The 272,473-nt window shown below is 33.6% G+C and overlaps 4 protein-coding genes across 10 annotated transcripts; 3 read left to right on the forward strand and 1 right to left on the reverse strand.

Moving 5' to 3' along the window:
* The first annotated feature begins 18,296 nt into the window (after positions 1–18,296).
* On the forward strand, positions 18,297–175,092 carry LOC125048588 (calmodulin-A-like). 6 transcript variants are annotated; one of them, XM_047647329.1, is made up of 10 exons: positions 86,680–86,820; positions 129,072–129,265; positions 136,767–136,808; positions 160,369–160,453; positions 162,313–162,482; positions 168,306–168,339; positions 169,090–169,191; positions 172,271–172,406; positions 173,468–173,616; positions 174,035–175,092. In XM_047647329.1, exons 2-10 carry the CDS (start codon positions 129,176–129,178, stop codon positions 174,064–174,066), a joined length of 840 nt encoding a protein of 279 aa, XP_047503285.1. In that variant the 5' UTR covers positions 86,680–86,820; positions 129,072–129,175; the 3' UTR covers positions 174,067–175,092. The 6 variants fall into 6 exon arrangements, with proteins under 6 accessions (XP_047503289.1, XP_047503285.1, XP_047503286.1 ...); XM_047647330.1 differs by having other exon boundaries at positions 162,325–162,482; XM_047647331.1 differs by lacking the exon at positions 136,767–136,808.
* Positions 140,207–151,189, reverse strand: LOC125048589 (troponin C-like). The gene is made up of 6 exons (XM_047647335.1): positions 151,082–151,189; positions 150,985–151,015; positions 149,776–149,919; positions 143,364–143,480; positions 140,935–141,066; positions 140,207–140,322 (listed from the first exon to the last, which is right to left on the reverse strand). The coding sequence occupies exons 1-6, from the start codon at positions 151,082–151,084 to the stop codon at positions 140,294–140,296; spliced, it is 456 nt and encodes a 151-aa protein (XP_047503291.1). The 5' UTR covers positions 151,085–151,189; the 3' UTR covers positions 140,207–140,293.
* A 15,753-nt stretch (positions 175,093–190,845) lies between the features above and the next one.
* On the forward strand, positions 190,846–231,489 carry LOC125048749 (membrane-bound alkaline phosphatase-like). Of its 2 annotated transcripts, none has more exons than XM_047647609.1 (8): positions 190,846–190,909; positions 197,460–197,761; positions 205,655–205,847; positions 214,778–214,947; positions 220,093–220,263; positions 221,694–221,859; positions 228,592–228,912; positions 230,004–231,489. In XM_047647609.1, exons 1-8 carry the CDS (start codon positions 190,861–190,863, stop codon positions 230,303–230,305), a joined length of 1,674 nt encoding a protein of 557 aa, XP_047503565.1. In that variant the 5' UTR covers positions 190,846–190,860; the 3' UTR covers positions 230,306–231,489. The 2 variants fall into 2 exon arrangements, with proteins under 2 accessions (XP_047503565.1, XP_047503564.1); XM_047647608.1 differs by lacking the exon at positions 190,846–190,909 and adding an exon at positions 193,920–194,053.
* A 5,718-nt stretch (positions 231,490–237,207) lies between these two features.
* On the forward strand, positions 237,208–250,151 carry LOC125049207 (membrane-bound alkaline phosphatase-like). The gene is made up of 9 exons (XM_047648356.1): positions 237,208–237,364; positions 241,163–241,242; positions 242,363–242,536; positions 243,230–243,422; positions 245,686–245,849; positions 246,247–246,580; positions 247,285–247,490; positions 248,851–248,959; positions 249,740–250,151. Exons 1-9 carry the CDS (start codon positions 237,295–237,297, stop codon positions 249,925–249,927), a joined length of 1,518 nt encoding a protein of 505 aa, XP_047504312.1. The 5' UTR covers positions 237,208–237,294; the 3' UTR covers positions 249,928–250,151.
* Positions 250,152–272,473: the final 22,322 nt, after the last annotated feature.

The following is a 272,473-nucleotide window of genomic DNA, read 5'->3' on the forward strand; positions in this document are numbered from 1 at the left end:
ATATTTCTTAGGTATATGCTCCGGGAATCTTAGCCATCGGACGAAACGCGAGTAGAATAAGGTGAACTTAGTATCACTTCATGCCAGTTTTGAAATAAACTCTGTCTGTTTAGCAGTGGTCGTCACGACGCCGCAAAATTACCTATTAGATTTAAATTTAATAGTCATAAAAAAGCTATTTTATTTTACTGTACCCAAAAAACCGTTACCATAATCCCAATAGAGATTAACTATTTAATTACTCGTTAAATATTAAAGACGTCTTCAATTTCAGGCTTTCGGCAATAAATTAGATTGTTTGCGTAAGCGAATCCAAACATTCTGTGCTCGAGTCTCCTACTCGGGATTATACTCTCGTAAGATAAATAAAGGAATTTAAGCTCGGATCAAGAAAATCCGATAAACTAAATTAAATTGTACAGACTACGAGTAGATGAAATCTAAAATTGTCTAAGCATATTAGTTTGATTAATTGCTAAGATAACGTAAAGTTTTTCTTTATTTCAGAGTTTGTACTTTTATTTATAGGTATTTATTTATATTTGACGTGTATTTATTTTTCTAAATTCTATTGTTTAATGGCTTACGAGCTTTCTATTCTCGATCTATAATCTAAAATTATTTTGCAATCCAGATTTTTTTGCAATCGAGAATCTGCATTTCAATATGACAATCAAATCAATCAGTGGCGCTGCAACCTCCTTTAGGTCTGGGCCTCAGATTTCTGAATCTATTTCATCATCATTTTTCAATCTAATAAGGAAGTAGGTGATCAGCCTCCTGTGTCCGACATACGCTGTCGACTTTTTGGGTTTAAGACATGTCGGTTTCCTCACGATGTTTTCCTTCACCGTTCGAGCGAATGTTAAATGTGCACATAGAAAGAAAGTCCAATGGTGCACAACCGGGGATCGAACCTACGACCTCAGGGATGAGAGTCTCACTTGATAACGTAAACAGTGCCATCTCCAGTGTAGTGCACTGGTTTAATACAAATAATCTTAAGTTAAACGAAAAGAAGACAAAATGTGTTAAATTTGTAACTACAAATGTAAAAAGTAGTCATTCTCAAATAATAATTAAAGACGAGGAAATAGACTTTGTTGATAATGCGGTGTTATTGGGAATTACTTTAGATAGTAAACTCCAGTGGGGCCGACACATAGAAGGTCTTTCGAATAGGCTAAGTTCCGCAGCGTTCGCAGTAAAAAAGATACGCGATCTTACGGATGAGAACACAGCAAAGCTTGTTTATTTCAGCTATTTTCATAGTATTATGTCATATGGTGTTATTTTGTGGGGTAATGCAGCTGACATTAAATCGATATTTGTAGTGCAAAAGCGGATAAGAGCGATCTGTGGGTTGTCCCCACGGGAGTCGGTCCGAAGCAAATTTAAGGAATTACATATTTTGACTCTGGCAAGTCAATACATTTATGAGAATATTTTGTATGTGCGGAAAAATATAGATATCTTTAAAAAGAATAGTAGCTTCCATAATTATAGTACTCGTAATAAAGACAAAATTAGCGCACCAACCAGAAGGCTGCATAAAACGAGTAATTCTTTCCAAGGCAATTGTATACGTTTTTTCAACAAAATCCCTAGTGAGATACAAGCGTTGTCAATAAATAAATTTAAATCGTACATTAAAGTAAAACTGCTTGCTAAGGCTTATTATAATATAAATGAATATTTAAACGATCCTAGTGCTTGGATATGAGTTGCTCCAGTATATATTATAGGTAACACGACTGAATCTCTCGGCTGCATTTCCAGACTCTGGGGCGATCGTCAACATCCACGACTGTTTTAATGTAAAGTGGGAACAAACCGTGATCCATCTGGTATCCAATTATTTCAGTATTATTATTATTTTCTTATGTAGCCAAGTCCACATTTCAAGGATCGTCATCCTCGCTTAAATGTCATTGCTTGTGGCGGCGTCCATGCGTCGGGTTGTCTCTCTCCCTAAAATATGGCGAGGGGGCCGATGGCTGGCCATGCGTCATACTCGTGAACGGGTGCTACTTGTGGTGACTGGTCGTACTTGAATTCGTGTATGCGGTGATGTTAATTATTTCGACTATGTGTTTGCGTGTTGTTCCCACGAGAATGTAAGTGCGTGCTCCTATTTCACCATGCCTCCTGCTATAGAGGACAAGTCTTTGTTTTTATTTATGTTATTAGCGCACTTTATCAGCCACAGCCGATCTCATTAGCGACATAAAACAAAATATTGACTGTAAGAAAATGGCGCTGGGTGTCTTTATCGATCTGAAAAAAGCGTTTGACACCGTAAGCCACAACTTATTGCTTAAAAAATTAGAATGCATAGGAATAAAACATTGTGCACTAAAATTATTCAAATCTTATCTATCAAACAGAACCCAGATAGTAAAAATAGGTAATGCTCAAAGTTCAGAAATACCAGTAACATGCGGCGTCCCACAAGGATCTATATTAGGTCCATTGTTATTTTTAATATATATTAACAACATTCACGAACTCGGTTTACACGGCCGAATCACTCTTTACGCTGATGACACCTGTTTATTTTACTTTGGTTCAAATATCCAGACTATGGTTGCTCAAGCTCAATCAGACCTAAATGTTCTATCTTCCTGGTTTCAACAAAATCTTCTAACAATTTATATTTCAAAAACATCTTATGTAATATTCAAGGCAACAAATAAACTCATTCCTATCTTTCAACCGCTTAAAGTTCAAGACGTTGAAATCAATAACAAAAAATGGGAGAAATATCTGGGTCTTAGAATGGATACAAATTTAAAATGGAACTTTCATATATCACACATAATTACCAAACTAAAATCACTTATAGGCAGATTTTGGCAAATATCTAAATGCATTCCGCAATCTGTACGTCATTTGATCTATAATTGTTTAGTCAAGCCACATTTCATATACCTAATTGAAATATGGGGTACAGCATGCAAAAGCAAAATGTCTAAAATACAAACACTACAAAATAAATTAATAAAAGCACTATTCAGATACAATTTTTTAACACCTACTAATAAAATCTACCAAGAAACTAAAATTATGACGATTAAACAACTTTATGTTTATAGCACCTGTATCCTTATTAAAATAAATTTAAATAACTCTCTACATAGTAACTTATCATTTAATAAAATCAAATACACCACTACACGCAATACTCGTCGAGCGAGTTTGCTTATCTTGCCAAAGCCGCGCACAAATTATTTAAAGAGATCTATTAGGTATGAGGGTGTGCAATTGTTTAATCGGTTGCCGTCTAAGGTTCGTAACATTAGCGTGTTTGATCAGTTCAAAAGGGCATTAAAGACACACATCAGAATGGGCCCATTAGACTAAAATTGGGCTAGCTGATGGCGACGTGTATCTCGTTCGTATATACTTAATATTAAATTTCTCATGTAAATAAAAAATAATTTTTGTAATGAGAAATAAAGTTCTTTAAACATTATTATTATTAATTACTTAAATTGTCATGTGGAACATGGTGTAATGGTTGCAGCTCCTTACAAACGTTGTGTAAAAAAAAAACATGGCGATTAAAAAGAGTGGCGGAGAGTTTATTGCCAGTTCTTCTCTTCCGTTCTACGGCCTTGATTTGAGAACTGGCAGTAAATGTAAAATTAGAAGCATTAATATTTATTTCTTTAATGACGAATCACAAGTGTACGTTGTGTTACCTACGTGAATAAATGATTTTTGAATTGAATTGAATTGCACGCTGAAGCCAATAGGCCAGCACTGCTCAATCAAAATCCTTGCTTTGAAATCCTTGTAAAAAAAGGATTTGTCGTCCGCGTAAAACGAACGTAAGTGGTTTCATTTTACGCGTTGCCCTTGTTTGTGAGACTAACGTATAGATTTATTGTAAAATCATTTATATAACAGCATATTAATGATGAGATTTTGTCTAATGTATTTATTTGGTAAATATGTCGTTACATGCTCTAAGACTAAATCGCATAAAATCCGCTAACAATTATCACTGTAGGTAATCTTAACTTCAGTAATAATAATTTTTAATTTAAATATATATACTTCTCTAGGCGTGTTATGAAAAATTTATGAGAGTGAAATTTTTAAACACAAAATTTAACTAAACTTATTATAACTAAATTTAACACAAAATTAACAGAATGAAGTTGCCCACGGAAGATGCTACGGCATTGGACATAATTTAAAAACAACATTCGAATAATAATATAATTTATATTTATAGTTACACTTAATGTAAGAGAAAAATAATAAATATTTATTTATTTAAATTTTCAAATGTAAACTGAACTTTATTGACTATAATGACTCCTTTTCCAGTCTTTGATTATTTAATTGTAATTAATTATTTGCATGCAATCAAAAACTATTTTTAATAATGCCAAAGAAGTATAACTTCTTACGCGCGTACATAAGTACACGCACCCATTTTTTTGTCCCCTGTTGCACCCTGTTGTGTTCGCCGTAACTGTTTCACATTCTTGGGACATTTCTCCTATTTCAATTATATACAACTGGCTGTTCTCTTCCACGCTTCGCTGTGGCACATTGTGAATGGTTAAGAAATGAGATACAAAACAAAATATCATATAAATTTAAATTTGCAATACTTATGGAAAAAAATGAAAATATATTGAAATAAAATGGTAAAAAAATTGATAAAACAATCCTTGATGCTATTTATATTTTTGAAGTACCAAACAAAACAAGTAACAAACAAACAAAATTGTTACATTTATTTGTCCCTTTTTACGAACGTAATACTCATTACTTACAGTACATGCTTAAGAGAGATAAACTTATCTTCCATACAATATACGTCGCTTTATTGACTGAAGCTGAAATTTTATCGCTGAAATACGTGACTCGTGGAAATTGAGGGGATATTAGGTTTGTAGGCGCGAAATACGTAAATACAAGGATTAGACGGAATACTGATGAGTTTAAATATTTTAGCAGTGATGGTTAAGAGAGTGATTTTCTTCCTTAAGAAACCTTACGCTGGCCAAAGACGGACTGCATGTTGCAGCCGAGACCGACTGCTCTAGAGCGGTCGCCGCAAGGCGATCTGCAGTTTCCATACTAAATTCAAATCCGCAATACACGGACCGCACGACCAGTTTCTGAGCGGTCGGAGCAGTCGCTCTGCGGTCGAGTTTCGCCGGACCCACGTCATACGAACCGCTACAAGCGGTTGCTGCCGACCGCGCGCCAATCTCCTCCCCGCTCCCCGCTGAGTACCAATCCCTTTCTCATTATGGAATCCGTCCGTTGTATTTTATGGCTTAAAATACTAACTAATTCATCAAATGAAACCACGGATATTCTAAAGTAGTTAAAGTCTTTTTAGTGTCTCCTCTCACCTGGGGATACAAAGTACGAAATATTCCATGCTGTTCTCTTGATTGTAGTATTGGACGCACCCATATACTACGGTGTCTTATACGCCTACGCTTGCGTAATAGCAGTACATGAAGCAGTGTATCTTTATCGAAATCCATCTTGTAAATGAACTCGCATCAGTATTATTATGCGGTCGAACACAAATGCTCCAAGCAGTCGTAGTCGACTGCATTATGCGGTCGTGTTGCAGTCGTGTACGACTTCAACATGCGGTCCGTCTATGGCGACCTTTAGGTATGCACGTGTGCAGCCACCTAGTTAAGGAGTGTCAAATTAAACATAATCAGTAGCTAATATTAATATTGCGCGCGGGACGAACGCATCGAACGATCATTCTTTATGCGCATTTAAAAATTTCTAAATCTAAAAGAATATCCGATACTTAACGTAATTCAATAAGTTATGATAAAATGTGCACCAGATCTTGAAGGCGGTCCTGACTGCCGGAAGGTAATACCTGTATTACCTTCATCCAGGCGCTGGGGCTTGTCGAAGACAGGGAGGAAATTGTGCGGCGTCACTAAACAACCTTTAGCAATGATTTTTTAATGTAATAGGAGGCAAACGGGCAGGAGGCTCACCTGATGTTAAGTGATACCGCCGCCCATGGACACTCACATTGCCAGAAGGCTTACAAAAGATGGGCGACTGAGAGAAGATAACCTAATGTATGATTGTTTTGGTTTTACCAAACAATCAACGTAAGTTAGACACCTAATTATCTTAAAAAAAATTATCAAGGAAATACCCTACTTATATATATAAGTAGGTACTTATTTGTTTTATTTTTCGTATATAATATTGTTTATCTATGTAATCTGTTTTGGCTTTCTGTACTGTCTAAGTGTTTGTTTTATAATACTATGTATGTTAGGTGTAAGATTAGATTATAAGTATATAATTAAATAAATAAATAAACAGTCCCAATTCAAAGTGACAGCAAAGTGAAAAGGACAACACATTGCCTAATTTCTTGAGGCTTATAGAACGAAGACATTTTATGGTTGGAATGATTGGCTCATTTAGGTAAAATCTTCACGATAACCTAATTGAATAAATAATGTGTATTTATACAGAAAACAAGTCTAAAGTAAAAATAATACTCAGTACCAGCGGTATTTCATTTAAAATATTATCAAGTTTAAAGTTCATACTCACGTTGCGGCATAAATTTTAAGAAAATGCACGATTTATTGTAGAGACGTTGACAGAATCGATCGTAAGCAGTTGATTGCCTATTAAATTTTATAATTAGGGAAAGACATCAAGTGGTCGTGGCCAGATTTTAAATCAAAATGGCGCATAATTAGATCCATAGCGTAACGCAAACGTATCTATATGAGTCTGTTGTTTGTGGTTTGTTTATTCTGTGCACATAGCCCGGAGGTCCTAAGCTAAAATAAATATTAAATTTCGACTGTTAAAGCTGAATGTATAGTTCTTGCTATAGAATAACCATTGATTAAACTTATATGCTCCTATAAAAATATTTTATTGTTGTGGTAGGTTTATTAATATAGTTGATTACTTGAGATAATTGGGCTGTGAATTTTGGAATTATGATAAGCATAAAATTGTTAAGCTACATGATATTTATTCTTTAACGTTCATATTTTATAAATACGTTGAGATTTCGTACAGTAGTAGTAGTATAGTGTACTTAGAAACAAACAAAGTAACTTAAACTAATATTCCTATGGGACGGGCTTTGGTAGGTATGGGATGCTACTTTTGTGGACACGTTAGCTAAATCTCCCTCGTACAAGCAAAAAAGCTGCGGGCGGCCACAGAGCAGGCGGGAAATAATAGACGGCTCAAATATAAGAGTCGTTCATCCAAGTTCGTTTTTAAATTATTTTTATTTATTCTTTGTATATTCCTATGTTACTTGTGCAGCGAGAACAGCATTTGCCTTTATTTTGAAAGCTGCGGGCTTTGGAGAAGCTTCTGTTTCGTGCTTATGATCGCTGACTTAATAAATATTACATACAACATACAACTAAAAGGGTCAAATGAGCTCTTGAAGACGACACAATTGAAATCTTGAATTAGCATACATTTTTTATGTTTTAAAAGTAATACTTTTTGAAGTGAAACTTCTTTAGGGTAAAATTTTTACGGAACGTCACGAAGATGTGAATCGTTTTTGTCGAGGAAAAGGGAGAGAGCGATTGAGACCGATTGAGAGAGAGTGAGAAGGGCGAGTTACAGAACCTTAAGTTACCTTATAGAAATTCGTATTTTAAATTTTATGCATAATAATTTATAGAAATCTCAAATGACGAATTGTAAAATAAAATGCCACGTGCTTTTATTATCGAAGAAATAAATTAAAGAAAATAATAATTTGTATTAATTTTCGACACTTTTAATATTTCAATTACAATTAAATTCATTAAATTCCTAACATATCTTCCTTTTCCTCTCCCTCTAAGTCTCGGAAATCTAAAGTTTTAGATTTGTATAACTATGAACAAGACTTAAAAATTAGTTTGCCAAAGAAGTTTCACTTCTGACATGTGTACTTTGTACGCACGCACTTTTTTTAAATATATATATGTATTTTCCTTAGCTGATTCCCCGACTATATCAGAGGTCAGAGGTATTAAGTAGCTGTATATGTATAACTTAAGTAAATAACATTGGTAACTAGGTTGATTAAGCTCTACATATTTCTTTTAACAACTTTTTGTATAAATACAGCAAAAAAACCGGCAACGCACTTGCGAGCCTTCTGGCGATGTCAGTGTCCATGGGCGGCGGTATCACTTATCATCAGGTGAAGTTCGCCTCTGTTATGTTCATTCCCATAATTCGATCATACTTGTGCTTAACTTGTTATCCTTTAGTTTTGTTGCAAGATTTCTGTATACAATGACCCACATATTAAATTTTCTAAGCAGCCTTATAAACAAAAGCCGACTTCAACTTAACTTTTATTAAATTCTGGCGTTAATTATCACCTGTTTACATCATGCTATGCTTCACAACACAGTAATTACTAACACGAATTTTAGCGTGTTAATAAATTTGCCTGCCTTCTGGGAGTGTCAGCTTCGACTGTTATTTTAACTATTACATTTAATTTGGACTATGTATATAAAAAATAAAAATAATTCAGTGGCGCTACAGCCTTTTAAGTTCTGGGCCTCAGATTTCTGTATCTGTTTTAGGATCATTTGTCAATCTAGTAGGTGATGAGTTTATTGTGCCTGACGCACGCCGTCGACTTTTTAGGCCTAATACAAGCCAGTTTCCTCCTAGAGCGAATGTTATATGCGCAGAAAGAAATTCCAATGAGAGCTGCACGCTGAAGCCACTAGGCTAACACTGTACTGCAAAAATTTTGAAGCCGTTTTTATAGGTAAGCTATAGTGATAAATAGTGCAACTCAAATCATGATTATCGTATTCGCCTCAATAGTTACTGTAGCGGTCATTGAACCTTTAGGCAATAACTTTTAGACAAGTATGTCAACATGTTATTATAACATTGTTATACTCACATTATACCAGCCCTGCGATTCTGTAACTCACTTTTCGAACTCACACAGCGGTTTTCGCATGGGCGGTCGCATCATAAAATGATTGCTTCACGACTGATTTCAGAGGGACCGCCGATGCGAAAACCGCTGTGTGAGTTCGAAAAGTGAGTTACAGAATCGCAGGGCTGTCCTGTCAGTAAGTGAAATTTGGACTGTTATCGAACGAAGTTTCCGAGAAAATGTATGTAAATATTATTATTATTAATATTATTTTCTCATTTATTAAACTATCACACATGAGACAGATTATACTCACATATTATCTGATAACATACAAACAGGTCAAACTGATAACCTACTTTTTGAGGTCAGTTAAAAAACGAACATTTTAATAAGTTACACATTTCAACACGTAACCTCTCTTTAGAAACTTAACGTTATTATAACGAAGTGATTTTCATCGTCGTAAGGCACTTATACATATGATAGTTCAGATCCAGTTCAAACAATTTGTATGACAATACTTGGCGATTAAAGAGTGGCGGAAAGTTTCTTGCCAGTTCTTCTTACCCGCTCTACGCCCTTGACTTGCGAACTGGTAGTAAATGTAAATTTACGATTAATTTAACTTGACGATTCAAAAGTGTACTTGGTTACCCACTTGAATAAAGATATTTTGAGTTTGAGTTTGAGTTTGATATGAGTTACTAACTTAATGTCCCATAACCCCTAGATGGGGCACAGAGCGTCCACAGTGAGTCACCATCACGTTCAGTCTTAAGCATAGTGTTTGACTTCGCTCCTTTTTTCTCTTTGTCTGCAACTGGCCGACGGCAGTTTGTTACGCTTCCGCTTTCCTTGAGGGATCCAATCAAGCACCTGCTTGGGGATTTGGAAACTTTTAGGAATGTATGGCCTATCCATTTCCACTTGTGTCGCTTGATCTGCTGGCTGATGGATTAAGATCTGATCTAGTCCACCAGTTAACGTAAATGCAGTATTGTGTTTTCTTGCATATTATTTTTTTTTTATTTTTTATTTATTTTAAAAGACAATTCACGCCAATTGACCTAGTCCCATGCTAAGCTGGTGAAGCTTGTGTTATGGGTACTTGGCAACGGATATACATACATATTATAGATAGACATATAAATACATATTTAAACACCCAAGACCTAAGCACAACACCAAATGCTCATCACATCGATGTTCGTCTCAGCCGGGGATCGAACCCGGGACCCATGGATTCGCAGTCAGGGGTACTGACCACTAGACCAATGAGTCGTCAAATGTTTCTCGTCAGCGCTGGTAAACTTCCTCGTTAGAGATTTTTTCGGACCAGTCCGGCCAGATACTAATAATACGGTGAAGACACCGCTTGACGAAGACTTGTAGACTTGCCGGTGCGGGATGTCGTTAGTGACCTTCTACGTCTCACACCCATAGAGCTGCATATGTGTATTACATATTTTATGATAAATCTATTCATTTCCCTTTGCAGTTGGTATACAACCAACCATAGTTGAAATAGCAAATAGACCAGCTATGTAAAGTGACATCGTTAATATTCATTTCACCATAGGGCTTTTGGCCTCAAAAATAAGTCAACACGAATTTGGTGGCTGAGTTCTGTTTACCCGATTTTTGTTGCCTCATAATTAAGTTACTCATGTAGTTATTAGCTTAAAATCTAAAATTAACAAATATATTATTTATTTCAATTATTGTAAGTAAAATAGTATATTATAATATGTCAACGCGTAAAAAACCAAAGCAAAGCTTTTTTATAAATTGTGTTTTTCATGACAGTCAATAAATAATAGACATAGAAAAGATTTTTTTATTTTATGTAATTTTCCAAATGAGCGCCTCTAATATTACCAAAAGCTCGCAACTACCTGAATTCGAAATAAATTGGAAACTTTATTGTTTTCTTAATCCTAAACCGTATAAAATTGAATTATAATAATCATAATATAATTTCAAACCGCCGGGAATTATATAAATTGCAAATTACTAAGAAATGGACGGCCATGTTTATTTCAATAGGGTCGCGTGATGGTATTCCCAGTGGATGAAAATAGATGACCTAATAGCTAAGGCGTTCCGCGAATAATTGCAAATATATTTCATTGTAAAATACGCTTCAAGGTAACTTTGCCACTTCATTATAATATAATATTTTACTATGAATACGTTATGATCTGAATATCTATTATAGAATCTAATATATGTCGGAGCAATAATGCTAAAATTTTATTCCCTATAAGTGAACGACTAAATCGTATATTTTCACACTCCTATTCCAGTGAAATAAATTCTTTGCTATTGTTATCGAAACCTTTTTCCATCCAATTATATTTGTCAAGCTAAATTAAATCTTTGTAAAAATATTAAAAATAAAATTTGTGTGTGTGAGGCTCATATTATGTTAAGTGATTCCGCCGCTCATACACACTCACACTGCCAAAAGGCTTGCAAGCGCGCTGCTGGCCTTTTAAGAATGGGTACGTTCTTTTCTTGAAGGACCCTAAGTCGAATTGGTTCGGAAATACTTCAGTGGGCAGCTGGTTCAACATAGTGGTGGTGCGCGGCAAAATTTGCCTTAAATAACGCTCAGATGTGGAACGACGGACGTCGAGGTGATACGGATGGTATTTTGTATTCTGCCTTAACGTCCGATGATAAAACTCAGCTGATATAAGTCCAAACAACTCCTCTGAACAATCTTCATGGTAAATGCAGTAAAACATGCAGATAGATCACATCTCTACGCGGCGCCTCATCAAGCTGTTAGGAAAGTGACTGGTTGTCGACAGTGGGTGAAGCGGAAGGAGCTGGTACTGGGGAGCTTTCGCCCAAAGGTGAGAACAGTACTCGATTTGGGGCCAAATTTGCGCTTTATAGAGTTGCAAGCGGTGGCTCAGGGTGAAGTATTAGTCCGAACAACTCCTCTGAATACTCTCCATGGTAAATGGGGTAGAAGATATTTAAAAACTTGTTAAAACGTGTTTAGTAATCGCATATATTAAACTGATTTAAAAGAGGAGGAGACACAGTTTAGTAATATTATTTATTCAAATAAAATGTCTTTTATCGACTAAGCCATAAGTAAGAAATAATATCTTATACGCTACCTGACAATAATGATATCTTGCGCGCGAACAACTGGAATAATAAGCATATTGTGAGCCTAAATTTACTACCATTTATCGAGCTCGCTTGTACCGAAATAATGACACACGATAATTTATTCCTTCGTACTCGTTATACAAGGATCTTATTTCATACGCAATTACTCAACGTAATGATATTGTAATATTATAAGGTTTTATGTGTTCTAGTGTTAGACAATATCGATTAGTAGTAAACAATTATGTTGTAACAAGATAACTTTGTGTATAGAAATTGTTTAAACAAGGCAAAAAATTATTTCTGGCATAGCGCATTCATGGAGTTAAACTAAAAGAATTTGTTACGAAAACACGGCTGTTCTTTATTGTTGGATATCGTGATATGCACTACTTAGGAGTAGCGCAATATCAAACATATGTGTACGCAAACTTGTCAATACTTGGCTCGAAATAAATGATATGAAAACCTCTAACATTTCTTATGAGAATGGTAAATAATGCAAATTATCTTTTGTATATTGGTAAAGCGCTACGACGCTACGACGTAGCAATTTTTAAATGTAAATCGTCGTAAGCAGTGCAGACTCGTTGAAATGAGATTTAAGTTTTTCCATGCATTACAGTGAAAAAATTTGTGTTATTTAGATAAGAAATTTCGGTTTAGAGTCCTTAACGTATAGCAAATGTTTGATAGTAACAAAAAACGCTAACGTATATCAAATTTTTGTATGTAACGCACAAATCTAAGATTTACATTATAGCGCAGATGTATTTTACAATTGTGTTTATTTTTTTCATATTTCTTCTAGGGATACCTACTGGTATAGGACAATCGCGTACAGTAATTTAGATTAGAGAGATGAAATATATAAAATAAGGAGAGAGAGAAAAGAGCAAAGTAAACTTGCTTTATTTATAACAAATTTTTTTTTAGTATTTTAAAAAGATTTATGTATATTAAGACTTGTGAAACCTTTTTTGATAAACCAGGAGGCAAGTAAGGTGCAGGCAGCAACACCTGCAACGCCAGTAACTTACAGGTGTGTTGCCAGCCTTTGAGAGTATGGTACGCTTCTTTCTTGAAGGCTCTTAAGTCAAATCCGGAAATACCTTTTGCAACCTATTCTATAATGAGGTGGTGCGCTGTAGAATGTGCCTGAAAAGCGCTCTCTAGTGGAACGTCAGACGTCACGGTGAAAAGGATAACCTGGATTAAAGAAATTTGTATGATATTGCATATTTATGACATGGTATCCATTACTTTTAGATAAAACAGGGTTTGTTGATGTTGCATATAAAAACAAAAGAACTAAAATGGAAATGGGCTGGACATACCATAAGAGGAGCAGATAAATGGAGCAAAATTGTAACACTATGGCAACCAAGAGGCAATAAAAGAAACAGAGGTAGGCAATTTAAAAGGTAAGCCGATGAAATCATGGAAATGGCTGGAAAGACAGACCTGGAGGAGATTGGTATACAATAAGGAAAAATGGAGGACAATGGGGGCGGCCTTTGCCCGTAGGCACACAGAATCGGTTATCGTAGATTAAGAAAAACCATAGTTATAATGTATATGTTTTGAATTTCTGATATAAAGCTATAAATAAATAAATAATCCATTATTTTTACAAGTTTTATAATGAAATTATTAAAATAGTAATGCATTATTTATTCTAATATTCCAAAAAATGAATAGATGTGTTACGCCTGTATAATTTTCCATGTAAAAATAACTTTCCGTTTCACAAAGTTTCTCTTCAATTCCGAATACCCTTAATTTCGGGCGAAATAAACCGAGGAAAGTCAAAACTAACTTTCAGCTTTACCTAGTTTCTACAAATATCAATTTTGGAATTTGCCGGTTCTGCAAATGATAATGTAATTTTATATTTCCACAAAAAAGACACTATTTTGTAAGTTCTATAGTTCTATTTCTTACAGAACATGGGCCAAACGTTCAGGAGGCGGATCATTCAGTGATACCGCTACCCCTCACACTGTCAGATGGTACACAAGTGGGTGCCTTTTAAGAATTGGTACACTCTTTTCTTGAAGAACCCTACGTGGCGTTGTTTCGGAAATAATTCAGCGAGCACCTAGTTGTAAATGCCAGCTGTTCTGGAATCTGAGACTAATCTCCTCTTTATACTGATTAATGGTTCAGAACGACACAAGTACTGAGGATTTACAAAACAGCGCATTTGGTGAAAGTTGTGCAACCTTCGATAAGAAGTAAGCACTAACTAAGAATAAGTTTAATTAAACCTAATTCTACGTAGTCGGTCCCAAAGTTCTGTCATAAATAGAAATAATGATAAAAACAAAAGTACTTATCAGTTTTTAATGAATGATATATCAATTCATAGTACATTAATTAAGGAATAGAAATAGCATAAAATTATTCGAATTGACCTCCCTTATTTTTAATACTGGTCCTTAAGCCCCGCGGCCAGTCGTCTATCGCAGCACGCACCATATTCATGTCGATTTCAGTGACTGATTTATTTAAATATGACGTCAGCCTCTCCAAATTTTTAAGTCGTATAGCACAGACCTTCCTCTCTAAGACCTGCCAAATTTTATAGTCCAAAAGATTAAGGTCCGGACTGGAGGAAGGCCAATCCACATGTCTAATTAAGCCGATGTTTTGACGCTCAAACCAGGCTTGAGTGGTCTTAACTGTTTGTGAAGGCGCAGAGTCCTGCTGGAACACGAAGTGATGTCCCGAAAATAGCGTGCTGGGCAGGTCTTTGACAAGCCGATCCAAAACCTTCTCTTGGTACACTTTTGCACTGGTTTTGACCCCCTTTTCGCAAAAATGAACGTCATTTGGCCCGTAATAGGACACTCCCAATCAGACCATTACTGATGATGGATAATGTCCATGTTGCACCCTTGGAACTCTATTTACAGCTTCTTCAGAACTCCTGGCGTACACTCTATCATTCTGTTTATTGTACTTTTCTTCAAAATCGAAAAAAATTTCGTCCGTAAAGAAGATATCACGGTGTCGGTTTTTCGCGTACCGCTTCAACAACACCCGCGATCTCTTAAGCCTTATTGCTTTTAGACGAGCATTAAGTGAGTGCCCACTTTTTTTTGTATGACTTGGTCATCTTCATTTAAAACTTTTTTTACTATTTTCCTATTAACACCAATCTGGAAAGCCATCAACTTCTGTTTTCGGACAGGATTTCTTACTATCCGCGCCTTGATAGCTTTGATTACTGCTGGTGTTCTTGCGGAGCGTGGCCGGCCAGTTTTTTTCTTGTACTCAACACGGGAGACTTCATTGTACCTATCAATAGAACGACACACAAACCTAAGCGTTATATTCAAACTTTTGAGCAACTTGAAAATGGTACTCGGCGAGTGCCAACAGCGGTGCAACGCATTAACAGCTATTCCGTTCTCTTTCTATGTCCACTCCATCGTGAAAAATTACGGAAAGTGATTGTTTTTTTCTTATAAAATAATAGTCAAACATTCAAAAATATAATGCAATATTTTTTTTATAAAATCATGTTCGAAATTTAAAAATAATGTGACATTGACAGAACTTTGGGACCAACTACGTATAAAGGTGCCCCAAGCCCTGGCGTAATACAGTCCTGAGCAAACCTGGCGTCGTACAATTAGAGGTGAGCTGGAAGGACTTGGAACGAGGCTGAAATTAGAGGTTCAAGACCGAAAGCGATGGAGACTCTCTGTGGACGCCCTCCATATAGGGGTTAAAGGACATTAAGTGAAGTCAAGTATAGACATAGACATAGACATAGACATAGACATAGACATAGACATAGACATAGACATAGACATAGACATAGACATAGACATAGACATAGACATAGACATAGACATAGACATAGACATAGACATAGACATAGACATAGACATAGACATAGACATAGACATAGACATAGACATAGACATAGACATAGACATAGACATAGACATAGACATAGACATAGACATAGACATAGACATAGACATAGACATAGACATAGACATAGACATAGACATAGACATAGACATAGACATAGACATAGACATAGACATAGACATAGACATAGACATAGACATAGACATAGACATAGACATAGACATAGACATAGACATAGACATAGACATAGACATAGACATAGACATAGACATAGACATAGACATAGACATAGACATAGACATAGACATAGACATAGACATAGACATAGACATAGACATAGACATAGACATAGACATAGACATAGACATAGACATAGACATAGACATAGACATAGACATAGACATAGACATAGACATAGACATAGACATAGACATAGACATAGACATAGACATAGACATAGACATAGACATAGACATAGACATAGACATAGACATAGACATAGACATAGACATAGACATAGACATAGACATAGACATAGACATAGACATAGACATAGACATAGACATAGACATAGACATAGACATAGACATGTGCTGTGGCTGTAATTGGCCCTGGCTCAGCATTATGCTGAAGAGTAGAATGTTGCACTGCGCTGGTCATTCTGCCACAGACCACATCAGCTAGTTTGCGCCTCAGTCACAAAAAAAAGAATGTAAGTATATGTTTGTACTTAGTAGAAAATAATAATAATAATATTAGTAAAAGTTAGCAGTGTAAGTAATGAAGTCTTGTGTAATGTGGTGTGAAGTAAATAAAATAAAATTAAAAGTTAAAAATAAGAATAATTATTAAGAATTAGATAAATTTTTTGGGCGGATTAAAAACTAGATTTCAACAATTATAGTATAAACTCAACGATGCATCTCTTTGCTTCATTCAATTTGGCAAACAAGAACGAGAAACAAATTACCCATCAAACATTTGCATCTCATTCCCGTCGTATTCGCTTCAGAAGATTTTAATTACTAGTAATCATTCTTGTTGTATTAACATTAACGGTGAATCATGTGATTGATTAAAAAACGCTATTGAATGCTAGACTTCAATCGGGCTTCAATCTTCTATTGGACAAAGTGATACCTAAGAAACAGTCTATTTAAATTCTAATTAATATCTAAGCCGACAGATAGGACAACGTACATAAATAAAAAAATTATCTAATTTCAAATGTATGGTATGAGGATAGGTCGTAAACTATTTAGTGATAAGGGTGGCTCATGCGAAATTCTTTTTTATTTTTTGGACAAGATGTTTTTAAGTATGATTTGGCATTAAAAATACACATAACCCTTATTAGTACTGTAATATGACAAAACAACGTTTGCCGAGTAAGCATTGTAAAATTGGTTTCAATTAAAGTTTTTGTCATGAAAGATATTTTGATAATGAAACTATACAATGCTACGACTAACTGAAGGTTAAACTGCGGGTCTCAGCTTGTTATATAAAGAGAGTAATTGTTTATATAAGAAATAAGATATTACTGAACAAATATTGTATCAGCCACGTTTTGTTATATATATTTATAAGTTTATTTAGTTACCTTATTGGCTACCTAAATTGTGATATTTGGTACGTATAAGTTAAACTGCGACTTAGACAAATATATGGTAATGATTGCATTTTTTATTTGTTTTATTAGATAAGTATATCTAATTTTATAATCAGGTAACAATTATAATGTGATTATTTTTTTAGCAATAAATATAACATGATTACACTTAGATATTATACCAAACAAATGTAAATCTTTAATCAGAAATGTAATGTTTAACATTTAATACTCTTAAATAATATAAAATTTATAAATACAATAAACATTAAAGTTATTTATATTGCACATAATTAAGAAAGTTAGTTTTAAAATCTTCCTCTAACGACGAAAACCTTGTGCCACAGATCTTTGTAGTCAATGGCAACATACTGACCTTTGCACTATATACTGGCATAGCATTCATTATCCAATGCCATTTTCTTTGTACAAGCCTCAATAAATCCCGTTTCAAACGAGTAATGGATGCAATAGCGAGGAAAATTCCGCTCTATACAAGGCTAGACGTTCTTCAGCATAGGAATAAATCCAATTCATCCTGTATCTATGTTTTGTCCAACCCCGTTCATGCGGGAACGAGATGGAAGAAATATCCTTTAAAGGCTCTGGTTTACACTCAATCGAAAGTGACCTTTAAATGGTAGTCATAGGGTAGATTTTACATTGGCCGCGTTGTACATACGACAGTTTGGACGGTCTGACGTTTATCCTTTTCACCCCGCCGGCATAGGGCGAAATATTAGTTGCGTTTATGCCGTCCTGAGAATCGCCCGCTTCGTTTCCAAACCCAAAACTAATAAATAATAAAAAATACATATATTTTCTAACGATATTTGCAATATATTCTTCACTAAAAAGGCAGTGCGAGCCGCCGCGTCTTATTTTTAAAGTGTGTGATAATTTAAAAAAATAAATATGAAAACATCGTCGTTTTCTCTACGTGTTATGCGAAGGGTGAGTACGTAGATATAAGTAAAACTTTTAATGAGTTAAAGGATGAAATAGCCAACAGGTGCGCTCGCCTACGCAGGGGCTCAAGGCTCTACAGGTTGGAGGCTTTTATCATCGACTTTCACGGCCACACCCCTAGGCCATTATTTCCTTAAATATTTTCATTTGTAAATGTACATTAATTTAAAACAAATCAAATAAATCAAAAAGGTACGTACCGGAATTTAACCCTAATTAAAATTGTGGAGTATTGAATAGACTGAACCAAATTAGTTTCTAAAGAAAATTTATGATTTCAATTTAAATTTCATTTTTTAAATGCTCCAGTCTTCAATAGTTAATGAATATAAACGTTATTTTATACTATAAGTAGCTGACCCGGCAAACGTCGTTTTGCCATGTATATTATTTCTAGGAAACATTTTTTTAGTTCAATAAAAATAACTATCTACTATAATAAAAAAATAGGGGTTGATCGTAGAGGGATGACAACTAAGGGTTGTATGTATTTTGTATGCTGTATCATACAAAAATAAAAACGAAATGTTTTGTCTAAAAAATAAAAATTTAGGGGTGTTACCACCCTTAACATTTCGGGTATGAAAAATGCTGAATATGCATAAAAAAATTTCATAAGAATCGGTCGAGCCGTTTCGTAGGAGTATGGGAACAAACAACGAGAATTTTATATATGTATTACAAATTGAAACAACATTACGAGTCAATACAAATACTTTTTTAGATAATTCACCTAAATCATTAATAGTACAACAAAAAGAAATTCAGAATTAAAACCAGGACAATAAAATATAATGTAAGATGCAGAAAATTTCTCAATTCAAATTAAGTCATAGAAATCTTATAATATCTGGCGGTTTCATGCAAATACCTTAATTTTGTTTTTATATTAATTCCACCTTCCGGAACTATAAGAAAAACCCTTTCTCTATTCGTACTGTCGCATTTTAATTGTTTGTAGGCTGACGTTTATATAATAGGAATTGTTTTTTATTGATATACTTTATCAAATGAAATCACAATAAACTCCTGCTTACAATTCGCGTAAAACCGAAACATTCTTATTTAAAAATAATTAATTCTTATGCTTTTTAATATTTTCTTATACATCATTTATATGAAAATATGTAAATAACTTATTTTATTAAATTAGTTTTTTTCTATACCTAAAAAATATCATGAATATTTTCGTAATTACCTGTATTAATATTGAACAGTGTTAAAAAGAACAGTGGTTTAGCAAGCAGATACGTTCTCAACCCTGAAATCGTTGGTTCAATACTTGTAATCACCTTGTAATCACAATTGGATAATAATCGGCAAGCCGGTTAGTTTCTGTTTTACAGCTTGGACATAGACCTCCTTTAAGAGATTTCACTCTTCTCGGTGTCTAGCTTTAGTATTTACGTAGCCACATAGGGTCAGCTGCTTTACTTATATCATCTTCCCATATTTTTATTTGTCTTTCTCGTTTTCTTTTGTCATAGCGAGGAAGTCGCTTTTTCGTTCATTTCTCTTTGTCTTCTCTCATAATGTCTCCTGTTCATTTCCATTTCAATCTTTTACTAGTAGTCACAACATTTCTTAACTTTGTCATGTCTTTTATCTTCTAGTTTTACTCAATTTCGGACCTTGAACACTCCTTTTGATACTTTTTTGACATAGTTTGTTTTCTTGTTTATCAGGCACCGTAATAAACAGGAATCTAAGACTTTTCTAATAGAACATTTTGATCGGATTCTTGCACAAATTGGATTCTATCTATGCACGTAATTAATAGTTGGTCGTCGTGGGATACAGCATGTCTATTGTCTGTGTCAGAACCAAAAACAATCGACGGTGTGTGTCAGACGCTGATCAGTGATCACCTATAAAGTATATAAATGTTAGATAAAACTCTCAAGAATACAGATCCGACATCATATTCCGCGCTATTAACAAAAATGTAAAATCAATTCTGTTATGTAATCAAGAAAGGAAACCTAGCGAACAAAGAGAAAATTCAGCTCGGAAAAGTATTTGTTATCTATTTGAAATCAAATAGGGAAAACAAACAAAAGCTCGAAGAAGCCACAAGTCGACAGTTATGAGAAAAATTTACTCAAAATCAAAGCACGTATCGTAATATTAACTAAGATGAATTTATTTAATGCAAATCTAGTTCTTACTTACTTAATCGGTTGGGATACACAAAGTTAGAAATGTTTAAGAATGCCATAGGTTTATGAAGAATAAACCAATAATTAGAATATTACATTAGTTCATGGTCATTAATGGGATTGAGGCAGATACTGTGAACAAAACATTATACGACAATATAGTAAAGAAAAATCATATAATTTTCTACCTAAGTATACATAGGAATATTATTCTACTCTCAGAACTCCGGAAAACCCGATTTCCTCCCAAGAGCAATCAATCTAGGCACTTTTATAAGTCCAGCATTCATTTGAACTTTCTAGAACTTCGCTTATATAAAGAAAACGTTAGTATAAAATCCGTTTTATACATTAAATAAAATGTCTGTAAAATCTACATATTCTGAACGGAGGTTTCATATATTTAAGATAAAACGCGGAGTACAAATGCGTTGGAAACCCGAATATCTGGAGGTTTGCCTCCATATACGTGACTAGATTGTTAATACTTTAAATTTGGTTATAATAATATACAAACATCGTCCTAATAAGAAGACGATGTTTGTGTGTAATCAGCCTTCTGAATATTTAACCTCGAGTAGCTTCGTCAAGCCACAAAGAATAGATTGTGATAAACATCATATAACAATGTAATTAATTAAAAAAGTATGTAGAATATGGAATGCTCTCTGAGGCCGTAGTTTCGATCCCCGGCTGTACACCAATAGACTTTCTTTATATGTGCTCATTTAACATTCGCTCGAACGGTGAAGAAAAAAATGGTGAGGAAACCGGCTTGCCTTAAGCTTAGGTTTCCTAGAAAAGCGGTGCCGTTAACTTAATAACGGCCATCTTTACTTTTTAACATAATGCAAAAAAACAATCATTTTCGCTCGTCCAAGTCATGTTTCTACTTATTGTATTAATTAAATATGGGCACCGCTACACGCGAAAAACGTTTAACTAATGTTTATCATCGCTATGACGGCCGTCATGCAAATGACAGCACCGCTATTTGACGTTACGGTGACACTCAACGTTCTCTAGAAAACCTACTCCGATGTTATTTATAGACAACGTATGACGAGTGAAGTCACCCAACGTTACATTACGGCCGTTAGATAACGGCACCGCTTTTCTAGGAAACCTAAGCTTTAGACCCATAAAGTCGACGGCGTGTGTCAGGCACAGAAGGCTGATCGCCTATTAGATTGACAAATGATCTTGAAAAAGATACAGAAATCTGACGCCCAGACTTATAACGGTTGTAGCGCGACGATTTTTTAAAAATAATTTTATAAGTAAAACCGCGTTTAAGAGCAGGTATATGGATAAAAACATCCAATTCCATTAGTCTTATCGGCCATTGATTGACTCTGACGGGGCTGCACTGTCCAACAATAACCTTTCATTTCATTGCATTCATTTCACTAGTTTTAAAACCTGGATATGTCTGCAATTAAATGTTTAGCTAATAAAATTATTACCTTAGTTGCAGATGTTATTACACATAATTGTAATGGTATGCAATATTTGCGAGAACATCAATATATATTTTCAATGCATTTATGTAAAAATGTGATTTGAAATTTACACAACAGTAATCCCTCCTATAACACGCTAGATCGGTTCCGCGTTATAGAAAACGCGTTGTATTCTCACTTAACGCGTTTGTTTGACCGTACATAATGCGTTACACGTAAGTGATTCACGTTTAACTTTTCTTGTTAAATGAAATAGTATGAATGAAATATGTGCGTACAAATCATTATAAATATCACTATCCCCGCGTTATATAGGGAAATACCCGTGTCATACGGACTGAAATCGCGTAATATTAAAGTGTTATTAGTGCGTTATAAGAGTACCGTGTTATAAGGGTTTTTTTTAATGTAATAGGAGGCAAACGAGAAGGCTCATCTGATTTTAAGTGATACCCGCCGCCCATGGACATTTTGCCAGAAGGCTCGCAAGTGCGTTGCCGGCTTTTAAAGAATTGGTACGGAAATATATCAGTGGGCAGCTAGTTCCACATAGTGGTGCTGCGGGGCCAAAACTGCCTTAAGAAACGCTCTGTTGTGGAACGACTCAGCTGCTGGTATTAGTCCGAACAACTCCTCTGAACACTCTCCATGGTAAATGCGGTAGAATGATGCGGTTAACTGTACTTTCTTCTACGAGTGTAGAACGAACTAGAAGCCAAGACACACTTTTTTAAACATTTGAAAGGTCGAACGTAATTGCCAATCAAAGATTATTGATGCATAGGAGATTGAAGAGACATCTTGAACACGAAAAAGATACAACTTTATATAGATCGAATATAGAGAGTACAACCTAAAAAGAGATACATATACAGGGTGGCCAAAAAGTCGTGGATCAAACGCAAATAGGGGATAGATGAGGTCATCAGCGGCAAAAAATTGTTCGACGGGAGGTCTCTAAGGTCAACCCCTGCAGAGTTATGATTTATTTTGGTTTTTATATGAAAATTGACTTTTTTTACTAATTCTTCTTGAAAATATCTACATCCTGTATCTTTCTCATAATATCCACTAGATTAGTACTGATGAGTTCTTGCGTTAGACATACTATTTATAGTTGTTTATTGAGTGTATTCAAGATAATATTAAGTGATACCACCCTGTATAATAATAAAACCGAATACCGTACAAAGCGCCGTCGTTCGGCCATTACTCAAAATATTTGTTGCAATAGATTTTTCTACTAGGCTGGCTCTAGCTTTTAACCATTTAATTTCAAACATTCCAAATTCCCAAATTGTACAGTTTTAATAAAAATGTGTTTACTGAACAATGCATTACAATTTGTGAACCCTTTTAAGTAAAAAATACCTGTCGGGGTTCCCAGCTCTTACATACCAAACTTAATAGTTACAATAACATTTTTTTTTTCAGAAATTTTATATCTGTTAAACATCTTCTTCCAACAACCTATTAAAATCATCTTTTAAATGTTACACGGCGCATTATTCTTGGAGGCATGAGGCTTATTATAAGGCAACATCTGTTGACATTTGACAAATGATACTTAGTTGGAATTTCTAATGATTTAGAATCGATGTATTTAAATTATTATTTTTATTTTTTATGATTGGACAATTCACACCAATTGACCTAGTCCCATGCTAAGCTGGTGAAGCTTGTGTTATGGGTACTAGGCTACGGATATACATACATATAGATATACATTTAAATACATATTTAAACACCCAAGACCTAGGCACAACACCAAATGCTCATCACATCGATGTTTGTCTCAGCCGGGGATCGAACCCGGGACCCATGGATTCGCAGTCAGGGGTACTAACCACTAGACCAATGAGCCGTCAATATTATTCGTCGTTGTTCATTGTATAATAAAGAAATACTCAATAGCAATCAACTATATGCCTATATAAATATTGATTATATAATTTCATGATTTTCCTGCTATCTCATTTTGTTCATATCCAAAATACGAAGTAGGAAATAACTTTTTTATCCCGATGAAAATGGACAGAAACTTGACTATTTTCTATAATTATCAATTTGAATAATATTTTAGGCGTTGAATTGAACTGATGGTCAGTTCAATCATTTTGCTATCGTGTCCACAAAAATTTGGACAATGATATGACAGAAAAAGTAGAATAATCGCGCACACTGAAATGATATGACTACTATTTTTTTGAATTCTGAATGAATTAAAGGTATCTTGTAAAAAATTAGCTTATGGAAATACAATGTGGGATGATACATTATTTAATCTGAAATTTAAGTTAAAACTTATCTACTTTGTTTTTTTAATTGTTAAAATTATTTGGACTTCGTGAAACCTAAAAAGTAGTACCTGTATCTTTCTCATAATATCCACTAGATTAGTACTGATGAGTTCTTGCGTTAGACATACTATTTATAGTTGTTTATTGAGTGTATTCAAGATAATATTAAGTGATACCACCCTGTATAATAATAAAACCGAATACCGTACAAAGCGCCGTCGTTCGGCCATTACTCAAAATATTTGTTGCAATAGATTTTTCTACTAGGCTGGCTCTAGCTTTTAACCATTTAATTTCAAACATTCCAAATTCCCAAATTGTACAGTTTTAATAAAAATGTGTTTACTGAACAATGCATTACAATTTGTGAACCCTTTTAAGTAAAAAATACCTGTCGGGGTTCCCAGCTCTTACATACCAAACTTAATAGTTACAATAACATTTTTTTTTTCAGAAATTTTATATCTGTTAAACATCTTCTTCCAACAACCTATTAAAATCATCTTTTAAATGTTACACGGCGCATTATTCTTGGAGGCATGAGGCTTATTATAAGGCAACATCTGTTGACATTTGACAAATGATACTTAGTTGGAATTTCTAATGATTTAGAATCGATGTATTTAAATTATTATTTTTATTTTTTATGATTGGACAATTCACACCAATTGACCTAGTCCCATGCTAAGCTGGTGAAGCTTGTGTTATGGGTACTAGGCTACGGATATACATACATATAGATATACATTTAAATACATATTTAAACACCCAAGACCTAGGCACAACACCAAATGCTCATCACATCGATGTTTGTCTCAGCCGGGGATCGAACCCGGGACCCATGGATTCGCAGTCAGGGGTACTAACCACTAGACCAATGAGCCGTCAATATTATTCGTCGTTGTTCATTGTATAATAAAGAAATACTCAATAGCAATCAACTATATGCCTATATAAATATTGATTATATAATTTCATGATTTTCCTGCTATCTCATTTTGTTCATATCCAAAATACGAAGTAGGAAATAACTTTTTTATCCCGATGAAAATGGACAGAAACTTGACTATTTTCTATAATTATCAATTTGAATAATATTTTAGGCGTTGAATTGAACTGATGGTCAGTTCAATCATTTTGCTATCGTGTCCACAAAAATTTGGACAATGATATGACAGAAAAAGTAGAATAATCGCGCACACTGAAATGATATGACTACTATTTTTTTGAATTCTGAATGAATTAAAGGTATCTTGTAAAAAATTAGCTTATGGAAATACAATGTGGGATGATACATTATTTAATCTGAAATTTAAGTTAAAACTTATCTACTTTGTTTTTTTAATTGTTAAAATTATTTGGACTTCGTGAAACCTAAAAAGTAGTACCACAAAATTAAAATATAAAATCTAGTAGAATCTGTAGCATAGAAATGTCGCGTAGAATTTAACATGCACCAACGCTTCATAAAATATTACTCGAGACAAAATCGAGCTTTTCAAGGAACGTTTAGATGCTTTGACAAAGAAAAGCACCATTTTAAAATTATCACTTCAAAGCCCTCTTGCTCATTAATTAGGCACAAATTTCACAAAAGGTTCAAAACGAAACTTGTTTGATATAACGAAACAAAGTTAGATTAAATTCACTACAGATTCACGCATTAATTAATATATTTTCAGTTGGAAAACACATTTCAATTTTAGAATTGTTTTTATTAAAATTTATACGTGCGTAATTTTAACTTTATGATTAGTTTTATCTTTATATGTATTGTTTGTATGTATATATGTGTGTTTTAGTTAGGTTTGAGTCTGATACAGCTTTGTAACATTTATTCTCATAATAATTTTATTATTATTTATTACTTAAGATGTCATGTGGAACATGGTGTAATGGTTGCAGCTATTTACATACGTCGTATAAAAAAACATAGCGATTAAAAAGAGTCGCGGAGAGTTTATTGCCAGTTCTTCTCTTCCGTTCTATGCCCTTGATTTGAGAACTGGCAGTAAATGTAAAATTAGAAGCATTTCATGTATATTTTGTTTGACGTTCATAAGTGTACATTGTGCTACCTATATGACTAAATGATTTTGAATTTAATAGCTGGAGCATATTACTTTTTATTCCAAGCTTCCTTTCTTCTTTTAGGTAATCCGATATTTTGTAATAAGCTTTCTTAGAGAGCTTCTGTTTTATAAGTTTCTTAAATTTATTATGTGACAAGTTTACCACATCATTCGGTAGTTAATGAAAAAGCAGGCTTTGAAGTATTCTTAATTATCAGTTATTATCTTAAGAAACTATTGTTACTAACTCACTAATCAATCAATGGACTGTATTTGTCTAATTAATAAAATTATTATTATTATTATTAACAAAATAACACACCATACAACCTGTTTCGATGAAACTGCTCTTAGCAAGAGGATCCCCGTTTCATATCCTTTGTCTTCAATTTGCTTTGAGGGATGCAGATTTCTGAACTTGTAAGCTAATTTATATTTAGCGCACGTTTTGTATGGAAAATGCTGATCTGAAGAGGCCTTAAGTCAACAAAAGCTTCTTAGACCATCTATTATGTAGCCTTGACCGTGCATTCCGGCCTTAGTAAGCTTTCAAGGCATTTTAATTTTATTACTTAAGAACAAGTTAACAGCCCAGCCCTTGAGTGATCTAAAGTGGCTTTTGTATCATTGTTGCAAGTTAAATAACTTCACAACGCGTCATTGTATCAAATTTAACACAAAATAAACATTATTTATTTTATTTTGACAGTAAAAAAAATACAATTGATAATGATTTGATTTGATCCATTAACATACTTATTTGTTGTTATATAAGAATATATACCCTAATGATTGGGCCATAAGATTTTAAAACCATAGCAGATTATTTATTAGGAAACTATACAAATTATATTTTTTTATTCTGTGAATTTAACATTCATAATTTTGTTAAAAACTTACAATGACATACAATGAAAGCCTTGACTTGTTTAAGCTATCGCGAAATATGCTTAAAAGGAGAATTAATAATATCCACAGCGTTGAATTACCTGTATCATGAGCACACCCCACGTACATACCCTCACTTTCACATCATCACACAACTTACGTACTTAAATGTATTTAATATCTTTTAGTGCTTTTTTCCATAAATGTTTGAACATGTATAATATTTTTTTGTTATATAATTTCTGTTAGATGCAGGATTACGAAACAAATAAAAATAAGAAACCCGTCAAAAGGCTTCACAAGATGGCGTCGCCCCTAAGACGTACCATGATTATTTTTTTTAATTACAGCCTTGCGATTCTGTAACTCACTTTCGAACTCTGATAAACCATAAACTACAAGCTCCCTCCTTATCAGAATGCCAAATCGTAAAATGACTGCTTCACGACTGATTTGAGCGCGACCGCCGCTACGAAAACCGCTGAGAGAGTTCGAAAAGTGAGTTACAGAATCGCAAGGCAGAAATACATTTATTATTTTTCGATTAAAAACAGTCTCCGACAAAATTAATCTCCGAGAAAGTCAGACTGACTGGCAAAGACCATTTTGTGTGTAGCTGACGTCTAGAAATCAATATCTTTTAATTTCCGATGTTTTCAATAAATTGATGTTTGGCCATGTTTGCTCAATAATACTTTATTTTTTATATTATCAAAGGGCCTATTATTTATTTATAACAGTTTCCCACATCAAGTATAATATCTGCGATATATGTTACAAGCTATCTTATCTAAAACATATGACAATATCGGTAAACAGAAATGTTACAAAAAAAATATATAAAAAAAAACCAGCAAATCAGCGGATTACGTAAACTGAAACTCAAAACAACTTTATTCATAAAGGTAAACAAGTACAAGTATGAACGTCAGAAAAGAAGTTAATGTATGTTTAAGTATGAGATAGGCACTTAACAATGCTTTCTTTAAAATTGATCAGCCCACTACCGAATATATCCAGCTCCTGATAAGTACTGTTTAATCCTTGACGATCGCGAAGGTGCCTGAGCTCCTAGATTGGTTTTTGTAGACGGAATTTGGAAAATTCTGCTGATGTTAAACCTTAGTAATGAATAAGGGACGAAAATGTTAAAATCCGGTAGGAGTTTATTGTATTATATCATAGAAATGGGAGTTAAGATATAATTAATGCAACATCTAGTAAAAAATCAAATTCGAACATCTGTGTTTTGCGTTGACTGATCAAGTTTATTATGTCTACCCACATTTTCGTTGGTGTTTTGTTTTGTTATTTTATATATGTACCTACATCTGTGCGCTCTAATTTCTAATTTTTAATCTTAGTTTTAACTATTGTTTCTCATATTGTTGCAATTCTTATGAGAAATAAAGTTATTCCTAAACCTAAACCTAATTACAAAACTCAATTACTAGGTAATCACACTTTCACGCGATAAGTATATAAATTATGAAATGTTACCGGTTACCGATCCATTAGCAGAACATCGCTTCAATTACCGACATATAGGTCAATGTTAATGCAGTCTTTGACGGACGTACGTTATTGCCATATATAAGTACTTTAAACCGAAAATTTTTAATCCTTCCCTAGGTTTGCAAATCTATGGATTCTGAGATCGTCAAACTATCCAGATATAAACTCGCAAGTCACATAGAAATTACACTAGCCAAATTGGATTTCGAATCTACAGAGGAACTACTACTACATATTATCTTGGTATGACTTTGAGGTTTCAAAAACTAACACAGACAGTGCACGATAATAACAACTTTCATCTACACTCTCAAATACATGCGCATGCCACACACACTCACTCATTCATTCACTCATTCTTAATTTGTAACACTAAATTTTTTTTTTTTAACTGTTTTTAACATGTACCACGTAATAATCGTTTTCTAGTTACCCACAACACAGGGCCTTCCTAGTGTGGGGACTAGCGATATATGAATTCTGTCACAACCCTTTTGTTATAAATAAAGTTTTTATTTAGTATTTATTTATTATTATTATTTATGGAACCCAAATTCAGTTTTGAATCTACAGAATGACTACGTATTGTGGCATGACTCTCAGGTCCCAAAAAACGAACACAGACAGCACACGCATAAAACCACTCTCATCTACACTCTCAAACACACGTTCACACACCCATTCACGCACATACATTCGCACCTTTGACCACCCAATGACGTATACGACTTGTGTTTGATTAGTTATAACACTAAAAATACTTTTTTCTTAAAAAAGTTGTTTGAAATATGCTCCATGTCGTTTTTATTATTATTTTGAAATATTTCTAACTGTCCAATGAATAAAAACAAAACGATGCATTTATTCTAAAGAAGGAGATCGGCCTTTTTTGTGTTGTCATACAGTATGTGTCGAAGCACGTAATATGTAAAGGCATTCACACTTAGCGCTGTCTAGACTCGGAATATCACCCATTTCAGGGTATATAGCGACCCCTCCCGCATTTGCACAGATAGTAGAGCTTTAGTTTTTAGTCTTAATAATAATAATAAAAAATATCCTTATTTTTTTAAGGAAATAGCAAAAAGGTTAGTCGACATCACAGTAGATGCTGCCATATCTTGGGAACCTTGGCTAGAGGGACTCCTTTTAATAATATATTTTAGTTTAGTATTGTTAGTTATTGTTTTTTTGTTATTACATAAAAGACGTTACATGTTGAATTTATTATAGAAAATTTATAGTAATCTTCTTAAATATTTTGGAACTAAATATAGCCTATGTATCTGGAGGATAATGTAGCATTCAAATTATGAAACAATTTCAGAAATCCGTGTTTTACATTTTGAATTCTCTTTATTATTAAATATCTTATACTTTTATAGATTTTTTTTTAAAGACAATTCATACCAATTGACCTAGATCCATGCTAAGCTGGTGAAGCTTGTGTTATGGGTACTAGGCAACGGATATACATACATATTATAGGTAGATAGACATATAAATACATATGTAAACACCCAAGATCTAAGCACAACACCAAATGCTCATCACATCGATGTTCGTCTCAGCCGGGGATCGAACCCGGGACCCATGGATTCGCAGTCAGGGGTGCTAACCACTAGACCAATGAGTCGTTAGCACTATAGTTCTGATTGAGACTCAGATCGATACTTAATCCAATTAAAGGTTACGAAAAGAAAAACAAAAAAAAACTGTATTCAACATAATAAATTTTGTATTCAACTGTAATCATTCATCACAACCTTTCATAAACCTACATCAAAGAAACAAAATCGCCCTCGCGACCTTTTTCACCCTTTTTTGAAATGTTAGAAAAGCTTATTTTTGAAGTATTTATATATTGATAGTATCTTCATCTAGTTGCTCAACTTGTAATTTGTCCTTTACGACACAAAAACGTAAAAGTTTTATTAACAATTAAATATGTTGTTGTTTAGTTTGCATTTATTGCGCTCATCTTATTTAATATTTTTTTTTATTTTTAAAGACAATTCACACCAATTGACCTAGTCCCATGCTAAGCTGTTGAAGCTTGTGTTATGGGTACTAGGCAACGGATATACATACATATTATAGATATAGATATAAATACATATTTAAACACCCAAGACCTAAGCACAACACCAAATGCTCATCACATCGATGTTCGTCTCAGCCGGGGATCGAACCCGGGACCCATGGATTCGCAATATGTTTTATTTAGAGTAGTTACGTGCAACTCTCGAAAGATTATTATTAACCTAATAATTGTACTGATTTCTTAACGAAGTCTCAAATTTATGTCGTAGTATATGTTTATTCCATCGATATGCACATCGTCATTAGCGGGCTTAGTGGTAGTGATGTGGGTAAAGTGCGAGCACAAAAGACACGAATAATTGTCGTACAGTATTTAATTTAGATGGATTCCTATAAACGTTACAAATAACACTTTTAGCTTAAATTATAACGATCAGCGTGTTCAAGGCACCGATTTCACTTTAAATCACAATCTACTCAACCACAAACCACAGAACCAACTCGGTCCAACGTCTCATCACCACAATGCTCCACTGAATACTCAATCAAACCATGCGTTCTCTGAACGCACTGTCCAAAGGCATTTTCTTGGCTTTGATTGGTCGTAACAATATTTACGTTTGTTCGTTAAGTAATGATTCTAAATTATGAAACAATTAAATAATAATAAAAAACTATCAAATACTATCACAACCATTTGGCTCATGTTCGCGTCGTCAAGGATGTTATAAAGTAAACATCGTCCAATCGCACGAAATGGCGGACGACAGAACCCCAAGCACCTTACTGACCTCACAACCTGGTGGTAAGAGAAAACCCGGTAGACCGAGGAACTGTATTGGTGGGATGGAGTTGTCAAGGAACTCTCAACTAAATTTCGAAGTTTTCGTATAGATTGCGATGGCGAAAGATACTTACGGAGACATTGTACAGCCATTGGTGATGACGTGGATGATCAGTACCACTTGGTTCCATTTTTGTTTCTTGACACATACAGCCACATTCTGCAATTGTATTTGTTATTTAGCTTATTAGGAAAATGTATGGACACTACGTAACTCATTATCATGTTGCCATCAAAGTAATTAATTAATATTGACTGTATCGGGGAAAATTTGATAGTAATTATTATATTCAGCTGTAGCTGTTAACAGTATTTCGTTTATTGAAAAAATGTGTTTCATCGAGATAACAACTATATATTGTCATGATCGTAGAATAATGTCAGATTTGAAAAAAATCCAAAATCCACTTTTTATCATATTTGGATACTACATTGACTAAATATTTCGGCTACATTAAAAAGCTCCATGTTTTTTAAATTCCAAATCAGTCGGTAAAGTGACGGATTTGATAGAAGCATATGATTTTTTCTAAAAAACTGTGTGATTTAATGTTATTATTTTTATTTTGTTTCAAAACAAACCCTTTTGTTAGCTTGTACGCCAATTTTCATAATAAGAGAATATGAATTAAAATAGTTATGACAAAAACTAACATGATTATATTATTTTGAAATGGCTGCCCTGTAAAGTTTACTATTTGTCAGATCCGTCACTATTCTTCAACTATGACGATATGTTCAAACAGCTAAATTCCTTACCTAAAAAATTGTATTAAGTTAAATCATAATGACGATTTTCGGCCCTAATATGACATATATTACGTTGTAATGTATTCTTTAAAGTAACATCTTTTACATATTTTTAGGTAAATATGGCAGAAATATTTGTATGTGAGAGATGTTTGATACAAAAGGTCAAACTGTCGAGTTTCTAGTTCAGTCGGGTCTGTCAACTCTTTCGTTTGCAAAATTCATACTTTCAGTTACAACTGTTGCATTTTTCTTTGACCTACATTGTTAAAACAGCATTTTCATTGAAACCATTTGTTGTATACATATTATTTTTTTATATGCAGTAATAGGCATTCTTTCCGCTTATTGGTTTACCTGGGGCGACTTGTAATTATATATAACTAGCGGACCCGACAGACGTTGTCCTGTCTTAACTATGAATATTGATTTCAAATTGGTATAATTAATTAAACAATATTTAATAATTTTCCGCGCAATTTTTTTCTTTTTTTCTTTTATAAGAACCTTCTCCTGACAATTACAAATACAACAAAAAAAAATCAGACAAATCGGTCAAGCCGTTTTCATGTTATGTCGTGACAACGTAAAACGGGTTTCATTTTTATATATACAGGGTGGCCAAAAAGTCGTGGATCAAACGCAAATAGGGGATAGATGAGGTCATCAGCGGCAAAAAATTGTTCTACGGGAGGTCTCTAAGGTCAACTCCTGCAGAGTTATGATTTATTTTGGTTTTTTTATGAAAATTGATTTTTTTTACTAATTCTTCTTAAATTTCGAAAATATCTACATCCTGTATCTTTCTCATAATATCCACTAGATTGGTACTGATGAGTTCTTGCGTTAGACATACTATTTATAGTTGTTTATTGAGTGTATTCAAGATAATATTAAGTGATACGATATAACATTTTTTCAAATCATAAATTTTTCTTTACTTTGGACCCCACTGTGAAAAAAATTACTCCACCGAAAAGTGACCCTGTAATACAAGTTTTGGCGCATTTAATAGGGATTCTGAAAAGGTATTACACGTGGCCATGAGTCGCTCTTATATCTTTCTAAGAATAATTACAAACAACGATTCGGACTTATGATAGATTATTTACCTACCTGTGACCAGTACTGTGTGAATCGGACTAGACTCAAAAAATTGGACAGATGGCTGGAGGGTTACTTAGAGACCTCCCGTAGAACAATTTTTTGCCGCTGATGACCTCATCTATCCCCTATTTGCGTTTGATCCACGACTTTTTGGCCACCCTGTATAGATACATATAAAAAACAAATTATACATTTAATATTTTGAAATAATTTTTCAGTACTATGGTAAGCACTTCCATAGTACTGAAAATGTATGCCAACATTTATACTGCGTCCCAGGTTATGCGATAATTTGTCATATATTTGAGGCAGATTCAGCTTAGCTTAGGGTAATTTTTCGTCGTGTCGTGATAGATTACATAAAATACTAAAATGAAATCACTACTTTTTTTTAAGGCTTTTTTGGAGTCGCATCTGATGTTAAGTAATACCTCCTTCCTTGGACACTCTCAATTCCAGAAGGCTCGCGAGTGCGTTGTCGTCCTTTTAATAATTGGTACGCTCTTTTCTTGAAGAACCCTTTAACTTTGACGTAAACGTGCTGTTAAGCGTGCTACATTTCAGAACGGTATTTTTTATTAAATATGCACAGATATTAAATTATTATGTAATTTAACTAATGACTTGGAAAGATTTATACTCGCAAAATGTAATACAATTTAATTATAAATTTATGATGATTTTAACTCGTCTCTCTAAAACTTTTATAATTATTGAATATAATTGAGCTTCATAGTCTACGCAGCTACATTAAGGTTTGCGAATGACAGGTTTATAATGGACAGATTATACATAGGCTTTATACAAATAATTTTTGTAGTGCAATTTATTAAACTTACGTTGACACTTTTTTAACCTGGACTACAAAGGAATATACTCACGTGCATAATAAAGAGAATTAAATATAAATTAATATATTTTATTAAAATATAATTATGACAAATAGAATATTACTTTGCTTGTATTTTTTTAAACAAATACCGAAATGATAATTAATAGTTTTGCCAGAGTTGACATCAGATACGGAGGCGCGAACTTTGACACTTCAAAATTGACAGTTGACGAAAAAACTAACTGTCATACTTCGATGGATATTTGTTGTCGGCTTTCCATCTATGTTGTTTTTCTGTATTGACGGGGAAATTTGAAAATGTCGTCTAATTTAATTAAAAACGAAATTTTTACGTCACCTGTTTTCGTAACAACTGTTGTTGAATAAAAAGGTTCTATCATTAAAGGTCTAAAGGAAAATATGAGATTTAAATTGAGGCCATTGTACAAGTTGGACGTGACTTAACTATTGAGGCTAAAATAAAACACTTTTGTATTCTGTAATACTAGGGATAAGTTCGCACTAAACATATATAAAATCAACAATAAAATATCCTAAATAATTACTCTAATTCTTCCATTTGACGTAGCAAAGTACCAATGTGAAATGTACGTAAATATATTCAGAATCAATAATTTTTTATTGACGTTCATAATTGTACACTATGTTTAATTTATTTTTATTAAGTTTAATAAAAGTTTACATTGGTGTGTTAGGATCTTATGTATATGAAAAAATCATATTTTTTTACGCACCCCAAAGGTACATAAGTCATTTTAATTTTATATTTGTTTAATATTAATTCTAACACTTTGAACTTGAATACACATCTCTTCTGTCTTTGATAAAGATACAGAAATATACCCGATTGCTTATGGAACACACAAAGATTCTAAGAATAATATAATCATCACAAAATCGTTCTTAATTTAGCGTAAACGAATGTAAAATATCAGCAGTTGGCCTAGTGGCTTCAGCGTGCAATCTCATCTCTGAGATTCGATCACCAGCTGTGCATAAATTTACTTTTCTGTATGAGCGTTTCACGCTCGCTAGCGCATGTCTTGGATCTAAAAAATCAACAGCGTATATCAGGCACAGAAGGCTGTCTAAGTACTAGTCGGAAAAAAACAAATGATCACGGAACATATGAAAACTGAGGCAATACGCAACACATTTACAATAATAAACACAGTACCACTTATGATAGTCAGTTGAAGGTAACACAAAATGGTTTCATAATTCGTGATAAGGCATTATTTAATGTGAATATAAAATACAGTTGCGGCCTGCATGCGCTTGTTTATATATCTTTGTGACTGAGGATTGAGCCGCACTACGGAAACCTCCGCATTTATCGCGTTAAGAGAGAAAGCGGCGAATAAAAGCTAAATTATTATTGTAATAGTATTTTTTATCTGAACATTGGGATACAATCAAGAAAGTAGTTATTAATCGCGTTTGAAATTGGATAACGTTATATAGTAACTTAAAAGACCGGCAACGCACTTATGAGCCTTCTGAAATCATTGTTCATGTCTGATATGATATGTCAAAGTAACCTTTTTTGGAGATTTATTACACAACTTTGATTACACGCCCATTATTATTAATTTAAATGAACGAATGAATGAATGAATGAAAGAATGACTGAAGCCTTTATTTAAAACAACCAAGTTGTAATACCTAGTAACTGATCTTATGAATTTTCATATTTTGATATTAAATATTATAATTAATCTACTCAATCTTCCTTGGTGTTAGCTTGTCTTCCGATAAAGGCCTCCTTCAGATTTTTCTACTGTAGGCTGTCCTTCTCCATAGTGAGCTTTCTTTTGTAAGATCGTCTTCCCATCGGATCAATGGTCTTCCTCGGTTTATTTTGCCTTGTCTTGGATACCATTCTAAAATATCTTTAGTCCATTTACCCGTATTATCTATTATCATATAGCCTGCAGTTTCTCTTGTATCCTGGTAGTTCTACAACAAATATCGAACAAATACCGAAAATGCCTGTAAATTGCTCTATTTTTAGTCCTAGTTTTACCAAAAACCCCACTCTATTTCTTCCTTTGGAGAAAGGCTTTGTTAAAGTCTACCTATATATCTATAATTAGTTTTCATGTATTCTAGTTCGCAAATTCCAATTATATCCCAGTATATTTTCTACTAATTGTTCTAGCTCTATATGTTGATATGATGATTTAAGGCTTTTGACACTAAGTGTAATAAGGAGTTTTGAGTTTTGTTTTTCAATTTTATTCTTTTTTTGTTTTTCAGTATTTTTTTATTTTTCCTTGATATCTTGTTTTTTCTTTGTCTTTTGTTCTGGAGGGTTGTTGTCATTATCCCCACGGGGACTTACCGTATAAGGGTTTTTTGTTATTTTTCTTATTAATTTTATTTTTAATGTTTTTTTTCCGATGTTATCGATAAGCTTATTAAAATAGCTGATAGCGTATGATAATTTCAATTTCACTGGTTTTAAAAGATAATAATAATCCCGCAAATTGAACTTAATGGTTCACACTTTTGAGGTTCATTTCAAACGATATTGCGGTTAACCGCTCGCAGGAATAAGCGTAGTGCGGTCATTTGAATGTACAATATACAGGAAATATATAACAGTTGTTTACATAAGGCTGAGGTCGCTTGATAAACGAATTAAGTGTCGCAATAATATTTTCTTTGTAACTATATGTTCATCGTTCCACAACTGAGAGTATCTTAAGGCATCAATTGTGCCGCGGACGACCACTATGTTGAACCAGCTGCCCACAGTATTTCCGAATTAATTCGACATATGGTCCTTCAAGACAAAGCTTTCATCACCTTTGACAAGGTCAAACACAGCATTTGATTCACCGCCGTTGAACTTATCTAACATTTGGCGACACCAGTCCATGCGGTACTCTGGTACAAAGCTTCCTGACGCCTAAATGTTCGTGAAATATTTTTTGAACTTGACTCTCTTATCTTCTTCTATCATGCATCGCACAGCACTGATGTTATCTTCAGTAGTCGCTGTTAATGGACGTCCCTCACGCGGATCATCATTGAGTTAAACCAATAGTAAATAGTGGCACGAGATGGGGCTTCATTAAGAAATGCTAATCGCATCATATCAGCTTTGTTGTTGAGTAAGCCCACAACGAAAGTCATAATAAATTATTGAGCGAAAATTTTCTCGCGTTAGATTAATTATCACGTGTAACACATAGTTTTAGATTTGCCGCCAATTTACAAAAACAAATGAATGCAATACATTAGGTTACCAAAGAGTTCTAAAATTGAAATTCAAAAAAGTTTTCATTAGCAATATTTCTAACTGGCCAGTTCTAAACCTCTTCAGTGTTACCCACGTATTTATAATTGAGAAGTATCAACATCGATTAAAAATAAATAAAATAAAATAAAATAAAATAGCCTTTATTGCTGAACTTATTTTTACAGTAATTTTCTTACAAATACGTTTATAACTTTTAACAGTTTCTTTTCTTTTCATAAATCCGGTATCGGTAAACGGTCGTTTCTACATTTCAGCTTGTCTTTCGACATAGGCCTCCTCTAAAGATTTCCACTCTGTTCTATTTTTCGCTATGCGCGTCCATATTGGGCCCGCCACTTTTTTGATGTCGTCCTCCCATCTTCTAGTCTGTCTGCCTCTGTTTCTTTTACTATCTCGTGGTTGCCATTCTGTTATTATTCTCGTCCATTTCTCCTTCTTCTCTCTTATCATATGTCCAGCCCACCTCCACTTTAAGCACCTGTATGTTGTGTATGCATTCTTAAATTTTGTTTTGTTTTTGATACATTTTAGTTTAACTCGGTCTTTTCTTTTAATTCCTATTGTGCTTCTCTCCATTCCATTCTGACAAACTTTTATTTTCCTTGCTTGTTCTTCTGTCAATGCCCATGTTTGGCACCCATATAGTAAGCATGGTAAGATACACATATTGTATATTCTCCTCTTGTTCCTCATAGACATATCCTGGTTCTTCATGACTTCACTGAGTGACCAATATCTCTTCCAAGTATTAGTTATTCTTCTTTCTATTTCTTTTTGCATACATTCCTCAGTAGATATTAACTGTCCCAAATACACATACTCCTTTACATACTCTATTTCTTCATCATTTACTGTTATGGACTCTGTTTGTGAGGAGTTAGACATTACTTTTGTTTTCGTTAAGTTCATTGACAGGCCTGCCTTCTTACTTTCTTCCGCTAACTGTTGCAACATTTCCTTTAGGGTTTTCGGGTTTTCCGAAAATAAGATTAGGTCGTCTGCAAAGCGTAGGTGACTCAGATTTTCGCCATTTATATTTAGTCCTTTATTCGTCCAATCCAGATTTCTGAATATCATTTCCAGAACTGCTGCAAATATTTTTGGTGAAATTGGGTCTCCCTGGCGTACACCTCTCTCAACCGGAAATTCTTCGCCTATAGATTCTAGTTTTACTTGTGCGGTGCTTTTTGTGTATACGTTTTTCAGTATCCGTATGTATTTTGCATGTACGCCTTGATCTTTTAATGCGTCCCAGATAAATCTATGTTCAAGTGTGTCGAATGCTTTGTTGAAATCCACGAACCCTATGTAGTAAATTTTGTTATATTCTTTAAATTTCTGGAGTATTTGTCTAAGGGCGTGTATGTGGTCTATTGTTGAAAAATGTCTACGGAATCCAGCTTGTTCTTTGGGTTGATTTTCTTCAAGTGTGTTTGTGATTCTAGATAATATTATTTTTGAAAACACTTTGTAAATATTGGACATTAAACTGATTGGTCTGTAATTTGCTATATCTCCTTTGTCACCTTTTTTATGTAGTAGTATAATTGTAGATTTTGTCCAATCCTCTGGAATGTTTTCCGTTTTGATAATTTCATTAAATATATCTGTAAGTCTTGGAGCGATTACTGGTAACGTTGCTTTTAGAAGTTCGTTTGTAACAAGATCAGATCCAGGGGCTTTATCGAGTTTTTGTGTATTTATTGCTTTTATGGTTTCTTCCTTCATTATTTCCGGTATATATTCTTCATTAGTTATTTCGTCGTTTTCTTTTATAGTGTCTTTCTCTTTTTGACTTCGGTATAAGTTTCGGTAGAATTCTGTAGCGATTTTTAATATTTCGAGTCTTTTACCTGTATTATTGCCATCTTTCTTTCTCATACTTGGTATCCAGTCCTTTTTGTAGTTTAACTCCTTCAATGCCTTTTTTATTCCTCCTGTCTTTTCTATGTAACTTTTCATTGTATTAGATCTTTTAGTTTTTCTTTCTTTCCTAAGTTGTTCACTGATCTTTTTGCTTACTTCTGTTACTCTTTGGCGGTTTCCTTTAATTTCCTTTTGTCGTAAAAGTTCTTTTCGTTCTTGTAATAATTGTTTGATTGTAAGTGAGACTTCTTTCTTGATACTTTTGTTTGTTTTTCTGGTTACTGTTTTTAGTTGATTTAGTAATAGGTTGTATTTTTCTTGTATCGATGGATATTCTTTCTTCTCTAATTCCGCGGCATCTAGAGATGTTTGAAGATTATTAAGTAATAGTTTAGGGTCACCTGAGTATTGTACCGCTAATTGTTTATTTTGAAATCGTCTTGTTTTCTTGAACATTCCTGACATCGCAACTCGAACCATCCTATGGTCTGTGTGGAAGTTTAAATTGTTTATGATCGAAATGTTCTTGAAGGCTTTTCTATTATTAGACATAATAAAATCGATTTCATTCCTATATTGTCCATTGGGTGAGATCCATGTCCATTTTTTTGATGGTTTCCTTTTATAAAAACTGTTTAGAATACTTAATCTGTTTTCCAGTGCAAAGTTTACTAGTCTTGTTCCGTTTTTGCTTCTATTTCCATACCCATAGTTTCCTATGGTATTTTCTTCCCCACTATTTTGAATCCCAATTTGTCCATTAAAGTCTCCCATCACGATGACGTTTTTGTGTGCGTTATCAATAGCGTTTTGGAGATTTTCATAGAATTCCTCAATTGTTTTTACGTCCTCTTTTTTATCAGATTCAGTTGGTGAATATGCCTGTATAATAGACCATCTCTCTTCTTTATCTCCGTTCACGGGCAGTTTTATATTAAGGATTGCAATACGTTCCGAGAATCCACTAAGTTCTTCTATGTTGTTGACTAGATTTGCTTTCACCATGAATCCAACTCCATACAGCCCGGGCGTCTCCCCTTTATAATGTAGTACGTATTTGCCATGGTTTTCTATACCTTCTCCAAATCTGCGCATTTCGCTAATACCTATAATATCCCACTTTAACTCTTCTATTGCCAGCTCTAGTTCTTGGAGTTTTTCAGGTGTTCTAAGAGATCGACAGTTAATAGTTGCTATGTGGATGTCATTTACTTTGTTTTTCATGTTAGTGTTATTTTCCATGTTAGTGTTATTTTTTTCCTTTAGAGGGTCGTGGTCATTTTTCCCCACGATGACCAGTCGGCTTGGGGAAGTATTTTGTTTTGTTATTTTATGTTGGTTCATGTTGAGCTGTTTATTTTTCCGTTTACCGACAGTTAATTGTTATTCTTTGTTAGTTGTTGTCTTAGCGGGAAAAGACGAAAGAGAATTAGCTCTAATCCTCATTACGTCGAAAGCATTTGGTCTATTGTTAATCGGCGGCATTAGAGTTTGTTGTTTCCTTGGTTGAGCATTGTTTTGTGGGGATGATGACGTTTCTCTTTTGCGCTTTTCCTTATTTATGTTAGTATTTTTTTCTTTTACTACTAGTTTGTCAAATTTCAGGTACGCGATATTTCCCTTTTCTCTCTCCTCTTTTAGCTGCGCCTGCAACGTTTTCCTTTTCTCTATTACTTCCTTTGTGTAGTCTTCTGTAACATATACATTTTTGAAGTTTTTCTTCTTTCCCATAACTTCATTCTTCTTCCATTCGCTCGTAAAGGAAATCAGAATTGGTCTTGGTTTTCCAGAAGACTTTCCCTTTCCTAGACGATATATTTTGTTTATCTCATGTTCTTGTAATTGTATGTCAAGGTCAGTTTTGAAAATATGTATTGTATTTTGTATTAATTCTTGTGTAGACCTTTCGCCTTCATTTACTCCAAACATTATCAAATTGTTTTGCTTCTTTCCTCTTTTTAAACTTTCTACTTCCTTTTCGAGATTTTCTACTTTTATTTTTAAGTTTCTATTTTCTGTTATAATAGGTTGAAGTTTTTCGTCTAATCTCTCCATTATATTATTTGTTATCGAATCTTTCAATTCTATTGTTTGGTTCAAGATTTCATTCTTCATTTTATCAAACAATAGTTGAAACTGATCTTCCATTCTTGTAAACTAAATCTGCGTGTTATGGAACGTAATTAGTGGTAGTTTTTATTTACTTGCTCTGGCAACACTAGTTAGCTGTTGCTGTGACAAGTGTCAATGTCATTGATCTTTTGTCTATGCTCAATATGATTGGTGAATTTCTAACCTCTAATTATCACTTTTTGGAGATACTTTTGTAGAAATTCAAGAACTTACGTGATATTGTGTGAAATCGGTAGTTCCACTACACGGACGACACTTCGATTTGTGTTTTGTGACGTCGCAGTCTCAAGAACAGTGTACGAAATTATTTTTTAGCACTCAATATTACGGAGCTACACAATTACGATGCTTACAGTATGACAGCCGGAAACGGAATTCCAACATCGATTAAACATTGATAAATAGAAAATTAAAACAAATATTAAAAAGCTTGGTCCCCGTGTACCTTTAATGCAGCATTTACTCGCAATTTCCATACAATTTTTAATAAACTTAACAAAATTGTTGTCATAACAAATATTGGGGGATAAAACAAAATGTAACAGCCTTCGCACCTGCGGTTTTAACCTTTGTGTTTGCGGCTTAACACCTTAGCACCCCTTGTATTAATATTTATGCTACTTTGCGTAATTGGGTGGTATAATTCCGTCAAAACGCTTATTAAAATTTTACCGCCGTTTTGAAACATTTTAAAGATATTTTACAGTCTTCACAAATTCTATGTATGTCTATATCGAATAATAGAAATATATTTCTTAGCTATAAATAATTTACGAGCTGTTCATTAAATGGACTTTAAATTAAGTAGAACATTAAAGTAGTGTTTTATGATAGATTGTAACTGTTTATTAGCTTGAATTATTCTTGACATTGTAAATGTTTCATTATGACTTCTCATAAAGAATACCAAGCTTGTTCACAACTCTGCTGCGACCAGTGCTCACTTGGTCTGAAAGAAATTCCGAGCTCTTACACTAGACAATGAAAAACAAAATATTTTTGGTATCTTTTTATTAACTGCTTGTTAAAATATTTGTTTAAAAAGAGCAACATTAATTTAGAATTATATAAAACAAATATTTAATAATTTCATCTGGCGCTTTATAACCGTACACTGTTTATAAAAATATCTTGTACATTTGAAAATTTGATAAAAGTGATAATTTTATTTGTAGCTCATTGTAGACGAGGGGTGAAGCCAGACATGTATGCAATCGTTCTCCGTCTTGTGATGGCTTGGCTAGCATGTACGAGAATCATAAGAATAATTTATAAACAACAAATATAGGACTATTGGAAAGCCACTATCACGCTACTTACGCTACCGAATCATTTATTTTGGCTTATTTAAGAAAATAACTATAAAAATGTTCCTCAAAATGGCACTTAGATTTTTGTATCTTTTTCGTGATCATTTGTTTTTTTTCTATCTGCCTCCTGTGACACCTCCGTCGACTTGGTGGCTGGGTCTAAGGGTTGATTTTACGAAGTTATAGAAACTCCATTAGTGCATATCGGGGATTGAACTAACGACCTTAGGGATGTGAGACGAACGCTGAAGCCACCACTGCTCTCGGGTTTTTGTAGTCGCTTTATAATTAGCAAAACAGTCTATAAAATACATACACTATAACATTGATATAAATATAGTATATATTCAAATTCAAAATCATATTCATTTAGGTAACACGATGTACACTTGAACATCAATAAAGAAATATTAAATGCTAAATGCTTCTAATTTTACTTTCACTGCCAGTGCTCAGATCAAGGGCGTAGATGAGAAGAACTGGCAATAAACTCTCCGCCACACTTTTTAATTGCCAAAACGTTTCTTGTTTTACAAAATGTTTGTAAGGAGCTGCAACCATTACACCACGTTCCACATGACATCTTAAGTAATATTCTACAAGTTAATAACTTAATTAACCTGTTAGTGTACTGAAGTTTCATTAAATAGTAATGTTCAAATTCAAGTTTATAATATACAAAAGATAACAAATTTTAAATAAATGAAGTTGTGTTATCTTTTGTCATTATATCATTTTTATTCGAGCTTCAGTGGGTCGTGCAAACACCGATGTTAATCTTTGTTTATCGTAAACACCCGACGTCGATGCTACCAAAATGGGACACGCAAGCGGCCTATCTCATTATGTTTTGTCAATATTTACGTAATGATGATAAATTCCATAATCCATAATAGGACATTTTGCTACCCGACCTTTGACCTAAGAACAATCCTCTTTACATATAAATACGCACAACGGACCAATTAGGAGTCTAATTGCGGAGAAAGGAGTCCTACTACTACTACTACATATAAATATTACAGTATTTTAAACTGTAATGTGTATGTATAGAATTATATTAATGCTTTTCCAACTATATGTTTCTGCTTCAAAAGGGGCGTTTACTGACTCTCAACTATCTATTCAACTAAAATAATAAATTTATCTAAATCGCAATTTTTTGTATCAAGAAATCACTGACTCCTCACTTATACTTATACTATATTTGCCGGCCTTTTAAGAATCGCTACGCTCTTTTTTGAATTTCAGTGATGTTGGTTCGGAAATATCTCGTCAAGGGCCTAAGGAAACGCTTAGTTGTGGACCACGGATATCGAGGTGATACGGGTGGAATTTTGTGTTCTTCCTACATCCAGGTCCTACAATAATAGTACAAAAAAAATATATAAAAAGAAAAGAAAGGAGTAAGATACATTTTAAGAGTGTAATGTGTGTGTGTTGAGGATGTAACTGGCCTTGGCTCAGCATTATGCTGTGGAGCTGACGTGATCCACAGCGCTGATCATATTGCCAGAGACCACAGGTACTAAAAATTAGTGTAGGAAAGGTTTGTTGTCTAACGTCTTGCTGGTTAAAATCAGATCATGTCAGTCAGAGAATCAGCCTTTGTCAGTCTTCATAAAATCAGCAATACAATTATATTATTGATTCTCATTCGACGTAATCTTATTATTTTTTTAATCAATCTTCCTCCAACTTCTTGGAAGTTTGGAAAACTGAGATTGCTTCTGTTAAGATAGGATCTTTCAGAATTCATTTTGTAACAATTTCCTTCTTAATTTGTATTGATTAATATTTCTATAGTTTAAGGGTCTGTTTCACAATGTACGGATAAGTTCCAAATTAGCTATTTATTACTTATTGGTAGGATAAACACAATTGTTGCGTTTCACGACTGTCAGATAGCGCTATTCGTCACAAAAAGTCCATCATAAGTTATGAGTCCGATGAAATAGCACAATTTTGGCATTCTGATAAACAATAAACTACAAGCTCCCACCTTTTTAGAATGCCAAATCATAAAATGACTGCTTCACAACTGATTTGAGAGCGACCGCCGATGCGAAAACCGCTGTGTGAGTTCGTGAAGTGAGTTACAGAATCGCAGGGCAGGTACGCACAGATTTAAGCTGAAATCAGATCTGAAATGTACGTACAACCTTCAAACAAGACAGACAGTAAATTACTGTCAGTAATGTATGTAATGACGTCCCAGAGCAACAAATCGGTTAAAGGTAATTGCTGAGCAATCCAAGCACTCGAAATATTAAGGAGGTTCAGATCGCAACTGGAAGATTTTGCAGTAGAATTGTAAAACACGTTACTAACTGTGACAAAAGCGTAAGGGCAGAACTTGCGAGAAAGCGTAATTGGAGAAGTAGCTATACCAGGCCTCTTAGAAGTTTCCATAACAAGAGAAAAGTCCATACAAACACTACCAGCATTCGGGGGTGAATGCACAGGCTGCCCTTCGTATTGTGGGGTGGGCAACTCTGCGCTCCGAACCAACTTTCCGAACGACTTAGGGTTCAAGAAAAGAGCGTACCAATGCACTAGCGAGCCCTTTGGAATTGAGAGAGTCCAAGGGTGGCGGTGTGATTTAACAGCAGGTGAGTCTCCTGTCTGTTTGCCCATTCTATAAAAAAAAAGTCTCGTTGATGAAATAATTAAATAATAGAGAGCGTGTGCTTCATATTTATTACGATAAATATGAAAGCAGTCAACGTGATACAGTGAAATCGATTTCTATTCTCATTGAAAGGTAGCAGGCGTGAAATTGACATATTGAAGGTTATTTTGGACTCAGTTGATAGATGGCGAAATAGTCGTACATTCCTGTGGTTTATGGAAGATTGGTTTGTTGACTTGTTGTGCGACTAGTCTATTTAAATTGTTACTATGGTAATACGTTCCCCGTTTTATAATAAAGCGACCTGTAATTAAATTAGATTATCATAACGATATATTAAAAGAAAAAAGTAATTTTGACATTCTAACAATCTAATTTAATAATTTAATTAATTCGTAATTGATATCTGAAGCTGTATTGAGACTAATTATGCAAGCTACCCTGCAATTTTTGGAGACTTAAAAGTTAAAAATCAACTCTAATTAATAGTCTTATCAAAAACCAGTAGTTAGGATGTGTATAAATTCAAATAGATTGTATCTCCTTTTACATAGAATGTTAATTTTTTTTCATCTAATAAATAATCCATCAAAACATTATTAATCAAACAAAGTGTTGCGGCTCAGTTGTATAATAGTTGGTGCAGTTTTTAACACCACTTAAGGTTTTTTTTTAGAACAGAGGGCAAACGGGCACGAGCACATTGGAGAGTTATCAGAAACTCGCCGTTTTTTTACTCACTCACATTTTCACTTTGTATATTTTTTATATAATTTGGCTGTAGCCGTTTTATACCAATTAACATATTTTTTCCTAAATTCAAGCCCACGCAGGGTCTTAACTTAAAAAACGTCTTATAAACTGTTTGCTAAGCAATTACACTTGCTAAACTTCACTAACTCAAAAGGCGCCGTGTTACCCACCTTGTACACGCAATTTATATTTATGGGATTATATTAATCTAAACTTATAGGTATATCTGGAATAGAAAATGTAATTACGACGAAGTGCCGACTACTTCATACCTACGTACAAACTTTGTTTTTGTTCAAACAGTAACTATACACAATCAATTTCTTATTCGCAACTTCTTGCGTCTTTTACCGTTAATAACACGTAAGAATGTAGCAATAGCCAACTAAATGAATGTAACCTCTAACAACTAAAATAAAAGCTAGATAGATGTCAAGTAATCCCCCATATAACGCGGTAAACCCGGGCTGCGTTATAGGAAATCGTGTTGTAGGATGTATTCCAGTAAAACCGTTTTTTGAACAATTCAAAAACTAGGAACGCGAATTTAATAAAGTTATTAAGTTTAGTTTTATAAAACAATTGAAACAGGTGTAAGTACGCAAATTATTATAAATTTCACACTATAGTAATGTAACTCTGATTAGTTTTGTCTAAATGACATATAGTATTTTTGGACCTCTTGCTTACCTTATCTAATTTAATACATCTTTTTTCAAAGTGATTAAAAATCAAAAATCATTTAATCATCTAGGTAACACATGTTATATTACTCGTCAGTAAAGAAATACATAATGCTTGTAATTTTACATTTAGTGCCAGTTTTCTAATCAAGGGCATAGAACGGAAGAGAAGACCTGGCAATAAACTCTCCACCACTCTTTTTAATCTGTTGCCTGGAAGAGATCGCTCGGAAGCAACAAGGCTGCCAGTTGCCCTCCTTTATATTTTATTATGTTAAATTTTTTTTATGTTAATGCAACGGAGTGTTAAAAAATAAATTACTTGAGAAAACTCCGCGTTACAGGGCCGAAATATCGCGTCATATGGCGGACGGAAATCGCGTTATACGAAAACACGTTATACGATTACTGTACTGTATGATATAAAATTGTTTCGCTCATAACTTATATGTCATATTAATCCTCCCATCACGCGATGCGGTACTGCATTGAGTGATTACTGTATCGCTTTTGGATAGATTGCCAATTCTGAACATTCACACTAATGTTGTTAATGGATTATTAATAAGGCTGTTATTCTTTTAATACAATTTATGTGAGACATTGGAAACAATTAAACAACTTGTTTTGATTCACGACCTTACTTGGTTTTTGTTTGTACACAATTATCCCCTATCTTGGTTGGTTTTCAACTCAGATAAAGGAATTTGAATATTGTTTTAGTGGTTTTTTATTGAATTAGTGGTTAATTATATCAGCAACTGTGAATTAAATTGAGATTAAAAAATAAAGGGAATAATTTCCAAAGGTGTCAATATTGCGTAGTTAAAGTTAAACTAAAACTATGAATAGTAAAAATTTATTTATGACAAAAGGGTTGTGACGAAATTCATAAATCACTAGTCCTCACACTAAGGAGTCCACGAGGTAACAATTATTCCGTGGTACATGGTACATGTTTAAAACAGTTTAAAAAAAGTAATTTTAGTGTTACAACTATGTCTTATAGACATTAAGTATGAGTGAATGCGTGTGTGTGCGAATGGGTGCACATGTATTTGAGAGTGTAGCTGGGGGTTTGTTTGATCGTGCGCTGTGCTTGTGTTAGTTTTTGGAACCTCAAAGTCATGCCAAGATGCGTATTAAGGCCTGTGTAGAATCTAAATCCAATTTGGCTAGCGTAATTTTTATCTGATTTGCGAGTTTGTATCTGAATAGTTTGACAATCTGAGAATCCATAGATTGGGAAATTTTACATATAAATGTAAAGAAGCGTTGGCCAAACACAGTCCTTCGTTTTGGCTTTGGAACAAAAGTTTAATGTTATCAATATATTATTATTAGTAAATCTCATATAGTATGTTTTTGTTTGGATACAAACTATACGAAGCTATGTTTTATCCCCTTCCCGAAATACTGCTAGAATTGGGAAAAGAAAAGCCTCTAAAATCCTTTAATCACGTCTAAAAATATTTGTTAGAAAAATCGTGTTACTCCGTGTAATTTTATAACATTGGCATTTAATACTTTATATAATTAATGGCCCGTAGAGTTACAAATAATTGGAAAAAAATACTGAATGAATCAGAAACTTGAAAATGTTTTTCAAGGGAAAAAGTCTTTGGTGCCTGTATATTACCATGCCTGATATACGCATATCAAACCTGGTCACTCACTGTTAACAAGAAAACAAACTAAGACTTTGTCAAAATAGTATCAAAAGGAGTGTTCAAGGTCTGAAATTGAAAGATAGAGTTAAACTAGAAGAAATAAGACATGACAAAGTTGAGAGATGCTGTTACTGTTAAGACTTAAATCGAAATGAACAGGAGACATTATGAGAGAAGATAAAGAAAAATGAACGAAAAAGCGACTTCCTCGCTATGACGAAAGAAAACAAGAAAGACAAATAAAGAGATGGGCAGATTATATAAGTAGAGCAGCTGGCCCTATGTGGCTACGTAAAGCTATATAAGGCACCGAGAAGAGTGGAAGCTAAGAGGAGGCCTATGTCCAAGGACAAGCTGCAAAACAGAAATTAACCAGCTTGCGGATTAATTATTAGTGTTCATAGTACTTCACTACGATAATTATTTTACAGCAATAAAGGCTATTATTATTATTATGAATAGATAAGACTGGAATTGGATTAATATATTGTTCCGTGTCGCCAAGCACGGCTGATCGTGGTAAGCATCTATCTATAAACACAATGAAACATGTCTATAATGTGTTTGATCTATGCTCCAATAGTACTTGTAGACAAATTGAAAATATTTGAAGTGAAATAAATTGAGTCGTAGCACTTGTGTATATCGAGTAGCGTCAAGCGTGTGTGTCATTAATTTTTCATACATTTCTGCTCAATTAACTCTAATAATTAGTAAGCATGTGATACCCAATTATCGACATGTTTGCAGGTGTTGAAGACTTTTCAGAATATATTTCAGATCTGCCTTGCGATTCTGTTAATCCGTGAGTTCACCTCGCACCAACGACGCTCCCTTCCATTTTTGGAATCTCATGGTATTCTGTTAAGCAATTTCACATTACGTCTTGACAAGCGGAGGGAGCTTGTAGTTTATTGTTTATCAGAATGCCAAATCGTAAAATGACTGCTTCACGACTGATTTGAGCGCGACCGCCGCTGCAAAAATTGCTCTGAGAGTTCGAAAAGTGAGTTACAGAATCGCAAGGCTGTATGTCCAAGACTGGGGAAACGTAGCACCACTGTACTATATATACACGTGCTGAGCCGGCGAACTACATACCGCCATAATTTATAAACCGCATATTGTGGATATGTCGCAGCTTAATAAGCCGTTCAATTAGCAGCCTAGCCTTTTAACTAAACAGCGCAGTTTAACTAGCGGCCTGAAAGATATTCAGCCGTAGCGTTTGTAACAACATGAACTAAACGAGAGAGATGAACACATTATTATTGTCACTACACTCTTCCATTGTACTTGTTGGTTTTCATTGAACTTTGGAAAACACCATCTAAGTTGTGGTTTGCCGACGCCATATGGACTGTTCGAAGAGTTTCAAACAACGGACAAATACAACCAATCAAAGACCATGAAAATGGACTGATTTTTCATTGGTGGAGCCATTCTTAATAACAAGTTCTGAATTCGAACAACCCCGACTATGTTTAGTATATTAAAAAGAATATTAGATTTAATAGCCTATTTTTGGGTCTATTTTTCGATAAACAAAAGTTTTCCAACAAAACTTTGAAATTGTATTGTCAGTTGTCAAATGATAACGTGAAAATAATTTATTAGGTTGCGTGATAAAAATTCATAAACTTGTCTTTCCATTCCGTATTTTAAAAATACATATGAATTGAATAATTAAGGTTAATTTAAGTAAACTAACTAAGCTTTAGTTTGAAAATTGGAGCAGTGTTGGCCTAGAGGCTTCAGCATGCGACTCTCAAACCTGAGGTCGTAGGTTCGATCCCCGGCTGTGCACCAATGGACTTTCTTTCTATGTGCGCATTTAACATTTGCTCGAACGGTGAAGGAAAACATCGTGAGGAAACCGACATGTCTTAGACCCAAAAAGTCGACGGCGTGTGTCTGACACTGGAGGCTGTTTACCTACTTGCCTATTAGATTTGAAAATGATCTTGAAACAGATTCAGAAACCTGAGGCCAAGACCTAAAAAGGTTGTAGCGCCACAGGTTTTTTATTTTTTTTAGTTTGAAAATTACCTGAACAAGTATGAAAGTATGTATGCTTGGCCTGCGACTCACAACCATGAGATCATGTGTTCAAACCAGGCTGTGTACCAATTGATTTGCCTAACATAAGCAACTAATATTTGCGCGTAGGGTGACAGAGAAAACGAAGGAAACCGACATGTATGTCTTTAGGTATGTAAAATTATCGCTAAGTTTCACCTCTCAATGTACATCCGTTCCACAACTAAGTATTTCCGAACCAATTCGACTTAGGGTCCTTCAAGAAAAGAGCATCTTAAAAGGCCTCAACGCACTTGCGAGCGTTCGGTTTGCCCCCTGTTATATTAAAAAAAATACACCAACCAATAGCGTGTTGCTTCATGCTACATTCGCCCTTTCTCACTCTCTCTCAATCGCTCTCTTCCTTTTCGACGACAAAAACGCTGCACATCTTCGTGACGTTCCGTAAAAATTTCACCCTCATGCGCCTCAAGCTTCACTTCAAATATATAACATTTGGTCCAGTTCCATAGATCATTTGATTGTGACAAACTTTAGTTGCAATCATCGGAGCATGGTAGCATGCATTCCTAAACTGTGATGAAATAATCGACACACTTGCTACCCCAACTTTATGATGTAAAAAAAGCACCTAGTAAACTATTTAGCCACCATCCTAGAAGTTTTAGATCGCTGCCGTGTATTGCTTTCAATGGGAAGGTGATAAAATTTTTAAAGACAAGGTGCCTTATAGCGTGGGAGAGTATTTAGACCACAAGTTTTGACTACAATTATAAATAACTATATATATTAATATTTTAATTTTTAATTTTTTTATAATTACATTATGATAATTCTTTTGACATTTGCATGCATAAAAATAGGCTGATTGTGCGGATTTTTATAATTAATCGATCTAAATCTACCACTTTCTTTGCAAATAAACGATTTATTTATTTATATTGACGGATAATTTGTACTAAGAGCGCTATGTAAGGAAAAGTCGACTTTTCCATCTCACCAACTCGATTTACTTGGAAAACCTTCAACTTTCACACATCTACGTAAAGTATTAAACTAGTTAGAAATGTTTTCCAACACTCCAGTGAAGCTTTTGTAAGCTAAGCACGTCCTTTCCTGAATATGCGATTTTTTACGATCTTGACTAGTACTTATTCTAAACGCTAACGTATTGTTGTTTCTTAATATTTCAGCAACACATTTGAAACACGAGTTTCACACATCATATAAATAATTAAAAATAAATCTCAAAACCTGTTCCTAAGCGCAAAACTCGAAGACGGCTGGACCAATACAAGTATTTATTCCTTAGAAGTAGGTTCTAATAGTGAGAAAAATTGGACACAGGGATACTTGCAAACCAATTTTCTTTTTCGTAGGCCAAGTATTATTATTAGGCAAGCTGGTTATAAACTAACAATTATAATTTATAAATGAGGATCCTATATAGCTTTATTGTTTGAAGCCTTTAAGCTCAAGTGGTTCTAGAATTGCTCTAACGTCTAGAATGTCTACGTCATGTGTCAATGTGTCGTATGTAGCAATGACGGTATTGTATTCCTTTGTTCTGGAACAAGTGAATATTGTTTTAGAGATTGACAATAGGAATAACTATACGTATACATATTGACAAAATAGTAATTATAAACTATATTCGTTATTACTTCATATGATTTCTTCTTTGCGTAAGATTGACGTCATTTTACGGTGGTGGAAAACATCGTGACAAAACTGTCTTTTAGTTTAAAACACCTCGTTTGTCAGGCACAAGCTTAAAAATTTAAAAAACTATTTTTTTTAAGAACCTTTATTTATTACTTAGCCAGTATTTATTTCATACCCTGGGTTCGAAAGTAAAGTTCTAATATATTAAATTATTGCTGCACTGTATCAACGAATAATCAAAGATAAATTTTTATCCATTTCCATACATCCATTTATTTTAACAAAGCGTTGCATTGTTTGTTCTGAGTCCTAATTTGATTGAATCTACCATAGTGCTCTGTTTGTGCTTGCAACTTAAGCAACTTCAATGTAATAATTATTATCTATAACTTTGTCTTTTTGTTTACTAACGATAGTAACATTTGTTACTATGGGTTAGGTTAGTTTTAATAAAATATGGATCAATAATCTAAAATAATTAACGATTATTAATAATAGAGTGATTCAAGAAAAGAGTGAATTAATTCTTAAAAGGCCGGCAACGCACTCGCGAGCGCATTGTGGGTGTACATGTGGGGCGGCGGTATCACTTAACATAGAGGCAAACAACCTCTCACCATAGGAAGATTCTTCTAGTGGTGGTTGTGAGCAGTTATTCTTATTAAACTGTTGCACAAAATTAAATAAGTGCTTCAGCTAGTTTTGTTCTTTTTTAAATTGAATTTGAATCGATAATAAATGTCAAAGACGTAAATAAAAGAATGGCGCCAACACATTTTATATGCCATATATTATAGAAGCTCGTCGCCTTGACATAGTAATGATATACTTGGATGATAAGCTTTCTGGAATTCATTATTTGATCAATTTTGTTATGTGTATTTATTTACATTAATAATAATTAATTGATTAAAAAATTATAGTAGTACCTTTAACGCTGGCAGCATTTCCTCGCTGTATTACGATACTTATTCGTTGAGCCAGGAAAGTGCCAGCTCTGGGGTCACCCGTACTACCAGGCGCCAACTTAAATCTTTAATTAGCGCCTATGCACTTGAACACCACGGCCCAAGAGTCTCTACTCCGAAGGGAAAAAAATTGGAGGAAATACTCTTTTTTTAGTACCGTTTACCATAGATTAGTTTTCTGTAATGAAAATATATTTTAGAGTTAAGTTCGGTGGCGGTTGTTGGAGAGATGTTCAAATGTATATTAGATGAAACTCTTTGTTTGAAGCTGGTTGTCACCTGGCTGTTTCGTTTAAAACATGAGTTTAAACATAAAATTAGGGGTAGTGGGTTGCGATGCTGGATTTATAAAAAACTAACTTGACTTATTGAGGGGTTCTTAAATCTAATCGGTTGCGTATAAAAGTAAAAGTAAAAAAATCATTTAATCATATAGGTAACATAATGTACACTTATGACTCGTCAGTAAAGAAATACATATTAATGCTTCTAATTTTACATTTACTGCCAGTTCTCAAATCAAGGGCGTAGAACGGAAGAGAAGAACTGGCAATAAACTCTCCGCAACTCTTTTTAATTGCCATTTTTTTTACACAACGTTTGTAAGGAGCTGCAACCATTACACCATGTTTCACATGGATATATAGAATATATGTGTAGTCCACCTATTGGTCATTATCGGCAACGTGATTAACAATTTCAGTGTGGGAAAAACTAAGGGTTAATTTTGGCTTCAAGTGTGTGATGATTGCTAGCATTTGGTTTGACTAACTATGTATATGTAACTTAACGAATGTTATATAACTCGAGAGTAGATAAAATCATTTTAATTCTCCAGTACTACTTGTTCTGGCATACGAACGAAACTGTATTATTTACGAAGTTCCTCGAAGTTTGGAATGCAGTACACATAGTTGGGAAACTGGACTTGCTTATAAGCTTCGTTGGGGTGATTGTTATGCAATTTTGTCCTTGATCGAGAATGTTTAATGTAACTATAGTTGACACTGTTCCTTTCTATGACGAAACTTTTTCTTTTAATATAAAAACCGTTTGAGGTATCTTAAATATTTTAAAACTAATTTGTTGTAGAAGCAAATCTAGATCTAGGCTTTTTTGACTTAAATTTGACACAACCTTAAATATACGATGGAACTATTTATTAGATCAAAGTTGTAGTAGTTATTGGCGTTGAATCGTTTAAAACTCGTAAAAAGTATTTAATTGTTGTCTTCAGAATATTTGACCTTTTTATTACATTGTTGCTGGTCCCGAAACTTAGATATTGCTGTGTTTTGGGTGATGGTGCTTCATTACCGAGGTACAAGGAAAAATAATAAAAATTTATTACGTATAAAATACAGTAAAAAAAAGCATAGTACTTATGCACATGTGAGCGTGAAATATTAAAATGACTCTTCCCAAAAAAGTCTTGCACCCATGCACCCACACTCTCTCACATGCACCACCCACACACTCACCCATGCAAGCAATACATGTCGCGAAATACTTTATGTTAAAAAAAATTCCTTCAAGAAAAGAGCATCTTAAAAGGCCTCAACGCACTTGCGAGCGTTCGGTTTGCCCCCTGTTATATTAAAAAAAATACACCAACCAATAGCGTGTTGCTTCATGCTACATTCGCCCTTTCTCACTCTCTCTCAATCGCTCTCTTCCTTTTCGACGACAAAAACGCTGCACATCTTCGTGACGTTCCGTAAAAATTTCACCCTCATGCGCCTCAAGCTTCACTTCAAATATATAACATTTGGTCCAGTTCCATAGATCATTTGATTGTGACAAACTTTAGTTGCAATCATCGGAGCATGGTAGCATGCATTCCTAAACTGTGATGAAATAATCGACACACTTGCTACCCCAACTTTATGATGTAAAAAAAGCACCTAGTAAACTATTTAGCCACCATCCTAGAAGTTTTAGATCGCTGCCGTGTATTGCTTTCAATGGGAAGGTGATAAAATTTTTAAAGACAAGGTGCCTTATAGCGTGGGAGAGTATTTAGACCACAAGTTTTGACTACAATTATAAATAACTATATATATTAATATTTTAATTTTTAATTTTTTTATAATTACATTATGATAATTCTTTTGACATTTGCATGCATAAAAATAGGCTGATTGTGCGGATTTTTATAATTAATCGATCTAAATCTACCACTTTCTTTGCAAATAAACGATTTATTTATTTATATTGACGGATAATTTGTACTAAGAGCGCTATGTAAGGAAAAGTCGACTTTTCCATCTCACCAACTCGATTTACTTGGAAAACCTTCAACTTTCACACATCTACGTAAAGTATTAAACTAGTTAGAAATGTTTTCCAACACTCCAGTGAAGCTTTTGTAAGCTAAGCACGTCCTTTCCTGAATATGCGATTTTTTACGATCTTGACTAGTACTTATTCTAAACGCTAACGTATTGTTGTTTCTTAATATTTCAGCAACACATTTGAAACACGAGTTTCACACATCATATAAATAATTAAAAATAAATCTCAAAACCTGTTCCTAAGCGCAAAACTCGAAGACGGCTGGACCAATACAAGTATTTATTCCTTAGAAGTAGGTTCTAATAGTGAGAAAAATTGGACACAGGGATACTTGCAAACCAATTTTCTTTTTCGTAGGCCAAGTATTATTATTAGGCAAGCTGGTTATAAACTAACAATTATAATTTATAAATGAGGATCCTATATAGCTTTATTGTTTGAAGCCTTTAAGCTCAAGTGGTTCTAGAATTGCTCTAACGTCTAGAATGTCTACGTCATGTGTCAATGTGTCGTATGTAGCAATGACGGTATTGTATTCCTTTGTTCTGGAACAAGTGAATATTGTTTTAGAGATTGACAATAGGAATAACTATACGTATACATATTGACAAAATAGTAATTATAAACTATATTCGTTATTACTTCATATGATTTCTTCTTTGCGTAAGATTGACGTCATTTTACGGTGGTGGAAAACATCGTGACAAAACTGTCTTTTAGTTTAAAACACCTCGTTTGTCAGGCACAAGCTTAAAAATTTAAAAAACTATTTTTTTTAAGAACCTTTATTTATTACTTAGCCAGTATTTATTTCATACCCTGGGTTCGAAAGTAAAGTTCTAATATATTAAATTATTGCTGCACTGTATCAACGAATAATCAAAGATAAATTTTTATCCATTTCCATACATCCATTTATTTTAACAAAGCGTTGCATTGTTTGTTCTGAGTCCTAATTTGATTGAATCTACCATAGTGCTCTGTTTGTGCTTGCAACTTAAGCAACTTCAATGTAATAATTATTATCTATAACTTTGTCTTTTTGTTTACTAACGATAGTAACATTTGTTACTATGGGTTAGGTTAGTTTTAATAAAATATGGATCAATAATCTAAAATAATTAACGATTATTAATAATAGAGTGATTCAAGAAAAGAGTGAATTAATTCTTAAAAGGCCGGCAACGCACTCGCGAGCGCATTGTGGGTGTACATGTGGGGCGGCGGTATCACTTAACATAGAGGCAAACAACCTCTCACCATAGGAAGATTCTTCTAGTGGTGGTTGTGAGCAGTTATTCTTATTAAACTGTTGCACAAAATTAAATAAGTGCTTCAGCTAGTTTTGTTCTTTTTTAAATTGAATTTGAATCGATAATAAATGTCAAAGACGTAAATAAAAGAATGGCGCCAACACATTTTATATGCCATATATTATAGAAGCTCGTCGCCTTGACATAGTAATGATATACTTGGATGATAAGCTTTCTGGAATTCATTATTTGATCAATTTTGTTATGTGTATTTATTTACATTAATAATAATTAATTGATTAAAAAATTATAGTAGTACCTTTAACGCTGGCAGCATTTCCTCGCTGTATTACGATACTTATTCGTTGAGCCAGGAAAGTGCCAGCTCTGGGGTCACCCGTACTACCAGGCGCCAACTTAAATCTTTAATTAGCGCCTATGCACTTGAACACCACGGCCCAAGAGTCTCTACTCCGAAGGGAAAAAAATTGGAGGAAATACTCTTTTTTTAGTACCGTTTACCATAGATTAGTTTTCTGTAATGAAAATATATTTTAGAGTTAAGTTCGGTGGCGGTTGTTGGAGAGATGTTCAAATGTATATTAGATGAAACTCTTTGTTTGAAGCTGGTTGTCACCTGGCTGTTTCGTTTAAAACATGAGTTTAAACATAAAATTAGGGGTAGTGGGTTGCGATGCTGGATTTATAAAAAACTAACTTGACTTATTGAGGGGTTCTTAAATCTAATCGGTTGCGTATAAAAGTAAAAGTAAAAAAATCATTTAATCATATAGGTAACATAATGTACACTTATGACTCGTCAGTAAAGAAATACATATTAATGCTTCTAATTTTACATTTACTGCCAGTTCTCAAATCAAGGGCGTAGAACGGAAGAGAAGAACTGGCAATAAACTCTCCGCAACTCTTTTTAATTGCCATTTTTTTTACACAACGTTTGTAAGGAGCTGCAACCATTACACCATGTTTCACATGGATATATAGAATATATGTGTAGTCCACCTATTGGTCATTATCGGCAACGTGATTAACAATTTCAGTGTGGGAAAAACTAAGGGTTAATTTTGGCTTCAAGTGTGTGATGATTGCTAGCATTTGGTTTGACTAACTATGTATATGTAACTTAACGAATGTTATATAACTCGAGAGTAGATAAAATCATTTTAATTCTCCAGTACTACTTGTTCTGGCATACGAACGAAACTGTATTATTTACGAAGTTCCTCGAAGTTTGGAATGCAGTACACATAGTTGGGAAACTGGACTTGCTTATAAGCTTCGTTGGGGTGATTGTTATGCAATTTTGTCCTTGATCGAGAATGTTTAATGTAACTATAGTTGACACTGTTCCTTTCTATGACGAAACTTTTTCTTTTAATATAAAAACCGTTTGAGGTATCTTAAATATTTTAAAACTAATTTGTTGTAGAAGCAAATCTAGATCTAGGCTTTTTTGACTTAAATTTGACACAACCTTAAATATACGATGGAACTATTTATTAGATCAAAGTTGTAGTAGTTATTGGCGTTGAATCGTTTAAAACTCGTAAAAAGTATTTAATTGTTGTCTTCAGAATATTTGACCTTTTTATTACATTGTTGCTGGTCCCGAAACTTAGATATTGCTGTGTTTTGGGTGATGGTGCTTCATTACCGAGGTACAAGGAAAAATAATAAAAATTTATTACGTATAAAATACAGTAAAAAAAAGCATAGTACTTATGCACATGTGAGCGTGAAATATTAAAATGACTCTTCCCAAAAAAGTCTTGCACCCATGCACCCACACTCTCTCACATGCACCACCCACACACTCACCCATGCAAGCAATACATGTCGCGAAATACTTTATGTTAAAAAAAATTCCTTCAAGAAAAGAGCATCTTAAAAGGCCTCAACGCACTTGCGAGCGTTCTGTTTGCCCCCTGTTATATTAAAAAAAATACACCAACCAATAGCGTGTTGCTTCATGCTACATTCGCCCTTTCTCACTCTCTCTCAATCGCTCTCTTCCTTTTCGACGACAAAAACGCTGCACATCTTCGTGACGTTCCGTAAAAATTTCACCCTCATGCGCCTCAAGCTTCACTTCAAATATATAACATTTGGTCCAGTTCCATAGATCATTTGATTGTGACAAACTTTAGTTGCAATCATCGGAGCATGGTAGCATGCATTCCTAAACTGTGATGAAATAATCGACACACTTGCTACCCCAACTTTATGATGTAAAAAAAGCACCTAGTAAACTATTTAGCCACCATCCTAGAAGTTTTAGATCGCTGCCGTGTATTGCTTTCAATGGGAAGGTGATAAAATTTTTAAAGACAAGGTGCCTTATAGCGTGGGAGAGTATTTAGACCACAAGTTTTGACTACAATTATAAATAACTATATATATTAATATTTTAATTTTTAATTTTTTTATAATTACATTATGATAATTCTTTTGACATTTGCATGCATAAAAATAGGCTGATTGTGCGGATTTTTATAATTAATCGATCTAAATCTACCACTTTCTTTGCAAATAAACGATTTATTTATTTATATTGACGGATAATTTGTACTAAGAGCGCTATGTAAGGAAAAGTCGACTTTTCCATCTCACCAACTCGATTTACTTGGAAAACCTTCAACTTTCACACATCTACGTAAAGTATTAAACTAGTTAGAAATGTTTTCCAACACTCCAGTGAAGCTTTTGTAAGCTAAGCACGTCCTTTCCTGAATATGCGATTTTTTACGATCTTGACTAGTACTTATTCTAAACGCTAACGTATTGTTGTTTCTTAATATTTCAGCAACACATTTGAAACACGAGTTTCACACATCATATAAATAATTAAAAATAAATCTCAAAACCTGTTCCTAAGCGCAAAACTCGAAGACGGCTGGACCAATACAAGTATTTATTCCTTAGAAGTAGGTTCTAATAGTGAGAAAAATTGGACACAGGGATACTTGCAAACCAATTTTCTTTTTCGTAGGCCAAGTATTATTATTAGGCAAGCTGGTTATAAACTAACAATTATAATTTATAAATGAGGATCCTATATAGCTTTATTGTTTGAAGCCTTTAAGCTCAAGTGGTTCTAGAATTGCTCTAACGTCTAGAATGTCTACGTCATGTGTCAATGTGTCGTATGTAGCAATGACGGTATTGTATTCCTTTGTTCTGGAACAAGTGAATATTGTTTTAGAGATTGACAATAGGAATAACTATACGTATACATATTGACAAAATAGTAATTATAAACTATATTCGTTATTACTTCATATGATTTCTTCTTTGCGTAAGATTGACGTCATTTTACGGTGGTGGAAAACATCGTGACAAAACTGTCTTTTAGTTTAAAACACCTCGTTTGTCAGGCACAAGCTTAAAAATTTAAAAAACTATTTTTTTTAAGAACCTTTATTTATTACTTAGCCAGTATTTATTTCATACCCTGGGTTCGAAAGTAAAGTTCTAATATATTAAATTATTGCTGCACTGTATCAACGAATAATCAAAGATAAATTTTTATCCATTTCCATACATCCATTTATTTTAACAAAGCGTTGCATTGTTTGTTCTGAGTCCTAATTTGATTGAATCTACCATAGTGCTCTGTTTGTGCTTGCAACTTAAGCAACTTCAATGTAATAATTATTATCTATAACTTTGTCTTTTTGTTTACTAACGATAGTAACATTTGTTACTATGGGTTAGGTTAGTTTTAATAAAATATGGATCAATAATCTAAAATAATTAACGATTATTAATAATAGAGTGATTCAAGAAAAGAGTGAATTAATTCTTAAAAGGCCGGCAACGCACTCGCGAGCGCATTGTGGGTGTACATGTGGGGCGGCGGTATCACTTAACATAGAGGCAAACAACCTCTCACCATAGGAAGATTCTTCTAGTGGTGGTTGTGAGCAGTTATTCTTATTAAACTGTTGCACAAAATTAAATAAGTGCTTCAGCTAGTTTTGTTCTTTTTTAAATTGAATTTGAATCGATAATAAATGTCAAAGACGTAAATAAAAGAATGGCGCCAACACATTTTATATGCCATATATTATAGAAGCTCGTCGCCTTGACATAGTAATGATATACTTGGATGATAAGCTTTCTGGAATTCATTATTTGATCAATTTTGTTATGTGTATTTATTTACATTAATAATAATTAATTGATTAAAAAATTATAGTAGTACCTTTAACGCTGGCAGCATTTCCTCGCTGTATTACGATACTTATTCGTTGAGCCAGGAAAGTGCCAGCTCTGGGGTCACCCGTACTACCAGGCGCCAACTTAAATCTTTAATTAGCGCCTATGCACTTGAACACCACGGCCCAAGAGTCTCTACTCCGAAGGGAAAAAAATTGGAGGAAATACTCTTTTTTTAGTACCGTTTACCATAGATTAGTTTTCTGTAATGAAAATATATTTTAGAGTTAAGTTCGGTGGCGGTTGTTGGAGAGATGTTCAAATGTATATTAGATGAAACTCTTTGTTTGAAGCTGGTTGTCACCTGGCTGTTTCGTTTAAAACATGAGTTTAAACATAAAATTAGGGGTAGTGGGTTGCGATGCTGGATTTATAAAAAACTAACTTGACTTATTGAGGGGTTCTTAAATCTAATCGGTTGCGTATAAAAGTAAAAGTAAAAAAATCATTTAATCATATAGGTAACATAATGTACACTTATGACTCGTCAGTAAAGAAATACATATTAATGCTTCTAATTTTACATTTACTGCCAGTTCTCAAATCAAGGGCGTAGAACGGAAGAGAAGAACTGGCAATAAACTCTCCGCAACTCTTTTTAATTGCCATTTTTTTTACACAACGTTTGTAAGGAGCTGCAACCATTACACCATGTTTCACATGGATATATAGAATATATGTGTAGTCCACCTATTGGTCATTATCGGCAACGTGATTAACAATTTCAGTGTGGGAAAAACTAAGGGTTAATTTTGGCTTCAAGTGTGTGATGATTGCTAGCATTTGGTTTGACTAACTATGTATATGTAACTTAACGAATGTTATATAACTCGAGAGTAGATAAAATCATTTTAATTCTCCAGTACTACTTGTTCTGGCATACGAACGAAACTGTATTATTTACGAAGTTCCTCGAAGTTTGGAATGCAGTACACATAGTTGGGAAACTGGACTTGCTTATAAGCTTCGTTGGGGTGATTGTTATGCAATTTTGTCCTTGATCGAGAATGTTTAATGTAACTATAGTTGACACTGTTCCTTTCTATGACGAAACTTTTTCTTTTAATATAAAAACCGTTTGAGGTATCTTAAATATTTTAAAACTAATTTGTTGTAGAAGCAAATCTAGATCTAGGCTTTTTTGACTTAAATTTGACACAACCTTAAATATACGATGGAACTATTTATTAGATCAAAGTTGTAGTAGTTATTGGCGTTGAATCGTTTAAAACTCGTAAAAAGTATTTAATTGTTGTCTTCAGAATATTTGACCTTTTTATTACATTGTTGCTGGTCCCGAAACTTAGATATTGCTGTGTTTTGGGTGATGGTGCTTCATTACCGAGGTACAAGGAAAAATAATAAAAATTTATTACGTATAAAATACAGTAAAAAAAAGCATAGTACTTATGCACATGTGAGCGTGAAATATTAAAATGACTCTTCCCAAAAAAGTCTTGCACCCATGCACCCACACTCTCTCACATGCACCACCCACACACTCACCCATGCAAGCAATACATGTCGCGAAATACTTTATGTTAAAAAAAATTGGGAAGAGTTGTAAACTGTTTAAAAAAATCTCCAATTTGCAGAAAAAAACAAAATATTTTATTTTTTCACTTTGGAGCTGGGAACTCTAACATAGGTATTTTTTCTCAAAAGGGATCCAAAATCTTACACATTGTAATGCATATTTTTTATTATTTTAATATCCCAAACATAAATAATGGCTGAATATTCAACGTATGATTGAAACTAATAAAAACGCTTATAAATATACCGTAATACCATATCTAAGCGCAGTCGTATAAATGGACCCACTTTACGAGGCAACTGTAATATACCATATGTTTATGAAAATATGTTGGTCGAGGGAAATGTCGTAAATTTGCGGCGGGTTGTAAAAGGCTTATTTAGCTCTATGATTAGGTTTTTCCGGTGGAATTTTACTTGCATGGCCTTGTGGAATATATCGCTTAAAAAGAATAAGTTTTTATTTCGAAGACAAAACTAAGATATATATATTTGAAATATTGTCAAAGTCGATTTTGGTATTAAGTTACGTATTTATGTATATAAGTTATTTAATGGATGAAGATCATATTTATTCACATCAAAAACTGGATGACAATTTAGGTAAATATAAATATTACAAAAAAATTAAAATATATACAAGATAAAATAAAAATATAAAATATTAGCCTAGTAAAAATAAAAATACCAGCACAAGTACTGTTTAATTCGTTATAATGGTGAAGAATTCCAATATTTATAAAAAAAAATTATAAATACCTTTTCAAGATATCGATTTTATTGTTTATAATAGTTTCCATCGCTGATCACGATTTACTAAGTTAAATATAATCTTTCATGAGGAGTTAACAGTTGGTATAGACAGGCAATAATTAAAATAAGTTAAGACTCACTCATAGTATCATTGAAATGGAGAGAAGCCAAATTCAAAATATATGTATATAGCATTCTAGAAGTAGCATTTAATTATCCTACTAATATTATAAGTATGTAAGTATGGATGGATATTTGTTACTGTTTCAAGTAAATACTGAATGGATTTTAATGAAACTTCACAATAATATAGTTTATAAATCAGAATAACACATATACTACAATTTATAAAGATAATGTGTGATTTGTCCAAAATATCAAGTAAGTATTAAAAAATCTACCATCTACGTACAATTCTGGCGTGTGCTGCCAAAACCGCTAGAGTTACACACATGTAATGTTTGATGGAAATGTTTATCTTTAATAGTCAATATCTTCAGTTGTTTTTTTCTACGCCGCGCTAATATAAGCTACTCGAAATACTAATCCTACTCAGACGAAGTCGCGGTCACCAGCTAGTATCCCTATATATATTTTACGGCACATGAAATCTTGTTGCACCGGAAACGATTCGTTTTCGGAAACTATGCGTTGAAAAACCTAATTGAGGTACAAAGGAATTGCTTTAAAGTTTTTATATCTACTTACAATGCATCACTTACGTAAACTTAAATCTCTTCAGCGGGAAACATTTTAGAAGTAATCTCGAAAAATATCTTTACATACAAAATCGTATAAATTCGGACGCAATTTAAGCATTTCCTTTGATAGAAAACGCTTGCGAATGTATATTATTGTGTACGCAAAGAAAATGATTTCTGTATAAAGTGAGGTTTGTGAATATTGTAAATTGTTAGAAATTTATTATCTGGCACCTCATTTCGTTAAAAGTTGGTTTGTTCTTTGTTTTAGCTTATCAATACAAAACTGTAGGTTCGAGTGATTACTGAGATAAGCACGTGCTAAACGAACTTTGTAGCTGTATATTATATGTATATGTACTCTGGCTATATCGTCAGTAAATAAAAGCGTAGATTTAATACTTCTTACTAGTTGTTCGTTTTCTTACAAAGTAAAGGTAAGGGCTTACTGGTAAAGTTTCGGAAAGGGTTCTAAGTAAACAATACAACGACCGTCGTTTCTTTAAGTACAACAATGGTAATATAAAGTACTAGCAAACTCGGCGAACTCCGTTTCGCCACCAGATGGCTTCGTTTTATTTAACATTTCGTTTGGTGATCCCGCTTTTCTGTTGAAATTTTTCCTGAATTTTCTTATCTTGAATTTTCTCTCTTCTGCTATAAACCTCACGGAGCCCGAGACCTTTCCAACGAATGCAAAACCGTGGGAATCGGTTCGTGCGTTCTGGAGTTATAGCGTCAGGAAGGAAAACCCGACTTATTTTTATATAGTAGATGTGCACTAAAGTTTATTTGTGCTTTGGAGAGCAATATGAGCTTAGCTTTGCATAGCTATTTTTTGGGAATGGAATCTCTCTGTTGGCCTGAAGGGGCCTCAGCTCGGGCTGTTTTGGCGTGGCTCGACCGGAATGGGTTTTCCCGCGAGAAGCTCGGTTTTGGCCTCCGCGGGGTGGTCAATCGCCTGAAGGCCATTTGATGACGGAGTGCCGGTTTAGAGCTCGAATCCCCAGCACCATAGGCACAACGTTACGTTAGAGAATGTTGAACAAAAGACGAGCGGATAGCGCCTTCATTTGTTTGTCATTGATCATGGAAAGAGGTGATGCATGTCTTTCATTGAACTAGAAATGCTGTTGACCATATGTCTTATATATATGATATGTGTATGTGTAGCTAAAAGATTTCTTATAAATATATAAACTGCTGTCAGGAAATAAGTAATATTGTTTAATAGACGGCGTGTAGCAATTTTAGCTCTCCTGTCTAGTAGTATTTCCATTTTATATCTCTCATTGGTTAACTGACAAATCCAATAAAATATAATATTCAATATACGTATAAATTGATATAAAATTGTATTGGCATTAAATTTTTTATTACAAGTCAGGAAAGTAATAAAATTTGTGGCTCAAAGGCACGGTAATTCAATTTATTGCGAAAGCTTTAATGTTGAATTTGCCGAGTTCGAGTTATATATTCTACACGAATTATGCTTAACTCGCCTGAAAGCCTCAAATATGTATCGAAAAGTTTTAGGGAATATGGAATAGGAAAGGTTGTCCATACTAATATTAAGCTGGGAAGTTGTTTTGATTTAAATGATGTTGGAATTAAAAAAAAGTGCGTGCGTACAAAGTACACATGTCAGAAGCGAAACTTCTTCGGCAAACTAATTTTTAAGTCTTGTTCATATTTATATACAAATCTAAAACTTTAGATAAGACTTAGAGGGAGGGAAAATGTTAGGAATTTAATGAATTTAATTGTCATTAAAATATTAAAAGTGTCGAAAATTAAAGCAAATTATAAATTTAATTTTTTAAATTTATTTCTATGATAATAAAACCTCGTGGCATCTTCTCACTCTCTCTCAATCGGTCTCAATCGCTCTCTCCCTTTTCTTCGACAAAAACGCTGCACATCTTCGTGACGCTAATATTATTATTGCGTTTCATCCGTTAAAATTTGTGAAACTTCTTTAGGCGCACGAGGGTATCGTGCGCCTAAAGAAGTTTCACTTCAAAAAATATTTTTGCGTTCCATAGTCCTATTAACGAGCTATACTATCATACTACGACGAAATTAACATACGTAATATGAATTTTTAGATGATTCTACTAACGTTTTGGTTAGAAATAATATGCCAAGTGCACAAAAAATAATGTTCGATTCGTAGATATAATACAAAGAAGCGTGCTCCAGCTTTACCCTAGTTATTGCGAGAGAGATTTTCCAGAGATTCTGAGCGTCAAAAACAGGTGCACAGGAACAGGGATCCTGTGGCCCATCCGTATCACCTGGACCCTCAGACGCTTCATGAGTCCAAAAGAAGTCCATCCTTCCACGAATTAGACTAAACCTCGCGTGCTCCTATTTCACCATGCCTCCTGCTGATAGAGGACAAGTCTGTGTTTTCTATTTATTTTAATATTATTAATTACTTAAGATGTCATGTGGAACATGGTGTAATGGTTGCAGCTCCTTACAAACGTTGTGTAAAAAAAAGTGGCGATTAAAAAGAGTGGCGGAGAGTTTATTGCCAGTTCTTCTCTTCCGTTCTACGCCCTTGATTTGAGAACTGGCACTAAATATAATGTTAGAAGCATTTCATATAGGTTCATAAGTGTACATTATGTTACCTATATGATTAAATGATTTTTGACTTTTCTATAAATCAGGGATGATAGACCGATGTGGGAATAGTCTTTGCTATGCCAAGGTCTATCCCAAATCATTAGTGGCGTCGTAAAAAAAATTAACGTAATTTTACATATCGTTGAGGAGAACCTCAAGAAGAAGGAGGAGAAAGAGAAGAAGCCTCAAGGCCTACATTATGTTCATAACATGACAAAATCACTGTTATCGGGTATAGGATACGATTCTGAAATTTCCCCTGAGAAATGTTTTAGCGGAGGTCTCTGATATTTTCTCGTTATAAAAGAATTTTCTTTTGCGATAAAAACATGCTGAAAGCAGTTAAAGTTGTAGTTTCCTCAAAGATTGTACGCAAATACTTGTTCCGAGTTTAAGAACTTTCCTAGTAAACATTTTAAGTTGAGTAAAATAAGATTTTTCGAGAATACCCATTTGTGTTAGTTTCACGACGTATTGTAATACGCAAATAACGCTGAATAAATGAATTTCGTATTGGTGCTTTTAAGCTCAATTCTGGAAACAAATTACTTTAAAAGCCGCATGTTTTGATAATCATCTAAAATTTTTCAATTATATATAAAATGCTTCACAGGAATAAAAAAACAAATTAACAATTAAGTTGAGGATCGATGCCAACATTTTATTTGTCATATTAATTTAATTAATTAAATAATATCTACCAACGACCGTAAAAGCAAATATTTTAAGGCTAAAGAATATAGAAATAACATCAGTTTAGGCAAAAAAATTGTATGCTTATAGAAATTTAAAATACTTTATAAAGACACAAATGTGTAATTGTGAATAAGAAGGAAGGGATCAGTTTCAGAGGAAAATTTATAGACTAACCTACCCGGAGGGACTAGGCAGCCTTAATTAGCTAGAGCTTTACGCACAAGGGACCAAATGAGCGTCTAAGTGCGGAAATTGAGTCCACACTACATTACCTTTCTAATTAACCAAAAAAATACCATTTTCTGATAAGCCTGTTAAAGTGATAACGGCCGGTAATCTGGCGACGTGGAAATGTTGACGTCGCTTAGATAGGCAACTTTGTAAGCTGTATTTTTTATATACGCGAGTTATGTAACATATATTTTAGTAAATATAGGCGTAAACCAAATGCCAGCAAACATCGCACACTTGAAGGCAAAATGAGCCCTTTAGTTTTTCCACTCACACACTCATAAATTGTAATGTAACATTCTACTTCTATCATTCTTCAATTCTTGTTTCTGATAAAGTCCAAAAAGGTCAAATACACTTCTATTAAGGTGTCACTTAGATTACATTCCTTTTCTTTCTTTTTTGCGACTGAGGCGTAAACTAGCTGCTGTGGTTTCTGGCAGAATGACCAGCGCTGTGGAACAGTCTGCTCCTCAGCATAATGCTGAGCCAGGGCTAATTTCAACCACAGTACACACTCATTACACACTTGTTACGAACCTAAAGGGAAAAGAAAAAAAAAAATTTTTGATACCTCTCAATATATGTATATTTTTTTCTTTGATTATTGTTATGTGTGTGTGTTTTTGTTAGTAATAAATGTTATGTATATGTCTATATAAGAATCCTTAAATAAATCAGGTTAGTTTTTTGTTAAACCCTAATTTTATGTTAGTTATAAGCTACATATATACAGTTAAAGCCAGTTAACACCAAGCTTCAAACAAGAAGTTTCATTCATTTGAACATCCCTCAAACAACCGCCACCGAACTTAACTCGCGCTTTGCATAAAATTACTTCATTTTAATAATTTTATTAAAAATAACTATATATACTAATACTTAATCTACAGTCACAGAAACTTTTTAATTGAAAAATAACAAAAGATCGGACCCTTAAAAATATCTTCTAAACGACTTCCACGAAAAATAACGACGTTATGCAAAGTCTGATAATACTTAGACGAGCCAGAAATGCGATAAAATTTATGTCAAGCGTCAAAAGTTATTATCGAAATTCGTGTTACCAGTAAATAAGTTTCGGGAGCCATCACAATAAACAGTAATGAAATGATAATAGCATTCCCCAGATAACGGTACTCAAAATGACAGGAAGGTTTGATTAGGTTAACAATTTTTTACAAGATATTTATTTATTACAGTGAGCAGTGTTGGCCTAGTGGCTTCAGCGTGCGACTCTCATTCCTGAATTTGTAGGTTCGATCCCTGTGCACCAATTGACTTTCTTTCTATGTGCATTTAACATTTGCTCGAACGGTGAAGGAAAACATCGTGAGGAAACCGACATGTCTTAGACCCAAAAAGTCGACGGCGTGTGTCAGGCACTGGAGACTGATCACCTACTCGCCTATTAGATTTAAAAATTATCATGAAACAGATTCAGACATCTGAGGCCCAGACCAAAAGAAGTTATAGCGCCACTGATGTATTTTTTATTTATTTATTACAGCTTAATGGCCAAATTACAACGAAAAATATTATAAAACTTTTAAGTGATTTTTTAAACAATAGCATATAACCCCAACGCTACACAAATAGGTAGTTCTCCGGCGGAGAGTCGAGAAAGCTATTAAGCTGCGAGAGTAAGCGGGGAATGGGAGTTGACACTGTTGACGGAAGGGTAATACTTCCGGCAGTGGTAATAATTGTACGTACAATCTCATGATTTCGCCCAGCTAGTATCAGCTTTGTTATTCATTATCCTTAAACCAAATTTGATCAAAGCTAAATTAACTACGAAGTTCTAGTGAGTCATACCCTAAAATCCCCATCTTCGTAGGGTTAGTAAAGAACTTGTACTGTCGTTTACATACAGGTTTATAATATGAAAACACAGCGTCGCTAGTTAGTGATTGCCAATAGTGATTGTGACAACAACGCCGACGTTTTTTAGTGAAATTTAAATTAGTTCTTTCAACCTCCGTAGCGTTGATGTCTTGCGCAACCTTAAATCGCGCAGTGTAAAATCTGATCACTACACTTATTTGGTTCAGGTATATACACAAAAGTAATATTCTTATAATGTCAATAATATGTTTGAATCGTATTTATACAAATATTGTTAATGCAAAAAATCACCAAATCACATCAAGAAGTAACTTAAACTGTCACCCATATGTAATATAACGTATATTAAAAGACAATCAATAATATAAAACGTACATATCAAAAGGCCGGCTACGCACTTGCGAGCCTTCTGGCAATGCGAGTGTCCATGGGCGGCGGTATCACTTAACATCAGGGTTCATTCATATAAAAAAAAAGATTATGACAATTTAAAGTCCTCTACACCGCGGCAGTAGTTTATGGTTTTTAGTGCTCCATAAAAATATTTCCAAGAATTCACCTTGGAATCGAACACGAGACATCATGTTTGAAACACTTATTGCCACATAACAAATCATTATCATTATTCATGTTTTATCTGTGTGAAGAAACCTTATTTATCGAAAAGATATTAGTCTACGTGTACTGGAACATCTCAGGAAGTGGAAATGAGCGGGTGTCTCTCCCGCTTCCACCCCCCTCGACCCAGGGGAAATAACTAAGCTATGATTAGCTATTGAACAGGTAAATGATATCTACGATGAAATTACTATAAGATGAATGAGAAGTCAGAGACATGAGCAGGACTTAACAAGAATACGGAGTTCCATACATGTAATAAAGCAAAAAGCTATGCTCTCGAGATTTGTTTCTTCCGTGGGTACATATTCTTGAGTTCTAGATATCCAGACCCTGTTTTGTTATAATATTCGTTATTTTCCAAGGTAAAATCGATCGATATCCATCTTGAAATTAAATTAGTATTATTATTACCTTATTGGGTTTACCATGACCCAGGCGTAGAGGCTTGCCGTAGACAGGGGAGAGTTGTGCGGCGCCACTAGCAAGAAGATACCTTGTAGAGTGCGTAGCTTTTCGTAGACAACATTCGTAGACCATGCATGGACCTCTACGAACGTTCTGTAGACGATGCCGGCCCCATGTAGGTGCTATTTTCCACGTTAGCTACGCGTTCCTTGTGTAGGAAGTGCTATTGGAAAGTTGATAAATTTTGTGTTTTTTGAAATTGTGCGAATTCTCATTTCTGCGTCTGAATTAGTTCTTCAAATATGCCGAAAAAAAGGATTCTCCTTTGATTTATACGCCATTGACTCGACTTAATTACAAATCGTTTATTGTATAAAGAAACAGGATCTAACGCGGAGGCAGTTCCTATACCTTCTGATGGGTTTACAAGTGTCTTCGTTATTGCTGAAAAGCACTCTAGTTATAATATATATATAGGAATAAATTTGTTTTTATATAGGTCAATCTGATGGTCTTTTTAATCAAGTCTGTTAAAACTGTCTATGATTTAAAAATTAGACACAGCCTACGTTGGTGTTATAATCGTTTGGCGAAGTGCCAAGCAATAGAAATCTGATGCTTACTTGTTTGGTTTTCATTATGATATATTGTCACTATGTTTTAATGTACTAAATACGGATTAGTTGGCTGTTCATGCTTTGGTAATGGCGGCCATACATACAGTCCTCAGTCATTTAACCATAGAGCGTACTGAATCGTTACTGGATCTTCCTCTTAGAGTATTTTTTTTTTAGACAATTCACACCAATTGACCTAGTCCCATGCTAAGCTGGTGAAGCTTGTGTTATGGGTACTAGGCAACGGATATACATACATATTATAGATAGATAGACATATAAATACATATTTAAACACCCAAGACCTAAGCACAACACCAAATGCTCATCACATCGATGTTCGTCTCAGCCGGGGATCGAACCCGGGACCCATGGATTCGTAGTCAGGGGTACTAACCACTAGACCAATGAGTCGTCAAATAAATAATATTTCTGCAAAAAATTGTTACTAATTGCGTAGTCTATTGCAAACGTATGAGGCACGTTTGGACTATTTCAAGTTAACTAAAACTCCGATGTGATTTCATTGATCTAGTTTATTTATATAAAATACTAGCGGACCCGACAGACGTTGTCCTGTCTTAACTATGAATATTGATTTCAAATTGGTATAATGTATTAGAAAATATTTTAGAAACAAAGTGTTTATTATTCTAATGCTTTATGTTATACAACATTCTTTGTTTGTTTTTCTGGCTCGCATATTATTATATTATCGATATAATAACTCGAAGCGATCGAAGCATTTATTTTGAACGATGTTCATTTTTCTTACATCCTCTGACGATATTTGCAGCACGCATTCTGTCAATGTTGTGTTATGTCAAACGCCATAAGGTTACACCAAAAAGTTCGAATTGTATGGTGGTTAAGTATTCTTGAATTTTCTAATTTTCCGCGCAATTTTTTTCTTTTTTTCTTTTATAAGAACCTTCTCCTGACAATTACAAACACAACAAAAAAAAAATCAGACAAATCGGTCGAGCCGTTTTCATGTGATGTCGTGACAACGGAAAACGGGTTTCATTTTTATATATATAGATATTTAACTTTAATATTCACACTAATGTTCTTACAAAATTTTGCTTTTTTTGTAATCCTAGAGTTACTCGAAGTAAAAGTCTTCTATACGTATCTATCTATCTATTTCGCTCTTACAACTTAATTAAAAATATTGATGTGTTTTACAACAATCTACAGTTTAAGTTTTCATTTAGTTTTGTTTATTACTGTTATTTTTTATCTTTTTAGTTTTAGTTATTATTAATTTTGACTTTTTAGTTATTGTTATTTTTTTGTGTTTGTTTGTTTAATTTTTTCCTTTGATTTCTTATGTTCTAATGTAATTGATGTGTGTGTTAAATTTGTGATGTCATATTTTCTTGTATTTTTTAGGCATATGCATTGTTTTAGAATGTATAAATAAATACATAAATATAACATTTATTAATTCCTAAAACTAATACCTCATTTAAAGTTAAGTAAGTTGAAACTTTTCTATAAGAAATAACACTGAATTTCTGGAGCCGCATTAAGACTGCGCATTAAGCTAGAAACATTCATGATTTCACCCGCGCGTCTCCCTTCGCCCGCTCCAGTGACTAGTGAAACAAACGTATGCCCGAGTTTCGAGAGAAATGAGACGGAAGATAGTGTTTCGAGGAAAAAAATTAAGTAAACGCCTAATGCTTTTTATTTACTTAATTCGTAAAATATACAATATTTAATTAAATCGCTAGTAACCGGTCTCGGTTATACTAATGTGTTGTAATTCAATTATTGTTTGCCTCTATAATACTTGCCATCATTGAATAAAAACGAAATTAGGTAAAAGTTAGAGGTCACTTTGTGTTTTTTTTTGTATCTAGGAATTTATATTGTAATGTATTTTTAATTAGAGACAACCATTGAAACTATTGTCAAGAATAATTATTGGTTTTAATACCTACATGCATCACATACTTAGATAAAATCGCTCTTAAAATGTCGCGCCATTTCATTGCCACTATAATAATCTTTATATATGTTTTGCAGCGCCGTGCAGGTAGTATGGCAATTCTAAATATCCAATATGACGGCAACAGTGGTCGTGTTTTTTTTTTTGTAAAATTGATTAATTTTATACTACTCGTATTTCAACTTTTTGGAACGAAATTACCACTGTAATTCGATTTTAAAGAAGGGATATTCATTTCCAACACATAAATATACAGTATTTGCAATAATTTTAACCTAGACGAAAATTAAAACAAATTTATAAGTTTATAATTCAATTATTGCGCATATAACATAAGCTCGAACGGTAAAGGAAAACATCGTGAGGAAACCGACATGTCTTAGACCCAAAAAGTCGACGGCGTGTGTCAGGCACTGGAGGCTGATCAACTACTTGCCTATTAGATTTAAAAATGATCATAAAACAGATTCAGAAATATGAGGCTCTGGCTTCTTAGAAAAATAAAGTAAAGGAGTCTTTTGGAAAATTGGTTTTAGTACTTTAAAATTCCTGAGATGTAAAATAATATATATATATATATATATATATATAAATATAACCATATATTACAAGTAATGATGTACATCAAAGCATCATAGTAAAAAGGAAATGTATTTCGCTTAAAATCTTTTTTCAACTGCCTCAATTTTTTCTACCTTAATTAATTCAGAGACCACTTAAATTGAGCATTAGCTTTTCGGCCTACAATTTTATTGAATCTAAATGACCACGCAAACACGAGGTAATAAGAAGGCTGACGGTGAAAGAAAATTACTTTCCGTTCCGGGTGAGAGCTCGGGGATTTTATTAGATTTGCGGGCTCACGTTAGAATTGGTAGATTACTTCTGTACATATACGGCTGCGTAAATTAATTAAATGTTTTATAAGCAATAAAACTCCGATGCATTCAGGGTATTAACAATATTACAGAAAGTATCGAAGAATCTGTCTTTAAAATCCCGAAATGGGACAATATCAATACGACGTGTAATTTGGCGTCTATTTAATAGCTAGTGGGGCCTCCATATGCATCTTATTTTCACTATGTTTTCCTTTACCGGACCACACAGGATTCGAACGTTCCAAATTAGGGTTAAGAATCGTTAACTGAGCCACTATGTAAATCATTATCACCATAGATCATGTATGTAAAATATAACCCTCGTTACCACTACTGCATCAGCAATCCCATCAGTATTTGTTATACAATAATGCGTTGCCGGCCTTTTATAAATTGGTACGCTCGTTTCATGAAAAGCCCTTAGTCGAATTGGTTCGAAAATACATCAGTGGGCAGCTAGTTCCACATTGTAATAATAATTGCAGTCTTTTGAAAATATGTCAAATTGTGTTCTCGTTGTGATAAAAACAGATAGTAAAAACGGTGCAATGAGATGTAGTTTTAAGATTAGTTCCAGTCAGTTTCACCATCTGTTCAATATATTCTTGTAACCTTGTTGTATGTACAAAAAATATAGACGATTTTTAAACTAATGGTGACTTTCACTCGAAACAGAACAAATCTAAACGTACCAACCAGGCTCCAAAAGATAAACCACTCCCAAGCGAAATAAATAAATTCAAAACTCTCGTTGCACGTAAATTAATCAATAAAGCCTTTTATAAATTTGACGATTATTTAAATGAACCTAATCCTTGGGATTGATTTGCTAACAATTGGTATGATTCAAAACTTGGCGATTAAAAAGAGTGGCGGAGTTTATTGCCAGTATTTGTCCGCTCTACGCCCTTGATTTGCGAACTGTAAATGTAAATTAAGAATCAATTTAACATATTTATCGTTTATAATTGTACTTAGTTACCTATATGAATACAGTTATTCTGAGTTTGAGTTTCATGTTCAGAGAATACAATAAATGAATTCTAGAAACACGCGAGAACTGGGATTGAAGTCGCAGTGACGTTATCTAATCCGATCATGCAAATTAGATTTATTGTGAAATGTCGACATGCATTGGAGTGCTCTGCAGACATTATTGTGTTACAGTTGATAAGCTTAATATTAACAAAGTTATATACAGTTACTAGCCGTTACGCGCCCGCTTTGCTGGACGAATTAAAATAAATTTTATGTTTCATTATTTTATTTTTTTTCATATTTTTATTATTCTTCTTTTTAACTTCCCGCTAAGAAAATTGAAATATTTCGAAAATCGAGTTTTTAAAAGATGTTGACGTTTAGAGGTTCTAGGAAGCCTCCCCGAATGTTTCTGCGGTGAAGTCCGTATGGATAAAATTTCATAAAAGTAAAACAGCAATAAAACAATGAAGGAACGTTGGAATTAATCTAGGAAAAATTTCGCATCGAATGGTGGTAGTTTCATGTCGATACGATCAGTGGTTTAAGCGTGAAAGAGCCTCAAATGAACACCATTTTCTTTTTATATATATAGATTAAGGTTGATGCGCACAAAGCATGTAATATATAAATGGGAATTGTTTGTTATTTTGTTACGAAAATTAAGGTCAGTTCTAAAGTTGTTTTCAAAATATTTTAACGAATGTCCAGCCGAAGCTGAAACTCTAGTTGGAAATAAAAGGACAAATAAAAATAAATCAATGACGCTAGAATGACAGTATAAGCCGCAGTTAGGGTTCGATCTTTTATCATTTTTATTCTATAGGATAGGATATAAATATGGTCAATATTCTAATTAGGTAACAGTTTTGGTTCAAGAGAAGAGCGCACCAATTCTTATAAGGCCGGCAACGCACTCGCGAGCTCTCTGGCATTCAGAGTGTCCATGGGCAGCGGTATCACTTAACATCAGATGAGGCCTGCCTGTTCTATAAAAAAATAGATTTAAGTTTGATTGACGTTCTAGTATATGGGCCTATATGATTATATCAGATATTCTATATTAGTATAGAATAGTAGTAAAGCAGCTTTCTGATACATATATATTAATATGTATCTCACAATATTTAAGTGCCTTCGCCGTACATATTATGTAACTAGAAAATAAATAAAATATATTGTATTTTTGGTATCACACGCGCAAGTTAAAATGAAGACAATCAGATACTTATTAAAATATGTTATATAAAGGATATGTATTTGTGTGAAAATGCCATAAGAACTTAAGGCGCTGCGCTAACCATGCAACTTCCTCACAATCGAATAACCCGCAAAATTTAACATACAACTCACGAGGGGACTCTTTGTATCGAAAAAGTCGCATAGGCGGAAATATAGCTATAATAGCTAATATAATATACAAGCCAATTCCATAGGCGGGCTAAAATCCAGTTCCTCCAAGACAGTTGAACTCTTACTCACCTAGCCTAGAATTTGTACGTTAATTTTACGGTGGTTAAAATTTATATCGCTCTTAATATTTGGAAATTATCTGAAATGATATTAATTAACTATTTACTCGAACACAAAGTCAAATCATTTATTTTAATTAGTCCTATTAAAAAGGCACTTTTGTAAGTCAAAATTATAAGTTCAAAATATCTAAAAAAATACTAGTTGCCCCTTATTAAATTATTTAATTTCTCTCCCATTCTTCCTACCTTAAAATACCTTTCATTTGGAGAAGAATGGGAAAGAAACTCCACACTTATTCTTTTAAAATAGTTTTTATAATATGTGGTGCTCACATATTTACAACCATTTATATCCGAGGTGAAATTGTTTTGCGTCTTCCACCGAAGGAGCAAGCGTATGTGGGACTCAACCCACAGGGGAGTCTGGGTGAGCAATACCCACTAAAACCACATCGAGTAGGTCCTACAAGGCCACGTAAGACAGGCCCCGGAGTAGGTTTTGCTTTCTACCATGGCTTGTAACGATACCCTGATAATTGTGGCCACATATTTGCTATTAAATTTCAAATATTTGTTTACATGGGTGGTATACACCCAGTATTTGAGTTTTAACAAAATATTGTGGCGGGTGTTATAATAATCCATATTATAATGAACTCACATCTTTAAACTAGGTTTAGCGCCATCTAGTAATACTACAGCGCACTAATACAGCCACGTATTAGTAAACGTATTCCGGGTTGTGATGTGTCTGCTAACTACTCTTACGACCTAGATACGTCAAATTTAACCATCTGTATGCTAGAAGTGATGCTAGATGGCGGTTTTTCTGTTTTTAAATAGTTTAAATAAATAAATAAGTGGCGCTACAACCTCTGTAGGTCTGGGCCTCAGATTTCTGAATCTGTTTCATGATAATTTTTCAATCTAATAGGCAAGTTAGGTGATCAGCCTCCAGTGCCTGACACACGCCGTCGAGTTTTTGGGTCTAAGTCTCCTCGGTTTCCTCACGATGTTTTCCTTCACCGTTCTAGCGCATATAGACAGAAAGACCATTGGTGCATAGCCGGGGATCGCACCTACGACCTCAGGGATGAGAGTCACATGCTTTTTTTTTTTTAAAGACAATTCACACCAATTGACCTAGTCCCATGCTAAGCTGGTGAAGCTTGTGTTATGGGCAACGGATATACATACATATTATAGATAGATAGACATATAAATACATATTTAAACACCCAAGACCTAAGCACAACACCAAATGCTCATCACATCGATGTTCGTCTCAGCCAGGGTCGAACCCGGGACCCATGGATTTGCAGTCAGGGGTACTAACCACTAGACCAATGAGTCGTCAATGAGTCGCATGCTGAAGCCACTAGGCCGACACTGCTCATGTTGTGTTTTACATAGTTTACTTAACATTTTAAACAAAACAGTATTTTATACTTGTCTATACATATAAGTCTATATAATATATTTTGTCTAAGTAATTATATAAAACGTGTCAGGCTCTTACAAGTTTTGAATTACATTACAAAAAATAAGTATTACCGAATGTCTTATTGATATATACTTAACATTATACGGAATCCTGTTAAACCCGTAGGCACATTGCTAGTTTTAAATAAATTTGCTTTTTTCCTGTTTCTGGTTGAAAAAATAAATGCCATATAAAAGTTACTTACTCAGTTTTTTTGGTGTTGTTGATTATTTTTTAATTATTATATATAAATTTAACTAATTTCTACTACTATACTAACAGCACATTTTGTTTTACAGGTAAGTCATCAGCGTTAAACAAATACACCAAAATTAAGTAAATACGTAAGTATAAATGTTTTAACTTAATATTCTGTTATTAACAAATATTTTACGTGTTCATACAGTCTTTAGGCTTCTCACAAACATTCTTGTCACTTCATGACGAGGAAAGAAAATATTTTAATTGCCCTTAAACTGATAGAAGGAAACGATTATACAACTCCGGCGGCTCTAAACTACACTTAACTTAGCCTATTGGACCCGAAGTAAGCTTTGACCTCCGCAACTAGAAAACGCCTAACCAAACCGCACGCTGCCCTCGCGTAGGATTTTCTCTACGACGTATTTCCATCTAAACCATACTGATTCACGTACGACGTCGAAGGATATTTACATAGTCGGCTGTTAACTTACGCAACATTAAACCATCATCCATTGACATACATATACAATATATGTAGGCTCTCATGTGTGATGTCAGTCTTCATATATTTTTAAGTCTTTATAAATAACTCGACTCAAATCAAGTCAAATCGTTTATTTCAATTAGGCCTATTAAAAATGCACTTTTGAATGTCAACATTACAAGTTAAAAAAAAAAAAATGAATCTACTTGCCCCTTCCAAAGGGTAGTTTCATATAAAGAAGAATTGGCAAGAAACTCTATACATACTCTTTTAAAATAGATTTTACAATATTTTGTATACATTTATTTGATAATTATATGTGAAGACCATGTAGGTACCTAGAACAAGAAAAACTACTATACTAAAACAAAATAGGCGCATGGTGTTATAAAAAAACAATGCAGCAGATAACTATATTATTATAAAGATACATGGTGCTCACATAGGTAGGTACACTTGCTTCACGCTGAACCAGTTAAGGAATATGATAAAGTCAAGTTAAGATTCGTTAAAGTTTTATTTAAATTTAGAAGACGTTTTATAAGAACCTACAAATTAAATCTTATCTTATTTATACAATATTTTTCCTAAGAAAAGCCACGAATTTAGCTTTGAAAGTTGTGTTTCAAAAACAACCTTATGACTACGTTTTAACGCTTAAACTATTAAGTGTTTAAAGTTTCAAAAGCTCCGCCTAGCCAGTTAGGAAGTTTAATATTTTATTTGATTAAAAAAATACTAGGAATACATAAATGAAATATGTCTAAATTATATACGCGCGATAAAGAAAGTTTTGGAAACCTTTTCAATATTTCAAGTTACAATATGACCTTACGCATAAATGGGTCACAGTGCTAAGGGTACTGGTACACAAGTTAGTTATATTTATTATTATATATTTACTAGCAGACCGGCCAAGCGTTGCTGTGGCTAAAGTTTTTTTATATTACATAGTAGTAAACTATTCAAGGGAAACGGTAGGAGAGCACTAGTCATGGGGACCACCATGCTTTTTTATGTGAAACGTTGGTACTTTTAACACAGCGCCATCTGTTAGAATTGTATCAAATAATAAACAAATATTTGCAATAAAATAATAATAATATTGCGGTTATAAATTAAGATGCAAATTTGATTGAAATCGGTTCGGTAGTTTAGGAGGCCATCGCGGACAAACAACGTGACACGTAATTTATATATATATTAAGATTTATTGTTATGTGAGGAATTATTTTAGGAAGTGGGAGGACTTTGACTTTTTTATTTTTTTACCTTTTAAGAATTATGTATTCATAAAGATTTTATTTATTACTAATGTTTAAAGAACTTTATTTCTCATTAAAAAAATGTATTTTTATTTACATGAGAAACTTAATATGTACCTAACTAACATACACGTCGCCACCAGCCGTCGCAATTTTAGTCTACTAGGCTCATTATGATAAGTATCTCTAATGCCCTTTTGAATTGGTTAAACACGCTAATATTACGAATTTTAGGCGGTAATTGATTAAATAATTGCACACTCTCATACTTAACTTGACTATACGTGACACATACGTGACTTGTATCGGCTGCCGGGTAGACCAGGAGTATCAAGACCTGTTGTTGTTGAATTTACGAGTGTTAATGCTAAAAATGATTTATTGACTAAGCTGCGAAACTTTAACAAAGGAAGGCCGGTTTCTGAGAAGCTCAATACTCATACTATCGGTTTGCCAGGAATAAAGACTCCACTTTACATTGACGAACATCTAGGTCCATCTCAAAGAAAACTTATGTTTGAAACCCGTCAATTTGCCAAGAAACATAACTACTCGTGCTGGCATTCAAATGGAAGAATACTTTTGCGTAAGGATTCGACTGGTAGACCGATTTTAATCCAATCAGAAAAATGCTTATCTCAGCTGGCAAAGGAATCATGACTCATTGCATGTAACTGCTTTCTCATTAACCTATATTGCCAATTAACTGTATATTGTTATTTATTTCTATTGATTTACTTTAGTCTTACTAGTAATAAAATTACCTTAGTCAATTTTTTCATGTTAAGTTCTCGTTTAGCCTATAATGTATTTTCGTTTGAATTTGTATTTGCTCTTACACTTATTTTAACCTATATTCACACACTCACTGAAATTATACATCACTTGCACTCAATTTATACAAAGTGTACTCATAGAAAGAATGTAACTGTTAACAACAATCTCAGTCTGTTTTCGTGCCGTGTGTATGTGTATTGTGTTGGTCTCATTTGTGTGTCGTTGTCCTCGGGATTGTGGAATCCTCGTAGGGTTGTGCTGTACCGCGTGCCTTTTTGTCTTACCATAGTTGCGGACTCAATAAATAAAATTCGATAAAACTAATGCAATTATAAATGATATCGATAAACTTGATGTTGCACAATCTTCTCTTTGTGACATAGAGGACTGCCAGAGACTTATGAACTGCCCGAATAAGTGTCTAAAAATTATCCATCAAAACATTCGTAGTATAAATCGTAACTTTTCTGATTTTCAAACCTTATTGTTTAGATCCAGGACTGATTGGGACTTAATTATCTTAACGGAATGTTGGCTGCATAATAATCGTAACTTACCATCTCTTGAGGGATACAACTCTGCTCTAACCGAGAAAAACTTCACACAGAATGAAGGAGTTGTAGTATTTTACAAAAAACATTTGAAATTAGTTATATCCGAGCCTGACCTTTGTGATGCCAACTGTTTACTGATTAACCTTGAGGATAATGTAACACTAATTGCAGTATATAGACCACCTGGTTACAAAGATGTTCAACGGTTTTTGGTATCTCTTGACAAACTTCTTTCTGAGATTAGTAGTCCACATAAAGTTCTGATAGGTGATATCAATATTGATATATTGGATAACAATAAGGATGTTAATTCTTCAACGTACTTGAATATGTTGGCTTCTCACGGTTTATTGCCAGCCCACATATTTCCAACTCATGGCAGGACTTGTCTTGACCATGTAATACTAAAATGTTCTTATCGCGTCTTTTGTTATGTTGCTGAAACCTCAGTCACGGATCACGACACTTTAATTCTGAAACTTGAACGTAGCACTACGACTGACAAATACTCATCTCTGAAAAATATTGATTACCCGTCTTTGGACGATGCTATGAAGAACTTAAATCTAAGCCTTGTATATAAAATGACTGATCCCAATGAGGCAACAGCATTTCTTCTGACTGCGCTTGACACTGTAATTAAAGCAAATACGAAAACTTTAACCATCCCAAATCGTAACAGGATCAAGAAGCCTTGGATGACTGCAGGTCTACTAAGATGTGTAAAGCATCGTGACAAACTACATCAAAAATCAAGAAAAAATCCTAGTAACGAAATATTAACGTTAACTTACAAGAGGTATAGAAATTTTTGCAACTCACTTTTAAAAAATATTAAAAATACTTATGAGAGCAACCGCCTACTTAAAGCTGCCAAGACTAATACAAAAGTTCTCTGGGACACTATCAAACAACTAACCTACTCTAACAATACAACTAGCACTGCACTTGAATTGGTCTCTCCACTGGACCCGATGGTCTCAGTCAACAACATTAATAAATATTTCGTTTCTATCGGGAAAGATATTGCCGAAAAATCATATTCTAATAGCTCTTATAAAAAACCATCAATCAATCCTACACTGTCCTCATTCGTCATGCTACCTACTGATGAAGTTGAAGTTCAATCTCTTATCTTGCAACTGAAGAAGGACGGTGCTGCGGGCAGAGATAATATTTCTGGAGCCTTTCTCAAACGTTATCATGAAATCTTAGTCCCTCCACTTACATATATATTTAATTTGATTCTTTCTACTGGGATCTTTCCGGACCTATTCAAGCTAGCTGAAGTAATTCCGGTTTTTAAAGGTGGTAATAGAGATTGTGTCGGTAACTACCGACCTATTTCTAAACTATCTACCCTATCCAAAATCATTGAGAAATTGATAAACAAACGCCTCATCGATTATTTAGAAAGTAATAACCTACTCTCCAGCTCACAGTTTGGATTCAGACCGGGTTCATCAACAAGCGACGCAGTTCATCAATTAACTGATCATATTGTTACAAAACTAAATAAGAAAAATAAAATTTTAGCTGTATTTTTGGACATTGCAAAAGCTTTTGACGCGGTCGCTGGTCCTATTCTGCTGGATAAATTGGAGGCTTTGGGTATACGTGGTTTGCAGCTTAAACTATTTGAAAGCTACTTGAGTGATAGACAGCAAAGAGTAAGGGTGGGCAACATTGTTAGTGACGATTTGCCGATACGCTATGGTGTGCCACAGGGTAGTGTTTTAGGTCCGACACTGTTTCTGGCATTTATCAATGATCTTTGTGACCTCCAGTTACAAAATGGTAAAATAATAACATTTGCAGATGATACTGCACTTGTGTTTCATGGTGATAGCTGGAAAGATACTGTCGACATTGCTCAAAGAGGATTCGACGTTGTTAACAAATGGCTCAGAATGAATGCCCTAACTATCAATGTCAATAAAACTAAATGTATACCGTTCTATATAAAAACTCCTGGTTCTAGTACTAACCTTGGTTTAACTGCTCATGTATGTTCTGATACTGATTCTTGTGACTGTCAAAAGATCTTTGTTGCCAACAATACTAAGTATCTAGGTGTCGTTGTTGATAGCACGCTAAATTTTAACTACCACATTGACCTGCTACTATCGCGAACTCGGAAACTTATCTTCACCTTTAAGAATCTCCGTAATATTGCTGAAAAATCGATAATTAAAGTGGTTTATCAATCCCTCTGCCAATCCGTTTTAAGCTATTGTGTTACTGTCTGGGGAGGGGCTTGTAAAACTAATCTTATAAAACTGGAGAGGGCTCAGCGTGCGTTATTGAAAGTAAGTTATTCTAAACCATTTTTTTACCCTACCAAAGATCTATATCTTTTATCTGACGTGTTGAGTGTTCGTCAACTATTTATACTGAACACTGTGCTCAAACAACACTCCATAACTCGCTATGATCCTTCTTTGAATGACAACAAACGATGCAAATATAAAGTCTGCACCTCAGATACCCGTTGGTCCACAGCTTTCTCAAGAAGGTTTTTTGGTTTTATGGGCTGTCACCTATATAACAAGATAAACAGGTTGATCAACATATATCCGCTTACTAAATATGAGTGTAAAAAAGCTACAGTCAAATGGCTTAAAAATCTAGACTACGAGGGGACTGAGAAGTTGTTAGTAGTCCTCAGCTAATACCTAACACTAACACGTTATGTATACGAGTACATAGGTACACTATCACCCATGCTCATATATGCTTCACTAAGACATATATACACTAAGTCATAAATTCACTAACACATACATACATTAACACTTACATACACTAAACCATACATGCACCATCACATACACCCACTTAAATGTGAGTATATTTGTAATATTTGTAATAGTTTCTCGATCAAATTGATGTACCTACTTAAATTCCATTCGGTCCGGATGCGGAGGGACTGGCAATCTGTAATACAGGTATCCTAGTACAGTCGCCAGTCTCTCACACAGATTTTGCCTGTTAATGCTGAAATTTGTATTTTGTGTCTGTATTTTTTTTTTTTTGTGTGAGAGAAAACAAATAAATATTTTATTTTATTTTTATTTTTTATTTAATAGACTTCTTCAAATAATTTGTACGCGGTTTCGGCAAGATAAGCAAACTCGCTCAACGAGTATTGCGTGTAGTGGTGTTTAATTTTTTAAAATGATCAGCTACTATGGAGAGAGTTATTTAAATAAGGCAATCAAATAAACATTATTACAATTTTTTAACTTACATAGTAATAATAAAAATAATAAAAAGAAAATTTAAACAAATTTATAAAGCTTGGTCTTTGTGCCAGTGTACTTATAACGCTGGCAGCAATTCCTCGCTGTATTGCGCTTTTTCGTTGAGTGAGGAAAGCACCAGCTCTGGAATCACCAGACTTACTTTTGACTTTATTTAGCAGTAGTAAAAATTTATGTTTTCTTTAAAATATTTAATTGTAGTTTGTTTACTAAATAATTGACTTATGTTCTCTGTTTCGTTTATTTTGTTTAACAATGTAATCTGTTTTGGCTTTATATATTGCCTAAGTGTTTCCTTTTTTGCCAAGTGAAATAACTGCCATACATTTCAATAGAAATTGTTTGGATACGTAGCCAGCGACGTCGCCATAGCATCCCAGTGAGTTAAGCTACGGTTTGAACTAATGTTTATCACCGCTAGGACGGCCGTCATGCAAATGACGTTATTGACTATTTGACGTTACGGTGGCACTCAACGTTCTCTAGAAAACCTACTCCGATGTTATTTGTAGACAACGTATGGGTGACGTCACCCAACGTTACATTACGGCCGTTAGATAACGGCACCGCTTGTCTAGGAAACCTCAGCTTTAGCGGCTAAACTGGTAACAACAAATACCTTACACAGGGAAGTGTAAAGACACCTTTATATCGAGATTGTTTACGCAAGACGCAGTCTGTTCCAATAAATTAGCGGTTAAATGTTTATTTGTGTGGTACAGGAATTTTATTTACTGTATTATTTTAGTTTAGAAAACTGTGTGATTTATTAGAATGCTACGAGTTATGTAATTTCAATTGTTTTTTTAATTTACCTGACTAATTATTTATTTGAATACTAGCTGGCCTGGCGAACATCGTACCGCCAAACAGTCGATTCTTTATTTTTTTTAATACTTATTCTGCTATTCGGGACACCGGTCTAGCTAGTAAGATAAAAAAAAGAAAGTTGATAATTCAACAAATACATTATGTCAAAAAATAAAAAAAATCCTTCCCGGAACTTGAATTTTAAATAATATTACGAATATTTTGTATGGGAATATACAAAAGTGTTGTTTTTAGACTTTTTCACTGAATTTTTTAAATTTTCTCTCCGTAAGAACCATCCTCGTACTTCAAGGAATGTTATAAAAAAAGAATTAGACAAATCGGTCAAGCCGTTTTCATGTGACAACGGAACGACATAACATGAAAACGGACATGACAACGGAATTAATCGCTTGCCCGGGGAACAAATTCGTAAATCACTATACGACTGTTTTAGTGTCTTCTCGTTTTTGACTTCATTGGGTGATGTACTCAACTATAATATTTTCAAAAGATTTTACTGTAAAAAAAAAACACGAGGATATCTTTATTCTACGGATTTTTTTGTGCACAATGTTAGGAATAATTGTTTGAGCTTTAATGTTTTTTAAGCTTCTTCGAAATTATCAAAAAACGTACTATATGCTTTAATTAGTGAAAAAATGTTTTAATATGTTTCTTTATTTGCAAATTGGCGCAATAATAATAAGAATATACAGAGGGGAATTTTTGACAACTTCCTTTCAAGAACCAATTATACTAATTAGTTTTTTAGAAATTTAGAAATCAAAGTACTGAGAGATTTCTTCTTTTAATTTTAATTTTTAATGAGAGATATTATCCGTATACACTTAATGCAACATAAGTATTTATTCACACATAAGCCGGTTAGATTAAGGAAAAAAATTATCGGAAATATCTAAATTTAGTTTATAAAAATGAATGTTTCTTTAATAAAATACAGCCCGTAACGGTTTACAAGTTTACAAAATTAGTATCGTTCATCAAAACCACTGGCTTTTACTAAAACATGAATTCAAACCATTTAAAACTTTTAAAACATAAAAGCTCTCAAATCAAAACCAACTCAGCGATCGCGAACGATCCTTTACCAAGTAATTAAACTTAACGCACCTTATGCGCTCAAAAGTTACACCTACGTAATAAAATTGACGCAGGTCGCTGCGCGCGCAGGTTCCACCATGAGGTCCTATTTCGCCGGCAGTGGCCAGCCGGGCTACACGTTTTCCCTTCTCAAATAAACAAAACAAAACACGGGCATCCCTGGCTGGTGTGTCTTAAAACGCGCACTGACAGTTGACATCATTTCGCGCCAACTCTTTATAACGAAGCAATAAATTTGTGTTAGAGTGTAAGGTGGTTCATCGTGTTTATTATATAATTATATTCGTGCTATTTAAATTAATTTGGCGTTAAGTGAGTATAGTAGTGGCTTACGTAAGTTTAGCGTTTTTAGCCAGGACATATACGATTGTCTTGTTTGATTCTTAGTATTCGCGCGTATACGTTTAAATTATATAATTATAAAGTTATTGGTTACACAAAAATATATGTTCTTTCCATCCTTCTTTTTTCTAAGTAAAAAATAATATACAATCATTGTTTATTGTTATATTAAAATGTAGTAAATTATCTATAGGCGAAACACAACTTAACTAAATACAGTTTTAAATAGATTTAAAAACTAACTTATAGTAAAAACAGTTTTGGAATTTATAAAAAATCACATACTAATAACGTCACCAATATTATAATATAGTAATATTTACATTTAACTGAATAAATACTTACGAAATTACGATCATTAAACACAGTTTTTTTTTTTGGGCTTGAAGTATTCCAACATTCAATGGGCGGTGTCATGCTGAGTTCGTAACGCAAATGACGACTGTAAGGTTCTAGATTCGATTTCTTGCGTAACATTATATACTGTGGAAATAATTAGAAACCTATTAATGTTATATATTAGCTGATGTTACGCTCTGTTTTTATATGTATTATTTCTAACATTTAGAAGAATTGTTTAATTTCGATGACATTTTTTTATTTTATATTATTTGCTTATCAGTATTCCTACAGCTAATTATTATACAATATTTAAACATTTACATTATACACAAAAGCCAAAAACAGAATACATATTCAAACATAAACATTAAACACAGTTAACAATTATTACCAAAAATATATATCTTGATATATATATAAAATTGTAAGATGCATTGATCATTATAATATATTTAATATAAAAGAGGAATAACAAATATCTCATAAAAATAGGCATGTAATGGAATTTTTTTATACATCATGGGGCAAATAAGCACCTGAATTTATATGATACTGCCTATGCACACTTAGCTAGAAAGCCCGTAAATGCTTAGACAGCCTTTTAAGAATGCGCTTTCAAATAGTCTATTAAATTCGTAGACAAATTACTACTAATTCCACTTTGTGTCTCTTCATGATTATGCGAACTCTTCAATAATAATCTTTATTTTAAGAAAACACTTTTTTACCGGATGGAAGTTATGTATTATTATAAACTTATAGCTATGTAAAATAATTATAAGTTATAAGTATAAACTTATAATTATGTAAAATAATTATAAGTTTATTAAAAAAGTGTTTTCTTTAAATGTGTAAAAGTTATGTTAATAAAAGACAATACAATATTTTTTTTATTTCAGTAAATTTTGATAAACACTTCTCCAGTAATTACACTATCTAGTGGTTGAATCGCAGTCCGTTTCGGTAGTTTTGAGTTTAACGCGTTCATACAGGCAGATAGACGCGGCCAAAGGGATAATGTCTAATGAACAACACAATGTAGTATTTAAATGCTTGGTTAAAGTTATTTAAATTTTATTTCAATACCTTAACAATCCGTTTAATTTTAATTAACGACTCTGAGTATGTCGCTTTTGTACCGAAAACACCATCATAGCAGCTCACGTATCGGAGCAATAAAATTTAATAAATTTGTAATAAATTCCATAAAATCTCGTTAAAATAAAACTTACTTTATCATGAATTAATATAATTTACGAGGAATAATATCGTTTGCATGCGGCACGAAGTTTTTCATATGAGATTCAGTAGAGATAAGCACAAAATTTAGTTAGTAATAAACAGAGGTAATCTTAATATTAAAAGTAACTAATGATGCTGATAAACTTAATAAAATAAAAATTATTTATTTACACTACGTTACCTTATAGAAAAACAGGTTACATAAGTTATTTACCTACAGAGGGTAAAGTACATGCATAAATAATTAACAAAAATAGCATAAAATAACTAAAATAAAATTAAACAAAAAAACCAAGTTTTAAGAGCCACAATTAATATATATAAGTAGCTAATTACGAGGCAGAATAATTATTATATATGAATTACTAATAGCCACTTATACCCCCAATAGGTTTTGACATTCATGCCTCATTAGTAAGGCAGACATAAGATAAAATTTATATACAAACGAAAATTTGGGTTGCATGTAAGTTTCCTCACGTATTCCGATACCGTATCAGCAAGTGTTACACACATAGATATATATCCGTTGATGACACAGCCGGTTCTTTGAACGCCCAACCTCACTTGATAACCGCGTTTATATTTTCATAATATAGTAAACGGGGTTGGGTTTAGGGGAGGATTTAGGACTCCACAAAAGAGACGTCAAAAAAAATGTTTTTAATTCCGCCCAGTAAACACTAGTAAACAACTTTTCGTCAAAGTCAAAAATCATTTATTCATATAGGTAACACAATGTACACTTATGAACGCAAAAAAAAGAAATATACATTGAATACTTCTAATTTTACATTTACTGCCAGTTCTCAAATCAAGATCGTAGAAAGGAAGAGAAGAACTGGCAATAATATATTTTTATACGTTTGTAAAATACTAAATTTTACTTGAAACTGGCATAAAGTCTAAACTATTGCCATAATATAAAAAAAAAAAAAATACTAAAAAAAAATTCATTTTATTTGTGAAATAATTTGGGGCCACGAGGCCTCCATTCCTTTGTTGCCCCGAGGGCTCCAGACCTCTAAATCCGACCCTGACAGTAAAGTTAAAAAATCAAACTTTAGACTCTTAGCATGTAACGATTGACGTGTTGATTAATACTTTACTATCTTCTTATATATAAAATTCTCGTGTCACAATGTTTGTTCCCATACTCCTCCGAAACGGCTCGACCGATGAACTTTTTTATGATTATTCCGTAAGTCTGAGAATCGGCTACTATCTATCTTTCAAACCATAAAAATATAATATTTTCGACAACATTTTTTGCTTTTGTCATACAAAAATACATACAACCCTTAATTTTCATCTACCCTCTACGGTCAACCCCTATTTTTTATTTGTTGTTTAAGAACTTATTTTGAACTCTGAGGTATATAGAGAAAAATCACAGAAAAACCTAAAAGTTTTCATTCCTGAAAACCGAAAAGTCTCTGGGGTAGCATAGCAAAATGTTCCATGTTGGTATACAGTACTAAAAAGGTAGGCTAAGTAAAATCACATTAAGGAGAAACGAAGTTTGCGGGGGCAGCTAGTATTTTATAATATAAAATGCGTTGAAAATTTAATTATAATTTTATTTTGTGATACGTATACACGGTATACATTTACAATACCATGCTTTAAATATTAGCTTCAATTTAAATACGATATTGTTGCTCTGTTTTGTACGAGTTCAATAAAAAAATAGAAGATTAAAATAACTTTGAAATTGTTATTTTTGTATATTAACATGATGTTTTGTTAAAGCTTGTTAAAAGTGTTCATGCACATATTAAATTCTCATAAAACGTCTTGGAAAATATTTTCCGTTAGAAGAACTTTTTTCCTCAGGATATGTTATTATTTTAACCCAGATTTTTCAAGTGGCTGAGATTCTAAAGACAGCCTTTTCTGAGTCTTAACTGGAGCATGGCAATTAAGAAAAAGGAATTTAAAAGCTCAAGAGTTAGTCCAGCTTTGGCTTAAATACTTACAATTAACGGCGGTACTATGGGTAACATTCAGAGTCAAGTGAGCAATAAGTATGACTATGTCAAAAACATATAAGATTTGACATACAATGCTATAATAATAATAATTTTATTTATCAGACAAATACAGTCCATTGATTGATTAGTAAGTTAGTAACAATAGTTTCTTAAGATCTATGTTAGTAGAATTAGTAGAAATAAGAAAAAAAAATGTCTTGACTATAATGTGGGGTCTTTCTGCATCTTCTACCGCGTTTACCACGGAGGGTGTTCAGAGGAGTTCGGATTAATACCTGCAGCTGAGTTTCATCATCGGACGTCGAGGCAGAATACGAAATTCCACCTGTATCACCTCGAAGTCCGTCATCAAATGAGCGTTTTTTAAGGCTGGTTTTGCCGCGCACCACCACTATGTGGAACCAGCTACCCACTGAAGTATTTGCAAACTAATTCAACTTAGGTTCAATAAAATAACGTACCAATTTTTAATAGGCTGGTAAAGCACTCGCGAGTGTAGCACCCTCTTCCAAACCCTCTGGCATTGAGAGTGTCCATTGGTGGCGGTATCACTTAACATCAGGTAAGCCTGTTTGCTTCCTGTTCTATAAAAACTGGTTAACGCACCTGTAGTCAGCCATAAATCATAATTACGTTAAGGCGCTGCCTAATCGGGCTTTTAATTCGTAACGAGCCGCACCCTTCTTTTGACATATTATTATTAATCTACCATTAAAGAAAATTCCACAGACTAGTAACTCTATAAGTGGTACAGACTAATAAAATGTGATTTTTCTGGTTTAAATACCAGTACCCTATGATTTCGTCCATCTCCACATGACTGAGCAATGAACGCGGATTTTTTTTTATGATATATGAAAAGAACATAAGGATTATAAATTATTAGATTTTGTTCGCAACAATGACCAACGAAGATATCTCAATTAAGTGTTTTGACCGAACAAAGGCTTTTTGTTTTCGTGTTTTTCCTTGATTGTCCTTAATTAAATTTTGTAATTGAGTTTGAACACGGCGTTGAGATATTGAGTTTATGCAAATATGTTTACGCCCGTGAACGAAACGTTTTTATTTGAAAAACGGAGCATTCTAAATATATTTTTAATTATACGGTATATATAGGTTTTATTCAAAACATTTTAAACAGTAAAGAAACAAGTATTGAGTTACATTTATTTTTTATTATTTAGGTGTATAATATTTTAGATTATTTATTTCCCACAAAGATTTAACTAACTACTACTAGCAGCTTAATTTTACAGTAATATCTATGTATGAATAAATATTTATTTATTTCCACAAAATTATTATATCTTAACAGTTATACCTAGTTATAATAATAAAACTACTCATCTATATATCAATTTTAATTACAAGAAACCAAAAAGGTTCCACAAGAGACCAAGAAACCCATCTTAAATCTTAAAGTCATAAAAAACATATTCTGGTCTATTTTATAGATTTATTCAAGACTCGGACACACGAACATAGTTTCAAAACATTATAAAACACTACGACTCTTAAAGATCATTACCTTAGTTTAATCTATTCACTACAGTATTGTAGAAAATTTTTAAATGAAAAAAAAAAACTTTAATAATAAAACTAACCACTCATCTATATACCAATTTAAAGTACAAGAAACCAAAAAGGTTCTACATGAAACGAATCTTAAACATTAAAGTTTTATATATAGAATAGGTATTTTTACAAAATTCTCCGATTTCTCCATGTGACATGAATGGCTAATAATTTCAGTAGATCGACCTATTTCACCGAAAACGTCGTTGAATCGCGAAGGCTTGACACGTAAGATAAATCTAACTGAATCAGTCTAAGAAAATGGCGTTATAATCTTATCCTTCATTCTACGTCAATCTAAAAATAATTTTAGTGGTATTTTTTTTATTATTTTAAATGAATAGTTTATTATTATGTTAGGTGTAAATGGTAATTATTATTATTACGATATAACTGTAGTTGAAACCATCGTACGTTTTTAACAATGTTTTGATAATATAAATCGATAGTCTTATTATAAAGCACTAAAATACGTGTTTGTACGGTGCGATGAACCATAAAAATGGTTACTATGGTAACTGATACGGCACTATTAACTATCTTAATCAACGTTTTATAAGACCGATTTTGGAGATTCGTATCTATTTATTTTTAAAGTTAAGACATCATACATAGTACTAAATCTACGGTACGTTACAAACTCTTTTATCTAAAATATATGACAATTTACAAATAAAACAAGAAATTTTTATTAAGCAGAAGAAAAAAATACCAGCAAAACAGCGGATTAGGTTCGAGATAGGCACTCAACAATGCTTTCTGTTAAAATCGCAAAGAATTCGAAAGAGAGATGCCTGAATCGGCGTAGATTAAAGATAACATAAAACTCGTGTATGCAATAAATAAAAACGACAAATTCTTCACCTACAGGCTACGTTTTTCGAAAAAGGTGTTTAAACATACGTGAGTCAATAACAAAATCATTATTCTGTTTTTCTAAATACATTATTCTTAATAACATTACAAAGGACCGATAACACAAGGATTCTGCGATATTACTTGTCAATAAACTCACATCACATTAAACTCAAAATAGATTTTTGATAAAATGAACGTTAATATTTTATTACAATTCAAATTGTTTAGATTCCTTGATTCTCCTTAAATGTGTCTGATATGGCGTTAATGGTAACTATTTATTAAGGAGAACAAATAGTCTTATGTAATTTTTATTCTTCAGTCTATGTTTGGGCATACAAGAGTATAGAAGAACCAAGGCAAAATTACATAATGAGTTGAGTCCAAAATTAGATTAGTATGAATCCCGTAATTCAAATGCTATACGTTTGTGGAGGAAGGAAGGTGCTGTTCTTCTTACGACCTGAAGGGAGCACTCTCGACCTGTCTAACGACTGGCCCCATAGATAAGCTTGAGAAGTTGTATACATCTTTAGCGAACCAACTTTGTGTATAACTAAATGACACTAAGTTAATTCTCGAATCGGTCTTAACTACGATTATGATTTTATTTATTTTAGAAAAATGTATATTTTTTACATTACAAACAAAAACAAAGAACATTAATTACTGCGCAACGTGCGGCCTTATCTGTAACAAGTTTTTGTAATGTTTGTTTTGTTTAATAATTGTTTTTGAATGATATTTGTATGATCTCTAAATGTATGTCATGATTGTCTTTAAGTGCTTGTCACATTAAAAAATGTTTTTTATGGTTGTTTTTACCAATGCCGACGCTCGGCACACTGCATTGGTAAAAACGTTTGATAATGGGCATTACATTAATAAAAATAAACAAGCAATCTCTTCCAGCCAACCTTAGTAAGGAAGAAAAACTAATAAACAAATACTAAGGGTAACCAAACCAAATCAACCAAATTACAAGTAAAATACAATTACCAAATTACTAATAAAAAATATGTGTATTGTAAACGTTTCATCATATCATCTTCGGTTTCATCAATAATAAATTTAGTGGATTCCGAAAGTGTTTTTCAGTATGTAAAATAAGAAACGTAAATCTTTTTATGTATATCTTTTCGGGTTTAAGCTTTCACATTATATTGAACCGTCTTTGGCATCACGACCGCATGGATTATTCAAATCCATGGCCAGTTTTCATTTAGGTCATTCTACACTCTGCCTCTTATTGTTATGTTTTTTCCAATTTGTACTGTAACTTTGCTCTTAACATAAGTATTAGTTTAAAATGTAATGCATTAATTATCATAACTAATCTCTTCAAAGATTTAAAATATTTCTGGCAATCGCAAAGGACACTGTAAAAACAATACCCAAATCTATCATTTTTTTCCTACAATAAAGTTCACAAATGAGAACTCGACTTTACATGTATTACAATTTTCTACAGTACTAGTGAAAAGCTTAAACTACGGTAATGTTTATTAACAGTCTTAGTGTTCTATAACGTTTTGACACTTTGTTCGTGTGTCAAAGTCTATAAAAATCTATAAAATAGACCGGAATACGTTTTATTTGACTTAATTAAGACTAATTTATACAAACAATAATGTTAAAAAGATTACTATAATTTTACAGACATTACATTTGTGACTTAAATCAAACTTTTTCCTTACAAGCAAGGCTACGTACTGAATACTAATTAGTTCTTTAGCGAATGACCAATATCGATTTCGCCCAGTGAATGCATCAATAGCTTGGTTAGCTACATTGACTGGAGAATGTTTGATTAAAGTCTTACATACAATGGCAAATAAGATTGTCCCACTCTTTTATAAATTATTATCAGATATCTCTCAACTATTAATGGTAATGGTATTATGGTTTACAAAAATATAACTAAATAATTATCATAATTTCTTTTGTAGCCAAAATATAACCGAGTCCTTAATGCTCTTAACTAATTATAAAACAATATTTTTGAAGTTATACTTCCTTAGGCGCGTTATGAAAAATTGATGAGAGTGAAATTTTACGATGCGCGCGCACCGTGACACAAAATTAACAGAATGAAGTTGCCCACTGAAGATGCTACGGCATTGGACATAATTTAAAATCAACATTCGAATAATAATAGAATTTATGTTACACTTAATCTAAGACAATAATAATAAATATTTATTTATTTAATTCTTCAAATGTAAACTGAACTTTATTGACTATAATGACTCCTTTCCAGTCTTTGATTATTTAATTGTAATTAATTATTTGCATGCAATCAAAAACTTTTTTTTAATAATGCCAAAGAAGTATAACTTCTTACGCGCGTACATAAGTACACACACCCTTTTTTTATCACTTCACAGTGATTTGAAAAAATTTATAAAGTGGTAAGTTTATGTATATAAAGAGACATTTATTTATTGAAAAAAAAATTTGATAACGGGCATTACAATAAAAGCTTATATAATCTTACAGCTAACATGCGTATAAATCAAAACATTTAGACAATGCACAAAGTCAAAACAGATTACATTGATAAATAAAACAGAAAACATAAGTGGGTACATTCATAAACAAAAAGAAAGAAGAAAAACTGAATTTTAACATAAAACAAATGACAGTTAATACTTACTAAATTGTTACCCCTAAACAAAGTCAAAGTCTTAACACCTAGGAATATAAAAAATAACAATAAAAACTAATTGTACAATGTACATCCTTTAACAGGCAAATACAGCATGCTTCATACTTTATAACCATCTCTAACTAACAGAAATCTTAGTACGAGTGTTAGGCTATTTTGTGAAAGTCGGTGCTGTTCATTGTTTGAACAAAGTCAAAGAAATAACAAAAAACATCAAACGAAACTTTCGGTTTATTTGAAGTCGGTTAAAATATTAATTAATCTATCTCGTACTGTATGTATTATGCACATTTCTATTATTTAATTATAATAATTACATTTTTTTCAATAATAAAATGGGTAATTATTACAAACGTATGTGTATGTAGTTATACAAATTGAAAATAGAAAAAATAATCTCAAAATAAGAGTGCTTCTTATATTGACATCCTCAACAGCAACTTCAATAAATCAAATCAAATAATGGTAAATCAGAAATACTGGAGGTATTTCACATCTACACCTTTCATTTCGTTCAGGTAGTAATAAAATACATTTGAAATACTTATTAAATTTATTTTCGATCGTAACTGCCAAGTTTGAGAACAATTTGTTCCAAATAACCAGCTTTAAGCTCGCGCGAAACTTCAATTATATTGTCGTTTTTCGTTTTATTGAAAGCTAGCTTTTACCTGTATGCCTCTTCTGAAAGCAAAACTAATTACTAAAAACACTTTTGCATTTGTCATTTGGAGAAAAGTGTTTTAATAATAACAATTCAGTGGCAGTACAAGTTATTGAGTGTTGTCTTCATTTTGTCCAATATCAGCCGTTTTTTAGATCCTATATTTATTTATAGACAAGTAGCCTTTTGTTATCTGTCAACTGTCGTCTGTCATTGTCTTTCAACCTGACGTCAATATTTGGCTCTAAAAACAGCAGATGTTATAAACATAGAAATAAAAATCGATTGCTCACGATCATTCGAATTTCGAACAAATAACCTCCGGGTTGATGGTCACACCCTAAGCAAGTAGGTTTTTACTTATACCTGTAAGTTAAGGAATTTTGAAATTGGTTCAGTTGTATCAAAGGTTAAATTACTAACTGTATCTTTATCACCTTCGTTCATTACTGAAGGTCGTGTTGGTGTTGCATATCTTCTTCCATTCCCCTTAAACGCCTAAGGCCTGTAAGGACCTTAACTTAGTCGGCCCAGAGGGAAGGGGATCGACCTCGGGGTCTCGGGTACACTGACGAAGGACGGGTTATATATACTGTTGTATTGTCTATCTATCTGTATTGTCTGCACTGTTGCACTATACTGTTGTTGACAGGAAGTTATCTGAAAATGGACAAATTCTTTCTATTCGTTATATGTTTTTTAGTTTTTACCGAAATAATGGAATCTTTCTTCGTCATCATATTCGTTGGTTAATAATAATTTAAGTTAATAATTGAATAAAAAAAATTCTGTCTATTAAAACTAATTTTATATTTTTTTTTAACTGTATTTTCACGTTCAAAGAAATCACAATGTACCAATTTTATACAATTGCCAACTACGCTACAGTAACTCATATTATAAAATTAAAACCTGAACCACTTCATTATACTCGTAGATGTTATATTTTACCAGATATTTAAATTTAAAAATCCGAGCGATACACACAAAAGTGTTCCACAATGTACGTCTTGGTCTATTGTCTATTATCAGCGTATTACGGGCTCTGTACATCTGCTTCAGATATTGTGGTCTCCCAGAGCTTTGTCCGACATTCTCATTTTGAATATATACTGTTAACAAAAAATTACAAAAGCTTTCAACATTCTTCTGTGGTAACATGTATGCCAAAATGAGCTTTATATTTTCTGAAAGTTTTTTATCTCTTGCTCTAAAACTAGTTAAATGGAGATGCTATATTGCGAATTTTTATATTATATACATTTTGTACCCTATATTTTGGCGTTGAGAACATAAAGATATTTATATTGGAACTAGTTAAAGTAACTACCTATTAAAATATTTTATTTTACTTCAAATTCATTCCGCGAAGCTCTAGCTGGAATATAACTGCTATAAGTAAAGAAATATCTGTATAAATACGCTTTTTTACACAACAACCACACTTATCTTAGGTACGCCAAAGTGCATTTCCTTATTCATACGTTTGTCTCTTTTCAACACAGCGTAATCGAAATTGCACAGAGACAGGAGTTCTTCAACTAGAGTGCAATTTGAAGGATTTGGTTTTTATGAACAATGGGGCATATTCATAAACGCCTCTTTATTCTCAATTAGATAAGCAACGTTTTGACGACCGCGTGATAAGACGTTTAATAGAAGTTTAAAGGCGGAAACATACTACTAAAACGCGACGCGACGTGTCGTGTCGACACCCGATGTCCATCGTGCACATTACCAACACGCGACACCACGACACGCTTGCAAATTCAAAAGTCATTTAGCTGATTTATTTATTTTTTTATTCCCCGCGCAATGTGCCAGCAAGTTTTTACCAATTTGAGGTTCAGATTCGAGGAATGTTTGCAGCGCAATGGTGCACACCTGGATGATGTTATTTTTAAGAAATAAATTTCCCAGATGTCTATTTTAATTGAAATAAAAAATTTTGTGTATTGTATTTAGTTTTTTTTATATTTTTTTTTCAAATTCGCAAATCTTTCTGGCCAACCCTGTATTTTTCTAATAAACTGAATTGATTAGCAGGTTATTTGTATTAACTAACAACATCCTAACTCCCTGTTTTTGTCCTTGTATTGAGATAATCTCATGTCATATAAAACAGAATATTGTTTCACCAACTCAATTAATTGTTCGTCGTTCATTTCGCCAAATAAATCCAAAAATATCTAAGTATATAAATTGACATTCGTGTCAAAAACTCGAAAGCATTGACGCATGACGTCATCATCACAACATCCACAACACGCCGATCCAAATCGATTGGATGTTACAGCGTGTGATCACATGGCGTGTTGTCTATGTGCATCTGACCATATTAAATATATGGGATTGATAAGAACTGACATGCGTCGGATGGCGTGGTGTGGCGTCGCGTTTTGGTAGTATGTTTCCGCCTTGATACGTGCAAAACGTCTATGAAAATTAAATCAGAAATTGAGGTACGGAGAGCGTAAATAATATCACAGCTATTTATTACAAATACCAAATTTAAACCCACAGCCCAAATGACGATATATTGTGCCGCAATTGCGTGAATACAATTTCACGCGGTTTTCAATCTATTAATTTCAACATGAGCTTAATTCGGTATTTATTATTAAATTATTTCTCTTAAAATAATTTCAGTTAAGATATTTGACAAAATGAACAATCGTTGCATGATTATAATAATAAATCATGTACCTATGTAAAAACATGTTCTGTTTATTAGTAACAATTTGAGTTTAAAACCTATCAATAAACAAGCGTCTGAAGTGGTCAATATATATCGTATATAGGTATAGTCAATAACCATTTCACGAAAGAAGTCCCACGGCAGAAATCGGAACTAAATTTGTCAATTTTGACAGATCAGATATTTGTCGTAGTCGGTGTTATCAGTGTGTTCGAACGCTAGTGAAACTTGATTTTATATTTTTAATAGTCTATGCCTAATAGTGCTGCTCTACTGAAGGTGAAGGAGTTCTGTGAAGCAGAATCAAAATCTTGACGTTCAGGGGGCTTAGTCAAGGGGCCTTAACAAAATTTATAGACACGAAATGTCATTTCAATACAAATTTAGTTTTCGACTTTCTACTTCTTAAGGCAACTTGACTGCCCCCTGATATGATTCAATATTTTTCACAAAAGGTCACCGCCATGACAGGTAAATTTTGTTTGATTTAGGGTTCATAGGAATTACGAGGAAAAACACACTCAGCTATTACTGAATCTTTATTAATTACATTACAACTATTACTTAAGCGCTTACAGTTGCAGTAACAGAAGTCTGTGTATCGAGCACAGACTACTATTAACATAAACATTGACACAAGCTTCTACCATAGAGCTATAAACAATGAACATAAAAAATGTGTGCGTGTAATAGGTGTACACACGTAAGAAGTGAAACTTCTTTATGACCTTATTTTTCGAAAAATGATCTACTATAATATGCAACTTTACAGAAATTGGTTAAATAAAGTTAAATTAGATAAAGTTTAACAAAAGGCTTTTATTATCATAGACATGAATACAAATACAATTATTTCATTTTAACTTAATACTGTACTACTATGTAGTACTAAGATTATTACAGAAATTCATTAATTGTAATAGAATTATTAGTATTACTATCATTGTTATCGTTATTATATATTATTGTTACTAATGGCTTCGAATCTCTTCGGATTAACCGTGGTAGGGACAAGAAAAAGATGTCGCGTAACCGAAAAATGTGACAAATGTGTGTAAATTTTTTTCCAACGCCGATAAAGAAGTTTGACTTCAAAAAGCAATATGGCGCGTAACCTGCTACAAAATTTCTCCCATACGTCGATAAAGAAGTTTCACTTCAAAAGATGGCGCGTAACGGAAAAATGTGACGCGTAACGAAAAAATTTTACACTAAATTTTTTTTCAAACCCCGATAAAGAAGTTTCACTTCAATTAATATTTTATAACCACATTAATAAGGTATGAGAACGTTACCAATCTAACTGGGAGTTATATTTATAACAAGAATTTTTCAAGTAAGAAATTCTTCGAACAAAATTGTCACTCCGGGTAAGAGACGGCATCCTTGATATTTCATTCTCGCGATGACCGGATTTCATAAAATTTTAAGCGGATGTCAATGAACGTGATAGCGAATTTATCCTAATCCTTACCGCACTCAAAAGAATAAAGCTCTAACTATGAGCAGCTTAAAAGCTCACATCCGGGAGTGGTTTATTTGAAAGGGGTTTATTTTGAAAACCATTGGACAAAAGCAATGGTTTATGACATAATCAAGCCAAATAACCGGCGACTAGTATACGGTATAGAACTTTTAAAAGACGTGAGAAAAATGTTTCTCAAGACTCAAAAGACATTGTAAATTTGACGGAAGATACGACTACGGAAATAGACGTGAACATGTGGAACATCTAGATAATGAATATTTAAAAAGCGATAGTCTTATAGATAGATAGATGATAAATGACAGCGGAGACCGATCACGATACTGCCTTGTATTATTTAGAAAGTGATCAATCATAATTATGCAAGAAACTTGTTTTAAATTTGTTGTTTGTCATCTGTTTTCATTAAGACTAAACACTATTTAATTCCGTATTATATTTAGGAACTAATTTCATTATTTCTTTCATTGTTTGATGCTTTCCAAACAATCGCTTCCGAAATTAATTCGTCAACGTGCAAGTTGCTTAATAAAGCAAGTTGGATATCTGCCAGATGCACAGTATAAACATAGCAGTTGGGACTGATACCCACGACGATATTGTGTTAGAATTATGTTTTTTTTACATGTTATATGATGTTTCAGTTATTCTATACTCAAACGTTTGCTAAATAGATTGTTTAGATACAGTATTTCTTTCTCGAATACGAAAGAGAAAAAAATAGACATACGTGAGGACATCGTCATTTTCTCAGTCTTTTTAAATAATTTAAGCATCATTTGATAGAAATGGATAAATGCGACTAATAATTTATTTTTTATTTTGTTTTAAAAGAATATAAGATACATTACAAAACCGCTGTAGTTTATATAAATGCAACCATTTTCCGTTTTATTTATTTATTAACAGCTCAATGGCCAAACTTAGACTAAAAACAATAAAATACAATTAAGATTTACAACATTTACAGTACAGGGTAGCATTACCCTCTTATGCCCTCCAGGTACACTCTGAAACCACAGTATACCACCCCCATAAGCTTCCCAAACGGCTCTCCGGTGAAGAGTCGAGAAACCCATTAAGCAGTGAGAGTAGCCGGGGAATGGGCGCTTGTTGTCGCTGGACAGTGCGAGCCGAACGCACAGCGAAAAGGTTATGTTTCCGGCAGCGGTAATATTTGTCCGGGACGTATAGCCTCATGATCTCTCCCAGCAAGTATGCGCTTTCCGTTTCATTCTTAATTACACTCAAACCAAACCTGACCATTGTAGCAAATACCTCAACGTACACCATATATACGTTGTAAAATGTTGTTGTTGATTTTGATGTCGTCTGGATAAAAGTGCGAAGAAGAATTCTTTAATAATATTTTATTATGGTAATTTCATAATTATAAAACACAAATTATGTAATAATATGCCATATCCTTTATATATTAAGGTAAGCAGGATATTATTATTCTATGTCTCATTTCAAGGTTTGAATATTTGTTGAGTTATCAGTAATCTGTCTCTGTTAACACAAACTGTTCGCTATATATGACATAACGAGATACTGTTTCTATTACACTCTGATTCAACCTGACTTGCATTTTTATTTGAGCCTTTTTATTTCTTCTATTTTGTGTGTTATTGTCGCCGTCGTTCAGTAGGTAAAGCTTTTATTCAGCGCTTTTAATGCTTTTAAAAAAAGCTTTCTAAGTTGAATCCCGCGCCGCTTTTCCATAACCTTATTAATTTTACCGACTTGAGAAGGGATTTACAATATCCAAAACATTTTTTTTTATTATTTAACGCCACGTAACATACAAATATGTATAGATTATGAATATTAATTATGTAGCTAATTTACATACGTAAAGAGTATTTACAACATTACCTACAAAGTAATAATTATAAATTGATAAGTATAAAAAAAAATTAATGCTGGCAGCATTTCCACTGTATTGCGATAATTATTCGTTGAGCGAGGAAAGCACCAGCTCCTGGGTCATCGGTACTATCTAACCAACATCGACAACATCTATCATCGGCCAACTAAAATGTTTAATATTTTACTATAGTTATAATAATCATTAGCAATATGTTTTGAATATTTAGCTTATTTGAGTTTGAGTTGTTTGGAAGAATTTTTAGCAGTAAGACCGCCTGTTACTCCTTTTTATACTTTTTTTTTTCCTGTTTTGTATACAGCTACATAACAATTGAAAAATCTTATAAAATACTTTTGCGAATTTAACGAACCAACTAATATATCGTGTACCAAAAATAAAAATAAAACCATCAATAACTATGGAATAATACGGACGCAGCAATAGTTGCCCCATGCCCAATGGGAAACGATGTTAACCATACATATCCTTAGCACGAATAATATGTTAAATTGTAATAGTTTTTTATATTTTTTTGTGGCTTAATTTATTTGCAATACTTATATAAACTAGTAATACATTTTAATTTATTCTTTATAAACTGTACCCAATCTTAATTATGTATATCTAATTATCCTGTGTTAGTAAATATCTTTTTTCCGTTAGTATGTATTAGGAACCCTCTCCGGTAAAAGCCTCCTCCAAGGCTAGCCATATTTATTTTATTATGAAGCCATAGTTAATAAAATGTAATAGTACAACATTCATCATTCATGGAATCACGAACATACACACGATCAAATTGTATGGAAAGGCGATAAATTCGAACTGTCAGAAATTAACGTTATCGTAACGTCAACTATCGTAAAGTTTGATTAGTCCACCAAAATATGTGTGCGTGTGACTCGATACTTAGTTTCCTTATAGCTTTTTCACATACTACATTTTAGGTAACAATTATCGTGTCAATCACTCAACTAGAGAAGGTTATTTCTCGTTTGCCTTACGTACGAATATATATGCTAAATGTTTTAGAGGATATATAGAGACAAACTCCTCGTGCGAACTCTAGAATGAATTAGAGTAATAAGCCATAATAATTCTGTAGTTTTTTCAATACTAATATTTCGTTTATTATGAAGAGATAACCAGCTAAATCTTTGATTTTATGACATGGTTTTATTCTTGCAATGTTTTACATAAGCAAGTGTCTTCTATTGTTTACAAAGAAAAATAAAATCCATTTATACGACTAACGCTAATTTTTAGTTATATACATTTCGTTACAATTATATAAAAACAAATTTAACATAACACATACAAATTAGAAGTGATGCAACGGTCGGCCTTATCGCTAACAAGCAACCCCTTCCAGGTAAGGAAAAACTAAAAAAAGAAATATGATGCGTAAAGTGCAAGAAGTGCATAACCAAAACTTATAAAAAATATACAATTACCAACCTTGATCTAAATTAATACAAAAAACTTAATACAATAAATTTTTAACTAAAAAGCTAATCTCACTGATTCATGAATGTTTTACATTTACAAACTGTAAAAAAAAATCAGTGGTGCTACAACCTTTTTAAGGTCTGGGCCTCAGATTTCTTTATCTGTTTTATGATCATTTGTCAATCTAATAGGCAAGTAGGTGATCAGCCTCCTGTGCCTGAGCCTTAGACTAAGGCAAGCCGGTTCCCTCACGATGATTTCCTTCACCGTTCGAGCGAATATTAAATGCGCACATAGAAAGAATGGAGAATGGACTATTGGTGCATAGCCGGGGATCGAACCTACGACGCCACTAGGCCAACATTTCTCTGATTTACAGAGATTAAAAAAAGATAGCAATTCACTCAAGCAATCTTATTACAATTTATAAAATAAAATATCTATCTTGAGTTTTCAGGTTATCTGAACGTAGGTAAACATATAAATTTAAGCATTTTCAATTTTGTTATACGAAGTCAACTTATAAATACTTTTTACTTAAAATAATACTCAAGAGAACTTTATCCTTGGAATGGCTCCAAGTGCATCGGAATTTCGCCCCACTGAACGCTGATATAGAGTCCTGATAAACCGGGGAAAATATTAAAATTATGAGGCAATATTTTTAAGAACCTTTTCGTTGAAATACATTTTTAAAATAATACACTTAAACTTTTCCATAGAAGGATTCAAAATTTTTGTACATTTATGTCTGTAATATTTAAAAAAAAAGAATAATAATATCCTTTGCTTGGAATTATGACAAATAAATCCAATTTTCTTATATTAATATCTTACAACTATATATTACGCTCCTCTTATAGATGCTTTTTAGAATTTCCTGCTCATCATACTTAGGCAATTCGTTAATGATCTCCGTCATTAAGTTGTGGCTACTTTAAAACTCTTGCTACATAAACATTTCTTAACCATATCCTATCCTGCTCAATCGTGACTTTTGTAATTCTTGTATTTCTCATTCTTTTGTATTGCATCGAAATTCATGAATCCGTGAGATTAGCTTTTTAGTTTTTATTATGTATTATGTTATTTGTTTTTATATAAATTTAACGTATGTAACGAAGTGTAAATAAATAAATGAATTAATTAACCGGAGTAAAGATTAATTCTTGGTGATTATTTAAGTTACACAATTATGTTTGTCATGATTTAATTTGGATAAATCGCGCATGACCCGGAATCCATGTGATTTCCGACAAATCGATACTAATAAGACACAATATGATCACTTCCTTTTTTTTATATTATGAAGGGAATATTGCATCTTATTTCTTTGAAAATTACGTTGTCTCAGTTAAAATAAAAACATTGTATGAATTATCAAGTTCATATTTCTAGAGACTATAATTTAAAGGAACGCTGCTTTATCTGTGTCATAGAAAAATGACGCAAAGGTTATGTTGCACATGCAATTTACTAAAAGCCTCAAGCAGGATTTATTGTCGTCATTACGGAAGCATAGTAGACGCGGGCATTATGCATTTTTATGGAGAATAAAGTTTATATATTACATTTTTCTCTTATTAGTCTAGCATAGGCTAATAAATGAATAGCAACTTTATCGGCCCAATGCTTTGGTTTAAAAATGAATTTAAATTGAAAACTTTCGTGTTGTTTTTCGATGGGATTTTAAGTATTGATTTATACTCTCTATTTTTATCTTAGAAAACTGGCTGTAAGAGTTCTCTTTCATATATTTCTAATACTATTCAAATATATTCTACGATATTCTGTTTTGGGAACCGCTTACCATATAAACAATGCAATTTTATTTACTTAAGGTCTCTAACTTTAATTAAAGCTTAATGGAAGAGATCTCTCGAAAGCGATAAGGCCGCCAGTTGCCCTCCTTTTCATTTAATTATGTTCAATTTTTATATTGTAATGCAACGAAGTGTTAATAAATAAATAAAGTGAGATTTACGCCGTTGAACTCAAAATTATAACTTCATTACAAATTTCTGAATATGAAATCTGTTAGATTTTTAGATCACCTTTTTATAACTAGTCGTGACAATGACCAAACAAAAAACTCCAGCCCTGCGATTCTGTAACTCACTTTTCGAACTCACACAGCGGTTTTCGCATCGGCGGTCGCTCTCAAATCAGTCGTGAAGCAGTATTTTATGATTTGTCATTCTAAAAAAGGTGGGAGCTTGTACTTTATTGTTTATCAGAATGCCAAATCATAAAATGACTGCTTCACGACTGATTTCAGAGCGACCGCCGATGCGAAAGTGAGTTGCAGAATCGCAGGGCAGGTGAGTTTTTCGGAAGTCGCGTACATTACGTATTTATAAAGATTTTATAAAGCTTTTCCTCAAAAACCTATTGTGATTCTTCATTAGAGTGGTCCTCTGAAATATCATTAAAAGTATTTCCATTTCAGTGAGATCCTCAAGGCTCAAGAGGGCTTAGTGTTCAAGAGAGTCGTAACATCCTCTTAGAACCGTCATTGTTATTTCTATATTCATGTTTGTGAAGCTTATTATTATAATAACAGTGCAAGAGTTTCACTGCAGAATATACTTTTGAGATATTTTTACGAATACTTATTGTTATGTATTTTAATGTTTCCCCAGTAAAGGGCCGACTTTTTAACTGAGCAGTTTGTGCTTAACTAAAAAAATTGTTTCGTCCGGAGGTTTCTTATAAAGGTTTTTTTAATAAAAAGTTTAGACAAAAATTCAATTGGTGCTTAGAAATTTTCTTATTTAATTGTTAAAGCGATATATAAAATAATATGCATACCTTATTTAAATGGCGTCGAATTACTATTTAATTTTACCACGGATCTAGTGGGAAAATTGAAAATGACAAAACCATTTCAATTAGTGAATTACTATGAGTGTACGACACAAAAATAGTACACAAGAACAGAGTGTTACCCTTAATAGAGACTGTAAGTACTGTTATTGGAAACTTTCGTATTTCCTTTTTAGGAAATTAGGTTATTTTTAGACTAGATCGTAATGTTAAATGATTTCTTTGTACAGAGACAATTTATAAAAAAAAAATTTATTCAATGTAAAATTTTCAAGGACATTTTTAGACCCCTTGGTAAAAACCCAGGGGGGCGAAAAAAGGCCTCTTTTTGATACTATATACTTAGTACTCTCTATGTCCACTATGTTGTGCTTAATGTCAATAAAAATATCACTCTGTCACGATAATTACATATCTCACGAAATTTTCGAGTAAAAGTTGCGTGGTTATCACCTATTAATATTATAACAAGGCCAACGAAATAAAAATTAAACAGGCTTAGCAATAACACATTTTTTGTATTAATTGAAAGGAATTTTCAATTGAAATGAAAATTCGATTCTACAATAAATATAACTTATTTTGAGTCTATTATGTATTTTATTTAAGCACAACAGTGTTAATGCAATAGAACAAATCCATTGATTCACAGCTGGGACATGAACGCATGCGACCTAAAAAGAAATACGAAATTTGAACATAATGGAAAAAACATGTAAAATGAATGCCCCCAAACTAGATTCCCACAGTAACTAATTCTACTATTACTACTTACATTTTACTACAAAATATCGGTTATAAATTAAGGTTTAAAATGAGATTATTAAGTTTTAAACTGAGAGTGAAAGTTTTGTTTTTAAGAAAGCAGTTAAATATGAAAGTTTGATTTAGTTTAACAAAAGACAAAAAATCAATCAAGCGATACCTGCATATTATTTTGTATTAAATGCAAATTATTATTAATTTAAATAGCGTCAAAAATACAATTTAATTTTACCACGGGTCTAGTGGGAAAAATGACAAAATGTTTGAATAGATTCCAACAGTAACAAATGCTACTATTACTACTTACATTTTACTAGAAAATTTCGGTTTTAAATTAAGGTTTAAAATGAGATTATTAAGTGTTGAACTGTGAGAATTTTGTTTTTAAGAAAGCGGTTAAAAATGAAAGGGAAATAGAAAAAGCATTGCGCAAAATGCGTCTTTTAGGTGGCTTATATATAGGATTACGTTCTGTATGGTTGGTGTTTTTCCTGAACACTGTTATTGTTAATATGACCCTAAAGAAAAGCTTGTGTAATACTGTTTACTACGTAATTTAGACCCATTCTCGTTAAATAATAACCAACAATGAACAACGCTGCCGCTTAATGGCGTTCTTTAGAGGACAATTCAGGATTTATTCGTAACGATTAGTTGCACGTTTTTCACCAACGTCGCGTTAATATATCGCTGCTTTATCAGATGGGACCTATATTGCTTTTAGTTTGGGTGAAGTTTTCTGAAAAGTTAATCAAATAACGTTTGAACAACATGTTTGCTTGGGGCATAGACATTTTTCATGTATCTTATTTTTCAAGAAGAATTGGAAGATCAGTCTGTTGTGCGCTAAACCAAAAAAATATTGTTTTACTGGGAATTTAATAATAATAATAATAAAAGCCCTTTATTCACTGACCTTTTTAACTTACATGCTATTCTTTACACGCTATTACTGGGAATTTAGATTATTATTTATTATGGATCGAAACGTTAATCACTATGAACCGTATCGGGTCGTAGAACTTCATTTTATGTTGTAAGAAGTCTGAATGTTGTTAATTGAATGAAAAATGCGATGATAGATACAGCTAACGGAATCGGTTTAATTAGTCATCGTTTAATTTATGTTTTGATGCCTTGCAATATTTTGTTTACGGCAAATCAAGGTGAATCAGTTATTTAAGTTATAAAAAATAGTAAATTGGTAACATAACATTTTGTCATAAATTTTTAACAACTCCATGTCTGAGTGACAAGATGTACCCTACTTTTGTTTGTGGGAAGGATTTTCTATTATTTATATTAAATTAAATTTAGACCAAATAATAAATAATATTTGTTTGGGCTGATTTTAGGTGCAAAAATCGACTTCGTTACCATATTTGGAATCAATTGGAAAACACTAATGGGAGAAACTTGTCTGGCCCACAATTACTGAATTAATGTTATTTAAATACTTTTATAGGAAGGGGCTTAATATGTCACAGCTTAATTAGCCGTTCAGTCAACAGCCTAGCCTCTTTACTAAACAGCGCCGTTTAACTAGCGGACTAAATGATATTCAGCCGTAGCGTTTGTTACTATATTTAATAAACTGGTTGGCCGCCATTCGTACGATCATGTGTTCGTACACTTACACTTAGTGCCACTAAGCTATTCCATACAATTTTTCATAAAACTTTGGGAAATATTACTTACAGAGAGTATAGCTCTTTCCCACCTCTCGTTCCATGGCACTGTGCGTGATGCGACGTTCGATCTATCTCAATCTCTCTCAATAGGTCTCCAACGCTTTCTCCCTTTTCTTCGAGAAAAACGCTGCACATCTTACACGCGCTTATATTATTATTATTGCGTTTCATCCGTAAAAATGTTACCCCCATGAAGACAGAAGAAAGAAGAGAAGAAGAAGAAAGAAAGTTCCCTAAAGAAGTTTAAAAAAATAAACATAAAATTAAAAATCAAGCAAACTATAGACTTAAATATAGATATTACGTTGACGTTTATCCACTAATGCATAAAAGGGTCTCTTATCGAAGCATTTTAGATTTTTTATATTCTATAAAGCATTTTTTTTCAATTCTGCCTCAACCGTTTCAGGTACGCGTTAAAAGCTAGTTTAGAACAAACAATCAATCATAAAGGTTTATTTCCCACTTAATATCGGCTTCATACATCATCGTTAATATTTCGCTGACTCACCCGGAATATTATTAATAACACTTATGTAATGTGAAGATAATACCGCTTAATGATCGTGTTTCCCATTTTTTATTCTTCTAACTCAACATTGTGATAGATTTCCATGTTAATTACATTCTAAAAGTATACTAACAGGAAGGTGCTTCCAGTTTTGTATATATATTATATATAGTATTGTTATTTATAATCCAGTGGCCCTGTATGGGTCACGTGACACGACATCCCCTTTTGAACGAGACTGTCCCTTTTTCTAATTATGAGTTCCAGTGTCCCCGAAATGAACTGTGGGACGAAACCATCCATCCTTATAAAAATACTTTTGCTCTTTACAACGAAGTCCGATACAACTAAGCTTTTTCGTAAATCCTTTCCGATTGTTCCCAATATGCCTTAATGCAAATGTTCCTGCTGGACGGAGTATAAACCATCTTGAACTTTAAGTGTAGTGGTTTAGAGTACAAAATGTATTATTCTTTTATATAGGTCAGAGTATTTCGGACTTTATTTGAACTGGCTTAGGTTCGGTGTTTCGTTTTATGTTATATACTTATTGTATTTACATATGACTACTTTATAGTATATACTACTTTATCCATAGAAAATAAATAAATCAGTGGCGCTACAACCTCTTTAGGTCTTGGCCTCAGATTTCTGAATTTGTTTCATGATCATTTTTAAATCTGATAGGCGAGTAGGTGATTTGCCTCCAGTGCCTGACACACGCCGTCGACTTTTTAGGTCTCAGACATGTCGGTTTTCTCACGATGTTTTCCTTCACCGTTCGAGCAAATGTTAAATGCACACATAGAAAGAAAGTCCATTGGTGCACAGCCGGGGATCGAACCTACGACCTCAGGGATGAGAGTCACATGCTGAAGCCACTAGGCCAACACTGCTCTTACTATAACCATACAGCATTTAATAATCCTAATTGAATATTAAATAATTGAAGGTTATTTATAAACTGAGGAGTTTAGGAAGTTGAGTAATTGTGCGCTTCCTATGTAAATGGCCAGTCCCAATAGATTGTCTGCTGTGGCTGAATCTCTCTGGCAAATTTAAAAGTTTATTTCCTTGCTTGGGTTAGGTTTAAAGACATTTATTCTCATAACAGACAATAGTCACTTACGTGAGAACTTATATACTAAAGGATGAATTAGCGAATTAGAACTTGAATGGAATTTCATTTACGTAGAGAACTGGGATCACTCAAGAGTTGGTTGGTGTTTAAGTATTGATTCGAAATTTAAATTTCAAAAGCTACATTGAATTGATCTTGATATATTTTTTACACATATTTTCTTTAGCTCATTCCCTGATTATAGTGCCGTTGGAAGTATCGTGTATATGTCATTAGCAAATTAGAATGTGTAACTATTATGATTAAGTACTTATTTCTGTTTTGTTATATTTCCAGCAAACTTTAATTGTCTCTTAAATTTTTGTCCAACATTATTGAAGTTGGTTTCTGGGTTGTTTATTCCTATAATTTCTTCGGTGTTGTACCTTTGATAGTTAATATTGGACAGTCAATCGGGACGTGTACTACCGACTCAAATTTATACGTCCACAAATTACAAATTTAAATTCCACAGACGAGTGTTATAGCTACTTTAAGGTAGCTTCAAATCAACGCCGTATAGCTGAATGTAATTTCATTAAAATGTTTCCTTATTTGAAATTAGAAAAGGAAGTTGGAAATATTTCAGGAGCGTCAAGGCGTACAGTCGCGTAGTCAAATGCAGAACCTTTGGCACCGATTTCCCTAGTTTAATTGGCAATTACGACACGAAACCACAAGTCTTTCATAAATTGCTTTTTTAAGTCATATTAACATTTGCAAAGTGACGCAATAGACGCTATTAACGTGACAAAGACTAGTGAACTACTAGTTATTTATTTCAAAATCAAACTCGAAATAACTTTATTGATTCAAAATTTACATTTTCTACCAGTTTGCAAGTCAAGGGCGTAGGGCGGGCGAGAAGAACTGGCAAGAAACTCTGGCACTGTTTTTAATCGCCAAGTTTTGTATCATACAAATTGTTTGTAAGTCAGAGCAGCCATAAATATTTAAACGGGAGAAAATCAATCCCAAGTATTAGGATCATTTTAATAATCGTCTGAGCAGTGTTGGCTTAGTGGCTTTAGCGTGACTTTCTTTCTATGTGCGCATTTAACATTTGTTCGAACGGTGAAGGAAAACATCGTCAGAAAACCGACATGTCTTAGACCCAAAAAGTCTACGGCGTGTGTCAGGCACTGGAGGCTGATCACCTACTTGCCTATTGATTTAAAAATGTTCATGAAACAGATTCAGAAATCTGAGGCCCAGACCTTGAGGTTGTAGCGCCACAGATTTTTATTTTATAATAATCGTCAAATTTATAAAATAGCTTTATTTTGATTAATTTACATTTAACGAGAGTTTTGGGGTTTGTTGTAAAAACAAATGCAATTTCCATACCAAAACTGGTTCCTAATCAATGTTTCATACCTTCCGATCAGTTTACAGGGTTAATTGTTTGTTCATTACCGTATTTACTAACTATATACATAGAAAAGGCTTCATAATATAACTATCTATTGCCCGCTCGACTTCCTTCGCGATTACGAGAGGAAAGCATAGACAAGATAAGGAATAGACGACGTGAAACGATGTCTTATAATATGTATTTAAAAAATACACATGACGAGAAGCGAATAGAAAATAGTCAATGGCTATTTATTTTATTTCGGTTTATAGAAGTGAAGTTGAAATGACAAAATGATTCGCAAATTAGTGAAAAGTACATAATTTAACATTACTCCAATACAAACGCATAAATTAACCAAAAGTAATTAATTAAGTTAATTAAAATCAAGGCTACGCGAGCCACATTTAGCAAAACAAACTGTATGCGTAAATTGAATCATTTATAAGGATTTCCGACCAACAATTTATCACATTCATCTATCTAAGCCAATCTTGGTCGACCATTTTTCACGTGTTTTTGGGGACAAAATGCAGTTAAATCGGTCACATAAGGTGATTTGTATTCGGCGCTTTAGGGTTATAAATGATCTGGTGAATTACCAAAGTGTTATCAACAAATTCGAATTGTGATACCCGCAACCATTTCGCTGTTCTCGCTGTAGTTCTGTGGTTGGCATAAGCGTGTGACTTTCGAGGTCGTTTATTCGAATAAGATGTGCATAGAGTGCAAAATACATTAATTTTCTTTCTATGTAACGAACACTTGCTCCGTCGGAAAAGTTAATATCATGAGGAAATCGGCATGTTTAATATCAGAATATTTGCGAAAAATATTTGTTACAGAAGGCTTTTTAATTACCTGTATAGAAAAGTAAAAAAAGCGCTAAAAATGTGAGGCTGGGTGACCTAGGAGTAGGATAGCATCTAGACAATAGGCCAATAAAATAATACAGTCAAAATCTAGACATCGGAGGGACCACTCATATATGGTCGTAAAAACCGATAGTCGTAACAGCCGATGACGTATTAAGTACCTAATACAAAAGAATTCAGCCGGGACCTTTGATTTCGGTCAATATAACCGGTATGTTGTTCTAAACGATGTCGTCGTAAACGGTTTTGATTGTAATTTTATTATGATTACGGGCAAAGAGTATTGAATCGGTCAACAAGGTTTATTGTATCTGTAACACACCCACTCCCCCCACCCCCACACACATGCACACACCCACGCACACAGACACCCAGAAAGAGAGACACAAACACATGCGCGCGCGCACACACCCACTTACACACACACACACAAACACACACCAAATTTATTTTTACGACTCCGTTTGCGACATTTTCTTCTATTGTATCTTATGACAATGACCTGATTGTACGTGTTAAGGTCCGGTGGTGGAGAGGCTGGTTATCTGTCACTCAGGTCTCCTGTTACAGAGACCAGTCTCTCACATACACTTCCTAATGTTATCATCTTAGTTTAATCATAATAACCTTGTATGTACTTGTGAGAGAAGAAATAAAGATTATTATTATTATTTTCTACTCTTAATGCCAAGCCCTAGAAGCAATCAAAGCGTACGTTGGATTAAAACATAATATCGCTTCTGGATAGGTAGATAGCGTTATGAGGGATCAGCTGCCAATAGCATCTGACGGCTTTGTGCGACTAAATTGATTCCGACTCGCTTCGGAACTGCGACATCAGCGAATACCACAAAGCTGAACTTGTAGTTAGGAGAAAAATAGGATTAATTTATAATTCGAATATTATGTAAGTAGATTCATTGTTAGTGAAATTTTGATACTATACTTGTTTTGTTATTAAAAAAAATGTGCGTGTACTAGTGTACACACGTTAGAAGTGAAACTTCTTTAAGACCTTATTTTTCAAAAAATTATCTATTTGCAACTAACTTTACAGAAATTGGTTAAATAAAGTTAAATTAGATAAAGTTTAACAAAAGGCTTTTAATATCACAGACTTGAATACAAATAATACAATTATTTCATTTTACCTTATTACCACTAAGATTATTACAGAATTTAATAAATTGTAATATAATTTTTAGTATCATTGTTATAGTTATTATAAATTTTTGTTATTAATGGTTTAGAATCTCTTCGAATCAACCGTGGTAGGGACGAGAAAAAGACGCGCGTTACGGTCAAATGTGACGCGTAACCGGAACATGTGACGCGTAACCGAAACATGTGACGCGTAACCGAAAAATGTTACACTAAATTTTTTTCCAACAAATTATGTATATAAACACACTAGCAGCTTAATAAGCTGATGCGCGTGTATTTTGAGATTTGGAGAAACTATCCAATCTATTTTTAAAGGAGTTCAGAGATGGTGCACTGATTTCACTTTCCGGAAGCCTATTCCAGTCGGCCACTACTCGGTTTGGGAGAAAGTTCTTTAGGGAATTTGTGTTATGTTGAGTGGTCTTGAGTTTTAAAGAACTACCCCTCAAATCCTCTGGAATTTCGATGCCAGAAGTAATTCTTCTTAGTTGCCACATTGTAGTGAGACTGTTTAGTACTTCCTTGGGATGGTACAGATTCTATTGATGCTGCTATCATATTTTATCAGTTCTCAATTGTTTTGTTCCAATTTTATTTTTGTACTAGCTATACTAGCTACTAACCCCCGCGACTTCGTTACGCCTTAATATGGTTTTTTACTTAGTCTACCTTTTTAGTAGCTACACACAAACATTTTGATATGCTACATTATAGAGACTGTTCGCTTTTCTCTATTTTGAATAAAAACCTAAGTAATAAATAAAACTCATCTTTTTTTCCTCAAAGTTCAAAATAAAATACTCGAATTGGTCCAGCCGTCTTCGAGTTGCGCTTAGCAACATTTTATTACATAAAAACACAAATTTTGGGGACGTGTCGAGTACCGTTCTGCGTTTGTAATTACGGATCGCCTTTTTATATGAAGTAGAAAATCCAATTTCTAATATTCAAGGATAGGTCAGTTAATTACCAATAATGTTGATTGGCTGTCGAGTGGACGGAGTGCTAATGGGTTGTGATAAAATATACTATACATTTGGTATTGGTTTTGGAGAATATTGTCATTTAATTAGTTGGCTCAGGAGATATTTACTTAGTTCTTTAAGTTATTCTTATGTTGTTGTTATATTTGTGTTGTGTTGTTTATGTATATAAAAGACCACTATAATAAAAAAGAAACTAAATGTAACTAAACAAATATGGGTATACTTTTCTTTTAAAGTCGCTACTCTATCGATTTAAAAACTTAATATTCGAAACATGTTCTATTCGAAATTCAAAAATTTATGCAACTTTTTTTACTACCAAAAACAAGGAGGTTTATATTTATTCTACTGTTTGTTATCTTTATGTGTTTTAATGCTTTCTCATCATTGGTAATTATTTATGACTAGTGCCCTAATGGATATGTAATTACCGTGTATCAATAGTATTCCAGAACTAGGCGGCAATTTAGTGTAATACAGACGGGTCATATGTATATATTATCACACGTGTACATTAATGTTTGAATTTTGATCAAATATAATTGACTAGGATATTATCATGAGAAAGAATGCCTTATAGAAAAATTCTGTCTAATCTTTAGGGAATATAAAATGGTGTATAACAGTCGAGGAAAAAAGGGTAATAATAACAACACATGGGCCAATCAGAGTATACTTTTGAGAGAGATGCGAAGATCCGATTGGCTGATGATTTCGGCATAGGTGGTCGTTTCATTCCAAGAATCCGCAACATTATACTTTTGTTAACAATCTATAGACAGCATCAAGTTGTTTGTATGAAGTATCAAAGTAATGATTTAATTAGGTATAAATGCTGAGGTAAACCAAATTCTTAACACAACAGGTATAAGACGCCTATAGAGAACTAAGCCTTGTGCAAGTGCGGTATCACTTAGAACATAGTGTCAAAACATTATAGAACACTAAGACTTAATGATCATTACCTTAGTTTAAGCTATTCACTAGTATTGTAGAAAATTAAGTCAACGTAATATTACTTATTAGCCATAATTATTGTACTTTTGTAAACATTATTGTAGGTGAAAAAAGATTTAAATCTATATAGTCTAGTTCCAATCAAATAAACTACATTTATTTATTATGTAAGGCTAAAATTTAACTAAAAATATTACGAAACCTTTACACATTATACGGTTAATTGTAATTAAAATTAAGTTAACATTCTTGTGTGTATTTCTATGCAATTAGGTATTTTAACTGCTTTATTAACACCTTAACACGTTCACTGCGTAACAGGCCGATATCAGCCTGCCGCGGTATTTCCGCTGGTCAAAGAAATCTATGTCCCTCTCACTGGTGCGTAACGATTATCTCAGGTGTTTTTAAAAATTCGACAGGGACAAATATATATTTCATCTTGCTGTCAAAATTGTAGGTTTTCCCCATCAAAACATAACGGCAGGCTTTTATCGACCTACCACGCACTGACGCTGCTTTGCATCCGCTGAGTGCGGCAGTGGGCCTATTTCAGCCCGCCCACCCAACAGGCAGCTGGCGACCCGATACCGCACAGAGCGCGCGCCCGACCAGTTAGTGTTGTGCTAACTGATCTAACATAGCGTTCGATATTATCAACCATGGCAAGCAATACAAGAAAAATACAAATTTAGGAAAATAGAGTAATTCGCCTTGCAGTTATTGACAGTGATAGTGACAGCAGTGAAGAAATATTTTCCACTAAGAAAAATAAAAAGTATTTCTGTTTCCAAGACAGGCATACATAAGTAAATAAATAAATTTTTCAGTTCCTTTAGTAGTAAATGTAAATTTACGATTAATTTAACTTGACGATTCAAAAGTGTACTTGGTTACCCACTTGAATAAAGATATTTTGAGTTTGAGTTTGAGTTGAGTTTACGATAATTCTGTTTTATTTTCGATATTTCTCTGTCCCATCACTACTAAAAATATATTCTAGTGCGGTTCTGGTCGATATCGGCCTGCCGCTTTTCCTGCTTTATTTCTCATTTCCTGTTTGCCAGATCCCGGGGCGAATCAAACCTGAGGAAGTTGGGTTCAAGGTCATTCTAACAATATAAAAAAAAAGTATACATTATGTTTCCACAAAGTTATAGCAATTTAATCTATCCTAGTGCTGTTGGGTCTAGAAAGACCTGCCACGCACCGGCGGAAATATCATTGGGGGCGCATTTTGGCTCGCCGCCGCACCTGATGAAACATTTTTATTTTACTTGCCGCAGTGAACGTGTTAACTACACAAAAGGTAGATATTGTTAAGAGAACACGTGAAAGTGCCGCTCGATATAACCGGTGGAGAATCGAGAGGTTTGCAAATATAGGGCACAGGCAAACACGGTGAGTGTCTCTCAAATAGCCCACTTATTTCTAAGTTTCTTCTTTTTATCTAAGTTTTCTCTAAACAAAATATTTCTACTTCAGTAGATTCGATAATAAAATAAAATAAATCAGTGGCGCTACAATCGTTTTAGGTCTGGGCCCCAAACTTCTGTATCTATTTCATAATGCTTTGTCAATCTAATAGGCGAGTAGGTGATCCTAAGGCAAGCCGGTTTCCTCAGCATGTATTCCTTCACGGTTCGAGTGAGTCAATGCGCTATAAAGCCGCATTGGTGCACAGCCAGGGATCGAATCTGCGACCTCAGGGATGAGAGTCGCACGCTAAAGCCACTAGGCCAACATTTGATAATGTGAGCGTTATGTAAAATTATACAATAACTTAGTTTAAAATATTGTTCACATTGCTGAACATATTTTTTCATTCTGCTGAGATATTTATGATTTTAAAAGTTATTATCGCTAGAGACGAGTAGAGGAGTACAGACTCTTGGGCCGTGGGGTTCAAATGCACAGGGACAAATTAAAGATTTAAGTTGGCGCCTGGTAGATAGTACCGGTGACCCCAGAGCTGATGCTTTAATCAACGAATAGGTAGCGTAATACAGCGAGGAAAAGCTGCCAGCGTTGGACCTTAACCTACATAGAAATAATTAAAAGTTAATAAAAAGACAATTAAAACACATTTAAAAAGTTTGGTCCCTGTGGCAGTGTACTTTAAATGCTGGCAGCATTTCCACGCTGTATTGCAGTAAGTGTTCTTTAATATTCGTTTTAGGTTCACTGTACTAATAAATTTATAATTTTTAATATTACATAGTACTACTTCTACAAGAATCTCACAAGATTTCTTAAAATAGTCACTTATAACTTAACTTATTCTTTAAAGAATTTAAGGTACTATTTTAGACACCTTTACTACCTGTTACCTGCCCAAGTAACCACTACCCAAACTCTATAGTCCCTGGTCGTTCTTACCTGTATAGGGAACGCGCACAGAAGAACTTTCAGCTTTTATTAAATAACGAAAGTCTGGCTGTCGTGGGCTCTTGCGCTATTAAGACTCAAACTAAACTTTAAATTAAGCGTATCAACTAAATTACAAAGGGACATTCAGTACCACCACTATTACTAGACTGCAACAATTAAATTAATTTATATTATTTCTCTTTCAATAACGGGAGGACACGTTTAATTGATTATAATAAAGAAATTGCCGAATCGAGTTATGTAAATGAAAGAAAGAAACACTTACTTACTTACACAGTAAAACATAATGTAAAAGAGAAAGTGCGCTAGCCCCCACTCCACTTGGATTCCCTGTGTCGTGTCGTCTTCCATTTGACATATGAATGATTAGGTGCTGGGAGTAATAAACTCTACTTACAATTATATAATTATACTAAACTTACTTACTTACTATACTTAACTACTTTTTGAGCATAGGACAGGTTGAGTTGCTTAAGAATGTTCTCTCTTTAATCGGTAGCTCATCTCTGAGGGTCGTGGTCAGCAACGATGCATCTGGAGTGGACTATCTGTTTCCACCGGTTTCTGTCCAGCGGCTCTCTTATGACAGTGTACAGTTTTGAGGACGATGAGTCTTTCATTTGATCGGTCCATCTGGTTGGTGAACGGCCCCGTGATTTTGCCTTCTGTGTACCACGACTTGTTTCTCCAGGATCGATGTATGCGCTGGTGCGCTTCGCAGTCCACGGTATTCTGAGCATTCGAGGCCAGCACCACATCTCTAAGGCATCAATCCTTTGTCTTTCTCATGCCAAGAAAGTCCACGTTTCTACTCCATACACAGGAATAGAGAACACTAGAGTCTTATTTGGGTTTATGATTGTTAGTGAATGTATAAAGTTTTGATTTTTTTTAAGAATGTAATGAATTCGCATTCGCACAGAAGTATTAAAACTAATTTAATTAAATACATAATTCATGAAATAAATGTTTATAATTTAATCAATTAAATGTCTTGCATAATGTCCTCAGCGTTTGGTGTTCATTGCAATTCAATTATTACTATCCATTCCTGCAACTACGGATGAAATGAAACAGAATTTTAATTTTCGAACGGAAAACTTCGTGTAATTGACTTTTCTGTTAACCAGTTACTGGCCAGAAAGATTAGTTTATATTTTATTTATTCAATTACTATACAGTCACTCCAAGCTATTATAAATTAATTAATTTCGTTCTGCAATTATTTCTTAATTGTCTAAAGGGCTTTTTAGCGAATTCTGTTTATGTATAAAAAGCAATTTTGCAATCACATACGTTTTAATATCACATTTATGCAAAGATACAAGATAAATGAATTTTAAAAAGCACAAGCCAAGTCAAAATATAATTAAAAACAGTAATCATGTTAATTAACATTAACAATACTAAATAAATAATACTAATAATGATACTCGTATATTTCTCATGATGTGAGATAGGAAATTTTTAAATAAATTTAGAAATTTATAAAGATATAATTAAAAACCCAACCAATTTTAAACAAGGATTTTGTTACATTACCTACATCAGATGGGTTTCATTAATACTTATTAAACCACTTTGAAATTATAAACGTTCAATCAAATGGATTACGTATAAAAATGGCGGGCACATAGAAATTTCAATACAATAGAGTTCGGAACGATTTTTCACACCATATTGTGTCAACTACGAGCTCTCTATATTGGATTTTGAGTCGCTTTTCGACTGTTTTACATAACTTTCGATTTGCCTTTTGGGGTGGATTCGTTATTCAGATAGAAAATCGTATAGATATTGACGATAAAAGATTTTATGAAGGGTTACTTGTTCATATTGTTTTGTAATTATTTTAAACATGATTAAGAATAGATATGTCGGAGCAATGGCGTTAGTGTCAGTTATTTTCTTAAGATATCAATAAAAGTTTTAATTGTCGAACGGTTCTGATTGCTAGGTATCTTAAAATATATTATATTAATAGTAATAGGTAACAAAACTTATATCAGTTTCTAAGTTTGTGCTACATTTAATTAAGCCTAAAACTGTATTTTCTAGATACTAGTATGCATTGATTTATTAAGACATTTCATTAAATTATTATGTTAGCCTGCATGACTTCAAATTATTACCCTTATAATGGTTAATTTTCATTTACTGGAAATACTAATATCCATGACAGTACTCTCTTACCGGCAAAGAAAGTATGTGGCACCGTACTAGTTTATTTCATTTGTCAATATTACTAGATCTATAAATTAACGAGTATCCATTTATTGATAGTAATTAAAATAAAATTGCTAATCAATGCATATTCATTATTATAAGGCCTGTGAGATATAATGACAATGTCGGTAAATAGTAACGCCGTTGCTCTCACAGAAGTATTCCTTTATTATTGATATTTTTGTATTAACTTTTCTTCGTAATTTCGTAAATCTAAAACATAAGCTTAAAAGTTCCACTCTACCTGCCTTCGAATCCCGGCTGTACCAATACATTATGTTTCAATGATAATAGATGGAATATGTCCGGAGGCAAAATTAACCTAACCTTACATATAAAGAAAAACCAATGAAACAGATGCTAATACAAAAATATAGGCTTTTAGCGTCAGTTGAATTGAAAGCGTCTGTTAGTGATAGAATGGTGTTAGATTTTTGAGTAGGTAGTCTGCAACCTCTAATAGCGATGACAATCTCGATCCCGATATTTCTAAACAATTTCGATATAGTTGTCTTAATATCCGTTGCGCAATGCCGCAATTTTGGGATCGCGATATGTGTTCTTGATTACTTTTTGAGACTAGATTTTCTTTATCTAATATATAAAATTCTCGTGTCGCGGTGTTTGTGGTTAAACTCCTCCGAAACGGCTCGACCGATTCTCATGAAATTTTGTGTGCATATTGGATATGTCTGAGAATCGGACAACACCTATTTTTCATCCCCCTAAATGGTAAGGGTAGTCCAGTCCACCCCTAAATATTTTTATTTTATTTTTAGGTATTTTTTCTGTTTTAATTTTTTATGATACAGCATTAAAAAATACATACAACCCCTAACTTTCACCTCTCTACGATCAACCCCTATTTTTTTATTATAAATGATAAACATGGCAAAACGACGTTTGCCCGGTCAGCTAGTTATTTTATATAAAAGATATCCTCTCTCGTTATGGCATTAGAAGGATTGTCGCAACTTCACACGTATTTTTGTTTCTATTAGAGTTGCATTAATAAATGAGCCGATTGGCAGCAATCCAGAACGGTCTTATGTGGTGTAGACATCGAGGCGACTCTTTATTGTGCTTTCCTGTGGTTTCGACAATCCTCGCTTGTCGCAATAATCTATATTACAGTTGAATTCAATAGTTCTTGGTTAACTTACTAAAGGAATGTTCGTCTATACTCTGATTTTAATTTCCGTAGAATTCTGACAGCTATAATTTTTTGACATGTCAGAAATTATAAACCTTTTTGGTATAATAAATATTTGTTATTTTTGTATCAATAAGGTCACTTGAATAAGTAAATATTTATACCTTTTTGTAGGTAAAACATAAAAAATACGTAGCATTTTATTTTTTATTGCCCTCAAATGGGTCAAATTTGTCCCTGGTGGAGAACTTTTTTAGTAGGAACACTTATGAAATGTCTGAATTCTACGGAATGAGAAATCAGAGTTTAGTGGCTTAAACGGTCGGTTCTTTAGATCAGCAATTCTTTCTACGTTGTTCACGGCGTTTTTCTTTCTACGAGCGGAATGTCTTGTCTTGTACCCTAAAACCGACGACACGAATCACGCAACGCTAGAAGGCTGATCATCAATTTGACTATAAAAAATTTATCAGAGACAGATGCAATCCGAGGAACATATGATGTTGTCTTACCCGCTCTACGCCCTTGACTTGCGAACTGGTAGTAAATGTAAATTTACAATTAATTTAACTTCTTTTGACGATTTATAGTACTTGTTTACTTATATGAATAAAGATATTTTGAGTTTGAGTTTACTCCATTGTCATAGGCTAATCCATAACTGCAAATTTTTTTTTAAAGAACAGGTGGCAAACGGACCGGAGGCTCATCTGATGTTAAGTGATACCACCGCTCATGGACACTCTCAATGCCATAGGGCTCGCGAGTTCGTTGCCGGCCTTTTAATAATTGGTACACAGAAAAAATGATGGACCCGATCTCCCCTTACTACTTCTAAAAGCGGATGGCCCGGTCTGTGAAGGATACTTGCTGTGTCAAGTATCTTCACAAACTAACAATGGGCGTGGAGACGCGGACGCAACCGCCTCATCGCATGTGGGAAAGCGGATAAGGTTCTGCTGTTACCATATCCTGCCGCGATTGTTGGTGGCGCTTTGGGGTTTTAGTAGGTATGCACAATCGCGAGTCCCACATAACCTTCCCGCACTAAGCAGTCGCACCGCGGTAGGGTATGCGCAATGCATGTCGTCAATTAAAAAAATATCGGTTAATTACATTTAAAACATATTTGTATCAACGGAAGTTCATTTATAGAAAATACATTCCGTAACGGTAAAAACACTTTTACAACCCACGACGCATTGGACCTTTGGGCTTTGCGCGTGTCCAATGCGGCGATAACATACCATACTAAATTTTGTAAAGAATATCTGTTCTACCCTCAAAAATTATTATAAAAAAGTAATATTTTTAACAAGTGGGCCACCAACAGTGGGTAGCAAAAACCAAAATACAGTCATCAGATACTTGTATGAGATTGTGTTAGGTTTCCTTTTAGTATAAAATATCTGTTCTACCCCCTAAAAAAGTATTTTTAAGAAGCAACCATTCTGGATAACAAAAATCAATATTCAGTCATTAAATTTCTAAGTTTCATTGGAATAACAGATACTTGTATGAGATTGTGTTAGATTACCGCACTAAACGGTGCTTGACTAGACCTTGACTAGTTAGGATCGCTATCGGCACACTTAGGCACGTTTTATCGCTCATCGTATTTAAAGATCTGTTGCTGCCAGCAAGATGAGAACTTTGTTAGCAACTACTAGTAGCGTTGTTGGGGAGTTCCCTCAACCCGTGGGGGGTCAATATATGGGGCAGACTGTATAAAATATATTATTCATAAACAACGTGTGGCACTCGGGGACTGACGCGGTAAAGCTATTGCATAGCATTTTTTATCAACTTATGCAGTTATAATTATTTATTTATTTTTTATTTATGCAGTATTTGTTTTTCTTTGATATTAATTCAAGTTTTTTCTTAGATATTATTTCAATCCACTCTACCAGACTCAGACTAAAACGCCTATATAGTCTGTCTCACTCTAACGCGTACCGGCTGCACCTATATTACGTCATCGTCTGTTAGGTTTTTTTCGTTACGGAATTTCTTGATTCGGTCGCCGCGCTCAAAGTCCGCGATAAAATCTATGCAATAGCTTAAAAATAAAATCGCTCTAATTTCACTTCAACCAACTAATAATATTAATGTGGTTTTTATGAATGATTGGATAAATATAAAAAAGATTCGTTAATTAGCAACATTTTAACTAAAGTAGTCTTTTAGTATTTTTGAGAGAAGAAATGAGAAAGAGTCGAGAGTATTCTAGTTACAAGAGTGCAATTCTATTCATAAATAAGGTGGTAACTAAAAAAATACAATACAAAAATTATACATACACCTAGTAAATTTATGTATATGTTAATATGATCAATCAACGCAGCTATATATTACAGGCATACAATTTTTGGGTAAAATAAAAACGATTAAATGTAGATATAAATGCCACAATGCATTAAATTTTAAGGAGCGTTTTTTTATGTAAACGTTACATACATTATGAGTATGATATAGACAATTCTTATATTATTTGTAGTGATAAATTATCACAATATTAAAATATATTATTACGTTATCAGATTAATATTAATTACTAGCTGGCCTGGCGAACATCGTACCGCCTAACAGTCGGTTCTTTATTTTTTTTAATACTTATTCTGCTATTCGGGACACCGGTCTAGCTAGTAAGATAAAAAAAGAAAGTTGATAATACAACAAATACATTATGTCAAAAAATAAAAATTTACCTTCCCGGAACCCCTCCACTAACACTTGAAATTTATGATATGGTATTAAAGTTCAAATTGCCTTTAAATATTATTACGAATATTTTGTATGGGAATATAGAAAAGTGTTGTTTTTAGACTTTTTCACTCAATTTTTTTTATTTTTTCTCTCCGTAAGAACCATCCTCGTACTTCAAGGAATATTATAAAAAAAGAATCAGACAAATCGGTCAAGCCGTTTTCATGTGATGTCGTGACAACGGAAAACGGGTTTCATTTTTATATATATAGATAATGTTTCACGCAAATAAAATAAATTAGTGGCGCTACAACCTCTTTAGATCAGGGCCGTAGATATCTGAATCTGTTTCATGATCATTTTTCAATCTAATAGGCAATGAGGTGATCAGCCTCCAGTGCCTGACACACGCCGTCGACTTTTTGGGTCTAAGACATTTCGGTTTCCTCACGATGTTTTCCTTCACCGCTCGAGCGAATGTTAAATGCGCACATAGAAATAAAGTCCATTGGTGCACAGCCGGGGATCGAACCTACGACCTCAGGCATGAGGTATATAATATTTTATTTTCCAAAAGTAGTACATTAAGTCGATTTTTAAAACTCTAGTATGAAGATCGTTTTGGCAGCTAGATCTCTCTATGTTGTTTGTGTTCGATTACAAAAATATACAACCTAAAAAGGCCTCTTATTTTTCTTTGCATTGTTCTCTGCTGTATAGATAATTCAAGGTTTCAACATGAATCAAGTGTTAATCCAATATAAAGCATTGGAATAAAAATATTAAAAGAGTTATTCAGAAAATTCAGTTTGATTGAGTGTGAACGCGTAACAAAGAGTAAAGTCAAGAGTGCTCCGTCACGTCAGTTAGGGGAAGCTGTCGTTTTAATATAAAATGTACTCTATATCATAGGCATAAAGTTGAATTTTGATTGATGTCTCGTATGCCAGATTTACTGCGAGGTTTTTCACTAGATATTCAGGTGCTATACGAGTTATATTTCAAACCTGATACTCGATTTCTATGTAAAGTTTAATCATTGATCAACCAACTATATATGTATGATTTAAATTTGTTACCGATTTGAACTAGTAGTTACTTATAATATTACTGACCAGGCATACGTCGTTTTGCCATGTATATCATTTATAATAAAAAAATAGGGGTTGATCGTAGAGGGATGAAAGTTGGGGGTTGTATGTATTTTTTAATGCTGTATCATAAAAAATAAAAACAGAAAAAAATATCTAAAAATAAAAAAAATATATTTAGGGGTGGACTGCCCTTAACATTTAGGGGGATGAAAAATAGATACCCAATATGCACACAAAATTTCATCAGAATCGGTCGAGCCGTTTCGGAGGAGTTTAACCACAAACACCGCGACACGAGAATTTTATATATTAGATTTAAATAAAACACTTTCTAAACGTTATTTGTGAATTGGGAAACTATTTCAGCGGTTCTAAAAATAGACAGACAATATCTTTTTGTGTTATATTTTCTAATCGCAAACTACTTGTTACATACACATGGTTGTAACTGATATATGTATAGAATAGTTAAATGAGAAGCTTTTATAATAATAATAAAACAGCTCCAATTTTTCGATGGTTCTTTACGTCTTGTATGCAGTACCCCAAGTTATATTAAGGAGGCACATGTCCCCTTAAAAACATTTAAAAAACTGTTTACATGCATGATGTAAATGATATTGTCTCAGTTCCCAAAGGGTTCCAGTGTTTAGGTTAAAGGCAACAATTTGTACCTTTTTCCATTCATTACACAAATCATGATGTTTTAATCAATTTTTATTTGGTTAGAGGCATGCGCCACCACATCATTACATGGTACACCATTGTCGAGTGATGAAAATATGTAGAAAAAAATTTGGAGCTGTTTTAAGGTGGCGCCGTGATTCAACAAATTTACCAACTTTATTCATGACAAATATTTGGTGACAAAATTAATGTACCGCTAGTCCCCACTCTAAGGACTCCCCGTGATGTGGGTAACTAGATAACAGTTATTCCTTGGTACATGGTTAAAACTGTTTTTTGAGAAAAAGTACTTTAAGTATTACAATCAAACATAAGTCAACATATTAAGTATGTGAATGTGAGAGTCATTATAAGCGTGCGCTGTGTCTGTGTTTGTTTTTGGAACCTCAGAATCATGTCAAGATAGATAATGATTACATATCTCTCACAATGCTTGGCTTATTGCAGATAATAAGCACAAGCAGCAAGACTTTGAGGTTACATTCAAACGACTCGCATTATCTAGACTGGGATGCCAATTCATTCATTATTTAGATGCTGTAACTGGGATGCCTTTACATTCTTCCGAAAAGCATACTTGGTAAATATCAAGAAAGTAGAAGAAGCGAGAGTGTATGTCAGGACCATAGCAAGTGGGGGTTTGGGCCTACCATTTCGGGAAAGAGACTTGAATACTTCCTTCTAACTTTGAGTAATTATTGTTTAGCTAAAAACTTATTAAAATTGTAAATAGACACATTTTCGCGTCTTATATCCCGTGCCCCCTATTTTACCATGTCTCCTGCTGAAAGAGGAAAAATCTTTATTTAATTATTATTAAGTAACTCTTAATTACTTAAGATGTCAAATGGAACTTGGTGTAATGGTTGCAGCTCCTTAAAAACATTGTATAAAACAAAAAACTTGGCGATTAAAAAGAGAGGGCAGTTTATTGCCAGTTCTCTTCCTTCTACGCCCTTGATTTGAGAACTGGCAGTAAATGTAAAATAAAAAGCATTTAATATATTTTTTTGACGTTCATAAGTGTACACTGAGTTACCTATATGATTTTTTTTATTAAAGATATAGGCGTTGCGATTTTGATCACCTTGACGACTGTCGTTCCACAACTAAGCGTTTTTTAAGGCAGCTTTTGCACCTCCACTACGTAGAACATGTACACTGAAGTATTTTCGAAGCAATCTGTTTTTGGATCCTTCAAGAAAAGACTATTCTTAAAAGGCCGTAACGCACGACGGCGCTTTACATCCTGCCCGTTTCGCCCAGTTCTATAAATAAATATTAAAAAAAAGATATTCAACAATCCTCAACTATACTAACATCGCAATAATAAATTCAGTTCATAAACATACTAGCATTAGCAGATATCTTGTTTCTAAACAATGTTTCGTCGCGTTTACAATTTAATGTTTGTCGTTGCTACCCTGATTTAACACACTGGTCTAAATCCTTTGTTTACGCTTTGGGAATTTAGTTCTAGTTTACAAATTCAAAGATATTTACTGGGGTTTGCTTTGTACTAACTCAAATATTAATTTAGAAAATTATTTATACGTACGTTTGCCATTTAATTGGTCAGATTTTTGCTTAGTTGAATCTCTGTGGGGTTTTCTCACGATCCATACGAAAAATCGTGCGAGAAGAAGGAAAAGTCATTTTCTTATGGGTTAGAAGGCAAATGAGCAGTCGGGTCACCTTCAATAGAATGCGACCGCCCATGGCCTGCAACGCCGGGCTTAAGGATGTGTTTTCGGTCTTTAAGGGAATAGCACTAGGAAATCAATCACAATATATGCATAAGCATTCATTTGGCACTTCAATAATACAATATCTGTAATATAATATTATTTATCGGTGCAACTTAGTTAAAATATTTTAATCTGATTTTTATACTCAACAATGTTCTGATAATCTGATTTTTAAACTCAACATTTAAGTATATAATTTATATATTATACTGTAATAATAATAATAATTAGCCTTTATTTAATGTGTGAGTGAATCTAGTGAGTCGGTGACACCGACAACCCATTTGATAACCCAACTTTTTCAACATTTCTTTCCACTCTCCTCTGTTCTGAGCTTTTCTTGTCCATCTGTTCCCAGTTACGGTTTTTATTTCGTCCTTCCACCTTTGAAACCCTACCCTCCAAATATTATACTGTACATTTTTTTAAAACGGAGTGAATATTTATAACGGTGCGTAATAGAAAAAAAACTTTGTTGTAACAAACGTGTTTGCTTTCAATAATTAATCCCTTTTTACATTGCATGCATTGACTATGCATCGATTCGTAATAATTATTAATAAGTCATCAGACACCGATTTTTCTCCGATATCCAGATTGAGCATTCTGATAAACGAGCTAGGTCTGGATATCCATAGTTGCTCCCCTCACATTTTAAAATCGATTTTTGTTTAGTTTTTTTAATTTTAATTTTTTTGAGTAGTAATTGTTTTTTTAATGTTTGTTTTGATTATTATTTGTATGATCTCTACATGTATTTCATGTTTGCCTTTAAGTGCTTGTCACATTAAAAATTGTATTTTGTGGTTATTTTACCAATGTATCAGTGTGCAAGCTTTATCCATTAAAAATGAGAACAAGACCAAGAGAAATGAGACAAACTCACTTTTTTGTCGTTTGTTCATCTATATTTTTACAATTTATTTATATTCGAACCAACATTTTGATAGCTGAGTGCTAAATTGCATTGAGTGACCATTAAAATCGCTGTTACATAACCCTGCTGCTATTATATAACTAATATAATATCTCACGTTGAACCACCAGAATTAAATCTAAATGAAACAACGAATGTGGCAATAATATTCAATCAATTATAAGTCAATTTTATTAAAGTCTGTGATAAGACAAGTGCTGTGATCAAGTTCAAAATGGCGTTCGCAGCGGCTCGTATGATCCTCAAAGACAAGAGACGGAAGGCTTCTAAGGAGGACTTCAGGGACCCGAGAAATAGAAGCAAGGTATTTAGAAATATCTAGGTAACCTTCATAGTCAAGTTTCATTACTAAAAGTATGAAAATGTCGGTAAAAACTTACCCATATAAAATTATTGACACGGCCTTTGTAAGAAGCATAAAATAACTGTTTTATGTTTTGTGTCTTTATATCGAAGATTTTATGGGATAATTTCGGGCCACGCTTAGATTTATTAATGTTAAAATTATGTCTTTACGTGTGGTGACATGGTGAGTTTATATTTTTTTATTATTTAGGTAAGATACTAGTGTCTACAGTGCTTGGAGAAATGTTGTCTGTTTGAAACGTTTATTGAGGGATTGTTAAAAGGATATTTGTGAGAGTGTGTCATCTCTCACGTACCTACCGAATTACATAATATACAGGCGACTGAAAGCTAGCTTTTTAGAAACCGCATATAAATCGGCCTTTCCGTGTAGAAGCTAAATTGCAGACACAAATATTGTAATATTTTTACAATATATGTAGATATGAAATAGTTTTAACTAAAGATAATATTTCTTTGATAGCACAACACAGGTTACAGACAAGAAACTTTTGCATAATGTAAATTTTAATTGCACAGAACTTTAAATTTTGGTAAGATATTTAAATGTATGTAAATACAGTCGAAAGACTTCGTTCTAGGAAAATAGTAGTTATTCTAAGGAAAATATTTTTTGCTAAGTGGGGATTTTATAAAAGTGATATTTAGAACAGTTCATTAGAGTTTGCAAGGAAATTGCTCATTAAGTCGCTGTTACGTTATGTGATTAAGGTCCGCCTCCTACACCGAAGCGAGCTTTGAAGTCTTTCAAAAAATTAAGTACTTTATAATAACTGGATTTATGGATTTCACTAGTTAGTTTTGTACAGTTATTAATGACAAGCCATGTCAAGCTGTCTCTTGGCATGTCTAACATATGCTTGCCAGACTTAGAAATATATAGAGAAGATAAAAAGAAAAATCAGAACTTGTCAAAGGGGCCTAGAACGGAGCATGCTTAACATTAGAAAAATGAATAAAATTAGACACTCAAAAATAAGAAGCGTTACTAAAGCTACTGATGCCCTAAACTATGCTCTAAAGCTTAAATGGACATGGGCAGTTCATGTAGCAAGACTCTCTGACGATCGATGGACCATAAGGGTGACCAGGTGGGGTGGCTCTATTGGTAAACGAAACAGAGGAAGACCGCTCACGAGATGGGCGGACGACATTGCTCAAACGGCTGGCTCAAGCTGGATGCAGCTCACCCAAAATCGAGATACCTGGAGTTCTTGCAAAATAATAATTGTGAAATAGATACAAAAATTAGGAAAAAATAATAATAATAATAATTGCGTAATTTACTTTCTTAAAAATATATGTGTAAAAATAGTATTAAGTTTACTTTGTTCTTTGGCAAGAAATAAAAAGGCTTTTTTATTTTATTTATTATTAATGACAAATATACATTTGAGGAACAATTTAGAATTAATTAAGTACTTGTTTATATAATAACTGGATTTATATATCATTACTAGACAAGAACTAATCAAGTCTAGTTCATTTTTCCCTTTACAGATGGTACATACATCTGTAAAGGTTTGCGGAAGAAAAATTGAGGGAAGAAAGTAGACGTTCAAGCTTGATTAACTGAGACATAGTTCGTGAAACCGCTATATGTATTTAAAATATCGAAACAATTAAGTCAAGATATAATTAAAAATCACTATTGTGACATCGACTGAGTGAGACGCTTTGATGTAAGAAATTGTCTTTTTTATAATGCTAAGTTTTATTACTGTATTTTAATTAAACAAATTATCATTTTAGTTACAATAGATTTATAAAACAAGTTTTAAATTATTTTCGGTACAAACAAAATTTGAGTCGCCTCAAGGCGGCGTCAATGCTTATTGCGAACGAACACGGCTACCAGTTATTAGGTCAATAAATATATTTTTAGTAAATACAATAAATTGTTGTTACAAATTACACTTCAGAGTAAAATCCGTCTTACGTTGAGCTGTTTCCGGTCGGGGGCTGACTGGTTTGCATTTAATGAGTTTTTCACTTGGACTTTCTGTTTGTTTTTTAAACTGAGCGCTCATTAATTGCGAAAAAGGGTAAAAGTCTTTTATACAGTATTTAATTCAGTTACGGTGTAACAAAACTATTTAGATTTATTAAAACGTAAGCGTAAAAAATATAAGGGGGTTCAGAGTGATATTATTATCATCATTATCAGCCTCTTTTTTGGTCCAATTCTGGATGATGGCCTCCTCCAGCTTCCTAAAATACGCCCTGCAATTGCCGATATGCATCCACTGTGAGCCAGTTTCCTTGACTAGGTCGTCAGTCCATCTAGTCGGTGGGCGGCCGCCCTGTCTTTTGTTCTACCGAGGTCTCCATTCATGGAGCCTGTGAGTCCATCGGTTCTTGTTTGCTATGTGGCCTGCCCATCACCACTTAGGTGTTGCGACAGGCGACAGCCCTTACCATCGCACACGCCGGTCTTTTCAAGAATGGCTTCATTTCGTACGCGATCGCGAATGGAGATGCCAAGCATTGCACGCTCCATGAGAGTAATAAGGACAAAGTATTCGGTAGTGGTACGCCAATAAATTCGAGTGATTGGACTTTAAACTTTTCGTAACTTTTTATGTAGCTAAACCAGTAAAAAATTTTGTTTACATGTAATTAAAATACTAATTCAAAGCTTTATTACTTAAATACCTCGCTTTTGGGATGTAACATTTTATACCAGTAACATTCCCTAGCTCACAAAGGGTATGTCACAAATTACTTGGTATTTTAGTTATATTTACCTAAATCCGTGTAATCGACTTTAACCCCAAAATGTGGGACATTAGGGGTCATCATCCCGCCCTACCCGGGTTTTAAACTTAAATCGTGACTCGAATAATCGTTACTTTGGATTAAATATACGTAGGTATTTGATAATTGAAGGTTCACTATGCGGAAATTAACTATTGTTGGTTTATTGTTGTTGTATAATTACGAGTAAATTTATATTATTTTGTAGTTATAATATAATATGATTGTAATTTTAGAAGGGTTTTTTGGCAGAAAGTATGGGGTCTTAAAATATGTGTCAAAATTTTTAGTTTAAGTGTTTCGCGGCTTTATGGGCATTCCTTTTCGTAATTGTAATTTTAAAAACAATTCAGCCTGTCATAAACTTATTGATTCTTCTAAAACCATTAGCTAAATGCATCGAATGAACTTTGTTGATGTCTGGCGGTTTTCATTCTTTGCACATCTACCAGCAGAGGTATTTATTATCTATGACTTAGGGACAACTCACTTATAAGTCTCCATAGAAGGACGTTCTTCGCTTACATTCAAAGCATAATGTTTCATTCGTTCATTCAGCTCAACATTAATCGAAATTGTTCGTTCCTAAATTCGATTTAATGCATGCGATACGTTCTACGGTTTTTTAATTAAAAGAGATAAACACACGGCTATTAATTTCGAGTAGATCGTAAATAGGCCTCACGTCAACCAGACCGGAAGTGGCTCACAGAGAGGAAATTGGTATACGCTGTCGCTACATCCTCGTTTCAGGCTATTGTTGTTTCGCTGTTCAATGGAAACAGGTTTTTGCGACTACGTTTGTTGTAGATTTTTAGGTTTATATTAGAAAATGTGAAATCTACTTTCATTATATAGTTTTTAACAAATTTTTATTAATACAAATATATTGTTTTAAGTGTATTTCTTATTTCTTAGTGAGACGATTTTTCTTCATTAATATCGGTTATATTTTTTTTCAGTGTATTCATTTTAATTCATTACTAGTGGACCCGTACACACGTATAAAATAAAAAGGAATTCAAACTTAAAAGATTATCTAATTGTAAATTGAAACACTCAAATCTCAATCTAAACCGGTACATCCGTATACGTGGAGTTTGATTACAAACACACAGAAGATTTTTATACAAAAATAGATTTTTTACAACTATACAATACTAATATAAAAATACTGTAATTTAATTAAAATATTTGGTTCCTGCAACGGAATAAACTTAAAGATCGCAGCATCTTCTTGCCTTTACTCTCGTCTTTCCTTCAATTAGATTTCTTAGATCTGAGAGCTTAATTTGAATGTAAAACTAACCAATTCAATGTCATTCCCTCTAATTTACTATGTACAATATCAAGTTCTGTGCAATTAAATTTTCAAAAGGGAAATTCTTTTATATTCTCGAAGCAAAACAGCTTAGCAAAGGCTGTTTCCAGGAAGAGGAAAAACAAGTAAAGGGATCATAAATATAGCGAACAGGAAAATGAGGGATAATTTATTTTAGTTCCTGTAATATGAACCCACTCACATGCAACGAAATTGATTGCTTTATTATTCTACTTGTACCAAATTAATTTCATGCTATACATAATTTTGTATCGGTCAGTTGCGTTTCATTTGAATATTAATCATGAAAATCACTACTAAATTAAAAAATATAATATTTTTTTTTACATAACTTTTAAATGTGCTAAATTCTGATGATATTTTTAAACCAAATTCTTGGGATCGTATCTTTATTACTACATGTTAATTTGTTAATAGTTTGAAGTTATTCTTGGTTTGTCGCTCATGATAAACCCACCATCACCGTCCGATTGCATTTGAAAGACAGCTGTTGTACTAAGACACCATATTATGCATTATACAGTGTAATCTCTTTAATACGTCATTCGTTATAACGAAACCTCTCTGTAACGTAAAATAATGAAACTGCCATTCTCTATTACGAATTAATATTTTCATATTTAGACATCAACAACATACTTAAGTGTAATTGTTTTATAATTAGCATACAAAACTAACCTATTGAGGTGCCGAAATTTCTAAGAAAGTAACCTGAGGTCTTAAACAGCCTTCAAGCCTGTGTTATAATCAATTAACAGTTTTGGTCTCAGTAACTAAACACACCATCGTCACCTATTTATTATATATAAAAAATATTGTAATTGGTTAAATTTGTTTTTTTTCTCTTCCCTCCGTATAATGTCAACTCTCTATAGTGAGAAAAAATTCACGGACTTGAAATACATTATAAGGAGTTTACACTGTTATTAAATTAGATTAGAGAATTCAATATATCCAGATACAACAGACCACTGTGTAATGACTGACTGACCAAAGTTACGAGGTGTAATGTAGCATTCGCATCGAGCGTGTTACGCATCGAGCATGTTACGCTGTGTTCTAAAATCGGCGTAACATGCTCGTCAAAACTCTATGCTCCACTTTCGCCGCCAGTGTTCACGAGATGTGATAGTGATAATGTTGATATCTTTCATTCTATTTAATTATTGTTTCATCCAAATTAAGAAGAAGAAAAATTGTTACTGGACATAAAACTTATTTAAAAACACAGGCGTATGAGGTGGTTTGTTATTGAATGCAATATTAAAAACCAAATGATTACTGGACAGTATAAAAACTTTGTACGCAGGTCTCGATTTTGAAGAACTGTTGAATTTAATTGGACCAAAAGTACTTAAAAAAGACACAATTTATAGAAAATCATAATCATGATCTCTCGCGACGTGCGACGCGTAATTACTGAACCGCGTAACAGTCAAAGGATTCGCCAAAAAACCGACAGCCGGGTGGAGCACTCAAAGCGAGCAACGAGCGACTCGTTGCTCCCTGGTTTCCCCGTAACACGACGTACTGACTGCACGAATGCTCGCTGTGTAACATTACATTACATGTTACATTACACGTCGTAACGTTGGTCAGTTCCCACCTTAAGTAATTTGGGAACCGTCAACACAAGTGATCCATACAATTTACTTAAAAAATAGCCTTTAACATTAAGTCCTCACTGACTACTTTACATAGTAATTTGTACCTACAATTCGACACACACTTTTATACAACTGAATACTTGAATAGCGCTGTTCATGGATGTGTGAAAATGCTTTAAATGTAGCTTTTATTGGTGTAAGTGGTACTAAGCCATTAAAAATGTTTTTCTCGTGCTAACGGTTATTTGTATAGCTTAAAAGTGAGTGCTCTTTGCATTATGAATAATTGAACTATACGACACGATAATTTTGGAACGATATTCACAAAGAAGCTTTGGTGTAGTCTCCAATGTTTATGGAACATTATTTCGTTTATATGAACGTCACTTAAGACTTAGATTTTAGGTCTGGGCCTCAGATTTTTGTATCTGTTTCATGATCGTTTATCAATCTAATAGGCAAGTAGGTGATCAGCTTCTGTCTGACACACGCTGTCCACTTGGGTCTAAGGCAAGCCGGTTTCCTCACGATGTTTTCCTTCACCGTTCGAACGGATGTTAAATGCGCACATAGACAGAAAGTCCATTGGTGCACAGCCGGGGTTCGAACCTAGAACCTCAGTGATGAGAGTCGCACGTTGAAGCCACTAGGCCAACACTGCCCATTTAAGAACATTTAATATTCAAGAAGTCTGTTGATGGTTTGAAGAGAATATTGCAAGAGGGAACTAGCACTTTTTCTGAGTACCAAAATTGTAAGTAATCTTTTCCATACCAAAATGCTTTCGTATAAAATGTAAATTGTAATCGTGTCGTATCGTTCACTACCACGTCACAAAAGACGTGTTCTGAGGTATGCAACTTCTTTCTAGCTTTCCTCTTGTCAATGGTTTTAACACGGATATGCTTGCATTTACCTGTTTTGTGTGACACTTGTTTGAAACTTCACTTGACAGATAAAAAATACAGCTGTCAAATGGAATTTCAATATAATCTGTGCATTTGTATATACTGTGTAATGGGCCAATAAGGTAGATATGCTGCACGGAAATCTTTCCTTTCTGCTCTGCACTCTTTTGCACCAAGGTCACATCACCTTCTATATCTTTTTTGTCTATACCTTCCTTAAATTTCAGAATTAAATAGTGTAGCATTTAGAAATTCTTTGTAATGTTTTGATTATACATTAATTTTCGAATCCTTATTGCTTAAAGATAGATTATATAGGAATATTAAAAACGGAAACTTGGTTTAAAAAACTGAACTTAAATCTATGGAAGATTTTCACATTTTTCATTTCCACGATCTTGCATCCAATTTTCTCAAACGCGAACGCTGTATGCGTGAAATCGCGGGACATAAATCAATAGATTCAACTTTGTTCCGATTGTCACTGAGCTAAGAACTATTTAAAGAATACATGTTTACATTTAAACTCACGTTTAGCGCCATTAATTTAAGTAAAAATGGGATAAAAATCTATTACTAATGCAGCTATTGTCTATACATAACTTTGAAAATATAGTTCACCGTATTATTAATAAAAACAAATTTTTTGGTGATTATCAAAACTATCCAATTGTACTAGGCACGATAAATCATAGCGCTTCAGTTCTCGGATATCGTTAGCGACAAATATATAGGAAAGATTTCTGTACATAGAAGTGCGGCATGTCGACCTGGGCAATGATGCTATATGTGCTTGGTGTATAGGACAAATGTTTCTTCTTGCAGGCCCGGAGCGCTAGCACCAGTAGCTTTAGGAGTGTAAGTCAGGTAATGACAACGCTTGATCATGCCTGGCCATTCACATTTTATTGTTTTATTTAGCCGTTTCTTATGGTTACTAGATTTTCATGTCAGTCACCTGTAGCGCAGTAGAAGTAGATGAAGGTAAGTTTAAAGTGTATGAGAGAAATTTGATAATACTCACAATAATATAAGAGTATGTTCAGCAAAATAGTTAAAAAAAAAATGTTTGCTCGCCGTGGCAGTGTACCCTTGAATGCTGGACTTCCCCGATACTCGTTCGTCATCATACAGTAAGAAATAATAAAAATAATTTCATACAAAATTCATAATTAATAATACATGCAAAAATATACATAGTACACATTTCATATTACAGAAGTAAATTTTGTCTTAGCGTCTTATTCTGTAACAAACTTCTCAAGATTCATTCCAGTTTCTATTAATACTGGCCATTTACATAGAAAATATTACAGAAACAGGCGCAGGCGCAATTAACACTTCTATAGCTCTATAAGGCAGGATTGGAGTATGTTAATGACACATAACAGATAGTTTTACTTGTACATTCAAGGCGCAAGATTTTCAATCACCGCCAATTTTACAGTTGCAATTTTTCCCCTCCACTTGATTCGAATGCGAAATCTCATTACCAGAATTGCTAACTTGAGCTCTACGTGGGCTTATTAATATATTTAATATAAGTACATATACCTTAAAGCAATTTTTGCCACCTTTAACATAGTATGTTCCTTCTCTTTCCCAAGTATAACTTAAACAACCGCTTTAATATTCCACTCTCGATTCCCGTCTATTTATCCCATATATTTATTATCACGTAACAATCTGTATAAAAATTAATCAGTGGCGCTACAACCTTTTTTAGGTCTAGGCCTCAGATTTCTGTATCTGTTTCATGATAATTTGTCAATTTAATAGGCTTTAATAATTTTTTGGGTCTATGGCAAGCCGGTTTCCTCACGATGTTTTCCTCCACCGTTCGAGTGAATGTTAAATGTGTATATAGAAAGAAAGTCCACTGGTGCACAGCCGATGATCGAACCTACGACCTCAAAGATGTAGGTCGCACGCTGAAGCGCGTGGTGGTGGTATGACTTTTCTTGAAATTTTTAATTTATAAATGAATTTTGTTAAAAACTTGATAAGTGCCTAACTTTTATTACATTAAAAGGGTTTTAGAACATAATTGAATATAAACAATTCTTACTCTTGGCTAACTAATAATCAATAATTTACTAGTAAATTACGAAGCGCATTATAATTTATACAATATTTATTTTTATACAACAGTATTTAAAGCAGCCAGAGGGCCACCTGTTAAGTTATTCTTCCGCCCATGGACACTCACAGTGCCAGAGGAGTCGCGATATTTTGCCGGCCTTCTAAGAATTAGTACGCTCTATTCGTCAATAACCTTAAGTCGAATTGGTTTGGAAAAACTTCAATGGGCAGCTGGTTCCACATATTGTAAACAAGTTCTTTTTTGTGTAATAGGAAGCAAACGGGCAGGAGGCTCACCTGATGTAAAGTGATACCGCCGCCCTTGGACTCGCATTACTCACATTGCCAGAAGGCTCGCATGTGCGTTGCCGGCCTTTAAAAGTTGTTTCACAACACGGGCGCAAATTTATATGGGTGGATTTTTTTAATAACAATATTATATTTAAAGTAAAAAAACTTTTTTATAAGATTGAAGTTATGTATTATTATAAATTTACAATTAATATAATTAATTATAATTTTAAATTTAACCGTCGTTTCGCGTGGTTTACAGCGTGAGTGGTCACGGTGACTGAAGGTGTTGAATGTCAAAAAGTAAAAAAAACTTAACTAACTTTTTCTTCAATCCGGTAAAAAAGTGTTTTCTTTAAATGTGTAAAGGTTATGTAGATAAAAGACAATACTATGAACAATATTATAATAAAAAAATATGTTACCAAGGGCAAATAATATATAGTATCTTTTACTATAGTTTAAAGAACTCGAAACTTTTGTCTCATCGATGTTTTATAAATCCCACTGGTTGCGATCGAAATCGCGTCCTTTGACCTACAAACCTATTTAATACAAACCCCCGAATGGTATTCCATATATCTTATGAACGCTTAAACTTTAGTTTGTAAAACCGATTGCGTTTATCGTCATATTAATCAGCCGGTAGTGTAAGGTTTGCAAGCTATATATCGACAGTTTCGTCTTCTAATTTGATTTGACACAAACATTAAATTTATTAAATTCTGGTACAGGGTATCTATATATAAATCGTAATTATATAACATATTTTACAATAATAACCAATACTTATTCCTTTAAATCAAAGAACATGAAATATTCTACAAATTTGAATTGATACATGGTTTTTAGGAGTTTCGATCGATGTAAAATGAACAAAGAGGATGATAAGTTTTAACGAAACGAATTCGTGCTTCGTTTGTTTGTGATTGGTCAACAGTATCTCCAGTCTATACGTTTACACGTGACGGGTCATAGCCGTTCGTCTAATCACACTAAAACTCGTGGTTTCCTTGTTTGATTTATTCTCTGCTCCCAGAATTGAATCGAAAACCAAACAAAAGCGATAGTTCCTATAGTAGTAACATTACTGTTGGAACGCAATGTTGATTTGAAGGCCGACAACGCACTGTCGAGATGTGTATTACTTTAAACATTGTAACTTTCAATAGGACACTGTTAAAAAAAGGAGTACCACTACAACCTGGTTTTGGCCTCAGATTTTGTGATTCCATATTTATTTTTGTTTATATGGAAGCAGATTGAAATGATGCCATCACGATGTTTTCCTATACAGATGTTAATAGTGTGCATAGAAAGAATCACACAATCAAGCCAACACTAGCTTTAAATACCAAACCCTCTTTCTACGAGAAATAAAAATGCACCTGCACATATAATTAAATTAAAAAAACGCGTCACTGGTTTAGTGCACTGTGCAAAGCTCTGCCTGAAAAATCCTGTTTAAATGAATTTTTTACATTACTTTGAGCGTGCCTTCGGTGACTTTTTTTATTTCGCTTCGGAATGGATATCTTTTATACGGACAGGAAAGAATAGCAGAAAAAATTGATAATAGAAAAATTGATGATAAAAAGTGCACATGAATCACGATATTTTAGATCAGATTTACATTAGTTAGTACGAAAGTTAGGGATACGATGTGGACACTGGACAGATAATGTTAGTACAGTAGAGATAAAGAAAGATAGAGAAGGAGCTAAGCGAATAGGGACGGAATTCAATTCCATAGCCTCACTGCAGGTACCTTAAAGCATTCGCCAAGAAAGAAATATTGTTATTTATAAGAAATTTCGAAGTTTCACATAGATATTAAAATACTGAAACAAAATAAGATTTCGTTATTATTGTTTAAGTTGTAAAAAAACATATAAAATAACAAAATATTTATTGCAACAATACAATAGTTTATTAGGTAGATATATCATATGTTTTTGTATATTTTTTTATCGCTCGTCTTAGTCACCAGTCATCATTTCCATGAATTCTGAAAATAATATAACATATGATTTGGACATGCATCTAACATACGACGAAAACTATATTATTATAGTTTAGGAATTGTTCAAATCAATATGTTACGTTTTTTAATTATAATTCTGATTATAATGCCATTTTTTTAATTACATGTAGTATTTTATTTTAATTAAACCATTTTTCGTATTGGATTTCGTTTTCGAAAACGATATATATACTCGGTATACTTCAATCAGAAGCGTATATGCATCCACACATTGATATTTAGACACAAAACATAAATATCCATGAAACACACAAATGTAATAATTTCAAGCATTTGCTAAATTTTTAAGATTTCAGAACAACAATTCTTAATACAGTGCTATTTCTTATAAATTATAAATAATTATATCGGAGGTAAGCATATCACATTAAAATGATAACCACCGCCCATAGACACATATTACGTGCCCTTACTGTTGCTATGTCAATAATAATCAATGATGATGACTATAGATAGATAGATGACTACGTATTGAGTAGTCTTTAAATTTCTTAAACTGTGCCTTATTTTTAGTAGTTTCCGTTTTCTGACGTATCCCAAGAAAGGTTTTACTCTTAGAAAGCTTTTAAAACGAACCATCAAAGTCCACGGTGCCCGATGAGTCTGTATCGATTTCAGCTATCATTTCATTGAGCTGGTCTGACGTCAGCTGATCGTCCAACGCTGCAAGGATCTCGCGGAGACTTGATGTGGGAATATATCCATTACCTACATAATATAAAAAAATATTAGTAAAATCCAAGTCCGTAAAAATAAATCAGTGGCGCTACAACTATTTAGGTCTGGGCCTCAGATTTCTGTACAGTCAATCTAATAGGCAAGTAGGTTATCAGCCTTCTGTGCCTGACATTCCGTTGACTTTTTTTGTCTATGGCAAGCCGGTTTCCTCACGATGTTTTCCTTCACCGTTCGAGCATTATATTAATTGCACACAGCCACCACAGCCTAGGATTGAAGCTACTGAGCCAACCAATTCGTAAAACAAAAGAATATCTATTTATTGTATGTTGAACGTCCGTCTAATTACAAGTTAGGTAAACATGAACAAATCCAAAGAGTTTAAACAAATGAATAAATTCGAATTTTGAAAACATTATCCATAAGTAAGGTGCACCACGTCATTTCAGATTGCCGGAATTAAATTTGTAAGCACATTGTTGAATGATGCAGATTGCTTAATGGATTTTCTCGATACATTGGCTAAAAGCTTATGCTGAAAGTAAAAATTAGGCGCTAAAACATTTATGCTAAGACCTAATGGTGCATTTGGCAGATTACTCAAACTTCGAATGTCGAAACACAAAAGTCATTACACTGTCAAAATTGTATGAAATATTATTGTGTTCATGTTTCAGTCGTTTATGAGTTTGAATTTTTTTAAACACTATATTTTGGACAACAGCTAATTTTTGACATAGTTACGTAGGGTTTGGGCCTCAGATTTCTTTATCTGTTTCATGATCATTTGTGATACTAATAGGCAAGTAGTGATCATCCCCCTGTGTTTGACACACGACTGACTTTTTGGGACGAAGGCAAGCCGGTTTCCTCACGATGTTTTCTTTCACCGTTGAATGTTAAATGCGCACATAGAAAGAAAGTCAATTGATGCAAATCCGGCGATCGAACCTACGACCTCTGGGATGAGAGTAGCACGCTGCCACTAGGCCAACACTGCTCTTTAAAAAACAATTTACTATCATATAAAATAAGTTATCTAACGTTAGTAAAGCATTTCACAGTTTCAAATATTTTTAACCTACTTCGAAAAAACCAAAAGAGGTTACGATTTACAAACTTGATAGGAATCTAACATACCTCCGCAACATTTTACCTATGCTATTTGCGGTCTCAAATAATTAAAAAACTGCACGTAATTCATACAATGGAGCCACAAATCCGTAGAACATCTTTTTTAATCCGACTCATCATAAGTATTAAAAATACATTGTATTCAGTAAGATAAAATACCGCGGTATTATTAAAATACTTCGTACAACAAAGGCTATCAAAGAAATCGTAATAAAAATAAACTTTACTCAGCGAACTATGAAGAGAAAGTCATATTGTTTCAAATGAAAATGTATTTTTTAGATTAGATGTTTTTAAATAAAACTTTATTTGTATAAGTAAGTACATTTAATATACTTTAGATAATCGGTTACATTATGTTCTAATAAATGTAAAACCAGAATGTTTTTATTGTGTTATCCATTCTAAGAAGTAATCGGGAGTACTCGGTTTCAATGGAAATAAAATAATAGCCACTAAAAAAGCATGGTGGTCCCCATGACTGGTATTCTCCTACCGTTTCCCTTGAATAGTTTGCTACTATGTAATATAATAAAAACCTTAGCCACAGCAACGCTTGGCCGGTCTGCTAGTTTATTATAAATCTATATTAAACCTTTTGTTAAGACCTCGATGACAACGAATTTCACTGGTTTAAATTTTACACCCACTCGGCAGTAATGTGAAATAAAATTGCTAGTTTCATTTCAACAAACCGCTTTCATTGTTATTTATTAGTTGTAATATCAATAAATCACTTTAATTTTATAGTTCAAATGTTGTTATTGGGAACATATATTAACCGGCATATATTTTAGATATACTATGTTCATAATTTTTCTAGAAATGTGCTTTTTATGACGTAAACATACAGAAACACAGAAAAATTTACATTTATAAATGATAATGATAAATGTTTATTTTTCTGTGATATACATTGTTGTCTCACGTTATCTAGCCGATTTTTCTGATCTGATCTCCATGTCAAAAAGCATTACGACCAGTGAAATTGTTTAATCGAAGAATAAAAAAAAATAAACACATTAACACTGTCTATCATACTTAAAATTAAAAGTAAATACAGAACGGCTATTTATAACTTATGATGTGATTAATTCGAACTTCCTAAAAATAGTCACATTATAAGTTCTTGTAAAATACTAAACATATTAACTACTTTATAAAACCATAAAGATAATTTGGAACATACGGACCTTCTTTGTCATATAATCTGAAGGCTTCTTTAAGCTCCTTTTGTAGTGCTTCGTCGTCTTCATCCAAGAAGTGGGTCGCAACTCGGACAAATGAGTCGAAATTCAGCTTGCCTGATCCTGAAATTACGTAATGCAGTTGCAGACTTGACATAGATTTAATCCATTGAATGGTTTCACAGAGCACAACCGTAATTTGTTTCTTATGGATTTATGATTAGAGGGAAAAGGTTCAGATGATTTCCAAATAATTTCGTGTTTCATTCGAACTCAGATTAGTAAATTAACGAAAAAGCTACGTAGAATGAAGTCCTTTTTTTTCAAGGCATATTGGATATTAATATGATAGTTTAGAAACTTATTAAGCCATATATAAACAGGGTAACTAACATAAATAAATTTATGTTTGTGTCGCAGATTAATAGGTATACAACATAATTGATAATAAAACTGTTGATTGTTTTTTTTTAATTTATATGTTGTTATATTTTTTAGTTTATAATGTTGTGTTATTAGATACTCTTATCCCTGAGGTCGTAGGTTCGATTCCCGGCCGTGCACCAATGGACTTTCTTTCAATTTTCGCATTTAACATTCGTTCGAACGGTGAAAGAATAAGTCGTTAGAAAACCGGCTAGCCTTACAGACAAAAAGTCAATGGTGTGTGTCAGGCATAGATGGCTGATCATCTAATTGGCTTTTAGATTAACAAATGATCAAGAAACAGATACAGAAAGCCTTACAAAAGGTTGTAGCGCCACTAATTAATTTATTTTATTTTAGATTTCCGTTTAGTGACGTCGTTTCGCAATAATTGAACAAATAAAATCCAAATACATCAATTTGTTCTGGTATAGCACTTTTGTAAACAAACAGTTGTTAATTATAGCCATTATGGAAAGGCTATATTTAGTTGTACATCTTGCCGTTTTTGTTTATTACCTGGATAAATAATAATTATGATGTCAACCCTCGTTTGCACTGACAGTTACGGCAATATTCAAGCACGATATATATAGATATATACTTTTTTTAAAACCATATAAAACTGTTATTCTTGTTGTTTTCGCTACATTTCAATACATTCTTTGTAAAACATAGGAAAATTATAGTTAAGAAACTTCTTAACCGATATATGTGTCCCAAATAAATTGATATAATACTTAATTAATAGTAAAAAGGTTGATTGTTTTTTTAAATTTATAATACGGTTAAGTTTTGTATTCATATATGTGTTTATTGCAGTGTTGGCCAAGTGGCTTCAGCGTCTCTCATCCCTCAGGTCGTAGGTTCGATCCCCGGCTGTGCACCAAAATACTTTCTGTCTATGTGTGCATTTAACATTCACTCGAACGGTAAAGGAAAACGTGATGAAACCTTACCCAAACGTCGACGGCGTGTATAGGAGGCTGATCACCTACTTGCCTATTAAATTGAAAAATGATGATTAAACAGATACATAAATAAAAACCTAAAAATGTTGTAGCAACACTGGTAAGGTACTAGGTTTTTGGTAAATAAACAAAATGTTCATATATTGTTTCCATTGTCTCTTAATGAGGCCCAGAGGATAATGGATAATTTTACCCAAGAATATACAAACGTGAACCAAAATCCGTATATTTAGGGAACAAAGACATTCGTAAATTAAGCTCTCTTCCGGTAGAGGCTTAAGACCGTGAATCATTTTCATTTCTAAATGAAATTTTTTGTTGAAGTATTTCTATTATATATCCAGTGATTACGCATTAAATTTATTTATTTAGACTTCGTTGTTATACACTACAATTACATAAAAAGGAACCATTGGCATTATCGCTTTTTATTTTTATCTGCGGTTGTATCACGCTATAGCAAAGCGAGTGGTGTGGGTAGGAGACGGATGTCAGTCATATTGCTTCAATATGTAAAAAAAAAAGGAAATCAGTGACGTCGTAGATCTTTGGGTCTAAACTCGAACCAATGTTGGCGGAAGCCTGTAATTTTATCTAGCTTCTATTTGGGATAACTTATTTATAAGTAACTAGCTGACCTGGCTAACTTCGTTCCGCCCTACAACCTTATAATATCGTTGTTACTTTAATTTAACTTATTTTAGGATTTCATTAATGTTAAGTATTACATTAATACAACTTTTTTGCAAATACAGAAATGTTTTATTGCTTGCCATTGCGAAAGAAGAATGTCAGTTTTACACATTAGGCATCTTCTCTCTAGCGTCAATATGGCGATACTGCATGTTAAGCACTTTCTGATATCCAACATCTTTTGATCAGGATCAAAGCATGGTTATGCATATCCTCATTCACCTCAAGATCGGAATTTCTTGAACTGACACGAATTCGACGTAAAATGATGCGTAGTTTTGTCAACAGATGGCACCATATGGTTTTTGCATTCGTAAAATTAATTAATTTATTTATTGTTATTCGATAACTTATCCGATATTTTATTGCTTATTCTGCTATTCGGGACGGAAACAAATCCAACAAATCAAAAACCATGGCAATCGGTCCAACCGTTCTCGAGTTATAAGTGTTGTAACCAACACGACTTTCTTTTATATATATAGAAGATTTAACACTCACATAACCACATTATTAAAGAAAATAATATACAAAATTTAAGAAACAGAAAATATAAATCAATTAAGTACATTAAAAGATAAAATAAGAAAACAGGAATTAACATTAAACAAATAGTTTAAAGAAAACCACACCCAAAGAGGGTGAGGTGGAAAATGTCTACATGTTAATCAATTGTATTGTACTTAGTTAAAACCCGAATAACTAAATAACTTAGTTTAATTCACTGCATGAGGAAGATATAACCTTATATTGTGTTTTAGTATTAACAGGATTTTGAGTAAGGCTTTAACCTAAATCTGAACAAAGCTTTTCTGAAGCTCATACATGTAAATACGACGTTTATGTGAACTTATCATGTTGAGCAAGTTTGCTGGAGTTTCTATGGAAGTGATTGTGACAGTTCGGGCTTGTCGGACGTGATAAAATCTCATGTAAGTTTGCAATACACTCGCCACAATTTCGACTGACTACGAATTTTGCTATTTCTAAAACCGTAAATTTACTGCGTCTTTTACAGGGGATAAGTATTGCAATTTTAAAATATAATTTATATTTAACTATATTTATACAACTGTTTTAAGACTTTTAAAAGTAATTTCAATTATTCACTAACCCTAACTAACAATGTTATTATTATTTAACTAAACAACGCTCGACAAATAAATAAAGCTTTTCATTTTACTAATGGATTGTAATTGCATTATTCAATATTATTTTTACTTTTAAGTGGCTTTCTCTCTAAATATCATAATTGTCAAAGAAATCTATTTAGATCATTGTAAAGTGGTTCAGGTGAATAACCAGGGGTCCACGGAAGACTCGAGATTATGTTGGGGTGTCAAAAAATAGGGATTCACAATTCGTAAACGTAAAATGAAAAAGAAAAGAAAAGAAAAAGAAAAAGAAAAAGAAAAGAAAAGAAAAAGAAAAAGGAAAAGAAAAATAAAAAGAAAATATATACTATTTTTACCATGGGGACCGAAATGGATGTTTTTTAAATATAATATGTGATAATTGGTATACTGTGCGTAGATGTGAAAATTAGATTGGATGGAATAATTTTTTGCACAATCAATTATTAATCAATGAATTCTTACTTCAATTTGAAACTGTTAAGTTTGATCTTATCTTCAAATCATCAACAAGGAATATGGATGAAATGTTATTGAAAGTTCCTTTAAAAATTTTCATAATAATCTTACTTATAACACAGTTAATCATACACTTTTCCCATTTTATCTCTAAATAGATTTAAACAAGGGTCTGGGGTTGTTATAATGGTATATGGAAATTGTATTCGTTTTTACAACAAAGCGAAATTAGAGAATTGGGTTTTTGAAAAAAAAAAAAGATTTTTTGTATGTATTTTAAAACTTTATTGTTAATAATATTGATGTTTAATGCAAAAAACTTAAAAAAATTCAATTAATTATAAACAATTAAAAATTGATAAAATTTAAATAAAAATCACGTGACTATAAACGCGCCATGAATGATCGATCACCATGTTGTGACGTCATAATGTTAAAGCAATTTAACAGTACAGCGTTTACGGCTATTAATATATATACATATATATAGTATATTTAATATATTAAATATTGATATTAATTAACAAAATTAAATAGATCAAAACACTGTATTTATTATTTCTCTATCAACTGCAATGAGTGAAAACTAACATGACGTCACACGCGCTCGGAAGCACATTCATCATGAGAATAGAACTCGTGTAGGACATTCGAAATTGTAGGGAAAATTTATACGTTCGAGCTGTCAAAAACTAGCTCTGGTATTGACGTTAATACGTGACCTAACCTGCGTCCTGAGTTTGAGCTGGATTTCTTAATATTTAGATTAAATCATGTTTTTTTTTTTTAATGGAGCGCAACGTGCAATCAGTCTTCTGACTATGAGCAGATGAGTTGTAGGATGGTTTGTCATGATAAATCATGATTTAATAAACAAATTATGTATGTAAATACAAATAAAAGAGATTATTTTACTTATAAATTATTCTAATGCTGCCTTGCGATTCTGTAACTCACTTTTCGAACTCGCACAGCGGTCTGATAAACAATAAACTACAAGCTCCCTCCTTATCAGAATGCCAAATCGTAAAATGACTGCTTTACGACTGATTTGAGAGCAACCGCCGCTGCGAAAACCGCTGTGCGAGTTCGAAAAAGTGAGTTACAGAATCGCAAGGCAGTGTAATAAGTGATCGAAGTGGTGGTGAATCTCGAAACTTTTTATGGAATTTAGTGAAACCCGTACAGGATACACTTGGAATAATGGCTTTGACAATAAAAGCTGCTTTTCTACACAAAAAGACTAATTAAACACATGCAGAAATATCCCATGCAGTGGCGTAGCTTTCTTGGATGGAACCCGGTGCGGAAGTTGCTGGAGTCACCTCATCGAAAGTAAAAAGCAATAAATTTTATATCACAAAGGACATGAATCATTTATTATTTATAATATTGAAGAAATAACAAAACACAATAATAACTAAGACAGATAAGAAATTGTTATACAATTAAAATTTCTTCTTACTAGCTTTGACAGCTGCAAACTCAGCAATAACTTCATCGAAATTTATATTTTGTATTGCCTCGTATTCGATGGCTAATATACCAAGATTGCAAATAGTTTTTTATTCATTTTAATTTACTGAAACTCCTCTCACATGAAGCTACGGAGACGCAAACCGTCATGAACAATTTCAGTGCAATCATAATTTACACCAACTAAACACAACACACTTCACGAAACAAATGAGAACGCGAGTATGGGACGGGGAATCCCCCACGATAGCGTCAGGCTCTTTTGCGGGAATCCCTGAATTCTACATAGAGCTGAGCTAGTGCTAGTGGAGAAATCCGTGAAAAATATTTTTTTATGCAAGCGATTTTTTATTTTGTGTGTACATTGTTCTTAAAATTGGCCGCCCCCGCCGCCCCCCCTTTGCTACGCCACAGATCCCATGCCCCATTTTATGAGACTTTTAATAGGAATGTTTGTCAAAAATTTACATTCAGTCAAAACCAAATTTTATGTGTTTGGTTATCGTTTACGTATCAGTTAAACTTGTAAACACTTTAAGATTTTATGAGCGTGTCTGGGACAGTTTTAGTTTGCTTTGATGTTTTACAAAATAGCTTCGTTGAAATTGCCTTGACGCCTCAATGCCATACAGGATCAACATCAGCTGATTTTAACGACAATTCAACACGAAGATTGAGATTAAAATACATGATTTCGAAGGGGTTCCTAAAACCTATAATTTTATACATAAAAAAGAAAGTTATACGGCATTAATCAAATAAGAACCATTTATTCATTTAGGTAACACGATGTACACTTACGAACGTCAATAAGAAATTTACTTTACATTTACTATCAGTTCTCAAATAAAGGACGTAAAACGGACATGATATCTTCAGTAATAATAGCGATACAGTCATTAGAGGAAGCTTCAGATTTTTATATAATATAAACATATTATAAGAATATGTGTTCCTTATAGTCAACACAAGGAACGAGGAGAACCAATGAACGAAGAAGGACCAGCCTTTTATCAAAAGATTCCGTCGATAAACCAAAAAACCTAGGTGCAAAACCTAGGTCCACACAAAAGCCTACGCCCATAAATTTATTGATTAACAAGTGTTAGTGCATGTACAGAAATATATATATAATAGAATTGACATAAATAAATGTTAAGAAGGCCAATGGGCGGCCTTATCGCTTCTTCTTATTATTACTTATATCTTCAAATAATAAAAAGAGCTTGGTACGAAGAAAAATCTACAAAAGAGTCATACCATCAATATCTTCTGCATCCAGCATCTTATCCAAATCGTTATCATCGTAGTTATGCACCATCGTATTGAGAATTGTTCGTACTTTCTCCTTCTCGATTTTGCCTTGTTTGCTGGAATCGAACATGCTGAATGCCCGCCGTAGCACTGAACAAAAGATAATAAAATCCTATTATTATATATCCGATATCATGTTACAACTTTTATATAAATACGAAATATTGTGATCAAATTTTCTCACAGATTTTGGGTAATAAATGATTTGTCCAAAAGTAATACTAACTAGAAAATAAAAATTTGAGATAGTCCTAGGTGGGCTTTGTAATTTTCAAGAAACCAAATAATGTATTTCCAACACTACTGTATTAACAATAGGAATATTACATAGTGATCGTTTATATATATTTATAATTTAATGAGCAGTATTGGCCTAGTGGCTTCAGCGTGCGACTCTCATACCTGAGGTCGTAGGTTCGATCTGCACTGGACTTTCTTTCTATGTGCGCATTTAACATTTGTTTGAACGGTGAAGGAAAACATCGTGAGGAAACCGACATGTCTTAGACCCAAAAAGTCGACGTCGTGTGGCAGGCTTTGGAGGCTGATCACTTACTTGCCTATTAGATTTAAAAATGATCATGAAACAGATTCAGAAATGTAAGGCCAAGACCTAGAGGTTGTAGCGCAATTGTTTTTTTTTATAATTTAATGTATAGGGATAATAATTCTTCAAATTCACATTAGGATGTGATAGCGATAACCATTTTTATTAATGAATTTAGAAAAATTAATGTTTTTTTTATAAATTTTTGATATTGCTCACTAATTTTGAAAAACATGATAATACAAAAATGGTTCATTTTGCATGTCACCCCTATCCTCCAACGGCATGATCACCAATTACCCTGTATATTAAATGTGTACTATAGAAGTAAAGAGAAATAATAACTGGAGCGAATCTGGTTTTTTAAACTATTTTTATATTTATGTTGGGAGTGTATTATAATTCCTTTTCATAGAATTATTATCCAGTGCTTCAAAATAATTACATTTTTGCACTACTTTATTTAGACAAGCATAAAATAGAACTTATTAAAATAATTTTTTTATAAAAAAAAGAAATGAAGATCACCTATGCAGGTTTTGTAATGTTTCGTATGATTTATATAGGTAGATAGCTATTTTAATAAAAAAAGTAAAATAAAAACATACTTGCAATTTGCTCTTCGTCCAATTGAGTCGTCTGCAACACAAAAATATTTTTCAGTTATTTTTCATTTAACAAAAAGCAAAATAATTTTGAACACACCATTTTTAAGTTTGACGGGAAAGAAGGAAGGAAAATGCGCGGGATGCGTTCCGTTCACGCGCTGAGACCAACTGGTTAACAAAGTGACTTCCATGAGGTATAACCACAGACAAAAAACCAATGCTGGATAATTTGTCTGTATGTGTGTATAAGTATGCGAGATTCCTATATGGTAGGTAACGCACGTAGATAATAACTCGTCATATTATAAGAAAGAAAACTGTTTAAAAATATCTTTATAATAGAAGCAGAAATATGTCCGTGCACCATAGAGGTGGAATAATAAAATTAGATAATAATGCCTTTGGAAATATCGTTGGATATTTGAAAATTGAGAAGTATTCGAAATTCGAAATGTAGTATTCGAAATTATAAAATTTCTGTTGACTTGGTATAACTTCTTCGTATGGAATAATAAAATTAGATAATCTTAATAGTCTCGGAATTCGAATTTCGAATACTTCTCAATTTTCAAATATCGAACAAAGTTGTATGAAAATCATTCAAAATGTCGTGTGAAAATATAGTTAAATTGTTATAGGTCTACCAGGATCTGATGGCAAAAAGGGAAAAAATAAATTGACGCTAGCAATACTGGGGAAATTGGAGTAAAACGTTTTGATACTTTTTTTCCTTATAGCGGCTGATTCTGTGTGTGATACATGCAAATATAAAAATTTATCCAATGAACAAGGATAATTTTTGAAAATGTGGCGAATGTGGGGTTTGAAATTTAGATGAAAACTCCAATTACTCTGTTCATGAGTTTATTAATTAAGAACTTGAAAATAGTTCCAAATACTGCACATCCATAAAAAAAGTCTTCAACGCAGTTTTTATGATAAACCTTTCCTCCTGCATCTCAATTAACCGATCTTGTTCTATGAACTGATTTTCAATTTTTATTACATGTTCACAAGATTTTCGCCATTCATCGATCCCTATTTGAGAGAAAGAAACAGTGTAAAACTCATTTATCTTGTTTTTGATCAATTCTAAATCAAAACTATCCAAGTTTATTTGTAGAATAAGAAACCCCTGAAATAAACCAAACTTTAGTATAAGTACATAATACAATTCACACGAAAAATCCCATAAACCAAAGTATCAAGACGTGTCATTCCTACTAACCAGTCAACGCTTGCACATGGCTCAATATCGATGATTGTGTATGTTCTGCATCTCGTTGACCAAGTATTCTTTGATAAACATTGAAAAAAATATGTCTTGCTTGCAATCGAAGAGGTTTCTTCGACATTTTCATCACTTTTTAAAGGAAATTTAAAGCCAAACCAAAAACAATTCCTCGAAATTTCAGTTGACAGATGAAATTTTTCTTTTATTGCCATATGAAAATCGCTAATTTTTAAACTTTTTTTTTGCCATCAGATTCTGGTAGACCTATAATAAGTTTTTAGTACATTTTACGACGTTATATTTTTGGACGTTTTGACCAAAACGTAGCGAGATTTGTATCAGAATTGTCCTAGGCTTATTTCCCTGGAGTAAAGAGAAATAAGAAGTCAGTTCTATTCAGTCTGCGCTGCATTATATAAGTTTCTTTCATAAGTACCTACATTTAAAAATGTCGTTGTAAATATCGTTTTAAAATATTTTGCAATCAGATTTAAACGTTAATATGGTACTCTTTCGCTGTAAAAAATTACACGTACTACAATTTGAGAGATGGTTTCTATGAGAAACTTTAATTCCTTTAACATATAGCAAATACTGCATTTTACCTATGCATACCTACTACGGAGGTACTGAGACTTTTTTATATTATCTATGACATCCATGCCATAGACAATTGTTCATAGAATTGCCAGCATAAAGATATCTGTCTCCTAAAATGATAGGAAAACTAACACACCTTTGTATAGTCATCAATTAATGCCAGTAACTAAACTGTACTGATATTCCTTTAAATATGGTATGAAGTGTGGAGGTAACCTAGGAAATAACCCAAGTATAGACAAAGAGTATAGTCGTCACTCAACGGCCGACAACCACTAACATAATATGTGTCCATGCGGTAACTGCCTATTCTGACTGTCACTTAGACTCATTTACCCCCCTTTTTGTTGGAAAAGATATAATCAAGTGATTGAAGCCGCTCGGCGCCAACGTGATTAGAAAAAGCCCTTCTTTTTGTACAATGTATAAACCATCAGAAATTCCAGGGTTAGATATAGTATGATGTTCGTCATGTAGGCTGTAGATAACGTGGCCAAATGCCAAATATAAGATCAGGGGACGAGAATGTGCGTTTCATTGTGTTTGGTTAAAAGAACGTGACCATGACGCATCACGCCGCGTGTCCAACAGACGCTAAAGCTGACCAATCACAATCAAACGTGCTGTCGTTTCGTATTTCGATTTACATTTTCACCCCACAGACATGTTTACTGACTTATCTGAAAGTTGGCAGGTATAAACAATGTTTTGATAGTCTAATAATCTGTGGCAGTAGTTTTTGAATTTAGAACATATTCGCTGCCTTTTAAGCGACTAAAAAAGAAAAAAAGAACACTTTCTTATTTCAAAATTGGAATAATTTTTCCATAAATAATAGCTGCCATTAAAATTTCAAAGATAAAGCAAGTTTAATTAACCTCAATGAAACGTCACGTTCCGGAGCTCCGCATTAATTGAACGACTCTCAAGTTTGTCGCATCACTTTAAGTGCTTTACTAGAATTAGCTAAAGCTTTTCACAATAAAGAATTATGCTAATGTTATGCAAATCTTCTGAAAGCCTAGCAATTATTTTGTATAGCCACCAATTATATTCCAGTAATACAAATATGGTTTAAATTTATTATAAAGTTAAAAATGTTAAGAAAAATCTACCTAACTATTTGTTTTTAGAGATATGTCCATTTTTATAAAATAGTAGGTACACAAGAATAGAGTGTCTACCCCTTAATAGAGGCTGTAAGTTGTGTTGGCCACTTTCTTACCCTTTTAAGTACCCTAAGTCGAATTGGTTCGGAAATGCTTCAGTGGGCAGTTGGTTCGACATAGTGGTGGTGCGCGGCAAAAACTGACTTAAGAAACGCTCCGTTGTGGAACGACGGACGTCGAGTTGATATGGATGGTATTTGGTACTGCCTTGACGTCCGATAATGAAACTCACGCTGTTATTAGTCCAAACAAGTCTTCTGAACACTCTCCATGTATTTACCAGGATGAAGATTCTGAGAGACCTCACATCATTACGCAACGCCACGGGATATATGCTTTTCCTAACATATATTCATAAGTTTTTGTTTGTCCTCATTTCAACATATGTCATATAAGAGCATAAATAAAATAAACGCTGACTTCTTTATGTAAGTAATACCCCGACTTACGCTACCCCGTTTTACGCGAGTTCGGAGATACGCGGTTTTTAATATTATTTGTTTCATTTATTGTGAAAGCTACAGATAGAGGACAAATCTTTGTTTTTAATTTATTTTATTATTATTTATTACTTAAGATGTCACGTGGAACATGGTGTAATGGTTGCAGCTCCTTACACTACAAACGTTGTGTAAAACAAAAAACTTGGCGATTAAAAAGAGTGGCGGAGAGTTTATTGCCAGTTCTTCTCTCCCGTTCTACGCCCTTGATTTAAGAACTGGCAGTAAATGTAAAATTGGAAGCATTTAATGTATATTTCTTTTTTGACGTTCATAAGTGTACATTGTGTTACCTATACGAATAAATGATTTGTGACTTTTTGCTTGAGGTGTTAAAACTTGTACACAGTTTTCTAGAAAAATCACATGCTTCTATCAAATCCGTTACTTTACCGACCGATTAATTTGAAATTTAAAACATGGATTTTTTTTAAATGCCGTAAAATTTAGTCAATGTAGTATCCAAATATGATAAAAAGTGGATTTTGGATTTTTGTCAACTTATTGTTTTACGATAATGATGGACTATTGTTTTCAATTGTTTTTTTTTTTTAAAGACAATTTACACCAATTGACCGAGTCCCATGCTAAGCTGGTGAAGCTTGTGTTATGGGTACTAGGCAACGGATATACATACATATTATAGATAGATAGATAGATATAAATACATATTTAAACACCCAAGACCTAAGCACAACACCAAATGCTCATCACATCGATGTTCGTCTCAGCCGGGGATCGAACCCGGGACCCATGGATTCGCAGTCAGGGGTACTAACCACTAGACCAATGAGTCGTCATTGTACAATGTACATTAAAATCGAATATAAATTTCGTAAAGGTATTTTGTATTAATTTTCATCAAATTAAAAGCCTTATTTTTCTTACAATAATGTTTAAAATAACAAAGCTCCATAAATATGACATAAACTCGCGTCGTAACAAAGTTATTTAGATTTTACATTATAGCTGATTTCAAGTGTCAGTCTAAACCGCTAGAGTTTTTAATGTTTGACTAATAAAAGATAGGAATGTGAGACATTAAAACGTTTGGTTAATAAAACCTCACACGTAATAAAACTACAGATTAAGATACTATAAATACTGTTTATACGGTAAGGTAGTTAGAGAACCGGGTGTTCATCAATTATATTATATGTACAACTAGCCGTTTCGCGCCCGCTTTGCTGGACGAATTAAAATAGGAAATAAATAAAAAAATATTATTATTTTTTCATATTTTTATCATTCTTCTTTTTAACTTCCCGCTATAAAATTGAAAATTTTCGAAAATCAAGTTTTTAACAGATGTTGACGTTTTGAGGTTCTAGGAAGCCTCTTTTGTTTTTAAAAATTTTGAAAATTTTTCATAAAAGTAAAACAGAAATAAAAAAATGAAGGAACGTTGGAATTAAAAAAATAAATAGCCATAAACCATCTAGGAAAAATTTCGCATCGAATAGTGGTAGTTTCATGTCGATACGATCAGTGGTTTAAGCGTGAAAGAGCCTCAAACGAACACCATTTTCTTTTTATATATATAGACTAGTTGTTACTGTGAAGAAACAATTCGATAGGCATCGGATTAGATGACAGATGACAGCACATCTGCTTGCTTAAAAAGGGAAACTAAAGAGATATAACTGTGGGCAAGCAGGAGGCTCACCTGATCATAAGTGAGCCCATGGATTCTTACGATTGCGTTGCCGGCCTGTTAAGAATTGGTACTCTCTTTTCTTCTCTTAAATCAGCTGGCTCCACATATTGGTGGTGTGTGGCTTAAACTGCCTTAAAACCCATTCTGAAAAGCATTTTTATGGGCATTGATTTTACTAACTCCTATTTACTCTCTTGTCAAGGCCTGCTAAACGAGAAAAGTCCCTCGCTCTTTGTCCTGTGTCACTTCTCGCCAGTTGTTTATCCATTCTTCCTTCCCCTCGATCCAGCGGCAGCTCGGTAATAATTTTAAAAAACAATATTTTAGAATTGGTTAATTAAAAATTACAGAAGGTATGTATAAGGGAGCGTTCAAGTATTACGTAACGAATTTTGGAAGGGTAGGGGTCCTTTTGTAAAACGTTACGACACGGGGAGAGTTAATATTATTTCGACATTCCAGTACTTTACACTACATAATGGTAACTTTTAGGTATAAAGAGTCACTAGGTGGTCACGATTTCACGTTTACTATACTTGGGTACAGAAATACGTTACGGCGCGTTACATGGCGGGGGGGGGGGGGGGGCAATACAAAAATTGCGTGACGTAATACTTGAACGCTCCCTAAGTTGAGTAAAAATTAACCACTAATAAATAGCGCATTTATTTATTAAACTGCTAATAGTTTTTAAAAAACTTTAAAATTAAATAACATTAAAATTGAATTACTAATATTATTTAGTATTATCAGCATATTAAACTATTGTAGGCAATTGTGGTTTTAATAACTATAATTACGTTATTATGTGGTTTAGTTACCTTCCAAATTATGCCGCATTAGATAGTGATTTTGAATGGTAGATGAATTTATGTAACGTTGAATAAACTAAAAATGTCGTAATATCAAATTAATTTTTATTTAGCGTTTAGATTAAACTAGCTGACCCGGCTAACTTCGTTCCGCCTAACAGTCTAATAATATCGTGTTAACTTAAGTTAAACTTAATTTAGGATTTCATTAAGGTAGCATTAAAGCAAAAAATAAATACAAATAATTGCATAAGGAATGCTGTATTGGTTAAAATCGCTTCGAAAATTAGCTATTATTTGTCGTAAAAAGTAAATGACAAAAAAAAATTACGGTGGGATATCCATAAGAGATAGACATATACCGTCGCGGAGTTTTCTGTAGACCTATTCAATCTGTACAATACTTAGTACATTATTTTGATAAATCTCGTAGGGCCTGCGTTTGCAATGTAAGCGGAAAAAATATAATTATTTACGACATCACATTAGAAACCTCAAAAATAACAGTATTTCTCCACTATTTAGTAGATGTTATTATACATATAAACTTCCTCTTCAATCACTCTATCTATTAAAAAAATCACATCAAAATGCGTTGCGTAGTTTTAAAGATTTAAGCAATAAGCATACATAGGGATATACAGACAGAGAAAGCGACTTTGTTTTATACTATGAGTGATGAAACCTTAGATTACCAATTTGTGAAAAATATTTTTGATTATTTTTCCGACCCAAATATCGGCCAATAGAATTGCACCATTCGACGTCACGTGGTACAACCTACATGGTATTATACTGATAATTTTTTGTGAAAATTTTCTCTGGTCGTTGCTTCAAGAAAAGTATTAAGTAGTTGTTTTATTCATTATGAAATTCTTATTTGTTAACTGTACATTTCGTCTCATGGTGCAATTCTATTGGCCGACATTTGGGTCGGAAAAATAATCCCCCGAATACCACACGAGCTTCAAAATTATCGGGCATTTCCCTCAAGGTTCCCTGCAAACAAATATAGTCGTCATGACGACTATATTAATTGTTAAGTGAAAAATAACGTTATTGTGAATATGAAAACCTACGTATTTCTTTTGTAGTGGCATATGGTACAATAGATTCCCTTTTCCCCAGCAATATTTCATACATTTCAATTGTTAAAATCTTCTTATTGTGCGGACGTGTTCAGGATATTGTCCAGAAGACGATATTCAAGTTCGTTCATGTGAATCAATACTACGTTGGAAATATTTTTATCCAAATCTTTATAATTCGGGAGATATTCGGGTTTATATGACTCTCTCTTTAATCGGCAGCTCATCTGAGCGTCGTGGTCGTCAAGAAAGCGTCTGGTGCGGACTATCTGTTTCCACCGGTTTCTGACCAGCGCGTCTCTTATCACAGTGTACAGTTTTGAGGATGATGAGCCTTTCACTTGATCGGTCCATCTGGTTGGTGAACGGTCCCGTGATCTTTTGCCTTCATTAACAGTGAAATGTCTTCATGTTTCGGTCGTCAAGGTGATACGGGAGGAATTTCGTATTCAGTCTCGACGTCCATTAAACTGATCGTTTTTAAGGCACATTTTGCCACGCACCACCACTTTGTGAAACCAGCTGCCCATTACCATACAATTTAACTTAAGATCCTACAAGGTATCTTATCGTTAAAAGGCTTTTTTTTTTTGATTGGACAATTCACACCAATTGACCTAGTCCCATGGTAAGCTGGTGAAGCTTGTGTTATGGGTACTAGGCAACGGATATACATACATATTATAGATAGATAGACATATAAATACATATTTAAACACCCAAGACCTAAGCACAACACCAAATGCTCATCGCATCGATGTTTGTCTCAGCCGGGGATCGAACCCGGGACCCATGGATTCGCAATCAGGGGTACTAACCACTAGACCAATGAGCCGTCATTACACCATTGAGCCGGCTTGCAACGCACTTGCGAGCCTTCTGGCAGTGTGAGTCTTCATGGGCTGCGGTACCACTTAACAACAGTCACCCTGTACCACTATACTTAAAAAAAAACGCTGAGTTTACAATATGTATAGAGAACTATGACATACTAGGACTGAGACAGAACGGCATTAATTTAACTAAATAACAATTTTAAAGTTATAACTACTGTTTGTAACGCTCGCTAGGATTTGACGAAGGTCCATAGGATATCCTGACAATAAATTATCGTGATAGTTAATAACCCCTATGTATCTATGAATCATATTTAGAATCAACATAGATATGCAATAATAATAATTTGGTTTTAACTTACAACTCGAACTACAAAAAAGAATACTGTGGCATCTACTTTTCTCCAGTGGCATATCGAAAAAAAAGTGGCCAACGAAACCAGGCTAGCGTACTTTAAGAGTTTAACAATCAGGTCGATTTCCCCAACCATTCCATTTGTACCGTCTGTCCCGAGAACGTGTTTTGGCCAAATCTCATCGATGTCCAGATTGAGCATTCTGATATACGAGCTCGGTCTGGATATCCATAGTTGCTCCCCACACTTTAAAATCGATTTTCGTTTAGTCTTTGTAGAGTAATTTATTTTTAGTATCTTTTCGTGTATATTATGTTTGCCTATAAGTTTGTCACATTAAAAATTGTATTTTATTATTCTTGTATCAATGATCGGTGTGCCGAACGTTGGCAACCTTTTATAAATAAATAAAAATAAAATAAACTTTAGAATCGTATACAATGTTAATTAAAAAGTTAAATAATACAAATATGAACTTTTTTATCCTACTTATATACTTAAGAGGTTGTGTAACTTGTTATGTTTTATTAAAGTTTTTACCTGGAAAGGGACTGAGCCTATTCTAAGTCTCCACGGAGGTGGTTGCGGGCATTAGGTAAACAGTTAATGTTTTTTACCGTCATAATAACACATAGTACTTATTATATTTACACTTGCTTGTATGGAGAAAACATCGTAACCAACATGTTCATAAAATCGATAACTTGTCACAGAAAGATAATTATTCAAGGAAAGTGTTTAAAATAAATTCTTACTTTATTTCTCATGATAAATTAAAATCAGCTAAACTAAATGAACTGGTACGACTCCGCTGATTTGACTTGATTTCAATGGTGCGTTTGACAGAGTAGATCATAGTGATATCATCTGTTCCATATGTTGCTTCTCAGTAATAGTAGAAACATACACATGCGTATATGTTTCTGTAAGCTATAAGTATTTTTTTTTGTTTTCACAGGATTTTTGGTAAATCAGCGGGGCTTTGAAATATTATATTTGGCGATTTTTCATAGTGTAATTTCTTCTTTAAATGAATATTAAACACATAAATGTTATTTATAAGTATGTAAACATATTTTTACATTTTAATCCATTAAAAATAATAATTAATAACAAATTCACGTCTTTTCAGGCAAGGAACAAGCCTGCAGATGGTGGTGGACACGTTAATCAGAAGAACGCCGCGGGGCAGAAAGTCACTCCTGGTGGACAAAAAGGTATCCATTTTCTAAAATTTTCTCTTGTTTACCAACAAGAGTACTACTGCTATTGTAATATCTACGGAATGGTGCAACTAGGCTACGATTGTTTATGCTCGATTAGTAAAAAGAAATCATACAGCAGTATAAACTTCCAAATGGATATATCCTAACATCTTTTAATACTCTTCTACATAGACATTTCTTAACCATATCCTATCCTGCTCAATTCTTGTATTGCATCGCAATTTATGAATCCGTGAGATTAGCTTTTTAGTTTTTAGTTGAATTTATGGTGATTCCATATTTTTTTATAAGATTTGGTTATTCATTTCTTGCACTTTACCCATAATTTTTTTTGTTGAGTTTTTCCCTTACTAGGGTTGCCTGGAAGAGATCCTTTGTTAGCGATAAGGCCGCCCGTTGCATCACTTATAATTTGTATTATTATGTTATTTGTTTTTCTATAAATGTAATAGTGTATAAATTATTTAGTAAACTTATTTATAACTTTACTGGCCTAAGTTGTACTTACTGTTAAGTATCACAGGTAGTAAGCGAGCGTGCATAATGGATTACTTAAACTGTCAAAACTGAACACAATAGAGCTTTAAGCGTATTATTTTGGAACAATTGCGCACATTCTTTGCATATATTCAAGATAATATTTTTTTCTTTCTGTCACAGGAGCAAAACGGCAAAAGGCTTATCTGATGGTAAGTGATACCGCCACCCATGGACGCTCACATTGCCAGAAGGCTCGCGAGTAAGTTGCCGGCCTTTTAAGCTTTTTGGCTCAATGGACCTGGTAGCTCATGTCTGTGTGTATGTGTTCAGCGGTCGGAAAACGCAGTGGTTGTAAAAATACAACCACTGCGCACACTTATTAAATTGTAATGAGAATTAATAAAAATTAATTCTCATTACAATTTAATAATAATGTTAAATATTTTATTTTCTAATACATAATACAACATAGTATGTTATTTAATTGTAAGTAAACTAAAAATATATGTTCTATAGAAACAGAAATTCTTTTACGGTAGTACTGTTAAAATTACATACAATTTTATAATACTGTGAGTGATACTAGGTCTAATTTATAAAGATTACCTATAAAATATTAAGTTAAATACGCGAGTAATGTGTGCGGGCAAGTGGAGAACAAAAATGGAAAAGTTTTTAAATGACTCAACCTCTTGGGAGCGTTCGGATAGTGGAACTTTATAGGTAACTGCAACTTTGCTAAATAGGTTCATTGCCTTGATACGCAAGGGAACGTCCCGAATTCATTTGTTATAGAACCCGGACTAAGGCGGTTAGATAATAATTTTCAATTATTTATTTATAAGTTCTGAAACAAATAAAAAAAATACAGTACATATATTAGAACATAAATATATTATACAAACAAGGAAAAAACACGTAAGAGCAAAGAGCATAATAGGCAAAACAATAATAACTAAACGCAATATTAAAACTATATGATTCAATTGATTTGGACCTCCTAAATACAATATATAACGTATATATCAATGGCGCTATAACATAGTAGGACTGGGACTCATATTTCTGTATCTGTTCCGTGATAATTTCTAATAGACAAGTCGGTTTCCTCACGATGTTTTCTTTCACCGTACAAGCGAATGTTAAATGCGCATTGCGCACATAGATAGAAAGTCCATTGGTGCACAGCCGGGGATCGAACCTACGACCTCAGGAATGAGAGTCGCACGCTGAAGCCACTTGGCCAATACTGTTCTGGCTGATTACATACATTACCTTAAACTCTTAAGCTGATTTTCCCTCCCTTTCCGGCACACCAATAAACATTGACTTAAAGTGTTGTATATTTTTAATAAGATACTCAATAATAGGTGGGGCGAAAGGCGGACCAAAGACACCGGTGAAACCATCAGCGCAGAAGGGTTCGGTGAAGACAGCACCGCCTAAGCAGGCAGCGGCGGCAGCAGTAAAGACTCCACAGGGCAAGAAGAAAAAAGGACACAAGCACCAACAATATGAACTTATTGTTACTATTAATTTGGTAAGTATATGTATTATGAAACATCTATATCTTTATAACATATATTTAGGATCCCGTTATTCCTACTAAGCGGTCTCGATCCCACGTTTTCTTATAAATATACAAAATAAATTAAAAATAAATATTTAAAATATCCCTAACATACAATTACTTAATAATGACACAATCCCGAAAGCCCGAAGAATATAAAGGATCATAAAATGATGCCTTCAGGGCACACTTAAATTATAATACGCCTTTGAGCTGAATATCGTAAATCTTCTATCTAATCTTTATTGTCATTTATAAGACCCAAGTGTACCAACAATATAGTTTTTAAAATAGCAATGATTAACCATAACATTTACTTTAGTTTGAATTTGCACTTATCTCTTATAAATTGTTCTGTAGCAAAGAGGTATGTACTACATCCTCTACATCTTCGCAAACTTCATCAGTGAAGGTCGTGCTTGTCTTGAAAAGCTCTAACCGATACGTTGACTTGCTGCCTCCACACCACTCTATCCTCAGCTTGTCTCAGTGCATTAGGGATGTTGAGACCCATAATTGTCTTTACCAGGTCAGACCAACGGGTAGGCGATCGACTTCTCCTGCCCTCACTCCTCCCTACCTTTACCAACTTGTCTACTACAAGTTACTAACTATTTGGTTCTCTCCTGGCAACAACAACTGACAGTTCTACATAACATATATCTTATCGGATAGAGTCTGACGTTGCGTAGAGATGTGGGGTCATCTGCATCTTCTACCGCATTTACCACGGAGAGTGTTCAGAGATCGGTTGTCGAGGCAGAATACGAAATTCCAACCGTATCACCTCGATCGCGATGTCCGTCGTTCCACAACTGAGTGCTTTTTAAGGCACGTTTTGCCGCGCAACACCACTATGTGGAACCAGCTGCCCACTAAAGTATTTCCGAACCAATTTAACTCAGGGTCCTTCAAGAAAAGAGCGTACCAATTCCTTAAAGGCCAGCAACGCCCTCTGGCATATAGAGTGTCTATGGGCGGCGGTATTACTTAACATTAGGTGAGCCTTCTGCCCATTTGCCTCCTGTTACATAAATAAAATATGTACATGTCTCTGTACTCCGATCAATGCCAAATTAAAAGTAATTTTGGTGCCGGGAAAGGAACTCCAGATTTCTTATTCTGGATCGTGATAAATTTTCTCATAAATAGCATGTAATTGAACAGGCTTCTCTACACATGTCGATTTTAAGGTCTAAGTTGCCATTTTCCTTACGATGTTTTGCATCAGCATACTAGCGAGTGTTCGCGCATAGAATGAAAAACGCACAAACATGGTGGAGACGCTTTCTTAAAAAATTCTTCAGTAAAAATTCTTAAAATGAATTTTGATCTACAATCCACTATAATAATCCGAAAATAGGCGCTCTGAAGATCAGCTGGTACAGCGTCCCTTTGATTGAAGTGTTTTATGAAGACGCTATAAATGTTGTCCCTCACTATGGAAGTATTATTCTGGACAACCACTCAACTCACTCAAGAATCGCTTTAAGCGAAAATCTGAAAATAAATGTGTAATAAATACATACCGCAAATTAAACCACTAATAATCAATAATATAAAGACATTATTAATATATTTGTTCTAAATATTTTGTCATTTGTATGCTTTGTCTCATCCATCTTATCATGGCAATATATGATTTATTATTGTTTTTAATAAATTAAATGCAAATAAAGATGTCTATTGTAACAAGACAATTGGTGGAAGATGGCACCGAATAGGGAGCGCTGAAAGTTTATCTTTTCGTAGGCCAAGGCACTTTTTGGGTCGCAGCTTGTGTGTGGGTGTCACAATAACTTGTATGACAAGTTTGGTCAAAGTTTCAACTTTCTTGTTTACAACTTGTCATGTATTTATCTCATATTGATAGTGCCAAATCAAATATTGTACTAAAAAAACATATGTTTTACACACCATACGTACACTTTTTTTAATTTATAAAATAAGTAACTAGCTTTGTAAATTATATATTAACTGATATATTTGTATTTCATTTATACGTATACGTAAATCTGTCCTGAGACACGTTCATTTCCTTGGGGACTTTAATGGTTACAGCAAAGGCACTTGGGGCAATATTTTACTCCTGAGGCAATTGTTAGCTTGAAATTTTTAAACCCAAATACGGGCTACTCCTTAATAATCGCCGTATTTCTTCGTTATTTGAGAGGAATACGCGTCACAGTCTTTACTAGCTTCAGCTGATTTTCCATAACAATTCGTCAAGCGATTCTGTTCTTAGAATAAGTCCGTGACTATAACGACACTAAGACACGCCGGCGTCGAGGTGTGAACAGCTAACAAGCTGGCATTTTCATTAAATCACTCAATTTAACGGTGTTGCTCGCTTTTATTAGAACATGTCACTTTGTATCCTACTGTCCTACATTTTGTATGTTAAAATAAAATTGTTATCATCATAATAGTTTTATTAATTGCCAAAAACGGTAACATTTTTTTATTTAATGTGTGCTGTTGCTTTCCTCGCTCAACGAATAACTATCGCAATACAGGAACTTTTTGCATTTGTTTTAATTTATTTTAGTTATTTTTAATCACATATTAACTGCTCTATTAACAATTTTTAAGGTTAAAATAGAGCCAAAACGTTATATACGTTATAACGAAGAATAATCAATAAAACATTATGTACTAACCAAGATAATTCACAAAAATTTATTGGTTGAGGTATTTGTGGGATGTGTAATGTGTGTGGGCGTGTTAGTGTGTGAGTGTAATTCAATTTACTTATCTCCTTCGAATATTATTATTACTAAATACTTATTACAATAATTTTATTGTACGCACCAAAATGGCGACGGCAGTACCAATTTCAGCCGCCGCCGGCCAAGAAAAGTATGTGGCACTGTAATGTTATTATAACTAATACATATTTATACCCAGTAGTATGACAGACTTATTGACGTTCCCATTATGAACCATTTATTTAGTATTTGCTTTCCCTTTCCCTTTTAGAACGTTCTTATCAAAAGACAAACAAAAATCCTAAAGTAAAAATAATTAGTCAACTATTTATAACAAGTTTACAATTTGTTTATCTACAATTTTGACGCCCAGCGTGTTTCATCGCAAATTGCCTCCCCGTGCCAAGATGACGGAACTATTTCTGTATTCCATAATGACCGCAGTTTGTTTATTGTAAAATATAATGTATTGATATAAAGTGTTTACTCTAATTCAAATTCATAATATAGACTTAATGTATTACTTTTTGGAAGTAATTCAATAAATCAACTCGTCAAACCAAGCCAAATACAGAATATATGCTAATGCTTTTTATGGTGTACTAAGCATTGTTTTCGGTATCAAAACATACAAAATATTTCGACCGCTGTTAGGTTTTTATTTTCGACGAATTCCTTGCACAATTTTGCGACTAATATAGAACGCCTCTCGTTGTCAGCATAGCAAAAATCCAATTTAAATATAGAATCTACATGTACCTGAGCTGTCACTCTAAACTCGCGCGTGTGACTGGCAATCTTTAATAGCCGATAAAAAAAAGAATAGTGAAATGTCAATTCAAAAGTGGCGTAGTAAAAAGTGGCGGGAAATCTAATGAACTTAAATTAAAATTAAAGTGCTTTTCGTTGCGGAGGAGTAATTAAAAAGTCAACAAAGCATGAAATTGTGAAAACTAAAGCTAAAGTCGCAATTTTGCTGCCGTTTGAAAAATTATTCAGCGCTTTTCGCTTTATGAGTGTAATTTTAAATGTGGAGTTTTGATAGTTGAAAATACAGGTTATAATGATGATAATTTTGACAGAGTTTTATTAATATTGCAAATTGTTTTTAACTACAATCTGTGACGATAAAAGAAAATTCTCATTAAGTTGTCAGTGAATATTGGAAAAAGTTTTCTTCCGTATTAGTTTGAGCGGGTGAAACTTGTCGTCGTAAAAGTTGTATAATATGTATACAAATGGCGGAACGGAAAGAAGAGATTTATAACAAAGAATACAGAAGAATAAGGCGAATAACCACCGATCTTGCTACTCGACAGATTTCTGTATGTATTTATATATGTTTATAAGAATCCACGTTATGACACATATAATGATTGCGTAAAGATGTAGGATTCCCGTGCATTCTTTATATTATAATATCATCATCATCAGCGACTTAATTTCATCACCGACCTTGACTTCTGGCGTTCCACGACAGAGCTGCTTTTTAAGACACTACTTGTACCATTTTTTAGAACTAGGTATTTCTTAGGGGTCTTCAAAAGAGAAGCTTCCCTAAAAGCCGGCAACGCACTTGCGAGCCAGGTGTTGATGGGCGGCGGTTATATCAAGGAAGGGCCTGATTGCCGAGGTGGAGGCAAGGGCGCCATTAGTTTAAGTAATTATGTAGGTATAGAGGATATAAAGAAATAAAATACAGTAAGGAATAATAAAAGTTTATTTCAATTCCCTAGGGGTGGGCTACTTATGATATATATATATATATATATATATATATATATATATATATATATAGGTAAACGGGCAGGAGGCTCATCTGATGTTGGGTGATACTGCCGCCCATGGACACTCACATTGCCAGAAGTGACTTGCCCTGGTGACGCCCTTGCTAGCGAAAACTATGATCGAATAACGCGAGCACAAGTATTATTTCTACAACTAATTGGAATGTTAGGAATATTTTAATCTAATTTCACGTAATTACTATAAGTACGTACATCGCATAGTTGTAATCTATTATGGGTAGAATCTATTAGAATAGAAACGTAGGCTTTCCTCACTGAATTCTTCGTAATAAATAAATATTGTATACATATAGAAAAATGGATTGGTACAGTCAGCGCCAGAATGTTAGCCACTAGGTTAATACAGCGATATTATTCACGATTACATTTCGTAATGCAAATTAGGCGCCAAATCACATCAGATTTTCGTAATAGTTTTATTTATGTTTTATTTTTTTATTCGTTTAAGATGAAAATAAATCAGTGGCGCTACAACCTTTTTAGGTCTGGGCCTCAGATTGCTGGAAATGTTTCATGATCATTTGTCAATCAAGTGGGTGATCACCTGTGCCTGACACACGCCTCACGATGTTTTTCTTTACCGTTCGAGCGAATATTAAATGCGCACATAGAAAGAAAGTCCATTAGTGTCCAGTCCATCGTCTAGGTATAGTAATAGTTTATAGTTTAGCAGGCCGCCATTTAGGGTTGAATGAATTTTCATTGCTTTCATTGTTGAACGTCCCAGCTGTAGCGACAGCTATTTTGAAGGTTCTATATGCGATTTTGGTAAAGTTCTTCTAATTGTAATCGCATTGGCATTCACTATTATAGATACCAGTGCCGGCTTACAATTTAAAGGATTATTTTTCCGACCCAAATATCGGCCAATAGAATTGCACCATTCGACGTCACGTGGTACAACCTACATGGTATTATACTGATAATTTTTTGTGAAAATTTTCTCTGGTCGTTGCTTCAAGAAAAGTATTAAGTAGTTGTTTTATTCATTATGAAATTCTTATTTGTTAACTGTACATTTCGTCTCATGGTGCAATTCTATTGGCCGACATTTGGGTCGGAAAAATAATCCCCCGAATACCACACGAGCTTCAAAATTATCGGGCATTTCCCTCAATCGTATTATAAGTGAAAATTTTTATATATAGATATCGCTTGGTGTGCGTTACTTTGATTTATTCACCGACGTCTCTCGGTTAGATAAATCAGAATCAAAATGCGCTATTGTTTTGTAATATATTATAATTTGAATATACAAATAATATTATCTTTTTCAGTCAGAATATGGCCTCACAGAAGAACAAGTAGCAGGTGTGTATAAATTAAATTGTAAACTTTTTTTTATTTATTCATTTATACAGAATATAATAGAAATTGATTTATGTAAAAAATTATACCTAACTTGTGTAACAAATTATACCTAATTATGTGTGTGTACTGTGTATATTGATTTAAATACTGCATTAAATTCATATTTACATGTTTATATAAGTTTATGTATTCAATAAATATATAATAGACAGTTATATGTTACTTTATTTATTTTTTTATGGCAAAAGATTTTATGTAAATTACCTATAAAGTGATATGATTTGATATTGACCAGTGTTTCCCGATGTGGGGCCCACGCCCTCATTGATTGTTAAGTATTCGATTTACTTGGAATTTGAATTTCAATCTTTAATTATTTTGATAATTTACTTACTGTGTTTCGTTCCTAGTAAAGCACTAAATCCTATCAAAAATACTGTTAAAAATGTATGTTGCATAAGAATTTTAGAAAAGCTAAGATATATAGATAGATATATATATAGATTTGGGGCATTACACAAAATGGGAAACACTGATATAGAGGAAACGGGGATGTCCAAGATTGTTTTGTCATTCATGTGTCGTTTAAACAATTGGACCGATTATGATGGTTTACTTGTAGAAAGTTGATAATGGTTCTAATCTATGAAGATCTGTTTTCAGCTATTGTTAATTGCGGCATATAAATCCTGGGTTATTTATTCGATTATAAACTCTAATATAACATATGATCTGGCATTAATTTTCCAGAGTTCAAAGAAGCCTTCATGTTGTTCGATAAGGATGAAGACGGGACCATCACCATGGCTGAACTTGGGGTTGTCATGCGGTCATTAGGACAGAGACCTTCAGGTATTTTATTTTTGAAGTGAAACTTCTTTATCGGGGTTGGAAAAAAATTTAGTGTCACATTTTTTCGTAACGCGTCACATTTTTCCGTTACGCGCCATCTTTTGAAGTGAAACTTCTTTATCGACGTATGGGATAAATTTTGTAGCAGGTTACGCACCATGTTGCTTTTTGAAGTCAAACTTCTTTATCGGCGTTGGAAAAAAATTTACACACATTTGTCACATTTTCGGTTACGCGCCATCTTTTTCTTGTCCCTACCACGGTTGATCCGAAGAGATTCGAAGCCATTAGTAACTAAAATATATAATAACGATAGCAATGATAGTAATACTAATAATTCTATTACAATTAATGAAATTCTGTAATAATCTTAGTACTACATAGTAGTACAGTATTAAGTTAAAATGAAAAAATTGTATTTGTATTCATGTCTATGATAATAAAAGCCTTTTGTTAAACTTTATCTAATTTATAGTTTATTTAACCAATTTCTGTAAAGTTGCATATAGTAGATCATTTTTCGAAAAATAAGGTCATAAAGAAGTTTCACTTCTTACGTACACCTAGTACACGCACACATTTTTTAAATGTACATGAAGATATCAATTTATATTTTTACGCCTTTCTTCCGAAGGGGTGGTCTGTAACCACGGATCTCCACTTGCTTTGGTCCTGATATACCCGTTTCATCCACTTTCATGACATTCATGGGTACTTATTACTTACTAGATCTTAATAACTATTTTAATGTTTGATGGGATGTCGTTGATTCTTTGAAAGATGGGATGAGCTTTGCTATGGGATGCTACTTGTGTGGGACAATCAAAAAAGCTGGGGTGGCCGCAGAGCAGGCAGAAATTAATAAAAAGCTCAAATATAAGAGTCTTTCCTCCAACTTCGATTTTGTTCCCTTTCGAGTAGAGACTCTTGGGCCGTGGGGTTCAAGTGCATAGGTGCTCATTAACGATTTAAATTGGCGCCTGGTAGATAGTACCGGTGACCCCAGAGCTGGTGCTTTCCTGGCTCAACGAATAAGTATCGCAATACAGCGAGGAAATGCTGCCAGCGTTAATGGTACACTGCCACACGGAGCAAACTTTTTTAATTGGTTTTAGTTTTCTTTTTAATATTTTTTAATTATTTTTATTATTACTATGTAGGTTAAGAACATTGTAAATGTATACAGTATACTTGATTGTTATGATTACTAATAAATATTTAAGTATTTAATATTTAATAGTTTGTTTAGAGTACGCAAAATATTTTCCTGTGTTAATTGAAATACCTGGAAAACTGCTTTAAATGTAATATCAAAATATTGTTATTGCGACATTAATTGTAAAGATAAATTTTAATTATGAAATTATTTTAGCGTCAAATAAAATTTGTATAGGTATTCATTTTTAATATAAAATCAGTAATTAATCCACAGTTTTCACAATGTATTCAGCTGTCTCTGTTTATCACAGCGTAAATTTAATTTGACAGAAAGAGACGAAAGAGAAAACGCAGGTTAAATTAATTTAGTTTTTAATAAGGGAAATATAGTTTATCAATTTCATAAATAAAATGTAAAATGAAATAAGTGATTGAAAAAAATATTAAAATACAATGTAAAAACAAGATTAGGTAATCTTTAATCATGATTGTGCAATAAATATGATGTTTGTACAAGCGAGTTTGCCGACCCAAAACCTACGTTTTTACCGACAATTTTTAAAATAAAAATGGTTTTATCCTTTTTTAAAGAATACTTTATTCACCCCTAAGTCTTCAATTATACTATACAAATACATTATCAGGTTTAATGGAATTGGAACTGATACGGTGAATAAATGAATACGGTTTGTAATAGATGTTTCAGTGTCGACCAGCGATGAATGTGATCCATGAATTTTTACTGAGAAACGACCAATGTAACGTGGTCCATTCATTCCCAAAGCTTACTACTTTAATCCGACTTCAACGTGGAAATGAAAATTTTCAAAGTGTGGAAAGTGATTTTGTCTAGATCCATCATATTATTATAAATAAATCAGTGGCGCTACAACCTCTTTAGGTCTGCGCCTCAGATTTCTGAATCTGTTTCATGATCATTTTTCAATCTAATAAGTAGGCAAGCAAGTAGGTGGTCAGCCTCCAGTGCCTGACAGACGCCGTCGACTTTTTGGGTCTATTATTCGTCTGTATCGTCTTAGGTCTATATCGTCATTCCATATGAACTTACTAAATATCTGATCTGTTGGATGCTGTTTCTTCATAAACTGTGCAACAATATCCAGCATAGCTCACTTCATATCTTGTTTAATGAGCATTTCAGTTCTTAGAGGTTTAAGACGTTACAAGAAAGCGGATTTCGTCCGTTAAGGACTTATCTGGTTGCCAAACTCCGAAAACGTACATTGTTTCTTTCCATTTTTCGTCATCGTTTCGTTTTAATCGTAAATTAAAACATCGTAAGGAAACCGGCTTGAGTGAAGCCCAAAAAATCGACGGCCTGTGTCGGGTATAGGAGGCTGATCACCTACTTGGCTATTAGATTGACAAATGATCTTGAAACAGATTCAGAAATCTGAGGCCCCGACATAAATAGACGTAAACCCACTCTTACACGACCAATATAAAATGATCCCTTCATTTCAACAGCTTAGCCGTAGGATTAAAGTAGGAAATAAAAATCGGATGAAGATAGCGTTCAATATTAAATTTTCGGTATGAACAAAATTTCAAACACTTTTGAAATAGAAAAACTTTTTCCTAGTTTTAGTTTGGAACGTGTATGATAAAGTTTTTGGTTATATGTACTTTTGGCCCAGTATCACCTGTTTATTGCATTGGGATTGGGATTAAAATTAAAAAATTTAGGTACTTTTCTGTCTACTTTTTTCATAGTTGAATTTTTTATATATACCCGTCTAATGAAACCATTTCCAGCCTACATATATCTATATGTAATTTATCATAATATGATATAAATAATGTTCAACGTCATCTAAGAGGCATCTTTCTGAAAAAATTGTTAAAAAAAGTACATATTATGTTCTTAGTTTATCAACTTATAAAGATCACAATTTTTCAGAGACTGAGCTAAGAGATATGGTAAAAGAAGTGGACCAAGATGGCAACGGAACTATTGAGTTCAACGAATTCCTTCAGATGATGTCCAAGAAGATGCGAGGGGGAGATGGTGAAGACGAGCTTAGAGAAGCATTTAGGTATGATCGTTTGAATTCTGCTAATAAATTAATGGTAAATGGTCAATCGAAAACCATGCCGTAAACCACCAAAATATACAAAATTTATAATTCTTTATTAACAATAAATAAATTTAGTAGTCACTTTTGTAATAATAAATAAATCTACAACTGTAGCTACTTAAAATAACAGTTTGTGTATAGAAACCCAGAAATAAACTGATTTATTCTGTGATTTGGATTAATTTTCAACAGAACTTCAAGTAAGTCAGTAACGTAAGTCATTTCAATTAATATTATACAGTTGTAAAAGAAGTAAATAATAATCTCAAAGTTTCCCACGTAAATATATGAAACTTAAGCAATATTTCACTGGGAGGTACAACGTATGCAGCTCTACAAGGCTCAAGTACAACCTCGTATGGAATACTGCTCTCATCTCTGGGCTGCTGCTCTGAGCACCAAAATTACTGTTATAAATACCAGCTTCTTCCTTTTGGCCAAGTTCAGAGATGGGCTTGTCGAATTGTCAATCTCCAATGTATTACTGAACGGCTTGAATCTCTCTTTGTATAAAGATACTGTGTAGTTCAGTGAGTGTTCTGAAGAATTCTTTGGGTCGATCCCTCCTGCCTTGTATCAACACCGCGACCCGAATTAATTCAAAATTTCATCAACATTGATGACTGGAAGTCTTCCACGGTCCGTTTCAAAAGGCACTTTCTTTTGCGAACTAGCGAACTGTGGAATCGACTCTCGGTGGGGATTCCCTGATAGATATGACTTCCAACTATTCTATGTTAGAGTTTACTCCTCCTTCAAAGGCCTGCAACGCATCCACTAAAAATGGGTGTCCATGGGCTGCGATGACTGCCCTTTTTTGGCGCCCCGTAGGCTCGTATTATATTTTTAAAAAAAAAATTTCTTAAACAGCTTTCAAACATTTCGTTTTCTTCATAAAGATATATTTTGGAAAAAAAGTCACCAAATATTTTATGTTAGTATTATGTGCCACAAATTATTTCAATTATATTATATTGTCCAGATTTGTATCCTAAGCTATGTATTAAATAATATTTCAGAGTATTCGACAAGAATAACGACGGGTTGATATCTTCAGTGGAGCTGCGGCATGTCATGACGAACCTTGGTGAACGACTGAGTGAAGAAGAGGTGGATGACATGATCCGTGAAGCAGACCTTGACGGTGACGGCATGGTCAATTACGATGGTAAGTCAACTAGACCCTATAGCGCTGCAACAAATTCCTATGTGTCATTAACTATTATTATTAGTACGGGGTATGCCTGCGACTTTCATCCGTGAATGTCGAGGGATCTTATATTCGCTTGTTTGGTGAAGGAAAACATCGTGTGGAAAGTGGCATGCGTTAGACCCAAAAAAGTCAACGGCGTGTCACAGAAAGCTATTCACCTAATTTTGTCTGATAGAGAAAGAAATTATTTCGAAAAAGATATAGAAATGTAAAGCCAAGGGTTGGAAACACCACCGGTTTTGTATGTGACCTTAAGACCTCTAAAGCAAACGCAATAATAATTTAATATATTTATATAGGTACCTGGTTCTTTTATTTTCTACAAAATTGTATTTTTACCAAATTTTGCTATACATAAGACTCTTATTTTCAGAATTTGTGACAATACTGACGTCGAAAAACTAGTATGCAGAAAAACCTAAAAGAGATCTGCCCCCCGAGGGACCGTCCCCATATCCCCACAGGGAGCTGTCACAACTGGGGGGTAAAGAAACTCTCATATAGCTCGTTCAGTGCGAACAGTGATGTGTTTTATAATGCTTTGCTGAGTATACGTTGGTGTGTAGATGATTGAACTGAGTGGTTTCTTTAAGAACATACTATTGTGTTTGCCTAATTTTTTTTAATTAACTAAAAGGCCCAGCTTAAGATTAAGGTTAAAGTTCTCTAGGCAGACTTAGAGGGGTTCACAGTCAAAGCTAGTAGAATTTTTCTTTCAATAAAAGTCTATATAAAAAACTGAGAAAAACCCAGATTTTTTATATTTACGGTTAGTTAGTTCCTTAAAGTAACTAAGATTGTAAAATGTATTGCACAGTCGAGAATCCGAAGGAAATAGCAACTTGAAAATGAGTATTTATCCAAGAGTACTATCGATTTTAATATCCGTATCTACCGTGATAGAACAAACTTAGTTTATGGTCCTCCAGGCCGGAACTGCTTTTGGAAACTACCAATTTAAATAATTTAATTTACGTATCGTATCGCAGATGCATGTATTTCTTTTTGATATTTATATCTACCAACTTAGTTTATGGTCCTCCGAGCCGGATCTTTTTTTTAAACCAAATCATTTACTTTCAATTATCTTTATTTGGGGAAAAGAATTATACGATTAAAGAAAACACTTAGTACTATCAAAGTATAAATATTTAGAAGTGTGTTCGTAGTTACTAAGTTATGTACAATCGGCTCTAATTACTTATTATGTTACAGTACAACTGCATTTATAACTTTTAATTAATGTGTCGATCTTTGGTGAATTAAAATTTAATTATTATATAATTACTTTACAAGCCATTTAAATAATATTCTTTCAAAATTAAACAAAGTTAAGAGCTGATTGTACAACAAAGACGCTTAGAGTGTGTGCAAGCATAGTTTTAAGTTAAGTGTATAAGAAAGTGTTCAAATAAATGGATAAAGAATTTATAATAAGCATTTTCTTTATGTAATAAGGTTGTTATACAAATCGTATTATGAAACATTTGCCTATTAGGGTGGGTCACTCTAGTTAGGAAAAAAATAAAAGTTGATGAATCAAATTCTAATAGTAATATTATGTTGTAGTGTACTATAAACGGTATGTTTAGCTAAAAAACTGATAATGAAACATACATCTTCAGCCCGCGCATGAGCTTCAAAATTATTAGTTTTTGAGAAAAACATGTATTGCCAAATGGGATAGTTCTTTATTAGAAATTACTTAAAATACTATTGAAACATTACAAATATTTAGTGAAAGACATATATATTAACGTTTAAAACAAAAAACTCAAAGAAATAAACATATAAAGGTTATAAAAAATTATTTATTTTTGTACAAAATTCCCGCCTACTATCGAATTTCGCCATAACTTTCCTTAAAGCGAGTTTTGCATGAATCATGCCCTCCCTTGTTTTTTTTATCACATGCCGACATTGCAGCTTCTGTCAATATCTTTACACTTCGTTCAACCGACTAGTGTATGGCAAGGTAGCCTAATAAACATCCTTTCGTCACCTTTTTCTCTATTATCTGAAAGAGTTCGTCATTTGTTTGATTTCTTAGAATAGGTGGATCAAAGTTGGTTTCTAGTCAGTTTATTCGATCAATGTAACATTTAGCATCAAAATTAAGCTAAGACACTTCAAAAGTGCGTGGTAGTTTTCCCGTTGTCGATGAACTACTTTTAGAATTCTTCTAGCTGCAAGTTCTCTTACACGCTTTTCTGCATCTGTTAACATCGCTTATAGTAGATATTCAGGGTGGGCAAAATATGCGTTTCATTGTATAATAGGATCAATGACTGCTTTTAATGCACTTCATTAAAATCGCGAACATTCAATCAATATCCAGAGGTGCCGTGATCCGTCTTTGTATGATGAGTGTGTCTTTATTTGGAACCAAACGGGGGCATATAGTTTTATAATGTATTGAGCCAAAATTAGAAATAAATAAAGTTGATGGCGTTGGTGTAGAAATTTAAAGCCGCAAGATCCTTTTCTCATCTATCCAGCAACTTACCAATAGGACCATTGTACGTAGATGGTCCAGAAGTTTTACCATCCATATAATCAAACAAATGCCTCAAGGGCAGTTCATTTAAATGCAGCAAGCAAATTATCCATTGCAAAAGTCTCTGAAGTCTTTTTTTCCAATAGCCTTATGACACTACTACGTTTACCTGTATTTGTCACTGTTCCATCGCATCCAATAGCCAGCCAAGTCAACAGTACTTATATTTTTGGCAAAAAGAAAAGCGTTTATTAATTATTATACCTCAATGGCCTTTGAGCTGAATGACTGTTGTATGTGAGGCTACAGAGATTGATGCCTTTTGCTATACTGCTTCAACTTTCTGAGTTACAATTTCTGCAATTTCGGAAAACGCAGGCTCTTTTTTACTGCTATTTTTAATTTTCTGTAGTCTACATTTCATGACGTCCTGGTATGTTGATAACACGATTTATTTTATATCTTCTATAGTTCCAAATATATAGAGGGCACTTGTAAGACTTATCTATAACTTGACATGACAGAAAAATTTAATTTTCAAGTCTCAAACCAAAATTCATAGTTTACAATTTCGAAATATTTCACTAGAAACTAGCCACATTGATACATGAATTCTCTGAATGTACTTACCTCAAAAAAATCCTCTTTTCATAAACAACACAGTTTATTTAAGAAAAGTAATGTGTATTTCGATGGATACTAATTAAAACATTAAACTTTACCCAACGTCAAACGTGTAACTTAAGGTGTAAAAGTGGGTACCTGAGCTATTTTTTTCAAAACTTCAAGGGCGTTGCGCGGGCTGTTCCACTCAAAATAATTAAATAATATTTTAAAGGGTTTATAACAATACCTAACTTCAACATATTTTCGCTATTAGAAATCGATTACTTAAAAAAAAAATTTTTGACCCACCCTATTGCCTATTACACAATTAACGACTTCTATGAAGCTGCTCTATGAGAAAAAATGTCCTTAGGAGTTATCTTGGCATATCTCAACCCCATATTCCATTAAAGAGATTGCTGAGTCTTGTAAACTACCTGTACCCAGGACATAATGATTGTGTGTTAGAGCTAGATGGAGTGAGGTGGAGTACATTTTTTGTATAGAGTAGCTTCTTCTTTCCATTAGAAAAGAAGTTCATATAAAATTGCACATAATGTTTAATTTCTCAAACATACTAACGACATTTACTGCATAACTTTCATGTCTTTATATCTACTTGTTCATAAAAAGCCTTTTTATGCCTTAAAAGGTTTTTTTTAAACGCGTGAAAGTAGACAAAAGACGATCGCAGTTTAATTATTTTCCGACTTATAATCCGATATTCGAAATCCTTTTATTAGGAATTTTAGGTATAAAGAGAATTTATAGATAGCAAATTAAGTCTGCGTCGGTCTCAGCTATGCAAATATTTGCCTGTCTATTCTTAGAAGTAAATGTTCCTTCTTTGCTTATTTCACATGAATTGTAATACCATGAATTGAATTTCTATATAAAGTTTTTCTTTACTTAAAATTCAAATACGCCTATTTTGGCCTTTAATTTAAACTCAAAATATCTACTGATTTTTTACACTTGTGACCTCTACCATACATTTAGAAGAGGTTATATATTAAAATCTATGAACCAATAATTAATTAATCTTATTTGAAATAAAATCTCACTTAGTCAAGCATTCTGATCGTAACTAAAATAGGCATTATTTGAATTTTTTATCTGTTACGTTTTACTTTATCGGCCAGTAGCAAATCTATATAAGTTATTATATATATATAATTTTTGACGGTCTTCCGAAGGAATAATGAATTGGCCAAAAGTTCATTAGGGTTCAATGTGTAATGTTAACAATAGATTAGGGCTGCGTGTGTCATAGCTTACTTATATAAGTTGTATGTTAACAAAAAGGGTAAATATGTTAAATTGTTGACGAAAATGTAAAATATAATGTTTAAAGAGATTTGGGAGAGTCATACATTTTTGATAGTATCTCTTTTTGTATGCCCACTCTGACAAAACATTTAAATCTCTTTGCGTTAAATAAATGTTAATTGTATAAATGTTGATGCTGTAGCCAATGTATTCAGTTTCAGGCCTATTCGCCGACAAACATAATTTATAATTTCAAATCTTATTTTATCAGTAGTGTACATACGAATAAACGCACATATAATATTAGTATATGGCAAATTTTGCGAAAGAAAGTAAGGTGTAAGTTAGATAAATAAAATCTTCTTTTGTATGGAATTGAAAAGTGTTATAGGCAAACTAGAAATTCGTCCCTAACACGGAATGGATAAGTATGATCATACGAACTATGATCATAGCGCAAAACCAAATTTTGCATATGAATACGTCAATGCGACACTGGTTCTTGTACAACATTCGACTTCCGCAAATTTATCTAGTCCGTGGTTCAATACGTAAAAGTATGGTCATTTATTGTTTTAATATTATTAATAAACATGTATCTATCTCACGAACTTATATGCAGAATTTAGTATCCGATTATCCGAGTGTTGGCCTAGTGGTTTTAGCGTGCGACTCTCATTCCTGAGGACGTAGATTCGATCTGCACCAATGAACTTTCTATGAGCGCGAACGGTGAAGGAAAACGTTGTGAGGCTAAACCAGCTTGCCTTAGACCCAAAAAGTCGACGGCGTGTGTCAGGCGGCTGCTCTTGCCTATTTGATTGACAAATGATCATGAAACAGATACAGAAATCTGGGGCCTAGACCTAAAAAGGTTGTAACGCCGCTTTTTTCATCTTAACTTCGATAGGATTCATTTAAATGCAAATATTGTCATCATAAAGGCGGCTACACCCTTAGCTAGGGCGAGCAAGAACCTTTAGCCAAGATTCTAGTAAGTTGTGTGCTTTAGCTTTCAGTTTTTGTTTCTATAAATTAAAATAATAGTAATAAACCGCAAATATTGTATTATAAAAATAAACAGTGTAACGCCGTTATAAAGTGAAAACAGTTTTATAAAGTATTTTTTAAATGAATAAGGGAAAATAATCTTTAATTTCAAAAAAGTGTTCTATTTTTTCATTGGAATATTTTCTCCTTATCGTGACTAACTTTCTATGTAATCAATTTAATAAGAGGTGGTTTTGAGCGAAGATATATAATTTTAAAATTCACATTATAAGTTTCCGTAAATCCCAATTCAGCGAATGAACGCTAGATTCGATTAGAAATTATTTTGAGAATCGATCTAGATCTCATATAAGTTCGTGACTATTTATTTTAATAGGTATGTAATGATAATATTTTACATAGACGTGTTTAGTGGTAGAAAATGGTTAGAACCAGAAAAAAGCTTAAGACGCGAGGGCTTCCTTTTGGCTTAAAATATTATTATTATATCACTTATCGACAATAAGTAACTCATGTCGTCAATTTAACCTTGCATTTTGTAACTTCCAATGGCGGTAGCGAGTTCGATATCCGTGAGAAATTTAAGTAACTATAATGATATTAAAGAACATTGGTCTTCAGCGTTCGATTCATCAACATGAACGTCATTACAGAAGTTGTGCGTTAAAATCAATGCTCTTTCTATGTGCGAATTAAACACTTTATACGATAAATGCTTTTATACTAAGTAAATACTAAGAGCCGTGTTGGCTTCAGCGTGCAACTTTCATCCCTATGTGCGACTTTCTCTCTATGTAAACATTTGAAATTCACTCGAACGGTGGACGAAAAAATCGTGAAGATACCAAATAACACGTCAACGTTTGTTAGGTACAAGAGGCTGATCACCTACTTGGCTATTACATTGACAAACGATCATGAAACCGGAGAGAGCCAACAAATTAATGAGTCAGATACTGAAGGCTGATTACTTTGTCTAAAAAATAAAAATTATCAAAGCAACGGATACAAAGAAGCTAAGATCCATATAAGGTTGTAGCGCTACTGGATTATTATTATTATTATACCAACATTGGATTCGAGAGCTCTTTATTAAAGTAGTTGCTATCGGAAGTTACAGATAAACCGGTGATCATTTTATTTAATATTAAGAGTATATTTTGTTATTATATTCGCATATCAGAAGCAATAACAAATTGAAATTTTATTTACATTTTAAATATTTACAATAAAAATATGTTATGATTATTTAACAAAGATCTATTTTATAGTTTGTTAAAAGATAATTTAAATAAAAATATATCAGAATAATATATAAATAGTTTTATCGGAATACTATTTTAAATACGATTAAACTTTTAGTAATTGAAAATAGGCCGGCTACCAATGGGTGTTTGGGTGGAAATCAATAAGTCACTAAACATTATATAACATAAACTGGTTTTAGTCTGTATTCTAAAACATATGTCACAATCTTGCCTTGAACTGTCAACTGTCAACTGTCAATTATCAAAGTAAAAAAAGGGTTTGATTCCCCCAAAATGAGAGTGTGATAAATACGTTTTAAAATGTGGTCCTAAAATTTCTAACCTATTCAGAATATTGTTTGTGTACCGCGCGATCCTTATGAGACATCAGCGCTATTGAGAGTACAACCTCAAAATAGGATACAAAATTAGGATCTTCTACTTAGAGTTTAATGTTATTTTTCATGATATAAGCGTAAAGACCCATTTCGATAAAACTATATATTAACATTTATAGTAAATTACGCGAGTACAAAATTAAATAAATATAACATCGATTTATTTTTTGTCTGTGAGAAATTGTAATATTATTGTATAGATATGAGATGTAATATGCGTTAGACAATTGATGTATCTAGATGAATATACAAGCTTCATATGGGAAAAGAAAATTTTAATAAAATTGGTTTGTGAAATGTGTTTTTTTATTTGTCAAAGACAAACTTACCGTTAATTAATTGCTAGAGGAGGGATGTTCTTTGCCTCCAAGCTAAAGGGTGAATCAGTTGAACCACTGTCCGGCACGAAGGACCAAAATTTTATTTGCGTGGTTCAGTTTATATTGTTACATAATATTGTAGCTGAAGATTCTATATATTGCTACAAATTCCGGCGCCTATGGACTATAATGCCATACACACACACTCGGTCCTCGATCCTCATCAAGACACCGGCTGCGCGCTGCTAGTCGGTCCATCTGTCTCCTGACGGACTGCGACCCTCATCAAGGGCTCAAAAGCGCCTGCACCCTTACCGCCTTACTGATAATACAGTAGCAGGGTTCGCACCAGCACACCCCAAACGGGCCCAAGGCAGACGCAACATGAGCATCGAATCTAATGCCATAACGCTTCCGAGTCAGTCACTTATTTATCTTTAAGTAAATTATTTTTACATACAATCGCCGTGACATATAAAACTATACTTAGATTTTTAATTTAAATTTCCATAGAGGACTAAGGTTAGTATGATGAACTTCCACCTTACCAATTATTTATGTTTATCCCAAAAAAGACGGCTTAAAAATTAATTGGATAATCGAACCCGTGGCCATGGGAGGCCAAATATAACCCATTTAGCATAATTGGTATATAGATAAGGCTATCAGAAGTCGAGACGTCAGAGCCACGCATCTATATTCGGGCAGCCAATAAAAACCCGAGAAACGCCACACGCCTGTCACGCGTCATGCGCCTGCGATGTGTAGTGGCTAATTTATATGGAAGCACAGTTTATTCTTTAACTTAGTATTTAATTGAATAAAACGCAATCTTCTCAAAAAACATTTGACTTTAAGTAAAAAAAAACACACATTTCTTATAAGAAATAAGAATAAATTACATAGAACGTTCTAAAATACTAATACTGAAATATTCACAGTTGAACCAAACATCCTTCAACTATGAACTATCCAGTTTCCTGTCGGTCATCATGTAGTTAGTATCTAGTATGTAAGAGTTATCGACCATGTGGAACCAACTGCCCACTGAAGTATTTCAGAACCAATTCGACTTAAGGTCCTTCAAGAAAAGAGTGTAGGTACCAATTCTGAAAAGGCCGGCATCGCACTTCCTTGAGCCTTCTGGACAATGTGAGTGCCCATGGGCGGTATTACTTAACATCAGGTGAGCGTCCTGTCTCCTATTACATAAAAAAACCTACCTACATCTTTAAGGATTCATTTGTATAATTATAGTCTTCTTCAGTGGGCAGCTGGTTCCACATAGCGGTGGTGCGCGGCAAAAAGTGCCTTAAGTGGTACGCTCAGTTTTAAAACGACGGACTGCGAGGTGATACTTTTTATTGTCATTTAAACATAATATTAATATATAACATTATGTTAGTATTTCTCCGTATCTTATTTCAATACTATCTATACAGTATTTACAATTTTCTTAACCTACATAGTAATAATAAAAATAATTAAATAGGAAATTAAAATAAATTTAAAAAGTTTGCACTTTAAATTTGTTTTAATTTTGCGATACTTTTTCGTTGAATGAGGAAAGCATCAGCTCTGGGGTCACCGGTTCAATCTACCAGGCGCCAACTTAAATATTTAATAAGTGCATGTGCACTTGAACACCACGGCCCAAAAGCCTCAACTTTAAAGGGAACAAATGGAAGTTGGAAGAAAGCCACTTCCATAACAATTAGCTACATAGACTAAAGATATACATAACATAATAAAAACACCAAATAAAATGAATCGCTTTAATGTTTTTATAACCTTGTTAATCTTACACTGTAGTAAATAGAATCCTATCATACGTTAACTACTGGATAATAATTATTATCAACAAAATTGCAGTGCAAAAATCATGACTAGTGTCAAAGACAAAGGCTGAACAAAAGGCCAAACTAACTTGGCTAAGGGTTCACAAATCTAAATGACACTATGTTATTGGCTAGAGATGTTATGGATATGATATTTCGGATCTGGATATGGATATAGAAATAAAATTAAATCGGTTTTGGATACGGTTACGGATACATATCCGTTATTTCGGATAGTTTCGGTTACAGTTATTAGATTGAAGTAAAATATATATACGTATATTATATACAAATAGTATGATATAATTCTATGTTATCAGTTGGTATTATAATCGGTCAAATGGGTATATAATTATCATATACCTCCTCAGTTTTATCTAATTAATTGGAAATGCAATAAATTTAAGAGCTGTAAAAACATTTACCTTTATACATTGCACATATTAATTATCTTATAACCTATGTATAACATATTAAATGTTTTCTTTTTATTTGTGTAAGTAATGAAACCATCAATAGAAACCAGTCGAAACATGTCGTTTTATTTAGATTTTAGACTCGCATTATTCTTTTTATACTTATTCGAAACTATCCGAAACTTATGAAACGGATACGGTTATGGATATATTTTTATTTTGGATATCCGATAGTTTGATTTACGGTTACGGAGCTCCATAACATCCCTGTATATTGGCCATTATCGGAAAAGAGAATGTTAAAATACAATTTATAAGTGTGGTGCTATATTGTTTTCATTTTGTTTACGCTTCGAATTATTACCTAAAATATATAATATATATATAATTATATATATATCTGCACTAATTTTAGGTTACATAACTCACGCCCTGATATTATTGTTTATAGATAGTACGATATATAAATAATAATTAAAAATGATTTCTTTTCTTGATTACTGTTATTGTTGTGATAACATAAAGTTTCCTTCCTCTAAACAACTATAATTACCGTTATACAAAGGACTTTGACGTGTATTAATTATTTATTTGTAAAAATGTGATTGACACATCTAGGAATAGAACCAGTGAATACAAAGCTACACTTTTGTGTCATCAAAATATAGACTCAGTCAGGCTAATAGGCAGTCCTTCAAGGAAAGAGCGTACCAATTCTTAAAAGGCCAGCAGCGCGTTTGCGAGCCTTCTGGCAGTGCGAGTGTCCATGGGCTGCGGTATCTTCGTATGTGCAATATAATATCTAGCAATGTGAGTGTCCATATATATATACCACGTAACATTAGGTGAGCCTTCTGTCCGATTTTTACAGGAGGTAGACGGGCAGGAGGCTCACCTGATGTTACGTGGTATACCCATGGACACTCACATTGTTACTAGCAAGTGCGTTGCCGACCTTTTAAGAATTGGTCGCTCTTTTTTTGAAGGATCCTAAGTCGAATTGGTTCGGAAATACTTCAGTGAGCAGCTTCCACATAGTGGTGGTGGGCGGCAAAAACTGGATTAAAAAACGGAACGACGGACGTCGAAAGTATTATATCATTATTGTAATGAATGTCGACGGTTTGGTGGACGGAGATTGTGACCAATTTATGTCCCAATGTCACATACATTTTTGTATTTTTTTATATAAATAAATTATTTATAATAAGGTGATTAAATATAAGCTATATTCCAATACATTTCATAAAAAATAAGATTTTGAATTTACAGACACAACTTCCGGTTCCGATAAAGAATCCCGACGTTGTCATCCAATCTCAATTTTTTCTCAATATCTCTCTGATGTCATATGGTGCGTACAAAACTCGACGAATATGAAATTCATATAGCATGAAACTTACATACCATAATAGTTTAAAGAACTTTATTTTTCATTACAAAAAGAATGTACTTTATTTACATGAGAAACTTAATATGTATATACGAACGAGATACACGTCGCCATTAGCCGTCCCAATTTTTCTCTACTCTCATATGTATCTTTAATGACCTTTTGAATTGGTTAAACGCGCTAATATTACGAATTTTAGACGGAAATTGATTAAATAATTGCACACCCTCATACTTAATAGACTTCTTCAAATAATAATACGTGGCTTCGGTAAGATAAACAAACTCGCTCGACGAGTATTGCGTGTAGTGGTGTTTGATTTTTTTTAAATGATAAGCTACTATGGAGAGAGTTTTGTAAAATATTTTAAATTACTCTCTCCATTGTAGTGAAGCATAGATATATCACAACAGTTCCACGATTATCATTTACTAAATCCCTTAACGTGTTAATAAAGATAATTCGTCAAAGCAAACAGTATAATACATCGTACCATCATTCGATCATTGTTTGATCACGGATACAACCGCAGAACAGTTGCGGTCTTTTTATCGTTCTAAACAAATATCTTAGAATTTAGACAATGTGTAATAAAGTGCTTGCCATTATTTTTCATTGTATTACCTTAAATAAAACATTGCTAGCGTAGAGGCATTTTTATTCACAAGCATGTATTCGATTCCTGGAGATGCCAGTTGATTTGTCTTTAAATGTTTAAAAAAAACAAAAACATCGTGATGACATCGATTTATAATTTATCCAAGTAAACATGCAGATAAGAAAGCCCGAGATATTTAACATAATATGATAAGGGTGACAGACCATAATTAAATCACTGATATCATTTTTATAGGCCTGTAACGCACCCGCGATGCTTCTTGTTGCTATTGTGAGTCTCCATATGAGCGGCTATTTCAATCAACATTGGTTAAACCAATAGGAAAATATTTGAGTGTAAGGATGGCTTTCTTGATACTTTTAATCAAATTATTAATTCAATATACATATATATAGAGCAGTGTTGGCCTAGTGGCTTCAGCGTGCGACTCTCATACTTGAGGTCGTAGGTTCGATCCCCGGCTGTGCACCAATGGATTTCTTTCTATGTGTGCATTTAACATTGGCTCGAACGGTGAAGGAAAACATCGTGAGGAAACCGACATGTCTTAGACCCAAAAAGTCGACGTGTGTCAGGCACTGGATGCTGAACACCTACTTGCCTATAAGGTTAAAAAATGATCATGAAACAGATTCCGAAATCTGAGGTCAAGACCTAATGAGGTTGTACCGCCACTGTTTTTTTATTTATTAATTAAATAAAATCCAGTAATCCCCGGATCAGACATAAATCATCTGATAAAGAATCATAAAGACCCTTGACCTCCTGAAATATATCAAAATATCAATTGGATATATTTGTTCGCCGTTTGTGCTATTGTGTGGGCGTCATTCATCCTAAGAAGGATGTGTGTCATTTGTGCAAAGTATTGTGATTGTATTGCATACGGAGATACGAAGATCATCTAACTAATGGGACAGATTAAATAATAATACTCGTACCTATGTAGTCTGTCTAAGTATCACTCTGTCCCATAATAGAAGGCTCGAATCAAATCTATAACAGTATTTCTTTTCTTTAGGCGCATGACGGTAAAATTTTTACCGAACGTCACGAAGATGTGCAGCGTTTTTGTCGAAGAAAAGGGAAAGAGCGATTAAGACCGATTGAGAGAGAGTGAATTACCTTATAGAAATTCTATTTTAAGATTAAAATTTCGTTAAGAGAATTTATGAAATATTAGAATTCTGTTTTTTGCAAAAAAAAAATTGAAATCTCAAATGACAAATTTTAAATTAAAATGGCTCGTGTTTTTACTATCGAAGAATTGAAAAAAAATTAATTTATTATTTGTATTTATTAATTTTCGACACTTATAATATTTTAATTAATTTCCTAATATATCTTCCTTTTTCCCTCCTTCTAAGTCTCGGAAATCTAAAGTTTTAGATTTGTATACATATGAACAAGAGTTAAAAATTTGTTTGTCAAAGAAGTTTCACTTCTGACATGTGTGCTTTGTACGCCCGCAATTTTTTTTAACTCCAGGGTTTCTCCCCAGATATTAAGGAATAAATATTCCAGATTAAATCGCTTTTTTTAAACTATTCAAATAGGCGATGTTTTGCGTGCTTTACTGTTTTTACATAATAAAAAACAGTTACAACTTTAAATAAAATCGAAGACATACCACATATTGGTATACTGCAAAAAAATATTTATTTATTTCCTTTTTTACCAGTAACTTAATACTAATATCATACAAAATTTATTACTATAAAAATTAAATCAAAACCAATATAAACAAAACAAAAAGAACCAAAACCCTAAACCTTTTTATAACTCATTAAATAATGTAATTCCTGTAAATGCAGCCAGTGTATCAAATATCATATACCACGCCTATATAAAATATACAAGAAATAGATACAGAATACCATTCCTACTATTTAGAATGTATGATAATTCAATAAAATGATTTCATATGTTTTTATATGACACTATCTCGCAACCTATTATGTAATCACAAAATGATTATTATATTACAAGATTGACGTAAAACTGATTGAACTGATGACAAGACATTCTTAATCACAATTTAAATTTAGACTATAATATGTGAAAGCAAGTCAGTTAATTTAGACTATAAGTGTTGACCTCACGCTTCAAAGTGGCCGCGAAGTCGACTTTGACCCGATACGCTTTACATGCAGATAAACGAATCAACGTCCAAAACTTTTAAATAAAAATGCCAACGTGAAGTTGCAAAGCCAACTTTTTTTTAGTTAAAACTAGTTTTGATATTAATAATATAAGCTTTTATTCAGACAGAATTTTACATAATTTTAATCTTAAACTAGCGTCTCTAGTGTCGGTGTCACAACCCATCTGTTTGCCTTACTTTGGCAAAGGCCTCCTCCATTTCTTTCCACTCTCCTCTGTTCTAAGATTTCCTTGTCCATATTTTCTCAGTTACGGTTTTTATTTTGTCCTACCTTCGAAAATGTAGACATTTTCTTTTCTTATTTCTTGAGTAGGTACCAATATATGAATTTTTGTTCCACTTTTCACCCTCCAAATACTAGGTTTTGATAATATATAATAAAAACATAAATACACAGTACATAAGTAAATAAATAAACATAAAAATAAATATATACCTTTTAAGTCTGGGCTTCAGATATCTGTATCTGTTCCGAAATCATTGATGAACCTTCCTGACATACAACGTCGACTTTTTGGTGTAAGGCATTCCTTCACCGTACGAGCGAGTGTTAAATGTTTTTTGGTGCACAGCCGGGGGTCGAACCTACGACCCCAGGGATGAGGGTCAAGCTGAAGCCACTAGGCTACGACTCAAAACAGAGAAAATATATAATATCTAAATATCATAAATTTATCAAGCTATCATTTGTCCATAAATACCGTTTAACACCCTTACAATTCTCGTTCAGTTTAAGATTTGGCGGTAAACAAATAATAAGGTATATTCACAGTTGTTCGTTCTCCATATAAAAGTATATACCTAGTCCAGTTAAAATAGAATACTTACTCAAAAACTCATTAACTCATTACTCAAAAACATTTCAAGCCAAAGTTCCTTAATTTCCTGCTTCTTTTTGGGTTTTTACGTCAATAAAACGCGGGCTTGGAAGACATACTGATTTATTAATATTTCTTATTGTGGCGATAGATGCCACAGGGTTCTTGCGTAAAAAAAACATAAATCTTACCACCGGACTTTCAAATGGTGTGTATGTATGATTGTCGACGCCATATGTCCCATATAGGAGCATTAATACAACAAAAAAGGGTATATAGTAATATTAATAATATAAATAATTCATAACTCTTAAGGAACATATTTATAGAGCATAATTGTTTTTGTTTTCTCCAAGAATCAAACCAGATGATAAGTCTAATACGATATTGTCATGAAATGTTGCACCATTGCGTAATATATGCTTATCAGATGTTTCTTAGTATGATAATTCAATCTTTTATCTTTATCGGTTTGTGCGAGGATAATGCAATGAAATTTATTTTATTTCTTGTTATTAATAGAAATTTCATACGAGGTAATGCAGAGATAAAAATAAATTGTAATCTATAAATATTATTATAAATAATTGCAATGACTATTGACAGAAATTATAATGAAATAAAGAAACTTATTTTATTAACATAATTTTATAATCAATAAAAGTTGAGTTTGTTTCGAAAACAGAGAAAGAAATGAGTAGAGAACATAGACCAGCTGCTCTAAATGGAAGCATCAAATCAGTACAGTAGAATATGTAAATAAAAATAAATTAGTGGCGATACCTTTTTAGGTTTTTAGGTTCGGGGTTCGCTAGGCATTCTACCCAAGGGCCCCAAGGTCCCACATACAGCTCAAGCACGACCTGCGGGCCACTAGATACCAAGACCTCTTGAACCACCAGCCAGTCTACGGTCGACCCCAGAACTCTTTTTTTTTTTTAATGAGGTGAAAATGCGCTAACGCAGGCCCGCGCCAAGGATGTCGAGCTTGATGAGGGGACTGTGGGGCTGGGTCTACACTCAAATCCCTCTGCTATTCAGAGGGGTTTGGGTTAGACCCCACCCACTAAAAACACGTCAGCCCTTAAGATGCCTCGGGGTTCGCCAGGCATGCTACCCAAGGACCCCAGACCCCTACATATTTAATGTGGGATATATTTGTTTTCAAGTTAGGTATAAATGTTCAGACGAAGCCAGGACTGGGCGCTAATCGATATAAACATTTCTGTGATTATTTTAAATAGTGAAAGTTAAATATTTGTTCCTTATATAATAAGAATTAGTTTTGGCCTACCACCAAGCTTCGCCGAGAGACACTATGAAGATAACATCCCTCTAGTTGGTATTAAGATAATGATATCTTTAATATGTTACCGTCAAATTGTAAATTATAATCGAACACGCGATATTGTGAACTGTTCGGGAATTATCGGTAACACTGCGCGCAGTTTAAATCATTTTTTATTTCATTGCCACAAACCGTCAATTTGTAAAATGATGTATGACATAATTGCTTGAGGCTGAGAATAAAAATTTGCCTAAAAGCACGATGTTTGTCCTTTATTTTGCAACATCTTCCTAATGCGTAAAAAGGAGATAAAATAATGTTTGTCGCTTTAGATTTATAAAAGTTGCTTATTTTTATTTTAAGGCCTCATGACGTCATGTTCCTCTCACCCTGCCATATACGGTATAAATATCTTGTATAGTATTTAGAATTTAACCATGCCATACATTTGTTATAATAGTAAAATATATTTGAAAATTTTGAAATATTCTTATATATTTTCAACACTCGAATAATTTGATTAATTATTGCTGTGTTTAAAAAATTTAAGGGCCATCTCTAAATATTCTTTTTCAAGTTAATTAAATCTCGAATCTTTACTAAGACATTGTTAAAAATATTTAAATTATGTCAGATAACAGTTTGCGTCAGCGGCATCCGTATAAAGCCCACGGGAGTTCAGCGTGGTGATGTTTTATATACAGCGTGTTCAAGAATCTCACTATACATAAGTATGAATAAATATTTAAATAAAACTTAATTATGAATATTATTAACGCTTTACAGTAGTCGTTAAAACATTCTGATTAAGGATTCTTTGAATTTAAAATCATCAAAACGTTAAATTAAAAATAGTGCCATTAAACTATTCGGAATAAAAATACTATACTACTGTACTAATATATGTTGGCCTGGAGTTTATTAAACTATTATTATTATTAAAATAGTAAATAGTTTTCACAATTCGCAATATACCTGTTTAACAATAAAAGTATTAAGAACATAATCTCTATTGATTTTTCCATATTATTGTGTTGCGGAATAGGTTTTTTTCATTAGAAATAACAATAATTTGTGCATCAATATGAAGCGCATAAGGTTTTTTATGTTTTTTGAGTCCATAAAAATATTTTAGCTGTGATTACTAGTATTATAGTTTTTCTATATCCAGGACGAATTCTTTATGAAATATGTTGATTATCTGCAGGTCAAAGGTGTTCGTTTAACAATTATCATCCTGTTTATAATTATCTTAAGTATTAAAGCGGTGATGAGTTGAGATAAAATTCAGTACAAGACCACGCCCACAATCGACATGTCTTGGCTCTTACTATTCGTACTCGTGCCGGTACTAGGCTATTATGGTATGTACATATTTAACGGTTAGGTTATTTTACGAATAACGAGACGTTTTCTAACGCTATATTCCAGCGATTAAGCGTGCGTTATAGAAACGGCCCACGTTATTTTTTTGCACGCAAAGTAAATTCGCGAATTTTAAATTTATCCTCACCGGTGGAATTCAAAATAGCAGAAATATTCAAAGTTATCAATGTTATCTATAGAGTCAATCGTATTGTCAAAATATTATTACATATTATATGGGGACTATATTATACATATTTAATTTTCGACACAAATTTTACTGACATACTTTTTCTCAAGGTTGTTTGAATTATCTTAGCAAAATTATTGCCTTATGTCTTAGAAAAAAAAGGTGGAGAATTATTCTTAATAACTTCTTCTCACTCTTGACAGTCTTATGAACTAAATAATATTATATTCTTAATCTAAACTAATTTACAAAGAGGAAAGAATTTTCTTTGTCTGTAACGAATAAACTCAAATACTGGACCGATTTCAAAATCACCATTATACAACATTATGCCAGAGTTACATAGGCCTGTATTTCCAAAATATTGAAAATGATTTTATATTATCAACTTAGGATACAAAAAATACACTTACAATAACTAGTTTTCCTGAAACAATTAAATCATTTCGAACCACAAATAAACATAATTATTTATGTATAATTTGATTTAATTGATCTTAATTTATTTATTATTTGACATTAAATTATATATTTAAATATCACGTTCTGATCTAAATTTACGAGAAACAGAATTTAATATTGTTTAAATTTAACTAAAACGTAAATGTATATCGTTATTGTCATTTATTAAGAAGTTTTATTAACTATAATATTATAACGAACTATTGAAAAATATTTAATCACAGATAATATAAATAATTATTGTTGGACACAAGCACCCTGGACAAATCAAAGAGAATAATTTTCATATAACTATCGAAATATAAGATAATATATTATATAATTATATAAAGTATATTTATATAATTATATATGGTTTACACACATCGGACATGTTGACATGTTTAATTCCTTATTTATCTTTATGCTCGAGAGAACCACGTGTTTACCACCACGTGTTTGTGTAACCACTAAAACAAATGTAGGAAAAATAATAAAAAAATGAATAAGTACCATTCTGCCAAATCAAAACGATGATTATTTATTTTATTAGGCGTTAGAACCTGTCTCAGTAAGCTACCAAACATGTTAACGTAATAATTAATTAGATCTAAGCAATGAAGTGAAAAAAAAACAATTTTTTGAATTCTTTTGACTTGCTAGAATAGGGAATATAGGACAAAAACTCAATATTAAAATCGGAATCAGATCAATCCGTGACTCTGCCTATTAAAGAAACGGTGTGTCAGTTTGTAGTTGAATACAAAAAAAAAAATGTATTTTTTAAAAAGGCGCTCTGCACATATATAAGATATAAAATTACCCACTAACTAAACTAAACCAATCAATATAATAAAAAATTGTTTTTATTTAAATAGATGTCATACTATATTTCGTTTACACATATTATTGATGTGTTACAAAATTATATTTTTTATTAATAGCAATTAAAAAAAAGCAATGTATTAGGGAACTCTATAGCATTCTAATGCGAAAGTTTTTTTTATATTCAGTAGTTATTCGGACCATAATACAAATATGTTTAATAGTATTATTATACATTTATTAAGGTACAAGTGTTATATCTATAAAATAATTTTAATATTTTATTTATTTAAATAAAACCTAAACATAACAATCAAATATACAGTATTTACAATTTTCTTTACCTAATAAAAATAATTATATATTAATAAAAAGAAATTTCAAACAAATTTAAAAAGTTGGGTCCATGTGGCAGTATCTTAAAATAATTACATTTAATCCAATTTATTAATACAATGATGAAGAAAATCTGTGTTTACAATAAAGCAATTATCGTAAGGAGATAAAGTCGATAAGATGCGGCACGTGTCAAACAATTATATGGAGATAATATATCCATGCCTTAGGATTTTATTAAGCAATTGACAATACTATGTTTCCACCTTCGTGGTTTAGTGGTTAATAACGCAGAACGGGTTCGATGTTCCGGAGATTTTTGTCCATCAGTAAGGAACTTGCAGAGTATAATCTGCCTGTTCACAGGTCTCTCGATCTTTTAATTAGAGATCTAATCAAATGTCCATTTATTGTTCGAGTTGGTTGGTTCCGCGACTGATCCTATACGAAACTTTAACTTAAACAAATCTTCCCCTGCCAATGGACGTAACGATGTAATATGCGCGAATTTTAGAAAAACAACTAAATAATACAATAAAATAAATACAATGGTCAATAAAGTACGTAATTTACGATATAATACGTCAATTTCATATTTTTCCAATAGACACATAAATTGTCCATAGATATATCTAATAATTAATACACCTAATGGCAGGTGAACAAATATTAGGGACATAATAAAAATAAGTAATTTTTTATTTTTTTTTAAAAACAATTCACACCAATTGACCGAGTCCCATCCTAAGCTGGTGAAGCTTGTGTTATGGGTACTAGGCAACGGATATACATACATATTATAGATAGATAGACATATAAATACATATTTAAACACCCAAGACCTAAACACAACACCAAATGCTCATCACATCGATGTTCGTCTCAGCCGGGGATCGAACCCGGGACCCATGGATTCGCAGTCAACCAATTAGTCGTCAAAATAATAAATATGATCCATAAAATCGTTTATTATTTACAGACATTTGGACAATTCTTCGTCTTATTATAATTACTCCTATAAATGATATTTTGTAATTGGCAAGGTCTGATAAAGGACTCCAAATTATCTTGTAAATTAAAAAATAATTTAAGTTTCATTTCTTAATACATTTCCGGTTACTTTTGTATAACGATACTAACTACTAATTACTAAAGAGTAATTATAATATGACAAGCGAATGGTATTATTGTGTAATTAAAGTTTAATATCTTAGCGAGTTAAGGTAACGCGCAGGAGTCAACCAAATAAGGTGTAGTACAATAATTCGTGCGCCGGCGCACGGACGTAAACGAGAAATGTTGCTCGCGAGTGTTTTTATACAAATTGTATTTATTTATACAGTTTATTCAGGTAGGTTTTATTTTATAATTATGTAAAATATTTGAATAGGAAATAATTTAATTGTCCGCCATTATTTTTTCGCGTGTTAATTAAATGATCAAATTTGCATACCTTCCCTTTTATAATAACTTTTTTATTATCAATTAAAGGAAACAGGTTTTGTCGCTGCTTTTTTATATGCCAACACATATGTATATAGTAATTATTCTTAAAGAAGAACTACAAAGGTTTGAATTACCGACCAAAAGATTAGGCCGGCAACGCAATTGCGAGCATGCTGGCAATGTGAGGGTACCTTTGTCGGTATAGTTGTGAAGTTATAACTTAGCATAAGATGAGCCCATTTATATATAAAAAATGACAGAAACCATACAACGCATATTTGTTCATTAATAAATTGAAACAATAATAATAGTCAATAATCATCATCATCATCAATCTATGTAATTTATTAAGAAATCTACAATTAATAACTTCAACAGTTTATATTTTTTGAAAGCCGTTATCTCAGAAGCTTTCAAATTAAAAAAAAAATTGTAGTCCTGATCGAGGAAAACTAGGCTATATAATATAATATACCACAGAATTAACATACGCGAAACCGACATATTTATTAATTTATTCACATTTTATTGCACTTAATTTCTAATATTAATAAGGTAGTGCACAGTGCCTTATCGATATTAAGCGATCTTTTCCTGGCAGCCCTAAATTTTTTTATAAATGATAATAATTAATTAAGACCCATAGTACATCAAAAGACTTAATTATTTTATTTATTAACAATTCGTTGCATACAGAGATATAATACAATTGACATAATTAAATGAAAAGGAGGCCAACTGGCGGCCTTATCGCTTTCGAGCGATCTCTTCTAGACAACCACTGTGAAAAGAAAAGAAAAGATATTACATAATACATATAATTATTAAGACTAGAGTAATAAGTATATATTTTTTTAAACATTACGTTTTTAGTTAGTCTTCTTAATATTTCTATTCCGTAGTTTGATAGCATTACATAGTAAATATCTGTGACTATATTTTGTTCAATAACATAGCCAGTTGGATAAATTAACTAAAAATTAGCGCAAGATTCATTCAGTATTTTCTCAGACTAATCAAGAGACTGGACTTGATATCGCTTAATATAAAATTATATAATCATTGAGCTAAAATCACTGTAAATAATTCTTCATCAGGATTAGAAACTTGTAAATATGTATAATTGTATTATAACCGTTCATTTGTCCGATAAAAAATACTTATTTTTAAGTTTTGTATTGATTGCTCTAATGAATCGTAATTAATGTTAATAAATGTATGGATTCTTTACTCGAATGTCACACCTATTGATGATTTTCAAAACAAATTTAAGATAACTTTACAAAGACCAGTAACATACTTGCGATCCAGAAGAGCTTCCAGAAATACATTGCCAGCAATCTTGGATTTTTATTTTTTTTAATTAACTTTATTAAATAAGACATGAATTTAGGAACCTTATTTTTTTAATATGAAACATTTTTAGTTACTTTAAGGGTCTGTTTCACAATGTTTGGATAAAGTACCAAAATATAGCTATGCAACACATAAATTATTTGGAAGATAAATTGTGCTATTTGACATTCATCGGACTCATAGCTTATGATGGACTTTGTGTGACGAATAGCGCTATCTGGCAATCGTGAAACGCAACAATAGTGTTTATCCTACCAATAAGTAATAAATAGCTAATTTGGAATTATGTAGATCTTATCCGTACATTGTGAAACAGACCCTAAAAGTATAAATAAACAAATGCCTAATAGCTGAGGCCAAGTCAAGCAAAAAAACGCGGCCGTACCATCCTCTTTTCGTAACAGTTCAGGTAATTTTCGACCCCCAATAACTTCTTTGGGGAAAAAACTAGAAGCCTAAATATATTTTTTCTATATATTTATTTAAAACTTAAAATATTTTTTATATTGATATGGTCACTATAAGATGTTGTTCGGTAAGCTAATAACGTAACTTAAGACAGAAAGTCCCATAAGTAAAAAAAATTAACCAACTTCTTACGGTAGAAGAATTGAATTACGACTTGGTTTTTTTAAAAGTTGTTTTAATAGCGAAAATAATACATTTTATTAAATATTTATTCATTTACTATTGTCGAATTAGTATTTTCGTAGAATATCAAAGATAATAATGTTATACCAGCTGATTCACGCTTGTTAACTCCTTTATAAGTGACCGCTCTTGGAGAGAGTGGCGGACGAGTAAGAGTATGTGAGATAGAAGTCCAAAACTCTCATTCTCCGATTGCAGACATAGGACCGATAGCTTCCAAGACTGCCATATAATTGCATTATTTAAAATCAAAATGGCCTAAAACCTATTTAAATTTTCGACTCACTCGACTCGATTTTAAATTTCCGCAATATTTCTTACAAAATAGCGAAATTTAAATATTGAGGAAAATATTTTTCTAGAATACTACAATTTGTTACTTATTAGTTATGCAAATCACTTTATTATGAGGATAACATTTGTAAAGGAACGTGCCGATATCTTAAACATCGTATGGTGAAACAGATAAAATTTATCTCTGTATTGGTCTATTGTACAACATTGTATGAATCAGTATTTTTCTTAACGTGAATGTATATTTAAAAAAAAATTAAGTTTATTTTTGGTACTTGGGCCCCAAATTGGATAACTGAGTTTACAGTGCCTTGTTATCTACAGTATGCAGTCTAAATAATATTAACCAATATATTTCAATAGAACCCTCTAATTTAATTTAATTCAGATTCTTACCATAACATAGATACACTTTTAATTATATGTTTAAATAACCGGAAGATTTTCAATAAAGCAAATAGTTGCTCCTAGTAGTGTTCCTGGATAAGACCCTTATAGTCTAGTAACTATAAGTGCGAATTCCAACGCTAATATCTTGCTCAAACAGTGATGTAAAACATCATAAATCCACCCCGTCAAAAACTATATCTTCTTGCTTATAAAGAAAACTGTTTAAAATACAGAAATCTGAGACCACGTACAAGGGTTGTCGTTAGTATAGAGAAAAAAGATTTAAAAAATCCGTTTCCCAGGAAAATAATAATCATACTGGTTGCAAGCACAAACAATGAAAAGCACCCACTTGTATACACAATTGCGAGAGTAACCTCGGATCCGTCTTAACGCGGCCTTACGGGAACTACCCGAGGTAGTTCGAGCGGGTATTGCCCACCCAATCTCTGAACATCAGAATTTTGGGCGGTGAAAATGGGCGAGCCACATATACCCCTGCTACCGAAAGTAGTAGTAGCAGGGGCTATCATTTCTCTATATCAAAACAAATGGGTGACTACAAACTATTGCTAACCTGAAAACTATAATTAATAGGAAATTCGATATTATGTTCACAGAAGATGCCGTCTCGACGCCGAAGCCGAAGAAAATTCTGGACACCATCATGAACCCATTATACATTCCAGCTGAGGAGAAACACGGGTCCTACTGGAAAAAATCTGCAGCGGAGACCCTAAAAGCCAAGCTGAAAGAGAAAATAAATACCAATAAAGCCAAAAATGGTATACTTTTCATCGGTGATGGTATGTCACTAGCGACTGTCATGGCTGCGAGAACTTATGGTGGACAAATGGACAGAAACTTAGGAGAGGACAATACATTGGAATTCGAAAAGTTTCCGGTGTCTGGATTGGCCCGGGTAAGTGTTACAATTTTTTTGATTAATTTAAAACTAATTCAAACGTCTTAAAAAAGTCAATCTTTGACTAAATTAAACACACCGATCCTACTAAAACTTCAGTATGCCAAAATGCAGTATATTTTTGACGTACGGTAATAATAATTATTTATTTGCAAGAATATGGTACAAAAATGTTATGGTGGTACAATCTTAACTTCACATAATCTGCCACACATAATGGCGTGCAAATTTGTCTTGAAAAGATTTTTACATAGAAGTTACATACATTGTGAGTCACACCAATTCTTATTTTATAACTACGTCATCACATTATTAAAATTTATTAGTACGTTATCAAATTAATATTAATTATAATCTTTCACGCAAATAATCATGAATAGAATAGTATTTTTTTTCAAAAGTAGCACATAAAGACGAATTTTTAAAACTCTAGTAGGAACCTCTTTGAATGTTTTTGGTTCTATTTTATAAACCTTGATTGCCATACAATATGTGTTTTGTTTTACAATTCCAGATTAATTCTTGGCATAGCCAATTTCTCCCTAAAATGATAGAATAATATAAACAATAGAAAGCTCATGATTAATGTAAACTAAAGCAATAGATACCAAAAAATTGTCTTCTGGGACGGGCATTTATGCATTCAAAACACCAAGACTGTAAAACGGCAATATCTCCAGAATATAGCACTAAATATCTTAATATTTTTCATGTAATTATTATTTCATACACATACCATACCTAAATCGATACACATCTGATTAAATAATAATTACTAATACATTAAACGCCGCTGAAAAGAGACCACGTCGTACCAAGTTCGACGTGTTGTCGTCTGACTGGACAAAAGACGTTGTGATGCGATTTTGTTTGTTAAAAAGCTGTCGTGATCGAGCTGGTTTACAGCTATTAAGTAACATATTTTTTAACTTTTGAGATAAAGTACAGCCTTGCGATTCTGTAACTCACTTTTCGAACTCTCACTGCGGTTTTCCTTATAAATAAGGAGGGAGCTTGAAGTTTATTGTTTATCAGAATGCCAAATCGTAAAATGACTGCTTCACGACTGATTTAACGAAAAGTGAGTTACAGAATCGCAAGGCAGTACTCTGAGATACTTTGATGTGGGAGAAACACGGGGAATTACATAATTTTTTCTTGTTTTTAATATTACCTTTATTTGGTGCACGCTAAGTACATGGAACATATTTTAAAAGTTATCCTTATTCACAATTGCATATTTTAAAATCCGACGTAAAGGTCACTTCATACCGGTCGGCAGGTTTTTACCCGTGTATTTCTGCCTGAATTGTTGAGGAAAATTTAACATGTGACAAGAAAGTGTCTTAAAGTTAGCATATCGGTTTTCATGTAGCTATTTGTTTTACAGTCTCATTAACATTGATAACTGTACTGAAGCTTAAAAAATTATAATTAAAGAAATCATACATAAAAATACAAACACTGATCCTTAATCAAAAATAGGCCTAACTCATTTTGGGTCCAATTATCAATACTGTGAAGAGGTATCAGATTCATAATCTGGTCTTGTTTTATATATATACAAATTTACAATATTGTAATAATAATAACAATCGCATATAAAATAATGAAATATACATTTTAAAAAGGGCCCTTAACAAAGTATCAATCCCCATCATTTTGTCCACAAACGTTATAATTCCAAACCACGAATCTATCAAATTGTTAGACCTCCCGAAATCCATTTCAAATCCTTCAAAAAGCAGTAAAACTAAATACGGTTAGAATAACCCCCAAATTTCAATAAGATTCAAAAAAACTGTGTTCATTTATCTTGGGCCCGTGTGCAACAGTGTACCAGGAACATGAATCGATCCTGAGTTACCAAACATAATAATAATAAATAGAAAACTAAAACAAATTTGTAAAGTTTGGTCCCTGTGGCAGTGTACAGTTGCTGGCAGCATTTTAAACTTAAAAACTTTTTTGTGCAAAAAAATATATAATTTCTTCAGAACGCGACTGAATCTCACTTGGTGGGTGATTTCACTGTTGGTTGTGAGTTGGAGCTAGACAACGAAGCTTTTTTATTTATAAAATTAACAAATGACAACACGCAATAATATTTCAAAAAGCAATATTATTTTACTTGAACAATTTTAAAGTTGCATGAAATATATACGTGCAGATCCCGGGATAGTTATATAATATAATAGATACATTTTTTTTTTCTGCGGAAGTTTTAATAAGTAGCTTTACCCCGCTTTGACGTATAAACAAAACAGAGATGTAAAATCATAGTGCAGCAAGTGTCAATATCGCTATTTAGCAACCATTTCGTATACAGTGGTATAGTGGTAGCAACATTAAGATCGTGTATTTGAGCCCTGACTGCAGTTTCATTCTCGTGCGGTTCGTGCAGTGAAGGAATACATCGCCAATCGTTTTGTATTATTAAGAATATTTAATTTATTATAATTAATTAGTTTTTATGATCTAGGTATGAATGATATTAGATTGTTTTTGGAAAGCGGTGCCAAGTCATAACAGTATAATATATATTAATCGATGTCGCTTTCGAAAGGTCATCTAGCCAGATTTTATTATGTAAATACTAGACTGGAGAAAGATGAGCTGGCGGGTCACTTACCGCCTACCGCCGTCTATTTGTACCTGCAACGCCATAATATGTATTGTGTTGTTATGAGAATGGTGGAAGGTAAAGCGGAGCGGAGTGTAACTTTTTAAAAAGCCGGCAACGCACTCGCGAGCCCTCGCCCTTGAGAGTATCTATGGATGGCGGTAACTCTTAATGAATGATAGTTATTTCGGCAATGTATTTGCGTGTTGTTTCCACGAGAATGTAAGTGCGTGCTTCTATTTCACTATGCCTCCTGCTGATAGAGGACAAATCTTTGTTTTTAATTTATTTTATTATTATTTGTTACTTAAGATGTCATGTGGAACATGGTGTAATGCTTGCAGCTCCTTACAAACGTTGTGTAAAACAAAAAACTTGGCGATTAAAAGGAGTGGCGGAGACTTTATTGCCAGTTCTTCTCTTCCGTTCTACGCCCTTGATTTGAGAACTGGCAGTAAATGTAAAATTAGAAGCATTTTTATTAATATTTTATTTTTTGTGACGTTCAATGTACACTTATGTGTACTTATGTGTGTTACCTATATGAATAAATGATTTTGACTTTGAAATCAGGTAAATCAGGCGAGCCTCCTACCCGCTTGCCTCCTTTTCTATAAAAAATAACCTCCTTCGAGTATTATCTATGTATCCGCTAGCAAGGCGGTACGTATATAATATACGTTAATAGAAGGATATTGGGTTACCGAAGTTCCACTCCTATTGAAAAATCCTTATCATTAATTTATATAGCTTTTACAAATAACAATAACTTGTCAGTTAAATAACATTCAAATCCAGTTGTTGTTAAACAAGATTTATAAATCGTCGCACTTTTTAAGCCAATCACGTAATCATCGAATCGGTAACAATTTTTTGCAGATTTTTTTGGCGAACCGTGTCAACGACTGATTGATGTCACAATCTTTCGTTTCTTATTTCGAAAGTTGCCAATACCGGTTTATAACTGTTCAAAAGCATATTCTTTGAATTGTTTATCGTTGAGAGAATGAAAGATGCATTTTGATTTTATATATCTTTTTACGAACGTAAATGTTGTAATGAATACATAGCAAGACAAAAGCATGTGTTTTTTTAATATGTTCTAGCTTTGTTGGCGTCAGAATTATAATTAACTTATGTAAATATTTACTAGCTGACCCGGCAAACGTTGTTTTGCCATGTATATTATTACTAGGAAACATTTTTTTATTTCAATAAAAATAACTATCTACTGTAATAAAAAATAGGGGTTGATCGTAGAGGGGTGAAAATTAGGGGTTGTATGTATTTTAGTATGTTGTATCATAAAAAAAATAAAAACAATAACAATTATCTACAAAATAAAAACAAAAGTTTTGGCGTGGACACGCTCTTATCACTTAGGGGTTTAAAAGATAGATAGTAGCCGATTCTCAGACTTACTGAATATGCATAAAAAATTTCATAAGAATCGATCAAGCCGTTTCGAAGGAGTTTGGGAACGAACATTGTGACACAAGTATTTTATTTTATTTTGCAAATTTTTTATTTTTTTTATTATATATTAGATGCATAACTTATGTTACTAACATTGGTAACTAGGATAATGCACTACTATTAACAGCAAAATTTAGAAAGATGTCTACTAACCTATTGTTCAACATTATTTCTTTTAAGTTCGACTCTATTACTTTCATTACCATAACTTGTTCTGTATTATACCTGTTTTCAATTTTGTAAGTTTTTGCATAACAATGGTCAAAGAGCCAAATTTTATACGGATTTTTTGGCACCGACATCCAAAAATTAGCGTACATATACGCTTTGTGAATTAACATTTAACAAATTCGTTCAAAATTCACTAAATTTATCCTTAAACACGTTTATGCTGTACTGATATACTAATATTGATATTCAACTTATTATGAGTGATTTAAAGAAAAACAAAACAAAAGTAGGTAATGACTGTTTAATAAAAAACTAAAAAAATAAAAACTGAATAATAGGAACTACGACTAATGGACAATCATTCTAAGAAAACTATCTAAATATTAGAATTAACATAAATAAATAAGATGGAAGAATTTTTATTTTAATTACTAAAACAAAACGTCTTAACATTCGACAACCAATTAATATAAGTCAATATCACAAAAAATATAATTTATAATCAACAATCTTATAGACGGCAATTTCAGTCAGTCCTTATCTTTTTTATAACTACCCTCAACTTATTATAAACTTATTTTCTTAGTTATGTATTAAAAAAAATCTAAATGTAATGTAAAGTAATTAATATAAATAATTCAATGGCGCTACAACCTTTTTAGGTTTGGGCCTCAGATTTCTGTATCTGTTTCATGATCATTAGTTAATTTAATAGACAAGTAGGGGATTCTGTACCTGAGGCACGCCGTCGACTTTTTTGGGTCTAAGGCAAGCCGGTTTCCTCAAGGCAAGGCAAGGCGAATGTTAAATGCGCACATAGAAGGAAAGTTCATTGGTTCACAGCCGGGGATCGAAACTACGACCTCATAGTTGAGATGAGAGTCTCACGCTGAAGCCACTTGGCCAACACTGCTCTAATAAAAGGAATAAACGCAACTTAAATTTAATAATTTCCTATAAGGTATGTTGGAGCAACTATTTCTTCAGATAAGTGTTGCTCTAGTGACGTACAGCGTGCGACTCTCATCCTGTGATCATAGATTCTACGCCCGGCTGTGCACCAATAGACTTGCTGTCTTGTGCTTTTAAGACTCGCTCGAACGGTGAAGGAAAACATCGAGAGCAAAACGGCATGCCTTAAATATGGCGACGGCGTATATCAAACACAGAATCACCTACTTGTATATTAGATGATAGAGAAATATTAAAGCAAATGATCACCACGACCAGAGACCTATGAGGTTGTTATGCGCATGAAGGTAAAATTTTACGGAATGTCACGAATAAATAGCGTTTTTGTCGAAGAAAAGGAGAGAGCGATTGAGAGAGAGTGAGAAGGGCGAATTAAAGGGAGAATTAAAATTTCGTAAAGAGAATTTATGAAATATTAGTATTTTATACTTTATGCAAAATAATTTATTGAAGTCTCAAATGATGAATTGTAAATTAAAATGCCACTTTTTATCGAAGAAGTAAATTTATAATTTGTATCAATTTTCGACACTTATTTTACCGACATATCTTCCTTTTTCCCCTCCCTCTAAGTCTCGGAAATCTAAAGTTTTAGATTTGTATAAATATGAACAAGACTTAAAAATTCGTTTGCCAAAGAAGTTTCACTTCTGACATGTGTACTTTGTACGCACGCACTTTTTTTATTATCGTATATAAATTCAAATGTATATGCTAGTTGTATTAACAACAAGTCTAATTCCACGCTGACTAGTAATAGTATAAACGATAATTAATGAAAATCAGCCAACCGTAACCAGTGGTGTCACGGACTGAACCGTCATGTCACGTCCAAGGTGAATCTTAGAGGCCGCACGTATTCTTCCGTACATTATAAAACCACCCTAAATAATTGACGGCTTTTGAAACTGGAACCTTGCTTAAAAGGTTTTTTGCGACCTTTGTTCATGTGGAATTAAAAAAATCTCATCAAATTGAGAAAAAAATACTTTTTAAAGTGATTTAAAGGGTCTTTTAAGGTCTCATGGGCACTAACTACCAGCTGAATTTCGTGTAGATAATATAACCTTTTCTATAAATATTGTGCTATTCTAAATCTTGTTGTTTCTCTCTGCCATGTATGCAATGTATATTTAAATATCAACGCTGCTGAAATAATTTCTTAAATCGATTCGAGTTTCAGAAATATTAAAAGGCAATTCTTAATTGACGTATGTAACGAAAAATTTTACCTCTTTATACGTTTAGTGTATACTGTTAACGTAAAATCGTAAAGAATCTATTTTGCGATATTGTTGAGATCTAGTTTCGTGTTTTTATGTAGTAGGCAAACGGGCAGGAGGCTCATCTGATGTTAAGCGATACCGCCCATAGACTTACATTGCTAGAAGGCACGCAAGTGTGCCAGCCTTTTATAATAGGTACGCTCTTTTCTTGAAGGACCCTAAGTTGAATTGGTTCGGAAATACTTCAGTGGGCAGCTGGTACCACATAGTTGTAGTGCGTGACAAAAACTGCCTTAAGAAACGCTTAGTTGTGGAACGACGGACGTTGATGATACGGATGGTATTTTGTATTTTGCCTTGACTTCCGTATTGGATTTCCACCAGACTCTGAATCATAGAGAAAAACCTCCTATATACAGTTGTTAGATAAAAATAAAATTACTTTGATAATTCGAAAATTTAATAATAACAATTCTCCTTTCGTTAAGCCTTATTCAAATTCGTTATTTATGGTCAATAATAAAACAAACAGGATAATACTATTATAATCATATATCTCGTAACTTCACAATGCCATTGAAAGGAAGGAAATTGACTAGGAAATCAAAACAATACATTTCCCAAGGTTGAAAGAACAATGACACTGACATCTACCTGTCGAGATGTCACGAAAATATTTTTTGACATTCGGACACTATTTGCACTCATAGTGATGGACATGTATTCGAAAAGCAAATAATACCCGTGAATTATCTGCATTTTAAATATTGTTTTTCTATGTTCCGTTGTGTTAGTGATAACTTTCAAGGTAACTTAATTATTTAAAGAAAATGTTTTTAAATTTTCTCTATTATCGAATGGAACACAAATTTAAGCAAGCTAGCAATATTTTTACGTTTATTTGCTAATAAATGTGTCTTACATCACGCTAGTAATATTAAATATTTTTATTTATAAACGTGAATATAATTATTAATATAGTAACGATTTTTAATTTTTCAACGTACGATATACGACCATACGGCTGATACCAAGCTTTAGAAGTGTCTGGAATATGACCGACGGCTCCATTCCCACTTTGTGCAAGGCGATCACTGCAATCCTATTTTTTTTAACACCATCCATATTGTAATTTGATAATGAACAAAATATGTGAAATGGCGCAAAATCGAAAGAAGTTTTCAAAATAACATGCGTGTTCCAAATTCAAAATAATTAAAAAGTTAAAAAAAATTAAAGTTTTTATGTAATAAGTATTTATGGCCAGACTAGTTGTATTTAATTTGTGTCAATATTATTTGTACAATATGAATTATCTATAATCAACGTTTTGATAATCTAGTTAAAAAAAAATTACATTACTTAAAGATAGTTCTCACACTTTGCTTGGATGCAGGTTTAATAATCAAATATTCCTTTCAGACGTACTGCATTGACGCCCAAGTGCCTGACTCTGCTTGCACAGCCACGTCTTACCTCACTGGAGTGAAGACCAAATATGGAGTGATCGGTCTTGATGGCAACGTCACAAGAGGGTCCTGCTTCTCCCAGCTCCATAAAGGCAACTGGGCGCCATCTATCGCCCAATGGGCTTTGGCCAGTGGATTGGATGTTGGTAAGTGAAAGATAATATTAATGCAAGGTTTTTTACCGACTTACAGTTACATAAACGGATTTGGTTACCCATTCAGTAAAGATTTATTTTCATGAAGTGTCGATTTAATAGGAAATCCATTTCCAATGTTTTAGTACCGCGCGATCCTAATGTTGCGATATCAGCGCTACGGATATCGAAATTGCATATATAATTTTTTTCTTAGCATACCTACCCGTTACTTCGTACTTCGCCTTACTTCGTACTTCACCTTACTTCGTACTTCGCCTTACTTCGTACTTCGCCTTACTTCGTACTTCGCCTTACTTCGTACTTCGCCTTACTTCGTATTTCGCTTACTTCGTGCTTCGCCTTACTTCGTACTTCGCCTTACTTCGTACTTCGCGTTACTTCGTACTTCAACTTACTTCGTATTTTGCTCACTCCAGTGAGTGGTCCTTCCTTTCAGGCGATTGACCCCGCGACGGCTCAAGCCGAGATCCGAATCCCGCCCTTGCGCTAGTTGCGGGAAAATGCCCAATCAGGCCGAGCTACACTCGCCTAAACAGCCCGAGCTTAGCTTTAAAGCCTTTAATAACGAGATTCCATTAAAAAAATATCTACCCGTATGCAACTATGAGATTAAATCATCTATTTATATTTTTCACGCTTGTCACGTGACCAAATGAATTCGATTGGCTATAGCTGCCGTTGAGAATTCAGCAATATAGAATTTTGGATAACATACACTGATTTGTAATACCGTGACTATGTAGGTAAAAGTTTTAACTATAAACTTGAAATGTAATATTTTAAATCTTTATAACTATGTAACTCGTGTAAAATACAAAATATACCTCGTTTTTTTCTGTTGTCAAACATACTTTAAATTACCGCGAATTACCTGTGTACTAACAACGATGCAAGGAAATTGCCTTCCTCCAATTATATTAAACAGGTATGCATTATATAATTGTGTTTGAGTCAGTATGACAAAAACAAAACTAAAATTCACGTACAGTGCCACAGTTTTCTTGGCCGGTAAGAGCGTCGCTGTCATGGATATTAGTATTGCCATTAAATAAAATTTAACCAATATAAGGGGAATAATTTGAAGTCATGCTTATGCTATTATATTGAATTTGCTGCTTATTATATTAAAATTATTTATTGTACGCACTAAGAACTTACAGAAAATAAACAATGTCACTCTGACATTTCAAAATGGCGAGGGTAGTACCAAATTCAGCCGCCGGCCAAGAAAAGTATGTGGCACTGTAATAATGTTAAAATGTCTCATAAAGTATTGTTTATGAGAATCAAAGTAATAGATTAGAGACTTTTATGATTGTAGTTTCAAAATTCACATTGTCAGCGTTAAGGACCGATGTAAGTATAAGATAATCATTATCAGATTCATAAGAAATGTAAGTCAAGGTACCCTTATCAGATATGTAACCGAAAACTTACCTTTTAATATTTCTTAGTTCTTTAGACCCCGTCAGATTTCGAGGCAGTGTGATAACACCCGATAATATCTCAGTACTATCAGCATTCGCCAAGGCTCACCACAGATAAATGCGTTTTGACAGCTAGAGGCGCTGTAAAATTTAACATAGAAATATTTTACGCAAGCCTAATCATATTTTTCGTTATATTATAATATACTAAAGAACCTCTTATCAATACAAAATGCAATATATATTTGTATTTATTTACATATATAAGGGTCGAAATATATATTAATAGTCTGTATATATATGTCGGAGTAATGGCGCTGGTATTAGCTGCCATTTTCATTACATTAAATGTAAAGGTAAAAAAATGATAAATCAGGCTGTATCGTAATATTTCAAATATTAATGTGTAGAACTAGAATTTTCTTTAAAACAATAGATCTCTAATCAATTTTCCTCAATAGACAATGTGATATTAAATACGAAAACAGTCAAAAAGTAATTAAGGCTTTAGTAATGACGGCATCCTAGCATTACAAATGAGTATAATAAATTATATTGTATAAGTCTTAAGACTTTGAAAAATTATCGTATAGAACAAAGTATCAAAGACATTAAAATAAATGAAACAATATAATAACAAATTTATTAGGTAATCATTTAAGTTGATAATTACGGATTTGTCAGTGTTTAACAAAATTAATAAATAAACTTGCAGAGTTGGCTATCTATTAATAAATTAATAGAGCAGTGTTGGCCTAGTGGCTTCAGCTTGCGACTCTCATCCCTGAGGTCGTAGGTTCGATCTCGGGTTGTGCATCTTTCATACAATGTGCGCATTTATCATTCGCTCGAACGGCGAATGAAAACATCGTGAGGAAACCGGATTGCCAAACCCAAAAAGTCGACGGCGTGTGTCAGGCACAGGAGGCTATTTACTTGTCTATTATATTAACAAATGGTCATGAAATAGATTCAGACATCTGAGGTCCAGACCTAAAAAGGTTGTAGCGCCACTGATTATTATTATTATTATTAATAAACTTTAATACTATACTATGTCTGTAAAAAATTCATAGACTAGCATTTAAAACTTCACCATTTGAATAGTAAATTGTTCCCAAGTAACATGGCCATATTTATTTCCATATTGCGGCGGCTTGTATTTTATAAACTGAATGTACTTTTAACTTAGTATGTTGGAAATGTATCATAATTGCAGTCCCGACTCCATAACGGTGATTCTCAATTTGGTATTATAAACCAAGTTGTAATTCTTGAACCTTTGCTTCGTTAATCTCGCAACTGGACCAGATTTTGAGCAGTTTCTGCCATGCTACTTTTTATAAGATATAACCTAAAAGTTATTTCTGCACACCCATTATTCTGAAGACTGTTTCTATGTGGTCCACGCCCAAGTCGGTCTCAGGTGGCTTGACTTCCAACACTTTACGATAAATTATTTAATATATTTATTTATTTATAAGTAAGCTAAGTAAGTAAGTAAGCCCCCTCGAACTTCGTTTCTCCATAATGTGGTTTTACTTAGCCTACCTTTTTAATACATATCAACATGGAACATTTTGCTATACTACCCCAGAGACTGTTCGGTTTTCTGGAATGAAAACTTTTTAGGTTTTTCAGTCAATTTTTCTTTGTACCTCAGAGTTCAAGTCAAAAGATTTTTTTTTTTTTTTTTTTTTTATAAGTCTTTATCTTGCAATCAGTCAGCTAGACTATGAGCAGATGTGTTGAGAGCTGTTAGGCGTTCAAAGCAAAATCTCCATCGAGACTGCTCCTCTCTTTCAACCGTGTCTATCAACACTTAGGATTTGTCGCCTTTTAAGCCTATTTATTAGGTCCGGTATGGTTAGTTGCGTGGCAAGCTTATTAGGATGCATTTCTAGCCTTTTTTTGTATTTCATACTCCAGGTCTTGATCTCCTCTTTGACAGTCCTGATTTTGAGGTGCTCATGAATTTCCGATGTTTTTATAAACCACGGACAGTTGGATATTTGTTTCAAAATGTAATTTTGAACCCTCTGTATGATACTTATGTTAGAGTCACACGCCGAACCCCATAGTTGAATCCCGTATGTCCAAATTGGTTTCAAGAGCATTTCGTAGATGAGTAGCTTATTATCTACTGACAGTTTGGAATTTCTGCCAAGAAGCCAGTAGAGTCCTCTGTATTTCAGGTTGATTTCTTCTCTCTTCTTCTGTATGTGTTGTTTCCATACGAGCCTCCTATCAAGGTGTATTCCCAAGTATTTTACACAGTTTTCTTGCGGAAGTTGTTGATTGCACAGAGTTACTGGTGGACAGTCTCCTCTACGGAGAGTGAAGGTTACATGAACAGATTTTGTCACACTAGTTTTTATTCTCCACTTTGAAAGCCAGGTTTCAATTTCTTGCAATCCAGTCTGTAGGAAGTCTGAAGCTTCGATTGGGCTATTACTACATGCCAGTACAGCAGTATCGTCTGCGAATGTTGCTAATGTGACGTGTTCGCTTTGTGGTAAATCACATGTGTAAATGGTATATAAGACTGGGCCCAGGACAGACCCCTGCGGTACTCCAGCTTTGATTGAGTGAAATGGCGATGTACAATCTTCTTCTCTTACTTGAAATATTCTTTCTGTTAGATAAGATTTAATGATGGGGAAGAATGTACAGGGTAGAAGAGTTTTTACTTTATACAAGAGACCTTTGTGCCATACTCTATCAAACGCCTGCTGCACGTCTAGGAAGGCAGAGGAGCAGTACTCCTTTCTCTCTAGTGCCTTCCTTATTACAGAGCAGATTCTATGGACTTGTTCCACAGTGCCATGCTGCTGGCGAAAACCAAACTGGTGGTCCGGGATTATGGCTCTTTGATGAATCTCCTCCAATAATCTGTGCTGTAGGACTGACTCAAAAAGTTTTGAAGTTACGGTTAGCAGACTAATCGGCCTGTAAGAGCTAAGTTCGTTCACTGGCTTCCCTACTTTAGGTATCATAATTACTTGTGAGACTCTCCACAGCGATGGAAAGTGTCCAGTTCTTATTATGCCATTAAATAAGATGGTAAGAAAAACTATGCCTTTTTTGGGAAGTTCCTTCAAGACTTTTTTGTCTATTAAATCAAACCCGGGAGCCTTTTTGTCCTCCAATTTTGAGATCGTTGCGACGACTTCTTTCGGCGTTGTAGGCCTAATCGGCAAATCAAGCTGGAAGTCTTGACTTAAGACCGAATCTATGAAGGAATCATCAGTGTCTGGGTCAGCTTCATTAGGCGTGAATACTTTTGCTAAGTGAACAGCGAAGGCATCAGCTTTTTCTTGTTTTGTCTTTGCCCAAGTGTTATTCTGCAATCGTAACGGCGGTTTGGGATCTATCGGTCTATTATAGTTCTTACAAGCTCGCCATAGAGAGTAGTTTGTAGCATTTGTTGCAGTTAAGGAATCTAGATAACATTCCATAGTTTTGTCCCTTGCATTTTTTATGGCAAGTTTAAGATCCTTGACTGCTTTGTTAAGATCTCTTTTATCTACTGAAAGCCTGCTAGTGTGCCATACTCTTCGCAGTCTTCTTTTGTTCAGAATCAGTTCTTTTATTTCAAACGATATCTTATTTTGCCGTGGCCTGTTATTCAAGTGCTCTGGAGAGGTTTTCCAGCAGGCAGCTTGAACTGTTGTGGTGAAATGCTTTGTAGCTTCTTCGATATCCTCTTCTGTTTTAAGTGCTATTTTTAGGCTTAGATCTGTGTCAACTATTTCCCGGAAGCTATCCCAGTGTGTGTATTTGTTGTACAATGTTTGCCGAGCTTCTTTCTTAAGAATTGTGGTGCTCACTGTCAATATTACAGGAACATGGTTAGATGAGCTATCGAGGCATGACTCAACATTGAAGAAAAGTCGAGACAGCCCTGTTGTGATGAAGAAGTCTAGAACGTCTGGCAGTCTGTTCTGGTCTGTGGGCCAGTGTGTTGGTTCCGGAGTTGAGACAGTAGTTAGGAACTGTTTATCTACACTTTTCTTCAGCTCCCTTCCACGTGTAGTTATTAATCTAGAGCCCCAGTGCGAATGCTTCGCATTCCAGTCACCCCCAGCAATAAATCTGTATCCCAAGCTTACAAAGTAGTCGGAAAACTGTGCTTCACTTATTTTATGTTTTGGGGGACAATAAATTGATGATATATTAAAGTCTCCATTTCTGTCACTGACTGCTACTGTGGTAGCCTGGATATGTTCGGTACAGTAGTTTGGTAACACATGGTGTATAACAGTGGCTTTAATTATTACTGCTGTCCCGCCGTGAGCTGTACCGTCTGGATGATTTGTGGAATAGATCTTATATCCTTTAATTCTTATCGAGCTGCTGGTTGTCATATGTGTCTCTGAAATTAGGAGAATGTCTAGACTATGAAGACTGATCAATATTTCCACTTCATCGATGTTGGGTGCCAAGCCATTGATGTTCCATGTAGCTATTTTTAGTGCAGTCATTTTGTTAACTTAGTGACTAGTGCTGCAATGAGTTCAAGTAATGTACTCATTTGCTGTAATACAGTATCAATCTTTTGGGATTGTTGTATAAACATTTGTTCAATGACTTTATAAGAGTCAGGTTGATGGATTGTATTATTTTGATATACCTTAGATCTGGCTGTATCGGCATACAATTTGTGCTCATGTGCTTTCCTCTGCTGCTGCAGTGGTTCATTTTCCTCTTTATTCTGATTAGCAGAGGTTTTATTATCAGTTTCTTCCTTATCTTTTTGAGGTTTATACTCAAATTGCTTATGTTTACGTGGTAAGTGTTGCGTGGTTTTCCTTGATAGGATTTCTTTGTAAACCTCACAGCCTTTATAATTTGCTGGGTGGGGTCCTAAACACAACGCACATAAAGCAGGTGTATTGCGATCCACTTTTGTGCATTCCGAAGTTTTGTGCGGTCCAGCACACTTGACACAGCGATATGGTTTCATACAATAGTTTTTAGTATGTCCATATTGCTGACATCTTTGACATTGCACTACAGTGGACCTTTTTCTGGGTTCTTCAATAGTAACAGCTTGATGGTATATAAATCTAATATCCCTAGGGGCTCGATTATTAGGACCTTGAAGCAAATTTACAAAAAAGGTAGAAGTGGGTTTTTTGTCGGGACCAAATTTGGCATTAATAATCTCGCCTACTACTGTGTTGCCACTCTCTTCAATAGCCTCTTTGATAGCAGTAGTAGGAGTAGTGTGGTGAAGATTTCTTATAACGATCCTGTAGCATTTTTGGTCTTTTCTATTAAAAGTGTGTCCTATTAGTCCATGTTCTCGTATAACAGTTATTACCTTCTTGTATATCTCCAGGTTCACTGATAAAACTTTAAGTTGGTTTCTGCTAATAATCTTATAAGAGAAATTAGATCTATCTGTTGCAGTTTCTAGGAGTTCAGTGAGCTTATGAACATCCTCAATTCCGTACAAGATTATAGGGGGAGGTTTATTAGGTTTCTTGTCTTTTGCATCTCTCGCCCTATATTCCGGTTGATCTATGGGAAGTCCGCTAAAGCTATTTGTTGTTTTTATTAATTCGGGAGAAGGTGTGGAGGATAATTTTCTTTTTTTTGGATGGCGTAACATGGGTACTCTTTGCCAGTCTGGTGGTTTTGATATGTGGGAGCACTGGGTGACTATTTCTAAATCTGATTGCTGCATTTCAGCGTCCAGCTGAGAGGAGCTTTCTTTGGTGTGGGTGTTTGGTATGTTGCTCATAGACATACTCTTTGCCTGGCCTTTGGTAAATAATCCTGGCTGAAAGGCCTGCTGCACTAGTTTCTTCTTGTTTCCATAATCATTCCTATCTTTGTGATATTAGATATGACTCCCAGATTAAAGACATTTTTTTTATATTATTATTATATTTTTTTTATTTTTTATTATTATTATTATATTTTTTTTTTATGTTTTTATTAATTTTTTTTTTTGTCTTCTGGTATGCCTATTTGCTTCAATGATTCATCACAACTTTGGGGACACTGCCCTCTAGTAGCAAATGTTGATTTTTTTTTTCTAGTATGTGCCCCTATTTGTGATATTCTTATTTAAAATTAAATATTTATTTAGTTTATAAAAATATTAAGGAAAAAAAAAAAATTGAAAGTTTTGGTCCACTTTATGATTCGAACCAGAACCCTATAAGGGCGTCGCCGGCACTGTAAGCGATTTGACTAAACGTCGTTATTGCATCCGCATGAAAATGTTGTACTGGTTACACGCGTCACAGTCACGGAATGAGTCAGAGTTTTACTAGTTTGTACCGTTACTTTTTATGCACAAATTAGTTCACGTCACATCACTACACTATTTAATATTTGTAAATATTTAAGTGTTGTTCTTTGTTTTTCGCTTTAGCACTACACATGCACACAAGCACTTTGGGTATGCTTGATAATGAAATTTTGTTCGAAACGTTATACTCGGTTATAGTGCTGTGATTTACGCGGAATAACGTTTACACTATTTTATCTAGTAAAGTTACACCACTTTTTGTACTTTTCAATCGATATTCATAGTTGTATGATTTTTAAAACACAAACAATTGGGGACACGATACGAGATGTTTTTCGGTCTACCGTCAAGAACCGAACAGTCAAAAGAATTTAATTAATAAATAAAAAATAGAGGTTGATCGTAGAGCGGTGAAAATTAAGAGTTGTATGTATTTTTGTATGTTGTTTCATAAAAAAATAAAAACAAAAAATTTTATCCCAACAATAAAATAAAAATTTAGGGGGATGAAAAATAGATGTTGTCTCAGACTTACTGAATATGCATAAAACAACAACAAAACATTGTGACACGAGAATTTTATATATTAGACAATATACAAGGCCAAAACTGATTACATTGTTAAACAAAATATTCGAAACAGAAAACATAAGTCAATTAAGTACAGTAAAAAAACAAATTGTCTCTATACATTGGCGACTTACACAGATAATTTGTGTTCGTACAAGGCACATGGAACAATTATACTCAAGCCTTCCTCGTCACTTCTTCGTTTACGCCGGCTTTTTCTCTCAGCCTACACCCTCTGTCTCTCTGCCGATGAGTAGAGATGTCTACCGATACAAATTTAATGACGTGGAATAAGTGATACCTGTATCTTATATTCCATAATAAATAGACATAGACATGTCATTTATTACAAACAAAAACTCACACACATAAACACACAAAATAACAATAATCAAAGAAAAAATTAAATAAAAAATATAACGAGAGATACATAAAAAAAACTGTTTTCCCATTCGGTTCGTTTCAAGTGTGTAATGCGTGTGTGCTGTGGCTGTAATATACCCTGGCTCAGCATTATGCTGAGGAGCAGAATGTTCCACAGCGCTTGTCATTCTGCGCCTCAGTCGCAAAAAACATATTTTATTTTATTATTATTTAAAAATTTATGTTTTATAGTCTGTAATGATATGATTATAGTATTATCTAATTTTTATTAGGCCTTGTGACGACTACCCGGGTAACCCACGCCTCTCCTGCTGGCATGTACGCCCACACATCTGAGAGGAATTGGGAGTCAGATGCTGACGTACCAGATGAATGCATCAGCTTGGGTTGTCAGGATATCGCTCGGCAACTGATAATGGCGAACCCAGGAAGACAGTTTAAGGTATGAATTGTTCGAAATTTGAAAAAGTTTTTGGAACAAATGAATGACATTTACGCGTTTGTCTTTTGTTTCTACGAAACTACTTAATATTATTTTTTGTATGTTTTTTATGTAAATGTTATTATTGTAAAAAAACAAATGATATATGTATGACATTTCTATATCTATACACATAAACGGAAATATTTTGGGCTTCGGTTTGGACCCTAAAATAATAAAAAATTTGCATGAGACATATCAAATTGTTACTGTGATACGGACTTTGATTATTTTGCCCATAGTATACCAATATGAAAGGACTATGGTTTGGTTTAGAATGCTATTATGTCTACATATACGAATGCTTGATAGAAAGTTTTCGTTTAGATTTGTGTTAAATAAAATATAAACTAATACCACATCTACTTGTCGTACCTATGGTATTTTCCATACAAAAACTCTGTATGTTTAAAGTGGATCGACGAACTCATTAACAAATTGTCAAAAATTAAACAATAAAACCTCCTTTATATTGAAAATTGTGAGCGAAAATACAATTCGTTACACATTTAAATAATTTTCAGTAATTTACGTAAATGTATTTAAATTATGTTTTCATGGCCGTTCACGGCAGCTCATGTCATGGTATATTAAAGATATTGTTAACATTTCAATATAATCGTGACTGATATGCTACTGTATACTATATTATGTATTTAATTCCGAGACTTGACTCATAATAATACGTCCTTTAAACCAGAGACTTTAAAGTTTACGGGGCTCATAATTTTATTTTGAATTTTTTAAATAAGTTGGTGTTCAGCCGCACATATGTCATCTCTTTTTGGGTCCTAAGCCAATCAAGAGCGGTGTTAGCCTAGTGGCTTCAGCGTGCGACTCTCATTCGTAGGAATACGAAGGTCGTAGGTTCCTTCCCCGGCTGTGCATGACTTTCTTTCTATGTGCGCACATATGTTAACATTCGCTCGAACGGTTAAGGAAAACATCTTGAGGAAACCGGCTTGTCTTAGATCCAAAATGTCGACGGTGTGTTATGCACAGGAGGATGATCACCCACTTGCTATTAGATTGACAAAATATGATCATGAAACAGAATCAGAAATCTGAGGCCCGGACCTAAAAAGGTAGCGCCACCGATTTATTTATTGAAGGTTATTGCCAGGTCAAGAACATTTCATTGGTGCACGAATGTCGGGATGTGAATGTATGACCTCAGGGTTGAAAGTCGTATATATTTTTAAAGGCCGGTAACGCACCCACTAAAAATGGGTGTCTATGGGCTGCGTAGACTGCCCTTTTTGGTCGTCCCGCAAGCTCGTTTGCCCCCCCTATTATATAAAAAAAAATGGATCATACATATCAAAACAATTTTGTTATTAATAAAACTATAGGTACGCTAATGCAACAACAAGTTTGAGTAGGCAATTTTCATTGTTATTGTCTTTGAATGTGGTTTTTAAAAAATGGTAAATTCTGAACTAATTAAAATATGGGACATCTCCGAACCGAACATTACCAATCAATACCTAAGTTACTTACATTTATATTTTTATAAAATTTCAAGAAAACATTTGTTTAAATAAGACAGAACAATACTTAACTTAAACATAATGTAAATATGTCGTCATCGTTATATTTATGTTGTCCATATCTCAATAATTGAACTCTTATGAAGTAAAAACCTGAATTAGTTGATTAATATTTTGTCCCGTTCAATCATTGCAAAGTCACATGAGAGTGAAGGAAGATAGCTAATTCTGAAAACATTTGATTTTTAGTGGGTTTTTGAATAAGGTTTTATATTTCTTGTTGAGATATTTAGTTAAAAACATGCAAGTGGTGTGGTAAAATCATACAAAATTCCACGAAATTTTTATAGTTTTAATTAATAAATTTTGTTTTTTTATAAGTCAATATAATACCTACTTGAATTTTAAATTAACTGCTTTATCACTAGTAAATTAAACAACCAAGGTTACAAAAGTAATCGATTCTATTATTTACATATAAATTAAAAATATACGAAAGACTTTAATTTTCTTTTTTTTTAATTACAAATTTTGACTAAGACAAGACGGTATTTCAATACTTTATACATCTTATAATTTCTTGTTTTAAAGTAATAAGATTTGAAGATCGGCATAGCTTTTAAACCTAATTAAATCCTGTTACACAGTACGAACTAAATTACTCATTCAATTAATATTCTACGGTTTCGATATTTGTAAATATGTGAGGAACATGTATACTAACTTTTTTAGTATAGTAGTTTTATTCTAAGAGTACATTGTCTTCACATATAATTATTTGACTAATGTAAACAAAATATTGTAAACCTATTTTAAATGAGTAAGTGTGGAGTTTCTTGCCCATTCTTCTCCACACGAAACTACCTTTTGGAAGGGGCAACTAGAATCTTCTTTGTATTTTGTTTGACGTTCAAAAGTGCCATTTTAGGTGGTCTAATTGAAATAAATGATTTGACTTGACGTGACATTTGTTTCTCACAAATTATCGAAACTCTCAATCTTAAGATCATAAATTTAGGAGTTCTCTTCAGCTAGTGCTGTGATTTAAAACTTAACAGCATGTCTCAGACATCCGTCTTTCGCAGCCTTTACCTTGACGACAGCCTTCAGGCAATTTTTGCCGCCCTCCACCTAGTGATGGCGCTACCACTATGTGGTCCTAGCTGCCCGTCCAGGTCTATCCAATTTGAAAGATTTCGTAGCGAACCAATTCTTAAAAACTCGGCAACGCGAAGTCATCTGTAAGTGCCCATGATCACTTACTTATCACTTTACACCAGGAGAGCCTCTTGCGCCTTTGTTCTGTAAAAATAGTGTGCAAGTTTTTTACAATTTAATATCATACCAACTTGTTATTTTAAATAGACTGCCTTATCACTTATAAATTAAACAACCAAGGTGAGAAAATTAATCGATTTTATAATTTACTTTATGGCTAAATTTTAAGTATACGAAAAACGATAGTTCTCGAAATTGCTAATTTTGACTAAGACTAAGCTAATTATCCTATTACCTAGTGGTGGCGCTACCACTATGTGGTACTATAGTCTAGTCGACAAGTTGAAAATGGTACAAAATAGAGATACTGCTCTTAAAATTATGTGCGATAGCTCATTGGATCCGGAATGACGTCTAGAAAAATGTCGCAAAAGCGTGTATTAGCACATAAAAAATTGCAAAAGTTACAAACAATTAAAGATGAAAAAAAAATGGCATTTCGTTTTTTGCCAATATTTAATAAACTATTAATATTTAAGAAATTTCAAAAAAAGATTCTGAAAGAAGAGGAAATTTCCAATAAAAATATTGGTTGTTTGTAAAATAGGTTTACGATCGAGATGTTTACGTGATAACGTCTTATTGGTGATATAAGTTTTTGGGAAGTAAGGAATTAATGAAGATATCAATTTTTTCAAATTTTAAATTACATCTATCGTTTTATTCACACTTTTGATGATAAATTTCGGGTGTAAAATGACAAGTTTACTTATTCGACTATGATATACATTTTTCTTCATACATTCACGGAATGACTGGCAGCGCTCGAGATGAGACGGTCCGTCTCTCTCTCTCGTTATACCTGCGATCGCGCTCGTGAGGTTTTGGTGTGACACAAGTTTCTGAACATGTCACCCGACTAAAACGATTTTAAAGACGTTATCACGTCAAAAAATTCCTACAAATTTCTATATAATTTTAAGTGCAGTATCTCTATTTTGTACCATTTTCAACTTGTCGACTAGACTACTAGCTGCTCGTCCAGGTCTATCGAATTTGAAAGATTTCGTAGCGAACCAATTCTTAAAAACTCAGCAACAAACTTGCGAGTCATCTGTAAGTGCCCATGATCACTTACAGTGCCACTTATCAATTTTAAGTATAAGTACTTATCACTTCACATCAGGAGAGCATGCTGCCCTTTGTTCTGTAAATATAGTCACACAGAACACTATAGGGCAAAATGTATAACACAAACATTAAAATTCTGTTAGTGAATTTAATAGCGATTAGAATTTTATTGCTTTTTGAAAAGGTAATGCATGATACATATTATCATTCTGAGGTGATTAAACAATATTACAATTTCACGACACGCGTTAAAGTGTAGATATATGTTATATTTAAGTATTTTATTAAATTTATTTTGCTTTGTTCACTAATTCCTTTATAATAATCTGAAATGGTCTAGTCGGTGTAGTTTAGTCACACACAGAGACAGTGTCAGAGACAAATGAGTTCCTTTCAATCATCATCAAAATTCTTTTCCTGATGAGGGGAGGGTTCTACATTCAGTGATGCCAACTTGAGGGTTTTTGCCACCAAATTTAGGTGCAATCAAGATGTCCTGGAGGTGTTTTAAGAGCATTTATATAGGGATGTCGGGGTTAATATAAAAAAAACTTATACAATTTATATTAAGTCTAGAATTCAACCAACAAACGAAACTAAATATACAAGCGTGACTAATGACTATAACTGAAATGTCAAAAAGCAAATATGGTAATACTCCTAGATCGAAATTATTAGTATTTTTGACGCACATTTGAAATTACCTCTCAAACCCAGTGTACCACAAAAACATTAGGAGTTTTTAATTGATATTTAACGGTATTTAAAGTACTAGGGATGTTCCCCATGTAGGAGTAGTTCTGCAGGAGTTGGCATAACTGCACGAATTTTGTATTGCCATAGTGCAGTGGGTCGTTCTTCCCGCGCGCAATAAATTATTAGTCTATTGTCTTTAATTTCCTACACACTCCATAACTAGGTGACCGCAACATATACAACACCTAAACATATATATTTTAAGAGTTTTTTATTGATAACTTACTATACAATTACATTTAGTGTATATACAAATAATTACCTAAACGCGTGCGCGCGACTCATTGCAAAAAAATGAGGGTAAGCAGTGGATAAATATTAATTTATCAATAACTGAACATGAATATCTATGTAAGATATTAAAAATACAGCCTTTATAATAAGATTGTTTGAAGCCCCTTAACAATGGAGCAGGACACATTTCTATGTCTACATAGTATCATAGTGATCATAGTGATCACGGAAATGGTGATTTTCATATGCGGAAAAAGTATTTGTTAAAAAATTTCAGGTTATTCTCGGCGGTGGCAGACGGGAGTTCCTTCCAAATATATCTACTCCTCTGACCAATTATACCGGAAGACGCATAGATGGTGTCGATTTAACAGACATGTGGCATACCGATAAGATGGAGAAGAATGCCACTCATCAATACGTGACGGACAGAAATGAACTTATGAAGGTATGTATTTGTTGATTCACATTTTGCGATCGTTATGTGTAATGTCCACCTTGGAAGACCTTCCGAAGCGATCCTTTGAAAACACTAGGAGCTTTAAATAAATCCTTTAAACTATAATAATCTTGTTCTACGCTAGGAACTTAAAATCATTATTTTTAAGACATTTCTAAAAGTCGTTTAATGGGATCTGGGATTTTGAGATTGGTAAATTTGATTTATTGTAAGGAAAATTTATAAACGGCATGGACGTTTAACTATCATATATCTAAATATATGTTTGAATTTATATTATATATGTTAGTTAAGAGTATGGCTAATATGTTACGCAACATAGAGCGTAACATAAAATTAATGCATTTTATTATAAGATAGCATTTATTTCGTGTTGTTTATATAAGGTAGCTGAAAATTTGGGATCGACATATTTTTTTATGTATCAAAAAGTTATATTTATATCTGATTTACCTCTTCCAAGCCAGAGGTCTTGAAATAAGTCGAATTAAATTATGATTGAAACTTGCTCATTAATTGTAACAGGCGCAAAGAAAATACGCATACTACTCACCTATATAATATTACTGAATTATAGAACATTTGTTTTTAGATTGTCTTTTACCGTGCGGTTATTTATGCACACGCATGATTGCTCTCTTATTTATTTTAATAGCTTTTTAAAGTAGGACAATGTCAAATGATTTGCATGCCCTTGCACAGAAATATTCTTATCAATAGTTAATTTATTTTACCTGTGTTTATATACTTATATTAATAAAATAACCAATTGCGCTACAGCTTTTTAGTTTCAGTATTTGTTTTTTCTAAAAGGCTAGTAGCTTTCTGTGCCTAACTAAGAAGTGGCTTTGTGTGATGGGCCTTATGGCTAAAAAGCGTCTAAGCCAGCAGATTTAAGAGTGTTTTTATAGAGAAAAATTGGCAATCCTATTCTTGAAAAACACAGAAAGTAAATTATTATGAGGTACACGATTAAGTAGAGATAATGATGAAGATAAATAATGATTTTAAAGGACCTTACAGCTATGCGAGAGCCAAGATTTTTTTGTGGAAAAACTAACAGACATTCTTTCTTATTTATATTTAACTTTTAGTAAAAGTTAGAACTCAACTTTTTAATGATTCGTTTATTAGAACCTAAACATAACAATCAAATATACATTTTTTACAATTTTCTTAACCTTCATAGTATAATAAAATAATTAAAAATTAATAAAAATAAAATTGAAACAAATTTAAAATGAAAAAATTAAAGAAATTTTTATTTCTTTTTTAATGGATATCAGATTTTAGTAACTATAAGTCAAGATCATAGCTGCTGATCTGTTATGACGTCAGAATTTTCAGGAAAATGTTTATTGTTTAGTATTAAACAATTAATGAAATTTAAAAAAATTGTATTAAATTAACATTTCCAGGTGTTCAATTCAGACGACCTTCCAGAATACCTGTTAGGCCTCTTCCAAAATGACCACATGGATTACCACCTGAAAGCCTCCAATCAGCCGACATTGGAAGAGATGGTGGAGGTTGCGATAAAAATGCTTAGTCGCAGTGAGAGAGGATATTTCCTGTTCGTTGAAGGTACTATATATTTTTAATTCTACTGTACGTGTGTATGTCACTGAACTCCTCTTAAACGGCTGGACAGATTTTAATAGATTTTTTTGTATGCGTTTGGGTGGCAGACGGCGCTGCAGTCAGTACTTGAATACTTTAGATTATATAATATATTTTAAACAAAAGGATATACATTTCTTAATGAATAGCTGTTTACTCATACATGAGTTTTAACCGTGGCCACTACTTACCATACATTACTAAATCTGTTGAAATAGATCAACATCTTTTTTCAATACATCATCAAACATAATTTTACCTATTTATTAGGATTTTGCTGTTATTGAATAATGTATTTTAAATGCTATCTACGGCATCTAAACCTATGTTAATCTAATAGATATGCCTTAAATTTTCTGCAAAAAATGCAAGGGTTATGGATACTAGACCAATTATAAACGATGAGGAATTGAATCTGGATGATACAACTGTATTTCTCGGAATCACCATGGAATTTTAGGGATGTTTGCTTGAGGTTGACTCGTTCAGAATTACTTGGTCGATGTTAAAATAAAACTCCCTAATTACTTGTAGAGAAGAGGTGAAGATGGAATAGTGAATGATGAATGATTTTATTTACAAAACTGTGTACAATTATACTTAAAAATTATCCTACACTTACAACTAATATTGACATGTGGTGCCAAGATGCGGAGCGTTGATTGGTTGCGCAGGTACCAGAGTAGGCGATAAAAATGCGGCGCGGCAAAAAGTTGGCCTTTTTCTGCACGCAGCCGTCGAAGCGTACGAACGTGTTCTTCTCAGAACACTTCGGTATCGTAGCAATACGATAACGCTGAAAACTGTCCTTTTCAGGACAAATTATCGTATCTCGACTAAACGTCTAACAACTGTCCTTTTCAGGACATATTATTCTTGTTTCACGACGAAAACGTTTGACAACTGCCCTTGTCAGGGCAAATTACCGTGTCTTACGACACGATGAAACTGTTCTTTTCAGAACACACGACCGTAACTATTCTGATATGTTCTTGTCTGAACACATCACTGTTTCAATACGACACGTTAATCAATCACCTACAGGATTCCCCCTCTAGCGAAGCGTACCGCAGGCGTATAACGCGGCCTCGGCGAGTTGTCCTTGTAGGTATTGTGTTGTTCCCAATGTCTTGTTGTTTCAGGTCGTTGTCGTTTTGATGTTTCAGGTTGTTATCGTTTTGATGTTTCAGGTTGTTGTCGTTTTTATGTTTCAGGCTATTTAATGGTTCATGTGTTTCGTTCGCACTTGATGTGATTTGCTTGTTGCAGGTACTCGGTATTGTATCAGTGGGCACATCTGGCTCGGCAATTGTGTAGGCGGGTTTGAGTCTGTCAATAGAGATGTTTGTTTCACGGTTAGGTAACTGCAGCGTGAATATCTTGCTGTCTCGTTTTAGCACGCGATAGGGTCCGTCGTAGGGTGCTTGTAATGGCTTCTTTACGGCGTCTATGCGTACGAATACGTATTCACATGTTTGCAGGTCGCGGTGTATGAATATAGGTTTTGTATTGCTGTGTGGTTGGTTAGGCATTGGTTGCAAGTTACGAATTGCGTCGCGCAGCTGATCGATGAAGGCAGAGTCCATAATGACGTTATCTCGGGTCGTTGATAAGAAATCACCGGGTAAGCGTATGTTGCATCCGTAGGTAAGTTGGGCGGCGCTTACGCCGGTGTCACTTCGCATAGCGGCGCGTAATCCGAGTAGGACGGTTGGTAGCTCGTTAATCCAGCTTCTTGCGGTCTGTAGTCTTGCCTTCAATGCGGCCTTAAGGACACGGTGCCATCTTTCGATGATACCGTTACATTGTGCGTGGTATGAAGTTGTACGCGTTTTTTCGATTCCGAGTAAGCGAGAAAGAGATGCAAATACTCTGCTTTCGAATTGGCGTCCTTGGTCCGTTGTTATTGTAGCAGGGCAACCGAAACGGGAAATCCAACCTTCGTATAATGCTTTGGCGACGTCTTCGGCTGTTATTTCGCATAATGGGTATGCTTCGGGCCATCTCGTCGCTCTGTCGATCATTGTCACGAGGTATCGATGACCGGTGGCCGCGGTAGGTAGCGGACCAACGATATCGATGTGCACGTGTTCGAATCGTTCGGTTGGTGAAAATATTGATAATGGACTTGTTGTATGGCGTTGTATTTTAGCGCGCTGACACTGTAGGCATACTTTTGCCCACTTGCCGACATCTGCGTTCATTGAGGGCCAAAAGTAGCGTTGCGTAATTAATTTCCTCGTGGTCTTTATTCCAGGGTGGCTAACGTTATGTACTGCGTCGAATGCGGTACGTCGGTATTCTTCAGGTAGGTACGGACGTATGCATGAGGTCGAAGTTTCGCAGAGTAATTTAATGTTTGACGCGGGCAGGTTAACTTCCTTGAAAGATAGGTTGCTCTGTAGACTGAGTGCTTGCATTGTATCGCTATCGCGCTCTTGAGCTATTGCAAGTTGATTGTAGTCGATCGGCGATGGACATGTGATTGCGTCGATGCGTGATAATGCGTCTGCGGCTGCATTTTGAGACCCACTGACGTGTCGTATATCAGTGGTAAATTCGCTGATATAAAGTAGTTGTCGGGTGCGTCTCGGTGATTCGCTGTTTGTATTTGATTTTGTATAAGCGAAAGTTAGCGGCTTGTGGTCCGTGTATATTATTATTTCACGTCCCTCGAACATTTTTCGGAAGTGTTTGACAGCCATATAGATGGCGAGTAGCTCTCGATCATATGTACTGTAGCGAGTCTGTGCGTCGCTGAATTTCTTCGAAAAATAGCCGAGTGGTTGCCATGTGTTGTTCACAAATTGATTTAGTGCGGCACCAGCTGTTTTGTCACTCGCGTCGCTGAATATAGCAAGCGTCGCATGGTGAGACGGATGAGCGAGTAAAGCGGCTTTTTTTATGCTCTCTTTACATGCTTCATAAGCTTGCGTCGATTCAGCGGTCCAGTCGATCTTTGTTTTGTCACGTTTCTTGATGTTGTGCAGGTAGGTATTTAGCGGCGCTTGTATGGTGGCGGCGTCTTTGATATTTTCGCGGTAGAAGTTTATCATACCGAGAAAACGTCGCAGCTCTTCTACGGTTTGTGGCTTTGGAAAGTCTGTGATGGCCTGTACCTTCTCTTGGGGTGGCTGTATTCCTTCCGCCGTGACTTGATGACCGAGGAATTTGACAGTTGGCTGGCCGAAAACACATTTTGATGGGTTTATGGTAATGCCGTATTCTTCTAGTCGCTGTAATACGGTGCGTAGATGTTTTCGGTGCTGTTCCTCGTCGATTGACGCTATCAGTAAATCATCAACGAAAGGAAATACGAAGTCGAGTTCGCGCAGTACTTCGTGAATAAAACGTTGGAATGTCTGGCCGGCGTTCTTTAGACCGGGACACATGCGCGGGAACTCGAAAAGGCCGAATGGTGTTATGATGGCGGTTTTCTCCACATCTTGCTCGCTGACTGGCAGTTGTTGGTAGGCGCGGTTGAGGTCGAGTGTGGAGAAAATTTTCTTCCCTGCGAGTTGGTAAGTGAAATCACGTATGCGTGGTATGGGATACCGATCGGGCTTGGTTATGGCGTTGAGCCTTCGGTAATCGCCACACACGCGTAGGTCTCCATTCTTCTTTGGCACGACGTGAAGAGGTGATGCCCAAGGGCTTTTGCTTGGTCTGCATAACCCTTGATCAATCATGCTCTGAAATTCCTTTCTGACCATTTCGTAACGATGCGGCGCAATGGGGCGTGGCCTGCAGTGAAGAGGCGGTCCATTTGTTTCAATGAAGTGTTCGACGGAATGTTTAGGACTAAGCTTCATTGAAGTGAGCCTAGTTGTGCCTGGGAAATCTGCTAGTATGCTGTGGTAATTTTGCCCAATGTCTATACTGCGAACTGTAGGTATGCCCGCAGTACTGAGTTGAGCGTTAGTTACCAGCTGTGTTTTCCCGTCGATCAATCGTCGGTTTTTTACGTCGACAATGAGGTGGTGGTACTGTAAGAAATCTGCTCCCAGGATTGGCTTGGACACATCTGCTACGACGAATTTCCATGTGTATGGTCTTCGGAGGTTAAGATCGAGTGTGAGTGACTTCTCTCCGTATGTAGGAATTACAGTGTTGTTGGCGGCGTAGAGTTGAAACGGCAGTGGTTTTTCGCGTGAGCCTTTTTTCTTTGGTAGCACGGAGATATTGGCTCCTGTGTCGACCAAAAAGGTAAGTTTCGTTACCCTGTCGGTAACGAAAAGGCGGTGTGATGATTCGGTAACGCCAGTTCCCGCCGCGGCCAGCGTTACTTTTAGTTTTCCGACTGGTTAATAGGCTTGACACTGCACGGTGGTGTGCATTTCTTCGCGTCCATACCGTAGCGATGATGGTAATAGCAGTACGGCATTGGAGATTTTTTTCGGCTTCGGTCTTCCATCTGCGACTCTCGTCGGTTTTCGTTGTGATGTGGAGATGCGTTCCGCGAGCGTGATAGGTAACGGTGTTTAGGGCGACGGTTGCTGTAGTTGTCAAGAGGTTGTGCTCGTAGCTCAGCAACTTCTGAAGACAATCTTCTTATTTCACCGATGATTGTGTCGATGGTAGATTGTTGCGGATGAGGTGGTGGCACGCGGAGCGACAGTGAAATACCGGAGACTTCTTGGCTCGACGGTGTTGATGAAGTTAGACGCTCTGCACTGGAATTTTCTGTTGTCGACATCTTCAATGTTCTTGGTGTTCTTCTCGGGGTTCTTCTCGGGTTGTTCTTCTCGGGTTGTTCTTCTCGGGGTCACCACTTTAGGGATGTTGCTTCGGGTTGACTCGTTCAGAATTACTTGGTCGATGTTAAAATAAAACTCCCTAATTACTTGTAGAGAAGAGGTGAAGATGGAATAGTGAATGATGAATGATTTTATTTACAAAACTGTGTACAATTATACTTAAAAATTATCCTACACTTACAACTAATATTGACATGTGGTGCCAAGATGCGGAGCGTTGATTGGTTGCGCAGGTACCAGAGTAGGCGATAAAAATGCGGCGCGGCAAAAAGTTGGCCTTTTTCTGCACGCAGCCGTCGAAGCGTACGAACGTGTTCTTCTCAGAACACTTCGGTATCGTAGCAATACGATAACGCTGAAAACTGTCCTTTTCAGGACAAATTATCGTATCTCGACTAAACGTCTAACAACTGTCCTTTTCAGGACATATTATTCTTGTTTCACGACGAAAACGTTTGACAACTGCCCTTGTCAGGGCAAATTACCGTGTCTTACGACACGATGAAACTGTTCTTTTCAGAACACACGACCGTAACTATTCTGATATGTTCTTGTCTGAACACATCACTGTTTCAATACGACACGTTAATCAATCACCTACAGAATCAAAACTTCAGTGGTCCCCTCATATTAACGGATTGGCGAAGAGACTTAGTTCTGCAGCCTACGCGGTTAAAAAAATTCGCTCACTAACTGATGTCGATACAGCTAGACTTGTTTATTTTAGTTACTTTCATAGCTTAATGACTTATGGCTTATTATTATGGGGTCATGCTGCTGATGTCGAAACTATTTTCATCCTGCAGAAGAGGGCTATTCGTGCAATCTATAATTTAAAATGTAGGGAATCTCTTAGACATAAATTCAAGGAAATTAATATACTTACCTTTCCCTCGCAATATATTTATGAAAATATTATGTATGTATACAAAAATAGTGATAAGTTGACTAGAATAGAACATACGCACAATGTTAATACACGGAACAAACGCAGGCCGCAATTTCCCCGTACTAGACTATCCAAAGTTAGTAATTCTTTTTTGGGGAAAGGGATACTCTTCTTTAATAAAATCCCAGAGGCTCTTTTATCTCTGCCTTTCAATAAATTTAAGAAATGTATTAAAGAAAAGCTGTGTAAAAAGGCTTACTATAAAGTCAACGATTATCTAGTTGATAAAAGGGCCTGGGACTAGTGCTAGACAGGCTACCTCTAATTAATTTGCGATATTTGTTTTAAAATAAGTGTTATTTGATGATTTGATATTTTAAAAGAGTACCGAGAGTTTTTTACGCCGGCTTTTTCTCTCGGCCTACACCCTCTGTCTTCTTTGCCGATGAGTAGGGATGCCTACAAATTGAAATTTAATGACGTGGAATAAGTGATACATGTATCTTATGTTCCATAATAAACATATTTTATTTTTTTATTTATTTTATAATATTCTCCTCCTGAACTCCTCCGAAACGGCTCGACCGATTCTCATGAAATTTTGTCTGCATATTGGGTATGTCTGAGAATCAGACAACATCTATTTTTCATCCCCCTAAATGTTAAGGGTAGTCCACCCCTATTTTTTTTTAATTTCTAAATAATTTTTTATTTTTTTATTTTTTTATGATACAGCATTAAAAAATACATACAACCCCTAATTTTCGCCCCTCTACGATCACCCTATTTTTATTATAGTAGATAGTTATTTTTATTGAACTTAAAAAAATATACATGGCAAAACGACGTTTGCCGGGTCAGCTAGTAGTATATAAAAATAATTGTGTAGAGATAAAAGCACTGAAGGTTCTAAAATTTATAAACAATATGACATAACAAAAGTCTTCACCAAGTCTCATTGGAGACAACTTATTACGGAATGATAAGGAAGTCAGTTTTACACTGCAAAAACAAATTAACCAATTTTAACATTAATTTTGTGCGTTTCAGGAGGCCGCATCGACCACGCCCACCACGACAGCTACGCACTTCTAGCGCTCGATGAAACAGTGGAATATGCGAAAGCGGTGAAAAAAGCCAAGGCCCTAACTAACCCTGAAGATACGCTGATAGTGGTCAGTTCCGACCACGCCCACACTATGACAGTGGCTGGTTATCCCTCACGAGGGAATGATATATTAGGAGTAGTTGATACAGCAAGAGGCATGGATGGAAAGCCGTATACTACAATTAGTTATGCCAATGGGAAAGCCAAGTCGTTGGACGAAAGCGGCAGAGTGGACGTAACGCTGCATAGTGAATTTTCTAGTAGTAAGTATAATAATAATTTATTTCCAAGATGGTACAGAGATTTTATGGTGGTACAATCTGAACTTCTCATATTCTGTCACACAAATTTATCTAAATGAAATTGATATAGCTTTTTGTTTTTAATAGTAATCATAACAATATAATACAGTATTTACAATTTTATTACCCTACATATAATACGTATTCATAAAAGTAATTACAAATTAATAAAAATAAAATTAAAACAAATTTAAATAGTTTGATCCCTGTGTTCCTTTAACGCTGGCAGCATTTCCTGGCTTTTCCTATTTTACATAGTAGTTAAATATTACATAACATTGTGATATAATCATATCATCATAGTCTAATATTATATCACTACATCATCAGATTATTACAAGATATTATTACATTATTAAATTAAAAATATAATTTTTTTTTCCAAAAGTAGCATATAAAGTCTAGTAGGAAGATCGTTGAATGTTTTTGATATATTATTATAAACCTTGATTGTCTGTGTATTGATGTAGTCTGTGACGTTTTTGTAAAAAATAGCAATTTTGACATTAGAAATGACATAACTTAGTTTCTTATCTATGTCATTAGAAAATTATCAATCTTATTGGGTCATTTAAAAGTACTCATCTTTATCTGTCTCTATTCATGACAACGTAAACACAATTTGACAGAAAAATACATGTGCTTAAGTTAAAATGTGCAAATAGATAGAGAGTTAGTCTCCACAATTAAAAGGCAAATATAATGAAGAAGAAATTGTTCAAGTTTTGTAATTAGTAATATCAGGCCTTAAATATTATTCTTAAATGCTATACCCCAAATAGTAATTGAAAGTTTTGTGTGACAAAGTGATAGTTGATAAAGTGTTGACATATTAGACCAAAGCTTTCTTTAACCATTTGCTTTTTTTTATTACACGGCCATGAATATGAAGAATATTTGAATGTTATCTTAGTTATCAACAACAGAAAAAATTCTTCCGTTCTTATCAAATAATCAGTGCAATGTTGAAGAAATAGCATAAAAATAAATTATTCGTTTCAATAAATACTATTAAAATCCTTTATATTAAAAAAAAATACTCTTATTTACAGAAGCGTTAGATTACTCCTACCCAAGCTTGGTTCCCCTTGACTCCGAGACCCATGGAGGTGAAGACGTAGCAGTTTACGCATCAGGACCATGGCAGCATCTCTTCACGGCCAGCTACGAACAATCCGTTGTTCCGCATTTAATGGCATATGCTATGTGTATTGGTGAAGAAAAACATGAAAACTGCGAACCAAAAATGGGTCATAGAAGCTTTTGGACCTCTGACAGTATAGCGAATAAACCAAATAAGTATTTTGTAATTTTAACTTGTGTGATACTTGGCTGTGTTAGATTTTTAGGTTAGTTAGACAACGCCATCTAGATCTTATAAGGGACAGAGACACGAACAATTTCCAACACGTTTTTGACGCAGCGATCGGCTCGGTATCTTTCTCTCTGTATCTCTGTACCCTTAGTTTAAGAAAAGTTTTATAAAAGATTCCTAGTAACACTAAAGTAATTTGGCAGCATTGAACAATAACGTCCATTTAAGAAGATCAAACAATCATTAATAATAATAATAAAACCAATTTCACGATTTTCAAGTAATGAATCAACTATTTGTTTTAGTCACTTAAAACAATTGAACGATCAATAACCAGCGCCATTCCTGCAGCCATTACTTTCCTATGCATATTATAGTAATCAATACTTTACTTGAAAATCGTGATCCCATAAATAATACGATCGGTTTATATAACTTGACGTTGCGGCATAATATATTATTGTACTTAAATCTCGAATACATTTAGAATAAGAATATATAATGTTAATTTAGGCTAAAAACTTAATTTATTGTTAGAACTGTATATTAAATTTATGACGTGAAAATAGCATTTTTAACGCGTTTTAAACATTGATTATTATAAAACAATGTTAGAGAGAACTATTTTTTTCTCGCGATCTTTTAATAGTCTCAATCTCCCCGAAGATTAAGAAATTTCCTAATATATATTTCTATTCCTTTTCCTATATATTCAATATTCATAGTCTAGGGGGCCCGCCGTCTCGCGAGCCCCGCCCCTAAGCTTTGGTTCTCTCGGAGTAACAGATTTTTCAATTTTATGCAGAAATTTTCCAGTTGCGATCTGAAGCTTCTTAATATCTTGGGTAACTCTCGGTAGTTACCTTATCGATTTGTTGATTGAAGCTCCATATACTGGACACTCTATAATGAGATGCATTATTCTGACTTGTTTGTAGGTCGCACGTACATGTTGCATCTGATTTAAGGTTAAATCTGTGCAGGTATTCAAGTTAGTCCTAACACCTGCTATGACATTTAACACCTATTCAAACTGTGACAATGTTATTAGTAATCGGGTGTTAATAAATTAGTACAAAAACGCGTTTTAAATGTTCTTTTTTAAATAATTTTGTTCCTTATTTGTATAATATATAAAATGTATTTTGGCAAAACACAAGAGTAGCCGAGTATAATTGGTGTGATTTATTTAAATTATGGTGCAAATACTCACGCAAGGCTGGAAGCAATTGGGTGTATGCTTGCTTACTCTTTTCGGCCACGTTGCATTCGTTTGATGCAACTTGCGCCATGAGAGATGAGACAAGAGACTAAAACTTAGTATTAGATTTCCAGTCCGATTTTTATGCGTAGGCAAGCAAGCATACTATTCGAAACGGTAAATCAGGAGTGCTCGGATTTTTGTAGCTGCCTCGACTTTTCAGATTCTCGGCGAGTATGTACATCCAAAAGTTTTAAATAAGCTCATGGCTGATATACGATTTATTTTACTAAACTTGGAATATTAAAATAATATATAATATAGGTATAATATTATATATTATTTTATATATAATATTATAGCTATTATATAGTAGTATTAAGTCGGTGCTGAAATTGTAAATATCTAAATGATCCATATTAATTATTTATAAGTACATGAAAAACAAACAATAAAGTGACAAAATTATCTAATAATTTGACTAAAATGTAATTGTAAACAAACATCTCAATTAAGATTCAAATAAATGTATTAAATAGTTTATCAAAAGCATGTTTAATAAAACATATTTTAAGAAACCCATTTTTATATTTTACTAAAGACCTGAATTTGGAAAATTATTATATTTTGTTTGAAAAAGCTTCCTTTTTAATTACACAAGATGTAGACACACTAAATTGGGAATTTTAATAGTGATTCGTGATTTTGCTTTTAGACCATAGCAACGGTTACAGTGCAGTAAAATTTGGCATTTTAAGATAGGGTCCACAGTTTTTTTATGTTAGCGCCCTCTAGCAGTGCAGACATGATTATATATTCTTCAAATATCTTATCTTTCATATAGTGTTCCCAGTCTTTCATAGATATCGCTTCTTACAGTTATTTCACTTTTAATCAAATTTCTCAATCAAAAGTCTCCGGTATCCGAGTTGCCGGCATTTTAATAATTACGCACTTTTCTTCACTCTTATAGTTGGTAGGAGAAAAAAGGTTGTGCTGCCGATTTATTAATATTACATACTTTACATGTAACTAAATACTTCGATTGGCGAGATTTTGGAAAGGAAAACCTGAATAAATATGTAATATTTCGTATGTTATACAATACTATATGTCACTTATCATTTACAGACGTGTTCAAGAATGCACCCAGCAAGCAAAACTCAAAAGCAATTTAAATTATTGACTCTTTAACGAATAATTAGTTAATCTACTGCCACTCTCTATTAAGGACCCCTATTGACATCAACTGATGTCAAAAGCCGTTTGGTGGGGTACACTTAAAATCCGTAGTGATGTCGAAGATTTTTTTACTTAAAAGGGCTCCCAAATCTTACACATTATAATGAATTGTTGTCAAATGAATAAACACATTTTTATTTATTTTATTTTATATGTAATTAATGACACATTATTGACATCATTGATATCTACTATAAATGATATCGTACATTCAAACTAGGTTGTGGATTTTTAACTGTAACTTAAATAAATAGATACTTTCTCATATGGTGAAGGAAAACCTTGAAAGGTAAGACAAATATCAACACAGTATCTGAATGTCAGGCACAGTAGGGCACAGCTTACTTATCAAATACAGACACGTCAGGCCTCGCAATCTTAAATAGATTATAGATAGATACGCGTGAATAGCGCGTAGGTTCGATCCCCGATTGTTTACCAATGTTCAAATAACATACAAAAAAGTGCGTGCGTACAAAGTACACATGTCAGAAGTGAAGTTTGTAAATTAATTATTACTAAAAGGTAAAATCCCGAAAAGATGAGTATGTACCAGTATATGATCACACCATGTATTTGTATATCTATATTCACACTGTTTACACACTTTATACGTGCTAATGATAATATAAATTAATAAAAAAACTACGTTTACTGCACAAGACGTTATGCGACAGAATTGCCATCTAAAGTTCTAATATGTAACTACTAAACGAATACATCCAATAGCGTGTATTTTTTCTCGATCCCTGTTTCTCAGGTTTTACTCTCTCTCTCAATCTTTCTCACTAAAGCTCTCTCCCACCTCTCGCTCCATGGCACTGTGCGTGATGTGACGTTCGCCCTGTCTCTCTCTCTCTCAATCGGTCTCAATCACTCTCTCTCTTTTCTTCGACAAAAACGCTGCACATCTTCGTGACGCTAATATCATTATTATTGCGTTTCATCCGTACAAAATTTTACACTCATGCGCCTAAAGAGGTTTCACATCAATAAAAAAAAATCGAGTACTACATAAGTCCATGGCATTATGTTTCATACTAGTACTCGACCTTCGACGGAGTGAAGGTCTCGTCAAAACTCTTTCACTTGTCTGTATTCCTCGCGACAATTTTCCATATGAACTTTAAATAAATTTAACACTCAACGGTAAAGGAAAACATCTGGGGAAAACCGGCAAGCCTAAAAGTCGTCGGCGCGGCGCGTGAAAGGTATATATATAACTAGTGAACCCGACAGACGTTGTCCTGCATGATATTTCAAGCGATTAGTAAAGCAAAGTATGAAAGTACCGACTGCAGCGCCATCTGGTGGGCTGATTTGTGAATCTAAACCATTCCCAGATCCCCTTGAACACACACAAAAAATTTCATCAAAATCGGTCCAGTCGTTTGAGAGAAGTTCAGTGACCTACACACTCACAGAAGAATTATATTTATAAAGATGACGAAACAGATACAGAAATATGCGACACAGACCTTATATATTCTGGGGTCACTGGTTTTTTTTCTAATAGGAGGCCAACGGGCTCACCTGATGTTAAGTGATAGACATGCCCATGGACACTCAAATTGCCAAAGGCTCGCAAGTGCGTTGCCGGCCTTTAAAAATGACAGTGAGGAAATTTACAGTGGGAATCACTAACGTCAATATTAAATAGGTAATGTCCCGTTTTCCTATATGAATTCGTAATTAGGTAATTACAAAATTATTTACCGAGAAATGTTACCTCAGCGGGTATTTTATGAAATGTAATTTACGATATAATAGAATCATTCGTGCTCCCTTGGAATCCAGCTTTTTAATTCCTTCTTCTGGCTTCTTTCTTCTGTCTGACGTGTAGACTAGTAATCCATTTAAGCAACAACTAAGACGAGTCTATCAGAAAACCTATGCAATAATTACATATAATAATATATATATAATAATTGTGCAACATGGCATTAATCTGTCTGTAAGAAACTGCTCTTAACAGTAACACCACGCTTTTATATATTCTTTCTTTTTACCTGTTTTGTGATGGAAATTATTATTATTATTAAAACAGATGGTACCGTAATCTTACTGATTAAGAGCTGTTTATTCACTATTTCATAATTATTTATTCAGACTTCGTGACATTTATACAAAAACATATAACATAATAAATAAAAATTTTAAGATGCAACGGGCGGCCTTATCGCTAACAAGCGATCTCTTCCAGGCAACCCTAGTAAGGGGAAAAAACTAAAAAAATAAGTATGTAGGGTAGGGCAACAAGTGCATAACCAAATCTTATACAAAAATTAATAGAACTTTAATCTAAAATATTACAAAAAAATAAACGAAATAAAAGACCTTTAATACATTATTTCTACCATTAATATCTGAAGTCAGTGTTATCCCAGTGTTTCGACCTTAGGTTGAGAACCACACGCTTACCAATAGGCCAACAGAGTTTGGGGCTAACAGCTAACAGTGGGGGTGGTAGTGACCACGCACCACCCCAGAATAAATTGTGATACAAATCGTCATAGTCGTATAATAGTGACGGATCTGACAAATAGTAAACTTTACAGGGCAGCCATTTCAAAATAATATAATCATATTAGTTTTTGTCATAACTATTTTAATTCATGTTCTGTTATTATGAAAATTGGCATACAAGCAAACAAAAGGGTTTGTTTTGTAACAAAATAAAAATAACAACATTAAATTACACAGTTTTCTAGAAAAATCACGTTTCTATCAAATCCGTCACTTGACTGATTAATTTGAAATTTAAAACACATGGATTTTTTAATTGTAGCCGTAATATTTAGCAATGTAGTATCCAAATATGATAAAAAAGTGGATTTTGGATATTTTTCAAATCCGACATTGTTCTACGATCATGACGAAATAATCGTACCTGTGTTAGTCCGAAAACGAATTTTACCGTGTTTAATCCATTATCATTTTTGTCACATGCATAATTGTAATGAATTAAACTAATTATAAATTGTATGGAGTAGACCTAAACTAATTTTTTAAATTATACTTAAACCAACAATATCCTCGTTGAGTCAGTTCAATTTAAAACTTACGTCTTTAAAGCGTAACTAAAATCTCGTTACAATTTACGATTTTTAAACATGCATGCGTCATAATAATAATTGATAAAACTAGATTAGCACTGATTATAGAAAAAAGTTAAAATAGTCCAAAATTTAGTAAATACTTCTATTTATGAGACATGGGACAATCAGACCAGATTTATTATATAGGTAGGAGGCACATCTGAAATTAGGTGATACGGCCATAGACTAAGTTATTCACATAAAGGAATAATGGGAAACTGCAAATGAAATCACGCGACACAATTTTACGCTTCAAACATGAAGTATAAAACAAAAAAATACAGTTTTTCATTGACATTTAGTAATCCAAGTTCACTGTTTAATAATCTTAAATATCATTGCGTAAACCAAAGTGCTTATACTTGTTATTACTTAATTTTAAAATAAGACATTAAAAACAAAAACGTGTGTGTACTTATGTACACGCGTTAGAAGTTATACTTCTTTGGCGTAACAAGATAAAAATATTTTCATAAATGTTATACGTTTGTAGAAAAACGACACTAACAATAGAAAAAACTTAAATGTTGACAATAGCTAACTTCAGGGTGTCGGGTTTTGTGACGGTGTGCGCGCGCATCTAATAAATTTACCCTCATAATTTTTCCCTAACGCGCCAAAAGAAGTATAACTTCAATTAATCAAACAAAGTTTCGTTTCGTTAATTTCTCTAAGAATCACAGATAATTACAATTGTTCCATGTGCCTCCTATGAACTAGAATTACGTGCATAATTCGCCAATGTTTCGGGTTTTATATAACTATGATACTAATTGAGAGGATATTGATATTTTCCATCTCACCAAAGAGTATGGGAGAAAATATTTGAAGAGGCGGGAAGACTTTGTTTAGCAGTAACATATTAGTTTTTTATTTGAAATATTAGGTATTAATTCTCGTTTGTTTAATATAAAATATCAGTTTTCTTTAATTTATTTTTTATTTTTGTCTATTAATGTAGTTACTTATGTTTTTTTTTTCGCCCATGGCGCAGGCTCTTATGTTTTCTGTATCATAGATATTGTTTGTCTTTGTAATCTGTTTTGGCTTTTTATTATCTAAGTGTTTTGTTTTATATTATGTATGTAACCTGTAAATTAATAAAGTAAAATGCTTTGTTGACAGGTTGTCTTCACTCTTGGTATGTGTATGGAGAGTGGAGACACTGTACTGTACCAGGCTACAATAGAAGAAGAAGAAGAAAGTAACCGATGTGTTCCCCCAATCGATTCGACCCGGTATGGTGATTCAAGGTTTCGAAAATTTTCTTCTAATAATGATAAGACTACTTCAATATATTTAAATAATTTTATTTGCGTAATACCAACTCCATGCACGTCTCTGTTCTACCAAAATGGTATTAAGAGAATATGAAAAGATCAATGTCGTCAGTGTTATGTCAACCATTGCTCCGCTAAGATATAAATAAAGATATATAAAATAATATAATAATAATAAATACCTGTGATTCAGTTTTTGTTTTTAAAATGAATCTGTGTGTGTGTTTGGTTATTTTAAGTTTTAATTGTGTAAAATCAAGAAGTATTTCGGAGAAAAGTAAGTCTAATTAATGGACGGTAGTATTTTTATACAATTTTAAATTAATATTTTTGATATGAATATTAAATAAACTAAATTATAACGCTATTATTCCTATATTTTATTCAATATTATAATTATTATCACGAGTCTTTTTTATATAACACGGGGCATATGGGCAAGAGGCTCACCTGATGTTAAGTAATATTTTGATTTGAATTGATGGACATTGATTGACATGATATTACCCACCCATGGACACTCTTCATGCCAGAGGGCTCGATGCGTTGCCGGCCTTTTACGAATTGATACGCTCTTTTCTTGACCCTAAGCGACTTAGTTAATAAAAAATAATTTGTAAGCTGTGTTTTTTGAAGTTATAAACGCTTGTCGCTTCTTTATAATTATTATAACATACTTCTATATTCCATATGTATTCATTGTTTTCCCGGCTACCTTGGTTGAATACAAAAAGGGTATCTGTGCTATCCAAATGCTGCTATTTTGCTGGAATTCTGTATCATTAATTTAAATTTAATGTATGACGGTAGTTAATTAGTTTTTGAAATTAATTAAGTACCGTCATACGTTATTTGTTATCTATTTCGTGTAAAGGAAATGGATAAAAAAGTTTAAAATTAAAATTTAGCATTAGTTCAAAATACCAAGCGTTTCTATAACCACGAAGGGAACACAAGTAAATAAGAGCTAGATGAATTATCGTGATTTATTATTTGTATATTATTATTATGTATTAACAATTCACACATTTTTATTGTATATTATATATAATGACATATTTGTATGTATATATCTATATATGTGTATATCATTGTCCAACAAATTTTATAGAACAATTGACAGTCCTGTACATGATGAACATATATATAGAGAGAAGGGAAGCCCGGATTTATCGCATGCTGGCGAGCAAGATACTTTCCTTGAACTTCAAATTACCGAAGTGACCAATTAACATTTTATTCAATAAGAGTATTTTTCAAAGAACCGGAGAAAAAATTCAAATTATCAACTGTAAACTGTACTTACAAGTCAAGTACGCTCATAAAAACTATTAACGACTCGTAGCATTTACGGATCGTAATTTGAATAGAGAACGAAGGCATTGTTATGGTTAATTATTTTACTGTCCCTTTAGGACAAGGCTCCTCTGATTAGAAACATGTAATGTTGCGAAATTATCGTGAAGGTATTCTGTAGAAAGCTAACCTCGACCTAGGTATCATAATGAATTCTCACGGTTATTTTTAATACTTAATTGTCTAATTATCAAACATAATGTACACGATAACTGTACTGTATTAGATGTTTTAAGGTATTTTTAATACGTGGCTTAGCTATAAAGAGAAAGAAAGAAAGCGTACGACAGGCTTATAAGCCAACTTACTTGCAAGTTTTTGACTTTTCACTTCTGTGCTATATAATATATTTTGATTAATGAATTAATACCACACAGAAAATGTATTCATATTTCTTTCAAATAATGCATTCTCTGCAATAGTATATAATCTGTACAGTGTACATATTGTACTTGTACACTTGTTAGTATATAAAAACTAAGTAACTTACAATACAGCGAGGAAATACTGCCAGCATTTAATTTCGTTCCTATTTATCAATTTTTAATTATTAGTATTATGTTTCTTAACTGTTTACTTTAACTCTGGATCGATTCATAGGCCTGAGCCAAGTGAATACAGTTTATTATAGGTTATCTTGTAGAAATTTGCGGGTTATTCTTGCTGTACCTACCTAATATTTTAGTGCTTTTTGAAGGATGATAAATGGATTTCAGGTGGTCTAACAATTTGATAGATTCGTGTAACTGTTTTGGGATTATTCCGGTGGTGGACAAAATGATACTATCGATACTTTGTCAATGGTCCAAAAAAAATATGTTTATTATGGAATATAAGATACAAGTATCACTTATTCCACGTCATTTAATTTGAAGTAGACATCCCTACTCATCGGCAAAGAAGACAGAGGGTGCAGGCCGAGAGAAAAAGCCGACGTAAAAAACTCTCGGTACTCTTTTAAAATAGCAAATCATCAAACAACACTTATTTTAAAACATATATCGCAAATTAATTAGAATTAGCCTGTCTAGCACTAGTCCGAGGCCCTTTTATCAACTAGATAATCCTTAACTTTATAGTAAGCCTTTTTTAGACAGCTTTTCTTTAATATTTTCCTTAAATTTATTAAAAGGCAGAGATAAAAGAGACTGGGATTTTATTAAAGAAAAGTATCCCTTTTCCCAAAAAAGAATTACTAACTTTAGAGTCTAGTACTAGGCCAGTCATTATAGACATTCGAAATCGAAAATTTGATAATAATTCCAAAAGTTTTCAAACTTCGGTCAAGTGAATGGTACATTGGGACGACAATAAATCTCATTTTGCAACCTTGTCCGCAGTCCGGAACATTGTTAAAATTGCAATTAAATTAATTTTTGCTGTATGGTCGTGAAAAAAATTCCAAAAGTTCTGCAAACTTGGGGAAGTTTTCGATATAATATTTCATATCACGTATAAAATTTGCAACCAACCTAAGTGTACGGAACATTTTTTGTTATTTATTTTATTTTCGATATATCTGTCAAATTTGCAGAACTTTTGGAACGTTTTCCTTCAGTTTAATAAAGAAAAACATTAATTTTTAATAACAAAAAATGTTCCGTACACTTAGGTTGGTTGCAAATTTTATACGTGATATGAAATATTATATCGAAAACTTCCCCAAGTTTGCAGAACTTTTGGAATTTTTTTCACGACCAAAACTTATTTTTAACAATGTTCCGGACCGCAGAGCAGGTTGCAAAATTTTATAGTTTGTTTTAATACCACTCCCGACCTTACATCAAAATTTGAAAACTTTTGGAATTATTATTAATTAATTGTCTTGACTGACTGGTCTATACGGGGAAATTTCACATTCTTTTAATTGCGTAATTTTATGAACTTATTATTATTACTATGTAAGTTGGTATTATTTTATGTCATTAGAAATATTATATATTTTTAGTTTAAATTATATATTATTTCTGTCAAAAGACAATATTATGTTCATGTGCAATCACGGTACTTATTTTGCCAACTTAAAACAATATCTTCATTCAAAATGTTTTTGCACCATTGTTTAAATATTGCTTTGAGAAACTTATCTGTTAATAAAATTTAAACAATTCAATTTGGCAACTACAAATATATACAGGAAATATTATGTAATAGTAGGAAATATTATATTAAATGTCCTAGCCCTGCCTTGCGATTCTGTAACTCACTTTTCGAACTCTCACAGCAATATACTACAAGCTCAATGCTTATCAGAATGCCAAATCATAAAATGACTGCTTCATGACTGATTTGAGCGCGACCGCCGCTGCGAATACCGCTGTGAGAGTTCGAAAAGTGAGTTACAGAATCGCAAGGCTGACATTATGATATTCCAGTAGTACTAACATCCGTCCTATCGGTGTCAAGACAGGAACAGGCAGACTTTAAGACGTGTCTATCGTTATTAGACGACGATACTTACCCATTTTCCTTTGACGTAATAGGGTTTTGTTTAAAAGTTTCACAGCCCAAGGCATTCCTGGCGAACTGTGTAATCTGCTCCTAGTGAAGTTCTACCCTAGGAGATATGTCCTTCAGATATATCTAAGAAGGAGCGTACTCCAAGGACGGCAACGTATCCCCTAACCAAATAGTTGATCATGGGCTGCGTTATCTGCCTTTTATGACTGTCTCGTAGTGTTTCTCTCCTTATCGTATAACAAAAGTATTCATATTACAGATTCTTTACCAAAAAGGACATTTGACGAAAAGAATAAAGAACACTGGAGACAGCAAGCACAATGGACTTTGCGGGCAAAGGTATTTATATATTTTTATATATATATATTCCCCCCCCCAAATAGTCTAACAGGCACGTGATCAGGCAGATAAGTAGTCGAGGGCAGTGTCAAAAGGCACTTTATTTGCATAAACTTAGCTCTGGTGAGCTTGTGACATATTTGTCAATTCTATGGCAGAATTTTTCCAGCTGCAATCTGTGCTAGAACAACATGTCGGGTAGCCTATCCAGGGATACCCTCATGCCAGTTTACAGCTCTTTACATATCTATGTATAACTATATGCTATGATTTAATGCTATTTTATTTGTGATCACTCCGCGATAGGCGCCGTCTAATTGACATCTTTGTTTACAATAATTAAATAACTTGGTACAATTACCAAATCTTCTCAGTCAAGTGAATTTCCACTTTAAAAAGGACACAAAAAACACATCAGCCCTTCACGTTAGGGCAATGAGGACCAACGTCTCTTGTAATACTCCTCAAAACAGATCTCTATCTGCAATAAACGATGCTTTGAATGCGAAGCAGATCCATTTTATGACAGTCTCCATGTCTTCAGGCGTAAGATGCTGCAGCCGTCACCAATAATAACAATTGCACAGTAGACATATATTAAATTGCATATTTTTATTTCATAATCTAGTTTATTGTCTTTAATTTTTATTGTATAATTTATTTTCTCTTTTATCATTGTTATGTTTCACTGTAATGTGCACACTTGTCATTGATGCACATGCATGTATTGTGTTTTTGTAAGTCGTGTGTTCTGTGTGTGTGTGTTTCGTTAGTGTGCCTTTATAAAATAAATAAATGATTTTACCGCTTTACTGCTCTAGCAGTAAGAAACTACATATTTGTTGTAAAAAAACTTTTTTCTTACAAGGTAATTTTGTATAAGTCACGATTATTAACACAATATTTAAAAATAAAAACTGTATCACGTCTAACACTTGGCCATTGTAAAATAAACGCTTTCGAATCACGTACAGACATGTGCGAAAATTATGTGATAATTAGTTCCAAATTATATCAAAAATATACCCCACCCTGAAACTAGAAACTATACGTAAAATTCTACGGATGTTTCTTTTTTGTTGAAGTAATATAATAATTACAACTCACTTAATAATTTCAGCTGAATAAGCCACAAAACACAAAAGTAGCGAAGAACGTTATACTATTTCTGGGTGATGGTATGAGTATCACCACACTGGCAGCCACCAGGGTCTATTTGGGACGAAAGTATGGATATACAGGAGAAGAGGTCAAATTAAGTTTTGAATCGTTCTCTCATACCGGATTGTCGAAGGTAAAGAAGCTTTATACATCACTGAATATAGAATTATTTAAATTTACTTGTAAGATTTTATTACCAAACATTTGTATAATATTTTATTAAATTAAATTCCTTGTAGATAATAGAACAATTAACCAGCGCATAAAGAAATAAATTTACATATACGACTTCATATGTATTATATCATACATAGCTATTTTTCTCCAGAGGCATCGCGAAAAAAAGTTGCCAACATACGAAACGAAGCTAGCGCACTTTTATTGAGCATTCTGATAAACGAGCTGGTTCTGAATATCCATAGTTACTCACACTTTAAAATCGATTTTTGTTTAGTTTTTGTAGTTTAATTGTTTTGTTTAATGTCTTATTATTATCTCGTCGTGTATGTTATGTTTGCCTATATATGTCCCAAGCGTTGGCAAGCTTTTATAAATGTATCATGAACCCACTGACATATTTTACAAAACCAAGGTGAACTGAAAATCATCGCTGTCTCATTTCAAAATGTCTTGTTTTCCTAGTTATTAAGCAATAGTAATTTAATATTATGTGATAGTGGTGAATACCATAGTAACTTTCTCTTGAGGTAAAACCCAAATTAAAATCATAATCATCAAAATTTTATGAATTTGCTAATTAAATTTTAAGGTTTAAAAAATGATTTTCTTCCTTTCTTCCTTCTAAGACTATAATGTTATTTTTCAGACATACTGCGTAGACAGCAATGTAGCCGACTCTGCTTGCAGCGGCACAGCCTACCTCACTGGTGTGAAGGCGAACAGTGGGACGGTGGGGCTCAGTGGGGCTGTCAAGCGCGGAGACTGCGAAGGACAACGCGATACAGCGAACACTGTTACTGGGTTGGTGGACTGGGCGCAGAAGTCTGGAAAAGCTACAGGTAATACACAAGAAACATCAACTGAAATAGTCAACCGAACAGTGCGTTTAAACGCACCTTACAAAAGAAGCCGTTACACTACCCTCATGTATCTAAATGCCAGACTCGTTATAATGAAAACTGTCCGAAAATACCAGAAACATACTATATTATCCATACAGAGTTTAAACATTATCCTAAACGAAGCGATGTTTTAAGACTGTATCTGTTTTCGTAGAACGCGTTTTGGTCAAAGCTCACCGATTTCCAGATTAAGCATTCTTATAAACGAGCTAGGTCTGGATATACATAGTTGCTCCCCTCACAGTATAAAATGCATTTTTGTATAGGTTTTTGTAATTAGATTTTTTTCTTTGATAAGACGTAATTGTTTTGTTTTATTTGTAATGTTTGTTTTGTTTAATAATATATGATCTTTATATGTATGTCATGTTTGCCTATAAGTGCTTGTCACATTAGAAATTGTATTTTGTGTTTGTTTTTACCAATGTCTCAGTGTGTCAAGCGTTGGCAAGCTTTTTCTCAATAAAAAAAAATCTGTGAGTAACTGTGGGGGCCAAAAACGGTAAAAGAAATAAAACTTAATCTTTTATTATGTATTTAGTAAAAATCTGTAATTGGCTATAAGTTTCACATGTAAGGTGTAATAATGCTGTAGATTTTTGATACCAAATAAATACCCGCCCGCCCGTTGTCCCTAATAATTTATTCATAAATAATAAACGGCCCAAATATAAGAATCTTTCCTCCAATTTCGATTTTGTTCTCTTTGGGCTCAAGTGCACAGGCGCTAATCAAATATTTAAGTTAACGCCTGGTAGTTAGTACCGGTGACCCTATCTCAATACAGCGAGGAAATACTGTCAGCGATAAAGGTACACTGCCATAGGGGCCAAACTTTTAAAATTTGTTTTAATTTTCTTTTTATTAATTTTTAATTATTTTTATTATTACTAGGTAGGTAAAGAAAATTGTAAATATTGTATATTTATTTGTTATGGTTAGGTTTTATTAATATCTTAATAATACAAAATACTGTATGTACAGAGTAATACAGTATACTTTTGTTAATATATAAATGTGAATAAAAAAAATAATTAAGAAAATTTAAATACATTAATATTTTGTTGGTCGCGAAATACATAAATTTATTTCAGCATAGCGCATCAATACAATTTTATAATTTTCATTTTCCTAGCACTGCGCCTTGACACTAAAATATTAATCGAAAGAAAACTCGGTCAAGACTGGCCATTAAATATTAGTTCCAGTGAAACGTTTCCTTTATACAAATTAATTAATCAACTAAGCATTACAATGAGATTGGTATTTTTAGTGCAAAAAGTATCTCTGTACTAAACCTATTTTACCATTGTTTGTGATAGTTTCGCTTGATACACATAATTACATGTGTTTTTCTGCTTTAAATAAGGATGCAAGACAAAAAACAGACTAATGTATGCTAGAGTTATATATTACATTTACGTTTTATATATTTTTTTTTTTTTGGACAATTCACACCAATTGACCTAGTCCCATGCTAAGCTGGTGAAGCTTGTGTTATGGGTACTAGGCAACGGATATACATACATATTAAGATAGACATATAAATACATATTTAAACACCCTAAGCACAACACCAAATGCTCATCACATCGATGTATGTCTCAGCCGGGGATCGAACCCGGGACCCATGGATTCGCAGTCAGTGATACTAACCACTAGACCAATGAGCCGTCATTTAAAGAAGATTCTCATTAAAAACATACATGTCACATGAGATTTAAAAAAAAAAAATATATCACGCCACCGTCGTGCGCTGTCATTGCATTAGAGTCCACTAAAGACATATTTGGGGAAACTAAGCGACTTTACAAAAATTCTACTGTCTCCTTAGTCTGCATAAATATTTGTAATATGTAATTATAATAATTATGTGGCGTCAATAGTCTAGGATCTTGATCTCCTTGCATTAGTCTGGGTCAGCCATGTGCCTGGCACATGTTAATTTTTATATTGTAGACGATAGAATTTCTCACGATACCATTACTGTAGGCAAATAGTTTTTGCGAACATTCGAATAACGCACCAAGGCTGGCGCTAAAACGCCCGCAACCACAGGATAGAGACCATTTATAATGCGCTAACTACGTAACAAATTACGTCTTATATTTTGTACATTTAAATTAATATAACAATTGACTTTTAGGTATTTCCATCTAGTAATTTCTATATCTATAACATAAAACGTTCCGTACTTCAGGGATAGTGACAACAACACGCGTGACACATGCGACACCGGCAGCTGCGTACGCGCATTCAGCGGACCGGAAGTGGGAAGCGGATACTGATTTACCGAAGCACGGCCTTCGGTGTGACGACATTGCCAGTCAGCTGGTGAGAGGCGGCGTGGGCAGTCGCATTGATGTATGTTTCCTGTTTCAAATGATTAAGTCGTAGATAACAATTATTCGACTCTAAAAACAATTAGCATCTCTTGATATTTAATATTTTTTTAAAAATGCTAGCCAAAAAGAATCCCAGAAACATTTTAGGGAAAAAAATCTTAGGCTTTTCAATTTGTGATGTACCACTCATCTATTTTCGAAGAGAAGAAAATGGATATATTATCCCACCGAACTGGATTTTACAGTTCAATGAACTGTAATAAATAAAATTGAGTATTCTTTTACACGTGATCGCTAGAGAGTTCGTGTACGTAAAAATATTTAAAAGTTTACAGTCCGCTAGGATGCGTGTAAAGCTTTCTTCCTGTATCACACATTATATACTCAAAAATGAAATATTATTAACATAATTTCAGGTTGTTTTAGGAGGCGGAAGAAAGAACTTCCTTCCTCGCTCTGAAAAAGATTCAAGAGGCAAACCAGCCGGATACAGACGAGACAAAAATAATCTCATTCGAGAATGGCTTTTAAGCAAAGAAACTTTGGGACAAACTCCCAAATATGTTTACAACAAAAAAGATCTGTTAAATCTTGATAAAAAGTACAATAGTGTGTTAGGATTATTTTCGTATGATCACATGCCATATCACTTAGAGGCTGATGAAGATGATCCAAGTTTAAGTGACATGACGCGGAAGGCGATTGAAATTTTATCCAGAAATTCAAATGGATATTTCCTTTTTGTTGAAGGTTTGTATTGTAATTAGTATTGACTTACTTAAATTTATGTTCTATAACCCCTAGATGGGGCATAGGGCGTCGACAGTCATTAATCGATCCTGCCTTGCGATTCTGTAACTCACTTTTCGAACTCTCACTGCGGATTTCGCAGCGGCGGTCGCGCTAAAATCAGTAGTAAAGCAGTCATTTTACCATTTGGCATTTTGATAAGGAGGGAGCTTGTAGTTTATTTTTTGCCGCAATGATAGTTCGAAAAGTGAGTTACAGAATCGCAAGGCTGAGCTAAAGTAAACGGTTGATAAAATTAATATTAATATTTTAAAATACATGTAAATGTTAATTGTAAACACGTCACCAGTCCAAACTTGTAATGTAATGTCAAATGATTATACTGTGATATTCCAATATTTGGCATACAAATACAATAATTCATTACGATTAATAATACTAAAGAATTATAAAAACATTTTTCATAACAAATATGTTTCCACATTATATTCACACTGCAAGTCAGAGGGTAATCCTTTGACATTATACATAAACTTAATTTAATGTGTTTGTATGCCAAATATTTCCCAATGCTTCTATAATTTCTAAGTAATATGTTTGCGTCAAAATTTTGTACTCCGAATCTAATATCATAACCCAAATAGATATTTTTAAAGTGTTCTAACACTTGAGCAAACATAAAATTCATTCCAAATTCAATTTAGGTGGAAGAATCGACACCGCCCATCACGAGACCAAGGCCCGGAAGGCTCTAGATGAGACAGCAGAGTTCGCAAAGGCCGTGGAAGCAGCTCTCCGACTTGTTAACACTGAAGATACCCTTGTCGTTGTAACTTCGGACCATAGTCATACAATGACGTATAGTGGTTATAGTGAAAGAGGATCTGATATTTTGGGATTTGGAACTAAGGTATGACGAACTCTTTATGTGATTATTCGTATTGTGCGGCAATGGTATATATAGTATATATAGTAATGAGCGTTTGAATTTGATGGACAAATGGAGCTTTTAGTGTCCTAAAGCGTGCTTTAGCTATTAATCTATCGATAATTTAATATGTAGGGAATCTCTGAGAGATAAATTCAAGGAAATTAATATACTTTCCCTCGCAATATATTTATGAAAATATTATGTATGTATACAAAAATAGTGATAAGTTTACTAGAATGTAACATACGCACAATGTTAATATATATAATACTCGGAACAAACGCAGGCTGCAATTTCCCCGTACTAGACTATCTAAAGTTAGTAATTCTTTTTTGTAAAATCCCAGAGGCTCTTTTATCTCTGCCTTTAATAAATTTAAGAAATGTATTAAAGAAAAGCTGTGTAAAAAGGCTTACTATAAAGTTAACGATTATCTAATTGATAAAAGGGACTAGTGCTAGACAGGCTACTTCTATTTAATTTGCGATATTTGTTTTAAAATAAGTGTTGTCTGACATTTGCTATTTTAAAAGAGAACCGAGAGTTTTTCTCTGTCTTCTTTGCTGATGAGTAGGGATGTCTACCTATTCAAATTTAGTGACGTGGAATAAGTGATACCTGTATCTTATATTCCATAATAAACATATTTTATTATATTTTAAAAAACACATTCCATTTTCCATTTTTTTTAATTTTTAAAAAGGCCTTCTCCAAGGCTTTCTATCTTTCTCTATCCCGAGCTATTTGGATCCATTGAGGACCCGCGATTTATTTGATGATCATCCCATCGAGCCGGGTCTGCCTCTCTATCGTTTGTCTAGTGGGCCTCTCTATCGTTTGTCTCCATGTAGTTAATGCTTTCGTCCACCTGTAATCTGTGAAGCTCGCTACATGACCCGCCCGCTTCCACTTCAGTTTTTTTGCGTGGCTTAGCATTAATTGATTTCGTCTTTGATCTTATTTTTATGTGTCGTATCGTGTGTACCTTATCTTGTTTCGCGGTCATTTGTTTTCTACAATAGGCATGTAGTAATCAGCCTTGTGTGTCGAAAACACGCAATTTGTTGGGTTAAAGACATGCTGATTTTCTCAATACTTTAAAGATATACATATAAACAAATCGCAAATTGTCTACATCAGAATTAGGAAAACTACATCGAACTCCATACAAAAACGTCGCAATCCTTATTATAGTTACAGTGTACGGACTGTACAAAATTCATGGAAATACTACCACGACTTTATTTTTTTTCCACGAGTAGATAGTTATTTTATCCTATACGCCCAAACCACTGTACGGCATAAGTATTAAAAATTTGTCATACTATGTTATTTTCAGATCAACGCGTCTGATGAACTCCCCTACACAACATTGAGTTACGCAAATGGACCAGGGTACAGGCCGCACCAAGATTTCAGAAGAGCCAATCTTATGTTAGACGATGTGTGTAAGTAATTCCAATGATATTCTACTGTACAAGCATTACCTGTCCACATCGTATTCCTAACTTACGTACTAACTACTAACTGACGTGAGGCTGATCTAAAATTATCGTGATTCATGTGCACTTTTTATTTTTCATGTATCCTTTTTTAGTTTAGTTTTGTCTTAATAACTTTTGCACTTCTTGCTTACCTTATCTAATTTAATACATTTTTTTACAGTGGTAGCCTGGAAGAGATCGCTCGAAAGCGATAAGGCCGTCAGTTGCCCTCCTTTTCATAAATTATGTTCAATTTTTATTATGTTAATGCAACGCAGTGTTAATAAATAATAATATTAATTTACTTTTGCTATAGCCTTCACGGTCTTGATATATTAAGACTTGTAAAATATAGTTGTCGAGGTAATACATTTTTCTTTGTACTAAACACTCATAGAGGACAAATCTTTGTTTTTAATTTATGTTATTATTATTAATTAAGTACTTAAAATGTCACTGGGTATAATGGTTGCAGCTCCTTACAAACATTTTGTAAAACGAAAAAATGGCGATTAAAAAGAGTGGCGGAGAGTTTTTTGCCAGTTCTTCTCTCCCGTTCTACCCCCTTGATTTGAGAACTGGCAGTAAATGTAAAATTAGAAGCATTAATATGTATTTCTTTACTGACAAGTCATAAGTGTACATTATGTTACCTATGTGATTAAATGATTTTTTTTTACTCACGCGCTTGTAACAGTTATTTGTTACCAGATATAGCAATTTAATGATGTTTTAATATTACAGCTAGCCTAAACTACACGTACCCCGCCCTTGTACCAATAGTACGGGAGACGCATGGTGGAGAAGACGTAGCTGTGTTTGCAACCGGACCTTGGTCTCATCTGTTCAGCGGGAATTATGAGCAGAACTACATTCCACATGCGATCGCCTATGCCGCCTGTTTGGGCACAGGACTTACCGCGTGTTCATAATATAAAAGTTCCGTTGTGTGCCACTAGATGGCGTTAAAATAAATTTGACTTTTAGCTCTTTTATAGGAAAGTTTAGAGTGGATTTTAGATCTGTACTCGAACTTTCTTAAATGAAAAAAGAAATTACATCCAACATTGTAATTTCTGTCGAATTGATTTGCCATTTTTTTTAAATATCCCTAATTTTTTTGTACCATAAATACATGTTTTTGGTGGTTAATTTAGCGTATATTAAAAATATGCAACAATAATTATTATGTTTAGTAAGTAAGTTAAGTAGATTTAGTCTCCAGTATTATATTAAAACTATTTCTCATTCATTAAATAATATTGAAGTTAGAGATATACGTACAGATAAGATTTCATACACACTGTCAAGTTACGTGGTATTGTGATATTATTAATAATAAGAATTATCTATATAAAAGCCGAAGGGCTTTTTTAATAAGTAATAATAAACTATGTTTTTTTTATTTAAACACTTCGACTAACTAGTGTTAAACGTAAAAATTAATGTTATTTCTATCGTATTATGTAGATTGTTACGTATAAGCCTAAATTGTTAATCCATAACTGTATTAAAAGCCTCATAGCTAAATAATATTCATCAAAAAAATTCAATAAATTATATATAGGATTGAACACAGCTTATCCGGAGCTGGATATATTCGGTAGTGGGCTGATCGGTTTTAGAGATAGCATTGTGGGGTGCCTTTCTCGAACCTAATTCGCTGTTTTGCTGATGATTTTTCTTTTTTTTCTGCTTTAAGCTCCAAAAAAATTCTATAATTTTATTATATTTTATTGTGTGCTTGTATTATCTTGTATACGTTTTAATTTCTGTTTGTTTTGGGAAACTTATGTTTACTTTAATTGTCACACATTTTAGATGTATGATTTTGTAAAATAATTTGTAGATTTAGTAATGTGTGTGAAGTCGTAAGCTTAATAACTACATAAATAAATAATTAATATATCAAACTTTTAATAAGTTTATAAACGTTTGCCCCGTCTCACCTCCCAGGCGGAAAATAATAAATAGCTCAAATATAAGAGTCTTTCCTCCAACTTCGATTTTATTCCATTTGGTGTAGAGACTTGGGCCCTGGGGTACAAGTGCACAGGCGCTAGTAAAAGGTTTAAGTTGGCGTCTGGTAGATAGTACCGGTGACCCCAGAGCTGGTGCTTTCCTCGCTCAACGAATAAGTATCGTAATACAGCGAGGAAATGCTGTCACCTTTAAAGGTACACTGCCATATAGGAACTAAACTTTTTGAATTTGTTTTAATTTTCTTTTTATTAATTTTTAATTATTTTTATTACTATGTAGGTTAAGAAAATTGTAAATACTATATATTTAATTGTTATTTGTGCAATGACATTAATAATGTTTATAAATAAGGTTTTGAAGTTAATAAACATTTATGGTTAATCTGAGATTTTTCACTATAGAATCCCAAAAAGCTTTTTAAAAAATTCACAAAAAGTATCTTACATAGCTGAAACTATAGGTTGTATATTGGTAAACTTAATTTTGTTTTGTTTAAAATAGGTTTTTGAAGACTCCATGCGTTATTTACATTTAATGCTATGGTGTTCCGAAAACTTTTTTCTTTTGCTGGAGATTGAACCGAACATGTCCTGCTTATCCGTCATGTACTGCCACTAAACCAATGGTTTAATAATAGATATCATTATCAATCTAATCATTTAATTCGATTCAATTTAATATGATTCATATCTGAATCATGAATTCAGGTCTGAAAATCGTCTTAGCTGACCACATGATAGTTCAATGACTAACATGATTGATGAGGACCCGGTCTTGTTATCGGGTGACTAAAGTTATGACATAACTGTCAAGGTTATACTATCAATAAATTAAGTATTTTTTATCCAAAAATGAATGAGAATTATTCACTATTGTGTGTGACGAAGTCATAATTCTGAGATGTCTGACGACGTCTTTAAGGGTTGTATTCATCTGTGTCAGCCATTTATTTATATAAAACACTGGGCAGAAGGCTCATGTGATGTTAATTACCGCCCATGGACACCAACAATGCCCCCGAGCATGTTGTATTGCGAGTATTTCTCTATTATAAACAATTATTCTTATTTTTTAAATTTCTATATACTTTTACATAAGACTTCTTTACTTAGACTGTTAATTTTTACTATCATTCTTTACATTCTTTTTAATTTTCTGCGACTGAGGCGCAAACTAGCAGTTGTGGTCTCTGGCAGGATGACCAGCGCTATGGAACACGTCTGCTCCTCACCATAATGCTGGGCCAATTACAACCACAAAACACACACATTACACACTTAAAATGTACCTTACTTACATTTAAGTATTCTTTAAAAAAAAAATATTTTTCTTTCTTTTTTTTTCTTTTTTTCTGTGTTTCGTTAGTAATAAATGTTATGCCTATGTCTATGTCTATGAATATTTTGTAAGCAAATTTTCATTAATATATAAATTTCAACAGAAATTTTTAAATTTGATAATAAAAGACAATATTTTTTTATATTTGTATTTCAAGTAACAATTGCAACCTATTATATAGTAGCTAATGGCAGCTAGTAAGTAGTAGTAGTTACATAAATTGCCATAAGACATGACTTACAAATATATAAAATAAAATATACAAAGTATTATTGTAGCTACACATAATATTTATAGAAGTCGGATTACAAATTTTCTGATACATTTTAATTAAACCGTAAAGTAACGTTGATTAAATAAATTCTTTGGTTTAAACCTTCTTAGCAAAGGAAAGGAACAGTATCAAAAAACATTATTTAGAAATTTCAACACTATATAATCCATATGGTATATATTCTTTAGTTAAAATAGACCAACAGGACTCCGTAATAAAATACATACTTTATTCGTCGCTCAGATACAAAATTAAGTACATATTATGTTAATACATTTTGAAATGAGAATTAGTGAGGCTGAGTTGACAGTAACAAATATTATTTTATATATAGATTTGTACCCGTTTAGTAGCAAACTGTATAGTGACAAAACTGGGTCAAGATGTATTGACAATTACTAACACTACTGCGCTATCGAATGCTATAGAAATACAGCGCCACCCGTGGTCTAATTTGGAACTACACCAAGAATATCCGCTACCTACGTATATAATATGTAGTTCCTCATAGTATATAAGTAGATAGCTATTATATGATAACATAAATTAAACTTAAAGTACATACAATATAGATAAGTGCCAACAAGTGTGAAATACGAAGTGAAGTTAATAAGAAATATTAATTAATTAATTAACCAATATCAATAGGTGCCCCTAAATAAATATGTATGTACAGAAATAATTGTTGTTTTTAAAAGTTAATAGTGAGTAAAACTATAATCTCTAAGACGTATATGCTTCGGGACCGAAAAGAAGATTATTAGCGCTGATCAATACCATCCAGCTCTAAAAATAGAGAGTGAAGTGGGTACTTCAGTCCACGCTTTTCTGCACCTCATAGAGGGCATAAGACGGTCCTCTTGACTCTTCTAGTAAACAGTCGATGAAAAGAAGTGGACCTGGAACAAAAATGTGTTTTTTACTACTCAACAAGGACAACTTTTTTAAATTTGTCATAACTATTTTTAATTGTTATTATCTTAATATATATAAATTACGTGTCAAGTTGTTTGTCCGCTATGGACTCCTAAACTACCGAACCGATATCAATAAAATACACACGGTGTGCAAAAAAATGCACACCGTGTGTAGTTTGATCCAATTTAAAAGATAGGATAACTTACATCTCAATTTATACCCGCAATATTATTTTATTGCAAATATTTGTTTATTATTCGATACAATTCTAACAGATGGCGCTGTGTTAAAAGTACCAACGTTTCACATAAGCTATCTACCTTTCACATAAGTTCTCCTACAGTTTCCCTTGAATAGTTTATTACTATGTAATAAAACAAAAAACCTTAGCCACAGCAAGCTTGGCCGGTCTGCTAGCTATTATATAAATTAAGAATAATTTAAATTTGTGTGTATGACTAACATATATCATGAAAATATAATATGTTGCGGTAATGACACATTCAGTTTAACACTGACAGAGACACAAAATCTACAAGAGTTGCATTGTCCATTATTACGAATGGTAATGTTTTTCATGTCTTCTATCAAATTATAGTCTAAGATCCGACCGCGTGATTTATACGTTCATATGTTTGATTAATAAAATATAATTTTTATCGATATTTATAACTAAACCAATGCAGATCCGCAAAGGTGGCCATCCAAATTTGGCCGCAATTAATTTTAATTAAAATGTAATTAATTATTTATTTTTGAACAATTACGTTCACTTGTAATTGTTAAAAAATATATTTCATTAGAAAGAAATATACCTGAGATACCGAGAAAGTTCAAGGTGCCATCCCTCACTTGGCCGCAACCTAATGTCAGCCAGGTGTAAACAGGTATAATTTCGTTAAATATATACGTTCATAATGTATTATCATGTTATACATACCAAATTGAAGATTAATTCTTTCCCTACATGATGAGATATAGGTGCCTATGCAAAAATGCCCGCAAATAGTGACTGCCAACGATTAAAGATAAATAAAAGCGAGAGAAACTTAAGATAAACACCCCATGTCGAATAAAGATAGAGCATCCCAGCTGCTTGTCGTTTTTATGCTACTGCGCATGCGTCCATAGGCAAGGTGGCAAAATTTATTTAAAAGATAAATTTTATATTTAAAATGACGTTTCACAGTTAAAAAATATTGTTTTAGTTGAATATAATTAAAAAAATATTGAAAACACTAGTTTGGTAGATTAATTATTATGACATATTATTTTTACTGCTCAATTTTTGGAGTATTTTAAACTCCAAGCAAATACGCGAGCTACTAGTTGAGCACCTTATCTATGGACGCATGCGCAGTAGCATAAAAACGACAAGCAGCTGGGATGCTCTATCTTTATTCGACATGGGGTGTTTATCTTAAGTTTCTCTCGCTTTTATTTATCTTTAATCGTTGGCAGTCACTATTTGCGGGCATTTTTGCATAGGCACCTATATCTCATCATGTAGGGAAAGAATTAATCTTCAATTTGGTATGTATAACATGATAATACATTATGAACGTATATATTTAACGAAATTATACCTGTTTACACCTGGCTGACATTAGGTTGCGGCCAAGTGAGGGATGGCACCTTGAACTTTCTCGGTATCTCAGGTATATTTCTTTCTAATGAAATATATTTTTTAACAATTACAAGTGAACGTAATTGTTCAAAAATAAATAATTAATTACATTTTAATTAAAATTAATTGCGGCCAAATTTGGATGGCCACCTTTGCGGATCTGCATTGGTTTAGTTATAAATATCGATAAAAATTATATTTTATTAATCAAACATATGAACGTATAAATCACGCGGTCGGATCTCGTACTATTAGTGTATGATCAAAATGGATTATTAAAAAAAATTGTGATAGCTGTTATGATAGAAAATAAGGTTAACCCTCCGTAACGGCTCGTTCGATTTGATGATTTATTTGTATATACTTTGAAGTCAAAGTACAAAAGCGTATAGATCTTATATTTTATAGCGATAATTGATTTATTTCCGAAAAAAGTACTGTATAGGAATAATAATAATATCGTAATACGACCGGACAGACCATAGGTGTAATAAACAATCTGTACATATAAACAAGTACTTGAGAATTAGATGGATTGGTACAAATAAAATCATTTTAATCCAGGCTAACTGGTACAAAGTTCAGCATTGCGCAGTGTTGGCCAAGTGGCGTGACTCTCAGTGTGTGACTCTCATCCCTGAGGTCATAGGTTCGATCCCGGCTGCACAGTGCACCAATGTCCTTTCTTTCTATGTGCGCATTCAACATTCGCTCGAACGTTAGACCTAAAAAGTCGACGGCGTGTGTCATGCGCAGGACGCTTATCACCTACTTGCCTATTAGATTGATTATTATAATATCATAAAACAGATATATAAATCTGAGGCGCAGACTTAAAAATGTTTCAGCGCGATTTTTAACTGGTACAAAAAACAATAAACAAACTTAATTAGTTGAAGAACACCTGGGAAGTAAACTTATGATTAAAATAAAGTATTCAGTTTTTTTATTATACCAGTAAATTGTCATAAATATGTACAGTATTCTAATTGATGAATACATAAATTTGATGGATCTATAAAAAGATATAGGTAATAAAAGATGGCACCCGAGCTGCGCCTCATTCGTTCACACTTTGGAGGGTCAATACCACGTGCTTACACACTGTGCTTGTTGAATTATTGTTGTGAAAAAATGCTTTTCTGCATTGCAAGCTCGTCCTTCTTGCTAGGGGCCCAGCCCTGCGATTCTGTAACTCACTTTTCGAACTGGTGGGAGCTTGTAGTTTATTGTTTATCAGAATGCCAAATCATAAAATGACTGCTTCACGACTGATTTGAGAGCGACTGCCGATGCGAAAACCGCTGTGTGAGTTCGAAAAGTGAGTAACAGAATCGCAGGGCAGGTATCAGAACCATAATTTACTATATAATGAATACTTAGTATGTTATTATCACTGATCGGATAGTTACATATGTAAGCCTGTTACAGTCTATATTTTTATGTTTTAGCTTTTAAGGTTAGTAAAATCATGCCAAAATACGCAAAATCTAGCTGACTAGCTGCGAGTGGAAGCTAGTTTGATTATATAGTATATATAAGAAGAAATCATCATAATAATCAAAATTATTTCGAAATATACAATTTAATTCGTTAAGGTGCAACGTAGAAAATTGATAACTGTGACGTGCACAGTGTGTAAACGTGACGTAAAATAAACGTAAATGAAAGTTTATGCATTATCAATATTTGATTTGCGATAAAATCTATTTTCAAATATTTGTTCATTTTCTAAAGATAATTAAAACTTCACGCTGATAAATATTCTATAAGGCTGTTAGGTTAATTCATTCTATATACATATATAAAACAAAGGTTTAATGATAATAATAATCACTGGCGCTACAACCTTTTTAGGTCTGGGCCTCAGATTTCCGTATCTGTTTCATGATCATTTGGTAATCTAATAGGCAAGTAGGTGATCAGCCTTCTGTGCCTGACGCACGCCGTTGACTTTTTGGGTCTAAGGCAAGCCGGTTTCCTCACGATATTTTCTTTCACCGTTCGAGCGTATGTTAAGTGCGCACATTGAAAAAGAAAGTCCATTGGTGCACAGCCGGGGATCGAACCTATGACCTCAGGGATGAGAGTCACACGCTGAAGCCACTAGGCCAACACAACTCTAAAACAAAGGTTTACAGTAGTGTTGTTTACACCATTTATAAGAGGCTGTTTCAGCACAGAGGAATCAGTCATCCACGTAGTCCTGGAATGCGTGGTTGTGGCTAACCAACTTATAGAAATTTATAACCACACCGAATTTTATTTTGTTGGGTTATAGTAACTAATATAAATCTCCATTTAAAATATTAGAAAGATTCACGTAAATAACTCGATTGAAACAAAATACAACCTGATAATTACTTTGATATTTTCCCAACGCCGTTTTAAGACATTTCTGACATTTCCATTTTTAAATTATTATATACAAGGTCAATGAAGGAGACGCATAAATACAAGTCTTTAATTATATTATAAAAATAAATTTATCAAGAACAGTCTTACTGTATATATATATATATAGGAAAATTGAAAGAAGAATCAAGCCAATAGGTTTGTTATTGTATAAAAAAACTCAAAAAATTCAATATTAACAAAATGCACTAACATTTTACATATAACATATATGTAACATTATATATATATTTATACATACATATTTTGCCTTGTATTATATACTTTTACACAAGACTTCTTTACTTACACTGCTATAATTTACTGATATTATTTTTTTCTACTAAGTATTATTATTTGATTATTTTTCTTTTTTTGCGACTGAGGCGCTAACTAGCTGCTCTGGTCTCTGGCAGATTTACCAGCGCTGTGGAACATTCTGCTCCTCAACATAATGCTGAGCCAGGGCCAATTCCAACCACAGCACACACGCATTACATACTTAAAACGTACCTTGTTCTTTAAAAGAAAAAAAACTTATGTCATTAAAATATATTGTCATTGATGTCAAGTAGCTCAAATATAAATAAAAAAATTGTAGATTAGATTAGACTATTCTGGTTGACATATATCAACCAAGCGTGGAAAAGTAGAATTTTAAAATTGTTACTTATTGTCCCTCGAAAATACTCGATAAATTGAATAAAATCAAAGTTAATTGGTCCCCTCGGTCATTTGAATTTGAAGGAATAGTATATTTCTCTATTTTAAAAGAGTACCTACCGAGAGTTTTTTACGCCGGTTTTTTCGCTCGGCCTACACCCTCTGTCTTCTTTGCCAATAAGTAGGGATGTCTACCGATACTAATTTAATGATATAAGTGAGATCTAAGATGTATCTTACTAATGCACAGACCTGTCAATTGTTTTTTAAAATTCTTTAGACAGTGATACACTGAAGTTGCTCACTCACGAAAAGATTGCGGAAATCAAAATAAAAATTTGTTAGTATTTGATTGTTACATAATAATATAGAAGTAATAAATCACGAATTTTGATCACTATTATTTACTTGAGTCCCCCTCGTGTTTATTTAAATGGCTTGTTGTTTTGAACTCTTGGTAATTTGAAATTTATCTCTGGTCCCTTGAGACTCAAATTATGGAGAGTCGACTGTAATTTGACGCGTCCCAATCAACTTTCTTGTTCATTAACGGTTCAAAAACAAGAGTCACAATCGACTTGCATTCTTAGTCACAATGTAAACATGCACTTCCTCTAACGGGACTTTAGTAAAAGCTGCAAAACGAGTCACTTCGAATGATTATTATTCGTTATTCTATGTAAGTATGTTCTTTATTTGAATGTCAAACTTGACATTCGATTCTATGATAATGAATTTAATTTTAAATAATTCGTCAATTTCAATTAGCTAGAGTCTGGCTAGTGAAAGAAGATAACGAAAAAGCGCGGCTAATTAAAAAAAAAATAGTATGGTATCCCTAAAAGTTTTACATTGTGGATTAAACTTACTTGATACTTGATTTCATTTTATTATTTTTTACATTGATTGTAACTGTATTTCTATGAAATTAAATACTAAAAGTACTAAGTATTTTACTATTGATACTTAGAATGCACTACTACTACTAGCATTGCATGGAAAACTAAAACTATATTAATTATAAAACACAACTTTATTCGGAATAATCTATAAAATCCTGCGAAAGAAACGAAATTTATAGAATTTTCGTTTGATAAAACAAAGTTTAAAAAAAAAAAAATTTTTTTTTTGTGTGTGTGTATATTTTGTAACTTTTTTGTAAATTTTTCAAGGAATAAATGAGGCTTAATTATTAAATTATTATTATAAAACAAAGTTTAGGCTATTATTATATTATTTAGGTTAACTATTCGGAAAAAAATATATAATAGAAATAAAAATGAGTAATTGCATGAAGTATCATGACAATAAATCATACTAACCTAAGAAATTCAATGACATTCTGTGTTGCCATCCGAAAGTTTTCAAATAATTCACTTATCTTCTTTCATTAGCCAGACTCTATTATTATAATATGAGTATTTTACTAAACTCTACTTCATAAATATATTTCAAACATATAGTAATTCTATGTGTGACATTCTAGAATACCGTATTCTTGGGCTCTAGTTATTTTATTTCTATACCATATTAAGTCAAGAAGAGACTGTCCCATGTGCGGCACTTAGACACAAAAATCGACAACGAATATCTACTTTCATATAAACTTTACTAAACGATTTTTCTAACAAAAATAACTACCAAACTAAAAAGTTTTATCATAGCAATCATTGTTGAAACAAGATACAGCAACATAATACGTAAGCACTATGGAGTATGGTGTCATACTGATATACAGCCTTTCAGACTAAACAATCATAACATTACATAAACATTGCGTGTAATTGTGTATTGTCTTTATAGCTAAGTATCAGTTAATAAAAAAAAATGAAAATATCTAGACGGCCACGTTGGTTTCTCTCTATTCACATTGGCTACTTACGCAGCAGAAGCATTGTTGACCTAGTGGCGACTGTTGTCCCTGAGATTGTAGGTTCGATCGCCGACTGTTTAATGGCCATTTCACACTCGCTCGTACGGTGAAGGAAAAGTGAGGAAACCGGCACGTGTTAGACAGAATCTTACCATCTACTGTTCTATGAAATAAAACGGATGCAATATGATCCTTCGGTTCCTTCGGCCTTCGGTTTTGGTAACATACAAAACCGTTAACCCGGCTCAAGGGTCACCAGAGTCACGTTCTCTGGCGGCCACTTGAGTAATTCTTCTCTGGCGCGTCCAAGCCGCGGGGGTGGGCATTGAGTGTTCTAGTAGGCTCGGGACATCTCAATGGCCGAGTTCAGGGAAGGACCCAGCACCACGGGGTATAACGCGGTCCCCTGCCTAGGGTTACAGGTGAAGACCTTAACGGCGGTGAAGGCGTAGATCTAGAAGATCACATCGGTGACATCGGCGGAAGAGGCAAGCTCAGCTGTAGGAGCTTAATACGACAGCCTGGCGCTAGGCAGCAGTAGGGCCAGTACGATATCGAGGCCAGAGATGGGCTCATATCGAGAATTACCGGCGGAGCTAGGATGGCGGTACGGCGGTAATCTGCGATGACGGAAGGCAACGGGAAACCACCGTCATAATACTCCCTAGTTGATCAGCTCTGATCATTAAGCATGGATAGCACAAATATAGCCACGGCCCTGAGTCTCCGGCGTCCCTTAAATGGGTCAGGGGTGCGAAGAATCTCCGGAGGGGATCACGAACAAAAACAACGACACAGGCTAAAAATTGGAACATGGAACGTAAGGAGTCTTAAACAGCATGGGAAACTACATAATGTCATCAAAGAAATGAGGCGCCTAGAAATTGGGGTGTTGGGTATTAGTGATACTAAATGGCCAGGAAACGATCTATACAAGACCACAGAGGGCGAAGTACTGTACTACTCGGGTAAAAATGGCTCAACCGAACCTTATGGAGTGGCAGTCCTGCTCACCAAAGAAACTGCTCAAGCCGTTCGCGGTTTTATACCACATTCCAACCGAAGTATGCTGTTACGTCTGGAAGCTAAACCGCAGAACATAAATATCATACAAGTGTATGCCCCGACAGCCGACAAACCCCAGAACGAGTTGGATGAATTTTACGCGGAAGTTAGGAATCTTTTACAATACACGAAGAAACATGACATAAATATTATAATGGGAGATCTAAACGCAAAGGTGGGTGCAGGGGAGGTACCAGGAGTGATCGGACCTTATGGATTAGGGGTAAGAAATGAACGGGGCGAAGCGCTCATTGAGTTCTGTCAAGAACATGAACTCGTAGTCACGAACACCCTGTTCAAACATCACCCAAGGAGGCTCTACACATGGACCTCACCAGCGCATACACCAGATCACATAGTTCGCAACCAGATAGATTACATAGCGATAAATAGTCGTTTCAAAAATTCGATTAAAAGTGCTCAAACCTATCCTGGTGCTGATATCAACTCTGACCACAACCCCGTTATAGTTAAAATGTGCTGTAACCTGAAAAAACTAAAAAAGACTAAAATCATCTGTCGGCCGGATATAATAAATAAAATAAAATAAATAAAATAAAATAAAATAGCCTTTATTGCTGAACTTATTTTTACAGTAATTTTTCTTACAAATACGTTTATAACTTTTAACAGTTTCTTTTCTTTTCATAAATCCGGTATCGGTAAACGGTCGTTTCTACATTTCAGCTTGTCTTTCGACATAGGCCTCCTCTAAAGATTTCCACTCTGTTCTATTTTTCGCTATGCGCGTCCATATTGGGCCCGCCACTTTTTTGATGTCGTCCTCCCATCTTCTAGTCTGTCTGCCTCTGTTTCTTTTACTATCTCGTGGTTGCCATTCTGTTATTATTCTCGTCCATTTCTCCTTCTTCTCTCTTATCATATGTCCAGCCCACCTCCACTTTAAGCACCTGTATGTTGTGTATGCATTCTTAAATTTTGTTTTGTTTTTGATACATTTTAGTTTAACTCGGTCTTTTCTTTTAATTCCTATTGTGCTTCTCTCCATTCCATTCTGACAAACTTTTATTTTCCTTGCTTGTTCTTCTGTCAATGCCCATGTTTGGCACCCATATAGTAAGCATGGTAAGATACACATATTGTATATTCTCCTCTTGTTCCTCATAGACATATCCTGGTTCTTCATGACTTCACTGAGTGACCAATATCTCTTCCAAGTATTAGTTATTCTTCTTTCTATTTCTTTTTGCATACATTCCTCAGTAGATATTAACTGTCCCAAATACACATACTCCTTTACATACTCTATTTCTTCATCATTTACTGTTATGGACTCTGTTTGTGAGGAGTTAGACATTACTTTTGTTTTCGTTAAGTTCATTGACAGGCCTGCCTTCTTACTTTCTTCCGCTAACTGTTGCAACATTTCCTTTAGGGTTTTCGGGTTTTCCGAAAATAAGATTAGGTCGTCTGCAAAGCGTAGGTGACTCAGATTTTCGCCATTTATATTTAGTCCTTTATTCGTCCAATCCAGATTTCTGAATATCATTTCCAGAACTGCTGCAAATATTTTTGGTGAAATTGGGTCTCCCTGGCGTACACCTCTCTCAACCGGAAATTCTTCGCCTATAGATTCTAGTTTTACTTGTGCGGTGCTTTTTGTGTATACGTTTTTCAGTATCCGTATGTATTTTGCATGTACGCCTTGATCTTTTAATGCGTCCCAGATAAATCTATGTTCAAGTGTGTCGAATGCTTTGTTGAAATCCACGAACCCTATGTAGTAAATTTTGTTATATTCTTTAAATTTCTGGAGTATTTGTCTAAGGGCGTGTATGTGGTCTATTGTTGAAAAATGTCTACGGAATCCAGCTTGTTCTTTGGGTTGATTTTCTTCAAGTGTGTTTGTGATTCTAGATAATATTATTTTTGAAAACACTTTGTAAATATTGGACATTAAACTGATTGGTCTGTAATTTGCTATATCTCCTTTGTCACCTTTTTTATGTAGTAGTATAATTGTAGATTTTGTCCAATCCTCTGGAATGTTTTCCGTTTTGATAATTTCATTAAATATATCTGTAAGTCTTGGAGCGATTACTGGTAACGTTGCTTTTAGAAGTTCGTTTGTAACAAGATCAGATCCAGGGGCTTTATCGAGTTTTTGTGTATTTATTGCTTTTATGGTTTCTTCCTTCATTATTATGTCAGTACGCAGTACGCAGTATCAAACATCCGGATAAAAGAGTAAAAGTCTCCAAGGCTATAAACCGCTGGGCTGAAGAAAATTTTAATACAACTGCATCTGTAGAAGAAGTGAATCATGCTCTAGTCAGAACCATTACCGATATTAATGAAACTATTTTGGGTCAGACGCAATATAACAAAAGACAACAGTGGATGGAAGATGAAATCTTAGACCTCATGGAAGAAAGACGACTGATTAAACAATTCGATCCACACGCATACAATGCCCTAAATAAGTTAATCAGGAGGAAAATTCGAGCAGCTAGGTCAAAATTTTATGAGGACAAATGTGTTAGGTTAGAAGAACTCAACGCCAAACATGACAGCTTTAACTTACACAAAGAGATCAAAGAGATGGCTGGATTGCGGAAAAGGACAAACCGGAATACGTTAGTGGATGATAGTGGTAATGTATTATTAGACGTAGAGAGCAAGAAATCTACTTGGAAACTCTATGTTGAAGACATATTCGCAGATGCAACTAGAAGAATCACAGTAACACCAGGAAATGAAACTGGACCTCCTATATTGAGAGCAGAGGTAGTAAAAGCTCTAAAGAGAGCCAAAACTGGAAAATCTCCAGGTCCAGATCAAATTCATGTGGAGATTCTCCAACTATTAGAGGAACACCTTGTGGATGCGGTAACCAACTTCTTCAACTGTATTTATGCAACGGGGATTATGCCGAAGGATTGGTTAAATTCAACGTTCATCACCCTCCCGAAGAAACCTACGGCTAAGAAATGCACAGAATATCGCACAATAAGTCTGATGAGTCAGGTCTTAAAACTTTTTCTCTCGATTATACATGAGAGGATTAGAGGCAAATGCGATGCACAAATTTCGGAGAGCCAGTTCGGGTTCAGATCTGGAGTAGGAACCAGAGAAGCCTTGTTCTCATTGAATGTGCTTGTTCAAAAATGTCGAGACTTACAGACAGACGTCATTATATGTTTTGTTGATTACGAAAAGGCCTTTGACCGTGTCAAACACGAGGTACTTATGCGTCGTCTGCAAGAAGTCGGAATTGATGGCAGGGATATGAGGATAATACAAAACCTCTACTGGAATCAAACCAGCACGGTGAGAGTGGACGGTGATGAAACCGAACTAATTTCAATCTGTCGTGGAGTCAGGCAAGGTTGCATTCTGTCCCCGCTTCTATTTAATCTGTATTCGGAAGCAATTATCTCTGAAGCACTGGAAGGCAAAGAGTGGGGTATCAAGATCAATGGGCAAATAATTAACAACTTGAGATACGCCGATGATACCACTCTTATAGCAACAACACCTGAAGATCTACAGAGTATAGTTGACCACGTCTATGAGTGCAGCAAAAGAGCGGGGCTATCAATGAACCTCGCCAAAACCAAGTATATGGTGATTAGCAGAAGAGAAGACTTAAACCCAACAATCTCGGTGGCAGGTACTACTTTAGAGAGAGTTAATAAATACAAGTACCTAGGCACATGGCTGACTGAAGCATGGGAGTCTGAAAATGAAGTGAAGACCCGAATAGAAGTTGCTCGTGCTTCCTTCAACAAAATGAGAAAGGTACTTTGCAACAAGGACATCAGTCTGCACCTCCGAAGTAGGATGCTTCAATGTTACATCTGGCCAGTTGTAATGTATGGTTGCGAGGCTTGGACCTTGAAGGAGGCAACCATTAAGAAACTTGACGCCTTTGAAATGTGGTGTTACCGAAGAATGCTGAGGATAAGCTGGGTCCATAGAGTCACGAACGAAGAAGTTCTACGGCGCGTCAAACGATCCCGAGAACTCACGTTGACCATTAAAAAGAAGAAGATAAGTTACTTGGGACATGTGTTTCGACACGATCGGTACCGACTTCTTCAAGTAATCATGATGGGCAAAGTCGAGGGGAAAAGACGCGCTGGCAGAAGGAGGAAGTCGTGGCTCCGCAATATTAGAGAATGGACGGGAGTGGCCAGCGTAGAACAGCTGATGCGCTTGGCGAAAAATAAGAAGGAGTTTGACGAGCTGACCGCCAACCTCCAGTAGTGGAGAGGCACTTTAAGAAGAAGAAGAAGAATATGATCCTAAGAAGACACTACACAAGTTTGTGTGCAGATACAGTACAACACTATGAAACGTCACTAGATGTGACGTCAAACTCCGTAACGAAAATACTTGACTTAGGTTCGCCTAGTTCATACAATGTAACATCTCTTTCAACACTATAAACCAGAAAATGCGCAGTCCATACCGTGTCAATACTACATACTTTTGACATTATATTGCCAAGTGCAGTCTCTATTCAATTATTATATCTGGTCATTACATATGAAATTAGTGTTTTGTATGGGAGGAACAAAAAGTATTAAAGTAAAAGTATTTTTTAAAAATAGATTATATTTAATTAATCAAAGTACCATTGCTATCTATGCACTTTTGTCATCTTGTAGATAGTTCATTGATCCCTTTTCTAAAAAAAAATATCGGGAATCAATAAAATCTTTGAAGGCGGTTTCGACTGCCCCATCAGAGTTGAATTGTTTACCTTGCAAGAAGAGACGAAATTTCGAAAAAAGGAGTAAATATATAATAACGAGTAAATAGCTGTAAAAAATTGAATTTAGAATTCCTAACCAAAGAGGCCATAGTTATCGTCATAGTTACTCTATAACTGTCATAGCCCGAAGGGACGGATATCTGACCGGAGCATCGCGCGATACAAGACGGCTTTAAGTGTTCCCTGGATGAGGAAACACTGAAAGTTTATAAACTCAGGGCTATCACTGTAAATTACCTACATCGTTTCGGCGTTGTAATAGCTCTATCAGGAATTAGTACCCAAGTAGGTACTTATATGACAACTACCAATTGTGTATCTACACAAATAAATGGTAAACACTTTGGGAAATAAAATAATATATTGCATAAATTTATAGAAACAGCGGCGCTACAACCTTTTAGATCGGAGCCTCAGATACCTGTATCTATTTCGTGATCAATTCTTTTTTTTTAATAGACACGTAAGTGAACTTCTGTGCCTGACACGCCATCGACAACTTTGGTTTGGTTAAATGCGTGTAGACAGAAGGTCCTGTTCACAGCCGATAGTTTGATAGCCATGGCAATTTTTTGAATTCATCGTGTTGCAACATGCAGGCACCCACAGTTCTGTTGGATCTCTCGGTATATACAGGTAAGTTTATTTTAATTTTGAACGATTTTGGATGCATTTTTACAGTCATAACTGCTTCAAGGATATATAAACTTGGGACTGTCAAAATACCGAGTTCGTAAAAAAATATTTTTTTTACGCCCATAATAGCCCTAATACCTTTTTTCTCAATAATAAAATCTTTATTCACATCTACCATAGCGCATTAAAGTAATATTAAATTAAATGATTGCAATATTGCGATAAAACACTTGTTAAAGAGTGCGTGGTCAGATTGATAAAATGATTCCTAGAATTAAATAGGTTTACTTTCTCTTTGGTTTTAATTATTTAAATTGCAAATGTCAACTTAAAACCTGTTATGATCTTGTTGGCAGGCACTGGCCTTTTGCCTTGATATTACTTTGAATTACTTCTTTTTTTCGAAGGCATGCGACTAGTTATTGGTATGTGTTCAATTTTATCTTGGAGATACAAGAGAATTTTCGACCATAGACAGTTGCGGTTTTTAAAAGAAATGTTTATATAACATGCACGTGTTAGTACAAAATGCATGACTCAGAAATTCGTAAGACGAAACTTTATTGGAAATGCAACTAATTAGTTAAGTAACATACTATTGTAATACATATACAGATGACGGCAGGTGTTGTGCCTGTGTTGAGAAGAAACGGTATATATTTCCAACAATTTTGCGCACAAGAAAACAATAAAAGAAATATTTAAAAAATAAATAAATGGCGCCACAACCTATTTAGGTTTAGGCCTCAGATTTCTGTATCCGTTTCATGATCATTCAATCTAATAGGCAATTAGGTGATCAGCCTCCTATGCCTGCCACACGCCTTCGACTTTTTGGGTCTAAGGCACGATGTTCTCCTTCACTGCTCGAGAGAATGTTAAATACGCACATATATTGAAACTCCATTGGTGCACAGCCGGGTATCGAATCTACGACCTCAGGGATGAGAGTGGCACGCGGAAGCAGCTAGGCCAACACAGCGTAAAAAAGAAATATTTACTGCAAACAATATACAATAAATCTAAGCGTGAAGGTCGACCAGTCTATGCAAACATTTAATTTAAAATCTTCTATGTTTTTCTCGTTTGACATAGTTACTTCAGCATGTCAGGGTGCATGATATGTGTCTAGAAATAGTAAACAGTTTCCAAACTGTCATTTTAACGTCTTCAAACATATATAACGTTTAACGTTTAACAATATTTAACGTTTGCTTCAGACTATTACCAAAATTCTTTATTACATCAATGATAATTAATTTGTATACAAATCTATAACAGCTGTTCGTTTGCATGTTTGCATTTTTTGTGTGTAATATTTGTTTTAAAATAGCGGACCGTGTTCACCATCTGGTTTATTCTATATATATTTGCCATAGTCGTTTTGTATATTGATTTGATATTTTCAAAGAGTACCGAGAGTTTTTTACGCCGGCTTTTTCTCTCCGCCTACACCCTATGTCTTCTTTGCTCTTCGTAGGGTCTACCGATATAAATTAAATGACGTGGAATAATTAGTGATACCTGTATCTTATATTCCATAATAAACGTATTTTATTCATTTATTTTATTTAATAAGGCTGAAGAATATCCGCTTTACAGCTGAGGTTTTTAATTCTATCTCCCTCTCTATCATTTTTTAAATACCCCTTAATGAAAGCACCTAATTCTATACTCTTTTTATTTATAAGATTTAGTCATTTGTTTCTGCTTTTCTTTCCAGTTCTGTGTTCCTCTCGCGTTGCCTGATATAAGCCTTTTGCTTGCCGACAGTTCAGTTTATTTATTACTAGCGACCCGCTCCGGCTTCGCACGGGTGCAATGCTGATACTAAATACACTACAGAAAAACTGTGCGGCCGGCCGGTACCGCCGCAAACGCTACGTCCCGCAATTTTTAAATCTGTAATATCTTCGAAAATATTCACTTAAATCATACGGTGTAAAGGGCCATATAGATCTATATTAAATGAACAATGTATTCAAGGTATTTAATTGGTTGAGGATTAATGCTGTATTGGTTAAAGTCGCTTCGAAAATTAGCCATTATTTGTCGTAAAAAGTAAATGACAAAAAAAAGTTATTGTGGGTTATCCATAAGAGATAGACATATACCATCACGGACTTTTCTGTAGACCTTTTCAATGTGTACAATACTTAGTACATTATTTTGATAAAACTCGTAGGGTTCAGCCTGCGTTTGCAATGTAAGCGGAAAAAATGTAATTATTTACGACATCACATTAGAAACCTCAAAAATAACAGTACTTCTCCACTATTTAATGGATGTTATTATACATATAAACCATCCTCTTGAATCACTCTATCTATTAAAAAAAACCGCATTAAAATCCATTGTGTAGTTTCAAAGATTTAAGCATACAAAGGGAAATAGGGACAGAGAAAGCGACTTTGTTTTATACTATGTAGTGATAATCTGCATATAATAGAGAGACTGGGTCTACGGGTATCACGCAAAAACCTGAGGCGGAGGTCTCAACTTTTGGATGAACAGCACACTCCGACTTGGTTATCGAAGCGCCGCTCACGCGAGCGGTACATGTAATAAATAAGATTTCTATCGAGGGAGACCTATTTGTTTGTACACTGGCTGAGTTCACAAGAGTTGCTTGCTATATTATTAGGTATAAGATCTAGGTATATATATAAGGATAGGTATTATCGGTATTATTGTGTAGTTCTGTCGCATAAGTAGTAACTGTTTAGATATAATAATTATGTAATAAATAAAAATGTTTAAAACTTACTTTTTTATTGCGCACGTGGTGTTATTTTCAAACATAATCCATTTCTTGTGTGCGGTATGTAAACCCGTCGATATCCCATGGGACATTTCGTGTCATTAATAAGACTACGTTTCGTTCTTACACTGTCACTTTGCACTCCACTGTCCATAGACTGAGCGATCGGATATGTTTCGGCCATGGCCACACGGCAATGAACACATAATATGAGCAAATAAATTATGTATATAATATGCATCTTGACTCGGTGGCCGTTAGTTACATACTGAACTCAGCTCAGGTGTCGTGATAATGAAATAACAACGCGTGAGTCATTGGTGAAGGTGGATCCTCGAAACGTGGTCATTGGGTTGGTATATATTGTTTGCTTAAACAGTGGCGTAAATCTAATTAATTTTATTTTTGAAGTAAAACTTCTTTAGGCGCATGAGGGTAAAATTTTTACGGAACGTCACGAAGATGTGCAGCGTTTTTGTCGAAGAAAAGGGATAGAGCGATTGAGACCGATTGATAGAGAGTGAGAAGGGCGAATTACCTTATAGAAATACTATTTTTACTGATAGGGCCCCATCAAAACAATTTGCTACGGGCCTAAGATGTATAGTTACGCCATTGATTAAAACCTATTATTATTATCGACGACTCATTGGTCTAGTGGTTAGTACCCCTGACTACGAATCCATGGGTCCCGGGTTCGATCCCCGGCTGAGACGAACATCGATGTGATGAGCATTTGGTGTTGTGCTTAGGTCTTGGGTGTTTAAATATGTATGTATTTATATGTCTATCTTTCTATAATATGTATGTATATCCGTTGCCTAGTACCCATAACACAAGCTTCTCCAGCTTAGCATGGGACTAGGTCAATTGGTGTGAATTGTCTTAAAAAAAAAAAAATATTATGTGTCAAACACAAAACAAAGTCACCGACCCGTTCTTTAGTACTTAATTTTTTTAGAATTTTCCGTGTTACTATAAAAAATAAATTTTATTTATAGAGCAAACAATCATTAAGATTTTCAATGAAATCATATTGATTTAGTAATAGCCCGTGAAGCGCGAATGAAGGAAATACATTCTTAAGATTAGAAGGGTGTCGTCATGTACCTACATTCTTTGAGACTTACTAACACGTGGATAAACCTTATTATCGAACCGGTCACTTTCGAAATCAAATTAATATTCATAATTCGTAATATATACTACTAGCAGATCCGACAGACTTTGTCCTGTACACACGTCTATATATAAAAACTAAAAAAAAAAAAATGTAAATTTTCGTCTCCACTGAACTGAACACACAAAAATTTCATCAAAATCTGTCCAGCCGCTTAGGAGTTTAATTAAGGACACATGCACAGAATATTTATATATACTACCTTTACAGCCTTTACCTTAAACATTTGTAAAGCCGCCAATGTGCCAAATAATATATGATAGACATATTTTTTTAGTTTTCTTTGCGAGAAAAATTATGTAAATGTAAACTCATTACTCGACTAATATTTATGCCTTAAAATACGAAGAAAATGAATATGTAATGATTCACATATCAAATCAATAACTGAAAATCTTTATATTATGACTGTGTTTCCGGTACTACTTATATATACGTATATATGGATATTTTAGTCATGCGATAAGACGAAACTAAGAGTACCAAACATCATACAAAAGACATACTTTCTTATAACAAATCAGACATATAACCTGGGTGCGATTTCTGCGAAAAAAAATTTTAGACGTCATTCATGACTGAAAAAATATTCAAAAATATTTTGAAATGTGCCCATAAGAGTTTACTGCATTTCCGCACATAAATTTGCACGTGATTAATAAAATTATATCTATGTTATATACAATCGATGCGACTATACTAGGTAATGTATAATATGATTACTAGCGGATCCGACAGACGTTGTCCTGTACACACGTATTACATATAAAATCTAATAATGTATATAATTCTCGACTCCACTAGACACAAAATTTCATCAAAATCTCTCCAGCCATTTTGGAATTGAATTATGAACACATGCACAGAATATTTATATTATATATACCAGCTGTTGTATATGTACCAGAGTTTGATGAATGAAAAAGCTCAAATGTAAACATAAATTAATAGACATATATATCGTATGTATTTCACCATGTTTGAGGACGAAACAAATAATTGATTAAAATTTGTATCCGCGTTATGAAACAGTTATATTTGTAGAAGATTTGTTATTTTTCACATAAAACTTAAAACGCTTTTTGCATGTAGTTAATTTAATTTTTAGATTTCTTCCTAAACTGTTATGCATTTCAAATATGAGAGAAAGATATATAGCATAAGAAGAAAGGCGGGTCGGCCGGCCAGCAGGCTCCAACTCGCCCATAAATAACATAAGGATATTTCCGGAATATTTGTCGCCCAAGCCCGGCGGGAGACGCCAAGCCTTTTAAGCAAATAAAGTCCCGTTTTAGGAAAGGGGAGATCCACACTCCCCTGCAGCCTAGCTTTTCGGCCACATATCAGCCTGATAGCGTGCCTGATAGCCTAATACGTAGGGGTCCAATTAAAAATAGTGCGTGCGTACAAAGTACACATGTCAGAAGTGAAACTTCTTCGGCCAACTAATTTTTAAGTCTTGTTTATATTTATACAAATCTGAAACTTTGGATTTTCGAGATTTAGAGGGAGGGAAAAAGGAAGATATGTTAGGAATTTAATGAATTTTATTGTCATTAAAATATTAAGTGTGTCGAAAATTAATATAGATTATAAATTTAATTATTTAAATTTATTTCTTCGATAATAAAAACACGTGGCATTTTAATTTACAATTCGTCATTTGAGATTTCAAACAATTATATTGCAAAAAATATAAAATACTAATATTTCATAAATTATCTTTACGAAATTTTGATAATAGAATAACTATAAGGTAATTCGCCCTTCTCAATCTCTCTCAATCGGTCTCAATCGCTCTCTCCCTTTTCTTCGACAAAAACGCTGCACATCTTCGTGACCTTAATATTATTGCGTTTCATCCGTAACACTTTTACCCTCATGCGCCAAAAGTTTAACTTAAAAGCTAAAATTGGTAATTTCTTTGCGACCTAGAAAAGGCCTTTGTCTGCAGCCTTATATAACCGCAGTATTAAAAAACACAATATTTCTAAAATTAACTAATTAAATAAAGATAAATAAATT

The sequence above is a fragment of the Pieris napi genome, chromosome 4 (assembly GCF_905475465.1).
Source record: "Pieris napi chromosome 4, ilPieNapi1.2, whole genome shotgun sequence".
NCBI classification, from domain to species: Eukaryota; Metazoa; Arthropoda; class Insecta; order Lepidoptera; family Pieridae; genus Pieris; species Pieris napi.

Excerpts from the sequence above, each read along its gene's own strand:
- LOC125048588 (XM_047647329.1), top strand. The coding sequence starts at position 129,176 with ATGGCGTTCGCAGCGGCTCGTATGATCCTCAAAGACAAGAGACGGAAG. Across the intron at positions 136,809-160,368 it reads GCTTTAGGAGTGTAAGTCAG|GCAAGGAACAAGCCTGCAGA; the intron begins GTAATGACAACG and ends ACGTCTTTTCAG. Across the intron at positions 162,483-168,305 it reads TTATTGTTACTATTAATTTG|TCAGAATATGGCCTCACAGA; the intron begins GTAAGTATATGT and ends TATCTTTTTCAG.
- LOC125048589 (XM_047647335.1), bottom strand. Across the intron at positions 149,920-150,984 it reads GGACGAAGAGCAAATTGCAA|TGCTACGGCGGGCATTCAGC; the intron begins GTATGTTTTTAT and ends TCTTTTGTTCAG. Across the intron at positions 141,067-143,363 it reads CAGATTATATGACAAAGAAG|GTAATGGATATATTCCCACA; the intron begins GTCCGTATGTTC and ends TATATTATGTAG.
- LOC125048749 (XM_047647608.1), top strand. The coding sequence starts at position 193,999 with ATGTTGCTCGCGAGTGTTTTTATACAAATTGTATTTATTTATACAGTT. Across the intron at positions 194,054-197,459 it reads TATTTATACAGTTTATTCAG|AAGATGCCGTCTCGACGCCG; the intron begins GTAGGTTTTATT and ends TTATGTTCACAG. Across the intron at positions 205,848-214,777 it reads GGCCAGTGGATTGGATGTTG|GCCTTGTGACGACTACCCGG; the intron begins GTAAGTGAAAGA and ends AATTTTTATTAG.
- LOC125049207 (XM_047648356.1), top strand. The coding sequence starts at position 237,295 with ATGAATCTGTGTGTGTGTTTGGTTATTTTAAGTTTTAATTGTGTAAAA. Across the intron at positions 245,850-246,246 it reads GCGTGGGCAGTCGCATTGAT|GTTGTTTTAGGAGGCGGAAG; the intron begins GTATGTTTCCTG and ends ACATAATTTCAG. Across the intron at positions 247,491-248,850 it reads TTTTGGGATTTGGAACTAAG|ATCAACGCGTCTGATGAACT; the intron begins GTATGACGAACT and ends TGTTATTTTCAG.